We start from the raw sequence: 288,358 nt of genomic DNA, 5'->3' as shown, positions 1-288,358 counted from the left end.
ATACCCAGCTAGGTTACAACATGTCTAGAGTCTCTGTTATTTACAGCTTTATTGAGTGTTTGATACAAATATTCACACTAACCCAGGTCTACAGAAATATTGTATTAATCAGGGTTATTTCTACTTTAGACTCATTGTTTGCTTACATCGCACATACCCTTTGTTGCAACAAGATTAACTCTATACTTCCTTAGGGTCATCATTATCGTCCCATGCAATCCCTGTTCAGTATCCAGTATATACTTTTTATCAGCCTGCATTTATCAACCTACCTCAGAGATTTTGAGGGATTTGGGGCATATAAGATCTCATGAGGATGCAGTTTTTTCAATCATTAATCTGACTCTCATGGACTTTTCTTCATTCGATGTTATTTAGTAATAATTGTTCCACCTAGAGGGTAAATTTCATAGTTCAGATATACCCAATCTCTATTTTGATTACTGTATTTGTTACACGATGGTATATGTAGAGGTTCATTACCTGGATATGAAAATTCATATGTATGGTCAGTGCTGTATCAGGGGTGACCACCGTATATCTATTCAGCTATACAACATGTAACTGCAAAGGACAGAAATACAATGTTCTTTTTGTTAATTCAAAATTTTGAACCAGAAACAACCTGAGTCTTTTAGTTAATGGTCAGAGAATTCATTTCTGCTAATGTTACCTTTAGTTGTTTAATGTGGGTAAAATTCCAACTTGTCTTATGTGGGTAGAAGCCTTCGCGTCTGTTTCATTCCCTTCTACCAGTTCACTTCCTATTCATTCCTGGTTTTCAGAATAGCGCTGTTTGTATTAACAAGGCAAGAATAAATATAAAAGAACTTGTCAAAAAAATGGTTTCATGGTTTCACTGATATATATATAGACGTTTTTAAAAACCATTAGTTATGTCTTCAGTTTTTTATAATCTTTTAGGCAGTAGTGTTATTCCCCTATTATTGAGGTTGTAGGAGCATTTGCTTTATAGGCAAAACTCTTCAATACCTGTTACTAGACAGATTCGGTTTTTTCATTTCTTATTTATTTATAACGCATTGATTAGTTAGGACATAAGTCCGTGTGACTTGGTTATCCAAATTTTGTTTCATTCTAGTAAGTCTGTTAATCAATTTGCCAAGGTGTCCCTCTTTCTTAGTGTTTTTCTAAGTAACTTTCAAGTTAGAGCAGACTATTTATCAACCCTACCGTTATTATCGGCAGGAGCTTTGCAAAGATACTTGCGTTTGAACTAGTTGACTATGCTGTGTGTATTAATATTAGCGACCAGTATACCCCATCATACGATGATCTCACTGATTTCGTTCGCTTTACGAAACAATTATACAACGGCGCGCCGCATTATTACTGGTTTCTCTGTAGAGTATAGGTTCTTTTACATATATATTCAACCATTTCTATTTGGGATCCATTTTCACAACACTAAGTTGTACCCAGGACACACACCTATGGGTACAATTGTACAGAGGCGCGCTACAGTATTACTGATTTTTAATCAAGACCCACACCTATGGTGTATAGTTCAAGGATATTCTGTCATTAATTAAAGGGAAGCAGTTGCTCGACAGTTCTTACCTTTAGAGTGCGTATCGGCCTCCCTGTCACCTGGTCCTGATACAGCTTCCCCATGGAATGCGTTTGGTTACTTAGAGCTCCCTTTTATTAGGAGATTGCGCGCGATGTTTTCAGTAATTAAGCGCGTGTGATTGGTTCTTTTAGTCTGTCACCGCAGCGAGCGTCGGCCATTTATGAATGTGCGAGATACGGATCCAGACTGTATCAAATCGGGCACAGATCTAAGATATCTCCCCAATATAATAATATAATATATATTACTGGATTTCCCCTATTGTATAATTACCAATATGCTGTATTTATTTTTGTGAAAATATTCGCGCGCAGTATATAGTGATGTAGAGCCCGACACTAAGGTTGAGTGATCGCGTTTCTTCAGGGGAATGCGTCGGCCATGTTTGAATGTATAAACTCATGGTGTCTGGTATGCATCCCATATAGTCCTTGATCCGTTCAGACTACGAGTCTAAGTTTTGTTTCAAACCGAGTGGTGTTTGTGTTGCGGTAGCGCACTCTATACAGTTGATAAACAACTAAATTCGTTATTTCTTATAAACGTTAATGAGAACGGCTATAGTGATGTAAAACGCGATAATAAGATTAAGTGGTTGCGTTTCCTCAGGGGAATGCGTCGGCCATCTTTAAATGTATAAGCTCATGGTCTCTAATAGGCATCCCATACAGTCCTTTTCTGTAAAGACTACGAGTCTATGGCTTATTACAAAACGAGTGGTGCTTGTGTTACGGTAGCGCACTCTATAGAGTTGCTAATAAGCTAAATTTGTTATTTCGTAAAAGCGTTAGACACACGATGTTTCTTGTCTAATAGACGTCACGTTCTGGAGCGCCCATCAGATCCTCCCTCTTTCGGGCTATACTAGACTTTTACTATGGGAGTGTTTATAGTATCCTCTCCCAATCTTCTTTGCTGTTAAGTCCCTGTTGTACGGTATTAAATTTAGACATATAAAATTGTTCGCGTTTTTTGCGCTTGGTATTCACATCTCCTCCTCTTGTGCTCATTTTAATGGATTCTAGGACACACCACTTAAGATCTTGGTTGGTGTGTTTGGCCATTAACCAATGGTCTACCAGGGGTGCAGTGCTTTTCTTGGTTCTTATGGCTGACCTATGTTCGTTTAGTCTAATTCTTATTTCCCTGGATGTTTCCCCTATGTAAGTAAGATTACAAGGGCATTGAATTAGGTAAATGAGATTTTTTGACCTACAGTTATGAAAATCAGCAAATCTGTGATTTTTGCAATTTATTTTTATTTCTGTGCCTTTAATAATATCATTACAATTACCACATCCACTGCATGGGAAAGTTCCTTTGGGTAGAGGGTTCTTATCTATGGTCATTTGTCGCTCTTGATTGGTTTCCCTATACGTTTTCACAAGACTATTTCTAATAGTTTTGTTCCTCCTGTCGGAGAACATGGGTTTAGGGAGGATAGTACTATTTTGGTTGGACACCAGATTCCAGTTTCTATTTAATATGTTCTTTATTTTGTTGTTAATACTACTATGATTAGTTACAAAAATAAGCGGTCTGTCTGTCTGAGCCTTATCACTTTTATTGAAAAATTCATCCCTGTTGTAGTATTTAGCCCTTTTGTAGGAGTGGCGTATTAGTTTCTTCGGGTACCCTCTTTCCAAGAATTTTTCAGTGAGGATTTGGGCATGTTTATCATAGTCTGTATTTTTGGTACAGTTTCTTCTCAATCTGAGAAACTGTCCATATGGTATATTATTTTTTTGACAGGCCGGGTGGTGACTAATAAAGTGTAACATTGTGTTCCTGTCTGTTGGTTTCGTATATAACTCCACCAGGAGTTTGCCCTCACTATGTTTAATTGTTATATCCAGAAATGCACATTCTTGGTTACTAATACTATGCGTGAATCTAAAGTTGGTGTCTCCTAGGTTGAGCCAATCTATAAAATCAATTAGAGTTGCCTCTAGGCCTGTCCAAATAAAAAAGATATCATCAATGTAACGTGTCCATTGTGACACGTTTTCAAAGAATGGTGCCATCGAGTTGAAGATATGCTTATCTTCAAATCTTGATACGTAGAGACATGCTAGGCTCGGCGCACAGGTGGCCCCCATGCTTGTCCCTTTGGTTTGCTTAAACAGGGTTTTTTCATACAGGAAAATATTATTTTTGAGTATCAATGTTGCACATTCCACTATGAATGTTGAGTGTGAGTTTAAGTCATGGTCATCAATTTGCAACATGTCTGCCACCATGTGTATAGTGTCGTCTGTGGAATATTAGTATATAAGGCCTCTATGTCTAGGGAGACCAAGAGCTGGGTGTCTGAATTAAAGGGCAGACCTTCAATCTTTCCGATCATTGATGTGGTGTCTTTTATGTATGCCCTTTGGCTTTTGACCAATGGTTGCAAAAAGATATCAATATACTTGCTTAGGGGTTCCGTTATTGAATTAATGCTTGACACAATTGGTCTCATTGGGGGATCTAATATATTCTTATGCACTTTTGGCAGGCCATATAGCGCAGGTATGGTGGGGTGTTCATTGTGTAAGAAGAGGTATTCGTCTTGACAGATAACACCATCTTCCTTAGCCCATTGTAGTAGGCTAGTAATCTTATCTGCCAGTGATTTAAGTTCCTCTTTTGAAGATGGACAGTAGTGTTCCTTGTTGTTAAGCATGGAGTACATACGAGCATTATAATCCTGGGTGTCCATTATGACAATGCTACCCCCCTTATCTGCTGGCTTTATAGTGATTGAAATATCCTCTTCTAATGATTTAAGTGCATATCTTTCTTTCTTTGAGAAATTCTGTTCTACCCAGTGTTTTTTATCTAGGAGTTCAGAAATACTTTTCTCTACACAGTGTTCAAATACCTCCACATCTTTTTTCACCATATTAATTTGGGGAGTCCATTTTGATCTAGGCTTTAAACCTGATTTATTCTCATTCGGGGCCCTAGGTTTACCTTCAAAAAATGCATTCAGACGAACCTTTCTAAAAAAACTTTGATTGAGAAGAAACTGTACCAAAAATACAGACTATGATAAACATGCCCAAATCCTCACTGAAAAATTCTTAGAAAGAGGGTACCCAAAGAAACTAATACGCCACTCCTACAAAAGGGCTAAATACTACAACAGGGGTGAATTTTTCAATAAAAGTGATAAGGCTCAGACAGACAGACCGCTTATTTTTGTAACTAATCATAGTAGTATTAACAACAAAATAAAGAACATAATAAATAGAAACTGGAATCTGGTGTCCAACCAAAATGGTACTATCCTCCCTAAACCCATGTTCTCCTACAGGAGGAACAAAACTATTAGAAATAGTCTTGTGAAAACGTATAGGGAAACCAATCAAGAGCGACAAATGACCATAGATAAGAACCCTCTACCCAAAGGAACTTTCCCATGCAGTGGATGTGGTAATTGTAATGATATTATTAAAGGCACAGAAATAAAAATAAATTGCAAAAATCACAGATTTGCTGATTTTCATAACTGTAGGTCAAAAAATCTCATTTACCTAATTCAATGCCCTTGTAATCTTACTTACATAGGGGAAACATCCAGGGAAATAAGAATTAGACTAAACGAACATAGGTCAGCCATAAGAACCAAGAAAAGCACTGCACCCCTGGTAGACCATTGGTTAATGGCCAAACACACCAACCAAGATCTTAAGTGGTGTGTCCTAGAATCCATTAAAATGAGCACAAGAGGAGGAGATGTGAATACCAAGCGCAAAAAACGCGAACAATTTTATATGTCTAAATTTAGTACCGTACGACAGGGACTTAACAGCAAAGAAGATTGGGAGAGGATACTATAAACACTCCCATAGTAAAAGTCTAGTATAGCCCGAAAGAGGGAGGATCTGATGGGCGCTCCAGAACGTGACGTCTATTAGACAAGAAACATCGTGTGTGTAACGCTTTTACGAAATAACAAATTTTTTATTTTTATTTTTAAAATTTTTGAAAACCTTTATTGTGCATAGCAAGCGTACAAATACGGGCCTACAACCATACAGGCCGGCCTCGAAAGCAATCAATAGCACAAAAAGTACGGATATTGCAACTCAGCAGTCCCAATGAATGTACAAACGATAGTTGTCTGAGACGTGGCCAAACTGAAGTGGGACCACCAGGCACAGGATGTATAAGGTTAATTTTTAAAGTTTTGAAGAGAAAATAGGATCAGGTGCATTCAATCCACTAAAAGAAATGGCAGGCAACGAGCCAGCGAGTCATGAGCAAGACGAGAAGTAAAATTAACAGCAACAAAGGATAGTGACCATCAGGATACTAGCACGATAAAACAGTACATGCTGGCCATCGCCCGCCCCACGGACTCAGAACACCCAAATCCACAAAAATGACAGCAGCGACAGCGGAGAGAATAGGTAACACTACCCCGAAGCACCTGACAACCCGAAGGGAGAAAAAAAGAAAAAGAAAAGGAAGAGGAAAAGGAGAGAAAACACAAGAAAAAGGCCCATAGAAACTGAAACTAAAACAAAACCCCTACCCCCCACCCCCCACCCTGCACGTAAGCGGAGGCTACGGCCGACCCCCCCCCCAAGCTGCGTGCCTGTCGCCCACAAACCGAACCCGAAATTTAGAGTAGAGAGAGAAAAGGAGAGGTAAAAGAAAAAACGTAATTCACAGAAGAACGGAGGAGGGCCATCGAATATACCCAAAGCACTATACAGTTTCATTCCGGCCGCCCGATCCCAGACCCCGCGACCAATACAATACCCATAGTCGATATCCCCGGCAGTCCTTCAGTGACCCAGCAGTACAAATAAAACAGTCCCGACATGATGGGGGGGCACACTCAACCCTGCCCCCTGCGATATGGAGCAGCGACGTAGTCCGGCCTCACGGTAGACATCTTGCAGGAGGAAAGCGATCCAAGCATCATGATCCGAGCGGGGGGACGATCAATGTAGTCCATCCGATACACCGCCGTGTAGGAGTCCGCAGCAGAGTCAAGGATAACGCACAACCAAGTTTCTCCGGGATTGGAAGAACCAGTCAGTAGGAGTCGATTCAGGATGAGGAATCGAGACACGCCAGGGTCCTCAGGAGGAGAAACTAGACGTGACGTCCAGCTACAGTGCTCTTGCCACACTACATATCCCGTAACTGCAGTCTGTCCCCAGAATAGTTCAGCCGACATTTTGACTGCAATTGGGTCCCGCACCTGCTGTGTGCCCGTGATGGCCGGAGAGGAGGAACAACAGAGGGCAGCATCAGTAGGAGACACCGTGTCCTGCTCCCGGGAGCGTCCATGTTCAAGCAGCGGTGCAACAGAGGAAATCAAAGCCAGCCGGTCTCCCAATACACGAGCAGCAGAATGAAGAGCTGCTCTCACAGTATACAGGGCGCACATCACATCACTGAGCGACACTGATGCGCCGGAATGAGAGGGTTGAACAGTCCTCAGCAAGCAGGGCGAACAAGGGCAGCACTGCCCGTCTAGCCATCCACCATTGCCATCCATGGCCAGCAGAGCACCGCCGAAATCCGAGTAACAGCACAATCAGTCTTGAGGCACAGGAGAGGCACACGACATGGGAGCAGAGTATTAGTGTGGTATGGCTGGACAGCTGTATCTTCGGTAGCAGCCCAGGGTCCGCTGCTTCAGAAAGGGAGATTAGCTTGTAAGATGGCGCCCAGCCCGGCGCGTAGGGAGACAAAGTATCAGCCAATGTTGCATCCGGGTGAAAAACACGATACAAAGTGTTTCCCGTAGTGGCGATGTGCGCGTCCCTGAAAAGCAAGAAAGCACACCACAGGGAGCAGGACGAGGCTGAAACCGCCGTAGGTGGTCCACCGGCCACAGCGGCTGTTGTAATGAGCGAAGCCGACCCCAGTCAGAGAACAAAGACCCAGCCGTAGCCGTGCAGCGCGAGGCAGGGGAGAAGATGTTTCAGTAGGAGCGCCGCCGGGATCCAGACAGAAAGCACACCAATAGATCCGGGGTCTCTTCCCGTTTCCGCCGATGTCGCGTAGTAGCAGGATAGGTCGCAGGATGAGGCGGAAAACGGGAGAAAAGCAAGAGGGTCGGCGGAGCCGAGAGATCAGGCGGCCATCATGGTTGCTGGTTAGGCTCCTCCCCCCCGAAATAACAAATTTAGCTTATTAGCAACTCTATAGAGTGCGCTACCGTAACACAAGCACCACTCGTTTTGTAATAAGCCATAGACTCGTAGTCTTTATAGAAAAGGACTGTATGGGATGCCTATTAGAAACCATGAGCTTATACATTTAAAGATGGCCGACGCATTCCCCTGAGGAAACGCGACCACTTAATCTTATTATCGCGTTTTACATCACTATAGCCGTTCTCATTAACGTTTATAAGAAATAACGAATTTAGTTTTTTATCAACTGTATAGAGTGCGCTACCGCAACACAAACACCACTCGGTTTGAAACAAAACTTAGACTCGTAGTCTGAACGGATCAAGGACTATATGGGATGTGTTGGACCCGGCCCTTTGGGCAGGTTCACCCCTAGACTTTTTGCTTTTTCCTAGCCTGTTTCTGGAACCTGGTGTTGGTGATTCTAGGCCTCTGCGCACTTTTTTCACTGTGGTACAGTGTAAAGTGCTGGAGCTCTCTGTATGAAGAGTGAGTGACCTGCCCTCCCATAGGAATGAATGGGGAATATGTATGCCCATGGTAGTTCCTGTTGTGTGGGGAGTGCAGGGGTCGAGTTTGGTATGTATCAACTCGTGAGAATGAATGCTGCAAAATGATGTATGCAGCATGACTGTGCCTAGTCTGGAAGTACTACTTTTGGAAGTTGGTATATTTGTGTAAGTTGGTTCTGGCGTGTGATTGGCTGGTGAGTCTGCCCAGGAGTGCCTGGACCTGCTGGTGGATGGACCGTCCGGTTTGAGTAGGACAGGGTCTGCAGGGTCTGCAAGGCCCCAGAGGAGGGGGTCTGAGTTAGCCGTGGATGAAAGGCCCCTCTGCTGTCAGGGATGGGAGGAAAGAGCGTCTGGTGGTGCTGGGCCGTGCCTGTCGCCCACCCTGCTAGCTCTCCTTCCTGACGGCTCCCTGTCACCTCTGGCCCTGAAGCTGTCAGGAAGACGAAAGCCAGAAACATTCCAGCACTCAGGGTCCCTTGCACGAAGTACTTCAAAGGCATTTCTGGGTATAAGAAGGGGATGAGTCTCCTTCCAAGTTGTTCTTGTTCTAGCTCTTGTGGCTGACTTGGATCTACCAGGGGTGGGCGCTGCCCAGCCCCTGGGTGCCTGGATTCCTGGACTCCTGGGGGACCCTTCTGCCCTGCCTGGGCTGAAGGGGGGACTTTGCTTTGCCCCTGGGGAAGCTCTGGGACCTTGGCAGCATGGAGAAGCTGCCTTTTCCTGGGGAGAGCGCTGGAGTTGATTTCTAGCGCCTGGAGGCGCTGGGCTTCCCCCTGAGCGCCTGGGAGCGCTCTGCCTGCTGTCTAGAGCTCTGGGGCGCTTAATTTCCCCCACGCGCTTGAGAGCGCCTTTTCTGGACTTTCTAGCGCTTAGGAGCGCTTTTCCTGCTTGTTTATAGCGCTGGATGCGCTGAGGATTCCTGCCTGCATGGATATAATTATCTACGAGTGCCCACCTCGATCTGTCGCGGAGGAAAACAAACCACGAAGGGGCCGCGACCGGATTGGCCGAGACCCGAGGAGAGCCGGGCTCTGATTGGCCCGTGGATCGGCGAGGCCGCGCTGCCATTGGTTGGCGGCCTCGCGTCATGAGGGGCTCGGCGCAGGAACCGCGACGTGATTGGCTGGGCCGCGCCGAGGAAGAAGGAAGATGGAGCTGCCTGCCGGCGGGTTGGCCGGGCTCCCGTGAGCTAAGGGAGCCCGGCGGCATCTGAGGAGACGAGGCGGCCGGTTGGCAGGGCTCCCGTGTACCGAGGGAGCCCTGCAGGAAGAGAGAAGTTCGACCGCCCCCGTCCTGCCGCGAGCGAAGAGACTGCCCCCGGGAGCCTGGCTGGCTCCACTCCGCGTCCCGGTCCCGAGACGGGGGACCGGGCCAAGCGAGGAGAGTCTGGGAGGAGCAGGAGCTCCTCCGTGGCCGCCGAGCCCCGCCCCCGCCGCACAGGAGACCCGGTGAGTCGGGACTGAGGGCCGGGCAGAGGGGGACAGAAGGGAGGAGGGGCGCCGGGAGACGTTGCCGGTGTTCGCCCCCCCCCCCCCCTGGCGCGAGAGCGCGCCTGTTGGCATTACGAAGCCACGAGGGCTTCAAGGGCGGCCCCAGTTGGCAGTGGGTCGCCCCAACGCATTACAAAGCCTTCAAGGGCGGCCCCGGTTGGCAGTGGGTCGCCCCAACGCTTGGAGAGGCCATGAGAAGGCTCGAGGGGGCATTGTCTGCAGAGCCTGAGGGCTCCAACGTTTGGCTCAGTGTTTGTTTTGAGAGCCTGTGTGGCTCAGGTGGCGCAGATTTGGTCTAGGGGCTACTGAGAGCCCTGCCACAGCTTTTTGGTACACAGGTGCCCAGCACTTTGTGGGCACCTGCCACGTTTAGGCTTTTTGAACTTTGAGACTGGCACCCTGACATTGAGACTCAGGGCGTCTGAGCCCCAACAAGGCCATTGGCCTAGGGTCTGCCACAGGTGGTGGCTTATGTGAGTTTGCGCAATGGTATGGTTATTGCACCTCTGAATGTGATCTTTTGCATCATGTGTTATTCCTGCACCTCTGAAGGTTTTTAGGCCTCATGTGATTTTTACGCTATTGCTTTACTCTTGACACCTCTGAATGTTTGGTGCATTATGTGTCTTTCTTTTCATGCGCTGCACCTCTGAATGTTTAGTCATCATGTGTCTTCTTGCGCTGCACCCCTGAATGTATTATGATTACATCATGTGCTCTGTCCTTAACACCGCTGAATGTGTAGGTCTATACATCATGTGTTTTCTTTCTTTACTACTCCTCTGAATGTATATTCATGCATCATGGGTAGTGTGTCCTGATTTATACCCCTAAGTGGATTTCATCCTTAGGTGGTTGTTCTTTTTAGTACAGGTGGTCCTAGTGAGGTCCTGGGTACCTGCGTGACATGCTCCTAAGGTGTTTAGGGTTGCGTAGTGGGTACTTACCTGTTCCCAGTAGTTACTGGATGTGATTCATAACTGTTACTTTGTGCTACAGTGATTTTATACTCTTTTAGTCTAAGTTCTGATAGTATTTCATTACTACTAATGTGCTGATTGTGACAGTGGCCCTTGTGGCCCTGTCTTGTGAATAATCCCATGTGAATATTGCCCGTGCCAATTGGCACCATGTATATGTGTGATTTTATCTGATGTGCTTTTACAATACAAAAGGTATTTTTATAATAACCTTGTGTGGAGTCTCTTTTGTGGTGTACCTAGTATGTTGTTTCTATTGTGCGCTGACGCAAATGCTTTACACATTGCCTCCGAGTTTAGCCTAGACTGCTCGTGCCAAGCTACCAAGGGGGTGAGCAGGGGTTATCTTGGCGTGTGACTTCCTTGCCCTGACTAGATTGGTGGTTTCTGCCTGGCTTTGGCGTCAGCCTTAGCCTACCAGAAATAGCCAGTTCTAACATTGGTGGGTCAGCGGTGCGGATTTTGGACTTGCGTTTGCTCAGTGCCATAGCGACAACTGGCTACATTACAAAACTCTGCAATTGTTTTTGTCAGATAGTCACATGTATGGGATTATTGTTTTTGATTTTTTTCCTCAAGAGTGTCATTTTCAAATGTGTTTCTGCGCTTTATGTTTAGTGGCAGATGAGAGAAAGTGACAGGGCAGGACGCCAGTAGAGGGGGAGGTTCCCATAGATTAGGAATCCCTTGCTGGGTCCAGTGTCCAATCTCAAATCCTATCCCCATGTGTGTGTGTGGGTAGATAGGAGAGAGAGGGAGTGTGAGGAGAAAAGACTAGCTCAGGGGGTGGTTGTTCCCTGAGTGTAGTGTGTGTGTCTGGATTCCCCAGTGTGGTGGGATCCAGTGGTGGCAGCTTTAATGTGTCCAGTTTGTTAAATCCCATTTCCCGCTCCCAGAGTTTGGTACCTGTGTCACGTGTGGTCAGGTTGAGTGATCAGGGGTGGTAGAAACTGCCTTACCAGTCCGAGGGGGGGGGAGTGTGCGAAGGAGTGATGTGCTGAACTGGAGGAGTTGGTGTGAGTTTTCTTTTTGTTAAAGAGCTTGCATGAGAGGTTTACCTCTGGTGGTGTGCACGAGGTCCTGCAAAGGAACTGAACAAGAAGGTGGATGTCTGGCGGTGTGCTAGATGTCTGGCTGAGGCATTAGGAAGTGATTTTAAAAGGAGTGGCTTGTGTATCTGATGATCCTGTGTAGGGGAAGAGGTTCATGTGTAACCCAGCTAGATCCCAGTAGCATGGTAGGGGTGTAGGGGCTCACGTCCTGTCTCAGTGGAGGCGGAGTGAGTGTGGGACGGTGTGTCCCACGTTGGCCTGAAACCTTATCTCAGGGCCCGGAGGGTTCCCTAAGGGAGCGCCAGGTCAGGGGCTTAGGCTGTACATACAGGTCATTTGAGGAGGATCTTCCTGTGTCTAGAGGACGGGGAGTGTCTGTAACCAGAACTCCGGCGGTCCTAGTGTTGGGCAGTACCGCTCCTAGTGGAGGGTGCAGAAGTCCTGGCTCGCTGAGCATTTGACTGTCTAGAGTGCTTGACCATTTGTGGGGCCTCTGGAGGTCGTTCCCCGAGGAGGGGGGAAAGCCGGGTTGGGGTTGTGGCCTGACCTGGAAGCAGTACTGAAGGAAAGTGTGTCACTGATGCGCCGCTGGCGTGTGCTCTGTCTAGCCTGGGACATACTGAGAATTACCCTGTGGTAGGGAGTACTGGAGGAAAGTGTGTCACTGATACGCCGCTGGCGTGTGCTCTGTCTAGCCTGGGACATACTGAGAATTACCCTGTGATAAGGAGTACTGGAGGAGAGTGTGTCGCTGATACGCCGCTGGCGTGTGCTCTGTCTAGCCTGAGACATACTGGGCCTGCAGTCATGGAACTGGAAGGGGGTGCAGAGGGATGGTGTCCTTACTTCTGACCCCGGTGCAACCTGAGGGTTTAGATCTTAGGTTGGGAGATTAGGAAACTTCTAGGTCAAGAGGAATCTCTGCCCAAGTGGATCAGCTGAAGAGACTGAGGGGGCGGCCCTTGCTGTGTGTTCTGGGGCTCACCTGCAGTTGGTTGTTTCCACTAAGGTAGAGGAAAGGGGGCTTTGCGGTGTGCTGTGTCCCCCCACCTGCTTGAAGAGGAACTGTGCTGTGTGCTTTGTACCTCAGAAGTGAAATAGTTTCCAGGTGGTAGACCAGTGATGGAGTGAGGTCCTGATCTGGTAGGAGAGTTGTGTTCTGGTGAGTGCTTCTCTGTGAGGGTGCGGAAACACAGAAGTAGAGGTAGGGTGGGGCATTCTTGCCCGAGACCTCTGGTCAGCTTGGGGGTGTGGACCCTAGGTTGTTGGATCAGTGGTAGTTGTAGCTACACTGAGAGAGAGAGTGGAGAATGGCTATTGTGTGCCAGGGGTTATTGCCCCCCGCTCTGTGGATTGGTTAGGACCTGTGATTTGGATGGTCTTGGCTGTGGATGACTAGGGAGTCCCAGTGGGGTGTCCTAGTTGTGTCTGAGAGTTATTGGTTAGAGGTAACCAGGTAGGTTCAGAGTGGCGAAAAACCAGAGGGTTGTCCCTGCCGGGCAGGTCCGTGTCCGTGGTTTTTGTCGCCCAAAGCAGTGAAGCCCATCAGTGGAGTGATTGGTCTACCCTGCGTTTTGGCTGGAAGGGGGCTGTGTTGGACCCGGCCCTTTGGGCAGGTTCACCCCTAGACTTTTTGCTTTTTCCTAGCCTGTTTCTGGAACCTGGTGTTGGTGATTCTAGGCCTCTGCGCACTTTTTTCACTGTGGTACAGTGTAAAGTGCTGGAGCTCTCAGTATGAAGAGTGAGTGACCTGCCCTCCCATAGGAATGAATGGGGAATATGTATGCCCATGGTAGTTCCTGTTGTGTGGGGAGTGCAGGGGTCGAGTTTGGTATGTATCAACTCGTGAGAATGAATGCTGCAAAATGATGTATGCAGCATGACTGTGCCTAGTCTGGAAGTACTACTTTTGGAAGTTGGTATATTTGTGTAAGTTGGTTCTGGCGTGTGATTGGCTGGTGAGTCTGCCCAGGAGTGCCTGGACCTGCTGGTGGATGGACCGTCCGGTTTGAGTAGGACAGGGTCTGCAGGGTCTGCAAGGCCCCAGAGGAGGGGGCCTGAGTTAGCCGTGGATGAAAGGCCCCTCTGCTGTCAGGGATGGGAGGAAAGAGCGTCTGGTGGTGCTGGGCCGTGCCTGTCGCCCACCCTGCTAGCTCTCCTTCCTGACGGCTCACTGTCACCTCTGGCCCTGAAGCTGTCAGGAAGACGAAAACCAGAAACATTCCAGCACTCAGGGTCCCTTGCACGAAGTGCTTCAAAGGCATTTCTGGGTATAAGAAGGGGATGAGTCTCCTTCCAAGTTGTTCTTGTTCTAGCTCTTGTGGCTGACTTGGATCTACCAGGGGTGGGCGCTGCCCAGCCCCTTGGTGCCTGGATTCCTGGACTCCTGGGGGACCCTTCTGCCCTGCCTGGGCTGAAGGGGGGACTTGGCTTTGCCCCTGGGGAAGCTCTGGGACCTTGGCAGCATGGAGAAGCTGCCTTTTCCTGGGGAGAGCGCTGGAGTTGATTTCTAGCGCCTGGAGGCGCTGGGCTTCCCCCTGAGCGCCTGGGAGCGCTCTGCCTGCTGTCTAGAGCTCTGGGGCGCTTAATTTCCCCCACGCGCTTGAGAGCGCCTTTTCTGGACTTTCTAGCCCTTAGGAGCGCTTTTCCTGCTTGTTTATAGCGCTGGATGCGCTGAGGATTCCTGCCTGCATGGATATAATTATCTACGAGTGCCCACCTCGATCTGTCGCGGAGGAAAACAAACCACGAAGGGGCCGCGACCGGATTGGCCGAGACCCGAGGAGAGCCGTGCTCTGATTGGCCCGTGGATCGGCGAGGCCGCGCTGCCATTGGTTGGCGGCCTCGCGTCATGAGGGGCTCGGCGCAGGAACCGCGACGTGATTGGCTGGGCCGCGCCGAGGAAGAAGGAAGATGGCGCTGCCTGCCGGCGGGTCGGCCGGGCTCCCGTGAGCTAAGGGAGCCCGGCGGCATCTGAGAAGACGAGGCGGCCAGTTGGCAGGGCTCCCGTGTACCGAGGGAGCCCTGCAGGAAGAGAGAAGTTCGACCGCCCCCGTCCTGCCGTGAGAGAAGAGACTGCCCCCGGGAGCCTGGCTGGCTCCACTCCGCGTCCCGGTCCCGAGACGGGGGACCGGGCCAAGTGAGGAGAGTCTGGGAGGAGCAGGAGCTCCTCCGTGGCCGCCGAGCCCCGCCCCTGCCGCACAGGAGACCCGGTGAGTCGGGACTGATGGCCGGGCAGAGGGGGACAGAAGGGAGGAGGGGCGCCTGGGAGACGTTGCCGGTGTTCGCCCCCCCACCTGGCGCGAGAGCGCGCCTGTTGGCATTACGAAGCCACGAGGGCTTCAAGGGCGGCCCCAGTTGGCAGTGGGTCGCCCCAACGCATTACAAAGCCTTCAAGGGCCGCCCCGGTTGGCAGTGGGTCGCCCCAAAGCTTGGAGAGGCCATGAGAAGGCTCGAGGGGGCATTGTCTGCAGAGCCTGAGGGCTCCAACGTTTGGCTCAGTGTTTGTTTTGAGAGCCTGTGTGGCTCAGGTGGCGCAGATTTGGTCTAGGGGCTACTGAGAGCCCTGCCACAGCTTTTTGGTACACAGGTGCCCAGCACTTTGTGGGCACCTGCCACGTTTAGGCTTTTTGAACTTTGAGACTGGCACCCTGACATTGAGACTCAGGGCGTCTGAGCCCCAACAAGGCCATTGGCCTAGGGACTGCCACAGGTGGTGGCTTATGTGAGTTTGCGCAATGGTATGGTTATTGCACCTCTGAATGTGATCTTTTGCATCATGTGTTATTCCTGCACCTCTGAAGGTTTTTAGGCCTCATGTGATTTTTGCGCTATTGCTTTACTCTTGACACCTCTGAATGTTTGATGCATTATGTGTCTTTCTTTTCATGCGCTGCACCTCTGAATGTTTAGTCATCATGTGTCTTCTTGCGCTGCACCCCTGAATGTATTATGATTACATCATGTGCTCTGTCCTTAACACCGCTGAATTTGTAGGTCTATACATCATGTGTTTTCTTTCTTTACTACTCCTCTGAATGTATATTCATGCATCATGGGTAGTGTGTCCTGATTTATACCCCTAAGTGGATTTCATCCTTAGGTGGTTGTTCTTTCTAGTACAGGTGGTCCTAGTGAGGTCCTTGGTACCTGCGTGACATGCTCCTAAGGTGTTTAGGGTTGCGTAGTGGGTACTTACCTGTTCCCAGTAGTTACTGGATGTGATTCATAACTGTTACTTTGTGCTACAGTGATTTTATACTCTTTTAGTCTAAGTTCTGATAGTATTTCATTACTACTAATGTGCTGATTGTGACAGTGGCCCTTGTGGCCCTGTCTTGTGAATAATCCCATGTGAATATTGCCCGTGCCAATTGGCACCATGTATATGTGTGATTTTATCTGATGTGCTTTTACAATACAAAAGGTATTTTTATAATAACCTTGTGTGGAGTCTCTTTTGTGGTGTACCTAGTATGTTGTTTCTATTGTGCGCTGACGCAAATGCTTTACACATTGCCTCCGAGTTTAGCCTAGACTGCTCGTGCCAAGCTACCAAGGGGGTGAGCAGGGGTTATCTTGGTGTGTGACTTCCTTGCCCTGACTAGATTGGTGGTTTCTGCCTGGCTTTGGCGTCAGCCTTAGCCTACCAGAAATAGCCAGTTCTAACATCTAACAGGATGCATACCAGATACCATGAGTTTATACATTCAAACATGGCCGACGCATTACCCTGAAGAAACGCGATCACTCAACCTTAGTGTCGGGCTCTACATCACTATATACTGCGCGCGAATATTTTCACAAAAATAAATACAGCATATTGGTAATTATACAATAGGGGAAATCCAGTAATATATATTATATTATTATATTGGGGAGATATCTTAGATCTGTGCCCGATTTGATACAGTCTGGATCTGTATCTCGCACATTTATAAATGGCCGACGCTCGCTGCGGTGACAGACTAAAAGAACCAATCACACGCGCTTAATTATTGAAAACATCGCGCGCAATCGCCTAATAAAAGGGAGCTCTAAGTAACCAAATGCATTCCATGGGGAAGCTGTATCAGGACAAGGTGACAGGGAGGCCGATACGCACTCTAAAGGTAAGAACTGTCGAGCAACTGCTTCCCTTTAATTAATGACAGAATATCCTTGAACTATACACCATAGGTGTGGGTCTTGATTAAAAATCAGTAATACTGTAGCGCGCCTCTGTACAATTGTACCGATAGGTGTGTGTCCTGGGTACAACTTAGTGTTGTGAAAATAGATCCCAAATAGAAATGGTTGAATATATATGTAAAAGAACCTATACTCTACAGAGAAACCAGTAATAATGCGGCGCGCCGTTGTATAATTGTTTCGTAAAGCGAACGAAATCAGTGAGATCATCGTATGATGGGGTATACTGGTCGCTAATAATAATACACACAGCATAGTCAACTAGTTCAAACGCAAGTATCTTTGCAAAGCTCCTGCCGATAATAACGGTAGGGTTGATAAATAGTCTGCTCTAACTTGAAAGTTACTTAGAAAAACACTAAGAAAGAGGGACACCTTGGCAAATTGATTAACAGACTTACTAGAATGAAACAAAATTTGGATAACCAAGTCACACGGACTTATGTCCTAACTAATCAATGCGTTATAAATAAATAAGAAATGAAAAAACCGAATCTGTCTAGTAGCAGGTATTGAAGAGTTTTGCCTATAAAGCAAATGCTCCTACAACCTCAATAATAGGGGAATAACACTACTGCCTAAAAGATTATAAAAAACTGAAGACATAACTAATGGTTTTTAAAAACGTCTATATATATCAGTGAAACCATGAAACCATTTTTTTGACAAGTTCTTTTATATTTATTCTTGCCTTGTTAATACAAACAGCGCTATTCTGAAAACCAGGAATGAATAGGAAGTGAACAGGTAGAAGGGAATGAAACGGACGCGAAGGCTTCTACCCACATAAGACAAGTTGGAATTTTACCCACATTAAACAACTAAAGGTAACATTAGCAGAAATGAATTCTCTGACCATTAACTAAAAGACTCAGGTTGTTTCTGGTTCAAAATTTTGAATTAACAAAAAGAACATTGTATTTCTGTCCTTTGCAGTTACATGTTGTATAGCTGAAAAGATATACGGTGGTCACCCCTGATACAGCACTGACCATACATATGAATTTTCATATCCAGGTAATAAACCTCTACATATACCATCGTGTAACAAATACAGTAATCAAAATAGAGATTGGGTATATCTGAACTATGAAATTTACCCTCTAGGTGGAACAATTATTACTAAATAACATCGAATGAAGAAAAGTCCATGAGAGTCAGATTAATGATTGAAAAAACTGCATCCTCGTGAGATCTTATATGCCCCAAATCCCTCAAAATCTCTGAGGTAGGTTGATAAATGCAGGCTGATAACAAGTGTATACTGGATACTGAACAGGGATTGCATGGGACGATAATGATGACCCTAAGGTAGTATAGAGTTAATCTTGTTGCAACAAATGGTATGTGCGATGTAAGCAAACAATGAGTCTAAAGTAGAAATAACCCTGATTAATACAATATTTCTGTAGACCTGGGTTAATGTGAATATTTGTATCAAATACTCAATAAAGCTGTAAATAACAGAGACTCTAGACATGTTGTAACCTAGCCGGGTATTTACACCTGTGAGAAATGTATAGAAAATAGTTTTTGTTTTTCTCTGAATACAAGTTTGAATGTAGGGATCACTAATGTTTTAAATTAATGTGCACGGTCTTTATATGTGATAACTTGTGTCAATGCTAACGTCAGTGGATAATAGGCCCCTGTTGATTATGTTTCTGTAATCTTACTTTTTAGAGATTTTTTTAACAAAAAAAACCCGGTCCTGAAGAAGGTGTTACCATCAACACAAGACACCGAAACGCCGCGTCGACTTTTGTTTTTTTTTAAAATGTGTATTTGATTGTATAATTGTCTCTTAAATGCAAACTGAAATTGTATTGTTTTTAATAAACTGTTGTTTTTTTACACTGGTGAAGATTATAGTCTCCTAACTAATGTGGTGAATTGTAGACAGGGTTCCTACACTGACTGTTAGCTTGTATTTGAGTTTTTGTATGTTGAGTGTAATATAATCTCGTCTCTGACAGCGTAGATACCCCCCCAAGCCCTTTTGCTGGGTTATTCTACGCCTTAGCGTATACCCCCACCATCTAGGGACTTCTTGTGTTTTTTGCATACTTGTTTACCCGGTCCCTTACTGGTCTTTAGGGTACCTCCCTCATTGTGTTGTGGGGAGTAGCATTCCACCATTCTAGAGGGATAAGACATGTAGTTACTGGTAAACCCGGTTAAAGTTAAACAGAACCCCAGCATCACAAAGTGGATGCTGCTGCCACAGACACGAGACTGCCCTCCTGCTGCTGGACGAAACTCTGGCAGGGGAAGCCTGGACAATAGGTTTCCTGTCCAGGGAGGTGCCAGCACCTCCCTAGACAGGCTTTAGTGTATTGGGGCAGGGTGGGTTGCATTCAGTGAATGTTTTTCAGACAGGCAAGGTGCTCCATGCATTTCCCAGTTCAAATCTGTTGCTGGGGCACTCAGCCCCAGCTCTGGTGCGAAACTGGACAAAGGGTAAGGGGTTTAACCACCCCCTTCCCAGGTCCACCCATAGGAGGGACCTTAGAGTTAGCCCAACCCCCAATCTTGCTATAAGAATAGGATCCCAGTCTCTAGGACTTTAGATTACCCTGGACGAAACTCTGCCTATTTGGTAGATCTTGGAACTCCCAGGAGCCCCCATAGGGTGCTTCATGTCAACAGACTGAAACCATATGTTGACAGGACAGACATGGGCTTGCTCATGGCTACTGATGAAGGACAGGAGGAAGAGAGTGACCCTCTCCCAGACCTGCTCTCTCAGAACCCTGATGATGGATCAGTAGATGGCGTAGCCTTGGCAAGCAGCCTAACTGATCAGCCGCAGGCTGACTGCAGACAAGTTTTGCGGCAGTACAGACATATGTTTTCACTGACTCCAAGTCAGACTACCTGGTGCACTCATGAAGTGGACACGGGGGACAGCCTGCCTGTTAAAATAAGATTTACAGGCAACCTGATCATGTCTGGGACTGTATCAGAGCTGAAGTCCAAAAAATGTTGGAATTGGGAGTAATTGAACCTTCAGATAGCCCTTGGGCTAGACCAGTAGTCCTAGTACCCAAAGCTCACACACAGGGTGGTAAGAGAGAGATGAGGTTTGTGTAGACTACAGAGGTCCTAATGCTGTCACTAAGACAGATGCCCATCCAATCCCCAGAGCAGATGAGCTCATAGAAGAGTTGGCATCTGCCAAATTTGTGAGCACATTTGATCTAACAGCTGGCTACTGGCAGATCAGACTAGCTGATGATGCAAAGCCAAAAACAGCATTTCCAACCCCTAGTGGACATTATCAGTTTGTGGTAATGCCCTTTGGTGTGAAAAATGCACCTGCCACATTTTAAAGGTTGGTGAATAAAGTCCTCAGAAGCCTGGATGACTACTGTGCAGCTTATCTTGATGATATTGCTGTCTTTAGCTCCACCTGGGAAGATCACCTGATCCACCTGAAAAATGGTTTGGAGGCCCTACAAAAGACAGGCCTAACTATCAAGGCTACTGAGTGCCAGATAGGGCGGAGTCAGGTTGTGTACCTGGACAACCTTGTAGGTGGAGGCCAGGTTCAACCATTACAGATCAAAATCCAGACCATAATGAACTGGGTTGCTCCAACCACCCAGACTCAGGTCAGAGCTTTCTTGGGCCTGACTGGGTACTATAGGATATTTGTCAAGGGGTATGGTTCCATTGTGACACCCCTGAATGACTTAACTTCTAAAAGAATGCCTAAGAAAGTTCAGTGGACAGTCAGCTGACAAAAGGCATTTGATGAACTGAAGCAGGCCATGTGCACTGCACCAATTCTGCAAAGTCCTAACTTCTCTAAAGAATTCATTGCTTCTGAGTTGGGGGTGGGACTGTGCTATCACAATTGAATGAAGAAGGTCAGGACCAGCCAGTAGCTTTTATTAGCAGAAGGCTGACCCCTAAAGAGGAACGTTGGTCAGCTATTGAGATGAAGGCCTTTACTGCAGTTTGGGCTCTGAAGAAGCTGAGTCCATACATTTTCGGTACTCACTTCACAGTTCAGACAGACCAGAAGCCCCTCTTATGGCTAAAACAGATGAAGGGTGAAAACCCCAATCTACTCAGGTGGTCCATTTCCCTACAGGGGATGGACTATACCGTGGAACATAGACCTGGGAGTAACCATGCCAATGCAGATGGACTCTCCATATATTTCCACTTAGAACATGAAGACTCAACTGGTCATGGTTAGTTTAATGTCCCTGCGTTGGGGGGGGGGGGGGGGTGTAGGATAGTAGGGTCTGCTTCCTATGGTTACCCCCACTTTTTGCTGTGATTCACTGGTAGTTTTTCGACTTTAGTAAGGCTGTGGCCCTGCTAATCAGGCCAACAGCCTAGCTGTTCTCTCTCTAAATTGTTACCATGTACTTTAGGTACATACCAGATTGGTTACTGTGTCACCCTTGTGAGCCCCTGTATATGGTACCTTAGATACACAGGGCATAGGTGCACCCTAGGCCTACCAGGGGCTGCAGCATGTATTGTGCCACCCCTGGTTAGCCTTTCAAACTGACACCACCGGTCTGCAATTGCAGCCTGGGTGAGGTGGTGCAATCACCCCTTACTTAGATATAGTATACCTATATCTATATATAAATGTAGACACATATTAACCTATAAGTCACTCCTATGGCAGGCCTTGACAATCCTGGAGGCAGAGTGCTTGGTTCTGTGTGAGAGGGTGCCCTAGCATGAGCTGAGCCCCTCTGCAGCTTTCGGAACCATCTCCTTATAGCTGGTCTATGATATAGCCATACCATATACTCTTAAGTGAATTATAAACCTCGCGGTTAATGCTAACTTTGGTTTGGCTTTATCAAAACATGTCTTGTAAGGTGTCAAACACTTTGGAATACTATCCCCCCCCCCCCCGCCAGTTCTGGCGGCGGGCATTCCACCCTTCTAGAGGGAGAAGACATGTTGTTACTGGTAAAGCCGGTTAAAGTTAAACAGAGCCCCAGCATCACAAAATGGATGCTGCTGCCACAGACACGAGTCTGCCCTCCTGCTGCTGGATGAATCTCCAGCTGGGGAGGTCCTTAGAGTTAGCCCAACCCCTAATCCTGCTATAAGAATAGGATTCCAGTCCCTAGGACTTTCGATTACCCTGGACTAAACTCTGCAACATATATCTTGGACCTTCGACATTCCATATCGACTGGAAGACGGAAGAAATCTCCCTTGTGGTCAAGGAGTGACCACCCTGTTCAAACAGGCACCAACTGCATCTTTGCCGGTCTGCCTTTTCGAGACTCCCGCCAGATCCCGAATAATCTGCAACACAGGACACTGACTTCCAGACATCTCTGACTCTGACCTGCGCTCCCAGCAAAGCTGAGACCTGTAGCGGACACGAGAGACGTGGGACCGGAACTCCTGGACATCCTGCATTTTCAAAACTGCACCTACTTCCCGAAGTATCCCGAAGTTGTGCATTGGGGTGTTTAAAGCCCCTGCCCTGAGCACGTTTTGCAACGATGCTCAGAGGCCCACACTTCACGAGTGTCCCGTGGGCCCGCTTTGTGCATTTCAGCTCAATGCGCCTTTGCGGTTCCTAGCCCGTTGGCTAGCGACCCCCTTCAAAGGCCAATCCTTGAGGAGAAGCGTGGCTCAATGGTTAGAGCGGCAGACCCTGATGCAGAGGTCAGGCCCGGGACCAGGGTTCAATTCCTGCCTCGGCGGCTCTTGGACTCAATTTCCCCGGACCTGATAATTCTCGCCTCGGTGCCTAGTCTAATCATGGGTCCCACTCTGTGACTCTGGGCAATAGCTTGCTTAATCTCCACAACGGCCCCAGCAGCGCTGTGGATGCCTGGCTTCACCTTGGGGGTGCCCAGGAGTGGACATTTCACAGGAAAGCCAGGATGGGTTCCACAGCGGTATGAATACAGCGCTACGAGGCCTCCGGGTAGAAGTGCGCTATATAAATACTCTACATTTACATTTACATTTACATTTCTTACGCTTTCCTGGTTGCTCCAGGCTTGCTCCTACTCAGACCTTGCTGATCTGCACCAAAGCCAATCTCAACATCTTGCGTGGATTGCGTTTGCCAAGGCTTGTTGAGTCCAATCCGGACTCTGACACGGCAGTCAAATAGATCCTTTGTGGGACTGCTCGAATCCAGCTCCTGGTCATCGTCGACACCTCCTGGACTTTGTGGCTGAAGAGACAAACTTCACCTCTTGCACCTGAAATCACCCGACATTGGCTGGCAGCTTCCCATCGCCATCCTGGTCACTGGCTAGTGACCAGACTCTGTCCCTTCTGCTTTCAGGTTCTTCATATCTCGGATCCACCCGGACCCTTCTCTTCTGGTCGCCTGCAGCATTTCTTCGCAGCACTCCATTGGAATAGACAACGAAATCAGACATCAAAAGACACCTATGCACCCGGCTTCTGTGGGTGAGGTAACTCGACTACTCTGGTAGTCTCGTGGGTCTTGACTCTCGAAGTGTCTAACTCTAAAAGGGTTCCATCGTAGTTCACCTAGATGTTCCCTTAATCTTTAAAATTGTAACTTGTTCGTTCACCATAGAAAGTCAATGGTAACCCGCGGCTGTGTTTAGACACTGCACGCGTCTCCTGTGGGCCTCCTACATCCTAACCTTTGGTGGTTCTAGGCCGCCCCAGCGATTCTCTAGGCCCTAGGCCTGCTTTCTAACTCAGACGTGGTTCTTACACCACTATTTTAGTATATGGTTTGTGAGGCCCCTAGAGCATAACGTATACTGTGCAACTTGTATGCTATATAAGTTCCTTGTATTGTACTTTTACCTCTGACCTCATAAAGAGTTCAGGGGGTTGTGTTTAGAATAAATACATATATATTTGATATATACCTTGTGTGGTGTGCTTTTATTTGATCATTCAAGAGATTATAATTGGTAAAACAACTTGCTTAACTCACCTCTACCACTAGGTTAGCTTTCTATAAGGTTGACCTTACAACCTACCATTAATAAAGGTCGTTTGGACTGGTGCAAGGTACCCACTAGAATAGTAGACATCCTATACCAGGCCAACTTCTCACAACTTTTATTTATTTAGTTTGTGAATCGTCAGCTTTCTAGCTACAAAAAGTCCAACAGGCTCCTTCATTCCCGTCAGTCAGGGTTCAGAACCAGATTTAGCACCATAACTGCTCTTCTGGAAGTTCCTGAGGAGATTAAACGCACCTTGGATATGGGGGGGCAAAGCAGTCCTGGTTCTGCTAGATCTCTCTGCCGCCTTTGATATGGATCAGACGTTCCATAGGCAATTGTTGGCAAAAGCTTGGCATGTACCACTTGTTCCATGTCAGAATCGATGGCCCGCTTAGTTTACTATTTAGTGCTTTTAATGAGATTGCCAAGGCAAGGCCTTTACGTCTGATGCTGTTTGCTGTGCAATGAAATGGTCGCCTTTATCTATTGTCACGCCAAGATATTTGTATTCTAGTGTAACTTCAATATGGGTCCTGCCCCAGAACCAAGCTGCATTTTTTTTCTATATTTGCTGACCGTCATGGTTCTTGTTTTTTCGAGGTTAATGGTTAGTCTGTTGACTTTAAAAGAAGTCCTGCGTGGTGTTCAAGAGGTGTTGTAAGCCTACTTGTGTGCGGCTGATGAGGACTATGTCGTCAGCGTAAAGGAGGCATGGTTGTGTTAAGCCTCCTAATCTTGGGGCGTGTAAGTTACAGGTATTAAGTATCGGGACGAGGTCTGCTAAAAACAAGTTGAACAGTATGGGTGCTAAGACACAACCCTGTTTAAGCCCTTTTTTAGTTGGTATGCGTCTTCACAGGAGTGATCACCCAGCTTTATCTGAACCCATGTGTAAGTTTTCAGATTGATTAGTAGGTGTAGCAGAGGCTGTGGAATACCCCAGCTTCTCAGTTTGGACCATAAGCTGTTGCGATTTACGTGACGAAACCGCCATATAGTCTATAAAACATAGGTGTAGTGGCATTTTTGTTGATTCCGCCTTGTCTATTAGCATTGCCATGGCTAGAATATTTGTAGTTGTTCTAACTGTTTTAGCAAAGCCAGTTTGATTGGGTGGGATTACCGATTTCTCTTTTGCCCAAGCCTCCTCTAGTAGCGTTTCTGCAAAAAACGTTCCCTCATTATCCACGAGAGCCACTAGCCAATAGTTTTGTGGCAAAGACTTATCGCCTGACTTGAAAATTGGAGAAATAATTGATCCTCTTCAGGAGCGAGGAAGTATGTTCAATAGCCTTATTTCTGTGAAAAGTGATCAAAACGCTACGGCCTATACGTTTGCATCTTGTTTGTACAGTACCAGTGGGATTCTGTTGGGGCCTGGTGCCCCGTCTCTCCTTCCCTTCCCTATTTGCCGCTTGATGGTACGGATTTTGCTCTTTGATGGTACATCCGTTGGTAAAAGTCCGTCTGGTTGCCAAAGGGCTATGTAGTTACTTGCTGACCAGGCAGTGTCATTTGATGCACATCCTGAAACGATTTTGGTTCTTAGCTCCAAAGCCATGAAATCAGTGTCTTGATGGAAATGATTCCTGAGTAATTTACCCATACTTCTTCTTAGATGTTAGCAGAAATTCCCTCATGTGAGGGACGAATTAATTGGCTTATTGTTCTCCAAAATCAAACAATGTTACTCTGTTTGGTGTCAGCTTGTAATTTCACCTAGAGTTAGCCCTCCACAGATCTGTTGGCTTCCCATTTGTGTTTTCTCAACAGCACGATTCGCTTTCATAGCAGTTCTAGTTGTGTTTTGTCGGTTGGTTATATCCAAGATGTCGCAAGTTGCGATAAATTGAGTTTTTAATGAGCTTAATTTTCTTTTTGGCAGTTTGTGAAATATGCTTCATACTGCTGTGTCTCTGTTGGACTATTGGTTTGATCGAAGTAGCATATACTGCCATTGTTGTAGTAAAATTCTCCCATTTCCCGACTTCACTTGATCTGACTCTTGACTTGAATTGCTGTATTGCATTTTCCAGCATGCTACTATCTGCTGCTTGCGCAAACTCAATTCTTTTAAAATTGATTGTAAAAACTGATCCTTGAGGGACCAAACACTGCTCAAACATAGGCATGTTTGTTCTAAGTATGATTTCTTGAGGCCTGTAGTCACTGTCAGCTTTATCGCCTAGCTGAAATGAGGATATTTGGTGAAATAGGACTAAGGAGATAAAGTAAAGGTGTAGTCTAGTATTGTATTAGCTGTTAACAAGCAGTGTGTTATTGCGGGGGGCGTTATCCCCAGATCTTCCATTGTTTGCTCTGAGGTTAAGATGTTCAAGTTTCTCCAGTACCAGCTTTCTGGTTTTGGTTTCGTTGCCCGGTGGCGGTTTCCCTTGCGGGGGGATGTTCCAAAATGAATTTTGAAATTTCACTTCTTCGTCTGTTGAGGCACCCATTAGATTGAGGTGTGGCTCCCCGGTGAGAATAAGGTCTGTTGTGGGCCCATCGCTTATGCATGCTTCCAAAAAGTCACACTATTCATTTGCTGCCTTCGTTTTTTCATTTTAGGGTGGACATAAGCATTGATTATCGTGATGTCAGTACCCCTTTTATCTGATGTTGAAGACGGTGTGAGGAGGTTTAGTGCAATTGTTGCTGAAGATGTTGGGCCAATTTCACAGGCTGTAGATATACTTGTATTTGAGACATACATTACTAGACCTCCTTGAAGGTGACTGTGTTTTGCCCCTCTAAGTGCTATAGTGAAGAAATGCAAAAATCCCTGAAGGTGCAGAGGATCTGTTTCCCACGTTTCTTGTAATGCTACAATATCAAATGAACTTATGTAGGTGACAAAATCTAGGGCTGTTATTTTATTGGCTAGACCGTTTACATTCCATGAGCATATTCGTAAGAGTCCATTTATGCTGGTTCTTCGTGATGGGCTGGTGTGTTGTCCATTTTTTGTTATTTATTGTCCTTGAAATCCATCTTAGGCCAGTTTGCCAGTTTGGTGGCATTGTAGAATCCTGGTGGCGTCTGTAGTTTTCTAGAAAAACTTGTTACTTCGACAGTGCTCCACAGCTCCTCTAAGCACTGATGTTTCAGGTCTTTTTAGAATTGCTTGTGCCGCCATTGTGTTATCTGGGGATACCAAATCAGGGTATTCTGGTTTGGTGTATGGAGTGATGGTTATCCCCCAGCTTTTAAAAGTATGGCTCTCTAGGAGTATTTTTTGTGCAATTGATGACGATGTCCATGTTGTTTTTGTTTTTTCTCCTTCCAAGGAGTCCTGGCATTTAATAAACTCTATTGAGACCAAGACCAACGTCGTCACCTCTGTCAGAGTTGGTATATGAGACAGCATGCGCAGTATGTTACCTCGATTTATGATGTCATGTCTGCCTTTAGATCTATATTCTGGTGTGAACCACAGGGTGCTTGTTTCCCTCCCTGTTGTCTCAGGAGGGGCGGTTTTGTGATTTTTAAGGGGCTGAATGATGGTATTGTTACCTAATGCTTCTGATAAGGCCAGGTGCCTTGGGGACTCTGTATTTTCTTCCTCGTTTCGAAACTTTGAGTTGAGTACAGTTCCAGGCAGTTGTCCTATGCTTGCATCCCTGCCGGAGAGATTTGAAGCTGTTCCAGTTTTGCTTTGGGGATACCTGGACTTCCTGCCTCCCTTGAGCACCTGGTTGCATTATAGAGTCTGTTTGTGTATTATTTATACTTTTAGAGTAGGTTTGGCTTGTCTGAACGTTGGACATTGTGTTTTTCCAGACTTGTCATGATTGCCTGATCGCCCTTAGCGGCACAATGATTAGTGAGTGATGTTGAGGGATTACTGATTTGCGAATGTTTTCGATTTAATTCAGGCAATAGGATACTCGTTGTTATTCCTACTGACTCTTACTCTTTGTTACTTCGAGAGTTAGTAATAGTGCCTTTTAGATGAGAGAATTGTGTCTCTTCATTCACAGCTTTCACAGATGACAATCATATTTACACCTTGCGTTTCTCTTAAGTAGAATTTACTTGATCCAGTTATAACATCTGTGTTCTGTTTGTATGTCCTTTCTAGTTTGGATTGGCATTCATGATTTATCTCTTTTTCACTGATGTTATCCCAAAGAGGCATAGGAAACCATCTTGATTAGAGCTCATTTTTTGGTTTCGGCCTTTCTGTCTTTGTGCATGTCTTTGCCTTGCATTCATTTTGTTATCCAGTTTATCTTCCAGGGGGAAGGCAAGAAAGTTGGCCTGGTGTTACTGCAGTTTTGCTGTCCTCATTTATTATGATTAGGGCTTCCGGTTTCATGGTATATATTTGTTGGCCATATCCGTCTGTATTTATTCATATTTATTTTTGGGCCATTTTAACTGTATTTATCCATATTTATTTTGTGTTTGTGAATAATTGAAGTTGTAAAACTACATTTCCATATCTATTTAACTGACAGACGCGCACTCATACTTTGATGTCTGTCATGTTTTAGCTATTTAAGCTGCCAAATATTACACAATACATACACTGGTAGATATTAGCACTATACCAAAAAATATATGTTAACATATTTAGTTATTTAAAGACATTTCATCCTGTTTTTTAATTTCCCATGCTGTCCATCTGCGCAGCTGCTGGCCTATAATTCATGAAAGAAAGCACGGAGAGTCACTTAAAAGAAACACAATTTTCTGTATTTATCCACTTTTAAAGATGAATGCAGACAGAAAACACAGTTTTCTGTCTGTATTTATCTGTAAAAATCCGTAAAAACTGAAAACCGGGAGCCTTAATTATGATGTTGTATTTGTGTTTTGTCTCTGTGGAAGAGATCTCTGCGTTAAAGGTTGTGATCAAGTGTGTTGCCACGGATTCTAGAATTCCAATAGTGGATTTGTCATCTAGGGGCCATGTGTTCGAGCATTGTGAAGCCCTTTTAAGTTGTATGCACAAGTCTCTCAGCATAGATGGGAGGGAAGCTAGTTTATCAACAACCTGGCCGCATCCACCGATTTGGTTGTTAACTTGTGTGTAATCCTGTGTATTTTGTAGAAAGGAGTTTAACATGCCTAGCTTTCCGTCGATGGCAACCACGAAGACTGCCAGAGTGTTCAGTAGAGTTAATTGTGTATCCATTTTTATCGAATTGGTATTGGAGAGTCTCTACCAGGAGTTGCACTGTTTTTAACAAGCTTGTCCAGGCACTTCCGTGATCTGTTTGTTGCGTATCACATGGTGGTCCTCCTGTATCTGTAATTGAATTACACCCCTCGTGAAACTCCCTGACTGCCTGATGTTCCTGGTGCCCCACGGCTATCGAGTTTGCAGGAGGGTCATTCCTACACTTATTCTGGGAGTAGGATGCCATGAGGCCCTTCCACTGTTCCGTGCCAAAATAGGAAAAGTGTTCCGGGTCTTCCGGCTCGAAACTTTGTGACCTCTCCAATTGGTTTGTAATGATGATGATGGAAGTGATTTTTGTTGTGTTCTATTTCCGAGTTGTTCATTGATAGTGCAAGTAATGCAAATTTGGGTTTCGTATCTTTCCTCTCTTCGGCTGGTTCTTTCATTGTGTTGTCCAACTGCGGGTTATCCAGCGGGCTATCCAGCTCGCATATAGTTAGTGCCTCAGTTGCAATGCAGTTACCTCCTTTGTGTTTGCTGTGGAGTGCGATTCCAGCCATCAATAAATCTGGTACGTCTAATGTGCGATCTCCTGATCCTTCTGCGGAGGTTTGCCACACTTCCTTGGGCCCGTGCTGTTGGATTGTGGCTACATCGGCCACAACCAGCTTGACCGAAATTTGAGGGTTCTGGGGCCAGAGTGTAGTTTGTCACTATGGGGTTGATATTGAGTAGGCTGGCCTGGAATTATCCACCCCTGTACTGGGGCTTTCCCTATTGTTATCACTACCCTGTGAACGAGTAGGTTGTACCAGCTGGAGGGGTTTCTGAAGGCCCGGCAATGCTGTGGTTCTCGAGAGGAGTGTCGCCCGCATTTTTTTTTTAAAGCAAAATTTCATGTGGATCTTTCGCTGAAAGAGGGTCTGGTGAGGTGTTAGGGATTTGTTTTTTTCCATTTTCGAAAAGGCGTCGCTTGAATTGTTTCTGTCAGAAATTTTTTTCAATTAAAGAGCAGTCTGTGCTGTAGGTCTGGCCTGATCCTCACCTGTGAATCATCCGCAGAGCCTCTGATGTCTTTGGCACCCTTGTAGTTTTCAATAATGGCCTGCGGAGCCTTTAAAGAGAGACATGCAGCCAGAGTCTCGATATGTTGTGTTATTGTTGTATTGTTTTTCATTTTAGTTACAATTTAGAAGCTGAAGCCCTAGAAACTCCCGACCTCCCCCTTTTCTGTGGCTGCGGGTTCAGCTGCCTCTGCGGTGGTGGGAAGAGAGGGAGAAAGTCTCTCGCCGCCCTTAGCCCTATCCTTATCAAAACACCCTGCTGCTTACCATTTGATGTTTTGCTCTTGATGCTGAGCCTGTCGTTGGCAATTTCACCCCCCCCCCCGGTCTCCACTGTGGTAAGCGGGGCCTCCTGGCGATACTGCAGGCTGCACTCACACCTAGATGGGCCGCCTCCGCAGTGACGCCAAGGGCACGCTCTCCGCAACCACCAACTAACGGTGGCTGCACTCCCCCGCTCTGCTGCACCTACCGTACCGCACCGTGTCTCTACGTGCTGGTGCTGCTGGTACGAGCAATGTGTCTGCGAAGGGGCGGGTGGGCAGGCAGTCTGCGAGTCAATTCAATTCAATTCAAATATCTTTATTCGATTGTAACCATTACAATCATAAAAGTACAACTCATTAACAAACAGTTAAAAACAATCCGGGTAGTTCATTTCATGTAACATGTAAGGGACACAACATACAGTATAAGATAGAAAAGAGAGAGCAGCGGGCACTATGAGCATAAGCAATATTAAATGTGTATTAAAAACATAAATTATTTCATTATATAGATTAAAAGATACCTAAAACATTTGCAGCATAATTATCCATCCATACTTTTCCTGAAGGAGATAGCTGTTTTTAAAAAGTTACAGACAAATAAAGTGCAGTCACAATTCAGTAATTGAAGGTAGTAAAGTGCAGGTTTGATTTGTACAAAATTCAGTTTTTTGAGGCACGGTTTAAGATATAGTTTCCACGGTGAAGTGTAATAAGGGCAAATGAATAGAAAGTGTGCCAGGTCTTGAGGAGACTTCCCGTCGCAGCCACAAGCTGGCAACACTTCACCCCGATGTGCCCCACTTGGAACCGCCAGTAGGAGATGAAATAGGTCAAATCGGAACCTTGTTAGCAAAAAACGTTCATAGCTAGTCATAGGCCATGACAAATAAGGTTCAATTTGTGGACAGGTTTTGAGTAGAAGGTGTTTCCTAACACTGTCCTTCTGTAGCTCGACCTCTTCTCTGTCTGTGCATCTTAGTAATAGCATAGCATTTTTTACCAAGATAGCATCAGGTTTTGTGATCAAGTTGGGAGCAAAAAACAAATCAGGCCGGCCAATTGCCGTCAAGCAGTCCTTTATATACTTCAACCACAGAACTTTAAACCTCCCATCTAGTGTTAAGGCTTCTTTTAATTAAGCTTGAGTGAGAGGAATATCGGTATTAAGCCAACAATTCAACCAACACAGTACCGGGTTCACTGCTATTCTGTCACTTAACCACTTGGCTGCTAGGCGTTTCCCCCCCCCCTGTGCTGGAAAATGCCATTTTAGTGGCACCATGACGAGCTCAGCTCGTCATCAGCACACGACACCCGTGGGTGATGACGAGCTGAGCTCGTCATCAGCATCGAAGGGGTTAAATAGGGGACACCCAACTCCTCGTGTACCGAAAAATTCCCGATACCCCTTGGCAGCCTCAATATCTTTTTCAGAACGTTATTTTCTGTGACCTCTAGGTCCTTTATCTTGCAGTAGCCCCAAAGCTCGCTTCCATAGCAGGCGACAGCAACACTTTTTGCCTGATATAATTTTAGCAAAGCGGCCGTTGGGCAATTTCCTATTTTTTTAGCAAAGCCAAGAATGGCCGCATTAACACGTGTTGCCTCACCCTTCTTTTTGGTAACTGCGGGGCCCCAAGATAGTTTATGATCTAAGAGGACCCTAAGGTATGAAAAGGTATTGGTAGTAGGGATTTTCTCCCTATTTATGTAGAAAGAATTGATTTTCCTTGTACCCTGTCCTATTTTCATGACATAGGACTTAGAGTTGTTAACGCTTAGGCCACGGGACTCCATGAATTTAAAAAAGGAATTTAATAATTTCTTAAGGCCATTTGCTGTTCTAGAAATAAGAACAGCATCATCTGCATAAAGCAGCACAGGAACCCCTTTGCGCTCTACAAAGGGGTAGTCTGCTTCAGTCTTTAAAAGAAATTCCTCCAATTCATTGATGTACAGATTCAAGAGGAATGGAGCCAGGATGCATCCTTGTCGTACACCCCGATTTATTCTAAATTCGCCCGTTACTTTGAGGTCTTGGGTGTATCGAACATTGGCTCTTGTGTCCAAATGCAGATCGGCCAAAAAGTTGACAAGATTCCTCTCTACGCCCATTTGTAACAGGGTAGCCCATAGTATGCCTCTGTCCACACAATCAAAAGCGGATGACAAGTCCATGAATGCCATGTAAACAGTTCCTTGTTTGGCCAGGGTGTATTTACTTAAGATTAGGTATAGGTTCAGACACTGTGTAATTGTCGAATGGCCAGGTCTGAATCCGTACTGTACAGGTGATAAAATATTGTTATCTTTGGCCCATGCAGATAGCCTGTTTAAAATTATCCCACCTACCACTTTAGCTACTGAATTTATTAGAGATATCGGCCTGTAACATAATGGGCTGCTACGGTCGCCCTTTTTAAAATCAGGGACTATAGTCGATAACCCCCACGCATTTGGGCACCCCGTGATCACTGCTGCATTCACTACCGCCGTGAGGACGGGAGCCCAAAAGGAAATACTAGACTTAAATAGGTCCGGTGGTAAACCATCCCGGCCCGGGGCCTTATTGGTAGTTAGACCCTGAATACCCCTTACAACCTCGTTAACTGAAAAACATAAAGGATTTACGGATGGGGTTAAAAAGACATTATCTGCCCGGTGCTCATTACTCTTAAAAATTATACTGAAGTGGGTCACCCACTCCTCCTCTGAGATGTTTGTACCAAGGGATATATCATTAAGGTTATCAAACAAAGGTTTGTTGATAATTTGCCAGAACTTACTACTGTTCCCCAACACTGAAGGATCAAGGAGGGATTCTATGGTATTGGCCTTGATTTCCTTTTTCCTATCGGCTAATGCCTTCTTGTAGGTCAAACGGAGATTTTTTATCAGATCAGAATCTCTGGGTTTGATTTTTAAGGCATTCTTCAAATCTCTACTTGCCTTTGAGCACTTATGGTCAAACCATTTAGAGTTTTTTTTCGCTTTGACCTTTTGTTGGTGCTGTTAGCATGAGGCCAATTTTTGAAACTATCGCCTCAAACCCGGTCAAAATGTTCTCAGGGGGTGAGTCAGAAGATGTACATGCTAACAGTTCCTCCTCACATGCATTATTTATTTTAGTATATAAAGTGTCTTGATTTATCAATGTCCATTTTATGCGGCGTCTGCCATTTATGCAGCTCAACGTTCCCCGGTCATTGCGAGACATTCGTTGTGTAAATAAAGACCCACCCATCCTGATAACTAGGGGATTATGATCACTGTAAACACTCAAAAGGATAGTGAAATTCGAGACCCAAATTGCAAGATCTGTAGAGACTAATATGTGATCTATAAAGGATCCCTGCCCATGTCCTTTAAAGGTTGGAGCATCATAGGTTTTTGTATCAGGAACCATAGACATAGCTACAATTAAATTATTTTCATTCATTAAATCGTTTAAGTTCTTGCCTCCCCTGGTATGGGCGAAATGGAAACCTTCAACATTATTACAACCCAGAGAACCCATTGGGGTGGAGCCTGGATTGCCACATGGGTGAACATTAAAATCACCTACTATCATCAGTTTCCGTGACACGGTGCATGCAATGTTTCTCATAATTTCTGTTAAGGACACAATATTACAGTCACCATTACCATTGTTAGCATTGTAAAAATTAATCAGGGTCAAAACTTTTTTGCCATTTTTTAAATCAATCATCTGAATGTTCCGATTATCATTGTAACAGATGCTTATTTTACAAAACATGCCTAAATTAATAAAAATGGCCAAGCCTCCCTTTGCTCTGCCCCTAGTTGAAGCAACAGCTGGTATGATGAAGCTTTGAAAACCCTCAATGTGGACATTTTTATCCTCCATCCATGTCTCCTGGAGACATATAATAGTGTATTTTTTAATGAATATTAACCAGGCTGGATCACATAACTTATCGGCCAAGCCAGCTATGTTCCAAGAGATTAAGCTCACACGATCATCAGGTGCTGTACTTATAAGAGTTTCTCTGGTAATTGGAGCAATCATTGGGTTAGGTATCTCTGTATGTGTAACCCCCAGGTTCACAGCGCAGGCCACGTCTGGTTCTAAGTTGACCAAGGTGGAATTATGGGCCTCAGACAAGACAGGAGATTTGTTATTATTGGATGAGAGGTCCATGGTTGGCAATGACTTACTGAGGTAGTCTTCGTTATATCTTACTATACATGCGCCCTTTTCAATTCCTCTTACAACATCTCTACTATCTAACCTTATAACAGGTAAAAGCAGTGAAAAACCCTCGTTTCTCCCAAGAGACACTGCGGGTGAAACATCAGGCAAACTACTATTCACGTCAACATATGTTGCAGCAGTACATAGCCCTGTCTTTAAACAACTGATACCCTTTTCTTCATATGACCTTGAAGTGCATAGGACATTTTCAATCCCCCGACACCCTCTGTGCTCCTTGAGCATCAATCGCATTCCTCCATGCCACTAAATGCCTCAAACCTATTGGATAACTCTAAGGGAGTAAATGGCATCAAATGGGTCATATTACCATTTTCTCCTATTTTGCGGCTTGTCGGTATAATGTTCCACCCTTGCATCGCGGGAGTTGGAGCTAATTGGTGCATGTATGCGGGATTCATGGCAGTCTCCATGTTGAAAAAATGGTTGGTGAGATGGGTATTGTTAGTTAAATATTGGGGGGGAAATACTGTGGATCTTGGATAAAAATACGTCAAGGGACGTGGTACGATACAATTATTTTCATTACCAAAAGGCCAGTTCAAGATATGTTGAACTGCTTTTCTGTCCCTGAAATTTATAACAACAATATCACCCCCTATATCCTTCGCTCTTCCCCCCAACCAAGACAAGCGGCGAACATGGACTATTTCACCATTTACCTGGTTTGGTTTGGGTCTATACAATGATAGCCAGTGCATTATCTTGTTTTTTAATTGGAAATATCCCTCTCGTTTGCCATTTGACAGTTCAGGAACCCCGGTAAGTACAACCACGTACGGTAGGGCTTCCGGGTGGAGTTCCATGGGTGGTCTCCTAGTCTGTCCCCCTCTCACATGGGTGATCTCATTCCCTTCTGGTCTTGGGGGTCCATTTGGGATACTTGGTTCCCTTGTCTGGGTATTGGCTGAAGTATCAGTGTTACTGATTGATGTTGTAATTGGTCTACCCATAGCTATTGTTGACTGTTTTGGCTTTGTTTATTAGGAATTTTGCCAGCAGATGCTGTCTCACCCGCAAGCAAATGGTTAGAAGCAGCTGGGGTTGCTGCTGTCTGATTGTTACCAGTAGAGGACATAGAGGGTGTTGCGACCACCGCATCTTTTGGAAGGGTATGCAGTGTCGTTGCAATTTTTTGTGGGTGTGACACTTTTAGGGGCCCTTGTGACCTGACAGAATTCCCTAGTGTTGTCAGATCCCCCTCTATTTTTCCCAACCTTAATTCCATTCCCTTGAGTCTTTCTGCTAATGCAAGCATGTAACTTCGTACAATCAGTTCTATATTGTCCAAAAGAGACTTAGGGGAAGCTGGTTGTAGGCCTTCTTCCATTGGGATATGGATGATATCTGGCTCTATGATAGCTTGGGGCGACGGTATCACAAGTATTGGGGTGGTAGAAACAGATGCTATTGCTTGCTTAGTGGCAAGTTCTCCCATAGTCATGGTAGTAGCAGGGTTCACCTTCTTTCCAAATTCAGTGTGACTTAATTTGGACTTGTTTGTATTGGTTATTTTCCGTCTCCTTTTGGGTGGTGGAGGTCCATGTATTTTATGTGGCAATGGCCTCGAGTTTTTACCTCTTACTACCTTGCCGGGTCTGATTGTAGGCGAAATCATAATTTTAGGGGTTTTAGATGTGCTATTGAGGTCATTAGTCACAGTTAGTAGTTCTTTTTTTTTTTTTTTTTAATTTTTGAAAACCTTTATTGTGCTCAATAAACAGTACACATACGGGCCTACAACCATCCGGCCGGCCACGACACAGCATATAGCACTAGTGCACGCAATACGGCGCCAGGGAAATGCGGCATAGCAACAATTACGATGAAATGACAATAAGTAAAGCACCATACTTCCCAGGCACAGGAGCAATGTAGGTTAAATTTAACATATTTTTTTGCGCAAATAGTAAGAACAGGTCAAAGTGTTCCGTACAGTGACTACGAAAAGAAAGATGCAAGGACCATGTAGGTGGGACTTGACAAGAAACATCAGTGCCTGGCGAAGCGCTTCACAACATGTAAGTCCCGACCAGAGGATGGCTACAAAATAGACAATCACCAGAAAGCTGCCTAAACAACCCATCTGGATATACACCACCACCCATCCCCCAGTACGCCTAACACGGGCCCAAAAGGAAGGAGAAAAATCATAGAAGAACAAAGAAAGGCACCATAGAAATAAAAACTCGAACTAAAAGTAACCCCCCACCCTACACACATGCAGAGGCTATGGCCTGCCCCCCCCCCTAGCAGAGTGTCTGTCGCCCCATAAACCCGAAATATAGCGAGTGAAGAGAAAAGAAGAGAAGAAGGAGAGAAAGCAATAGGGAAAGCAAAAAAGAAAAGGTATAATCCGATAACTCGGGGAGTAGGAGCAGAAACCCGTCCCTAGACTCCCCATCGAGAAGATCCGGGAGGAGGGTCAATTAAACATACAGGCGAGCTCCACCGGCCCGTTAAGCAATACCCGCCCCAACAGCAACATTAGAAAGAGCAACAGCAAGCAATCATGTGGGGAGAGTCATTGCACAGTCCGTGATAAAACAGGCCAAAATCGAGAACCACCCTACCTCCACCCACCCGCCCGGGTGTCAAACAGTGAAAGTCACCTATCCCTGGCCCGATCTGGGACGTTGTCTCTCGCCCCCTCCGCTCGGCAATCCCTTGAATTGCAGGAGAAGAAGAGAAGATGGCCGCCCGGGGGAGAGGGGAGGTGCAAAAACCAGGAGCAAATGGCGTCCGGTCCCAATAGAGGATTCCGCCGCAGCATCAGTTCCCCCTGGCATGGTCCAGCCGTGATATACACTAAGCGATGCGAACAGAGTCCAAGGTGAACATGTTGAGAACGAAACGAGAGGGCAAAGCACTGGCAGCCAAATCCCTGACATCTCCAATGACTGCACACAAGAGAGCGCGGGGCAGGAGGGAAACCATGTATCAAAGATTGTAGTAGGAAGTGGCAACAGATCCCCGCCCGCCACAACAAGGGCTACAGTTTCATCCACAGCTACTTCTCGAGACAATGTTGCGGCGGCAAGCTGCGGCAACCCCCGTCCGGGATGCTGTGGGTAACCCTCTTCCTGCTTCTGGGTGGAATTCCGGGCACAGGCGTCTAGTTTCGCCCCCAGCGCGCTAAAGCTGTGCTGCACCATCGAACGCAGCTCATCCAGGGCTGCCAACACATCTGTCAGCGTCACATCAAACTGTGGGGTGCCCATCGTCTCAGGTCCTTGGGATGAGTGTGCCTCGATCACACGCACACCGGAGTGGCAGTCGTTCCGTCGGACTGCCACTCAGTGGCCAGCCGCTGATATCGCCATCTTGTCTCCCTCCCGGGTCTGAAGCGCCGGGGGAGGACAGGGAAAAATAGCGGGACGCGACCCGGCAGCAGTGAAAAACCCCCTGGCCAGTCGTAGTCCGTCCGATGCAGGTAGCTGCCCCGAGCCGGCAATTACGTGGCGAGGTGTACAAAACCGGGCAGAGTGCACCGCCTCAGTACGGAGGGATCCATGGGACAATACAAGTATGGCGGCCAGGCATAAAGAACACACTGGTCAGGCGCCTCTGTCCTCCGTCATCCATAGTCCGGGGACTGCACTCCGGTCCCCGTCAGCAGGCAGCACTCAGGTCGCGTCCCAGCAGAGATGCGTCGTCCAGTACCACCGTCGCGGCGCCAAGGTTACTGCAGGTGGGGACGAGAGGTCCGCCGAGCGGCTCGGAGCAGGCTGGGTCCCGGGCCAGGGCGCGTTAGCCCATAACTTCAAAATCCGGGCGGGTGGAGAGGCCGGCGGAACACCGATGACATCAGCTCCGTGGCCCGCACCTGTCAGGTCGAAAACAGACGAACATTGCAAGCAGGATCCAGGTGCGGGATTCCGGGGCCGGCGGAGCCGAAGGCTGTGCGTCCGCTCAGGTCACCATCTTGGCTCCTCCCCCAGTTAGTAGTTCTTGTTGAGTTTGCGTGGGTGACACAGCAGGAGCTAAGCATTCTTTAAGAAGTAGGGGCACACTAGCAGTTGGTGATATATTGCCTGCTAATGTGGAGTTCAAGTCATCTTCCAGGGTGACAGACATTATAGGTTCGGAAAAAGTTCTGTTTTTAATACGTTCGATTGAACGACGACGATCTGCCCTCCGCTCTGCTAACAACAGTTCTTTATTGCCCTCAGGAGCAGATTTAAGAAAGTAGTCGTCCAGGGTTCGATTTAGCATGCCCCCATTTTTATCTGATCCAGCAATAGCAGGGCTGGTAGCAGCTGTGGCCATCATGCAATGAAAACAGTGGCGGACTAAGTTGGTAGATAGATCACTACTTACTTTAATCAAGGTACAAGACCTCGGGCCCAGCCCAGCCTCTTATGGCCGAAGAGGGCCGTAGAGGGCCCGCCCTTTGCCCGGGCTTCGCCCGGCTACGTCCGCGCGCGTCCGCGAGGCGGAGGGAGTGCCGGTAATTTATGCGCCTCCGGGCGCGGTGGTGATGGTCAGTGGGCGGGACTGGCCCGCAAGGACTCCTGGTGCGTGTAGTCCCCCCTGCTCTGCAGCCGCTCGTAGATGAGATACGCGGCGGCGGGGGGGACTTTCAGCTGACAGGCAAAGGTGTCCCGGGTCTACAGGCAGCACAAATATGGTCCCAGATCCAAGGAAAGGCCGTTATTTTTAAAATGACTCGAAGCGTCTCCCCTTATCAAAACACCCTGCTGCTTACCATTTGATGTTTTGCTCTTGATGCTGAGCCTGTCGTTGGCAATTTCACCCCCCCCCCCTGCCCCCCGGTCTCCACTGTGGTAAGCGGGGCCTCCTGGCGATACTGCAGGCTGCACTCACACCTAGATGGGCCGCCTCCGCAGTGACGCCAAGGGCACGCTCTCCGCGACCACCAACTAACGGTGGCTGCACTCCCCCGCTCTGCTGCACCTACCGTACCGCACCGTGTCTCTACGTGCTGGTGCTGCTGGTACGAGCAGTGTGTCTGCGGAGGGGCGGGTGGGCGGGCAGTCTGCGAGTCGTAGCGCGGGCCTGTAGAGTAGCATTTTTCTCGAGGGGTCGTGGTGGCGATCCTTCCGCCCTTGCTCCACACTGCTCCACACCACGCCCTCGGGCTGGGCTGCCACTGCCTCAGGCTGCTGCTGCCTCAGTGTCTTCCTCCCCTGCACTGCTCTGGGATCGCCTGCTCGCTACGCCCATTGGCTACTGCTGAAAAAGGCTGCCTACAGCATGGTGTAAGGCCTCTTAAGCTTAACATTGGGGGTTGGTCAATTTGAAGGAGCAGAAGATAAAAATAAAGGTAGCTGTAGGTTGAAAATCCCTTTCCAAGAATTCAAATTATTGCCTAATTCTGCAAAGTTGAGTGTTGAGGAAGTTTGGCATTTCAACGACACCAACACACATGACTCCTGGAACAACAGATGTAAAAGTTGGCTGACGGACCTTGAAGATTCCAGGATTTCTAGAGATGCTCATGCAAAGGAGTTTGATAACCAGTTTGTGCTGAGTTCTCTTAGTTCTTCAAGGTGTTCTCTGTCATATCACCCAAAATCTGTGGACAATGAGATGATAAGTGAGGCGAATGTTACCATGTCGGCACGAGTTCTTGACAAATATATTATTTTGAGGGTGTGGTTGGTTAGTTCTCATTAGTATGTTTTTACACGATTCTCACATGCAGCCCTAGTGTACTATATTTGCTTGATGTAGGTAAATAAATGTTACTTAGTTCTGAGTGACTCAGTGCCTACTTTTGAATCCAGTTCATTTAGTTTTACTTTGTTAGTTTATTTAATTTTTGTCATCTTTAGTGTGTCTTACCCAGTTAATGGGGGAGATGTGTGACATTGGAGTGTGCACGCACCGATTTTCCAGGCTTTCTAAAGACTGGTCATGGAACACCGTGGCACTTTCAGCGAGGAGGGACAAGAAGAACAAGCGGCGAAGGTTGACGACTCTGCGAAGCCAGACTGCTTTTTCAAAAATAGAGCTTATTTTAACCACAGCTTCCAGGGCTCTGTCATCCTTAAAGTGGGCAGATGGGAGGATGGATGTAACGATGAAGGGGTGGCCTCTAGCTAGGCTCTGCCTCACATGCTTCGCTCGTTTGGTGTCATTAGACTTTGGTTCATAATAGCGGGAGAGGGGTGTTTTGATTTTTTGGCTACTCCATTGATAGTAGTGGCGGTCACTAGCAAAAAATATTTGTGCCACTATTCTCTGGTTTATATCCAGTAAACTTTTGAGTATCGCAAACAACCCCCTAGAACTGCCTTCAACATCCATACTCATTGATGTGTTTCCCTCAATTGCTTCTACGTTTTTTTTTTTTTTTTTTTTTTTTAAATTTTTGAAACCTTTATTGTGCATATAATAGAAGAACAAATACGGGCCTACAACCATCCGGCCGGCCACAATACTTTTGAGCACAGGTGCTAGCAATACGGTACCCCAACGGCATCAGGTGACATAGCGACAATTAAAACAGTTACACTGGAAATAAACATGTTGCCAGGGAGGAGGAGCAGTAAAGGTTAAATTTTAAAGTTTTTCGGTGAAATAAAAGTCAAGGAAGGATAGGTGCAAAGACGATCTGAGTCCGTACAGCAATTCCCCCACATGAGTAGGCAGCAGGAATAATAGCAACAGTTGCGTGAGGCACCCCATCAGAGTGGCAATACGATAAAAGAACAAATTGGACCACAGGAACCATGCTCGTACCACTCCCAGCGCCACCCACTCCCAACCATCCCCTATCACAGACCCAGAAAGGAAAACAGTATAAGAAAGCGCAGAAAAGTGAGAAAAAGGCCCATAGAAACTAAATAAGGAAAATAAAATCTACCCCCCCACCCTACACCAATGCGGAGGCTACGGCCTACCCCCCCCGACAATGTGCCTGTCGCCCCTTAAAGAACCCGAAATGTAGTGCAAGTAAAGAACAGAAAGAAGGAAAGAGAAGAAAAAATAATAAAATATACCTCTGAAATATAGAGAGTGAGATTAGGCCACCCTAGTCTACAACTCTCAAAAACTACAAGTGAAGCGGGAGGAGGAGCCATTCTAAACATTCCCAGCCCCTCAGTCAAAAAACACTATCCCCACCCAGTCTGTGACCACTGAGAAACAAATTATTAATACGAAAGCAGTCGGGGAAAGACATTATATCGTGTGTGACTTAAGCAAGCATGTAAAATTCCTAATCCCGGTCCAACCAGCCAAGCAACCGACAGCATAAAAAGAACCTAGTCCTGTCCCGACCTCGGACAGATCCAAAAATGAGGCGCATGAAGAAGGCCCGCCCCCACAAAGACAAAGAACCAATATGGCTGCATAACGGAGGCGAGTAAATCAGTGACGCAAATTGGCCAACGAACATCATAAGTAAATCATTCGCCCTTTCCCAACCAAATTCCACAGGCCATCGGGGACAAGGAGAGGTCCTGCACATATCGGAAAAGTAGTCCAATCCGGGTCCCCCCAACTGATCAGGCATAAGGTCCGGGACCATCAATCACAACTTTTGTCCCCGGAACACCAACCCGCAAAATCAATCACCCCATAAGGTAGGGACAAGGAAAATCAAACACAGTAATTGCAGCTTGAAGTGGAGAGGAGACCAGTACGCATGATGGCAACGGCGACCTGTAGTGGGAGATAATTGCAGACGATACATGACCAATGTGTCAAAAAGCAGTTCAATCCGGGATCGTAGCCAGGCAATCGAGCAGAACCACCAAAGGAAGACCTCAGCCCTCCCCCGTTCGTCGAATTCCCTCCAGGAAAGGCAGCAGCTGTGAGTGCACTCCATGCAGAACAAAGGAGAAAGATGGCCACTCTCGATGAAGACGAAGCAGAGGAAAGGGAGGGGAGTGTCCCCACTCACCAGCCCGATCATCATCCACTTTGACGAACTCTCCTTTTGCCCTAGGATGGCACCCACTACGATGTTGTAGAAACAGCAACGTCAACATTTGTACAGGCAAAGTCTCGGGTGTCGGAATGGAGGGAGATTGTGCAACTGTAGCCACGTCCATTAGGAAACACTCAACATTGTAGCCAGGGACAGAGCAGTCCCCCGTATCCTCACGTTGCAACACTGTGTCCCCTCCGGGAGCAGTGAGAGGCAGAAGGGAATCAGCCAGCCGTAGTCGCTTTAGGTCAGAAGCAACTTCTTCAATCTTCCATTCCAGACCTCGGGCGTTCCTTCGCCATGTCGCCCTTAGATCTGCTAGGGCTGAAAGGATGTCGCCACAAGTCTGGGCACCCCGCAATACTGGCCGGTCAGCACCGCTCGGTGGCGTCTCCAGAGCAGCCTCGGGTGTTAGGACGGGCAGGGCTGCAGATGTTGAGGGCAGGGGAGCCACCTCGCTTCCGATCCGATATTGAGGCGCCATCACCGCCCCCACGGTCAGCCCGCCGTAGAGGGAGGGGGGCGACCACAGCAACAAACGAAACAGCGGGTAGGGCCACTAACGGCAGCGCGGCTCCCAGTCTGGGGGGTTGGGGGGCTGCAAAGAGTGAGAGCCCCCTCGCTTGCTGCTGGTGCGGGCGTGCGCGGCGGTAAAGACGCTCAAAATGGAGTCCACGCCAGATGCCTTCCTCGGGACAAAGAAAGCGTCGCTTCCCCCGCCCCAGTCCTCCAAACAACCGCTCCGACACGAAATGGGGTCCCGGCACAATGGAGAAGGGCGAGTCAGCCCAGCTCCGAAATCAAACACCCAAAGGGATCGGGTCTGCCCCAGCGAGTTTCACCGTCTGACTCCAGCGGCGTCCGGCGGCGATCGTCTGGTCAGTTTGCAGGGGCTACGCCGGAGGTCGGCAAACGCCGCGAGTCCGCAGCAGATCCAGCCGAGAGAGACATCAGGTGAACGCCGTTTTCTCCAGCGCGGCTGTGGCCTCGGTTGAACCGGGTACAGTCGAGGATAGATATCAGGATTTTTATCTAAAAGCAGACGGGCTGCGGGGCCGGGAACTCACGCGTCCGTTCCGTCCGCCATCTTGGCTCCTCCCCCTACGTTTTCTTTTTTAATTCAAATAAATTTTATTGGGTGTTTCAGTATCAAATAAAATACAAATAGTACAGACTTAAAGACATACATTATTACAGAAGAACAGTATAGTACAATACAGCGAAAGGGGTAAAAAGTAATGTACAGTAGGTTACAAGATAATACATACTTCATTAGTCGGCTTATCCGGTACATTATAGGTAAGTTATAGCACCAAAGTTATGGGGATGGGACTCAGGATTCCAGAGTGAACCGATCTAACAGGGTGACTCCACACTGTTGGATTGTGGTGGTGTCAGATCAGGTCAAATGCTTCGGGGGTGAGAGGATACCTAAGGTGGTTTATGGGTGGTAAAATAACTGTCATGGGTAGACCACATCCTTCTCATAGGGGGGCGCCAAGGTTATTGTTGGAGAGCTATGTTATCCGCTCCCCTGAGGCTAATTGTCCAGTTGAGCCAGCAAGCAAAGGTAGCTTTGCTAGAGTCCTTCCAGTTACTAAGGACAATTTTGACAGCTGCAGTGAGCATGAGATCAAGTAGTGCTCTGTCGTCGGGGTGGAGGAAGGGCTCTAGGGTGAAACCGAAGGCTAGGTACGGTAGTTCTCTGGACGGGGAAATGGGGAAAATTTGACTGATAAAGTCAAATATCTTGTCCCAGAAGGGGGTTACACAGTCGCAATGCAAAATAATGTGTGCTAGGTCGCCTTCCCCCCGTTTACAGTTCCAGCAGAAGGCGTCTTGGCTGATTTTATGAGCATAGAGACGCGCCGGAGTCCAGAAGGTTTTGTGGAGCAATCAATATTTGGTCTGGGATAAAGTTGGGCTATTTTGTGTCTCATGCAAGATTCCCAGGTATTGGTCCAGTCCGCTTCCGAAATCGGTCTAGATGACATTTCAGACCAGAACTGTGTGAGTGGTGCGGTGAGATTGGTATGTTGGGGGCGAATAAGTTTGTAGAGATGGGACACTTGATGTCCTAGTCTGTTTAACCTAGTGAGGTCAGATGGGAGGGAGGGTGGTGTTAGAGAGAGTCTCGCCTTAGAGAGTGCGGTTTTTATGTTTAAGAAGGTGTAGAACTCTATAGGCGCAAAACTATAAGTAGTTTGTAAGTCTCTGAACGGGATAGAATATGACCCCTCGAATAGTTGGTGCGGGAAAATGATGCCTTTCTTAACCCACTGCGAGTTATGCAGAGGTTTGCCCTTGTATAGTATGGATCGATTATTCCATAAAGACTCCCAACCTGAGCGGCAAATGCTATGATCTAGAAATTTGTCGATTTTAAGAAGTGCCGCTTTTGTGTTACGGAAGATCGATTTCGAGTGGGATAACATGTTTAGATTGAGTGAAAGGGCCGCAGCAGGGGTGATTCCGCCTAGGATCGCTTTTTCGACTTCCAGCCAAACCGGGGTGTAGTTTACCGCGGGGGCTAACCAGTGGGCACCCTGTCTCGCTAGGAACGCAGTCTCATAGCGCCTAAAGTCCGGTAGGTTGACCCCTTCTAATGATTTGTCCAATCGTAATTTTTTTAATGCTGATCCTCGCTTTTTTCCCTTTCCATAAGAAGTTGGCGAGAATTTGGTCGAGTTTGTGGAAGAAATCTTGGGTGAGGCTTAGAGGAAGCATTGAAATAAGACAGTTCACCAGCGGGGAGATCATCATTTTGATGGTCTCTACTCTGCCCCACCACGTGATGAAGCGAGGGGACCATCCTTCCAGTTGGTTTTTTATTTTAGTTAAGGTAGTCTTCTCATTTTGTTGAAGGGTTTCCATAAGGGAGTCCCCAAACTCTATCTCCAGGTACTTTACAAATCCTGATTGCCAGCAGAGTCCAGAATTCCCCAACATGTCTTTAGTGGCTAGGATGTTCAGAGGCTTGACCTCCGATTTCTCCTGATTGAGTTTATACCCTGAATGGGTGGAGTATGTTTCAATGGTGGACATCAAGGCAGCGATGGAGGGCTACGAGGATTCAGATACTATCAGGATGTCATCCGCATAAGCGGCTAATTTAACGCAGGTATCTCCAAAGCTTACTCCCTTAATGCTATCGTTCTTTTTAATGTCGGCGATGAGGGGTTCTATTGCTAGGAGGAAGAGTGATGGGGAGAGGGGGCAGCCCTGTCTTGTCCCCTGTTCCAGGTCGAATGGATCCGACAATGAGCCATTTATGGCAATGCGAGCGGATGGGGAGAGATATAAAGCCATAACCATATCTATGAAGGTGTTACCTAGGTTGAAGGTGGACATACAATGTTTAAGGAAGAGCCAAGAGACTCTATTGAACGCTTTCTCCGCGTCTAGCATAACAGATACGGAGGGAGCATCAAACGCCTTGGCCTTTTCTATAACATGGCAGAGAAGTCTTGTGTTGTCGTTAGACATGCGATGTTTTAGGAACCCAAACTGTGATGTACTAATTAATTTGGGGAGGAGCGAGTTCAGTCTGGACGCGAGTATTTTGGCGTAGATCTTGCAGTCCAGATTTATCAATGATATAGGTCTATAGTTTTTTGTCAGTAGCGGGTCCTTCCCCTCTTTGGGTATGATAATAATGGTGGCCTCACTCATTGATTTTGTTACCCCTTTTTTTGAGGCAAAGGATTGGAACTATTTTAGTAGGGTTGGGCCTAATGAAGCCCTGAGTTCCTTGTAAAAACCGTCTGAGAAGCCGTCAGGGCCTGGTGCTTTATTGCGTTTGAGGGTTTTAATGGATGCCGAGACTTCTTGTAGGGTGAGCGGGGAATTCAACGTCAAATTATCCGCATCATTGAGTTTTGGGAGACCTAAGGAGTTCAGGTAGTCTGAGCACGCTTGAGAGTCGAAGTCTAATATATTTTCGTAAAGATCCTCATAAAATGACTTGAAGGTGTGGAGAATGAGGTTTTGTTTAGTTTGGATAGTATTATTTTGATCTTTGATTGAGGCAATGTTGAATTGCCTATTTTTATGTTTTAGATAGGATGCCAGTAGCTTCCCTGCTCTGTTACCCTCACATACCCTCAAGGACTTGAATTTATTAACCCAGACCCCCGCTCTCCTGCTAAGAATCGCGTTGTACTCGTATTTCTTTTTAGTGAGGTCATTTAGAATCGAAGTGTTGTGGAGGTCCGCCGCATGAGATCGTTCCAGATTCTTAATATCTCTTTCTAAAGCAACGAGCTCTAGATTTAGTTTCTTGTTATTTTACGCCCGGATACCAATAATCACCCCTCTTATAGTGGCTTTAAGTGTGTCCCAGACATTCGCTATGTCCGAGTCCGGAATATCGTTTAAGGCAAGGCAGTCCTGTATGGCAGATTACATTTTTTTCTTGTTTTCTAGTTCGGTGAAAATATCGTCGTTGAAGCACCATCTCTTCGGGGGAAGGATAGATCTGGAGCCTACTAGTTTAGTTTGGATGCTGGAGTGGTCTGACACCAGTTTGGGGGCAATACTGGTTTCCTCAATAAGGTGAGTGAAAGGGCTATTGATAAGGATATAATCAATTCTGGAGTAGGAATTATGGGGAGTCGAGTAGAATGTGTAGTCACGACCGTCAGGGTGTTGCAGTCGCCACGAGTTTTGTAGGTCGAATTTGGAGCAGAGGCGTTTTAAACTGTCGTGTGAACGGGTGGGGTGGTAGGTTCAATTTGATTGGCGATCAATTACCGGGTCTAGGGGTAAGTTGAAGTCCCCCCCAACGATAAGTAGTTCATCTTGAGGTATTTTTTTGAGTAAGTATGGGGGAAGAGAGGGAGTCCCAAAAGATCGGATCGTCACCATTCGGGCCATAAATATTCAGAACATGGATGTGATCATCGTTCTTTAGAAGGTGTCATGACTAACCTACCATCGGTATCCTGAGTGTGTGAAACTAAGGAAATATTGGATTTTTTTGCAATAAGGGTAAGGACCCCTCTCTTATGTACGGCTGAGGAGCATATAGTGTGTGAAATCCAGTGTTGTTTGATAAATTCAGCGTCTTCGTTAGACAATTTGGTCTCCTGGAGAAGGAAAATATCGCCTTTGGATTTGGCTAAATATTCTAGGACTTTCCTCCGTTTAACCGGGTGATTAAACCCTTTAACGTTTAGGGAGACAATGTTAAGGCCATCTGATATAGACTTGGTATGGGTCATGAAGCTGCAGGGTGTCGCCTGTGGATTGATAAACCTACTGTGGTTAGAGTTACCGCATATTTGGCTGCGGGAGCTGGTCTGTCTCGGCGATAAGGTATGTGCAGGTCAGAAAAGGGCTGGAAGAGCATGTGACAAACAATCAACCATAAGCATTTCTGTTTGATAGAGATCTCTACTGTTGCAAATAAAAGGACACCACAAAACGTAAAACAAGAATACAAAAGGCATACTGAAACAATCCAGGAATTTTCTCCACCCCCTCCCTCTCTCTCTACCCACTCCACCAACCCCCCAGCCCTCCCCCTTCCCATTCCCCCCATAACTAGAACGTAGGAGCAGCGACGGCAGTACCGTCCAAGCTTAACATAGGATTAGTCAAAGATATCATCATAACAGGAGAAATCGTGAAATCTAGCTAGTATTTTGTAACAGGGCATATCCAAGCTATTCTAAGCCATTGGTAAAAATGCCTATACAGGTAAGAACTGGTCGGAACTACAAGTTTAACATTTTACAGGACTATAAAACTATAGGAAGTACAGCAGAGCATAATGGCTATGCAAGAGCCACAGACGTAAATATTTCACTTCAGAGCAAAGATAACAATAATGTCATTTAGACAAGACTTTGAATATGGACCTTCCGGCTCCCACAAGTAACAGTGCTCATCATAACAGGAGAAATCATTAAATCTAGCTAGTCTTTTGTAGTAGAGCATATCTTATGCTAATCTAAGCCATTGGTAAAGTGCCTGTACAGGCAAGAACTGGTCAGAACTACAAGTTTAACACTTTACAGGACTATAAAACTATAGGAAGTACAGCAGAGCACAATGACTATGTAAGAGCCACAGGCGTGAATGTTCCCATTTCAGAGCAAAGATAACAATAGTGTCCTTAGGCGAGTCTTTGAGCATGGACCTTCCGGTTCCCCCAAGTAACAGAGGGAACAATCCAAAGACGTATCATGGGGCCCAAAAGTGGGTAAGAGTAGGTCCTACCTGGTGGCGAGGGTCAACTTGGATACTGGGAACCAGCTAGTACCTAATCAACACGAACTTACATTTGGTAGGCAGGTAAGCAGACATATGTAGGCATATGTAATCGACTTAGGGAAGCGGGCAGGCAAGAAGTGATTGTAGTTCACAGAGAATCAGTGGACGGCTCAACCTTGACCTGTGCTCGAGTTTTCAGATTAATGGATTTCCGTCTTTCATTTATTAGATGTGATGTTAGATGAGTCCATTGCTTGCGTAGGTGAGTCTTCCAGAAACTGCGCTAGTTCAGCAGGATTGGAGTAGAAGCGAGGTTTGCCGTTGGTGATGATTTTAAATTTTGCCGGGCCTGCAAAGGAGAACTGTATACCTTTTGATCTCGGTTTTTCCCTTTGGGCTAGGAAGCCTTTCCTGACCTCCATCGTGTCTTTCGAGTAGTCTTGAGTGAAGGTGATTTTGTGGCCTCCCCAGGTGACGGAGTGGTTGTGTCTAGCGAATTGCAAGATGGCTTCAGTGTGCTGGAAGCGCAGTGGTTTGCAGATCAGCGGTCGAGAGCCTTTGTACCCATGAGGTATGAAGGTTGGAACTCTGTGAGCCCGGTCAAGCTCAAGCCCATGGTTGAACGAAATACCTGAAACTGAAGGGATCCAAGCCTCCAAGAAAGCTACGCAGGAATCGGCATCCTTCTCTGCATTCTCAGGAACTCCAAAAATGCGAACATTGCCCCTCCTATTTCTATCTTCCAATTCTGCATTCTGGCGTCTGAGGGAGTCGGTCGATCTTTGAAGCTGTAGAATAGTTTTGGGCGAGAGTTTGGTTTTGTCTTCTACATCGCTTATTCTTTGCTCTGCCTTGTCTAAGCTCTTGTGGACCGAGTTCATGTCCGCTCTTATCGCAGTAAGTTCAAGCTGCATGGTGTCTGTGTTGCTCTTTGTCGATTTTGCGAGATCGTGCACTTCCGCCAGCATTTTGAGGATCATATCCAGGGTGCTATTAAGGTCCGCTCTTGCCTTGATGGGTGAGTTAGATAGGGACGATTCCGGTCTCACCTTCTTGTTGTTCTTCTTGTCTTCTCTCTCTGCCATTTTGTTGGATTTCTTTAACGGGCTAACGGTGGGGCGGAGATCCTCTAGCTTGACAGTAGGGCCAGTTCCAGTGGAGGCAGGTAGGTTGAAGCAGAGGCTAAGTGCAGGCCCTATCTTGGGCGACGTGAGCTGGATGTAGGGTGGGCACCCCAAGAGTTACGTCGCCTAAGGATATATCGTTATTGCGTGCCGCAAGGATTAGCGTGAGGCTCCCGGTTACACAACTGCTGTTTGCAAAGTTGGCGTAATGCAATGGTGCTAGTCGTCGTGTCACCCCTTAGAGCAGGTTTGCGAGTCTCAGCGTCACCTGAGATTTCCCAGAGTGCCCCAGGGCATTAGGATACTGGGCGAAATGTGGCTTGGCGGCAGCAGGGCACTCAGCAATTCTGGAGCGTATAAGTGTGGCTGTTGTACTTTTTGAGGCAGTGCTGCAGGGTCCCTGGATCGAGGTTGCAGTGTATGTATCAGCTTAACAGCATTGTCGGGTTGACATGCATCCTGTGGCCCCTGGTGATTCTAATGCTAGTATAGGCATCATTGGCGTCACAAGTTATGCCTCCCAGGAGTATTTAGGCATGTTGGGTGGGTTCTTTACTATATTTTCAGGGAGTTTTGCGCCGAAATTGTGTCCCAGCCACCGCCATTTTGAGGTCAGGCAAGGCTCCCCTGAAGGACCGACCAGTGTGGGATATGGGCGCCAGAAATCACACATTTGCTGAGGGTCGCCCCAGTGTAGCCCCCTTCTTTAGCTGTGTAACTGGTGATCAGGCTGGGGATGACAGAGTCACTCAATCGGGGCCTCAAACGCGACTAATAGCTGAACCAGGTGAAGCGGGCTGTCATTTTAGGATCAGACATGGCCGGGACATGAGGGTCGTATAGATAGTTGAGGATCGGTAAAAATACAGTGCAAATTAGGCAGCGGGACACTGGCGGCAGGTATGTGGCGGGCTGGGCTGTTAACGTCTCACCTCTGGGGACATCTGTGACTTTTGCGGTGCATTTGGAAGTGGCGGGCAGGTCTCGGGAAGCAGCTCCGGTGCTCCTCCACTGGTGTGCATGGGTGGGCGAGCACTGAGATGCGGGAGCTAGTAGCACTTCCCGTCCATAATTCGGACCGCAACTACACACCGAGTGTGCCTCTAGGTGTCGGAAACCCGAATCCAGTGAAAGTTGCCCTGTGACTACGGTGGATCACTCCTGTGGCGGCATGAGGCGCTCTCCTACGCGGCAGGGATCAGGTTAGGCGGCCATTACCACCGCCGTCCAAGCCACGCTTCTACATTTTCTAATTGAGGATCATTTTGCCAAAAAATAACAAGTGGAGGCAGTGTTAGTGAATCTTCCCTTTACAGTTATATTTAAATCATGTCCATTTGCCAAGATGTTACAATCGAAGTGTGGTGTGAACCACTTGCCACATTTCAATCATTGGTGTGCCAACAAATTGCAGTGAAATCCAATCCACTTGATATACAATGGCTTATTGTGCTTAAGTGTACTATTTAACACATTTCAAAACATTTTTCTGGGGGTAACCTCCAAAAAATGATACTACAGTTTATCTCCTTACCTCCCATTTTTGTAATTGTTAACGATCCAAGCTAAGGCCCTAAAAGAACTGACCACACGGTACATAAAAAACCCAGAACCATTAGCAATATTAAAACTACAAAAAGAAGAGGTGAGGATTGAGTGATAGGCTAAAGCGTTTGCTTTACAGTGCTTAATTTCTGCAGGTGTATACCGGTGCTCAACATGGGTATTTAATTCTGAATAGTAACACGTTTATAATGATAAACCACCACATGGTGGCGATGTCTGTCTATTTTCAGCAGAACAGACTTTAGCACATTTATATACACTCAACATTAATAGTAGCACGTCCAGGTCATTAGTACTGGCATTTGGCAGCACTTGCATTGGCAGTGGGTGCCTGCAAGGGATTCCTTGGGCCCTACACATATTTTGACAAATTAAGCACTCAGGGGGACCTTGCAGCATGTTTGCCTGGGTTGCCGTTGCTAAGGTGTGCTGCGCCACGAGTATTTGCTATTTTCTTCTCTTTACACGCATGCACTCTTTCTCTGTTTTTTTGTTCAATGCCATTTCTGCTTCAGAACTAAGTCACACCAAGACTGGTAAAAGAGCGTAAGGAAAACAAGACGCTGCCACCTTCGAATTAAGACACCCTGGTAAAGAACGTCGAAGCAAAACAACGTGGGCGTTGATTTGTGCGTATTCCCATAGAACTACACAATTTACAATTTAAGTGAGAAATGTGTTAATACATAACCCGTTACTGCCATCCAGTGGTTTACAGTGCAACTGTTCAGCTACTTAGCATAGAATCTGATTTCTAGGACATTCGAGGCTCAAAACTCCTCGACTCGGGTTTGCATTGCAATCACTGCTGGAAATGGAACAAACTCCGGTAACACATACATTGATGTCAATGTTTGGCAGCAGAACGGGGGCGCAGTCACGAGAGTAGTCCTGGGATCAGTTTTGGGCTTTCAGCGAGAAACTGCCAACAAAGATAAAAGGGACAGTTCATCTTTTATGGTTTACTTAATTGGTCACAAAAAGGCTGAATTTTAAAATATCTTTTGGGGAAAAGACTCCTGCTGCAGCTTAGTGTACCCAGCAATTTTCTGGGGATAATCATAAAGGTAAGATAAGTCTGGTGGTTGATGAAATTGTTGGACAGATCCGGCTTGGTCTTTGTGACTAGTCACAGTTTTGACTCATAAAGTAGTGTAGGGGTTTGATGTTCCTTCTGCAAAGCACACCGTGTAATAAATAGGCAGATTGCAAACTTGTTTTTACCGTCGATAGTAAGTAGAGTACTGCTTTTGACACAGAGATCTTTTTACTTGTTGTCGGTGCTAGACAGGCCTTTTATTCCACCGGGTATTGGCCCATTGGGATGGAGCACTTGGAGGCCAGTTTTCAAAGCCCAGGGGCACTCCTGGTGCCCCTGCCACTTCCCCAGCATCCTGCAGCAGGCAGTGGAAGCTTCTAGAGAGAAAGAGAGGGTAGAAGGAAAGAGATCAACGGGGGACAAGAAAGTGAGGAACTAATGAGGGAGAGAGAATGGATTGATAGAAAGAAAGAGGTTGTGTGAGGAGACAAAGAAAGCATGACTGAATTGCCCAAGGCTGCTTGTGGTTCCCAAGTCCCGCAGTGCCTGCAGTTCATAAGTTGGCGTCCTTCCAATATAACACAGTGAGCTATACACCAACATCAGGATCTACATACGAACTGCAAGGCATGGGTTTATAACCTTATAATTCCAAGGTAGTTAGAAAGGGTTCCTTGGGTAGTATTAATGTCTTATTAGTATAGACAACCCCAACCACTGCATTACGTTTTAAACCCTGAACTTGTATTTGTCCATAGCACGAACTCTCAGCATACAATGTCTACCAATAAGGACGACATGCCACTCCTACACCTTGTAACCCTCAATGTAACAATTTCTGTACATGTATCTACACATTAGTATAAATTATTGTCTCTGTAAAATGTGTGTGAGAGATGTAAAGTGTATTGCTAACCTACAGTGGGATGAGTCGTGCTATATTGAAAACAAAAATAGGCATTGGCAAAGCCAATAGTTCTGTCATTGCCCACCAGCCTTTTGGAAATTCTTGTTTTGTTTTATCATGGTTTTTGCAAAACGTCTTTGTTTGGGAAGCTGCTGAGTGTTTCTCAAACTAAAAAGAAAAGCATTGACTAAAAGCAACAGTGTTTTTCGGTCTTAAAGAATTACACATTACCATAGTATTTCCTGGTACTGAATGGAACTACTTTGTGTGCTGATGCGCTCATTGTATAAGGTCAGCATGCCGTAACTCACCGTGAAGTCAGCCAATACCTAACATGGGCTGACACATTACCCCATGATGAATGCTTGAGTGGGCTGGAGAAGAATGTGAATGACACAACCATAGACAAATGGACGAGGTTTGTCTGAAAACCCTGAAAAGTATTCATGTCATACACATCATTTTAGTAAAATTCAAAGATCCAACATTTCGGATCCCTGCTACAACAAAATTCTCAGTAACATCAATCCTATCCCAAAGAGACAAGACAATAAAAGGATATGCGCAAAGCACCCCCAAAGACCTCTGGAATGCTCAAATGTAACTCCTCACAGTTGTCACGATTTACAAGCACTCCATAAGCAAGCACTCCAAGAATATAAAACATTTATTCAGTCACCAACCACTGTCTACACTCCTGAAGAAATCTCCTTAATCCCTGACTCAGTGCAAAAGTGCTCAGCTACTGACAATTTCTTTGTCGACACAAGCAAACAACATCAAACAACTCCTCAACTGCAGACCATCCCATAATACCAACATATACATTTCTGCAGTGCATCATGCCCAAGAAAGCTTCCTTCAGTTTGATCTCCATAGAGCATCTAACAACCATATTCTAGTTGTTGAAAATTGTCATCTGCAAATGCAATATAATCCCATCTGAACCAATAGATAACCACAGGATCAGCCGCCATGATAATATTGAATATCAACCATGCGTCTCTTCAACAAGGCATCTTTTAAAATGTAGCCCTCAAACATTCTCAAGAAAGGAGTTCCACCCACCTCCATGACAAGATCAAGAATAACAGCCTTCTTTCGACCTGTCACTCCAGGTTGATCCCACTGTGCAGCTTTACAGTCAACAACCTAGCACAGAGGACATGTTGCAGACCACCACCAAAAGGACCCTTTCCTTCTTACTCTACTGGACTTCTCAAGATCACCCAACATTGCTGGCCACCAGATCAATAGAACCACATTGAAAAACAGAATGGGCTACAATTCCAATGTACTAAAATCATTCAGATCTTACCTGGACAACCTGGCATACTTGGTCCAGATGGGATTGTCCACATCAAAATACACCCTGGTAGCCTACTATGCCATTCAAATCTCCATCCTCTTACCAATAATGTTGAACCTCTACAGGAAAATCCTAGGCATTCTAATGAGTAACTAACATCAACATCCACAAATATGCTGATTTAATCCAGATACAACTTTGAGCCACAACATAACTGTAGGAAAGTAGGATCTGCTTTTATGGTTACCCCCAGGTTTTGCTTGATATAATGCTGTGTCTGACTGGAATCCCGCTAATCATGACCCCAGTCTCTGGGCTTTCTCACCTAAATTGGTAATGGTAAGTACTTAGGTACATCCCAGATTGGATACTGGGGTACTCTTATCAGTCCCTAGTATATGGTACTAAGGTACCCAGGGCATAGGTACCCCAGAGGTCCCCCATAGGCTGAAGCATTTATTATTATGTATGTGGATGAGGGTATTGCACTCAAAATTTTCAATCTTGTGGCATTAATTCGATATGTGTGCAGCCCTAGATTGGTGCCTGCTGAACCCTGAATGATCTGTGTGTGTGGCCTGGGATCGCTAGATCTCCAGGACTCTAGTGCGCACAACGATTAGCTATTTATATAAATGAATCCAATAGTCAAAATTGTTCTTGTTATTAATTCATCACAAGTTTAGTCATCAAAAATCCATTCATGATATTTTACGAACATTGCATGAAAATCAATAGTCAAATAGAATATTTCTTATGCAGTGATATAAAACAATTTCAATACAACACAATTACACTTGTAACCCAATGCATTTCGGGGTCTACACCCCTTCGTCAGGGGTCTAGAGAAAAGGAAAAAAAGAAGAAGAAAAAAGAAGAAATAGGAAGCTCTATTAGTTTTGATATTTTTTTAACAAGGGAGAATTATAGTCCATGAATTTTGAGTGGTATATCAAATGTCTTACCCTGGTAACTGGTTGTCTTTGATATGTGTGTATTTTGAAATAAAATGAGAATCTGAGGGTTCAGAAATCGGGAAATGAATAGTGAGTAAGTCTCATGATATGACTTAAAAAATTATACTGCAATAAGGAACAGTATTCACAGAAATTACCTGTGTTTCTGAGTCGAGTACGTATATCTGTAAATGATTAGGGACATACATGTCAAAAAAATAATAATAATAATGTATGTCGACAAGACACTCCTCTTAATGCCTGCTTATTCCATATTGGCCAAAGATATAAGGCTCACCTTTTAGGTCTTGAGCACGTAGCTGAGCTTGTGAATTCTATGAGGGTTTAAAGCATATCAGGAAAGTGTAGTGAGACTATTGTCACTCAAATTGCATTTATACGAGCTGATGTTTCATGGAAAAATGCGAAATTACCTGCGAGTGCAGAGGTAAACGTTTAGAGGCTCGCTTGTATCGTATTTTCCACACTAAAAAAATTAATGAAATAACGTTGATTTTAGCGAGCTTTTGATAAAGAAAGGCCGAGAATAACATCCATAAAATATTACCGCGATGCGCGGATCTGTTGAGGTCAGCTTACCGAGAAAACGTGTGCCCGGCTCCGTGTCGGCGTTCTATGTGAGATGTAAACATCGTAACGCGATAGCGGTCCCTTTTCTATGTTTAGTATCACTCGACCATGTAAAGGGACTACGTTAACATATGCGGCGGCCATGATAAGAAGGGGTAACTACCGACTTTAAAACCCATTGCATGGAAGGGTTGTAATTGGCAGAGTCATCGATAGCGCATTTGAGTAACACTACTCTTTATTATTTTGTTGCTATTAAGTGACTGAGTTGAAAAAAGTGCGGCGGTCATAATGTGAAGAGATTATTCACAGCTGTTGAAACCCATCTCTTAGATAGGTAGCTGCTATGAAAGTTGTTAATGGCGCATATGAGTATCGAATCTCTTTGTTGTTATTAAGACTTAAAGTCACTGTAGTGAAGAAAAAATGATAATAAAAATAAAAATAAAGCGTTAATAATTGAAAATGTAATTCATCATTATGTTCATAGTTCAAACCCTTTTTTTTAAAGTGCTCCTAGTGTGTATTTATAGTGAGACAGTTTAGCAGTGATTTAGAGGAGATCAAGAAAATAGAAAGTAAATGAAAGAAATTCATGTCTCGATCATCATATATAAATTCGAAAAATACATTACGTATTGAGATAAAATTCTTGTCCTAACGTATATTATTGTAACGAATAATAATCATAACAGAATTTTTGTATGGTGTATATAGTTACAAACTGTTGTAATGTGACACAGTGTTAGATTCTCCTTTGGGGATTAGGCTATTGATGTATGTATCTAGATTTGAGTATTGTTGCAAACTGCATTGCATGATTCTATATTGGGCTCATAATTATGATATTCGCAGCCATATCAAAATTAGAATTCATAGAAAACATATCATGTCCAATTTATCATTGAGCCCTTCAGGGGCCACAGTCTGAAGTCTCCGAATCCAGAAGATCTCCCTTCTCAATAGAATTTTAGCATTGTCTTGTCCCAGTCGCTGTGGAACTTGTTCAATTATCTGAAAGCGTAATTGCGCTATAGTGTGATTCATCTCGGCCCAATGTTTGGCAAGTGGCGACGTCATGTTTTTATTTCGGATTCTGCTTTTATGCTCAGATAACCGAATTTTTAGTCTTCTATCCGTTTTTCCAATATATAGTAGCCCGCAGGGGCACTTAATTGAATATACAACATGTTCTGCATTACAGTTGGCTGAGTGTCTCAATGTTATTTGCTCTCCTGTCCGGGGATGCTGTAGTGTGCTTCCGGTGATTGCGTTGTTGCAGTTTTTGCAGTTATAACATTTTGTTGTGCCTTTCCAGGTATCGCAAGTAGGTTCCATTTTCTCTGATTTGTTCAGGAGCTCTTTTAAGTTTTGTGATCTTTTGTAAGCAAATAATGGCTTTTGGTCATACAGTGTTCTGAAATCGCTTTCCATTTGCAAGATATCCCATCTTTTTTTTATTGTCCTTTTGATTTCTCTTGAAGCAGTCGAATATTTAGATGTTAATACCATCCTCTTGTTTGCGACTTTCATCTTTTTTTGCAGTAATTCCCCTCGTGGTATTACCTTTACTCTTTCCATTTGCTTAATGATGAGCTTTTCTGGGTATTCTCTGTCGAGGTAACATTGTTTCTGATGTTCGAAATTTTTTGTACATTGTATTTCATCAGATGAAATTCTTTTTATTCTCATGAATTGAGATATCGGAAGGTTATCTTTTAAAGCCATCGGATGGAAACTGCCATATTGCAGTGATGTATTTTTGTCGGTGGGTTTTCTGTATAGTTCTGTGACGATGGTATTGCCTTTTAACCCAACTGTTACATCCAGGAATGGGATTGTCGTATTGCTTATTTGGCTAGTGAACTTTACTCTCGGATTTACTAGGTTCAGGCTGTCGATGTTTCTCTTGAGGTCTGCGATTGGTTTCTTCCAGATTATGAAAATATCATCTATATACCTTTTATAGTATAAGATGCCTTCATTCCAAGTACTGTCCTCCAGTATATATTCCAATTCCAGTTTGGCCATGAATATATTCGCGTAGATACAGGCTCCCGGGAAACCCATGGCTGTGCCGCTTAACTGAGTGTAGTAATAGTTTTGCCAGCTGAAATAGCTGTTGTTTAGGCAAAACTCTAGCAGTTGCATGATTAAGTATTTTGTCTCGATAGGTTTGTCTGACCTCAACAGTGCCCATTCCATGGCCTCCAGGCCCATTTTATGAGGAATTGACGTATACAATGATACAACATCAATTGTACAGAGTGTTAGATTTTCTTGTTTGTCCAAATTAATTGAGGTCAAGCTTCTTAGAAAATGCGATGTGTCCTCCAAATATGTAGGCCAATTCTGCATAAATGTTTGCATGTGCGCATCAATGAAAATGCCCACATTTTCAAAAATTGACGAGCAGCCAGATACGATAGGCCTGATGGGGGGATTTTGTAGTTGTTTGTGCACTTTAGGCAGAAAATAAATTCTTGGTCTCCTTGGGTAAATTTGCCTAAGGTATCTTTTTGTTGTCAATGTGATCCAACCTGATTCTTCAGCTTTATCCAGAATCATATCAAGAGTTTGACATATCTCATTTGTCGGATCTTGTGAAAGTCTTTGGTAGATTTCAGCATCTTGCACATGTTCATTTCCTTTTATAATGTAAAATTCAGTATCCATAATGACGAGGCCTCCCCCTTTATCTGCCTTTTGGATAGTTATCTCTTTGTTGTTACTTAAGTTGCGCAAAGCACTTTGTTCAGCACGTGTCAAGTTTTTTAATTTGCTTTTGTACTGGATTTTTGTCATGTCTGCCTTGACCAATGTTTCGAATAAATCCAGACTTTTATGGGAGACTGGTGCCATAAAGTTGCTTTTGGGTTTGAATTGCTCAGCCACATTATCTGGTGATTCAATGGGATTCAATATGGTGAAGAAGTATTTTAATCGCAAAATCCTCATGAATTTGAAAAAGGCGACTTCAGTTTCCAATTCATTTGTACGATATGTGCTTACATAAGTGGGTCCTTTATTCAGTAACTGAAGCACAAGTTACTACTTGTGTAACGATATATCTGTAAGAGACATTAGTTAGTGATAGATTCCTTACCTTAGAATATCCCCAGGCGTCAGACTGGATCCGGAAATTTTTTGCGTAGCAATACCCCTGCGCGCTGGTAGGCGTCGTCTGCGGCTCCGCATCCGTCGTCGGCGTCGTGAGCGCCGGGATGACGTCGTCGGAGTATATAGACGGCGCCCATGCGCGCTGACGTCAGTTCTGATAACACAGCTTTTCCGCGCCAGATACGCAGAGCCATGATAGAACTAACACTGGTGCCATGAAACTAGGGCCCTGAAAGGGGATGACCTTAACCCTAAATATCGGTTCGCAGAACGGGGAGGATGGGAGGGCGGTAAGGAATCTATCACTAACTAATGTCTCTTACAGATATATCGTTACACAAGTAGTAACTTGTGCATCTGAAAGAGACACGTTAGTGATAGATTCCTTACCTTAGAATAGATACCCCAGCAATACCAACCCCGGTGGTGGGTCTGCGAACCAATATCACACCAGAAAGTCCTGGAGGACGGAACGGCCAAAGAAGCCATCCCTCCGGACTTGACTGTCCAGGCAGTAGTGTCTTGCGAACGTGTGCAGCGAGGCCCACGTGGCTTCCTGACAGATGTCCTGCAGGGGGACACCGCGGCCCAGGGCAGTTGTCGTTGCCGTGGCCCGAGTGGAGTGAGCCCGCAATCCAGCCGGGGGCTCCTTCCTCGCCATGGAGTAGCATGCTTGGATGCACAAGATGATCCACCTGGAGATGGTCCTCTTGTGTACAGCCTTTCCCTTCTTTGCGCCCACGTAACCAACGAAGAGTTGGTCATCCACCCGGAATTGGCGAGTGCGGTCTAGGTAGTAGGAGAGCGCACGTTTTGGATCCAGACGGTGGAGCCTCTCCTCCTCTTTCGAGGGATGCGGAGGCGGAAAGAAGGTGGGCAAGGTGATGGACTGCCCAATGTGGAAGGCTGTAACAACCTTGGGCAGAAAGGAAGGTCGTGTACGCAACACCACCTTATCAGGATGAACAGACAGGAAAGGTGGAGAAGAAGAAAGAGCCTGGAGCTCACTCACCCTCCTGGCAGAGGTGATGGCAACCAGGAAGGCCGTCTTCAGAGTAAGGAGACGAAGAGGGCAGTTATGAAGTGGCTCAAAGGGAGCACACATCAGATAGGTGAGAACCAGATTCAAGTCCCACTGGGGCATCACGAAGGGAACAGGAGGAAACATGTGTGTGATGCCCTTCAGAAATCTACTCACAATAGGGGACTTGAATAAAGAAGGCTGATCTGGTAGCCTCAAGAAGGCTGAAAGAGCAGAAAGGTACCCTTTAAGAGTGCCCAGAGCAGAGCCCTGCTGGGCAAGGGAAAGAAGAAAGAGTAGCACTTCCGAAAGGGGTGCAGAGAGGGGATCCACAGCCTTTGCTGCGCACCATGCCACAAATCTGTTCCACCGGCAGGCGTATACCGACTTCGTGGAGGGACGCCTGGCTGCCAGAATGATGTCACAGACTTCGGGAGGCAAGTCAAATGGCCTCAACTGCTGCTGCTCAATCTCCAAGCTTGTAGGTGGAGACTGGACAGGTTCGGGTGCAGGACCGTCCCCTGCTGCTGCGACAGAAGGTCCTCCCGAAGAGGCAGACGAATCGGGGGATCGACTGACATGCTGAGTAGCTCGGGATACCAGTATCTTCGTGCCCAGTCCGGAGCCACAAGGACGACCTGGGCCCGGTCGCGCCTGATCTTCTTCAGCACTCTGGGCAGAAGTGGTATAGGCGGAAAGGCGTACAACAGACCGCAGCTCCACTCGCGACGAAAAGCGTCTCCGAGCGAGTGCCGCCTTGGAAACTCCAACGCGCAGAACTGCTGACATTGCGCGTTCTCTTCTGTGGCGAATAGATCTAACCAAGGCTCTCCCCACTGTCGAAAGAGACTTTGCGCCACGTCCGAGTTCAGACGCCATTCGTGATCCATCATGCACCGGCGGCTGAGTTCGTCCGCCCTGGCATTCAGAGAGCCTGCCAGGTGTTGAACCACCAGGGTCACGCCCTGATGTTCCAGCCACTGCCAGAGGCGCAGAGCCTCCTGGCAAAGGGTCCACGACCCCACACCGCCCTGTTTGTTGCAGTACCACATGGCGGTGGTGTTGTCGGTGAACACTTGCACCACGCTCCCCCTGACAGAGGGGAGGAATGCCTTCAGTGCAAGACGAATCGCCCGCAGCTCCAGAAGGTTGATGTGGAGCCGGGACTCCGCCGGAGACCAGAGGCCTCTGATCTCCGCCTCTCCCATGTGGCCTCCCCAGCCCTGGAGGGACGCGTCCGTCACAACTACGTGCTCCGGCTGGGGTAGAGAGAGGGGTCTGCCACTGACCCAGTCGCGGTCCGTGAGCCACCACTGCAGTTGCTTCGCAGTGCCCTCCGAGATCAGGACATGATCGGACAGGTCGCCCTGATGCTGGGCCCACTGAAACTTCAGGTCCCACTGCAGAGCCCGCATCCGCCACCTGGCGTGACGCACCAGAAGGATGCAGGAGGCCATCAGTCCCAGAAGCCGCAGCGTCAACCTGACCGAGACCCGGGATAACGGTCTGAAGACAGGAATCAGAGCCTGAATATCCCGAACCCGCTGCTCGGGTGGGTAAACCCGAAACTGCGCCGAGTCGAGAACCGCTCCGATGAAAAGGAGCTTCTGAGAGGGACACAGGTGTGACTTCGGCACATTGATGGAGAACCCCAGCAAGTGCAGGAGGTCGGCCGTAGTCTGGAGGTGGCTGACGACTGTCTGGGGCGAGCCCGCCTCCAACAACCAGTCGTCGAGGTAGGGGAAGACTGACACCCCTTGCCTGCGCAGATGGGCTGCGACCACCGCCATCACCTTCGTGAACACCCGTGGGGCGCTGGTAAGGCCGAAGGGGAGCACGGTAAACTGAAAGTGCTCTAGGCCTACCGTGAACCGCAGGTAACGCCGGTGGGCCGGCAGGACGGGGATGTGGAAATAGGCGTCCTGCAAGTCCAACGCTACCATCCAGTCTCCCGGGTCCAGGGCAGCCAGGACCTGAGCCAAAGTGAGCATCTTGAACTTCTCCGTCCGGAGGAAGCCGTTGACGTTCCGCAGATCCAAGATAGGGCGTAGGCCCCCTTTGCCCTTCTTGGGTACCAGAAAGTAGTGGGAGTAACAGCCACGTCCTACTTCTGGCCCAGGAACGCGCTCGATGGCCCTCTTGGCCAAGAGGGCCGAAACTTCCTCTTGCAGAAGTTGCAAGTGATCCCCCGACACACGGTGGTATTGAGGTGGCATGGATGGAGGGGAAGACTCGAAGGGGAGGGAGAAACCCCTTCGGACAATTTGCAGCACCCACCTGTCCGAAGTGACTGTATGCCAGTGGGAGAGGTGATGGCGAACCCTGCCTCCCACAGGCGTCACATGGGCCTGAAAACTCGGACTAGGAAGGTTTTGAGGCAGGGGCTGCTGAGGGAGGTGTGGACTGGCCTCGCCGCTGACCCCGACTACCGCCGCGGCGGTTTCCACGTCCGCCACCGCGCTGCTGGATATTTTGCGGCGTGTGGCTGGCGGTCCGTGGTGGGGCGCCCCTTCCATGGCCACGAAAGGAGCGAAAGGCACCCGATTGCTGGCGTGGGGCCGTAAGGCCCAAGGACTTGGCCGTGGCCCTGGAGTCCTTGAAACGTTCCAGCGCATGGTCTGCCTTGTCGCCGAAGAGGCGACGGCCATCAAACGGCATGTCCAGGAGGGTGGCCTGGACATCGGCCGAGAAGTTGGCGGACCTCAACCAGGCGTGGCGTCGAACCGCCACCGTCGTTGCCATCGCCCTGCCCAGTGAGTCCGTGGTATCCAGCCCACACCGGATAGAAAAACGTGCCGCATCTCGGCCGTCCGCAAGGGTTTGGCTGAGTTTAGCCCTGACCTCCTCAGGGCATTGTGGCAGCACCTCCGCAACCGTGTCCCACAGAGTGTGGGTGTAGCGGCCCAAGAGACAGTTGGTGTTCACTGACCGTAGCCCTAGGCTCACAGACGAGAGGACCTTCTTCCCGAACTGCTCATATCTCTTGGACTCCCTGTCGGGCGGGGCCGACGGGAATGCGGTCTGGGAGTTGGAGGCCTGGATGACCAGACTCTCGGGGGTGGGGTGGGTGGACAAAAAGCAAGGGTCGCCCGGTGCCGGGCGGTAGCGTCTGGCCACGTTCCTGTCCACAGGGGGGCCTGTGGCGGGCTTGGACCAAGTGCCCAGAAGAACGTCACACAAGGCCTCGTTGAACGGCAGGAGGGGCTCCGCGGAGCCGGACTGCTGTTTGAGGACCTCAGTGAGGAGATTAGTCCTCACGGCCGCGACGGGGAGCTGAAGGTTTAAGGCCTTAGCTGCCTTCGTCAACACTACACTGTAAGCAGAACCCGCCTCCGAAGCCACAGTCGGGGGCGACGTAAATCCAGTGTCTGGCGAGGTGTCAATACCACTGGCCTCCCCAAGCTCATATGTCCAGTCCTGATTCGACTGGCAATCACGTGCCAGAGGGTCCTCGGACCCCTCCCATTGCTCCTCGTCACCTGGCTCCTGGAGACCAGGATCAACAGCCAGGGCCTCCTCGTGGAGATAGAACTCTCCGAAGGCCGACGGAATCGGCGCCCAGCGGCGCCCCTCCGACTCCTGAGGAGGACCGCAGGAAACATTGGGGGCGGCAACCACATCGGCCGCCGGGGACGACACCTGAAGGGACGGCGCCGGCGAGGTCGTAAGGTCGACCGGCGAGGTCCCGGATCCGGAGCCGGATCCAGCGAGGTCGTGCGGCGCCGGGACCGAAGTCGCCAGCGGCGCCGGGTCCGAAGTACCCGACGTCGTCGGGGCCGAAGCGCCCGACCCGGAAGGACCTCCAGACGGAGCCGATCGGCCCGAAGGCGCCACGGGAACCGACTGAGGAGGGAGGGCCCTCATGGCCATGAGGTACCTCTCGACCTCCTCCTGCGACGCGCCGTGCCCAGGGACCCGAAGGTGTGGGGCAGTCGGCGACGCTTGCGACTCCCGCGGAGCCGCGTGGGCGGTGTCGCCCGAGTCCCCGGTCGCATCGTGCGAGCGACGGGGCGGGTCGGAGGATCGATGGTGTCGCTCCGACCTCTCATGCCTCTTACCTGAGGACTTGGAACCAGACGATCGGTGTCCACTCCTGGAACGCCGATGACTCCGACCTCGCGACCTGTCCCTCGACCTCCAGTGGGACCGGGACCGGGACCTGGAGCGGCGCGGGGCCGACTGCCTCAGCTCGAGACGCTTGCGGGACCGCTCCCGCCTAGCCTTCGACGTCAGGGCCCGGCAGTCGGAGCAGGTTCGATCGTCGTGGTCGAGGCCTAAGCACTTCAGGCACCGGCGATGGGGGTCCGTGACCGACATGAGTCGGCCGCACTTCGAGCAAGGCTTGAACCCGGGCATCCCTGGCACCGATAGTCGAGAATCGACTAAATAGAGGATCAAAAAGATCAAAAAGTTTTCAGTCAAAAAGTGACTGGGGGTAGAGCTTCTTCCGGATCTGCGCTAGCTGGCGCGGAAAAAAGAAGAACTGACGTCAGCGCGCATGGGCGCCGTCTATATACTCCGACGACGTCATCCCGGCGCTCACGACGCCGACGACGGATGCGGAGCCGCAGACGACGCCTACCAGCGCGCAGGGGTATTGCTACGCAAAAAATTTCCGTATCCAGTCTGACGCCTGGGGATATTCTAAGGTAAGGAATCTATCACTAACGTGTCTCTTTCAGATTTTCAAATTTGGATAATTTGTATTTGGAAATGTTGATAACTATATTTTGCTCTGACTCCGTAATCCCTGTTTCTTTGCTTGTTCTTTCTCTTTTTCTTTGGCCTTGTCCTCTTCTCGTTTTTTGTCGCCAACCTGTGGCATTGTCTGATCTGGTGGTTTGCCGAGGTTCGTGCCCTTCTCTAAAAAAGGATCCACCGAGGATGTGGATGCCAAGTCTATCGTTACTGTTCTTTCCGTGTCTTTTTTTCGTGCCTGGTCTTGTGATAAAGGTTGTCTTGTGGTGCTTGTATCACCATCCGATACCACACTCTCTTGGGATGAAGTTGTCTGCTGCTTTTTCCCAGCGAATCGTCTCTTTGCGTAAACTTCTGCCTATACGGGCAGAACGGGCAGAAGTTTACGCAAAGAGACGATTCGCTGGGAAAAAGCAGCAGACAACTTCATCCCAAGAGAGTGTGGTATCGGATGGTGATACAAGCACCACAAGACAACCTTTATCACAAGACCAGGCACGAAAAAAAGACACGGAAAGAACAGTAACGATAGACTTGGCATCCACATCCTCGGTGGATCCTTTTTTAGAGAAGGGCACGAACCTCGGCAAACCACCAGATCAGACAATGCCACAGGTTGGCGACAAAAAACGAGAAGAGGACAAGGCCAAAGAAAAAGAGAAAGAACAAGCAAAGAAACAGGGATTACGGAGTCAGAGCAAAATATAGTTATCAACATTTCCAAATACAAATTATCCAAATTTGAAATTCAGTTACTGAATAAAGGACCCACTTATGTAAGCACATATCGTACAAATGAATTGGAAACTGAAGTCGCCTTTTTCAAATTCATGAGGATTTTGCGATTAAAATACTTCTTCACCATATTGAATCCCATTGAATCACCAGATAATGTGGCTGAGCAATTCAAACCCAAAAGCAACTTTATGGCACCAGTCTCCCATAAAAGTCTGGATTTATTCGAAACATTGGTCAAGGCAGACATGACAAAAATCCAGTACAAAAGCAAATTAAAAAACTTGACACGTGCTGAACAAAGTGCTTTGCGCAACTTAAGTAACAACAAAGAGATAACTATCCAAAAGGCAGATAAAGGGGGAGGCCTCGTCATTATGGATACTGAATTTTACATTATAAAAGGAAATGAACATGTGCAAGATGCTGAAATCTACCAAAGACTTTCACAAGATCCGACAAATGAGATATGTCAAACTCTTGATATGATTCTGGATAAAGCTGAAGAATCAGGTTGGATCACATTGACAACAAAAAGATACCTTAGGCAAATTTACCCAAGGAGACCAAGAATTTATTTTCTGCCTAAAGTGCACAAACAACTACAAAATCCCCCCATCAGGCCTATCGTATCTGGCTGCTCGTCAATTTTTGAAAATTTGGGCATTTTCATTGATGCGCACATGCAAACATTTATGCAGAATTGGCCTACATATTTGGAGGACACATCGCATTTTCTAAGAAGCTTGACCTCAATTAATTTGGACAAACAAGAAAATCTAACACTCTGTACAATTGATGTTGTATCATTGTATACGTCAATTCCTCATAAAATGGGCCTGGAGGCCATGGAATGGGCACTGTTGAGGTCAGACAAACCTATCGAGACAAAATACTTAATCATGCAACTGCTAGAGTTTTGCCTAAACAACAGCTATTTCAGCTGGCAAAACTATTACTACACTCAGTTAAGCGGCACAGCCATGGGTTTCCCGGGAGCCTGTATCTACGCGAATATATTCATAGCCAAACTGGAATTGGAATATATACTGGAGGACAGTACTTGGAATGAAGGCATCTTATACTATAAAAGGTATATAGATGATATTTTCATAATCTGGAAGAAACCAATCGCAGACCTCAAGAGAAACATCGACAGCCTGAACCTAGTAAATCCGAGAGTAAAGTTCACTAGCCAAATAAGCAATACGACAATCCCATTCCTGGATGTAACAGTTGGGTTAAAAGGCAATACCATCGTCACAGAACTATACAGAAAACCCACCGACAAAAATACATCACTGCAATATGGCAGTTTCCATCCGATGGCTTTAAAAGATAACCTTCCGATATCTCAATTCATGAGAATAAAAAGAATTTCATCTGATGAAATACAATGTACAAAAAATTTCGAACATCAGAAACAATGTTACCTTGACAGAGGATACCCAGAAAAGCTCATCATTAAGCAAATGGAAAGAGTAAAGGTAATACCACGAGGGGAATTACTGCAAAAAAAGATGAAAGTCGCAAACAAGAGGATGGTATTCACATCTAAATATTCGACTGCTTCAAGAGAAATCAAAAGGACAATAAACAAAAGATGGGATATCTTGCAAATGGAAAGCGATTTCGGAACACTGTATGACCAAAAGCCATTATTTGCTTACAAAAGATCACAAAACTTAAAAGAACTCCTGAACAAATCAGAGAAAATGGAACCTACTTGCGATACCTGGAAAGGCACAACAAAATGTTATAACTGCAAAAACTGCAACAACGCAATCACCGGAAGCACACTACAGCATCCCCGGACAGGAGAGCAAATAACATTGAGACACTCAGCCAACTGTAATGCAGAACATGTTGTATATTCAATTAAGTGCCCCTGCGGGCTACTATATATTGGAAAAACGGATAGAAGACTAAAAATTCGGTTATCTGAGCATAAAAGCAGAATCCGAAATAAAAACATGACGTCGCCACTTGCCAAACATTGGGCCGAGATGAATCACACTATAGCGCAATTACGCTTTCAGATAATTGAACAAGTTCCACAGCGACTGGGACAAGACAATGCTAAAATTCTATTGAGAAGGGAGATCTTCTGGATTCGGAGACTTCAGACTGTGGCCCCTGAAGGGCTCAATGATAAATTGGACATGATATGTTTTCTATGAATTCTAATTTTGATATGGCTGCGAATATCATAATTATGAGCCCAATATAGAATCATGCAAAGCAGTTTGCAACAATACTCAAATCTAGATACATACATCAATAGCCTAATCCCCAAAGGAGAATCTAACACTGTGTCACATTACAACAGTTTGTAACTATATACACCATACAAAAATTCTGTTATGATTATTATTCGTTACAATAATATACGTTAGGACAAGAATTTTATCTCAATACGTAATGTATTTTTCGAATTTATATATGATGATCGAGACATGAATTTCTTTCATTTACTTTCTATTTTCTTGATCTCCTCTAAATCACTGCTAAACTGTCTCACTATAAATACACACTAGGAGCACTTTAAAAAAAAGGGTTTGAACTATGAACATAATGATGAATTACATTTTCAATTATTAACGCTTTATTTTTATTTTTATTATCATTTTTTCTTCACTACAGTGACTTTAAGTCTTAATAACAACAAAGAGATTCGATACTCATATGCGCCATTAACAACTTTCATAGCAGCTACCTAACTAAGAGATGGGTTTCAACAGCTGTGAATAATCTCTTTACATTATGACCGCCGCACTTTTTTCAACTCAGTCACTTAATAGCAACAAAATAATAAAGAGTAGTGTTACTCAAATGCGCTATCGATGACTCTGCCAATAACAACCCTTCCATGCAATGGGTTTTAAAGTCGGTAGTTACCCCTTCTTATCATGGCCGCCGCATATGTTAACCTAGTCCCTTTACATGGTCGAGTGATACTAAACATAGAAAAGGGACCGCTATCGCGTTACGATGTTTACATCTCACATAGAACGCCGACACGGAGCCGGGCACACGTTTTCTCGGTAAGCTGACCTCAACAGATCCGCGCATCGCGGTAATATTTTATGGATGTTATTCTCGGCCTTTCTTTATCAAAAGCTCGCTAAAATCAACGTTATTTCATTAATTTTTTTAGTGTGGAAAATACGATACAAGCGAGCCTCTAAACGTTTACCTCTGCACTCGCAGGTAATTTCGCATTTTTCCATGAAACATCAGCTCGTATAAATGCAATTTGAGTGACAATAGTCTCACTACACTTTCCTGATATGCTTTAAACCCTCATAGAATTCACAAGCTCAGCTACGTGCTCAAGACCTAAAAGGTGAGCCTTATATCTTTGGCCAATATGGAATAAGCAGGCATTAAGAGGAGTGTCTTGTCGACATACATTATTATTATTATTTTTTTGACATGTATGTCCCTAATCATTTACAGATATACGTACTCGACTCAGAAACACAGGTAATTTCTGTGAATACTGTTCCTTATTGCAGTATAATTTTTTAAGTCATATCATGAGACTTACTCACTATTCATTTCCCGATTTCTGAACCCTCAGATTCTCATTTTATTTCAAAATACACACATATCAAAGACAACCAGTTACCAGGGTAAGACATTTGATATACCACTCAAAATTCATGGACTATAATTCTCCCTTGTTAAAAAAATATCAAAACTAATAGAGCTTCCTATTTCTTCTTTTTTCTTCTTCTTTTTTTCCTTTTCTCTAGACCCCTGACGAAGGGGTGTAGACCCCGAAATGCATTGGGTTACAAGTGTAATTGTGTTGTATTGAAATTGTTTTATATCACTGCATAAGAAATATTCTATTTGACTATTGATTTTCATGCAATGTTCGTAAAATATCATGAATGGATTTTTGATGACTAAACTTGTGATGAATTAATAACAAGAACAATTTTGACTATTGGATTCATTTATATAAATAGCTAATCGTTGTGCGCACTAGAGTCCTGGAGATCTAGCGATCCCAGGCCACACACACAGACCAAGCATTTATTATGCCACGTATGGGAGATCATTCAAACTATCTTTACAGGCCTGTCATTGCAGCCTGTGTACGTTGGTGCATGCACCACTTACGAAAAGATATAGGTTTCCCTAAATCTAATGTCACTGCACTTAAAACCTGTAAGTCACCCCTACAGCAGGTCTTTGCAACCTTGAAGGCGGGGTCTTGGTTCTAAATGTGAGGGTGCGCCTGCATGAGCAGCACACCCCTACAGCCCACGGAGTCCATTCTCCTGGGTGGTAAGTGAGACAGCCATATGACATATAGCGGGGCAACACTTCATTACGTGGTGACCACAGTTCCCTGTAAGCTGCGCGCCTGGGTGAGCGCCCAGGTTACATTTTCTCACCGCGCAGAAGGCCTGTCTGGAGCGCGCATAACAAAGGGTAAATCTGCTGTGTTAAGTGGAGCTCGAGCACACAAATAAAACAAATCTTCAAGGAATCCGGCACAGTCTACAAAAAGCTCTTGCTTCTTGGAAAATGCTCACTTTTCAAGCTGTGCTTTCAGCCCAACAGTAGACATGCTTTCATGGTTTATCCTTTTTTTGTCATTTTAATTAATAATATGTGCCGTCTGTCTCTGACCGTGAAACAAACATTGCTCACAATGCTTTTTTCAAGAAAACAGATTCATTGGGATCGCTTTACATGTCTTTTTAAATCTGGGTGATTTCAGTACAAAACATAGTGTAATTTCCTTTGGAATTAACTTTGTTCTTTAGAATGACTTCTGATGTCAAGCTAATTTAACAGGTGAGGTTCTAAGCACATACTACTTTATTTTCAAAACAAAAAAAACTAATCCCCAGCTTTTTCATTCATGCCAAAATGAAGAGAAAAAAAGATATCCCAGAAAAAACAGAATAGCACAATGTCTGAAAACATGAGGCCAAATCCCAGCTTCCCTTGTGATCTTAGGTGAATCGCTAATCGCTTTGCTTCCCAAATCCTCATTTTTCATGATCCCCAAACCTGAGGACACCTTTAAGTAATTTTCAGTTCATGATGTATGCTATACAAATACCGCACATGTATGGTTTAATGAAAAAATAACATTGCTACATATATAAAAGCAATGTTTTTTGTGTATATGTATGATATGAATGACGGACTGGCTTGTCTCCTTGTTGACAACTGAGAACATCATAATTGCATGGAGGACTGCGAGAACGTTCTTAAGTTCATGTTTGGAAACTAACGGGCATATTTACTAAAATGTCACGCAACGCAGCTCAGCAGGCAAAAATGCTGCACTGCATTGCACGAGAAGGAGAGAGCAGGGGAGCGCCATATTTACATAACTTTGGCACTCTCCCTAGCGCCGCTGCTGATATTAGCTGCAGTGCACCATATACACACCTTTGCACCATAGTGCAAGGATGTCTGCGTGAGTCTAGCATATTTTTTGTACTGGAAGGATAGCTTTCCAGTACAAAATACTATGCCCAGACTAACTTTAAACCGTTTTCCACTTCAAAAAAGGAAGGAGAAATTAAAGCATTTCTCCTTCATAGCGCCTACTTGAATTGGTTGGGCGGGATTTACTGACGCTAAATTCTGTCTCCTTTTTTAACCCCTTAAGCGCTGCCGTCGACCAATGGTCGTCGCGAGCGCTACCTCCCCAATGCTGCGCATGACCGTTGGCCGACGGGCCAGCGCTCATTATTCGAGCGTTCAGCACTGGGTGCTGAACGTTCGAAGCAGCTAAGGTGTCAAGTAAAGAGGACTTAGCGTCAGAAAGCTTTGGTGGTTGCATAGAAAAGCCCATGCACCACCCATGGTACGCCTCCTGTGCGCTAAGCGATATGTGCTGATTTGCATTACTTTCAAGTGATTTTCCAGCACTAAACAAGTTTAGCACTGGAAAGTAAATAGGTTAAAAAGATTTTGCCCCAATTTGTGTAACTTTTGTGACGGAAACACAACACAAAATCTTAGTTAAAAAATGAACTTTCAGGCAGTTCGGAGGGGCATGTAATTAAATATTTAATTATTTCAAGAGCTGCCACAAAACAAAGCATGATTAACAAAAAGTGAGCGACCCGAAAATACCCTTGAGGGCTTGGGTAATTAAAATGGAAAGGTAAAAGTGCCTTCAAGGGAATTTATTTTCTATATGTTCAGTAACTCAAATTAGTTATAGAAGGATAAATCAATAATCCTTATTATGAATCAATCCAATAATATTTGACTCAAAATTCAATATAGATACTTTGTTTCATTAAAACACAACATACAAACAAAGACACAAGGTGTATTAGAAAAATAGTTTTATCAAAAATTCATTGAGATAAGTGACTTCATATACAGATAAGTAAACAAATAAGGTTTAGGACTGTGGGTACATGTATAAATAAATTACTATGTGACTCAACAGAACCTAAAAAACACCTATCCCACACCACATTGAATAAAACAAAGATAGGGATAAGATGTACTGTCGACGTTTCGGTTTCCTAAGAGTCAATTGTAGAAACCATCCTCAGGACTGCTGTCAGTTATGATCTGTATAGAGGTATTGTAATCTGAAATGTAAAGATATTTACAGTTACAAGTCTACACTAACTATATTCGTTACACCTTGGTGACAAAACAATATATTTATAACATATACAATAACGGTACAATGATATATACAACATAAAAGACATTATGAACCTAAAGTTCATTTTTTTATAAAAAAGAGACATTTCAATATTGACATAGGCCTTATATAAATCAAGGAGATATTCCAACGTGTGATCATTATTCCTCGAATCATTGATTAAGCATCCAAACGGAATTAAAGCCGTGTTGCTTTTATTTATCTAGAACAAATGACTTTGTGAATTATATATTTCCCTAGAGTCCTCTATTTAATCGAGGTCTACGAATGTAGTTTAGAGGATCAGATTAATAACATCTTATTCAAAGTCTAGATATCTCAGTATATAACATAAATCAAAACAAGACACTGTCTAATCATAGCTTATTAGTTGATCATAGCTTATTGGTACATGATTGTTCGAATTGTCATGCGGAAGTTGTATAGAACAATATTAAACATACTGATTGCATATCAATTGACAGTGAGTTTGTTATCATTGCAGGACCAAGCTTTATAATTGTCAATAGTAGCATGCGGATGTTATATGAGACCATATTGGATACACTGATTGCATATCAATTTGCACTAACATCAGTATCAAAAAACTGAGATGGTTTCCTGGGATTGGATAGAGAGAGGGACTCACAAATAAAGTCATATACCTGTGTGGAATGCTCCTGCACCTTCGTCACATGAAATACGTGTAGCGAATTACACTTGATTAAAATTGAGGTGTATCTTTGTTGATTAACTGAAACATAAAAAATCAAAGATATTGAATCAACCCATTTAAGAGGCTGGTTGGAGAGCCTATCTTGTGATTAAAGGACATACCTGTGAGTCGTTTGATATCTTGACTCAAAGTTCGAAATCAATCAATCTGGAATGTCCGTGAAGTCGTGTCTAATCTTCACACATGTGAAACATAGGGCGATAGTCTAAAAGATGATAGACAGTATCCGGAATTGTCAATATCTTAACAGACTGGGACGGTAATTGTATTTAGCCTGAATGGTGATAGCGATCTTACCTAGTTAAGATGGGGTGCATTCTTTGTTACAGCCAAAGTGAACGTAGAGACAGCGAATTCGTCTCATATACGAAGGATTGTTTTGAGGCAGACACTCGCCAATCCTGTATCAGTAATCTGAGGGTTAATGGAAGAGGTATATAAGCGTAAGTGACAAAATTGTCAGAGCGCATTGTGATGTATTTTAAACATCAATAATCTAGAAGTTAATAGAGGAGCTATATATATGCGTCAGTGACACAGTTGTCTGGACGCGTTATAGTCTGTTTAAAGGTCCGTTCTTACCTAATTTCTGATGTGTGTGTCGCAGAGTCAAGCAGCGTGTGGTCGATTGAGGGTAGAGAATCGTTACTGACCGCTCTCTCTTTTAAGGTCAGCGTTTGGAGATCGAAATGGGACTTAGTTTGGAGATCGAAATAGGACTGCGCACGGCAGCCATATTGGACTAGTCAATAGTTACGAGTCAGATCGACAAACAGATGCCTGTACAATTAATGGAGGCCGAATGTCGGTAATCGCATGTTTTTGACGATTAAAAGTCAATGCGTATGTTTAAGGATTTTAAATTTATGTGAAACCAAAATAAGTTTGCCCCTTGGTTTCACATAAATTGGCTCATTATCAGCATTATCTGAAACAATACATAGATTTTTGACATGATTATACTTAGACAGGATTGTTTGTATATCTTATAAAATCTTAGTGAATAATGTACACTGTATTTATCTTTCATGTTGCTAGTGGAATATTTGTAAATAATAAATTTAAAAGCGGATGTTCTATGAATAAATCCTTAAACATACGCATTGACTTTTAATCGTCAAAAACATGCGATTACCGACATTCGGCCTCCATTAATTGTACAGGCATCTGTTTGTCGATCTGACTCGTAACTATTGACTAGTCCAATATGGCTGCCGTGCGCAGTCCTATTTCGATCTCCAAACTAAGTCCCATTTCGATCTCCAAACGCTGACCTTAAAAGAGAGAGCGGTCAGTAACGATTCTCTACCCTCAATCGACCACACGCTGCTTGACTCTGCGACACACACATCAGAAATTAGGTAAGAACGGACCTTTAAACAGACTATAACGCGTCCAGACAACTGTGTCACTGACGCATATATATAGATCCTCTATTAACTTCTAGATTATTGATGTTTAAAATACATCACAATGCGCTCTGACAATTTTGTCACTTACGCTTATATACCTCTTCCATTAACCCTCAGATTACTGATACAGGATTGGCGAGTGTCTGCCTCAAAACAATCCTTCGTATATGAGACGAATTCGCTGTCTCTACGTTCACTTTGGCTGTAACAAAGAATACACCCCATCTTAACTAGGTAAGATCGCTATCACCATTCAGGCTAAATACAATTACCGTCCCAGTCTGTTAAGATATTGACAATTCCCGATACTGTCTATCATCTTTTAGACTATCGCCCTATGTTTCACATGTGTGAAGATTAGACACGACTTCACGGACATTCCAGATTGATTGATTTCGAACTTTGAGTCAAGATATCAAACGACTCACAGGTATGTCCTTTAATCACAAGATAGGCTCTCCAACCAGCCTCTTAAATGGGTTGACTCAATATCTTTGATTTTTTATGTTTCAGTTAATCAACAAAGATACACCTCAATTTTAATCAAGTGTAATTCGCTACACGTATTTCATGTGACGAAGGTGCAGGAGCATTCCACACAGGTATATGACTTTATTTGTGAGTCCCTCTCTCTATCCAATCCCAGGAAACCATTTCAGTTTTTTGATACTGATGTTAGTGCAAATTGATATGCAATCGGTGTATCCAATATGGTCTCATATAACATCCGCATGCTACTATTGACAATTATAAAGCTTGGTCCTGCAATGATAACAAACTCACTGTCAATTGATATGCAATCAGTATGTTTAATATTGTTCTATACAACTTCCGCATGACAATTCGAACAATCATGTACCAATAAGCTATGATCAACTAATAAGCTATGATTAGACAGTCTCTTGTTTTGATTTATGTTATATACTGAGATATCTAGACTTTGAATAAGATGTTATTAATCTGATCCTCTAAACTACATTCGTAGGCCTCGATTAAATAGAGGACTCTAGGGAAATATATAATTCACAAAGTCATTTGTTCTAGATAAATAAAAGCAACACAGCTTTAATTCCGTTTGGATGCTTAATCAATGATTCGAGGAATAATGATCACACGTTGGAATATCTCCTTGATTTATATAAGGCCTATGTCAATATTGAAATGTCTCTTTTTTTATAAAAAAATGAACTTTAGGTTCATAATGTCTTTTATGTTGTATATATCATTGTACCGTTATTGTAAATGTTAGAAATATATTGTTTTGTCACCAAGGTGTAACGAATATAGTTAGTGTAGACTTGTAACTGTAAATATCTTTACATTTCAGATTACAATACCTCTATACAGATCATAACTGACAGCAGTCCTGAGGATGGTTTCTACAATTGACTCTTAGGAAACCGAAACGTCGACAGTACATCTTATCCCTATCTTTGTTTTATTCAATGTGGTGTGGGATAGGTGTTTTTTAGGTTCTGTTGAGTCACATAGTAATTTATTTATACATGTACCCACAGTCCTAAACCTTATTTGTTTACTTATCTGTATATGAAGTCACTTATCTCAATGAATTTTTGATAAAACTATTTTTCTAATACACCTTGTGTCTTTGTTTGTATGTTGTGTTTTAATGAAACAAATTAAGTCAAATAGTATTGGATTGATTCATAATAAGGATTATTGATTTATCCTTCTATAACTAATTTGAGTTACTGAACATATAGAAAATAAATTCCCTTGAAGGCACTTTTACCTTTCCACAAAACAAAGCAACAGATAGCACCCCTGCTGAAAATGATGGGGCTATAAAGAAGATGTGTACTTTTTTTAAAAACACGCGGTTTCCAGTTCAAACCAGTTCAGGGAGCCATTGGCTCCCGCTCTAGCGAGAACCTGGACAAAGAACAGGGGAGTATCCTCCTCCTTGGTCAGCCCCTCCTTAGGGAGGGACTCCTGTATCGTCCCAACCCTTTCCAGATATTTAAGGGCTTACCTGTGGGTGGGTCCTCAGATTTGTTGTGGGACAAGATACATTTCCGACATCACTTCCTCTTCAACCATCTGAGCACTCTGGCCTTTGCTGGACTTCGCTCTGGGCATCAAGGCTGCAAATAGGAAGACTCCTGCTGCTCCTGATCTCAATGCCCTGCTTGTCTGTTGAAACATCCGTGCCTGTGCACAATACAGGAACCTTCCAAGGCCATGGGGATCCAAGACACCTGAAGGAATTTTCCTTGAAGTGAAGGAGTCACTTCCCTGCAACTGCAGAAACCGCAACTAAGCTGACCGGTCTGCTGATCCTGGGATCCCATAGACTCCAAAAGGCTCAGCAACACAGGTGGAGGTTCTTCACATCGTTCCAGGACTGCCCTGTCCTCTCACCAAGTTTGAGGCCAGAATCCCTCATCTGGGCCACAGGAACCAAACCCCTGTGCACAGCATTGACTTGCAGTTGCAAAGGTTTTTTGGCTTCTTCCCACTAAGATCTTCGCGCTCCAAGTAGCCCCAACCTCAAGCACCTCCAGTGACCAAGATCTTCATCCTCACCACATCTCTTGCCTCGTGGGCTTGCATCTTTGGTGAGTTACTCGAGGTCCTCTTGCGACTTCAGTGCCTCCAGCCTGTGGGTTCTCTTGAGGGCCATCTTCGTATTCTTTGGGCTCCCCTGATTGCTCGGGGCCTGCCCTGACTCCCCTGCGTGTGGCGAGTCTCCTGGACCTTGCTGATCCCGACAATGCACTTTTCTCTACTTCCACGTTGGTAGTAGTTGCCCAGGCTTGTTGGTGCTCCCGCCGGACACCGACCCCTCAACTCTCGACATCCGACGTGGCACAGCTCGTGTACAGCTTCTATTCTTTCACAGTATCACCTGGAGCACACAGCTGAATCTCCAAGGTCACTGTCAACTCTCCTGCAGCACCCGACATTGGTGGGCATACGTCTTCCATGCCTCCTGGTCACTTCCAAGTGGCTTAGACTCTGTCCCGTCTGCCTTCAGGTACTTCTCGACTTGACTTTGTAGTACCTTTGGGTTCCACTGGACACTTTCTCCTTCTCCAGCAGTGGCATCTTCCTGAAGTCCTCCATTGGGTTCGACAGCGGTTTCCGATGCCACTTCACACCAATGCCCCCGGCTCCCCTGGGGCAAGTATCCTGGTTCCTAAGGTGTCCACGGGTGGGGTGGGTCTCCAACCTTTTGTCTTCCAAGGGCTTCTTCAGGGTCCACTGGGAAGGGTCCTTCTTTAAAATTGCAACTGCAACTTACACATTGATTTGCATTGATCACGCGGTCGTGTTCCCACTCTGCACATGGCCTCCCTGGGGCTCCTAGTTACTTACCTTGGGTGGTTCCTTGGGTCCCCGACACTTATACGTCTACTGGGTATAGTCTTGACTCGAGTCGTGGTTCGCATACCACTATTTTAGTATATGGTTTGGCCCCCTCCCCCCGGTGACCACTGTGTATTACATGTTACTTACCGGTTTCTATTGAAAAGTATTGTGTGAAGTGTGTGTATCTCCAGCTAGGAGAAACCTGTATGTGTTAGTGAGTGTTATATAATAAATGCATATTTTTATAAATACACTGGGTGGTTCTTTTTTACTTAATCTATATCAATAAGATTATGTCCTGGTAAAACAACAGCTTTACACTCCTGGACGAAACCTGAAGGCTGCTCTCCACAGCTACCACTTAGAGAGCTTTCTAAGACAACTAAAATCAACATAAGGGTTATCCTGATTGGTGCAGGGTGCCCACTTACATAAGTGTACATCATATACCAAGCGAGTTTCTCACAATAACTCACTTAGATGTGAGCTTACAGGTCTTCAAGAATGAATGTCCGGAAGTTATATTAAACTAAACTGAACAAGAGCCGAATTAGTCCTCTGAGCCTATGACTACTAAAAAGAATAGGTCCAAAATCGGCAAGAAATAATAAGCCTGGGAGGCATCACTTCACAAATGACGAGCAGCACCAAGCCCTCCCTACTTTAACCCCCCTTCGCACAGAAAACCAAAAGCACTTGTCAGCCACTGTTATTACTCTGAAGAGTGAATTTTTCTTCCTTCTGCAAGGCAAATTCAAAGCTTTTGAGCTTCATTTTGACTGGGTCAACACTCAAGTGGCCAGTATACCCAGTGGTGGACATAGGCCTTTGGCTGCAAGTGGCGGCCCCTGTGATTGATGCACGCAGCCGAATTTAAGAGCAGGGAGGTGCTGGTGATTCTCCCGTGGTGGATGCAGTTGGGGGTGGGGAAGGCCGTCACCCCCAAAAGTCGTTCCCCCGCCCCCTTGCTACACTGCTGAGTATACCAGAGTCCTAGCAAGCCTCTTGAAGAACATCGTGCCTGCTGATGCTCGCATAATAAAAGGCCTCGGGAAATTCAACTTGAAAACTACTGGTTACAGCTACCAGAAGGAATCCTGTTAAACACAACCTGCACATATATGTGTAAAAAGAATGAATGTTTTATTTATACGCGCAAGTGGTGCTTTGTAGGTAAGAGAAAAGGACAATAACAGCCCAATGTCTAAAGTCATTTACACAAAATGAGACTGAGACAAAAGGTTTCGCACCTGTCACTTCTAGTCAATTATAACAGTCCAAATATAGGTGGTGCACAGATCTGGAAGATCAATATCCTAATCTTCCACATGAGTCCAGTTCCATAATATCGTTATATGAGTATTCTGCACACACCTTCCATCACATACAATTTTTATCAGTTGCAAATTATTTCATTTAACATAATGCACAGACTCCATCCATACCGCAAAACAGCATTTTGCAGTCAAACAGATTTCAAACTCTGTTTGACTACACAACGCTGTTTTGTGGGATTCTGCGCATACAGATTCAGATAATGACTATAGAGTCGGGACTATGAAAAAATACTTAGGAAATATAAGATATTATATAAGATATCACAAACTGACTTCAAATTTAAGGTGTAAGAAAGATCTGCTATTTTAAAACGATTGCCAAACCATATGGTGGATTCTAATTATTAGTCAATATTGGTGTTACCACATCACAAGCACTAAAGAAGTCTCTTCTAAGAGATTAAACATATTGACTACATTGGAGAAATAGTTTTTATAAAAAGAAGAATAAGATGTGAATAAAGGAACCCTTTTAGAAAAACATGGATGGAGTCTGTGCACTATGTAAAATATAAAATAATTTGCAACTAATGTACATTCTATGTGATGGATGATGGATGGTGTGTGCAGATAACTCTTACGTAGTCCAATGTTTAAAGACCAGGTCTGTAAAGGCTGGACCATCTTGAAGAAGAAAGGGAGACGTCAGATACAACTGCTGCTGGGCCCTTTAGTCTGGATTGGAAATGTTGCTGCTGTACCAGACATTTCAATAATCTCTGGAGAGTGCGACTCGCTTCCCGTCATACTCCGATGTGGTTAGGCACTTGAGGAAGAAGTGAGCCAGGTCATGTTTGGAGATGACGTCTCCACACGGGGAATCGATTGAAATGCTGTAATCTCCTGTGAAGGGCTTGTCACCTGCAGAAACATATACAAAAGTAAATGTTAGAGATTTTCCAAAATGTCCTTTTATTTGTTTTTTGCAATTAAATCCAATATACCTTTATTTCCTCCTCTCTACCTGCAAGCTGTATTTACATTCTTTGGATTTCTAGGAAACTGATTCTACAGGCACTCTAAATGACATATTTACTAGAAAATGACGCAGTGCGGTGCTGCAAGCCATCTTGCTGAACCAAGCTGCGCATTAGGTAAGTGCAGGGATGAGTTGTATTTAAGCAATACGACACATCCCTGTGCTTTCGTCTGTGCTGGTGCAGAATTGGCTGCCTAGAGCCAACGCAGGCATGTTCGTTTTTTGTGCAGGAAGGAAGACCTTCCTGCACAAAAACAATCATTGATGGCATGGGCGTTATTTGGAGGTAGTCAAAGTTCGCAGCTGTGACGTCTAGCGTGCTCCCTGCTACTCCTAGCAGTTTCTTGGTGACCCCTGGCCTCAGAGGAGGCAAAGGTTTTGCCCCCACTGAGGCCAGGGGACGCAAAGGTAGTGCCAGGAGTAGCAGGGAGGAAGCTAGAAGTCACGGCTGGGACCCAGACTACCTCCAAACAGGGTCGGATTGGGATCACAATTCGGCCCGGGCACTGACGAAAAAAGTGGCCCACATTCAAGAGGCGTGGCCCATATTTAATGGGCGTGGCCCACATTCAAGGGGCGTGCCCTTTCATGAAACACCATTTGCACAGACAAGGAATGAAAGTGGGAGGATACTGTTCTTGCACAGGACACAGGGCCAAGGTGACAATGGCCTACATGCCGAGCAACTAAAAAAAACAGCAAGGCCCCTTTTTGTCACAAAATTATTCCAGCCCTCCAGCACAGGAGCACCTGAAAAGCAGCAAAGCCTGTGCTATTACTAACCTACTTAGCCCTCCCCAGACCTTCAGCTCAGGAGCACATGAACAGAGGTAAGGCCCCTGCAATTAGTAAATTAATCAACCTTCCAGGCCTTGGGAAAATGTCCTGGCAGGAGAGCACAAAACACAGCTTTCTGGGTCATCCAATGTAGCCAGGTAGCCAGAGGGAGGCTGAGTTGAAGCTGGTGCATGGGAAGTGCCTTCCCAGTGTGTTCTGGCAGTTTGAGTATTTACCATTTACTGTAGTATTACCCTTGTACCTATCTATGGTACCCTTTTGTAACTTGCATCCGTCACTTTTCTCTTGTAACACACTGTTTGCTACCTCTCACTTTTGTTTGCTTTAGATACTTGCACAAGTGCCACCATTGCCTACGTAACGTTTGTTCTTGTGCTGGAGTGTCTGCCATTAATTGCAGTATTATACCTCTACTTGTATTTTGTACGCTTTTGTAACCTGCACACATATCACTTTTTCCTCCTGTAATGTATCGTTTGCTCCTCTTGTATTTTGGTTGCTCACTATTGTCACTTTTGATTCATGTAACTTAACGTTTGCTTTTGTAATTTGCCCACTTATAATTTTCTCCTCATGTATTATTGCTGTTCCTAGTGTGAAGCGCTCTGACACCTTCGGGTAAAGTCCGCGCTATATAAAATTGCATAAATAAATAAATAAAACAAAAAAATTCCAAACATCACCAGACCCCCACAGCAAGACCCATTCTTCCTTGCCCACTATGCCCTGAATGTGAAGGGCTGTGGGCGAGGTGTTAAGACTAACACCGTTTCTGGGCTGCATGGGCGCCAGGGGGCCGAGGTGCAAATGGCTCAAAGGCCTGAGAAACACCTGGCCCCCAGGGAGGCCGATTATTTCAAACAATCACCCCTGCCCAGCCTCAGCTTGATTGCTTGGCAGGGTAGGGCTGAAGGAGAGGCCACAGCTGACAATCGCTGTCTGGCCGCACAGCGAGGCTGCTTTCATATTCCGTGTCTCTGTCTCCGTGCACTCTGTGGGCCGGTTTTTTTCTCCCCTTTCCTAGTCCACTCTCTGTGGACTGGGACAGGAGAGAAAAAAAACGGCCCACTGAGGCACCGGCCCTTCGGCCCATGCCCGAATACCAGCCTTGCCAATCCGCCCCTGCCTCCAAATGATGTCCATGATTACTGAGAAGAAATAAAGGATTTTCTCCTTTTTGTGCCACTTTAACACCTCCCCTGGGGAGGCGTTGGAATCTGACACATTCCCAGGTTTATGAAACCTCATAAATCTGGGAATGGGTCAGAATCCATGGGTGCTGCGTGGGAACACCTATAGCAACACCCATGGAACGCCCCTTTCTAGAGGAGTAATGCGTGAAAGTGGGTCATATTTACAAGGTAATGAAAAGGTATGCAGGGTGGCTTTGTGTGGCCATGTAGAAATGGTTCAGCTTTGTGCGCCACTGTAGCGTCATATAAAGTGACGCTACAATGGCTCAGGGGCCTTCTAAATATGCTCCTATGTCTACTACTCTCTCTCTCTCTCCACCTATTTCAAAGGAGAAGGAGACCCTACTGTGATTTCAGAGATGAGGCATGCAGGCCACATCCGGAAGCCTCAGCCAATGCTTCGATATTGCTGCCCATCGGGGAACACTGCATTAACGGTAGATCTCCTTTCCCACTGCCTTCTCTTTTGCACCCTAATCACTGTCTATTTAAATTAGCTACACAGCTCCTACTGCAATGTTATTTGTTTCTAGACTACAACCAATGGTATTCTCTGACCACTAGATGTCAGTATTACCCCTTCACTTGTCTCTTTTGTTCTCTCGTAGGACAACGCCGCATAATGGAATCCACCTCTGGGCGTTTAAACTGCACCGTTTTCTGCAATCTGGCATGCTATAATGCAAACCAAAGGGAGGTGAGATTCAAGGGGCCTGAATCCGAATTTGTTGTTTTCTGAAAATCATCCTTTCCTGGGCAAACTCTAAATACGAAGTACATTCCCCTATCTGAATTGCTTCATAATAATTTCCTAATGGCGGAAATAAAGCCGATGGGGTCTGTTACCCCCTACTCGCACGTGAAAGATATTTTTATCATTCATATACAGCCCATACTGTGAAAAACGACATGTCCCTCTTGAGCCCCCATCCTTTATGAGTAGAGGTGTGCTAAATTTAATTTGCCGAATTAAACAAAATTACACCAACATAATACGAAGTTGGATAAAATGCAAAACTGACCTCAGGAACAATATTTTAGATGGCACAAGAACGCATTTCGTGCTAAAAAAAAGTGCAAAATATACACGTGCAGTGAACAACAGCCGCTCACTTTCTGGTCGTCTGCATTGTTCGGGCCCCTTTGCATAATTGTGCCACGTGCCATATCGGCATAATTTGGGGAATTTAGCTTAACAGGTGTATAGCACAATTCCATAAATTATGCAAGATTATGCTGGCAAGCAGTGGCGTCACTAGGGTTGGTGTCACCCGGTGCGGGTAACTCATGGTGTCACCCCCTCACAATTTACCGGATGGACCTACTCACCCTCTGCCTGCACCATGTCCCCTCTGCCTGCACCGTATCTCCCTCTGTCCGCACCATCTCCCCTCCGCCTGCATCCTTTCACCCTCTGCCTGCACCATCTCTCCTCCGCCTGCACCATCTCCCCTCCGCCTGCACCATCTCCCCTCTGCCTACACCATCTCTCCCTCTGCCTGCACCATCTCTCCCTCTGCCTGCACCATCTCTCTCTCTGCCTGCACCATCTCTTCCTCCGCCTGCACCATCTCCCCTCCGCCTGCACCATCTCTCCCTCTGCCTGCACCATCTCACCCTCAGCCTGCACCATCTCACCCTCAGCCTGCACCATCTCACCCACAGCCTGCACCATCTCACCCTCAGCCTGCACCATCCCTGCCCCTCCGCCTGCACCCCCTCCCCACCTGCTGCTCTTTTAACCCTTTCCTCGTCGCCTTCTCCACCCCACCCCCCAGCCCCCCCATGGTTTCTCCCTCACAGTTCTTGGCTTTTCTCAAAGTGGCTGAAATAAACACATGAAATGTGCTTTGAATTCGTGCGCGCACCGCTGAGGATAAGTTTAAATAGACACAGAGCAGAGGCGAGCAATGGCGGCTGGTGACATTTGAAAGTGGTGAGCCGGAAAGTTATTGTGGTACCGCACTGAGGCGAGTGAGCGTACCTACAGGGGGTTCGGGGGATCTCCCCAAGAAATGTTTGAAAAAGAGTGCATAAATGGAGCATTTTCAAGCAAATTTGAGGAAGCAGGAAGGTTGATAAAGTAATTGAGAAAGTTTTATGACATCAATAGTTGAGATTTCATATGATAATGACGTTGGTAACCGCTTGTTCAGTATAATCAGAGAACTTAACTTTACAACCCCCAAAAACACAACGCACTGACTCACCGGTAAGCACTGTATTTTTGTTTACAATTGCCTTCTCAATATTTTGGCAACTGTGTACCTCCGTCACACACACAGTTGCACAGAATCACAATTGCAACTTAAATAAGTGACCTTTGATTTGATTGTTCAGCAGAGAGGCCAGGGGTTGGATGGCCAAGTTTTCTGAACACCTTATAGACCCACTGACAGGCACTGTGAGAAACTGACACAGCCTTCAGCCTTTGCTCTAAAGTTCTCAATGGTGGCCCGTTAAATATGACTGAACGAGGCTCAGTTCAAAGTATGCACTGTACAAGAAATATGCTACACAACAAAATACAGCATCCTGGAAATAGTGGGCACTCTTAAGGAATGCAATATTCATTAAAACATGTGAAACATAAACAAAAACCATATCACTGACATGGAATACCTTAATGTTTTATACATTCATTGTTCAGAAATCAGTACTTTCCCAGTTGTGGATGGGTGGATGCATGGATGCATGCATGCATGCAGGTATGTATGTATGTATGGATGGATAATTGGTGATGTGGAAGGATGGGTGTGGAAGTGAATAAATATGTTTGAAAAGGATGGATGGTTGATTGGGCAAATGTGCTCATGGGTGAATGAATGGATGTGTGGGCCATGGGTATATGGATGAGGTTGTTGGGCGAATAGTGGGATGCAGTAAGTAAGGAAGGAAGGGATGTGACAGTCAGAGAGAGGCTGAATACGCCTGATCCAGTGCTCATTGTGAAATCAATCATTCAGTATGGATTGGGCAGTGTGGATTGGGCCCGATTGACCCCCGGACACTAACACTGCGCCGCGCTTCGTCGCAGCAGTGGCACAGTACACAATGAGATATCAAAGCGGACAGGTTGAGAGGTCATTAATGTGATCGTATAGGAAAGATATTGGTGCAAAAATGGAAAGTAGACACGCAGTCAGTGGGGAAAAAGTGAGCAGGCGAATGAACCTAAATATGGCCTTCGAGGGTGTGCACGTTAAGTGAAAGATCAAATTGTCAAGCACTGGTCTCTTTCGAGGACAAAATCTCTCTACTTGCTGTTGCTTTTCTGAACATGATGGGTCTGGAATAGAGAGGAAATGAACCCGGTATAGTGAGTACGTGCAGAGTATTCACCAGTGCAACCACAGCCAATACGGATACAATTTTAATGCCTGCTGTGTAGAAAACAAATGTTCTGAAAATATCTAATGGATTTAGAGTGGCATCATTATCTGTGGCCATCGGGAGGTCTAGAACAAATGTTATCGTACAGAAGCACCATGGAGTCAGAGATGGAAAACAGACATTGTGGCTGTTGTGATTGTGAAATCTCTTTAGTAACACGTAATTAAATGCGCACATGTGGGCACGGGCACACTAAAAGTAAGTCGATCAAGCTCATTTGGAAAGGAAGCTCACTTACCAGAAAGGCTCATCGTCGGTGCTGCAGAAGTCGCTCTGCATTCAGAGAGATCGTTCTGATAACAAGCAATGAATTCACACGCATCTGTTGAAAATAAACAGCGCCAGGGTCCAGATTCCAGCCGTTGAGCTTGCCGCCTCCATCCTCTAACCCCACCCTCTCTCAAAATTCGTCACAAGATGGGGTCAGTGGTGCCTGCTCCCACCCCATCCTGTGACGCAGCCCTGATGGACATGAAGCCCCTGGAGCTACAGGGCTTCAGCCAGAAACACCCAAGGACAAACTTTTCACCATGTTGTCAGGAGGGGAGCTTAGCCCGGGAAGTAATGATTTTGAGAGCTCGTGACCTCACAGGCCTCAGCCAGGCTTTGAGCTCATCCGTCCGCCACGTAAGCTTTACTGAGTTAGCTGCGCAGGTGCAGCAGAGGCTGCTCGAGTTTTTGTGTGACGGCAAGTATTTTTTTTCAGTACTACCGTTAAAAGAAAATATTTTATTTTGGAATAGTGGACTCACTCGAACATTTGTTCAATAACAACAAGCTATTTTGGGAATGAAATACAGGGGGCGAAGCCCCAGCGCCCACATGAGAGAGGCGAGGCTGCAGAGCACAACCTAACCAGATGGTGTCACCCCATGTGAGGTGTCACCCGGTGCGGTCCGCACCCCCCCGCACCCCCCTAGTGACGCCACTGCTGGCAAGTCCCTGTGTACAACCATGACTGTGCTGGAATATGCCTTCTCGTACATCACCAAGGTACTACTAAAATCTAGAAAAAAACAATAGGATACAATAAGAAAACACGCATTTGCAGTGCAATAGGTCCCGCATTTGCGAGAGTTTGTGCTATTGGGATTGTAAAGGATAATGCCTTTTATCTATATGTTTACAAAACTTGCAAGTGGTGCGTAAACACTTCTTGCTGGTTTTATAAACACATAAATAAAAGGCAATGCCAGTAGCTCAAACTCTCGCAAATGAGAGACCTTTGCGGCACCCACGCTTTCGCTTTCACCATCGTAAGCTAATGCACGGGTGCAGAGTAGCTTGAAAAGTTTCCTATTTATTTACTTTTGAAGCAATCACGGCACCTGCGCTTTAGCTTGAGATGTTGGAAAGCTAAAGAGCAGGTGCCGCGATTGTAACTAAAGTAAATAAATAGAAAAAAAATTGCGGGCGCACGCTTTTTCCACTACTTATTTACTTTTATTACAATCGAGGCACCTGCACTTTAGCTTTGAACATCTTTAGATAAAGCGTGGGTGTCGCGATTGCTTCAAAAGTAAACGGAAAAAACACAACATTTTTTGTTCTATTTGTTTACTTTAGAAGCAATCGCTGGACCTGCGGTTTAGCTTAACCGCATCGATGCTGCGGCGAGTTTTGCGCTGTGCGGCTGTTTTCCCTTTTCCGCGATACATGACGAGCTCAGCTCGTCATCAGCACACGCCACCCGTGGGTGATGACGAGCTCAGCTCGTCATCAGCATCGAAAGGGTTAAGAAAGGCATGAGACCGCATTCGGCCAGCAAATAATAAAAGAAAAGCGTGGCCGCAATCATTCTTGCTGAGGCGTGCCACACTGATTTAATAGGAAAAAAATATACACATTGAGGGGCAGCGTGTCCTACCTGCTGACAAAGCTATTTAAGAAAATAGTTCTCAGAGGCTGTAATTAAAGCCTACTGAGTAACAAACATGTAACAGGTGTCCTCATGGGAGGTTACAAGAAGAGAAAAGGTGATACTAAGGAGGGACTACTAAGACTATTGATCAATGAAAAGCCACCATTTACAAAGTTCAAAGACAGGAGCAAATTGAAAAGATGGGCGGAGAGTGGGCGGAGCTTCATGCTCTATCCTGAATACAGCATGCCTCGAAGAGACAGTGCAAGGGCTGCCTAGGTGAGACCTTAAAAAGATCTTTTAAAGCGAAACCTTTCTTTAAACTACATCACTGCTGGAATTTATTCTACCATCTCAAGACTTAACAGAGGCTCCTCAATTAGGAAAACCATTCTAAGGCCCACGCTCTTTAAATCTGCATTCAGTCGAAGCCTGCCCCCACCACACTTGTGGGGGCATAAACACTTTGGGACCTCCAGAAGGCTAAAAGAGGACATCCCACTCAAGTGATCACTTTTATTTTTTTGCTGGTACCAAGTATTTACTAATCCTCCCCCACCCCCACACACACAAACACACAAAGAACATTCCCTTATGGCTCACACTCCCCATCAGATGCACAAAAGGTAAACACTTTGAAATAGATGCCAAAAGGGATATTAACAGCTCACTTGAAAACTGCTGAATTGCTGAAACGCTTACTTATGTATCACTGATTGGTACAGCGAAAGTTGTAATATCTCCCCCACCACCACAGTTTTCCCCATTAATTGGGTAAAGAGAAAAGAGGGGTCACTGGCAGCCTGCCCATTCGGATATTTATGACCTGAACAAAAAAATAACTGCAATAGTCAACTTCTCTAGTACACATCCCTCCCATACTTGTGCACATCCCACTTACATGCTGCTTTCTCCATCCCCCATAGGGCCCTCCTAGCTACCCAAGTCACTTGTAAAATTTGATGAAGTATGCCGAAAGTATACATAAGGTCATCTGTGCTATCTGCTACACCAAGAAGAACCAGTAAAATATATTTAAAAAGGGAAATAATGTCCTTTATCCAGATTATTATTCTATTCTTAAGCCTTTAGCATTAGGGTTGTCGAAAGCCTTGGATCAACCTTTGCAAAGCACACCTCTGCCATTAGTACTGCTTTGTAGTGCTTTTGGCCATACAGCATAGGATTCCAGATGATTCCATGGATTCCTTGTAGAAGGGAGTCTGAGTCGCAGTATGATGATGTGTTTTGTGAACTGTGTTATGTATGGTCCACTTTCAAGGAGGACTGAACACATCCAATGTTCGACACTCCTGATTACACGACACATCTGGCGCTACCACGCGCTGTCAATCAGAAATGAGATGAACACGTACAAGAGTCACGAGTACATGCCACCTCCTACTGGACTTCACCCCACAATATCCTTAGGATGCACTGCCCTACATATAGAGTGTTATCACGTACAATGCAGCTACATTACCCAACAATACTGCTTTAGCCTCACTGCAACACGACCTGGTACATGTAGAAACTATCTTGATGAGCAATGCCATTGTACTACCTTACTGTGCTGCATTTTCTATTGTGCAAATGTATGTGAAATGATACCTATCGTTTTATACTGGTATTGTATATCTATGTATCAACCGATTGCTTACATAAACCAATAAAATATATTCCAAAAAAAAATGTATGGTCCACTTTCAAGAAAGCTTTGTGTCCAAATTGTAATGTGAAGGCTGAGCATTGACTTTAATTAACTGCAGGAGCACTGTTTGTGGTGATGTTAGCACAGAACAGTATTGTTTATTAGTTGAAGCGATTAGTTTTAGTCTAAGTGAGTTGTATCCACTAGGAGTTAGCATTTGCTTTGTCGTGTAGTTCCTATAGAAAATATACAGGATTTGCGCGTTTAGACAACATAGACAGTAGGATTGGTGTCAGACGAACTCTGATCATCCCCACCGGGTATGCTGGCCTTCTTGTACCAACTAGCTTACAGTGCCACTAGAATCTCCTCTTACCAGGGAGAGAATAGTTCTTGGCAACCATCGAAAATGACTACCCTGATCCCTCAGGACCGTGGAAACAATGTACTACCTTTCGCTCAGTCACTCGTGCTTACTTAGATTCTCTCAGAGAGATACACTGAATGAAACAAGCTGGGCGTTTTCAATAGTAATTTATTGAACAGTTGTTATTCTGGCGTAGAATAGATGTGCTGCAACAACGATGAGACAGTATAGGATATAAATTATTATCAGGACTATGAAAGCAAAAGGATGTTATAGTTCTATCACCTTACTAAAATCATGAATACATTCAAGTATATAAAACACATGATAATAAAAGGTGGGTACTCTTGCAATGCCTCCCTATCTAGATGTACCTAAATGTACCTAGCATGGGTGTAGGTGTTACGCCAAGAATTCCTCTAGGGTCTAGTCAACTCCATTACTTTAAGTGCGACTGTGGAACCCTGTCCTGGTCTCGAGTTGGACACCTCGAAAGGGATGTTTTCAGACCACTGCAAGCTGAAGAGTCTGCATGCAGGAACTTCAACTTCTCTGGTCAGTATGTCGGCCGGAAAGCCTCGGTCTCCTCTAACTATCTTAGCAAGATGTGATGTATATATATCCATAGGTCTCCCCAGGGGTCCTACCTTGCTGTATTACTTTGTTGGCCTAAGGATGACGTTGGGCATGAACTTTGTACATAGATTTTATACAGGAGATGGCAGTCCTGCTGTGCTTTCAAGAACCCTCATGCATATATTGTATAAGATTTCAAGCTAGGGAAAACCCGCGTTCTGAATGCAGTGTAATATCTAGATAAAAAGTCCCTGTAAACCATGACATGCGTAATGTAGGGAGAGAATAAAGGTGAAGGGTAACGAGTTTACAGAGGCCTATATTATAGTACCTATATGGAATATAACAGCTTATGAATATATTCTGCTGGTGCGATAAAAGCTGCAGTTAGAGTTAGTTAGTGGGCGGTGTTGCTGGCTATTTTGCAGGGGTTTGTTTTGCATCAGTTAATTAAAACCATAGCAAAAAATATAAATTACAATAAATAAGTACATAGCTGTAAAGGGTACGTTTAAAAGAATAAAGTGCTTAGTGCAATTACCGGTTCATGTTAAATTTGATCCTAAAAGTGTATTCACTACAGTCTGCGCTCCCAGGATTACGTTTAGCAGATCATACTTGCTTCCTATATCGGTTTTTGGTGTTGCACAAACATTTACAAGGTATTCTAGTTTCTATGTTCACATTGAAGTTTTTTGCTCTAGTGCTGCTGTTACATTGAGCAGGAATGAGGCCAGGGGTTAGCCTCACCCCGTCTATATCCAGAGCATGTTGGAATTTAATAAGAAATTTAATAAAGCAACAATTCAGAATGGGATCATCAAGATTTAAACAGGCAATAATTGTCTGCCTGCTGGTTCGAATACCTCTAGAATTGAAGGCATCTTTCAGTAAGTCTTGCCCTGCTTTCTTTAGATACGGGCAACTACAGACCAGTTGAAGTAGGTCTTCTTTTGGTGCACCCCAAATACGACATACAGTTCCCACTTTAACGAGTCAAGGTGGTTCAATCTCTGCTAGTGATGGAAATGAGTCATGACAGAGTCAGAAATTTCAGTATCCTATGTACTGGATATGTAGAACCAAAGTAAGGTGTCGGTTTCAGTAACTTGTAATTATTAACACAATAACGCTAATTCACCTGCCTCTCATCCATTGCACAATTAAGAATCCTAAAACATTACCCACAAGCTCCACCACCACTAATCCATACACTTTCTACCCTAAACAGACACAAACACAATTAACAACATGCCACACTTCACAACTTTGCATCTCCATGTCTATTACACTACAAGGCTACTCTACATAAAACAGCACAGCTCACCAACTCACTCCCAATCCCCATCTCCACCACCCACACACGCGGACCCAACAAAATGCCTTCTAAGCCTGCTAAATGAGGATTACGATATAGAAAAACAACATGATGGCTATCTTCATACAGTTAACACCAACGCTAGTAATACACATACTACAAGTTCAAAGAGTAATACTCCTTCAGCAAACAAAATTCCCACCACCACCAAAACACAGTCTCTAGACTGCCTACTAACAAATGCTTGATCACTCTCTAATAACAAGCACCACATCTACAACCTACTCACTGACACATGACCAGACTTACCCTTCATAACTGAATCAAGGTTGGGAGATGACAAGGCACCCGTATTGCATGAAGATTTTTCTCCAGGCTATCAAACTGTCAAGCAAAATCTCATAGGCAAAAGAGTAGGTGGACTAGCTGTCATATTCAAGGAAACAATAAACGTCAAAAAGCTAACCACATTTCCAAACAAGGTTGTGAGGCCCTTCAGTCCAGAAGCAACCCTACACCATTGTCCTCTTGTACCTTCCTCCTTCTTTACAGTCCACCACCAAGCAATGCAGCATTTTCAGATACGTTTTTAGACTCAGTTTCAAAACGTATGACACTACACTCCAACTTATGCATCCTTGGTGACCTAAACATATGGTTTGACAAACCTAATTTGCCCCATCCAAGAACCATCATCACAGGTCTGGATACACTGAAACTACATGAGATCGTCAACAAAGCCAAACATATAGGTGGATACCTCCTACATGCCGTTTTTGCAAATCCATAACTAGTTACCTTTCAAAGGATTACTCCAGCCACATGGTCAGATGGCACACAAATACTTCTTAATCTACAAAACCCCAAAGTCACTAGACACTCAAAAATCTTCAGTTGTCTCAGAGCCGTTTATCAGTGGATGACAAGGAGCCACCTCAAATTGAATGCTTCCAAAACTGAAGTACTCGCCATGTGGCAACTGGAAAAATTCTGCCCTGCGCCTGTCCTGACAATCTGTTACCACCCCTAAAGTATCTAAGGAAGTAAGAAACCCTGGACTTGTCATGGACTCCAAATTATCAATGAATGCCCAAGTGGACTAGTTAGTACACTCCAGCTTCTTTACCATGAAAACTCTGCGACACATCTTCCCACACCTAGGATTTCCACACAAGGTCCAAGCTACTATCTCTCTTGTACTGTCTAAACTTGAATATGCCAATGGTCTCCACCACAGATCACCTTGATCAACTATAAAAAAAACTACAATGAATTCAGAGCTCTGATGCCAGACTACTTGTACATGTAAAGCCACAAGGCCACATCTCCCCTGCCTGAAGGCCCTACATTGTTTACCAGTTCCCAGAAGATCCACATTCAAGTAGCTTTGAATCACCCATAAAGAAATACATGGAACTGGACCACTTTTACTCAGGAATAAAATCCACAAATACAAAGAACAAAGCAACATCCGCTCAAGATTGGCACCTCACATCAAAACTCCAGCATACAATAAAAAAAATATGTTATATATCTTTCTCTGTTCAAGCAGCCAAACTATGGAGTCCATTACCCCCAAACATAAGACCCACGGATAAGTACCTCATCTTCAGAAGGCTACTCAAGTGCTGGCTCTTTCCTACATGACCACCACACTCTAACACAAATGTGCAGCATATGCCTTTGCATGGAAATATGTATAATTGGATTATATGTATGTATTTAGATATTTGCATTTCTTTGTACAAACATGTCAATACATTATTATTATTTTTTTTTTTTGGAAAACTTTTATTGAAAGTTCAAAGCAGACAGCTATTCAGCCTTACATCCCTGAGGCTAGGCAGCAATATAAAGAGCGGAGAAAAGGTGCGCACAAAACATTTCAAGGAGCAAATCAGGTTTCATTTATAATATAATTAAGAACCTAAAATAACCATAGGAAAAACGAGAAAGAAAAAATAAAGGGAATAAGGAAAAAGGAAGGTGGCAAGGTACGACATAAGAGCGGTAATGCACGATTCCAGGGGGCGCGTGGGACCTTCTAGCACTCTACATTAACCATATCGAAAAAGCGTACAAGAGTGGGGGGGGAAAGGAACCAGGATTACGCTTAAGTGAAAAAGTTGGGCGGAAGGAAGGGCTAGGGAGAAAGACGAACCTCCAGCGGACCTGTATCGGGGGGCACACAAATATCACCTCTGTATGCATTCCACGCACCCCAAACAACCCCCCACCTCTTAGGCTTACCCCTAGCTATGTACACAGTTTTCTCACGGAGCATGCACCAGTCCATATTGGTTTTCCACAGTCCCACGGTGGGGGGAGTCGGGGCACCCCATTTTTGAGCAATGTCTCGCTTGGCCACCATGTACCCCAACGTGACCCAGCGGGTTTGGGCATTAGTGTAATCAGTCGGACCCCACACGTTCAACAAGCAGCGTCGAGCTTCCGTAGTCAAATCCACACCAGTCACCTCACGCATAACCACATGCAACCGTTCCCAATAAGAAGCAATGACCTGGCATTCCCAGATGGTATGCATGAAGGTGGCCAGTGCACCGCATCCTCGCCTACAAAGACCATCCACGGAGAGCCCCATGTGAATCAGCCTGGGGCCAGTTACATAAACTCTGTGGAGTATCTTCAATTGGACTAAGCGCAGCCTAGCCGAAATTGCTACTTCTTTGGGGGAAGACACCGCACACTGCCAATCCTCATCATCCAACTCAATCCCATCACGCACCCACTGATCTCTCACATTCAACAACAAATCAGTCCGAACATTTATCAATTTTTTATAGGTCAGGGAAATGGCACTGTCAGGCATATGGCCGTCCAGTACCCTATCTTCCAGCGGGGACGACTCGGGGACCTTCTCACCAACAGGCAGGGCAGACGTAAGGGCAGGTCTCAATTGTGCGTATCTAAAGTACTATGTGGCACCCAGTTGGAATTCAGTCTGCAGAGCCTCAAAAGACTTAATTTCCCCCCTGGCCATCACATCAGCCACCTTGGAAATGCCAATGAGATCCCACCGGTCAAACCCCTTCGAGTGCCACAACCTACCCAGCAAGTCGGAGTCATAGAGGGGAGTGGCCATAGTAAGTCTACCCTTCCACCCCACTGCTTTCGTAATGGCCCTCCATATATGCACAGCGGTCTTAGTGGGGCCAGTCATTTTTCCATCCAGAGATCTAGAGTACAGCGCTCTGTAGTACATCCCATCATTCAGGAGCCAACGGTCCATGGCGTATCCCGGACTCTCCGCCGGTCCATAAAAGCTGTGATTAAGAGCAGCCAATTGGGAGGCCCAATAGTATCGGCGGATGTCAGGCAAAGCAATACCGCCGTCATACCATGGAATAGTCAGTTTAACTACAGCGATACGCGGTCTACCCTCCCACAAGAGGGTCCGCTGCAGACCTTCAATTTCCTTGAAGTATTTGGAAGGGACGAGGTCCTGCGTGTTCTGGAGCGCGTATAAGAATCTCGGCAGGGACATCATCTTGAACAATGCCGCCCGGCCCAACAGGGACAGCGGCAACCTTTTCCATCCCTCCACATCGCGCCTGAGGCGTGCAAGAGGGGGAAGCAAGTTGTTGGAGTATCGTGCCCGGGCATCCGTTGATATATAGATACCCAGGTACTTAAATCCCTGCTGCGAGACCTGTATTGCGCAGCCCCTAGGAAGACGTGGGGTGTCTCCGCTAAGCACATAGAGATAGGACTTCGACCAGTTAATGACTAGGCCCGAATACCCACCAAAAGTGCTCAACACGTCAAACGCCACAATCAAGGACCGACAGGGGGAGGTAAGATAAAGCAGGATATCGTCCGCGTACAACGAGACTCGATCCTCAAAGCCCGGTGACCACTTGATCCCACAAATGTCAGGGTGGGTACGTATCCAGGCAGCGAGCGGCTCGAGCGCCAGAGCAAAAAGGAGCGGCGACAGCGGACAACCCTGTCTAGTACCCCTGCGCAAGGCAAAGGAAGCCGACATCCGGCCGTTGACCGTTACATTGGCCAACGGGGAGGCATAGAGAAGCCTGACCCAACTAATGAAGTAGGGGCCAAACCCAAACTTAGACAACACTTCCCAAAGATAATTCCATTCGAGGGAATCAAACGCCATCGTCGCGTCCAGTGAAGCCAGGACAGTTGGCTCGCAGAGTTTGTGCACCCGCGCCATGACAGCGTGAAGCCTCCGGAGATTAAGAGCAGTGTTGCGGTGAGGTATGAAGCCCGACTGGTCCGGATGGACCAAGTCGGCGATCACACCCACCAGCCGATTAGCCAGTAAATTAGCCAAAATCTTGGGTTCGGCGTTCAGCAGGGAAATCGGGCGGTACGATCTACAAAGGTCCCTGGGCTTCCCCTCCTTATGAATGACCACAATGGTGGCCAAACGCTGGTCCAGCGGGAGTTCACCAGCCTCCCGGGCCTCCAAAAACATGCGCCGCAGGGGCACTGCAACGGTGTCGGCCTTAATCTTATAGAGTTCCACCGGAAGACCATTGGGACCGGGAGCCTTGCCAGATCGCAGGGATCGTATCGCGAGCGCCACCTCATCAGCCGTTATGCCCCTGTCCATGTCGTCACGCTCGGTGTCCGACAGGCAAGGGAGCTCAACTCCCTCCAGAAAAGAGGCCGAGTCCGACTCAGTCAAGGTGGAGACCGAGGTATAAACCGTCTCAATGTAGTCGGCAAAAGTCGAGGCAATAGCACTGGGGTCCGTAACAACCACCCCGTCCTCTCCCAGAACCTCAGGCACCACACGGGAAGCCATCTCCCTCCTATCCAACCAGGCAAGGAGCTTGCCCGCCTTGTCACCCGCATCATAGATCCTCCCTTGCTGTTCCCTGCCCATCGCTTTGGCCGCGTCAGTGGCAGTGGCTCGATACTCCGACTGCTTTAGGGAGAGAGCGTGCAGCAATTCGGGTGTCGGGTCCATTTCCAATTGAGAGTCCAGGCCCTCAATTTCCGACTCCAACCGCACCATTTCCTCATCCCTGCGCCTGCGCGCCTCGGCTATCAAGGAGAAGGCTTCTCCTTTCAGGACAGTTTTGAAGGCCTCCCCGAGGGACAAGGCCGACTATACCGAGCCCGTATTCTCAGTGAAGTACAGGTCGATAGCTTTAGCTAGGAGGTCCCGAGTTTTGGGGTTGCGAAAGTACCAGGGGTAAACCGGTGCCACTCTGGACGTCGCCGCAATACCAAAGTCAAACGACACCCAGACCGGAGAGTGGTCCGATACACCCCTGGCCATTAGGCGGGCTCCAGAAACGGTCGAAGCTTGGACCGCCGGAGTCAAGATGTAATCAATCCTGGAGAGGCTTCCGTGCGCGCCCGAGTGAAAGGAATACTGCCGCTGAGCAGGGTGTAAAAGCCGCCAACAATCAATGAGACCCATAGTGCTCAAGAAATTTGGGAGCCATGATTGCGCACTGCGAAGATCTCTGGATGGAAAACGGTCAAGGGTACCCGACACCACCGCATTGAAATCCCCACCAAGAATTAGCAATCCCTCCGGGAGGCCCAAAATGGCGCCCCCGAGATCCTGGAAGGTAGTCGTCTGCAAACCTGGGGGGACATAAACTGAAACCAAAACCAGGGTACGCCCCTCCCATCTACCCACAACGGCAACATATCGGCCCCTGTCATCAATCACCTTAGTCTCCACCTCCAGTGGGAGGGACATGCGCACCATGATCCCAACCCCTCGGGACCCCGAAGAGAACCCGGAGTGAGCCACCATCTTAAACCCTTTCCTATTGAGTGCATGACACGTATTACCAATGAGATGCGTCTCCTGCAACAGAATAACATCGGGTACACAACGTTTAAACATCTGCTGTACAACCCCACGTTTAATGCGATCTCCCAGCCCGTTCACATTCCAACTCAACACATTTAATGTCTTACCCCCCATCATCAAAGGTGCACAGTCCCGACCACCACCCCCAGAAAACAGCTACTGCAACATAGTAAACAGAAGAATAGTAACCTTGCCATGAGAAAGGGGAAAAAGGAAAAGCAGAAGGAGAACACACAAACCAACCACCCCCCACCCTGCACCCCTGCATTAGACTAAGAAGCCCCCCCAACTAGCAGTGTGCCTGTCGCCCCCAAAAAACTAACCTACGGAAAGCCCCCAGAGGAGAAAGGAGACATCCTATCACCCCCCGTCATCCTCCAAAGTTGAAAAGCTGCATTAGAAAGAAAAGAAAACACAAGTCAGTGACTGATTGCACTTGCAGGGCCCTCCGCCGAAAGAAGTCCGAAGAAACATTGTTCATTCCTGAAGGTCAGGACCACCTGACGCCCCTTCCGACCGATCCTCAGGGGTAGTCCGACGTTGAGGCAGGGTGTCCAGCCAGTCCCCAGCTGCCTCCGGCAAGTCAAAAAACACCGCTCGAGCACCATGTTCTATGCGAAGCTTCGCTGGGAAAAGCATAGAGTACTTCAACCCCATCTCCCTCAGCCTACGCTTGACACCCATAAAGCTTTGTCGGCGTTTCTGCACCGCTTGAGTTCACATCTGCATTCTGGAATTTTAACGGACCACCTCTCCTCGATGCCTGCAGGATCGCATCCCGGTCCCTGTAGTTAAAAAGTCTGGCGATGATGGGGCGCGGAGACGCTCCCAGTTTCGGCTGGCCGCCGGGCAGTCTGTGCGCTCGCTCCACCGAAAAGAACTTGCTCAGTCCACGGGGAGCCAGGTGCTTCACCACCAATTCCTCAACAAAGAGATCGGCAGCGTCCTCCTCCGCGCCCTCCGGCACACCGATAATGCGGACGTTCTGGCGCCGTGCCCGTCCTTCAAAATCATCGAGCCTGCGGGCAAGCAGCGAGTTGGCGGCTTTCAGGTCCCGAACCTCCGATTGCACGTCGGACATGTCGTTGGTCAGGCTCGACGTCTTAATGTCGAGCGACTTGACTCTGTCGTTCGTCTTTCCGAGGTCGGCCCTGATAAGGTTGACCTCAATCGTCAACGTGTCGACCTTGTGCGACAACACTTCGTGCTGCTTGTGCATTTCGGCCTTGATGCCCGCAATGGCTCCCATAACGTCCCGGAGGGTGGGTTCAACATCGTCCGGAGATACATCTCGCTGCGGATCCTTAGTGCGGCCTGAAGCACCAGGCGAACCCTTAGGGAGGGAGAAGCGTTCAGAGATGGTGGTCTGCGAGAGGGAAGGTTTCCTGCTGACTCTCGGGGCTTCCCCTTGTACGGGTCTCCTCTGCCCGCCATGATGGGCGACGGGGATAGCACGACCCAAAGCGAGGTCGAACCGAAACTACCACTTCCAGACGGCCGAAGTCAATAATCACCTCCACCGTCCCAGCAGAGCGTCTGGCCTCTGGACAATCTGATCTGGTCGCCAGCACAGAGCGGGGCAGCCCCAACCCTCTCGAACTGCCACTGTGTGGAAGCGCCACCGTCCCCCTTGTAGTGCCAGACTATGATGGCGTCGTCGTCACCAATCTTCACGACGGTGTAACTCAGCTCAGGAAGCCCGGATCTTCAATCGGAGAACTGGCCCCGCCTCAGCAACAGCACCGCAACAGATTCCCACTATTGTGGGACAGGATTGGTAGCAGGATCAATACGGAGGATCGGAGGGTCTTCGGAGCTCCGAGCTCACGCGGCCATCTTGGCTGCCCGCGAAGCTCCTCCTCTATGTCAATACATTATTATGGAAGATTTAAATAACCAAAATCTAAGACCTCAGGTGCCTGATTATTAGATTGAGCATTTGAGTCTGGATGTCTGATTTTGTCTTGGATCTGAGTGAGAAGTTCCAGTCTGTTGTGGAGCTTCTCATGCAGATTTACAGATCTTGAGAAGGGACAACCACAGTTGGCTGGCCCATGTCTGGGCTACCAGGAGAAGGGTTAGGGAGGGGAGCTTTGCTGCATCTTCCTGACCACCTATGGAAGGAGTGAGAGAGGAGGAAAAGTGTTGACAAATATCCCTGACTAGTTCATCCATAGTTCATTGCCCGTGGACTGTGGGTTTGGAAACCTGGAGACGAAGCTTTGGCATTTAGTGTTTTCGTGAGGTGAAGAGATCTATTTGCGAAACCCCCACCTCTGTAAGTAGCAAAGCAGGACTTGTGAGTGGAGGTCCAACTTGTGGACCTGTTGCTGTGGCCTACTGAGCAGGTCCGCAAAAGTTGTTGTCTACTCCAGGGAGGAATTCTGTTGAGAGATGTATCTGATGGTAAAACACCCAATGCCAAATCTTCTGCGCCAGTGCTGTCATCTGTGGCAAGGGAGTGCCTCCTTGTTTCTGGGTGTAATACATGCTGGTAAAAAGTTTGGTTCTGACCAATACTACCTTGCCCTGAATATTCTGAAAGAAAGCTTTGATGGCTAATTGGATAGAAAGGAGTTGAAGTAGCAGACGTGAAACCCGTTTTGCTGGGGTGACCAGAGACCCTAAACTGTCATGCTGAGGAGATGCACCCGCCCCCCCCTTCCTTACCCCCAGCTGATTGTTGTAGCTGTTCCACCACTACAGAGAGCGATAATTACTGGCCTCTACCAACACTATATCTTGTAGATGAAACTCTGCCGGTGACCACTGTCTCGATAGACTGTGCTGCAGCAGATGCATGTGTAATCTGAAGTGTGGGACTAAGGCAATACAGGAAGCCATCATCTCAAGAAAAAGCATGACTGTTCTGTGAGATGAGGATTTAGCTGAAAAAGAATTCGAAGCTGCGAGAAGGCTAGCACTCTGTGGTTAGCGGTAAGCTGTGCTGGTGATAGCATTTAAAATTGACCTCATGAAAGGTTGGAGCTGGAATTTTGTGGCATTAATTGTGAATCACAATTTGTGAAGGAGGGAGATGGCTGTTTGATTGTGTGCCAAGCATTACTGTTTGTCCGCGATCTTCATCAGCCATCATCTAGGTACACGTGTGCCTCACCTCCTATGGTGGGCAGCAATTACGGCTAAACAGTTTGTGAATTTCCTTGTAGCTGTTTAAAGCCAGAGGGAAGTACCTTGAACTGGTAGTGTTGTCCACTTACCACGAACTCAAGGTAGCGTGGATGAGCTGGATGTATGTTTATTTGGAAGTGCACATTCTTCTGTTGGGGGCAGTCATGAAGTTGTCTTAAAGTGGTCATATGGAAATGTTCCAACAGAATGTATCTTTTGAGGAGACTGAGATAAAGGATTGGTCTTAGTGAGCCATCCTTTTTGGGGATCAAAATGTACAAGGAATATGCCCCCTTTTCTTTGTATTCTAAAGTTACTGGTTCTAAAGTACCCTTGGGATGGAGCAGTTGAACATCTTCTCGAAAAAGGTGGAGGTGTTCGGTGCTTAGAGCATGTGTGAGCGGGGTGGAATGTTTGGTGGGGTTGAAATCAGTTCAAAACGATAGCCATGTGGTATTATGTTTAGCATCTAGCGCTCTGAAATTATCTCTACCCAGTGAGGAAGAATTCCCTGATGTTTTCCATCGACAGGTTTAGTGTGATCAGAGGGGGATGTGAGGCGAGTCAGCGTTTTGTGACAGAGGCTCCTTTGTTGAGAGTGCCTCTGTTTTTACCATGGGTGGAATTGACCTTGTATATGTCCCTGGAGTACCTCCTGCCTGCTTGCTGATGGTAAGAGCAATCGGTGGTATGATTGGGGGTGTTCTGAGGAAGTGGCTTTTGCTGCGTTCCTGTACTGACGCCTCTCAAAGGGGCCCCTGGGTGACGGTGTTTGAATGATCTCCATGGTCTTGCTGATCTTCATGTCTTTTTTTAAATTTATTCTAACGTGTGGACCAAAGAGGTGTTCTCCGTCAAAGGGCAGACTGCCTAAGTGTTGCTGCACTTCTGGTTTGAAACCAGAGATATGGAGCTAGGAGTGCCTGCGTAGAATGACAAGTGTTAACCTCCATGAATGCTGTATCTGTGGCATTCAACACACACCTTATAGTGGCGTTGGAAGTTAGTTACTCTCGCAATCATTTCCTCCCACCCTCTTTCTGTGCCATTCAGGAGATGTAAGTATTTCCCTTCTCCTGCGATTGTGCCCTATCCTACCTAGAGAAGAGGCCGTGGAGTTGGAAATCTGTCAGTGAGTGGCAGCTCCTACAGATACTCTTTTTCTTGCAGTATTTATCCTCTTGCACTTCTTATCCAGTGGAGGTGCATCCCATGTGGTTTGTGCAGAGGCCTGTTTATGGGCTGTGTGCACACATGAGAGACATGACCTCTATTATATTTGGAATCGATGGGAGAAGCTTTGTACTTCTTTCCCACCCTAGGCGTGACCACCTGTGTTCTAATCCAATCTTTAAAGATGTCTGGTGCTGGTTTGAGTATTATCTTTAGCAATGGCAGGAACTGCATATACATTTCCGACCTAGATAAGATTTCTATGAAGAACTCCTCTTCCTATGTTATGCATATCTATGTTATGGTAGAGTGCAGTCCGTTGAATAACCCTGTGGTAAGAGACTGTGTCATCAGGGGGAGATGCCCGGAGTGGTGCATGCTCCAAGTCTGCATCCCCTGTGGGATCCACATCATAATACAACCAAGGAATATAGGATGGCCTGGTAGTCCTCAGGAGTGTGTAAGGGTTGGAGCTGCAATTGTCAGAATATGACTGTGGAGAACCTGATGGAGAGCGAGAAGATGATGTGGAAGTCCCTTTCAGTGGTGGGAAAGTAGATGTCAGTTGTGGAGGGCGGCTAATGCCAGCATCCTTGAAGTGCTTAGGTTGTGGTGCACTTTCTGAAACAAAATCCAATGCAGGCAACTCCTCAAACATAAGTCTCCTTTTCTTGGGGAAGGGGTCTGAGATCTTGGGACTCTTGAAAGGATCTTACCAGTCTGTGTATAGATATGGATATGGCGTTGCCTTTCATCCACCTCTTCCTGCATTCTCAAGAATCAGTCTTAGAAGGTCCTAGGAACCAGTGGCTGATTTGGGGCCGAAGGTGTTTGAGACCAACGGTGCTTTTGGGGTTGGCATGGTTTTAATGTAGGCTTCGAGGACTGAAAACACACTTTGGCACCAATGTAGGGCTTGAAGTACTATGTAAATGCTATAATACTAGAACATAAAAAAATCTTTTCCCAGGTTCTCAAAAAAACAAATGGTACTTCGTCAGAACCCTATGTTTATACCCAAAGTACCATCACACCTCTATGAGCGGTGACCCTCAGTTCTTTTTTTCTGAACCCTGCCTCATAGGCGGAGTGATCCTTGCACTCTCTGGACAAGTGCATGCATCTTAAATTCTATCTGAAAAAGACTAAAGACATTAGATTCTTCAACAAAATCTTCATGGCCTTTGGATAACCTGGGAAGGGTTGACAAGTATCCATGCAAGTTATGGGGTATCCCGAAGGACCACTGGACCCGGGTGTTTAAAGGTACAAAAACATATAGTCACAGTGGTGAACAATTACACTTGGATAAAACATTGATGTACACTTTATGAATAAAGCAAACTAGACATCATCATAAAGAGATCCGTATAAATGTGATTTTATTTCAACACATGATGGATGACACAAGAATGAACCAAACAAAATGGAGCAATCCATGTCCTAACTTAAAAAAAATATATATATTTTTATTGCTTTTTCCAACAATACAAAAAGATAAAACACATTAAATCATACGGACCTTTACACTACTGCATTCATCAATCCATTGTGCACAATGTAAAACCTATGAAACTCATACATTTCATTATACATCAATTGTTGAGAGGTAACATTGGATGTGACTCATGTCATTAATCAGAAGGATGGGCACTCAGGTAACTCGTAAGATATTGCCAATAGTCTTTGGGGCGGGATTTCGCAGGTAGTTCCTCCTCATACGTATGAAGGGTATCACGACAGTAGGCCATGTCACATATCCAGTTCTTCCGAGTAGGGGCAGTTTTGCTCTCCCAACACAAGGAGACCCTTCTTTTGGCCAACAGCAGGGCAATGAAACAAAATTTGCGCTTCAGTGCCCGTACATTGTCCAATATACCCAACAAACATGTACGTACATCGCAGATAATCTCAGTCTCTACTATTTCTGACAACAACAAGACTACCTCCACCCACTATGCTTGTATTTGCACACAATTCCACGCTAAATGTATGAAATCTGCGCTGTCAGCCCCACATCGTTTGCAGTTTGCCTCAGCACGCAATCCATATTTATACAACCTCAGAGGTGTGTAATACGTTTGATGCAGGTATTTAAAATGCAATATTCGGAGATTGCCATTAGGAGTGAGCATTGGGGTCACTGCACAGGCCTTGTTCCATTCATCATCCGTGAGTGGATCGTTAAGGACTGTATTCCATCTCTCACGCGCTCTGTCAGTTGTTATTCGCATCTCATTCTGCGCTGTCGTATATAATCGTGACACTAAATGTGAGGTGTTTGTAGAAGATATGATTAAGTGTAGGGTATCTAGCTGCTGCGGCTCCTTAGGGAAACTGGTGTACAGTTTCTTGACTGCCCCTTGCAGCCTGTGGTAGGTGAATTGGAATAGGAGTGTCTGGTTTTTAATATAGGACAAGTCCTGTGTTGTCTTAAACACCCCATTGCAATAAAGGTCGCCCATAGTGTGTATCCCTACTTGATGTAATAGGTTCATTTCCACTGCTTCATTAGTGACTGAAATCTCAGGGTGGTGGCATAATGGCAATGCAGGTGCATATAACGGTAATTTATCTGCCAGTTGACCCAGTTTTTTCCATGCCTTAACAGTAGTGTTGATGTCTTTTGCATGAAGAGGGGAACGATCGTGTGTTATAACAGAGGATAAGGGGACAGGTAAAGCGTCTCCCTCCTCCACTGCCGTGTGGGTCAGGTAGGGGATCGGATGATACCAATATGTGGCGTATTGTGCTTGAGCACAAAGATAGTAGAGAAGAAAGTCCGGTACACACATACCGCCTTTGGCGTACGGCAATGTTAACACACGCAGCTCTACCCGGGCCTGTTTCCCCGCCCATATCAACCGAAGTACGATCGTGGTAAGTCTTTTGAAAACCTCAGCTGGGGGTTGTATGGGTATTTTGTTAAAAAGATAAAGGAGTTTAGGGAGAATCACCATCTTAACCAGAGCAATCCGATCTGCAAGTGAGAGTGGTAATTGTATCCACCTACTGATTTTGTCATCCAGTGACGACAGGCCCCTTTCATAATTTGTTCTTATGACCAATTCTGGGTCTCTATGAAACCATACGCCCAAGTACCATTTGGGATCTTCCTGCCATTCCAGCGGCAATTCAGTGTTATGAGGTAACGTGGTGTCCGTCAGTGGGAGAAAGGAGGATTTTAGCCAATTGATCTGGAGCCCGGAATGTCGTCCAAATTTAATGTATTCACGAAGGAGAGGGTCTGAATTTTGTTCGCGGTCTCGCAAGTAAAGCAGCATATCATCCGCCTATAGTGAGATGTGTAATGGTCTGTTGGGGAATTGCAATGCTGAGTGCTTATGATTCTGTCGGACCTTACACGCCAGCGGTTCCAGGGCAAGGGCAAATATTAGAGGAGATAGTGGACAACCTTGCCGTGTCCCTCTTTCTATGTGTATCGGGTCCGAGATATGACCATTAATTTGGATGCGTGCAGTGGGGCGTGTATATAGTAGTTGTACCCATTGTATAAACATAGGTGGAAACCCCATCCTTTTTAATATCGTGAATAAATAAGGCCATTCGATAGAATCGAATGCCTTAGCGGCATCAAGCATGACTGCCACTGCTTTGGTTGTGGGGATCAGGTAATGGGAAAGTGCAAAAAGGGTCCTCGTATTGTGCGTGGTAGCCCTAGTCGGTATGAAACCTGACTGATCCGGTAGGACCAGATTAGTCATAAGGGGTTGTAGTCTGCATGCCAATAATTTAGCTAAAATTTTGGAGTCAACGTTTATTAACGATAATGGTCTGTAGGAGTCGCAGAGTTCGGGACCCTTAGCAGGTTTCAATAACGCTATCATCATTGCTTCTCTTAAAGTGGGTGGTAATTCTGATTTTTCAAATGCATCACCATACATCTCAACTAAGTGTGGGGCAAGGAGATCCACATACTTTTTATAGAACTCTCCTGTGAACCCGTCTGGGCCTTTTGCCTTACCATTGGGTAACAAGTTTATAATTTCCGTTACCTCTTCCACTGTGATCGGTTGGGCTAGATACTCCCTCTGTGCATCAGAGAGCCATGCTATGGCTACATCGTCTAAATATTCTTACATTTCTTCAGACGTTGCAGTGTGTTGTGCGCGGTACAGTGTGCCATATGCATGTACGAATCCCTGCAGTATTGCCTGAGTGTCTTCACGTGTACTGCCATCCTCATTCCGAATCTGTATCACAGTGGGAGACTTGTGGCTCTCACCTATTTTAGTTGCCAATACTCTCCCAGCTCTGCCCCCCTCTCCAAAAGCCCTGGCCCTGGGACGTTTATGAACATTTTTAAGTTCATTTGTCGCAAAGTTTTGATGCTCCGTTAAGACCTGTCGCAGCTCCCCCAAGATGGCCTGATCTAGGTCCTTTCATATTGGCGTTCAAGTGCGTGTAGTTTGCTTCACACCGTGACAGCTGTGTGCGGATATCTTTGAGAATTCCAGCAGTTGTGCTGATGCATATTCCTCTCAGGGTAGCTTTAAAGGACTCCCAGAGGAGAGACGGATCTTGTGTTGATGGTGCGTTAATGTGAAAAAAGTCAGTGATTGCCTTGGCAACGGTGTCCACGTACACTGGGTCAGTTAGGGCTTTAGCGTTGAATCTCCACCTGTACGGTGGTGGTACATAGTGTGGCATTTGGAGAGACAGTAATATAGGATTGTGATCGGATAGGGTTTTAGACATGTGTGTGACTTTCTCAGTCCATAGTAAAGTGTTGTTCGAGCCCAGCCAATAATCAATACGCGCCCAGCTACCCAATGCAGCGGATGAGTGTGTTGCCTCTCTAGCTCCTGGATGTTTCGCCCTCCATATATCATGCAACGTCAGATCAGCCATGATGTCCTGTACTTTGGTTCTAGCTTTCCGATGTGGCTCTACAGTGGGTCCTGATCTGTCTAATGTGTCATGTAATGTGAGGTTCAGACCCCCCCCCCCAAATCAGTGTATGGTCATGTGTTTCGTGTAAATGTTGCCAAACCTCTTGATAAAAGTCTGGTGCGTCTATGTTAGGACCATATGTATTGATAATGGTGACCTTCTGTCCCCTGAGTTTCCCTGTTAAAACAATATATCTACCATGGTTATTCACCACTAGATTGTCCTTCCGGAAGCCGACCCCTCTTTTCACCAATATAGTCACCCCCGTGAGTATGAAGAGTATGTGGAGTGATATATAGCTTCAGCCCTGCGACCGCCGATTTTACACTTTGTGGCAGAGTCTATGTGAGTTTCCTGCAGTAGCACTATATCTATCTGCCACCTATCAAAGCATGCAAAGACCTGCCTGACCTTCTTGGGGTTCGCAAACCAACGCATGTTCCATGTTATTAAATTTAAATGCGTCCTTCCTGCGCTTTTCTGTGGCTTAGTCATCAGTTATTAGTGACAGTGCATTTTGTGACGTCGTGATTATCATCATCTCTCTCGCTTTCAAAATAAAACATTTCAATGTACGAGTCTTTCTCACATCATTGCAACCCCAGTGGATTTCAGCAATGCGTCTCAAGTGATCAGGTCCCATGATCCAAACTAACCCCCAACCCCACCACCCCCTCCCACTTCAGCAACCCAATTTTGCCAAAGCCATACCCCATCCAAAACTATTTTAAACCTCAGAAACATTATGGGGAACACCCATGTGGAGGTCCGCCAAGGGCACACTACTTCATCCAAGTGAATGGATGCTGACAGACCAGTATATTTTATGCGGAGCTTATCTTCCTTAACGACATAAGAGTAAAGAGAACCCAGAAGAAAAATAACTCAAGCATCTTACTTGTTGTTAGTGGCCTTTTAACAATCAGGTCATCATGTAAACAATTATCTAACAAGCAGTTCCTTTGTAGTATATAGCTTCAGGTGTCCTGTAAGTCGGCATTAGTGACCTGCAACCTTGCATTGTATAATAGCACATAAGTATCTATGCGGCCAATCTGGCATTTACCAACGTCTATGACCGTTTCTATGCATAATTAGCCTGTGAGTAGCAGACTTATTACAATCTACAGTGTTCACTCAATACCAGGGCCAACATAGCCAGATCGCCATTGCACCATCTCATTTCCTCACCAAGCGTTCAGACGCTTGATTGGCCTTGTAGTTCAGCTCAGATCCTGGCGCTTACTGCTTTACATCCCAGCCTTTCATAGTCCCACAGTGCCATGCACTTACCAACCAAAATGTCTCAGCTATGCAGGCACCATAATCCACTGGATGCGACTATTGCAGTTAAATCCCAGTCTCTTGGCCAACTGTCCATCCTGCAGCTGATCATTCTTGACCATCAGTCAGAATCATTTTGCGGAGAAGCGCGTTGTTTCTCTTTTGCTTTGCTCGTAATCTTCTTGAGGAAGTCATGAGCTGCTTTGGGTGTGGGGCAAATCGTTGATTTTCCCTCCCAGACGATCTTACGGATCATATACCCTTGTACCTGGACCCACCCAGCCTATCCCTACTATGTGCCACAGATGGTTACAATCTGTGATTGTACAAATTAATGTAAATAGATCATGTAAAATAGTATTGGGACAGGACACTAGGATTGGAACGTTTGATCAATCTCTCACTGAATCTTTCTACTTTTTCTTTACTCTGGGAATAATTTCCCCACCAACCAACTTTCAAGCACTCCCCTTCTTTGCACGTTCCCTTCTGGAGCAACCTTCACAAATGTACAGTGATTTAACTCTATTAATGAAAATAAATCTGTTTTGTTTAATATGAAGTTCAGTTCCTGCACATCCTTTTTTCATTGTAAAATTCTTATATTGAAGTATTGTTCCTTATGAAGAGATTGAATTCATTTTAGCTCAAAACTAAGAATTGTAAATTGATTTTGCGATTGTGATTGATTGGTTTGAGGACCATTGCTTCTTATTATAGTGTCTTCAATACACGTCTGGGTTGGGTGACAGCTACATTTTGTGAATTCCCTCTAGACAGCCACAAACACAGGAAGGTTATGTGTGTCTGAACACTCATCTGTATTCTATTGGCTCTTCCTGGACAGGAAACGAGGGGGGAGCTGACATTTGCACTTAAATAGGTAGTGTCCTGTCCCCACACAAAGGGCTGATTACCCCCTACTGATAGTCTTAAGCTAGATATGGGAATAAAGGACCCCGGACCCCCGTGCACTTCATAGATCCTTGTTTGAAGTCACTCCCACTTCAAAGGCACAACTGGGTATAAGTACTGGGTCTCTGACCCCACTAAGACAGATTCTTCCGGACCTGTAACGGAACTCTGTCAGAAGAACGGCTGTGCTGCTTAAAGAACTGCCATTCTGCTGGACTGCTGACCTGGAAGGACTGCTTTTCTCTTGTGCTGTCCTGCTGCTCTCTGACCCTGCTGAGGGAGAGCTGAACTCTACCTTGCAACCCACGGTGTTCTCCAAGGGCTTGTTGCCTCTACCCCAGCTCCTGTGCCTAGTTCACTGGAAGTGGACCCTTAAACTTGCTTCGAAGGCACTTACCCATCCACTGCCTGCATGAGAAGAAATCAACATATCTTCTCTGTGGCAGGAGCAGAACCCTGCACATTGCATCGGACCCAATGCATTGCATGCAAAACCCAACGCACTGAACCTCACATTGCCGCCTTGGCAGTGTGGAAGAGATTGATGCATCCTTTGACTGTGTGGAGAAACTTAGGCATCACACCTGGAACCAATGCCTCTCGACTACAGCGCTTAATCTTCGGAACCGTATGTTGACTTTGCCCCAGTCCAGTGTGGCCAGATAACCCCCATTGACGCTTATTGCTTCTTAGCTCTACACTTATTTTTAATTTTAAAAAATGCATAACTCAGCGTCTATATATCGGATTTTTGTCGTTTTCGTCTTGATTTACTCATAACATTATTATTTATTTTTCTAACACTGCGTGGAGCATTTTTGTGGTGTTTTCACAAGGTTGCTGTGTGTGTGTTGGACAAATACTTAACACACTGCCTCTTTAGATAAGCCTGACTGCTCTGAGCAAAGCTACCAGAGGGTGAGCACAGGTTATCTTTTAGTGTGTATCTAGCTTACCCTGACTAGAGTGGTGGTACCTACTTGGACCAACTGCATACCAGTGCCAACTAGAGACCCCATTTCAAACAGTGATTTATCAAGGTTTTATGGATAGGCACCCACTACTCCCCACTGAGCCCAGAGGCCATCTTGTGTCTGACTTGTGTTTAGCGTTCTTCGATAGAATAGAAAGAACCTTTGCGGCTGAGCTTGTTTAATTGTGGTGGCAAATACACTGAACGTCCTCTTGACAAAAGGCTAAAGAAAATCTCCTGACCTTCTCTTGAGACTTGTCTTCCACCTCCTGTGTTTCTGACCCGCTTGCATCACAGTGCAGTGAAAGCACTAGTGGTAATGTACATTGAACTGGAGAATCTAACAAATCAACCCACCATAAAAGTTTACTTGGACTTGGAGAAAGAACAATAAGATCAGATTTTAATTCAGAAAAAAATCAGAAAGCCTCAAAATGAATTGACACAGTTCACATTCAGAACCAATTTGAGAGGCGCAACAAACATACAACAGCTGCAGGTATACATCAATGTAAACCTGCAGAATGCTTAAATTGCCAACTGTGAGGGATTAGAATTAGGCCTGGGTGAAATTTAAATTACAGTTGCAGAATTACTGGAATTTTGCATTTAACTTGTTATGCAAAATTCACAAAATTACGCCATTACACCACTTCCTGTATTTATGCTCCATTCATGGTAAATAATTACAGCTAATCCAGCCATTCCTGATAAAACTTTACACCAGCTGCACAACAACAGTGGAATGCAAGCACTTGTAGTGTCCAGTGCTTTGTTTACATGTATGCGTGTGCCAAAAATTGATGAAGAACAACACATTTATCATTAAAACATGCATGCAATTACATATTTTGGCAAAAGCAAATTACAAAAATTTCGCACACCCATAATTAGAATCCATAAATAACTACAGTAGCACACAATAAATGCATAGATCTGAGAATCATCCACTGTGATTATGCAGAATCTGTGATTTAGCTGTGGTGAATGATTAAAATCCTTAACTATCCTCAGTGAACTTGCATACATTGCCACAATGAACTGCAGAATCCATGAATAAGCCCAACTAAGAATGCAAAATATGGGATGTAATCACCGTAAATAGACTTGACCCATAACCCACTAATAGCAGGCATAATGGGGCAGATGTATCAAAATACCTATTTGCGATTCTCAAATAGCGATTTTTTGAGAATCGCTATTTGAGAATTGCAAAATGATATGTATCTAAAAATTCGCAATTTTATAGCGATTTCTTTAAATTCCTTAATTGCGATTAGCAAATTGCTAATCGCAATTAAGGAATAATTTCCCATTCATTTCTATGGGCAAGGAGGCCCATAAGAAGGAATGGAAAGTTATTCTCAATATAAGATTCGCAACTTGCTAATCGCAAATTGAGAATAATTTCAAGGGCGCTAGGGTGTCTTAAGGACACCCTGCTGCACCCCTGAAATGTACATGTGTGCGCATATGGCGCACATACATGCCCTAAGGGCATGTATGAGCGCCACATGGCACCTTTACAAATGCCCAAAAGTGCATTTGTAAAAAAATTCGCAAATTACCACCAACTACAAGTTGGTGGTAATTTGCGATTTCTTAGTGTAAATTCGCAAAACGCAATTGCTTCTTACATAGCATTTAAGGAATCGCAATTTGCGATTCCTTAAATGCTTATGCAATATTAAGGAATCACAAAATTTGCGATTCCTTAATATTGCGATGCGTTTTAGATGATACATTGCATTTACCGTTTGTGTGGAGGGAATGAGAGGGGAAATAGGATATCAGCATAATCAAAGACTTCCCACTGCTTCAATGTTCTGCGTGAGGAAATCTCAGTTGATCATTTTAGGTTTCTAAATACTTTCTCCTGCAGTGAGGAACAAAGTTATTTTATCTCACGATCAGAAAAGATTAGCTCCACAAAGATTTAAATTACATTTACACTGAGCACATTACACCGATGAACAGTGATTGACCCATCTACCTGTGACACAGGATTCCAAACCAGGGAATTATAATCAGTAAACAGATACAGTCTGTTATATCTTGGGAAATAATTCAGATAAAGAAAACAAACTATGTTACATGACCTCACATTTGTGAAGGAGTTGATGTTTTAACCTTGTTACGAGTGGAACTACTGTGTGTATTACATGAAAATGTGCAATGGTGGCAACAGGATAACAAGATCTACATTTATTAGAACTCAATGCAGCATACTGTCTGTCTTGATGTCGCACAGGAGCTGTCACTGCCATACATATATATCAAACTTTTTTTAATAGTCTCTGCTCTCCCAGCAACTGTGCTACTGGGCGGTGTGTGCCAAATCTTTTGTTTATCCTAACAAACTTACATATTATCCTGCATAAAAAACAGGTCATAAAAGCGTAAACTCATTATTACAATGCACTGCATCATCTTACCCCCCTCCCACCTGAGAAATCCATATTTGATAGGTCTGCAATCACCATTTTCAAATGTGGAAAGCAATAACTGATTTGCTGAAAAATATCAAGACAGTTAGTATTATATACATTTACTTTGAGCCTGATTAAACTAACAAGTATTTGACTTGCGTCCCTCAGATATATTTTAAATATATTTTGTAAACCCCACAAATATTTATAAATTGTCTCTGTGAATATGGTCAAAGAGTTCTCGTGCTTAGAAGCACATTCTCGTATGTAGGTACAGAACATTCTGTAAGGGTCCTTAATTTGTAAGTTATTTTAAGGCAACTTTTGAAGTAGGTTTGCTGCTTTATTTATTTGTTACGCATCATGTCATGTTTAAAATGAGGGGGTGGCATTCGCAGATTGTCCACCGCCGGGCAGCTTCGGGCACTTAGTATGGCCCTAGGACAGGAGGCAATTCTGATTTGCTGGCGCTTATCAGCGTGAGCATCAGGAGCGTGAAATCTCTGTGGCGCACTTGCTTCTGAGTGCGGTGAGGTAGCGAAACAACATTTGGGTCTCTGCTTCTGGGCTTTGATTATTAAAATAATTGTGAGGGTTTCCAGACATGGAGGCGGCCGCTTGGGTTCGGGAAGCGCTGCGCACCTTATGTGAGGCCGGGAGGGAGGACCTAATAGTGCCCGGAGTTCTGTCTGAGGCGTGGGTGGGTATGGAGCAGCATAGGTGGCTGGCTGCGAGCGGTGTATACGGGGCTGAGACCGCGTGCATGTCAAGCAAAGGCTCACCAATGCCTTCTGTCAGCATGAGCCACTCGCTGACAGGCGCCTCACCTGATGTCTGACGGTAGCTCTCTCGGTCTCCGTCTGCTGCCAAGTTACCCAGCACGGCAAAAGGTGGGAGGTGCAGGCCGCCTTTCCTAAGAAACGAAATAGCAAACGAGTCGTGCCAGAGAAGAACGGCTCATTTGCTTTGAAAAGTGATGAAAATACCCCACCTAGTGGTCAAATAAAACTACAGTGAAGCCCTGCTTTTAAGCGCTTACCGCGGCGGCAATTCGGCTGCGGTGCGGCAGTTTAGCGGAGTGGGTGGGACCACGTTGGCCAACGGACGTGCGCTGCACTACGAAAGTAGTGCGCCCAACATGCAAGGGTTAAAGAACCACAGGTGTTGGGAGGGAAGAAATACATTTTTATATTTGAGAAAAAACTGTTTAAAAATACCAAGTTGTCAGGTGAAACGTTGTCTGACAGATGCTTGTTTCCCATAATATCTAGTGAGAAAGGTGACACTATTTTACTGTCAAAACAAACAAGTACTCTTGATGTTCTACATACTTCTCCTCAAAAACCTACTCACGATACGTATACTTTTACAATGGGTGCAAATGTAGATAAGAGCTGTGACTTTTTGGTTGACATTCCCAGCAAGAACGAAGTCAGTCAGGTTAACCCCGTTCTCTTGAACTTGAGCAGGAAGGACAATGGATGTGGATACTGAGGGAGATAAATAATGAAAGCAATCTATTAAACCTGAAAGAGAATAGATATCTCACGGTTGCAAGTTCAAGCGTTTTGCAGCCCAACATGGGCGAGATACTGCCAGGCACAAGAAGGGGCGGTAAAGAAGTTCCGGTCAGGCATCTAGCGTCCTGCAACATAAGAAACAGTAAGGAGGGGGATTTGCAAGAGAAATTCCCCACACTGTTGGATGCACAAAGAGTATCTCAATACAAAAAACCTATAAACTGGAAAGCATATGACAGGAGTATAGGGGACAGGGAACATCCAAGTGGTAGAAAGAGGGATGTTAGTGTAGGAAATAGCGGTTTGGTAGGCACACATTTACTAGATGGAGAGAATGAATCCTTGGAAGAGGGAAAAATTGCGGATGAAGGTGAAATATTGAAAGGTTTTCAAGAATCTATAGGGGAAAAGGGGGGATGTACTAAAAATGTCTCTCAAATTTATTTTTCACAGGACAGAGAAAGCGAAGGCACCCAGGGCAAACTCAGTTCAAGACATCAAAACAAAGGGATGAAGAAAAGAGTTTTGACTGAAGAACGCACATCTACAAACCCAGGTGAGATACACACACAGTTTATTCACAAATGTTTGCGGGTAGACAAAAGCGTAGGTACAGACAGTGAATATACTAAGGTCACAGTGCAAGATAAGGACAGTCAGGGAGTAAAAGAAGGTGAGATGGCAGATGACAATGGTTAATGTTCCGTTAAGTTCAGACAGCAATACTAAAGCAGAGGCTGAGGTACAGAGTACATCAACTTTGAGAAGTTTACCTTATATGGGTTTGTTCATGCCACTGGGTGCTCATTTTAATAAGTCTACGAAAGAAAAGATCTGGAAAGGGGAGTTTATTGATGCATTTAAACTACTTCATAGGGAAAATAATTGAAATAACCGGATTATTGGAATATGCAAGCAAAGCGGACAAACTGACATTGTTTGAAGTTCAATGTTTGTTAGGTCATCTTAATTTCCAAGGCCATAAGGGCAGGCAGAACGTTTTGGAGGCGTCTGGGTTTTTCCATGTCTGGTATTAAGCTACCACATCATAGAATCAGCATAACTGCTAACATGCGGCCAGATTTCGAGGTATGGTTATGGTTCCTCAAAGAATTTAACGGTGTCACACTCATTAGATGAAGATTTATTCTGGCAGATGCAGGTATTCTCGGATGCTTCTGCTGCCAACGGTTTTGGCCTCTTTTGGGAGGGGAAGTGGTGCGCGGAAAGATGGCCAGCCAGGGGGGTTGCAGAAAAGAAAAGCATAGCTTTCCTGGAAATTTTCCCATTGATAGTGGCTCTAGCTGTTTGGTGAACGAAGCTGGCAAATAGAACAGCACTGTTTAATGTAGATAACAGGACTGTAGTGGACTTAGTGAACGGTCAGAAGGCCTAGGACAAACAGTTGTTAAATATTCATGCTAGACTGTTGAAAGCTTAACATAATATTCAAAGTTAAACATATTGCAGGAGTTGAAAATAACTTCACAGATGCCCTATCTTGTTTTCAGTGGGAGAAAGTCTGTGGTTTGGAGCACGGAGCGGATCTACGGAAGACTCAGGTACCCAGCGAGGTATGGGATTTGGCAAAATGAATGCTCATCAACTCATCGAAAACTCATTAGCAAAGAGTACCAAACTGGCATACAGGAAAGCTTGGCTGGAGTTCTTAGATTCCGATGCAATGTATAGAGTTCATGATAGCGAAGGGTTGCGGCAACGCAGAGAAGACATAGTTAAGTTCATTATGCTTAATATAGAAAGGATCATTTCTTCTACAACAATAGCTGGGAAGCTAGCTGGAATATCATTCTAGGGGAAGTTCTTTTGGGGATACGAGCCATCGGCAGGGGAAATGAGTAGGAGGATCCTGCAAGGCTGGACAAAAACAGAAAAGGGAGGGCTATATAAAAGAGAGCCAATATCTTTAAATTTACTGTATAAGATAACACTCAGTTTATACGATATTTGTTTTTTTACGTTTGAATACCATATGTTCAAGCTATGCATGATTTGGCTCTTTTCTGGTGCCTTCAGGATATCTGAATTGTTAGGCTCTGCTATTAATGATGATCTCGAAACACAGAATGTATCTCTGGTTCATTCAGATATAAAAAAAAATCTTGAACGCTCAAAAACAGACATAACAGGCAAAGGTTCAAGAGTAACTTTACACACTATAGGCGGTCCTTTATGCCCTAAACAAGCATGGTTAGATTTTCTAGAAACAGGAGGTGCAATTTCAAATGTTATTTTCCGACACCTGGATGGGTCTCAGCTAAAAGCTTCCCAGTGGCTGTCAATCTTACGGAAATTATTAAAGAAAATTGGGAAGAATCCTGTCAATTTTGGTACACACTCATTCCGCATTGGGGCGGCTTCAGAAGCTGCCAGATGGGGATTTTCCATTAGTGACGATAAGAAACTAGGGCGCTGGTCCTCAGATTGTTGTTTACGTTATATTAGAGAGTTAGAATATGAAGTTTAGGAGCAGATATATTAATTATTTTCTCTTTTTTTAGGTCTGGTGGCAGGTTTATCAATGTCACAGCGTCAAGTTTGGATAATTGGACACTCATTCGTCAAATGGGCAGCAAAACAAGCAGAAAAAAGGCATTTTGGGAAGAATTTAGGTTTTAGGTCTGAAGAAGTATCAGTGTCATGGTGGGGACAAAAGTGGCATGAAATGGGGTCAGTTCATGCCTTTAATGAGCGAGCTGTCTTTTAAGAATGAACCTGAAGTTGTTCTGACCACCTGGGTGAAAATGACCTAGTGCAGTTGTCGGGTCTTGGGCTACTGATGGAGATGAAAACTGATTTGGAACTTTTTTCAAAGACTTGGTCCAAAACACAGTTCGTCTTAACAGCACTGATCCAACGCAGAATTTGGAGGGGGGCAGAGAGATTTACTGCAATTGAAAGAGCAGGAAGGAAAGTGAATAGAGAATTGCATCGTTTTTGTTCTATTAACGGAATGTATTAAACATTCATGCTAGACTGTTGAAAGCTTAACATAATATTCAAAGTTAAACATATTGCAGGAGTTGAAAATAACATCACAGATGCCCTATCTTGTTTTCGGTGGGAGAAAGTCTGTGGTTTGGAGCACGGAGCGGATCTACGGATTAACGGAATGTATTGGTTAGTTCACAACAAAATCACAAAAGAAGATTACCAGTTTTCTAGGCACGATGGCATTAATTTGTTCTTTATTGGCAATGAAATTTATATTCTAAACATAAAATAGATGATTTCTAAAATTCTTGAAATACAAACATGGTGTTGAAAACATGCAGTTGAAGCGACAGCATTACTGTTTATTTCAATAGTTACATAAAATATTCTTCAAAAATGTTTTCATTAATAAAACTCCTGCCCCCCCCCCACCCCACCCTCTCTCGTTCCCCCCTCCTCTTTTTTTATATTTGGAAAGGGGAGACCACTCGGTCAACCCGAACGTATGGATGGGTGCCCCAATCCCGTGGGAAACCGTTGCGGGCGGGGGGCGTGTCCCGGCCGGTATGCCCATAGCGGCGTGGTCGGAGCACGCCCCCGCCGCCTAAAAGGGTTGTCCTAAACACCCGCCCGGAAGTCCGTATACCGATGGGCGGGCGCGGCCCGCCCTCCCGCTGCTGGATAAAGGCGCGGGAATCCAGGAAAGCGTCCTCTTGTTCCTAAGCTCTGAAGGCTGCACCACTCGTCGCTCGTGAGCCCTCAAGGGCACAAGCTGCAGTTTTTCGAACGTGTAATCGTTGTTTTTTCTGTTTCAGTAGTCAAGGTGTAGCTGGGATCCAAGTCACTTCTGGAGGACAGGCTGAGCTAACGTTGAACGCGGACATGCCTGGTAAGAAGACTGGAAAGAGCTCCTAGATGGAACGTATGCTGCGCACATTGGTGAACCAAGTGTCGGTGATGGACAGGAAGTTCGGTAAAGTAGACCAGCTGGGTCGCGGCTTGGCGGCCCTCCGGAAACAAGTTGAGGCCCAAGCAGGGCTCTCGGGGGGACCTAAGAGGATCGTAGGGCCTGCTTTGCCAAACATTACCCCAGGGGGGCATAAGGGGAAAAAGAAGAAGGAAAAAGCGGGTCCTAGCGAGGCCCTAGTCCTGATGGAGGTCCCACCGGTCCCAATAGCACCAGCGTCCAGCCCGGTACCCACACCGGTTGGGGGATTGCCAATCCCTGTGGTTATCACACCACTGGATGACAACCAAATGCCTCCCGAATTAGCGCTTCAGTTGGCGGCTGTGTTACCCTGGTTGAAGAAGGGAGTGGGGGGATCCGCGGCTGAAGAAGATCCGGCCGAACAAGCTAGACTGATTATTGAGCAGTTAAGGCAGACAAGGGGTGCTGGGGCGGCGAACGTTCCTTCTATCTCTCCACAGGTGGCGAAGGTGGTCTCGGGCGAAAACCAGAATAAGTCGGCGGACACGGCTGGAGGTGCGGCGGAAGACGGTAAGAGATCACTCCCAATGATGAGTGAGGGCGCGGTACCCTCAAGGCGGGAAAGCTTGGCGCAACATATTCCCATGGTTACTAAGGGGATGGTGTGGGCCAATAAATATATTAACATGTTTTCATTGTTAACTGATCATCGAGAGTTAGAATATGCCAAGACTCAGAAGGATTTATGGCACCCCAGTGTATGGCGGGCAAAAATGGCAGAATTCAGGGTAGAGGAGTCGATGATGAACTGGATCAGGGCCTTTTCTATTTTTGTAGCGATTATCGCTGAACGTACACCGGAAGTGTTGAGTGACCTGGCTTGTTACCAGAGCAGGATCACGAGCTTCCATGAGAAGAATGGGGGAGAAGAATGGAAAGGGTATGACATGGCGTTTAGAAAAGCAAAAGAGTTTAATGAAACACTGACTCGGGATTATTTAGATACGGTATCTTGGCATGCGCAGCTGTTGCCGGGATCAGCGGGTGGTTCAGGGTCGAGCACAAACGGCTCCAGGGCCTTTCCACAGAAACAGTCGCAGCCCTTTCTGCCAAGCTACGGGAGGGAGTCTCAGCCTAGATCGGGCGGGAACGGAAGTAAGCGAGGTGTGTGTTGGGGTTTCAATAAGGGGACGTGTAGCAGGCCGCAAGGAACGTGTAAGTTCAGGCATGCGTGCTCCAGTTGTGGTAACACCTCACACCCTGAAACTAGCTGCCGATCCAGTGCCAATGGTACGGGAGGTAAAGGGAGTACCAAGCAGGATTGATACGGTGCCCCGGAGGTCCACACTTTCGCCCCTAGATATCCTAGCTTTGACCCCATGGCTGAACAGATACCCTGATCATGCGTCCGCTGGGATCTTGCGAGAGTGCTTCTCACATGGCTTCAGGATCCCGGCGGGTGATTTTCGGGGGGGCCCCTCATGTAAGAACCAACTGTCCGTTCAGCACAACCCGGCGGTTGCCGCCAAAAAGATCGCCAAGGAGGTTAGCTTGGGGCGGGTTGCAGGACCTTTTGGTGACCCACCAACGGCTGATTTTGTATGTTCCCCATTAGGGGTGGTGCCTAAAAAGGACCCGGGGGAGTACAGGCTCATCCATAATCTGTCAGCACCGAAGGGGGCTTCCGTCAATGAGGCGATCGATCCTGACATTTGCAGTGTAAATTATGCATCTTTCGATGACGCAGTGGTGATGTTGAATCGCTTAGGTCCCGGTGCATTGTTAGCAAAGTCGGATATTGAATCTGCATTTAGGTTGCTTCCGGTGCATCCCCAAGATCAGCGCTTGCTGGGTTTTACGTTTCAGGGGAAATACTACATGGATATGTGCATGCCAATGGGTTGTTCAATTTCGTGTGCCTATTTTGAAATGTTTAGCTCGTTTCTGGAGTGGGTGTTCTCAAAGGCCACAGGGCACCAACATGTGATGCATTATCTTGATGATTTCCTCTTTCTCGGCCCAGCGGGCACTCGGGACTGTGCACGGGCATTGCAGGACTTCTGCGTGCTCATGCGGGGTTTCGGGGTACCATTGGCGCCGGGTAAGACAGTGGGGCCGACTACCTCCCTGGAGTTTTTGGGCATAGAACTAGACTCCGTGGAGGGTTGCTTCCGCTTGCCGGCGGAGAAGATCGCCAAATTCAGGGCTTCCTTGTTGCAGTGTCTCTGGAACGAGAAAGTGACATTGCACCAATTACAGCAAACAGTGGGTCAGTTTAAATTTGCATTAAGGGTGATACCGATGGCTCGCCCTTTCTCACGATCCATTGCCCAGTCCATGGTAGGCCTCAAGGAAGGGCACCATCGCACGAGACTGTCGGCGGAGGTTCGCCAGGACATGCTCATCTGGCTGGCATTCCTGGCGGACTTCAACGGCAGAGTGGTCTGGAGCAAACCCCCGGCCTCGTCGGCGGAACTAGGCTTATGGACCGACACGGCGGGCAGTGTGGGGTTTGGCGCGATCCTCGGAAACCATTGGTCGCCCCAAAGATGGCCAGCATGGTGGGAAACAAGCGGTTTGACTAATAACATTGGCTTCCTAGAGCTCCTCTATCCCATCTGGGTTGGTCTGTCGGCATGGCCGGAGGAATTCAGAGATCGCTCGGTGGTATTTTGGTCCGATAACATGACTGTGGTTGAGTGCATTAATCAGCAGGCAGCACGCTGCAAATGGATATTGCGATTGTTGAAAGAAATTGTGTTGAAATGCTTGAGATTAAACGTACAATTCAGGGCAAAACATGTGCTGGGTGTACTGAATAATGCAGCTTATGCGCTCTCTCGTTTCAAAATGCAGGCTTTCAGGGATTGTTTACCCTCAGCGGAGCTAGTGGCAGCGCCATTTCCCGAAGCACTATGGTAAATCGGCGCCCCGGACTACAAAACCTCGTGGCAGCCAGTTTAGCGCCCAGGACGAGGAAATCTTATGAAGGGGCGTTCCGCTCGTACTGCGCCTTTTTGGGCCCGGCAGGGGAGCATAGATGGGGTCAGGAGGAGTCCTTTGTCCAATTTGTAGTGGCACTTCATGAGGAAGGCCGGTCGGCGGCAACCGCAAGTCGGTATATGGCCGCCATATCATTTATGGCTCAGCTCCATGGTATGAGGGACCCGACGGACTCCTTTCTAGTCAGGAAGGCTCTGCACGGCTGGTGGCGCTTAGAAGGGTGCAGACAGGATAACAGGCACCCAATAGGGTTTGACAAGTTGACCTCCTTGCTGGCTAAACTAGAGGAGACATGCTCCTCACCTAGCGAGGTTATACTATTTCGGGCAGCGTTCGCATTGGCGTTCTATGGGGCCCTGCGGGTGAGCGAACTAGTGGCTACCAACAAAAGAGATACGGAAGGGGGTCTGCGCAGGGATCACATCCAAGTAAGGGGGGATTTTTTGCTGATCTCGATATCCAGGTCAAAGACGGACCAGGAGACCCAGGGGAATAGCGTTGTGTTTCAGCGCGCTCCAGGTAGTCCCGGTTGTCCAGTAAGGCATGTTGAGGCCTACCTAAAACAAAGGTTGACAACGTGGGGGGGGCCTTGCTGCGACATACGGACAGCACCCCGTTGACAAGGTTTCAGTTTCAGCGGGTGCTGGCAATCACGATTGCAGCTGCAGGCTTGAACCCGAGTGATTTTGGGACCCATTCATTCAGGATAGGGGCCGCTACGGAAGCTACGGCTCAAGGTCTGCAGGCAGACAATGTTAAGCAGTTAGGCCGCTGGTCTTCAAACTGTTTCAAGAGGTACGTGCGACTGCACATGTTGTAAGTTACTGATGAAGTTCACTCACGCTTGTTGTCTTTTGTTTGGATTACAGTTTCACGGGCCTGTGACGCAGGGCGGAAATTGGGACCGGCCCAGCATCAGCTAACCACCACTTCAGGAATAAGGAATGGAAGACGTGTGGTCTGGGTCGGGGGCCACTCATACGTGAGGCGTGCCGGGGACATATTCAAGACAGGTAATGCGATCCACACATCTGAGGAATATGGGTTCAGGGTGTCCTTCCATGGGAATGGCGGCCTATGTATTGACCGACTGCAAAGTTTTGTGGAAGAATTACTAGGGCGGCACAGGTCAGCGCCATCTGCAGTCATAGTGCACATTGGGGGCAATGACTTGGTAAGACTGGGCAGACGAGCTTTAGTTGAGCACATACTTTCTGCAGTTAGCTGGTTAGCAAAGAGGCTCCCGGGATGTACAATAGCCTGGTGTCACATGATTCCGAGGAGGGTATGGCTGGGTGGTTTGTCCACATCAGCGTTGAACCATTCGGTAAAGAGGGTCAACAATAAAATTGAGAAATTGTTTCGCTCTGCTCATCTTCAAAGCATATCTCATGGGTGCATCTGGGGTGATCACGGTTATTCTGATGATGGGGTACACCTGTCCAGGGTGGGGAATGACTTATTGATAGGAGACATGATAGCTTGGCTAGTGGGGTTGAGGAGACATGACCTATAGGAGGTGTGGGGGGGGGCCAGATAGTCGGTCAACTATCTGGCCTGTGGCGGTAAGGTCATGATCGGTGAGCAGTGATTTCAAGGTCCCTAGGGGGGGCGCCACCCAATATGGATGGGAGCGCCCGGGGGAGGCGGCCATTGGCCCCTCCCACGGGGGGCGCCACCCATTACGGATGGGTCGCCCAGGGGGAGACAGCTATAGGCCCCTCCCAGGGGGAGACGGCTATATGCCCCTCCCCAGAATTTCCCGGGGGCCGGATATCCGCTCCGGCGGAAGAGAGTGCGGGGAAAGGGGGGGAGTCCACGCTGTCTTTCTTACGGATACCCCGCACGGGAACTCGAACGACCTTAAGATGGCGTAGAGTGAAAGGGGGCCCCCACGAGAAGGGAAGTTACAGTTGGCTACGAGGGTAAAGTCCTCTGCGCATGCGCCACTCACACGTGAGGGCGGGAATTTGGTGATAGGGATCTGACACCGGTTAAGACCTTGCCGTTGGCCCCTAACGTTAGGATGTACAAATTCGTATATAATGCATTTGTCATGATGTTAGACTCGGTTAGGAAATCTTTGTATTAGAGATTTGTTAAGGTTAGCCTGAATACCTGTCTTCATCAAATGTAATGGAATGTTGAATTTGTACATGATACATGAAACGTTTTTAATTTAAAGTTTTAAATTTTGTTTAATATTTTAATAAATACGGCCGGGGGGGTCGTGAGGCCCCCCTGCCTTCCAAAAGTTCAAACTGTGTCTGTCTCCTCCCATTGGGATTGGTGGTGGAAGGGGTGGCGGGCATCCCGGCCCATATGGAAAGGGGAGACCACTCGTCACCACGAACGTATGGATGGGTGCCCCGATCCCCCGGAAAACCGTTGCGGGCGGGGGGCGTGTCCCGGCCAGTATGCCCATAGCGGCGTGGTCGGAGCACGCCCCCGCCGCCTAAAAGGGTTGTCCTAAACACCCGCCCGGAAGTCCGTGTACCGATGGGCGGGATGGGGGGCGCGGCCCCGCCTTACCGCTGCTGGATAAAGGTGCGGGAATCCAGGAAAGCGTCCTCTTGTTCCTGCGCTCTGAAGGCTGCACCACTCGTCGCTCGTGAGCCCTCAAGGGAACAAGCTGCAGTTTTTCGACCCACCCACCAGCCCCTGTTGCAAAATATTTGGAGTGAACAAAGTCCTATGTGGCTATTCAATTGTAATAAAACATGTTTTTTTTTTTTGGAATCGTTGCTTTTATCTTAAATTTATGACAAGAGTATGCATGTAACTGAATACTTGCTTATAGGCCTTTTTTCCTTCGTAGAAATGTTAAGGAATGTATGCAATAAAAATTGTTTTGTGCTAGAGGACCTTTTTTCCTTTGTGGCAATGTTGAAGTCAGTGGATATATCGAGCGGTACTACAAGAGTAAGCACAGGTTTCTTTCCCCTAGTAGGTAACTAATTGTCGTATTTATTTAGTCTTCGGTCGGGTGGTAAGGTCATGATCGGTGAGCAGTGATTTCAAGGTCCCTAGGGGGGGCGCCACCCATTATGGATGAAAGCGCCCGGGGGGAGGCGGCCATTGGCCCCTCCCACGGGGGTCGGCACCCATTTACGGATGGGTCGCCCAGGAGGAGACTGCCATAGGCCCCTCCCAGGGGGAGACGGCTATATGCCCCTCCCCAGAATTTCCCGGGGGCCGGATATCCGCTCCGGCGGAAAAGAGTGCGGCGAAAGGGGGGGAGTCCACGCTGTCCTTCTTACGGATACCCCGCACGGGAACTCGGACGACCTTAAGATGGCGCTGAGTGAAAGGGGGCCCCCACGACAAGGGAAGTTACAGTTGGCTACGAGGGTAAAGTCCTCTGCGCATGCGCCACTCACACGTGAGGGCGGGAATTTGGTGATAGGGATCTGACACCGGTTAAGACCTTGCCGTTGGCCCCTAACGCTAGGATGTACAAATTCGTATATAATGCATTTGTCATGATGTTAGACTCGGTTAGGAAATCTTTGTATTAGAGATTTGTTAAGGTTAGCCTGAATACCTGTCTTCATCAAATTCAATGGAATGTTGAATTTGTACATGATACATGAAACGTTTTTAATTTAAAGTTTTACATTTTGTTTCATATTTTGATAAATACGGCCGGGGGGGTCGTGAAGCCCCCCTGCCATCTAAAAGTTCAAACTGTGTCTGTCTCCTCCCATTGGGATTGGTGGTGGAAGGGTAGGCGGGCATCCTGGCCCATAAGATTATGGTGGAAGTTTCCTTGTTATATATTGTGGCTACGTTATCACCTGTTTGGCGACAGTGTGTGTTTGTGCTTACAGATATAGCACTTGTTAACAAATGAATAAAGTTTTTCACCTGTTTGGCGACATTGGTGGTATGTTTTAATTTATCATGGGCTTATCCGGCTCACATCAGATATTTTTCCTGACGAATCCGTCCTATTACCTGTTTTCAGTTACTTCCCTACGGAAATAATTCCTAACCATTCAATACCGATTAGCTTGTAATTTTGCCCTGTTTGGATGTTTGGATTCAGATTGTAACTCAGATTCCGCTTAAGAGCCTTCACAAATAGACGTGACGTCCCCCCTTTTTTCATCGGTCCTGGGCCCTATTGGGTCAGAAATATCACCGATAGAGCGACCTTTCAATTGTACCCGTTCGGTACAGCCCTGAAGAGTCGTTGGCTGTTTGTGCCTTTATGACGAAACACGTGTCGGCTGGTGCTTCCTTGTGTCCGAACAATAAAGGACACCACAACTACGTTGGACTACTCGTGTTACATACTTTTCACATGTGTTTTTCGTACCAACCTTTGTCTCTATAGAAACTGCTAACCACAACTATGATGTTAATCTTTATTACCTGAGTGTGCATGGGCGCCCTGTGTGTTCAACTTTTTAGTACTGACCTCGGTTAGTACTTTTCTGGGGGATTATAGGGCTTATCCCCTCGTCCCTTTCCATCTCGCAGGACTAGACTCCTTAATTATTATCTTAGCTTCACTTTTAAGCTCTGCGCCACCTTCTAAAAACCCTTGCCCTGTCCCAAACTGTGCATATGTGTTTTCCAGAGACAGAATTTCCCTGAGGGAATTATTTGGGTAGGTTGGTCCAGGTGACCTAATTTGAGACTAGATTTCAGTGACACACATAATTGATGTTGTCGTCTAATTGATCACTACACATTTGGACATTGTGCACAGAGAGATATATTGACTACTGAATGGCACTGTGCGGATTTCTTTCTTTAGTATTAGCTACGCCTTGTCTTTGGGAGGGAAATTTCCTGTCTATTCCTTCCTTTCCGAAAGGAAGACAAGGCGGAATCATGTGTTAAGAAACAACCCACTCACTTAGCTGCTGTGTTCCTTTGCAGACCTATGATGCCAAAAGAAGAAGAGACCATATACACCTCTGTTTCTATTTACAATAGTTGTTTTATATGGTTCAACAAATTATTCATGTATATACAAAAGAGCAAACTAGAAGTGCATAGTGTCCCCAGTGTAAACGGAACCTTAAAGCAAGACTGACATATTCGTGACATATGTAATAGGTTTCCACAATTTTTTTAAGTCGACCATCCATAAACCCACAGGAAGAGCAGCCTCCGTATACAATAATCAGAGCTGGTTAAAATGGTTCGCTTTAACTGTCTGTCACTGACGTTTTGAACACAGCATCCATCTTTATTCCAGGTGAGCCATTTAACTGTCACATGGCTGCAGACCTCAGCCACTGAGCCTCAAAGTCATGAGGGAATGAGGTCCTTCCAGTGTTACATCACATAGCACCTTCATCTGTATATAGCACACTAAAAATCAGGATCGATAAGGTGCATAGGGGGGCAAAAAAGCGCTTGTGCGGTGCAGCTTTTTATTAATAACTGTCAGTACGTGGCTAAAAGGTTAGTAAATAGATAACAGAGTGAGTGAGTCGAGTGAGTCATACATAACACTAGCCAGATCATTATCAGTGCCAGTGGAAGATGGATCTATTCAACAGTAAGGATGGGTGCAGTGTTTACAAACCACTTTGGTCATCTTGATCGATAAAAAAGTTATCTGAGAGCTTATTACAGTGAGGGCAGAAGGGAAGGAATAGAAAGTTTGGCTGAAACATTAAAAAGAGCACACCATTTGCTTATCAAGGTTCCTAAATTCACTGGCAAACTACTTTATGGGTCCAGAGAGTCTAATTGCTCCACAAAGTAGCACAGCAAACTAATGGGATTGTTTCTATGTCAAATGTGCCTTTCTTTGTGGAAGATAGTTCTATCAAATCCTCTCTCATTTGGGGCACTTCAACTAGCCTGGGAGCTTTCTGGTCGATCAAACTCTTAATGGACGGCGTTTTTAAGAACACTATATTTTTTACAAATAACTTGGAATAATCCATGTACAAAAATATACCATTGGGTGATCTATTAACCCTGTGTGTCAATTAAGCACCCAGAGGACTTAATAAGCCAAATCAAATCAAGCCTTCTTATCTCCATCTCTTACCTTCACATTTAATATTAAAAGATAACTCTTGAACTTTCAGCAATAGTTGCCCAAAACTAGTAACATGGTCCCCTGACTGAGAACTTAACCCAACCTACCTGCAATATAAGGAGGGAGCACAGCAACATAGTCCAGTCCAGACCCCTTTAGGACTTCATACATGCGGATGTGGTCTTCGGTCACAGGGAGGTAGTGAGGCGGCACCTTAACGATATCCCAGACCAGGAAGTCTGAAAAGATCAGTTAGAAATACATCTTTTTAAAAAAAAACAGATTTTATTAGCATTTGGTTCATATAACATTCATTTGAGCAGTTCTCACAACAGTCATCTGTTCATATGTTTACATTGGAATGCTCTTCCTCATTTTTGTTTTAATATCTTTACAGAGTAAACTTGTTCAACATGTTCAACTGGTTCCAACTCCCAAATCCCCCCTCCTCCCTGAGCTAGTGGCGTGATATCCAGTTTGTATGTGTCAGCAGTGTGTGTTGCTTCCTCATTTAACTGTGCTATGTGTGTCTGGGGTCCGTGCTTGATAAGGGGATGGGGGGAGTGGTGACCTCCTCAAGTCTCGTCTTATCTTAGGCCCTCTATGTCCCTGTCTCATTTTCCCTTTCCTGTGGTGGCGAATTTGACAGGTTGTCTATTGTATCATCTAGGTCTGGTGTTCCTATGTCCCCCACTAGGCTCCCCCAAGCTCTAGCTGTTTCAAAGTACCCTATACCACTATTTGCCACACGCAGCAAGATTATATGTTCTGCGTCTGCCCACTTCCCTAGTTCCCTTCTCCACCTCTCTATTCGTGGGCCTTTCACGGATTTCCAGTTCTTTGTGATTTCCCTTTTCGGTAGTACAAATGCTAAGTCTTGAAACCTCCCAGTGACCTTTGTCTTAGCCATGTGCGGAAACCAGTGTAGTATGCAGCGATTTGGTGTACCCGGGACTTCCCTTTCTATTATTTTCTCGACTGTCGTTATTACCTCCTCCTAGAAACCCATCTTGGGCAGGCCGCTCACTCCGTTTGGAAGCAGCGGCTGATTCTGGCTGGTGTGAGGTACGCCCTATGAAGTATGTAATAGTTTATGAGCATGAACCTCGCATTTCTAGAGACCTTCAAGGTGTGCTCTACAATGGCATCCCCATCCTTTTCTATGATTGGTACCCCTAAGTCCTCTTCCCATTGTACTCTCAGTCGATCCAAGGGTTTCTGTACATCCCTTCTGATGGCTCCATATATGCAGGAGGCCGTTTTTATCCTACCTGCAGAAAGGACTACATATCTGCAGCAGTCCAATGCTCTAGATTCTGTCGCTCCCGTAGTCCATTGCTTCCGGAATGCCGCCGTAACAGCTCTATGTAGTAGAAAATGACCCTGCGGGAGGTCAAACTCCTCCCAGAGGACCTCAAATGGGAGCATTTGGGATTCTCGAAAGAGGTCCCCGATCACTCGTAGCCAAACTTCCTTCCAGTGATCCAGTCCAGCCCAGTTCCCTCCATGCAGTAGCTGTCGGAGCATTTCAGTGGGTATGTCTGGGGAATAGGGGATCTTGCAACCCACTCGCTGTAACCACCTCGCCTATCACCGCATGATTACTGTCTCCTTGTCCGTCTTCCTGCGTGGTCCGTGCTTCAACCTTAATAGTATTTTCATTAGGATTGGTGTTCTGGGGCAAATGGTGACTGTACCCTGTGTGAGTTTCTGCTGTCTGCCAGACATCTCACAAACCACTGCAGCTGTGCTGCCAGGTAGTATGCCTCAAGGTCAGGGACTGTCAGCCCTCCTGTGGAGATGGAGCTTTGCATCGTACCCAGGGCCACTCGTCTGCGTCCCGCCCCCCACAAGAATGCTATAATCTGTGAGTTTAGGTTGCAGAATTTCACACAAGGTAGCCACACCGGAAGTATTCTCAATATGTATAGCAGGTGTGGTAGCGTCACCATTTTCAGGATGGCCACTCTGCCTGTGACCGACAGCGGGAGGGATTCCCAAAAGTCCATCAAGTAATGGAGAGCCTGTATCCCCCTGCCCACATTGCCCTCCACCAAGTCTGCTGTGTCATGGTATATTGTCACCCCCAAGTACTCTAGGCAGGTGGGTTTCCATTGGATGGTACCCCAACCCCTCTGGAGGGCGTCTATTGTGAGTCATGGGGAATACTTTAGTTTTCTGCCAGTTTACCCGCAGCCCCAAAAGAGCGCCAAATTCTTCCAACATACCCCTAGCCCCCTGCAAGTCTCTGTCTGTATTTTATAGGAAGAGGAGTAGGTCGTCGGCATAGAGTGCTATGCGATGATAAGTGTCCTTGATTGCCAACTCCGCGTAATCCTGTCCCGCTCTGGCCAGGCATGCCAGCGGCTCCATGGCCAGTGCGAACAACAGAGGGGACAAAGGGCATCCCTGCCTAGTCCCCCTTTCTACCCTCATGCTCTGAGAAATAACTCTCCCTGTCCACATCCTGCCTCTGGGGTCCGTGTATAGCCGTTGTACCCATACCACAAACTCCGTGCCGAGACCCATCGTCTCAAGGACTCTATGGAAGTACTGGCATTCTAGGCTGTCAAAGGCCCTTTCGATATCAACTGCAAACATTGCAGCCTCGTGTTTGGCATAATCCTTTGCTCTCATTATGTCTATGAGGCGCCTGATATTAAAGATAGTGTTCCTCTATGGTATGAAACCAGTTTGGTCTGCATGTACTAGCTGGGGCATGTGGGGAAGCAGTCTGTTCGCTATGATTTTGCTCAATATTTTATAGTCCATGTTTATCATGGACAATGGTCTGTATGCGGTTCTGTCATGAGCCGGTTTCCTGGGTTCAGGTATAGGAATTATCAGGGCTTCCTTCGTGGTGTTGGGCAGCAGTCGCAGCTCTCTTGTTGCCTGTTACATCGTGACCAACTTAGGAGCTAGTTTCTCAGCGTACGTCATATAGAACGCTGCTGGGAGTCCATCTGTTCCTGGCGTTTTGTGGCGCACCATAGGCTTAATGGCAACTTTTACCTCCCGTAGGGAGACGTCCGCTCCTAGGTCCACTGCCTCCTCAGGGTCCAGACGAGGCAGTTCTAGCTCATCTAGGTATTCTAGGGTCTCACCCCGCCCCCCAAGGCACTACTGTACAGTTTGGTGTAGTATTTGGCGAAGATATCATTAATACCCTCTTGTGTATATTGTCTGCCCCCAGTTTCGTCTTCCAGTTTCACTATCGGTGACCCCCTATTGTTTGGATTGGCGAGCCACACCAGCAAGGAGCCCGACTTGTCTCGTTCCGCATGTGCGCGGTCAAGATATTGTTTATAGTCTAAACACCTCAGTCTCACCGTCTGGCGTGCCACGGATTCTCGCGCTTCTAGAAGTGCCTCCTGCAGGTTTGGGCGCTCTGGACTTTTCTGTTCTAATTGTCTAAGTTCCCTTTCAGCTGTGAGGACCCCTGTTGTCAGTGTAAGTCGGACCCCTATCACCTCCGCTATACAATGCCTTCGTATAGTTGTCTTAAAGGCATCCCATTTCTGGAGTGGGGAGGACGCCGTTCCTTCATTGTCTTGGAAGTACTGTGTGGCCTTTTCTCTGATACCTTCCTTTAAGACCTGATCCTCCAACGCCTCCGGTCCGAGTAGGAATGGCCGGGGCAGGACTTGCCCAATAGAGGCCCAGAAACACTGGGTTATGATCGGATATCGTCCTAGCTAGGTACTCAGCATTGCCTACCTGTCCATGTATGTCCGGGGTACATAGAAATGCGTCCAGTTGCATATGTACGTCATGTGTCGTGAGAAAAATTAATAGTTCTCGTCTTGGGGGGTGCAGCGTCCTCCAGGAGTCCACCAGCCCTCAATGTCTCTGCCAGTCTCTGAACGCCCATGCATTTCGGAGTATTGGGGAGTCCAGTAATGGAGGATGCAATCTATCCAGGGCTATGTCGGCTATAGCATTGAAGTCTCCAACCATGAGCACTGCAGAAGTCAAGTATGGGGCTAGCTGTTGGGATAGCCGCGCCAGATATCGTGGTTGGCCCACATTTGGGGCGTAAACACTGATAATGCTCACCTCTCTACCCTCCAGTCTGCATTTCAGCGCCACATACCTGCCCTCTGGATCAATTAGCTTACTGGTGACCTGGAAAGGAACTCCCGCCCGCACCCAGATCATAGCGCCGCTGGCATAGGCAGAGTATCTGTAGTGTAGATTGTTTGTCCCCGCCATCTCTTCTGCAGGGCTTGGCCCTCCTTAGCTGTGAGATGCGTTTCTTGAAGGAGTGCTATATGTACCCCTGTCTGTTTAGATAAGAGAAGACTTTATATCACTTGGCCATCGTATGCATGCCCTGTATATTCCTGGATAAGCACTTATGCTTCATTTCATTTGCCATATCTGTATCTCTTCTTGTAATGCTCATCCCCCGTCCCTATCCCCCCACACACAGCCCAGATGTGTCATCCCACAACTGCTGAAATGCGCATGCAATGCGACCCATGTTTCCAACCCCAATAATTTCACAACATTATAACAGGATTCACAATGCCCCTTCCCCAGGACAAGTAGGTGGTGCCCTCACATTCAAACTAGTAGTCCGAGTCCCTGGATTATTGTCCACAAAGTTAGGGAGGAGAGTCTCATTGCGCTTCAGGTGCGTCCTCCCGCCAGTCCGGTGTCCAGCACCTTTATTGTATTAGTTCGCCTGTGTGCCCCATTGTCTCTCTCTCACCTTCCCCCACATTGGAGTCCTCCTACCTGCATCTTCAGATGATGCATGGCATGCTATCTTTCCATTTGTGTCTCCGCCTGCAAGGGTGCCAGTATGCCTCTTCTAATTTCTCTGCTGTGAGATCTTCTGCGTCGGTCTCCCCGGCATCTTAGGTCTTTTGGTGGCGATATTCTCCGGTGTTGCTCCAGCCAGGGCCACGCCTCCTGTGGGGAAGTGAAGAATTCCGTTCCGTCCAGGGTGTCCACTCGCAGTTTCGCTGGGTATTGCATTGCGCACATGAATTCCAGCTGATGGAGTTTGGTTTTGACGTTCATGAAGGAGCTCCGTTGCTGCTGAACCTCCCTGGAGAAATCCAGGAAGAAGGGCACCACCACATTGTTTGCTTTGATTTTGCCTTTCCGCGAAGCTTGCGCCAATATATGGGCTCTGTCACGGTAGTGTAGTAACCTCGCTATCACCAGTTGTGGCGGCGCTCCCAGTGCAGACGGCCTTGTCGGCACTCAGTGCGCTCTTTCTAGGGCGTGGAATGGAGAGAGTCCCTCTCGTGCCACCGTTGTACGGAGCCATCCCTCAAGATACCCCACCATCTCCATTCCTTCTATTTTCGCGGGGAGACCAGTCACCCTGATGTTATTACTTCTCGAGCAGTTTTCCGCATTCTTCGCCCTGAGTTCTAGTACTTTTACCTTTGATTCCAGCCCCGCAAGTTGTGCTTTCATTTCTGTGAGCGCTTGGCCGGTTTCAGAGATTTGCCGTTCATATGTTGTGACTCTTTCTGTGAGTCGCATGTGGTCGTCACGTAGCAGCTCCAAATACACCCCTATCGAGTCAATTTTGGTCTCTAGACTCTCACTAGAGGCATTGATGGCCTGATGGATATCCTGTAGGGTCGGGATCTCAGGGGTACTCGTCGTGGGGAAATGCGTACCACTCTCCTCTGAGGGTATGTACGTCAGCGCATCCTCCTTTTCCTTCCGCTTAGTCTGATTCCCCATTCTCTTCCCACTATATCTAAGGGTGTCCTGTTTTCCTTAGGTCGGGGTAGTTCCCTTTACCCCCTTCGGGGAGTGCCCAGGGTTGTGATAGCTTCATCTACGCTATGTCTTGCGCCTCCAGTTGCAGGGCTCTGGTGTGGCTGGCGCCTTACCATCCTGTATCGCAGACTGAACTGGCTGCTCCGCACCTTGCGGCCTGTTGCCTCTCTTTGGCCAATGCGCTTTGGCCTCAGAAGCAGATTGTGTGTGTTAGCCTTCAGCCTCTTGTCTGGGTTGAGGAGGGGGCGTCCTGCTCTATTTTGCCTCCCTTATGTTACTGTCCTGGAAGTGGGGCACTCTTTGCGGCTCTTCTCTTTGCATGACCCGGTATGAGGCAGATGGGCACAAATCTCGCTTAGTGCTCCCTCCTCTCCCCGGCGGCCCGTTTTTGGCACAACCCTTGTGGTTAGGTGTCTCTTGGTCCTCAGTGCTACTGGCGGTTCCCCTGAGGAGCAACCGCCCCCTTACTTGTTGCTTCGGTTCAGCTTCCTTCAGGTGGCCCCCTACCTCAGTCTCCTAGGAGGTGGGAAGTGGGGCCTTTAACCCTCTCTATGCAGGCAGCATTGTCAGTAAGGTAATCGTTGGTTCCCTGTTTGCTGCAGTAGCGCTTCTTCTCCGCTGCTCCTTGCTCAGGAGTGGGGAAAGGGGGCTCGGGCCTCCTCTCCTTGCAGACGGCTCTCCCTGGTTTACCGCTCCTCACGCTTGTTACCAGCTGGCCATGTTCTCTTCAGCGGCTGAGTGTGATGGGCGCGCCCGGAATTTTGGAGGGGTGTATGGCGCCACCATTTTGTTGGTTTGCGCTCTTCTTCCACCACTCCTGCTGTCTCAGCGTTTCTCTCAGCCCCTTATTTATTGTGGTCGCGCATCTGGCCTTGATTCAGCCACTTCCTCGCGGCTTGCTGCCTCAGCCCTCTTGCTGTTGCAGCGGCCCTCTTGCAGCTTATTAGCTGTGCTTGCGATGTTTATTCATGGTCTGCTTGTCCTGCCATGACTCTGCGGCACCTTCTTAGCAGCAATGTGTGGCGGGTGCACCTGCCACGTCGGAGGGGTTTTTCGTGCCAGTGGGCGCCACCATTTTGTCCGCTCGCCTTTCCCGTCTCTCCCGTTCTCGTGGCGGTTTTCTCAGCGCAATGCCGTCTCTGAGGGCCACGCGATGGCATCTGTATGCTCCTGGGGTGTAGGGCTATAAATGCCATCCATTTTATTCTCTGTGGGCAGTCAGGATGGGCCCGAACAGCGGCCGGCAGAACGGAGTTCGCAAGCTCTGCCGCTAACTCCATTGGCGTCCAGGCCACGCCTCCCATCAGTTAGAAATGCATCTTACTGAAGGGGTTGGGAAGGCTTAAAACCTGATTTTAAAAAAGTGCATGCTGTGGAACAAAGGGGGAGGTTTGAGAAATTTGAATGTTGGAATGCTCTGAAATGTTCTCAATTAATAGGAGCAGACGAGTAGGAGTTGGAAAGTAAACATACAATGAGAGCAAGTGGAAAAGACGGATAAAGTGGGAGGAATAGAACATTGGGAAGCAGCCTTTTAAAAGCCATATGGATCTATTGGCTTTGCTAGTAAACACCATGATATGTACATGTTCATCTGTCTTCATGCATGCAGGCGTATGTCATGATGTTACACCGGCCCAGCATGATGACCTATGCCTGTGCATGAATCACCACGCATGTGTCTGCATTCGGAATGATGAGACTGCCAGTTCGATTTTTTTAAATTTACCTTTCCAAGTTGGTGGATGAGTGGCTTAGCGCACCAAAACTAATTTATAAAATGAACATGAAAGTACACATTAAGAAAGGAAAAGCCTGGCAGCAAACTGCTGCTGACAGGGTCTAAAAACCAAACAAAAAAAATCCCAAGAAATAAAAACGAATGCAACTGAGAGGGGTGGGGGAGCACAGAGTAGGGCGCATAGAGTGGGCTGAGAAGCAAGAGGTGGAGGGTTTAAACTTTAAAAATAAACCCTGGGGGGCGTGGCCAAGATGGCGGGGTGAGCGGACGCTTCCTCCCGTAGCTCCCCCGGCCCAGCTCAGCTCGAGCCCCGATTCCTGCGCTTCTCTCCCCCCGCGGCTGCACTGCGGGCGAGAGAACTGTGCCGGAGTTCTTGGGGCACATTTTGATACCAACTTGACTTCTGTTGCCCCGGGGGAAGTCCCCGAAAAGTTTGCTCAACGATCGCTCCGGGGAGCAGAGCCTGGGTCACCCCGAGGAGAAGGGCCTGGAGGCGGAGCATATCGCGGCGCTGTCCGCGCGCCTCGGCTGGGCCGAGTGCTGGAAAGCTGGAGACCCCGGGGAGCGGGCTAGACGGACTCCGCGGAGTGTGGAAGCTTCCTGGCCGGCGCCCTTGTGGCAAGAACCATCGCTGGACGACAGATCCCAGCCCGGCGACGGCGATCCACCCCCCTGCCTTGGGTGTCGGTGTGTGACGCCTTGCGGACCCCGAGCTTGGAGGTGAAGGACGACGGAGTCTGAGCGGGGCCCGGCCCGGGCGTACGGGCCGGTGTTAATGGGAGGCATTGGTTTCGCTCCTCCCCGACCCATTGCTGTTTGAGGGTCGCCCATAGACTTGCTGGCCTAGGCTGCCCTCCCGGGTTCTGCCCTCCCGCCATCTTGTCTTTGTGGAGCTGAGACTGGGGACCCTCGCCCGCGCCCGTGTGCGCCTTGGTTCCTCCTGGTGCCTACACATCTGCTGTCCTCCCTGGAAGCACACAGCTGAAAGCCTCCGTTTTGAACATTGCTGACCACCCTAACTGGCTCGGTGGTCGTCTCGCCCTGACCCGGGCCGCCATCTTGTCGCCTGTGACGCACCACCCTTGTCCTCGGTGAGGCCTTCACATCTGGTGCCCTCGAGCGGTTGGGCACATCCACAGCGGCTGGCTCTAGGCCTCATCCACTGCGGAGGCCAAGATGACTGGGAGACGAGGCGCGGCACGGGGAGATCGCACTCTGCCGGAAATGCTTGGCAGGTCCCAGCAACTACGCGACAGGACGCAGCCGTCCCCGGGGTCCTCTCGGGCCTCAACGGACGCCACCGGAGGCGAACCGCCAGTCACGAGGTCCTTTATGGAGGACTTAAGGAGGAATTCCAGACTCTCAAGACCGAGGTGGCCGGAGAGGTACGTGAAGTGCGTAGGGAGGTCGAAGGCCTGGGCGAGCGGGTCGACACTGTGGAAACGGCGGCCCAGCGTCGCGACGAAGAGATAGTCCACCTCCAGCAGGACGTCCTCCGCCTACGGGAGCAGTGTGTCGAGCTCCAGGCCCACTCGGAGGACCTCGAGAATAGGTCCAGGTGGAATAACATCCGGGTGCGAGGCGTTCCGTCCGCGGATGAGGGTGCGGACCTAGTGGCCTATCTGCAGGACCTGTTCCGCGACATCTTGGAAGAGGGAGCGGACTTCCAGATCCGCATCGACAGAGCACATAGGGTGGGCCGCCAGCGCCAGTCATCGGCGCCCCCGCCTGATATCCTGGCATTCCTGCCGGATTTCCCCTTAAAGGAGCGCATCATGACGGAGGCCCGCAGGAAGCAACCGCTGTCCTTCCGAGAACGACCCGTGGCGCTCTATCAAGACCTGTCCGCCATCACATTGCAGAAGTGCAGGTCTTTCCGCATCGCCACAGACTTTCTGCGGGAGCATGAGACGGCCTATTCCTGGGGTCACCCCTTCTGTCTCATCTTTCGATGGAATGGGGTGCTACATCAGCTGCGCTCCCTACAGGATGTCTGTGGGGTGCTGGGACTTACAGCTACGGAGGAAGAAGGAGCTACGCCCACATGGGGGCGCCCCGAGCGGCGAGGCCGACGGAGATCGAGGAGGCGCCAATCGTCGGCGACGGTGAGTCGTCCTGACTCCCCTACCATCCGGGCGGATATGGCGGAGGCCCTGAGGACTGCGGCCAGGAACTTGCCTGAATCTAACAGCGTGGCCCAGACGGCCTAACTTTACTCCGGGGGGAGAGATTCTTAGCTTCTATGATGCTGGGCTGGGGCTGGGGGTTGGGGGGGAGCGGTTGGAGGTGTGTGGCTGGACGTCCACTTGACTTTTTTCTGCAGACTCGCCCTCTTGGGCTGGACTGAGACAATGGGGTGTTTTTTCTTGTTTTTGGTTTTGGCTGGTTGCCATGGGTTGGTTTTGGGGGGGTTTAAGAACTGGTTTGGTGCTGGGGGGGTCCCGTCCGATACTGTCCGAACACTTGCGAAGCCGATCCTGGCCTTCCCTGCTCCCCTGCCCCGCGTGCCCCTCCCGCTGATCCCTCGCCTGCTGCATAGCGCTTTGCTTCCCCGTGAGCGATGCCGCCCCTGAAAGTAGTGACCCTTAATGTTAAGGGTCTGAATAACCCTGTAAAGCGTAGGGCGATCCTTTCCCTGCTAGAGGGGTCGCAGGCGGATATTTGCCTCCTGCAGGAAACCCATTTACTCTCTAAGGACTGCCATAGGTTGCGCTCTGCCAAGTTCCCCACGCAACTCTTTTCCTCGGCTACGACTAAGACTGCGGGGGTGGCCATTCTTCTAGCTAGCTCCTTCAGGGGTGAGGTGTTATATAAACATGCCGAGCAGAAGGGGAGGCTTCTAGTGTATCGCATGCGTCTGGGAGGTGTTGCCTTTACGGTTGGTTCTGTTTACAGCCCGAATGACCACCAGGATCGCTTCCTGGACTCGGTGTTAGTGGACGTTACTGCCTCGCCCGACCGCCATATTATCTTGGGGGGAGACCTGAACATGGTCTTCGACTCCACCCTGGATAGGTCTGCCCAGCGCTTTCCGCAGACGGGGGAGCTTTCTAGGGCGGTGCAAGACCAGATTGCTGAGATGGATCTCCATGACCTCTGGCGAACCATGCATCCCACTGACAGGGACTACTCATATTTTTCCCACGCACACCGCACTTATTCGCGGTTAGATTATCTCCTGGTGAGCGGCCCGCTTCGCTCGGCCGCCACGGCGGCGGACATCGGGGTCTTGTCCTTGTCCGATCATGCGCCGGTTTCTGGAGTTTTTGCTTGGCCGGTGGCCCCCCCCTCCAGAGGGATGTGGCGGCTTCGGGATACGCTTCTCCATAAGAAACTGGTGGTGAAGCGAATAGAGGAGGTTATCCGAGAGTACCTGACCCACAATGACAACTCCGATACGTCCCTGGCGACGCAATGGGCGGCTTTGAAAGCAGTCATCAGGGGGGAGTTTATCTCCATTTCCTCGGCGGAGAATAAGGAGCGCCAACGCAAGAGGGAGGAACTAACGGCGCAGGTCAGGGAACTTGAACAGGTTCACCGCCGGACGGGGGCTCCTCGTGTTTGGAGGCAGCTGAAGGCGGCGCGGAAACTCCTCTCTGCGTTGGACCTAGACCGGGCGGAGTATGCGGCGTTACGCTTGAAGCATGCCTATTACACCGGCGGAGATAGGTGCGGTAAGCTCCTGGCCCATCGGCTCAGAGCTGCGCAGCAACGCAACGTGGTAAAGGAGCTAGTGGGAGTAGATGGGGTCCCGGTTTCCGGTGACGCGGAGGTGGCGGATTCCTTTCGTGCCTTTTACGAGGCGCTGTACGCTGCAGAGCCCTCCCCACCGGGAGAGGCTGAAGCCTATCTGGACTCCGTGACCCTCCCGACCCTGGATTCCGCCCAGGCGGACCACCTGGAGAGGGATATTCACGTGGAGGAAGTCATCTCCGCTATTGCTCGGCTCAAGCACGGCAAGGCTCCGGGCCCGGATGGCTATACGGCCTTGTTCTACAAGACCTTCTGTCCCACTGTCGCGCCTCTCCTGGCCCGCTTATTCAATTCCTTCTCCGACCCAGGAGCTATCCCGCCGGACCTTCTCTCGGCGACTGTGTCGGTTATCCCGAAACCGGGAAAGGACCGGACTCTGTGCGGCTCGTACCGGCCCATCTCGCTTTTGAATGTGGACCTCAAGCTCTACACGGGGATCTTGGCGGCCAGGCTGGGTCTACACCTGCCAGGTTTGGTGGAGGCGGACCAGACCGGTTTTGTACCCGGTAGGCAGACGGTCGACAACACCAAGAGGGTGACGCACGTGCTAGAAAAGGCCTCACGCGTCCCGGGGGAGCGGATGCTGCTATCGGTCGACGCGGAGAAGGCCTTTGATAGGGTTCATTGGCCGTACCTCGAGCTGGTCCTTGGGAAACTGGGGATCGGCGAGAAGTTCCGCACTATGGTCTTCAATTGTTATAGGAGACCGTCAGCATCTGTGCGTGTCAACGGACACAGCTCCGGCAGCTTCGCCATTGAACGCGGCACGAGACAGGGTTGGCCCCTTTCGCCGCTCCTGTTTGCCCTCTATATGGAGCCGTTTGCCCAGAGGATTCGCGATAACCCGGACGCTATTGGGGTGAAGATGGGGCAATACACGCATACTGTCAGCTTATATGCGGATGATGTCTTGCTGACCCTGGATGACCCCAAACGGTCGCTCCCTGCCTGCGTCCAGGAGCTGGACTCCTTTGCCCGCGTGGCGGGCTTTAAAATGAATATGACTAAGTCGGCTGCCCTGGACGTGTCGCTCTCTGTCGACACCAGGTGGGACCTCCAGCGTCTTTTTCCTCTGCAGTGGTCCTCCTCCACGGTGCCTTACCTGGGTATTTTGCTTGCTCCCTCCCTGCCTGCAATGGTCGCCGCTAACTATTCCTCTCTGGGCAAAAAAGTCAAAGACGAACTCGGCCGATGGAACAAAGGCCTGCTCTCGTGGCTGGGCCGTATTGCAGCGGTGAAGATGACGATACTGCCTCAGATCCTGTATCTTTTTCGCGCTCTGCCTCTCCAGCCTCCTGTAGGTTGGATACGGCAGACGCAGGCAGACATCTCCCGCTTTGTGTGGCAGGGTCGTAAGCCGCGGATGAAGCGGGTCCTCTCCATACTTGCCCCGGAGGCGGGGGGTCTCGGGGTTCCGGACCTCCGGAAGTACTTTCAGGCGGCGCAACTTCGGTACTTGGTGGAGTGGAGCCGGTGGGAATCGGACAAGCATTGGCTCTTTCAAGATCAGGCAGTTGCGGGCCGTACCCTCCAGGAAGTCCCGTTCCTGCGGCGCACTCACCGCCCGCCTAATCTCTACGCCTCTTTTATCACCCGGGTTCCGCTGAGAGTGTGGGACGCGGTGTGTGAGCTTCGTGAACTCACCACCTTTCCATCGCCATTCACTCCCATTGCTGGCAATCCAGACTTCACTCCGGGTCTGGAACCGGGAGCCTTTTCTCACTGGGTGAGTGCGGGTTGCAGGGTGCTTTTCCAGATTTACGGGCCGGAGGGTGTGCTCCCCTTCCAGCAGCTCCGACAGGAGTTTGGCCTGACGGAGGGGGACAGACTGCGTTATATGCAAGTCCGCCACTGGGCTCTTCAACCCTCAGTACGCGACGTCGCTGCCCGTTCGATTACGCCCTATGAGCGATGGCTGGTAACCCGGGCCTCGGATGCCAAGCTTATCACCGACTTGTACAGGTTTCTCCAACCCCCGCCGTTTCATTACCATAACCCAGGGAGGGAACGTTGGCACAGGGAATTGGGCAGGACCTTGAGCCACAAGGAGTGGGACAAGATTGCGTATCGGGCGAGGCACTCTGCGTACCACACTGGGCTGACGGAGACCTTTACTAAGGTATCCACCTATTGGTATTACACCCCGGAGAGGCTTTACGAGATGCGCAAAATCGGTGATAAAGGTTGCTGGCGCGGCTGCGGACAGGAGGGCACCCTCACGCATATTCTCTGGGAGTGCCCGGTGCTGTCGGCCTATTGGAAGGAGGTCCTGGATGAGGTAGATAAGCATTTTGAGATCGAGCTTCCGCGCTTCCCCGCGTATGTTTTGCTAGGCCTCCCCAATGACCTGATGTACCCGCTGAAGTCCCGTAGGGGTAGGCAGATTGCGATTGCGCTAGGTTCCGCGGTCCAAAACATCCTTGTACTCTGGCGCACCCCTACTGCCCCCTCCATCACTGGTTGGCTACATAGGCTCTGGCAGGTACTGGGCATGGAGAAGATGTCGCTCACGGTGGCTGGGAATGTTGACCAGTTTGAAGAGCTCTGGCACCCCTTTTTGGCACTGTTATCCACGGAGTTTCGCGAACTCACATGTCCCCGGTACCTGCGACTCCTTAGGCTGACACCGCCGGCGGCTACAGCGGAGTGAATGTGTGGGCTCGGGGGTCTGGGGCTGGGGGTGAGGCGCGGGGTCATTTGCTTTTAATGCTGATTGTCGGACGGAGATGTTGGGGTATTGTTTTCTTCTTTTTCCTCCTTTGCTTCTCTTTTTTTTTCTCCTTTTCTGGGGACGGGGGGTTGGAGGGATGGTGTGCTTTCTTTTTTACTGTAATGCGGAACGTTATTCCAGCTCTGCTTTGCTTAGGGAGTGGGGGTCTCCTGGGGGGTCATTCACAATACTTTATTGCTTTATGACTTTTGCCTTGTTACCCTCTGGGGCTTCCTGCCTCCCTCCTTCTCTTCTGAATCGCTGCAACGTTCCGCTTCTTGTACAGTGTATTCGCTTGACCTCCTATTCCCTTCCCCATGCTCTTTTTGTACTTTAATAAAATACTTTAAACCTAAAAATAAACCCTGCAGGAAGAGCAACAGAGAGATGGAGAAATGTGAGGAAGTAGCTCTCCTGTTACTTTTAAATTGGTGTTTTCACAGAGACATGGGCAGATTCCTTTTAGACTTTGAGAGGTACAGGCCTCTCTGCTTGACCTATTCTTGCAAGTGTGAAGCCTTATGCTAAACACTTATTTCCTTGTTCTTAAGACTTCTACTGAAGTCTGATCATGTTGACACTTTCTTCTATGCTCCTGTGTTAGAGAACTTTGATAGATGACCACTTATCTGACTTATGTTTAAAGAGAGAAGGGAAGTTTCTTTATGGAACACCTATTTGCTTTATTTGTTTCTGTGTTGTGGTGGCTATCACAATTCTGTATCTCATTCTGTTGTACCTTAACTTACAGAGATATTTCAGCATACCTATTTGTATTGATGTACTTATTAAACGTACATTTGGTTTGCATTTACACAGGATTGATTGGTAATCCCAATAAAACCCTTTAACCATATTCAATTCCTTGTCCTTACTGTGACCAATAGGGACAAATCTTTAATGACCTCACTCAGAGGTTATGTTGATACGCTCAGTAATCCAACAAAATGATAGCTTCTGGGAAGGTTAGCTACTGACGCAAAGGGAGTTAGTGTATCTTCTGTAGAAATTCTAGGCTTGGCCAAACCCAGCCCTAGCCCCTAAAGCTCACGTCTCGATTCGGGTATCAGCTGAGTTCCTGCGGTTTGGAAAAGACCTGAAAAAGCAGAAGAATGAGTATTAATAGGACTGCAGGTTGTAATTGTGTATGTCACGCTTGCAGTATTTTGCTAAGATTTCGTGGTGCAATGCGATGATGATTTAGCTGTGGTACAGATGTGAATGGGTTTAATTCTGAGCAGTTGAAATTGGTATCGGGCTATATGTACCCTAAGATCCAAGGATATATAAGTTTGGTATACACTGTGTTGTAATTTGTCTGCTACGTTTTGTGGTGCAAGTCGTGAGGTACCATAGGTTGCACAATTGAGATAAAGACATATACCTTTGGGCAGGGCTTTAAGTGGGCAAGTCTTCTCACCAGTGCTGAGCACTGGTAGTTTTGTTAAAGGGGGGCTCAAAACGGGTCTCTGTTGGGCTCTGTTTTGTGCCCTGGCACAGGCGGTCCGTTTTTTTCTGGACTGCAGTGACAGCAGGAATATCGATGTGCGCGTGCTCACACTGCTCACTTCTCACTAGTGGCGAAGTTACAGCATGACGTCATGCCAGGTGAGCGTTGTAGGGGAAGTGAAATCCTTTAAAGAGAGTCATTTTCTCTCTGGATATCCCTTCTCTTTTTGAAACTCAGAAGCAGAAACATTTTCGTGGTGTCACCAGGGCTTTAAGTGGAAGCTTTTTCAATATTACATACAAGCCATAGTTGCTGCTTATTTATCTTATACAACTAACAACCATTGACAAACCCAATAGTTCTGACTTCCTGACTTGTTGTAGGTATGATGTTACTTGTTGTATCATATTTGGATGCAATGACAGAAACAGCAAAATACAAGTCGGGCGGCACACTATGCCAAGCACAGATTTTTAGCTTGGTTTTAAGCCAGGCCCTTAATTACTTTGGCCACGCCCCTTTGAGAGGCCCTCCCAGTTTTTTCATTCCACTTAAAGCCCTGCCTTTGGGTGAGAGTAAGGTGTAGTTGGTGTAGTGGATCCTGTTGCGCAAAGGAAAAGCTGCACTGATCCAGGTGATTCCCACTGGTCGAGGTTTCACTCGAATCAGAAAGTGTCACTCTGAACCATTTCTTGTGCAATTGAAAAATTTGATATCTTTAGTGGAGCAGACAAAAGATATTTGTTGAAATCACGTAGCAGTTTGATTTATGCTTGCTTATTGTTGAGTAAAGAGTGCTCATGTAAAAATTGTAAAGGAAGGTGAGTCGCTGCAAGGAGTGAGAAATAAGTCATAGTGTACCATGTTGAGATTGGACGGTTCTAAAAGGAACAAATGATGGACGGAATGCTGAACAATGCAAACATTCACAACCAGTCACAAAGATCTTAGGTTTAATCCATTGTTCTTTTGGTCACCACGCCACCCCAATTTGGACACGCCACCCCAATTTGGACCCATCCATATGCAAACAGTCTTGACCCTGTTCCTCATGACAACAGTCCAGCCTGAATTGCCAGGTCCTCCCTGGACTAGAAACTAGCATCTTGGGATTGTTCTGGGGAATCACCCCTTATCAGCCAGGCCAGATTGAATCCAATGGCGCAGTTAGCACATGACCCACTTCTGGGCTTACCCTTCCCACTTAGAGCGACAAAAGCAAAAGGGTCAAATGATGGACGGAATGCTGACCAATGCAAACATTCACCCCAGGACGGTTGGCATTAGTGCTGCACTGTTATTGACTGATTACGTCACAAAGAATTGCGCTGCTACTGGCTGTTGACGCTGAATGAGGATTGTGGGTGAAGAAATCATTTTTGGATTTAAAGCGAATATTGTACTTGCGATTGTTGATATTATTGCAAAAAAACAAATTTTTTCAAGGCTATATGGGATCTGATTAGGGAAAATGTAAGAATCCCCATTAAAGAGGGCGAAGAAGCACCGTCAGAAGGCAGGGCAAGTCATTATATGCCTATAAATGTGGGGCTTCACACATGCATGTGGCTTCGTCAATGGGATAAGATCACTGAAAAAGAAGGTGCCTTGATGTTCCCACGCTATGGCACATTTAACTTGAGTTATTGAAAATCTGAAAAGGGTATTGTACAGGATGAAGTTGCCTCCTAGACCCGCACAGTATGAGGCACTTAATGCTTGGGAGCATGTAGCTCTTGCCAAAGAGGAGGAGAAATATCAGGGTATAGTCAGAAAGGCAGTGCGTAGCTGTGCCGAAGCTAGATAGGACACAGAACAACAGAAATTGGACCCACAGTTCTCTTGTATAAACCTGAGTCGTCAGGGACCATGACACATGCTTTGAAGGTTCCTATAGGAGTAAATACGTCAACCACTGTTCCTATTACGAACGGATGGGGGGTACAGGAAGACCTCCTCCTCCCCGAATATGGTGACTTCACCTTATGTGGCTCCTGTAGTATCAGTAATACATCAGACACGACTTTCTCCTGTAGAGGAACCAGCTGAGAGGTCACAACATTCTCACCTGTCTATTTGGAATTCACCTCAGTGTATTTCAAGCAGTAGCTCCTGGGAAGGGATAGCTTCCAATAAGTCTGGGGTCCAAAATGTTGTGAATTTGCAGGAATTAGATGATTTAATTCGGTTTTTCAATGGGTCCCCACGAGAAGCTAAGGGTTCAGGATTGAGCAAAGAACTCCAATCTCCATGAAGAGAGAATGCAGTGGATGTGGTCAAATTCAAACTAGAATTGGATGCAATGATTTTAGGAATTCTTGATCTTTCCAGGTTAGATAATTATCATGAGAATTAACTCATAAACAGGTGCAAGGATGTTACTAAGTGTGCAGGACAAGCTCATGATAAGCTGTCTGAATTAGTTTGACTGTATGATGAAGATTTTAGTAGACCAAATACTTGCAGAAAAGTTACTGTGCATGTTTTGATGAAAATGACATAACCAGTATGAGAATGTCAGGAATAAAAATACAATTTAGAGAATTAATTGGTGGCATCTGGAAATAAAGTGAATTAGACAACTGGGAAGGCAGATGGGTAAAGAAGAAATGCCCAGATGGCGATGGTGCTTCAAGTTTCTGATTGAGAGAGGTGTCTGAATGAGGTTACACTCATTAACCGTGGTGTAGGAGCGAACTTGCATCATTCACCAATGATTTCCCCAAATTGAGATATGCCAATGGGGTGGTACACCCAGGTTGATCCATTTGTGAAGATTTCACAGGTATTGTGGATAGATTTGAATACCCTGTTCGAAATTGTGGTACTGAGTGATTTGTGGGCACAATGTAAGGAATAGCTGTACAGTGGCCAGAGAAGGAGCCACGGAGATATCTGATATCTCATGCCCCATTGCCGATGAAAAAGTATCAACAGGTGATTACCTTTTTGAAAGGAAAGATACCGGCGAAGAATACTGATTGAGTTAAGTTGACAGTACAACACAGGAGCCTAAAGAGACTGTACATTCTTATTATGAGAGACTTGCAAATGTTTAAACAGCATAGTGGGATGGAAAATCTCAAAATCACAGATATGCAAAATGTTGTGTCTTGGTTTGAAACAGGATTGAGACCTGAGGTTAGCTTGATGATTCAGCAATATTTAATTAGTGGGCAGAATAAGTTGATCAATGAGATCTTGAGGTACGCAAAATTTTGTAGAGATGAGTTGGAAATGAAACAGAAGTGGTTGAAGGAGAAGTTGCAGGCGCAGATGAAAGCTGCACAGAGAGGAAGTCAGGGTCAACCGTATGTAGGGAATGCTGGTGCTATGCAAGGTTTGTATCAGCAGGGAGTTCCTATGATGCAAGGTGGAAGCGGTTATCCAGAACAGGGTAGAGGTCACGATATCCCGATTGACTTGAGCAGTGGAACTGATGTTGACACATTAAAGAAAAGAAATGGAATCCATGTCATTATTGTAACATGTTAGGGCATTGGAAGAGGGAATGTCATCTTAATCCAAACAGAGTAATGAATGAAAATCAGGTTAAAAATTCAGCGTTTGTACAGACATAGGTGAACAGCCCAGTGCAGACACAAAATGTGCAGAGACAGAGAATTTAAAGCCCTAATGTACTATAGGTCCCAATGATGCAAGCTCCTTAAGGCCCGGTTCCTCAGCAAAAGGTAAATGGCCCTAGATGTATTTCTTACCAGGTCCTGAATTTCAATCACAACTCTTTTCAGAACCAAAACACGTCGCAGCAAATTCCCGTGTTTGATACACTTGAAGGTTACTTGGGGTTTATGGCTCAGATCAGTCACAATAATGTTGCCTGGGATGGGGGTGAGGTTGTGTGCTTGACACACTCTTGGAGATAGACCAGAGTGGTCCATTCAAGGAAGGGTGAGATGAAATATCATTTTTGATTGACACTGGTGCTAACGGTTTCACTGTTAGAACAGCAGAAGTTCCAAACCTATCACTCTCAAGAAAAATAATCCAAGTTGTAGGAGTTGCAAATAAACAAATAATGAATCCCATAACACGAAAAATGCCTGTTAATAGGGTCCTTTGAAGAGAGCCACCATTTTGTGGTGTGTGATTCTAATCCTTTAAATCTTTTGGTACAAGACTTGCTGTGTAAGTTAAACAGTACCATCTATCGCATGCCGAACGGTGAGGAGTTTCAGACTCATTATGAAGTTGTTTATTTCAAACTGGCGAGTCAAGGGAAAATATTGGATTGTACACTTTGATATCAGAGATATGGTAAAGCCTGAAGTCTGGGACTTCTCAGGAAAGAATGTATGTGGTGTTTCTTACTGTCTTTTCTCTCATTTTCTTTATGTACATAATAGATCCAGGCAAGACAGAAAAGCCAACCTAGACCAGACCTTTGAAGTTGTCTCGTTTATTATTTTGTCCCCTTCCCTTTTCCCTTGGGTACTTCTTTTCCACATGCTGGAAAACATAATCAGTGCGTGGGGGAAGTGTTCGGGGTAATAGGAAAGATACTCTTCACGACATCGCTCCTGCTGGCTGTTACAGACGAGGTTAGTGGCAATTTATATCTTGTGCTGCTGACAAACCCCGACAAGATTTTACCTTATTGGTCGTATGGACATTTGTTAGCTGACACGATACATTGAAAGGGAGAAAACATCAACTATGCACTTCTAACTTGTGAAGCCAATGTGACTCCACAATAAGGACCAGGAATCGCTGAATATGTTTTACGGGTTTCATTTGGATTTCAATCAATCCAGTATATACACAAACCAAATATAAGTTCAGTAAGCATGTCAGTACAATAAGAAAGCTGAATTATCTCAGTAAGTTAAGGCGCTACAGAATGAGATACAGAATGTGATAGCCATTGTAATAAAAGGAGTTCAGATTGTCTGCATACATTTTAAACTTGATGCTAAGCATCCAAGAACCCCTCAGTACAATTTGACTTCTGAAGCGATTGCTGGAACTAAACTGGTAATTGAATCAATGATACAGCAAGACATTTTGAAAAGAAATAACGGGGAATGCATGTGACTCGCCCATCATGGGCTTGCAGAAGACTAACGGTATATACTACATAGTTCAGGATTTGAGAAAGATTAATGACATTGTTGTTCCCTGTTGTCCTCTTGTACCGAATCCAGCTGATGTTCCATTTCACATTTTACATGAGACTGAGTGGTTCTTTGTGATCAATTTGTTTCTCTATCCCCCATCATGAGGACAGCTAGAACCTTATCGCTTTCTGTTTCCTCCAGAACCATGTTTTGGCAAGGTGCTGAGTCCCACAGGGGTATACAGAAAGTACCTAGATCTTTAATCGGATCCTTAAAAGGAACCTTGAGCCCTTGTGATGCCCTTTAAATCTGTCTTAGTGCAGTACATTGATGACCTTCTGGTCGCATCAGATACCCAGGCAGCTTGTAAAAAAGACACCATTGCACTGTGCAACCCTATATCTGACTTATGTTTAGAAGAGAGAAGGGAAGTTTCTTTATGGAACACCATTTCGCTTTAATTTGTTTCTATATTACAGTGGCTATCACATTCTGTATCTCATTCTGTAGCGCCTTAACTTACTGAGATAATTCAGCTTTCTTATTGTACTGACATGCTTACTGAACTTATATTTGGTTTGTGTATATACTGGATTGATTGAAATCCAAATGAAACCCGTAAAACATATTCGGCGATTCCTGGTCCTTATTGTGGAGTCACATTGGCTTCACAAGTTAGAAGTGCATAGTTGATGTTTTCTCCCTTTCAATGTATCGTGTCAGCTAACAAAGGACCATACGACCAATGAGGTAAAATCTTGTCGGGGTTTGTCAGCAGCACAAGATATAAATTGCCACTAACCTCGTCTGTAACAGCCAGCAGGAGCGATGTCGTGAAGAGTATCTTTCCTATTACCCCGAACACTTCCCCCACGCACTGATTATGTTTTCCAGCATGTGGAAAAGAAGTACCCAAGGGAAAAGGGAAGGGGACAAAATAATAAACGAGACAACTTCAAAGGTCTGGTCTAGGTTGGCTTTTCTGTCTTGCCTGGATCTATTATGTACATAAAGAAAATGAGAGAAAAGACAGTAAGAAACACCACATACATTCCTTCTACATGTATTAGCTTCTAAACATGAAATTATAAGCCACCTGTACCTAGCTCTCACTAGAATCTCAGGAATTCAGACTTCAAGAATCTCATAAGAACAATCAGCATAGCCTTCCTTAAAGAAGCCCAAAGTACGTCTTGCACTTCTAACAGCAGGAAGACCACCCTGTCGATAATCCGGCAATAGTCCTTGCCAACGAACCTCCAAGTAACAAGTGTCAGGAATTCCTTACATTCCCAGTCTCTAGAAATAAACGATCGGAGTACTCGAGAAAAACAATATAAAGAGTTTATATACAATTCAGAAAACACGTCTCTGGAGCCCCAGTTGTGAGTTTTTACAGTGCCAAATAAATGCCTATCTCTGGGCAGAGTGAAATCCCTGATAGGAGAGCGCCACCAAGCGCGGTCTACTACTCTCTAAGGGAATGCGGAAATAACACTCGGGATTCCCCGAGAGTAGAGTGCTTCCAGGCGTGGTCTACGACTCTCGAGGGGGAAGAGGTATTAACACGCGGGATTCCGACTCTAGAGGGGAATCTCGCTCTTACCTGTCAATTACACCGTCTTCCCTTGGCTCATCTGGTTTTCAGCAGGTCGGTAGGCAGTGTCCCGGCATGCGTTCCTGAAACGGACCGAAGTGCGTGCCGGCTTGCACTCGCGTCAGTCTTGGGCTTAATTCGGAGAGGTCGCAAAGGCTTACAAGCAGTTTCTCGGGGAACAAGGAGAATTGGAGACCCAGTGTCTCATACTTAATCACCGACGGAATCCTGCGGGGAATCACCTTCCGCTACGCGGCCGCAGTCGAATTGTCAAGCACCCTCTTCAGGAAGAGGCGGGGCTTATATCGACATCGAGTCACATGGTTGTTCTTTCCCCACCTTGGCCTTATGGGATTTTTAGTGCACATGTACTGAGGGTGAATTATAGGTGTCACAGGCACAACAGAGAAAGGTGTTCTATAGTTATCCTGTGTGCTGCCTCTTATACCCTTCTGGAGGTTGGTAATCATGACAAATCTTTAATCACTTGACTAAGAGATTACATTGCAAGGCGCAGCGCTCCAACATAAGTATACTAAGTTGGTTAAGCCCAGCTGCACTGAAGTGATAAGGAAGAAAAAGAGGGGATTGGGCGTTGTGCAGGTCATGTCTGTTATAAATTCAAATCAAAGCAGAGCTCATTCAGGCCTTCATCCTCTTGTGTTAAAAAAAGGTACTGTTGAGCTAACGGATAATACCATTTCATATTATGGTGAATTAATTCTCTATAAGCGCAAATTGTGAGGAACCCAGGAGCGAGATCTATCATGGAGTACACCTCAACCCAAAAGAAACACTTCTGAAAAAGAGAACCAACTTACATACTTACTAATATGCAGCAAGAGAAGAGTTTCCAAACCTTCAAAACAGATCATTAAGTGGAACTAACAAAAATATAAAATGTTATGCACGACACAAAAAATAAAGAAACTTGGTCAACGAATGGATGACAAGAAATAGTGGGCAATGTATTGCACCCTGACCAGGAACTTCTGTTTAGTCAATGTAATGGCCAGATCCAACCGAAGTACAGGGTCTGAAAAAAGGAGGCATGTTCGAGGGTACGGGTCTCAAAATGCTGTTAAGTGGTTGACCATTTGCTGCGGCAGTGCTCACATATTTTTAAGAAAAAATTTGGGTGAACTCTGTATGAGGGCCTAACCGGAGTACTATGAATAAAGGATGAGCAAGTACTGTTAGATCCCACCTAAAAGGCCTTTCCCAGGTTGACACATGCACTAGAGGTACCAGTGGCTGTGCCAAGGTCCTATGATATTCGCTTGTGTATCATGATCCCCGCTGTGATTGGTATCCAGAAACACAGGCCAACCTGCCACTGATGGGAGGCAGGAGCGAAGCAGAGGAGTAAATCAGGACAAGGAGCTACCCCCAGGAGGGGAAGAAAGGATGAAAGGGGATGGAAGAGAAAGAGACTGTAGGAAGATGGGAGACTGAAAGGTCACTGAGAGGTAGAGAACACAAAGTGGAAGAGAGAAATGTGAGGATGGTTAGGAGCGGGAGGAGGATGATGTTATATAATGTGGAACAAAGCAATACCAAAGGGTATGATGGACGGAGCGTTTGAGCAAATCAAACACTCACCCTCAGTCAACTGATCTGGGTTTAATCCATCACCATTCTTTAGCTCACTCCACCACCCCAGTTCAGACATGGCCATAAGCAAATCAGTCTGACCCTGTGCCTCATGGAACAGTCCAGCCCGAACTGCCAAGCGATGTCTTCCCTGGACTGGAAACAAGCATTCTGGGACCGGTTTCGAGTTCATAACCCTTATCAGCCAGGCTATCTTGAATCCAGTGGCAAAGTGAGCAAGGGACCCACGTCTGGGCATACCCTGCCAGCTTATGGCGAACAAAGCGATACCAAAGGGGATGGTGGTGGAGTGAACTAAAGAATGATGATGGATTAAACCCAAATCAGTTGACTGGGGTGAGTGTTTGATTTGCTCAAATGCTCTGTCCATCATCCCCTTTGGTATCCCTTTATTCGCCCTAAGTTGGCAGGGTATGCCCAGATGTGGGTCCCTTGCTCACTCTGCCACTGGATTCAAGATAGCTTGACTGATGAGGGTTATGAACCTGAAACCGGTCCCAGGATGCTTGTTTCCAGTCCAGGGAAGACATGGCTTGGCAGTTTAGACTGGACTGTTCCCATGAGGCACAGGGTCAGACTGATTCGCAAATAGCCATGTCTGAACTGGGGTGGTGGAGTGAGCTAAAGAATGGCCTTCACCTGTAGATCTGTCAGGAAGTGCTTCTCGAACCTGTTGATGAATAGAAACCAAGTTATCAGTTAACTGTGCCAAATAGTCATTCATTAAGACACAAGGTACATCATACACAGAACTTGTTTTAGGAATTCCCCAGATATTTATAGGCCTTCCAAACAAGATCTCATAAGGTGTGAGACCTGTTCGAGAATGAGGCACTGATCTAATAGACAACAATGCCAGTGGCAACGCATCTGGCAAAGTCAGAGAAGTAGAAACCTGTATCTTGGCTAATTTCAGCTTCAGAGTAGCATTGCATCTTTCCACCAATCCTGCTGATTGTGGATTGAACACTGCATGAAACTTCTGTTTGATCCCTAATCCTTTCAGGACATACTTGATAACGTCCCCTATAAAATGAGGTCCGTTATCACTCCACAAAAATCTACAAACACCATAGCGAGGGGAAAATTCCTTCAAAAGTACCTTTGCCGTAGTAATTGCAGTATTGTCCTTTGTAGGGTACGCCTCAATCCATTTACTGAAGGCACATACCACCACCAAGACATACTTCAGATTATTACAGCGTTCAAGCTGAATATAATCCATCTGCAATACTTCAAAAGGTGCAGTTGGTTTAGCAAATCCTCCTGCTGGAGTTCGTGTCCCTTTTCCAGGATCATGCAGGACTGTACTACTCTCTTAGCTGTGCTAGAAATTTCTGGATGCTCCCAAACTTGTGTAAGCAATTTCACTATTGCTAAAGCTCCAACATGTGCTAGCCCATGTGCCATCTGAACCATAGGTTGTACAAAAGCTATAGGCAACTTCCATCTATCCATCTGTTTGTTTCGCCAACATCCTTCATCATCCAGCTCTCCATCCTTGGACCATTGCTCCCGTTCTTTGTCAGAAGCGGTCCTCTGTATCTCTAATACTTCCTTCCTAGCATCGTGCCACCGCTCAGCTTGTGACTTCACTACATTCATGAGTTAGACCTGTCAGCCCTAGGGTGGTCTTTCCTATTTTTTTCGCCCTTGCCTTATTTTTCCCACCTTCCTTTTGTTGGCCCTTAGGTCTCCGATCATCTTTCCATGGCCAATCCATGCTAAGGTGCAGGTGCTCTCTACTTCAAACATGGCTGCCACTGGCCCCTGCTACTGCAGTGTGGTCTTTTTCTAGTAGCACCCTAGTTGCCAGGAGCTGGCTGGGACACCAAACATTGTTGCAATGCCAGCCTTCCATCGCCTGCCCATAGTTAAAGTGGGGAAGCTCCTGGAACCTTCCAGAATAGAGGCGGAGCCTATTTTTGCCGCCTTAGAGAGTGTTCACCTGACCTGGGCATATATAAGGAAAGGGAGGGAAACTTTCCAGTCAGTTGGAGCATCACTGACCTGGGGGACCCACGCAGGAGATTTAGGCGGTAGGGCCTAGTCAGGGACCTATGCCACTGGGAGTGACAGGGCTTAGGTGCTGCCTTCCAAGTAGAGTGAGGAACCCTGAGCTAGCCCACTGATCTGGCCCGGCGGAAGGGAAACCCATGGACCATCTGAAGTTACCTGCTGACAAGCCTTCAACTCAACACCCCCCCCTTGTAAGAAACCAGTAACCTGCTTCAATCAAAGGGCGCCAGAACCAACAAGCGCCAAGAAGAAATCTACTTGCTCTAATCTGGACTACTGGGGGATCAACCAGGTACTGTGCGGTGCGGTACCTGCCCTCTCCATCGGAGCCTGTGGCCCCTGCGCTGTCCTGCCTAACTCCCCCTGACTGGACTGCCTGAATTGCCGGCTGGCCTGATCTTATCTGGCTACCCCACGCTAGCTCCCTGAGCTGACTGAGCTGCCTGTGGCCCGAGGCGCGGTGTTAATAGCCCCCCCTGATTAGCGCTGCCATTCGCGCCCTGCCAACTGACTCCAGCTCCGTGAAACACGCGCGGGGCCCCGTCCTGTGTAGCGCTGAGATTAGCCCCCAGGCGGCCCCCGGTGCCAGGAGAGGGCCGCACCCGTGTCTGGAGGAGTGGGCGGAGAAGACGCCGAGTTCCGGCATGCCCCAAGGCCGTTGTCACCACCACCGCCCGGCCAGAGAGTGGGAAATTCCCACGGCGGTCACCGGAGCCTGAGGTAGGCCGCCGCGTCTGATTGAAGGCCGCGATAGGTCCGGAGGCTGCAGACTCGCCTCACGTGACGGGGTGCCCAGCCACGCCCCCGCCACCTGTGCCCCGTGATTGGAGGAGAGGCGGCCCCACCCCGCAGGCCGCGCTGCCATTGGCGGCTGTGGGCGCGCCTCCCCTCTGCCTGCGGTAATTGGTCCTCGGGCACGGGGAAGGTTGGGAGAAGCCCGGGCCCGTTCTGCTGCTGCCTCCTCGAGAGCTGAGCCCTGGACTGGTCCAGAGGCCCGGGACCCGTCCCCCTAGCAGCAAGCGGACCGTCTGGGCATCGGAGCCCCAACTGCCTGCGCAGGCCCGCTGAGTTCACCGCAAGGGCCCCGAGAGGGGGCCGAAGAACGAGGTAAACCCATCCCCCCCCCTCTCCTGGGAGGCCCCAAACTCGCCCCTCTCCGAGGGAATATTGTGACTGGGCCCGTTGGTCCGGACTGACTCTGAACGGTCCTCTGAACTGGGCGAGAGTCCTATAAGACCTTGGGAGGCCTGAATACTAATAGAGGTTAACCCCCGTCTGGGGAGTAGGTGTTCATTGGCTTCTGCCAGGCCGTGATGGAGGGAATGGTTATACCTACCAGGTTACTAGTGCACTGTTTATTATAGCCTTATTGAATTGCTCATGTTGCTAGTGCACTGTCGAATACTGCTTAATGAACTGCTTCTGTGACTGTAGGCACTGTGTAATATTGCTTAACTGAAATCTTTTACCCAGGCTGGAGGCAATGTGTAAAATTACCTGGTGAAAAAAAAAATAATAGCAATGGGTCAAAAGGCAACTAAAGCTATCTAAAAACTGTGTATATGTGTTGGGATACAATCCATAAATCCGAAGTATTCAGGTGAAAAATAGTGTTCGCATCAGATACCCAACCTGTACCGCCCTACATCATTTGGGATCCTTCACCCGAAGGAAGTGGAAACATGTCCACTGTGGATTAGGTAGATTGTAGCCTAATCGTGTGGAAGGATGCAGGGATATGTTTATAGAAATGTGGTATCAGGGGGTAATGAAAAAATAGCAGTGCAAATGATGAAAGTGCTATGTGCAACTAATAAGTGAATGGATTAATATTGGGTTGTAGGAGTGGAAAATAATTTTTAATAGGATCCTACCCACACCCAAGGTTAAAAAACAGTGCAAAGTAGTGTAACAAATAACTACTTAGATGTAATCGAGGTCGACATGTTTCTGCAGGAAAATAGGGTCGAAAGATCCCTGACTGCTTCTTCAGGACCTTAACACAAGCTGCTACTGCTGATAAGTGTAATGTAGTGATTAAAAATCATATCACCTGGGGACATCGGTCGAGATGTTCAGGATAGTCATAGAATCATCATGGACGGACACACACACAAAAAGAGAAAAAAGAGAAAAAAAGAGAAAAAAATACACAGTTAATGACGATAGCTAGTAAAAAGAGACGATTATCTCATGAAAATTATATGATTGCCAAATAGTTTTTTGGTCAATGGTTGCATAGTAATCAAACTGAGTTTGAAAAGGATCAACTTTGACACGACAAAGGATGACATTATACTCACTCACCCACTTTCTGGGGACTAAACTCTCCACCTCACCCGGCTACAGCTGAGGTATAAATGGAGCACCGCTCTATGGAAAAAAGCGAAGAAAACACTATAGAAAGAGGAAAAGCCAACAGGAGTTTTAGCTAGACACACTCTGTCCATAATACGCATAGATCACGCGTTTCTAGAATTACATATGTCAACCATCATGGGCGCCGGTTTACAGTGACTATGCGTTTATGAAAAATAGCTGGTGTCAGAAGTATTGGCAATAGGTGTCATGTCAATACCAGTACATTCTGATCGGTTAAACTATATGCGCTGGAAAACTGTAGTGAGAGTAGTTTTATACAATGGCTCATGCTAGAAGCAAAACACAAACTGCTTGTGTATCGAGCGACCAAGTAGAGTGGAAATTTCTGGACGAGAGTATTTGGAATACGCAATGATACAGGTTGACTTTACCGCCACCAAGTGCAAAAGAACTACTCGATCGTGTGAGCCCACTCAGTTAGTCCCGTGCTGTCTTTTTTAGGCGGGACAGGAGAAGCCGGGGCCGTCAGAGAACTCCCAGATAAGGACAAGTCCGCTGGAACGTACCACCCCAGACCATGGATCTGAGGAGTGGGAAGAAGATCCCACAAGACCAAACAGCAACCGCCGCGGGACCAGTCTAGTCATCAACTTGAGTTCACAAGAACGAACAGAGACTCAAGAACTGGTATTGAACAAGGGCCTTGGCTTCGTCACTACGAACCATACAGATCCTTTCCAAACACAAATTGAAATAAGCAAACTCTATAGAAAGATCAGACTCCATTATTTGTTTGCAAATAAAACAACGGAGATGACACACACCAGCCTTAATGTTAACACAGGGTTGAAGAAACCTTCCACTTTCAACCCTACCACGTTAGGTCAGCCCCCAAAGGTTCTGACCTTTGAAGAGGCTGTTAACCATGATATACGGGAGCTTTTTGAATCCAGGCAGAGGACATTTTCTAACCTATCCAGAAGTGAACAGAATGCCATTAAAGAATTGACAGAGAATCCCCTCATCGTAATAAAATCAGCAGACAAGGGGGGAGGGGTGGTCATCCTTGACGTAGAAACCTACCGCAATGAGTGCAAACTCTATAGAAAGATCAGACTCCATTATTTGTTTGCAAATAAAACAACGGAGATGACACACACCAGCCTTAATGTTAACACAGGGTTGAAGAAACCTTCCACTTTCAACCCTACCACGTTAGGTCAGCCCCCAAAGGTTCTGACCTTTGAAGAGGGTGTTAACCATGATATACGGGAGCTTTTTGAATCCAGGCAGAGGACATTTTCTAAGCTATCCAGAAGTGAACAGAATGCCATTAAACAGTTGACAGAGAATCCCCTCATCGTAATAAAATCAGCAGACAAGGGGGGAGGGGTGGTCATCCTTGACGTAGAAACCTACCACAATGAGTGCTTACGACAACTCAACGATACACGATCGTATAAAAAACTTAAAGAAGATCCGACAGCTAGACTTACAAACATCATTGGTCACATCGTGGAAGAAGCCCTTGCGGAAGGATGGCTTACGCCAAAAGAGGGACAATATCTCCGAGTATCTAATCCTGTCATTCCGTACTTTTACCAGCTACCCAAAATACATAAGGCCCAACGCCCTCCACCGGGTCGTCCCATAATATCTGGGATAGGTTCACTTCTGGAACCGTTGTCGACTTTTGTCGACGTGTTCCTTCAACCGATGGTACAAGAAATGCCTACCTTTTTGAAGGACACGAAAGATGTCTTAAGAATGTTACCTGACATTGAATACGACATGAACACTGACCTATTGGTGTCATTCGATGTCGAAAGTTTGTATACATCTATACCTCAAACGGAGACATTGCAAGTGATAGAGGAGTTATTACTTAGAAGGGATTTGAATTCCATAACTCCGGTCAGATTCATCATGACATTGGCGACACTGGCCATGATAGAAAACTTCTTTGCCTTCAAATACTCCCTATATTTACAGATTAGCAGGACTAGTATGGGCAGCGTTTTTGCCCCTAGTCTCGCTAATCTGTACGTGCACCAATTTGAACAGGAGCACGTGCTTGCAGACACCAACCTCCACCTTGGGTGTCTGCGAGCATGGAAACGCTACATCGATGATATTTTCGTGGTGTGGCGGGGAGATGAGATCCAACTCAAGGAGTTCCACAAGTGGCTCAATCAGAGGAATCGCTATCTGAAATTCACTATGGAGTATTACTCCTGTCAATTGGCCTTTTTAGACCTATTGATCAAAGGCACACCCAACGGCCTCATTTCAGAACTTTATCAAAATCCAATGGCTCGCAATTCCTTGCTCAAATACCACAGCTGCCACCCTAAGTCCCTACGGGACAACTTGCCCCATGGGCAATTTTTGCGCATACAGAGAAACTGTACGTACAAATGTTCTTTTGAAACAGAAAAGAGCCTGACACAAGATTTATTGGGCAAAGACTACCCAAAGAAACTAATACATCAGTCCAAAAAACGAGCGGCGAATAACAACAGAGCCAGCCTATTAGAAATAATGCCCCCCAAAGAGAAAACTGAACGTATGACATGTGTCACAACATTCGGTACACTGTCAAACCACATCTCTAAAATCATTAAAAAACACTGGGGTATCCTCAACACTGGGAATGACAAATTGCCTGCCCCCCTTTTTGCTTTTAAGAGGGGACAAAATCTCAAGGACAAATTGGTCCACACAAGACCAAAAATGACAATTCCAAGAAACACAGGCACACTTTGGGAGATGCCCGCAGTCACTGGACATCATCCATGTGGACAGTGTGCAGCATGTCCTCAAACTTGTAAATCTACCCAGATCAATATCGGTACAGAATGACCATGGGAACAACGTAGGTTTACGAACTGTAATAGTTCGAACCTAATCTATCTAATCAGTTGCCCATGTGCAAAAAAGTACGTGGGTATGACCACTAGAAAAATAAAAACGAGGATATCAGAGCACAAGAGCTCAATACGTTGCAAAAGCAGGCTACAAGATTAACAAAGCATTTCTTAGCAGCCCACCATGCTCCTACAGACTTACACTGGACAGTGTTAGAACAACCAATGATACCTAAACACATCTCTGACATTAGCACCTTCCTACATAGAAGAGAACAAAGGTGGGTGTTTAAATTACAAACTGATAAAACGGGTCTCAATGAAGACATTCCGTGGATGTCATTAAAGGTATCCCGCTAGTTGGTCGTTCATATGCTGTACATTATAGTTACATCTATCTGTAAAGTATGACTACTGGTTTTTGGCTCTTCGGGCGACATTAACAAAGTATTAACATCTTGTTAATTAGCGTGTACAACTTAACAAATACCGGCTTAAAACAATAAGGATGAAAAATAAATGATTCACGTCGGGCATACGTCCGTAGTGTTTCTTTTATCTCCATTTACGTGTCGGTAAGAACCACATGGTTCAAACTACGATCCCCAGCAGCCCCTGGGATTTAGAGCGCGTAACAACACGTAGTCATGTGATTTTTCTCGTAACCCTCGAAAGAAAGTTTAAATATCCGCTTCCTGTCCGTGCAGTTACCTCCCACATGACAGCCTAGACGGATGTCAGGAGTACTGATGGACAGGTATGCACTTTCGAGACAGCACGGAACTAACTGAGTGGGCTCACACGATCGAGTAGTTCTTTTGCACTTGGTGGTGGTAAAGTCTACATGTATCGTTGCGTATTCCAAATACTCTTGTCCAGAAATTTCCACTCTACTTGGACGCTCGATACACAAGCAGTTTGTGTTTTGCTTCTAGCATGAGTCATTGTATAAAACTACTCTCACTACAGTTTTCCAGCGCATATAGTTTAACCGATCAGAATGTACTGGTATTGACATGACACCTATTGCCAATACTTCTGACACAAGCTATTTTTCATAAACGCATAGTCACTGTAAACCGGCGCCCATGATGGTTGACATATGTAATTCTAGAAACGCGTGATCTATGCGTATTATGGACAGAGTGTGTCTAGCTAAAACTCCTGTTGGCTCTTCCTCTTTCTATAGTGTTTTCTTCGCTTTTTTCCATAGAGCGGTGCTCCATTTATACCTGAGCTGTAGCCGGGTGAGGTGGAGAGTTTATTCCCCATAAAGTGGGTGAGTGAGTATAATGTCATCCTTTGTCGTGTCAAAGTTGATCCTTTTCAAACTCAGGTTGATTACTATGCAACCATTGACCAAAAAAACTATTTGGCAATCATATAATTTTCATGAGATAATCGTCTCTTTTTACTAGCTATCGTCATCAACTGTGTATTTTTTTCTCTTTTTTTCTCTTTTTTCTCTTTTTGTGTGTGTGTCCGTCCATGATGATTCTATGACTATCCTGAACATCTTGACCGATGTCCCCAGGTGATATGATTTTTAATCACTACATTACACTTATCAGCAGTAGCAGCTTGTGTTAAGGTCCTGAAGAAGCAGTCAGGGATCTTTCAACCCTATTTTCCTGCAGAAACATGTCGACCTCGATTACATCTAAGTAGTTATTTGTTACACTACTTTGCACTGTTTTTTAACCTTGGGTGTGGGTAGGATCCTATTAAAAATTATTTTCCACTCCTACAACCCAATATTAATCCATTCACTTATTAGTTGCACATAGCACTTTCATCATTTGCACTGCTATTTTTTCATTACCCCCTGATACCACATTTCTATAAACATATCCCTGCATCCTTCCACACGATTAGGCTACAATCTACCTAATCCACAGTGGACATGTTTCCACTTCCTTCGGGTGAAAGATCCCAAATGATGTAGGGCGGTACAGGTTGGGTATCTGATGGGAACACTATTTTTCACCTGAATACTTCGGATTTATGGATTGTATCCCAACACATATACACAGTTTTTAGATAGCTTTAGTTGCCTTTTGACCCATTGCTATTATTTGTTTTTTCTCAGTTTGTAGGGACCGTAGCAATGCCAGGTCAATAAATATTTCCCGTGCACACCCTCTTCATTGTATTAGTAAAATTACCTGGTGCCTTGGTCTCTTTGCATAAGGAAATGGTTATTCTTCCATAGGAAAACGTTGGTTAATTACCTACCAGTAAATGATGAAATGTTCCACGCTGGTTTAATGAAGTGCTGGGGTTTATTACACTGAAATGCTTATGAGGAGGTAATGAAAGGCTAAGCCTTTATTGAGATGTGCTGCCTAGGTGAATTGCTCCCTTTACTCTACCCCAAGGAAATATGTTGATGAAATGCTTTTACGAGAATATTGAACCCTTTGCTTCCCCTCAATGAAATATGCCAACAAGTTATTGCTACTGTGAATATTGATTACCTTGATTTCAAGTCTATATAAAATCAATTGTTTTGAATCAACAACCTCTCTGGTGTGGACTCAGTCATTGCGTGTGCCTTACTGTCTCAGTGGTTGTGTGTGCTATGTAGTCACTTAACACCTGAGCTTTCGGGTGCCTACCTGCTCGAGCCAGGCTACCCCCGGGGAACTGGTGGTCCCAGTTCTTATAACATGGAAGTAGTGTCAGGCTGCATCGCAGTCTCATGTGCCACTTGATGTACAAAAGCATTTCCTTGTCCCACCTTATCAGTCACTTTCTTGTGCGCACTACATTTCACTATAGCTATCTTCTTTGGATATGTTAATGCAGTCAGACGATTATGCACTAGTTCTCCGTGCATTATCTGCATCCCGTGTGATGTCAGAAAACCTCTTTCCTTCCAGAGCAGGCCAAAATCATGCGCCACTCCAAAAGCATAGCGGCTATCTGTATAAATGTTCACACGCAAACCTGTACTAAGCTCACACGCTCGTGTCAAAGCTATTAGTTCCGCTGCTTGAGCTGACTTCTGTGGTATGCGAGCTGTCTCCACTATTGTGTGAAGCGTAGTAATTGCATATGCGGCTGAAGTTGTACCATCCGGTAACTTCAGACAAGACCCATCAACCCACAATTCTCCATCTACATCTGGAAGGGGCGTATCTTGCAAATCAATACGACCCTTTGTCTGTTCCTCAGTCAGGAAAATACAATCATGTGTTTCTTGCTCCTCAGGCTGAGTCGCCAGAAATGGCAACAACGTGGCTGGGTTTAGTGTTGCACATCTCTTCAGTGTAATATGAGGAGCTAACAGCGTCAACTCATATCCTGTCAGATGAGCGCTAGTTAAGTGCTGCGTCTTTGTTTGATTTAAAAGGGTATCAACAGCATGGGGTACAAGTACCAACAGCTTATGTGATAAGACTATCCCTTCACTCTGGTGTATTGACACAGCTGTTGCTGCTACCGAGAGAAAACATCCAGGCAACGCTCGAGCAACAGGATCAAGTACTGCTGAAAAATATTCACAAGGGCATTGCTTATCACCATGTGTCTGTACTAAAACTGACAATGCACATCCATCTCTCTTGTGTACGTACAATGTAAAGGGCTTTGTGTAATCCGGAGTACCTAACACTGGTGCTGAACAAAGGGCTTGTCGTAACTGTTGAAAAGCATTCTCACATTCATCTGTCCAAGGAAGGGATGTTGGAGTATCTTTTGTCAAAAGTGCCGACAAAGGTTTAACAATGTATGAAAATCCCAATATCCATTGCCTACAAAAAGAAGTAAGACCTAAAAGTGCTTGAACTTCTTTCTGTGTAGAAGGTACTGGTGTGTCTAAAATTGCCTGAATGCGATCTGATGTGAGTGCACGTCCCTTCTTAGACAAAAGGTGACCTAAGTAGGTTACCTTTGGTCTACAATACTGCAATTTCTTTTTCGATACTTTGTGATGATGTGAAGCAAGGAAAGAAAGCAAAGACAGGGTACACTCTTCACATTGTTCAGGGGTATCGGCTGCCAACAAAATATAATCAACATATTGTATGAACGCCACACCTTTGGGTAGAACAAAAGAATCAAGTTGTCGTTTTAATGCTTGGCTGTAAATACTAGGACTCTCAGTATAGCCTTGAGGAACTCTACAAAATCTATACGATCGATTATTCAAAGTGAAACCGAACAGATATCGGCTATCAGGATGAATAGGGATCGAAAAGAAGGCGTTCTTCAAGTCTATAACAGAGAACGTAGTTGCAGTAGGTGCAACTAAAGTAAGAAGTGTTGTGATGTCAGAAACCACTGGATATTGTGGCACCACTATCTTATTCACCTCCTGAAGGTCAATTATAAATCGATAAATCCTAGTATTAGTATCTTTCTTCAAAATTGGGAAGATCAGATTGTTACAAATATTAAATGGAACTTCTTCAACAATGCCAACTTCAAGACGATCTTGTACAATTCGTGTGAGTGCTTCCTCACCCTCCTGTGAAATTCGATATTGAAGCAAACGTGGTAACACAGCTCCCTCCTTTACACTAATATGCACCGGTGGAATAACCATCTGTCCCACATCAGTATCTGAAGGAGCCCACAAAATTTTAGGTAGGGAGGCTAATGCAGTATCCTCTTTAGCAATGCAAACTCTGTCAGTTACTGGATAATTGTCATTCAAAATCACACGCACTCCTTCAGGGGAACATCTTATTGTGGCTCTGAAATACTTGAGCATATCAAGACCCAAAATATTGTCTAGTGTATTTGGGGAGAGCAAAAACAGGCATGGAACAGCAAACGTATCAACATGAAATGCAAGTGGTTGTGACAATCAGACCCTCCAGCATTTCGCGATTTCACGATTCACTAAGAAATGGCGAAATCGGCTAACTAGCGCGATGGCCGCGATATTTCCAATTATCGCCGCAATATTTGCCAAAGTGTCTGCAAAACAAACAATGCCCCATAATAGGCTGTGCGCGCACACGTCACTACGTGCCGCCGTCCAGCCGTCGAATCCCTGCTTTCGCCTGTCCAAGATCCTTGCTTGTCTGTTATTCTGACAGTGGCTGACGCTTCAGCATGAAAAAATACTACAATATGGAAAAGCAGAACTTTACCAGCACATAATTCTGATGGGTACATTTTGGTTGTTTACATGTATTCAGCCAGTCAGTATCATTCTGTTATTGTTGCCTTTACCAACACGTGTAGTAGGCAACAAATTGTGCATTCTAAACTGAGAGAGTGCACTTTTGTACTGGGATGAATTGTATTGTTGTAATTAGTAAAATAAATCTAGGACACCATACGTGTTTGCTTTCCGCCACCGTCAGCATTGGAGCGCTGGAGCTGCAGCCATAGCGGTTCTGGGGGCAGCCGAGTTGGATTGGACATTGGCTATTTTGACGGCGTTTATTGTCTCCCCCCCCCTTACTCCCCCTACTTTCCCCCTCGCCTCTTGTGGGTAAAGGACTGTGCCAAGCAGGTAGTTCTTCACCAATAATCTCACACAGTGTAACACATTTTAAAGTGAGCCAGGAAAAATATGTCGAAGCTGAACGTTGGTGTAGGTAGTTGCAATGTCAGATGCACTTCGGAACCTTAAAGAAATTAGTATGGATAGTGTTTTAGTCTAGACAAGACTTTCATTTCAAAATGCTAAACACCTTAGGTCTTCGGATCCCCCTCTTTCACCCTTCCGCGTTTCTTCAAGCAGTAATTAACAACATGGATATATCAAGTCAAAAGGCATGAGTTGGGCAAATACACGGAGACAGGAGATAGCAAGTCTGAGAACCGTAGGAGACTTTTTATTGCAGGGCTTTCTTACCACTGCTACTTCAGCTACATACCTCTTTCTGGTCGGAGGTCACCAAAATGCTTTTTAGAAGGAAGCATTATTAGACATATAAGTGTAGCTTTTAAATGTAACAAAACGTATTCCATTTAATAAAATTGTCATTCAATCAACTGACGTACTGTTATGTAAATACTACATATGTTTAAAATGTTTTTACAAGCAAAACAAATCTTTTAAAAACGTCCACCCAAAGACACCGACTTACTGTGGTATTAACTGTGCACAAGACCCACCTTTCTTCAAGTGACACTCATGCAAAACTAACAATCCAGCTACCTATAGGCAGCATTGTGTCAGAGGATTTATTGTACTATCAGCTTTTAACACTGGGCAGCGTGTGTCTGAATCAGCATCTGTTTAACTGTTATTTCACGGATCTCTGTGTGCATACCACTTACTCCTGCCCTTGATATGTGGGACCTAAAGGCAAGCCATCAAGGAGGAAAGCAGCAGGCCCCCGGTGTGTATCTCTTTGCTGCAGTTGCAAGATATTCTTAGAGTTTGTACTTGCTCAAATTGGGGTAATATCTGATATTTATCTGTTTCCCTAGACTTCATTGCTTGATTTTGTTCAGGAGAAATTGTCACTCATAGTCATTGAATGTTACACATGTCACTCATATGTACAATGAATTTATGAAAATGTCACACATAAGCAAACTGAAACCTTGGCAGCTAAGTACCCTGCAGCAGTGCTTCAGAACTGCTGGGGATATTTTAAGGCCCCTTTTAGACTATTGAGTTTCAGAAAAGAGGATAGTTTTTTAAATGAATATCCTTGTCTTTGACAACTCACAAATTTGCTGCATTACTTTCTAGTAAATCTAGTGCTCCAGCAGCTAAGCAGGACTTCCTCTAAGGGACATATTTTTATTATCGTTATATTTTCAATGTTAAAAAGGGTGATAGAAATTACTGTTTTTTAAAACGGACGGGTGCAGAAGGCAGCGGTGCCCTGGCAGAGGTACATACATGTGTGCTAGAACACCCCAGTGAGCAACAGGGCCCCCTCTCAAGAGGTATAGATTGAAGCTGTGCTTCCGTAGAGCCGCAGACACTTTAAACATGCCAGTTTCACAGTGGAATACCCTGCTGAATCAGTTTACATTGATTTAAGGCTGAAAAGGAATGATTACGAATAAAATACGGTGCCGCAATAATGCCGCTAAAATTCCACTTTAGTGCCGCAAATTTTCCATTTTTGTGCCGCTAAATTTGACAATCTATGCCGCAATATCCTGGGGGGTCTGGGGGCTAAGGGAAGGTGTTCCATCGAATCCTATCGATGTAATCGTTAAGCCATTCAGGGGAGCCCTCGGAACCAATTGTTTAGACAAAGCGCCACGAGTAGCTCCTATATCAACCAGAAACTGATCAGTAGAACCCAAAACATGTGCGGTAACATAAGGACCCCTCTGATCTACTGGAACTTCAACGGATTCCTTACCCCATCCTATGCATAAGCAGCATTATGCAAATCAGACTGCACATAATCAGACATCTGGTATTGGTTGCGCCTATCAAAAGTATTGAACCCATTTTGTACCCGCACATTAGAATCAAACCTAGAGCGATCGTTCGTGGTGCCTCTGGGTCCTGAATATCCCGCGCGATTTCTCACTGATCCTCGGCCACGGACATAGCGTCGTGAGCGCAACAACAGACGCTCATCTGCCCAATAGCCAAATTTCCTACAATACGCACATCTGTCAACAGCCAAATTCGAACGAGTGTAAGAGGAACCAGAAAATCCTCGTCCGCCTCGATCGTTACCTCTAGGGGTGGGCCATAAACCTGAGATAACATAACCTTTTGTTTTTAATTCTTTAGACTTTTTATCCTCGCTACCCTTCGCTTCTAATTCCTGACGCTCGTAATATCGTCAGGAGGGATGCAGGAGAAGAGGTAGTCCAAGAGCTTTTACTAGCTTTTAAACAGCTAGCCACTCCTGGTAATAGATTCGTAACATACTTATCTACAAACAAATGTCGCCCCGTATCGTCCGTTAGCGACTGGCCACTAAAATCATGAAAGGCTTCCTAGAAACGCGTAAAGAAATATGAACCTGATTCATCTGCCTTTTGCTTACAAGATGCTAAAATAGTCCAATCAATCTTTTTAGGGGGAATAATCGTTTTTAACTTAGTTAATATTGCACCAGGAAGATCTAAAATCAATTGACATGGCTTTTTCGCTGGTTCCCTATCCTCATCTGCCCTCTCTATCTCCTTCTCTAATGCCCCATACACTGCGCGATCATCAACTTTACGCACGGATCTCCACATATCAGGCGACAATATTTGCCCGAAAAATAAATCAATATCAGCTGATGTCATGGTACAAGAATTTATGGCTCCCTCAACTTCCTCATAGAAAGCGGCTGGATTTTTACGCGGATCAGGCAATGCAGCTTTAAGTGCCATGACATCTGCCCTGTTCCAGGGAGTATACACCCAATTATAAATAAAATAACCTTTAGCATCTACAGAAAACTTATCGTCACTTGTACCCGTTCCCTTAGGAGGAACATAAAAAAGGCGCGGCCTCTCGCATAGGCTTTGCATGCACTACTACGGTCTTATCTGTTCCAAAGATAGATGATTGTTTCCTGTCGACGAATCCCGTCCATCCATCTGTTTTAGCTTTCCGTTTCTCCTCCCGTAGATGAAGCGCCTCAGTTCGATGTTTAAACAGCCGCTTGACCTTATCAGTCACCTGGGAGAGAGTAAAAAGGCCTTTACTCAATTGCTTACAATCAGTTGCCACATCATCAGGTTCGAGAATGTCAGAAACTTTTTGGAACATGTCAACAACTTCTTCTGCAAAATGCTCAGTAAAATATATATGCTCTCTATCTTACCATCCCTTTAAAGTATCTAAGATACTAGAAACAGTAACAGTATCATGAAGTGCCTGACGGGCGATCTTTCTAAGTTCGGCCGCGCGGTCGGCCGACATCATGGAGCGGGTATCAGGTTTCATTTTATCTGCCCCGGAATCCTCATTGTCACCAGATAGAGCGGACGGAACGGCATACGGAGGCGGAGGACGATCTAACAATGAAAAATCATCTTGTGGTTTATTAAGGACAGGATCAAGAGGTTGCCGAACAGCATATTGGCCAGATATCTGTAATCTGCGATCCTTATCCTGTCTCTCTTCCAATTCTTTCACCTCTTTCTTCCTTAATTCTTGCGCTTTTTCAAACACATTTTTCCGTTGTTCTTTTTCAATCAGCGCTTGCTCACGTTTCTCACGCTCACGTACTTCTTTCACCCACATTCGTACACATTCAAACATGTCTTGTCTAGATTTTCGCTGGAACATACACTGTTCCACATACTCAATCTTTCGCATATCAAATGACCCATACTTTGGCCAACGTAACTCAGGATCCTTTCGCGTGTATTTCCTCCACAATGTGCTGTACATTATAGAAGAAAGACCATATTTTAAATACATATCTCTATGAGGCGTCCCCTCTGGGGGAGCCGGCTGCGATTCCTCAAGATTTAACCGGCTACTTCCACAAAAGCGGCACATACTACGGAGTGCGCTAAAAGCAGGCATGCCAAAAATAGTGCAAAATATGCAGTATTATAATCAAAGTAGCACTTAAGGTATCTGTAATACGTTGTGCCGTTCAAATCAAAATCGCATTGTAGAGAAAAATCTCCTCATTACCTGCCTATATGTGTTGCAATGCATATATTACACTTACACATACACATCATGACTAGTCATACCAAACCAAAATTGCCACAGCAAGCGTATCCTAAAACTGCATTGCCAATCCCAGGCTTCCAAAACCCACAGCAAGTACCGTACAAGGGTTCTTACCAATCACAGGGCGTCCAGATTCCAACTGCCAAGTTCTAAATTCGACCAAACGGCCACTGCATGGCAAGCCAACAGAAGAGATCTCAGTCGAGGACCGGCACCACCTGGATGGTCAGATCGGAAAGAAAGGAAAAAACGCCTTGGATGCCAAGAATCGGGTCTCCTCTGGCATGCGATCGCGTCCGCAGCGAGATTCCAATCCTTCGTCACGACCACTCCTTCGGGCATCCGAGTCGCCGATGAGCCCCACGTGTCGGGCGCCAATTGACGTGAGCAAGCCTCAGCTGGGCCTACCAGTGCAAGGGGTTCGCCCTTCTCTGCACAGAGTCCTAAGACCATAGGAAGAAGTTGGCAATGAAACTGGAAAATACAAAAGCAAAGTTTATTAAACCTTTAAAGGTGGTACTACAGTCCACACAACACCCTTCAGTATTGTATAGAGTAGCACACCGAACTAAAGCACATGGCCCCTTTTATACACAATGAGGGGGCTCAAAAGAAGGCGGTACAGAATACAAGAGCAGTTTTATGGCCATACAAGGACATTTTGGAAAGCACAATCGATAAGTGGGCGGAGTTAACAGTCTTCAGAAACTAGTAAACACATTCCTATCTGGAACTAATTAGTAACAGCCGCATACCCTACTGGGCATGTCTGGGCATGCTGGAAGTAGGGGATGCTAAATATAGCCTGTTCCCGGGCAGACTTCAGGCGCAGTTAACAAGGAGGTAGGACAAAGCACATGATGAGCACATGGCAATGTATGGCATACAAAATGGCCGCTACGAATACAAAATGGAGTCGGTTCATTTGCTACGATAATGGTCAAATACAGCATGTCTTCTGCTAATGCTTACAACACCTGCTTCTAGTTACTTCTCAAGCCACAGCAATGAAACAGTTACTTACCAGTAGGAGAAGTTTTGCAGCTTGAAGAGTTTTCTGAATTCACATGCTGTGCATTATTCCGTCATCTAGTGGCTAGACTCGAAATTGTCCTATTTTCTTTTCTGTGGGCATTGCCGACCACCATTGATGGTATGTCCATCCCCTGTGTGGAGAAGTGTGGCTCACGGGTTAGACCGGCAGACTCTGAAGCAGAGATCGGGCCCGGGAACAGGGTTCAAGTCCCGACGCGGCAGGGTCTTGGGCTCAATGTCTGCAGACTGGACAATTCTCGCCTCAGCGCCTACTCTAATCATGGGTCCCACGCTGCAACTCTGGGCAATAGCTTGCTTAATCTCCACAACGGCCCCTACAACACTGGGATGCCTGGCTTCACCTTGGGGTTGCCCAGGAGGGGCATTTCACAGGGAGAGCAAGGAAGGGTTCCACAGCGTTATACAGCGCTGGGACGCCCCGTTGGGGCAGCTGTGCGCTTTACAAAATACACTACATTTACACATTTAAATTACATATCAGACACTGCCCTGGATGTTCCTGTGCGCCTTCTTTGGATTATTTTTTTGTTCTTTTCAGGCATACTTCCTTCTTGTTCTTTTCTCCTCTACCTGGTTGCATCATCTACCATTTCCGGGTAGGTGGGTGGGTCACATGTGAGTCCAGAAAATTCTTCAAGCTGCAAAACTACTTCAATTGGTAAGTAGCCATTTCGTTTTGAAGCATGAATCCCTATCTGGATTCACATGATGTGCATTAGATTATGTAGCAGTATCCCCTCTCATGGGTTGCTTGGGGTGAAATGAGGAAGTGTTAGCAAACGGGTGTTGTAGTGCATTCTGTCCCACCTGTGCATCTTTTGTCATTGAATGTCCACACAATAATGCTTTGAAAAGGTATATGGTGGCGCCCATGACTGCTGTGCAGATTGCATCCATGAGTACATTTGCAAAGAACGCTAGTGTTCCGGCCTTTTTCCTTGTTGAGTGGGCACTTTGGCATGTGGGAGTATCCTCTCTTCCCTAGAACAATGAGTCTCTATTGTTTCCATGATCCATCTTGAGATTGTTCCTTTAGTTACTGGGGAACCCTTGGCAAAGGAGACAAACAACTGGTTCCCTTTACGAAACTTCTTTGTTTCTTGCAGATATTACATCAAAGCCCTCCTTACATCCAACATGTGCAGGGCTCTTTCAGTCTGGGTCTGTGGTTCTTTAAAAAAAACTGGTGCTGAATGCTTTGATTGACATGAAAGTGGGTCACCAACTTGGGTAAAAACTGCGAGTTCGTTTTGAGAACTACCTTGTCCTTGTGTATTTGTAGGTATGGTTCCTATATTATTAGCGCTTGTAGCTCGATCACTCTCTGTGGTGCCAATTAAAAAATCTGTTTTGTGCACGAGTGATAAATCCTTTTATTTCCTTCAAATAATCTCTTTACCACTGGTGACATAAAGAAGCTGTTAAGTGAAATGCCCCTGGTGTAGGCTTCTATTGCTGTCAGATGTAACTTTAAGGATGAATAGGCTAACCTGGTGTCTAACATGTGAGTGAGGTAAGTCAATACAGTTTCTGTTTTGTCCTTGTCCCCATATTTCAGTTCTTTGTGCACCAGTGAATGTATCTGGTCCATTTTGCAGCTTAACATTTTCTGGTGGTAGCTTTTCCTGCCTGTTTAAGGATTTTCATTGTCCTGGGCAGTAGTTTCAGATTCTTGAATTCTAGGTATTCAGAAGCTAGGCCGTTGGGCTGAGAGATTCTGGGTGGTATACTTGACCCTCCTGCATTGTTAGCAGATCCCGTTCCACTTTGATTGCTATAATTTGTTTGTCCCCTGGACATCTTTATTAGGTCTGAGTACCGTGTCTGTCAGGCCCACTGTGGAGCTATGAGGATGAGGTTTGTCCCTTGTTGTCTGGCTTCTTCCAGCACCTTTGGTATCAGGGGAACCAAAGGAAAAGCGTATGCAAATCTCCCTGACCAGTTTACTGACAGGCATTCCCTTATGACTGGTGGATTGATACCGGGAGGCGAAATGTTGGCATTTTGAGTTTTTGTCTGTTCCGAACAGGATTATTTTTGGCCTCCCCCAGACGTTGATTATTTTCTCAGGTGTTTTTTGTTATAGTGACCACTCGTGGGAGCTGCTTTCTTGTCTGTTTAGTTTGTCTGCCTCCATGTTCTGTATCTCTGGTAGGTGGACAGTTAGTGGTGTAATCTTCCTTCATACTGCCCATTCCATATATCTTGGGCTAGTTTGCATAGGGTGAACGATTTTGTGCCTCCCTGTTTGTTGAGATTAAACTTGTTTGTTGTGTTGTCTGTTTGCATTAGTGCAGTCTTGTCTATTATGAGTGCTTGGAAAGCCTTTAGGGTTTGGGAAACTGTCTTTATTTCCAGGTAGTTGATGTGTTTCAGCGCATCTGTGTTGTTCCACTGTCACTTTCAGGTTGCCTGTGTGTGCTCCCCAATCTTTGTGGGATGCATCCGTTGTGATGGTCACAGTTGGAGTTGGTGTTTTGAACTTGAATGCTTTCCCTATGGTCACGTTTTTGGATTTCCACCATTGTATCTCCTTATGAATCCTTGTTGTGACAACCACTAAATCCTACCAACTTCCCGTTGCTTGTGACCATTTGTTGCAGATCCATTCCTGGAGGGGGTGCATGTGCAGTCTTATATGTATTATGAGTGGTATGTATGAAGCTATAATGTCCATTAGCTTCATGACAGTCCTCACTGTCAGAGACCGACCCCTCTGGTAGAGATGAGTCTGCTCTGTGATCCTCTTTGCTCTCTTTGATACTAGGTATGCTTGTGCTGACCTTGAGTTTAAGGTTTCTTCCAGGAACACCTTTACCTATTTTCTTGTAGTGACGACTTACTGTGGTGAAGCCCAGAGGTTGCAGTTTAGTGATCACTTTTTTTTTGGGAATCTTTTTATTAACCTTGCTCATAGGTACATAAAAAAACATTACAGCGTACATTTAGCAGGAGATAATCAGCGGTCTCTGATACATACAGTAGGCAGGGCACAACGTTCCCAAAAACCTATCACGCTTCACACCCCACCCGCCTCCCCGCGGTTCCTCTGTATTTTCGCCTTGGCCCCAGACCTTCCTCCACTTCTTCACACACCACCTCGCTTTGTAAATCGTCTCCTCCGCCCTCTGGCACCAGTTCAAGTCTCGCCTCCATTGATCCCATTAGTGATCACTTTTTTAATGTCTTTTTGGCATTTTTGTTTTGATTGTGCCTATACGCCAATTGTCCAAGTATGGCTAGGCATGGATATTTATCTTCTAAGATGTGCTGCTAACGCTGCAAGGCACTTTGTGAAGACCCGTGGGGCTGATTTTATGCCGAATGGTAGCACTGTGAACTGGTAGTGCACCTTGTCCAATACAAATCGGAAGTATATTTTGTGTTTATGGTTGATAGGTGTGCGTAGGTAAGCATCCTTTAGATCTAAGGTTGCCATGTAATCTCCCTTTCTTAGGAGTGGAATTACTCCTTGGAGTGTCGTCGTCTTGATGTGTTGTGCACAAATGAATTTGTTTAAGAATCTGAGGTCCAGGATTGGTCCTGGAGTTAGATCTTGGGATCAGAAAATAGGGAGAATTGTTTCCTTTGTTTGCTTCCCTTGTTGGCACTCTTTCTATGTCCTTCTTTTGTAATTGTTCCAGGACCTCTTTTCAAAAGTGGTATGATCTCTTGTCCCTGAAACCTCTTTGATTAATTCTATGCAGTCTCTGTGACGTATCATGTTAAAAATACAAAAGTGGAGTTGATTCTGTCCCACTACTGTGGGTAATATCCTATTCTGCCATCCACTGGTGTTTTCTGGTGGCATGTGTTGTTGTTGGACAAGTCACTTGGCTATTGTTCCTTACCCACAGGGGGTTTGGCCTCTTTTCCTTCCTCGCCTACCAGGGTGTTGCCACTGTTGGTAAGAGGTTTGTTTGGTGGCTTGGTGTGGCCTGATGTTGCGGATGGCCAGCTGTAAATGGAGCACTGGCAGTTGGCGTTCGGCATGCTGTTCCTCCTCTTCTAAAGGAACCACTGAATTGTAGTGCCCCCATTGCCTTTGCCGTCTAGTTATCTTTTTTTGAGTTGCTGTAGGAACTCATCTACTACCTGTCCAAACAGGGCGACTCCAGAGAATGGCATGCCATTTATAGAAGCTTTTACCTCTGGATTAAACACACAAACTATAAGCCAGGCATGATTTATTAGTGTGGTGCATGTGCACGTCTGCCTTCTGGCAGTGTCTTCTTCATCCAAGGCTGATTTCAGGCAGGTGTTTGCATTGTTTGTACCCTCTTGCATCACTGCCTTGACACTCTTTTTGTACTCCTCTGGGAGGCGTTGCACAAGGGACTCAATATCATTCCATTGCTGATGTCCTTACCTGTTCAACAGGGCGTTTGAGATGGCAATCTGCTACTGGGTTGCCGCCTCCCTATTTTCCTTCCCATCTGGTCGAGTACACTGCTTTCCTATTTAGGCGGTGGGCCTGTGGAGGTATGTGCATTGTTTCTCTTATGGTGGTTAATCATGACTGAATCCGCAGGAGCGTCTTTCACTGGATTTATTTGGAATCTTGAGTAGATGGCTTGTATTTCTTCTCTGCTTTGGGTGCAACAACCCTTGCAGTGACAGGTTCACAAAATGCCTTCTTCCCAATGTCCAATATGCTGGGGAGCATGGGCAAATAAAGGTGCCCCTTGTTTGATGGCATTACGGTTTCAAGGAAAAAACATGACTCTCCTATTTCGTCCTCTAATTGAACCCCTTAAGTCTTTGCAGTGCTCTTTATGAGGCTGTTGTAGAGGGATGGTTGTTGGTGGCGATTTCCTTGAAGGGTAGTTGTCCACACTTTTTCCTGAGGACTGGGTGTTGAGATCGTGCCAGGATTCTTCCTTGAAGACTGCAGCCTCTTCGGCCTCCTAGAGTTCATAGAACTCTTCCTGTTCCTCTTCGTGAGGTTTGGGTGACACTGGGGCCTCCAAGGCAGCCTGGTCATCCTCGATCGACATCGAAAGCTTGGCAAAGATCCTTGAAGGAGTCGTTAAACTCCTTTGCAGGAGTGCAACCATTTCGGCCTTGAGCCTTCTCATTTTTCTTTTGACCTCGAGAGCTTTCTGTTCAACATCGACAAAGGTCTCTGCGTCTACAGTCTCTGGATCATCGGTCTCCTCCCTCACGCCCTCTTGAGCAGCCTTAGACTTCTTTTTTCAGTGTCCTTCGCCTCTTGCTTTTTCTCAGCATCGCCAGCATAGATTTCCATGTCAAACTCCTCTCCAGGCAATGTCTCGGCTTCTTTGATGTTCTTGCCATCATCGCTGGACAGGCCGAAGTCTTCTGAGTGCTGGCCATGCCGGTGTAGTGTTCCAGCCTCTGTCATTGACGTACCTTTAGTGTTCTGGGTAAGAACATAGCGCAGGCCTCGCAGTCCTCACCTCAGTGGCCTTTTGAGAGACAGAGATTGCAGACCTCCTAGGGGTCTCGCTGGGCAATCTTTGTGTTGGCAATTTAAGCTGAATTTAAAGGGGAGGAGGGATTTCCTGACCCCTACCTGCCTTCATTCTCTGACCATGTGGCTGGTACTAACAGGGTCCCCCATTGAGTGGAAGAGAGAAGCTTCCCCTTTCCTTGTCATCTTCCCTCTTGCGGTCTTTGGCGAATTATTTGATTTTTTTCAAAAATGTTTGATTTGTCGGGAAAACTTTCAGAGCTCCTCTGTGGCTTTCAGACTAAAAGGCGGAAAAAAGAATCTGAAGATGGCATCTATGTACAGGAACATTTGGGGTGCCGTCTGATGTCACACATGTGATGGACATACCACCAAATGGTTGTCGACAACACTCACAGAAAAAAAAAAAATTCTGGACGCAGATGGCGGAATATTACAGATTATGTGAGGGTTGTCTAAGTGGTTCCCAGTCCGCATTGTGAACTGTTTTATTTATTTATGTATTAAATCTTTTATTGAGCATAGGCAAGGAAATGCACCTCTGAGACATCTGTAGGGGCCGTCACCACTCCAGGGAGGCCTAAGTCAGCGACCCCTCTGACACCCATCACGAGGCCAGCGGGTACATCATCTGTTAACACAGCAAGCCGCCTACAACCCAACTGGGCCGGCCGCGTCATAAGAGGTGCTACAACGGTGCAAGCTGATCAGTACTAGTGCAATTTGAGAAACAAAGAACTGTAAACAACCCCCCTACCCTTCCCACCCCAACCCTCCCCTCTCCTTGTCCATTTCCGGGATTAATCTATCGGTTGTGGTCTACTATTAACAATCAAGTGGTGCTGCGTGTGCAGGGCCCGTGCGCTTACTGGCGTGTGTCTTGGGGTCTGGGAGAGGTGTTTCTGCCAGGCGTAGCAGACGCAGGTAGCGTGGGCAGCTCACCTCACGAAACTCCCCGGTAAGCAGGGCGAGGAATGGCCGCCAGAGTTCCGCAAAGTCCGCCCCCCTCCCAGCTGCCGCCAGTGACAGTTTCTCCATTCCCAGGATCGCCCAGAGCCGGTGAAGCCACCCCAATTGCTGCGGAGCCTGAACTGTTCTCCAGTGGGCCACAATGTTTTGGACCGCAGCCCCAAGCGCAAGCGCGATCAAACGTCCTCTCCAGGACTTCAGAGGGTACATGAGGGCGTTCGGGAGGCCTAGAATAATGTATGCAGGCAAGCGCGGCAGTTGTGTGCCTAGATGAGCATCTATAAGGTCCAGGATAGGGTCCCAATAGGGGCGCAGCGCCTCACAGCTCCATAGCAGGTGTTCCAGTGTCCCTAGTTCCCCACACCCCCTCCAGCATCTGTCGCTTATTCGGGCATCCCATTGGTGTAATCTCTCAGGGGTGTGGTACCAGTATGTGGCTACCTTAGTCATCGTCTCGGTGAGCCCGGTGTGGTGCGCTGAGTGTCTGGCCCTGTGGTACACCCCCTCCCATTCTTTCCTAGTGAGCTGCCTCCCCAGGTCCCTTTCCCACCGGACTTGGCCCGCGTTGTACGTGTGCGCCTGAGTGAGAAGTAGCTGCTGATAAAGGTCCGAAATCAATTTCTTGTCCGAGGTGCGCGTCAGCAGCCACCGTTCGTAGGGTGTGAGGTGCCGTTGGGCCCCGGGCTGGATCGAGGGGTGGAGCACCCAGTGGCGCACCTGCAAGTATTGCAAGCGTTCCGATTCGGCCACGCCGTAATCCGCCTTGACCTGCTGGAACGGGAGGACCCCCTTGACGTCGAACATGTGTCCCGCCGCTCTACAGGGCGTCGTCCGCCACGTCGTGAATGCTCCGGCGTCCAAGCCCGGCGAGAAGTCTGGATTCTCAAAGATGGGGGTCATAGGTGAGGGGAAGGTGGTCAGTCCCTTGGCCACGGCGACTCTGTCCCACACTCGCAGGGCGGTGCTTGTGATTTCAGAGGCGTACAGGTTAGGGGGTCGGTGTCGGCGTGGTAGGAAAGGCACGCCCTGGAGGGTACGGCCGGCCACTGCCTGGTCCTGGAAGAGCCAGTGTTTGCCGGACTCCAACTGAAACCATTCCACGAAGGTGCGCAGCTGTGCTGCCTGGAAGTACAGGGTGAGGTCGGGCCCACCGACCCCCCCGTTCGCTGGGGGCAGAGTGGCGAGAGTGTGCTTAAACCTAGGTCGCCGGCCGTTCCAAATGAACCGTGACAGGTCCGATTGGGTTTGCTGAAGCCAACCCTGCGGGGGGTTCAAGGGGAGCGTCTGAAACAGATACAGGATCTGCGGTAGCAGTGTCATTTTGACTGCGGCAATTCTGCCTAGCCATGACAATGTGAGCGGCTTCCAACGCCGGAGCTGCTCCCGGAGTTTGAGTGTGAGGGCCTCGTAATTGACTCGCGCAGTACCCCTGACAGTAGGAGCCAGGCGAACGCCCAGGTACGGGACGGTTGCGTCCGACCATTGTATCTTGAATTCCGATTTGATCTCGGCCACCACGTCTGGGCTTAGGGAGATGTTCAGGGCTTCAGATTTGGCTTCATTGATTTTAAAGCCCGAGGCCAGGGCAAAGGTGTGGAGCTCCACAAAGAGAGCACGCAGGGATTGCATCGGGTCGGTAAGGGACAGCAAGACGTCGTCAGCGTACAGGCTGATCTTATGCGTGTCGGCACCAAATTTGATACCAGAAATGAGAGCATGCTGCCGCACTCTCTGAGCCATCGGCTCCATATACAGTGCGAATAGGAGCGGCGACAGAGGGCAGCCCTGGCGCGTACCTCTGCCAATGTCGAACCTCGGGGAGGTATGACCGTTTACCCTCACCGCGGCGTTGGGCCGGCGGTAGCAGTTGAAGATGCGATGGCGGAGTTTCTCCCCAAATCCGAAGTGGCGGAGGGCCTGATCGAGGTATGGCCAATGCACTCTGTCGAATGCTTTCTCCGCATCGATGGTGAGGAGCATGCAGCCAGGTTTAGTGCGCGACCCGGCCTCAATGAGGTGCAGCACCCGACTGGGGTTGTCGCTGGTCTGCCGTTGGGGGATAAAGCCCGCCTGGTCGGGGTCTATCAGCTGCTGCATATATGGTGCAATGCGGCTCGCTAGTATGCCAGTGTAGAGCTTCAAGTCTACGTTCAGCAGCGAGATGGGCCGGTATGAACCGCAGGCCGCCGGGTCACGGCCCGGTTTGGGAATAACAGAGATAGACGCCTCTAGCAGGTCCGGGTGTATGGCACCATGCGTGTCAAATGTGTTAAACAGGTCGCGCAAAAGGGGGGCCAGCTGCTGGCAGAAGGTCTTGTAAAATGCCGCGGTATAGCCGTCGGGTCCCGGGGATTTCCCAACTTTGAGGCGGGCAATAGCCGAGATGACCTCTTCCAGGCCTATGGGCCGCTCCAGAAAGTCCGCTTGGGCTTGGGTGAGGGTGGGGAGTTCCGCGCCCTGCAAGTAGGCCGGACCGGCATTGGGGTCCAGGTGGTCTGCGTCGTAGAGCGCCGCATAAAAATTGCCGAAGGCCGCCGCAATCGCCGCGTCCTCCGTAATCTGGTCGCCATTGGCCGACAGGAGAGAGCGCACTTGTTGCCTCTGGGTTTGCGCCCGTAGCCTGCTCGCCAGAAGCCTCCCGCAACGGTCGCCTCCGGTATAGTAGACGTGTTTGAGGCGCATAGCAGCGTATTCCGCCACGTCCTGATCCAAGGCCGCCAGCATTTTTCGTTCGGCGCACAATTGTCGCCATGCCCTGGCCGCCCCTGTGCGCTGGTGCATCTGTTCCAGTTCTGCCACCCGTTGGGTAAGCTCGGCACGCTCCAGCGCCCTTTCCTTGTTGTTGGCCGTGGCTATGGAGATGAGTTCCCCGCGTAGGACCGCTTTGAGGGCCGCCCACTGGGTGGCCTTCGTGGTGTCATCATTGGCGTTGTGCTCCAAAAAGTGGCCAATCGCGGCTGTGAGTCGGGTCTGGGTGTCAGGCAGCTGCAAGAGACCATCCCGCAGCCTCCAGTGTCGTTGTGGAGCCGGCATGGCTCCCACACGAAGCGTCGCCACCACTGGGGAGTGATCCGATAGTGCGGCCGGCAGTATCTCCACTCCCTCGACCTGTAACGCCAGTTGAGAGGAGCCCAGAAAATAATCCAGTCTCGCATATGTCTTGTGTGCCGCCGAGTAATACGTATAGGCAGTGGTCAGGGGGTGTGTGTGTCGCCATAAATCGGTGAGGCCCAAATCCGCTAAGTGTGCATGTCCCGCCGCTGTGAGCGCCCCCACCTGCCCGGATCTCTGGCCTGAGCGGTCCGCCGTGTTATGAAATACGATGTTGAGGTCCCCACCCAGCAGCAAGTGAGTGTGTGTAGTGGATGTAGCGGACTCTAGAGCTGTATGTAAGAACCTTTCCTGCCCCTCATTCGGACCGTAGACAGAACCCACCAGCAAGGTATGGCCTGCAATTTGGAAGCTATAGAGTAGAAGCCGCCCTTTAATTTCGGCCTCTTTCTGGAGGACCCTTCCCTCAAATGATTTGGCCACTAGGATCGCCACCCCTGCTGCCTTCTTCAGGGAGGAGGAGAAGAACTGCCATGGAAAAGCGCGCGATTTGAGTCTATGCTGGTCGCTGCGCACAAGGTGTGTTTCTTGGAGAAGGCAGATATCCGCCTTGGAGCGCTCGAGATAGGATAGTATCACCCTGCGTTTGTTCGGACTGTTGAGACCCCGCACGTTAAGCGTGAGCACTGTGAGGTGTCGTGGCATGTCTGGGATAATAAGAAAGACGCCAATCCCATCCGAAGGCCGTGGCTGTGGGCCAACGGGTCACGGAAGACACCGTGCTGGGAGCCCAGTCGGCTCCACCCGCGGCATCAGAACCCCCTGGACAAGGAGAGCCCCCCGCCCCTCCCCCCTCTCCCCCCAACTCCCCCCCAACCCCGACTGCCCCCCACCGTCCCTGCTCAACCGGAGCAACTTCCCCGCCCGGATCCCCTCCCCCCTCGGTGCAAACTCTTCCCGCCCAACTCCCCTTACCCGTGTCACCACCCAACCCTTCTCCCCAACTGGCAAAGAAATGTGGTCCAACATTGTCCCAGGTCCAGGCACGTGGCCGCTGGACCCGTGGTAAAGTAAGTCCGTAGAATGGGAGCAGTGGCGACGTCGCAAGCAGGTCGGCCCACCTGTAGCACTCCGCCGCAGGCGAAGAGTCAGAGTCACCATCAGGGAAGGCCAAGGAGCGCTCCGCTCGCGCTCCCGCCGCCGGACTAGATTAGCCCGACCCAACCATGGCTTGTGGAACTAGTGCGTCGCTCTCCCAGCGGTCAGCCATTGTTCGCCTACGCCAGTCCCTGCGCCACTGTCTCCACTGCAGCCCTCTGCCCCTCCTCTATCTCAGTGGCTGCGGGGCATCTCGGCCTGCGTCTGCGCCGTTGCTGCTGCCAGCGACCTGGGGCAGCCTCGTTAGAAGCCTTGTCTCCCGGTGACCCGTCGTCGACCACCGGCTCGTCCACGCCCAGCACGCGGCAGGCGTCCCTGAGGGTACGCGGCTGATGGAGGACATTGCCGAGCCGAAACACCAGGCGGAAGGGATGACCCCAGCTGTAGGAAATATTGCGCTGTCTCAGTTCCGCCGTCACCGGCCGAAAGGTGCGCCGTTTCTCCAGGGTAAGCGCAGCCAGGTCTTGGTATAACGTCGGGGAATGGTCGCCGAAGGTGATTCTCTCCATGTGGCGTGCCTTGCTTAGGATCTCCTCCTTTGTCCTGAAGTCCTGCACGCATACCAGGATGTCCGGCGGGTGCGCTGCGTCGGCCCTCGGCGGACCCGTCCGATGGGCCCTGTCCAGTCGCAGGGGGGCGTCTGCCTGTCGGCCCAAGATGTGGTTGAAGAGACCCTGTGTAAACCGAAAGAGGTCCTCCGTGTCCGGGGAAAGTTTCACTCCCCGGATCCTGATGTTATGCCGCCGAGAGCGGTTCTCCAGGTCCTCGGCGTGTGTCTGGAGATCCACCTGTTGGTCATGGATGCGGGCCAGCTCCTGTCTTAGGGCCTCTATTTCGGCATCCCGTGTGTCGCTCTTCGTTTCCAGGTCTGCCACTCTCTCCCCTATGGCATCGGTGTCGCGGCGGACCTCTTTGATCTCGTCCTGGAGCTCCTTCTTTAGGGCGTGGATGTCTTCCCTCAGGCCAGTGAACAGGGACTCCAGAAAGGACCGCGTGACTGGAGCCTCGGGGTCCGCTCCCCCAGGGGGCGACGAGGCCACCGTTTTCTTGTCTGTGTCTCCCCGGGGATTGGACCCCGCGGGGCCATTCCGCTTCCCCATGGTGGGGGGGGTGAAGAGATCCTTAATGGTACGGTCCCTTTTGGTCCTCCCGCTAGACATGCCGCCCCAGGGCCCCCAGCCGCGTCCGCTTGTATCTCCTTCTGCCGGCTGTAGGTCGAGCCCTAGGCCTCGTGGGCGCCGCTCCGGGCTCGGGATAACCAGTGCTGCGTGAATGGCGCCTCCGCGTTCCTCCTAGTCTTCTGCCCCCCCGGATGAGTAATGTAGTGTTGCTGCCCCCCTAAGCCGCACCGGGGCACGGCGGGGGCCGTGTGATGGGTGCAGGGACGCCGGGTCCAACGGCGAGGGAGGAAGCGCGGGCTAGGCCGGGCGGGAAGCCGCCCAAGATGGCGTCCGCGGCTTACCGCGTAGTACAACCCAGAGGGTGAGAGTGCAGCCGGTCTGCAGAGGCCTCTTCACAGCAAGGGGGCCCGCTCGCCTCTGTGGGGGCCGCGGTTGGGAGCGCGCGGCTGTCGGTGTTGGTGTCCCCAGCGTCAGCACCGCCGAGGCGGGCAAAGCAAGAGTTCTCGAGCTGTCCCACCACGTGCGGGGGCCCCCGTGGATCTTCTCGGCGCCCCTCGGGCCGCCAGGCCACCACCTCCCCCGTCGAGTGTCGAGGCGTGCAGGTCCAGCCAAGGAGTGGGGCAGTGCTGCAGGCGGGGACCGGCGGCGGCGGGGGGCCACGCTGACAGGCCCAGCGCAGGCGGGTCGCGGTCACGGCCGCCTCAGACTGCCGCCTCGCCGCGTCGCTAATGGAGTCGCTCGTGGGGGCGCCAGCCGGATTCCTCTGTCTCCCGGTGGCCCCTCGTCAAAGGGAGGTCCGCTGGGCCGGGGCTGGGCCGGGGGGGGGGGTGGGTGGGGGCCCCGTCTACCGCCGCTCCTCACCTCCGTGTTCCGGGCTCCTTCACCCGACCCCCAGGCCGGGTCCGCCGTTGACCCCCACCAGCAAGGTGCTCCGTCGAGCAGCAGGTCGGTGTGGCGAGCCCGCAGAAGCCCCCGACAGGTGATCACAGGGGCCTCGCGCTCAACAGCGCGGGCCGGGCTCGCCGTCGCAGCAGGCGCCGGGCACAGGCACGCTCGAAGCGGCGTGTAAGCTCCGCCTCCCGCGGCCTCGTTGTCCTGCCACGCTCTCCTCAGGCCCTCAGCGCCGCCAAGTCTCCGGGCCGGGTCCAGCCGGGGTTCCACGCCGGGAACCGGCAGTACAACCGTCCTGCACCCCCCGCCGCAATGCCGGCCTCAGGCCCGCCGGGGAAGTGCTCGGTTCAGGGCGTTTGCTGGAAAAAATGCTAAAGTTAACGGCCGGCGGCGGGAGCTCCGACAGAACACGTCTGCTCACTCCGCCATCTTGGCCACGCCCCCTGTTTTATTTATTTATAGAGTTCTATATAGTGCGGACTTGACCCTTGGGTATCAGAGCGCTTAACATTTACATTTTGAACATCATTTTGAAACAATTGAGATACATAGCGAAAAGCAACATTATTATAAATAGTATTCCTGTACATGACTTTTTTAACATTTTCAGCAAACAGATTTTACTCTGTGTAATAGTATTTCTATCCACACGATTCTGATGTGCTTTCCGATATTTCTCCCACAGAACCGGTTCATGATCCAGCGTTTGGGTCATAGACATGATGATAAAGTGTGCAGTCTCGTCTATGGAACGAACTTGCTCATTAGGAAGTTCTTTGCTTCCTTCTTGAATGTTGCTATGTTTGGAATTTTTCTAATGTTTGGAGGGAATGAGTTCCAAATTCTAGTGTCTGCTAGGGAGAAAGCTCTGTCATATGTTTTCCTCTTCCGGAAGATGGGTGGTTTCAACAGCAGGTCTCTGGCACTCCTAGCTGGTCTGCTTCCCCCTGAGAGCTCTATTTTCTGAGCTAAATACCTTGGAGTTTTGTAGTGGAGCGCTTTGTGTGTAATACATGCCAGTTTGAATTGAATTCTGGCTTCGTATGGTAGCCAGTTTAATGCTTTCAGGTGAGGGGAGATATGGTCGTATTTTCTGGTTCCAGTAATGAGTCTTGCTGCTGCATTTAGACATGCTTTCAGTGGAGCTGTGGAAATTTTCGATAGACCTGCTAGAGTTGTACGTCCATATTGGATCCTTGAAATAACTAATGACTGACCTGCCAGTTTGAGGTCCGCCGTAGCGATGAGTGGTTTCATTTTTCTAATATAGTTCAGGTGAAACCGGGCACTTTTTGTCATTGACTTGATGTGGGCTTTTTCATGTCAAGGTTCTTATCAAGCGTGATTCCTAGTGATTTTGCAGATTCAACTAGTGTAGGGGTGCAATGTAGTGCTGTGATCAATTTGGTCCATTCCTTAACTTCTGTGGGTTTCTAAGGTGGTGAAATTAATAGGAATTCAATTTTTTGTGCGTCTAATTTCAGGTGATTACTAGTTAACCAGTGTAGTGACATTCACAGGGCCTCATTCATATTCTTTATGTCTTACAGTGACGTTATCTTGATGTAGATCTGAGTGTCATCTGCGTACATGTGAAAAGATATGCAAGCGTCTCAGAGAATTTCTGTGAGGGGTTCAACATAGAGGTTGAATAGTGAAGGGGATAGTGTAGATCCTTGAAGGACTCCAATCGAATTCGGGCAAGATGGGTAAAGCGACTGGTTGACTAAGAATCTTTGTGTTCTGTTCTGGAGAAAGGCTTCAAACAATTTCAGAACAATTCCAGATAGTCCCATCCTGTCTTGAAGTCTGGCTAGCAATTGTTCATGGTTTACCGTGTCAAAGGCAGACAACAGGTCAAGAAGGACTAGTAGGCAAGGTTGATTGTGATCTAGGGCCTGCAGCGCATCATCTACTATGTGTAAGATTGCTGATTCAGTACTGTGGCCTGATTTGAATCCGGATTGGCAGTCATCTAGCAGCTTGAAATTGGCGATGTGTTTGTTCAGTTGATTTTGTACACATTTCTCGATTCGTTTGGCAAGTATTGGAATATTGGTTACTGGTCGAAAGTTATTCGGCTCTGTTGGGTCCGCTGAAGGTTTTTTGATGATGGGGAGGACTTCACCAGTTTTTAGACATTCAGGAAGGATTCCTTATGATAGTGAGGCATTTATTATTTTTGTTCATACTGGAACAACAATATGATTGATTCTTTTCAGGCATTTAGAGGGGAGGGGGTCATTGTAGTGGTTATTAGATGTGATATCCAATAGCGTTTTGTCAATGGTATTCTGGTCATATAGCTCGAAGGTTGCCCATTGTGCGTTGTTTTTCAATCTATCACAATCGTTTGTCGTGGTAACAATGTTTTGTGTTGGGGGTTGTCTGGGAAGGTTGTCGGCTGCCAACCTGAGCTCTCTTTCTAGAGTGTTGGCCTTATCAGTGAAGAAAGTTGAGAACTCTTCGCAGCACAATTGAGTTTTAGTGGTTTCTTGTGCTGTTTAGCCAATTTATTTGATTGTTGTTCTAACATCTCGAATAGTTTCTGCTGTCTGTTTTTGGCACTGTCTAGTTCCGATCTAAAGAATTCCTTCTTGGAATTTGGGGGGTGATGGGTGCTGTCTACATTTTCTTTCTGCCAGTCTCAGTTTACACCTATCTTCATTCAAAGACTCATTAAACCATGGATTTTTATCCTTCTCAGATATTCATTTTAGTTTTAGCGGCATGGTGGGGTTGACTAAATTCGTCATTGATTTAGTGTAGTGCTCAGTGAGTTTGTTCGCGTTCAGTAAGCTGTTAGGCGGATTTAGTTCCTTCTCACATGTTGCTATTAATAGCTCAATATTAGGGTCTTTGGTGTCCCGGTCCATTTGTGGGTATCAGGAAGGTTATGGCATGGTGATCTGACCAATCACAAGGAACAATTGATTGGACTGTAATGTCTTTACTCCTTGAAACTATCCAATCTAAGGTTGCCCCTTTCGAGTGGGTTGGTTGTGTGCAGGCTTGAGTAAGGTTTAGATCTGTTAGAAAGTCTTTTAGTGCCATGATCTGTTTGTCATTATTGTCATCCCAGTGTAAATTGAAGTCGCCTAGGAATATATTATTAGTGTGACTGTTAGAGTTAGCAGTGATGATCTCCATTAGCTGTTCAATGAAATTAGCGTTATTTTCTGGTGGGTGGTAAAGCGCATGAAGGTTGTATCTTTGATTGCCTGCAGTTCTTACGTTGAGGCCTAGGTATTCACAAGATTCGAGAGGGTCGGATTGTATTTGGTTGATCTCTATATCCGATCGGTGAATGCAGGCTATACCGCCACCTGTCTTTTTTCGTCTGTCTAATCGGACAATGTTATAAAGAGGTGGAACCAGAAGATCCATGAACGAGGAAGAGGATTCTGTGAGCCATGTTTCTGTTAGGATTGCTACATCTATTTCTGACTAACAATGAGGGCAGCAATGTCCGAGGCATGTTTTGCTGCGAACCTACAGTTAAGCAGTAGGCATAGTGGTGGTTTCCCTGCGCAACTAGTGTTAATTTCTCGAGTATTGGTGGTTAGCTGGACTTGTTGTAGGTTGTTAAGGTTGGGTTTTCTATTCTTAGGCCAAAATATTCTATTGGCATCGATCGGGACTGACTTAATTTCTTCCCCTCTGCTGCTAGCTTCTGGCTCATATGATCGTATTATGGTTAAGGTTTCTTCATCTGATAGGTATTTAAGATTTCTGTCTGATCGGTTATGCCAATTGTCAGTGGCATGGTTGTCTCTCTACTTTGTTCTTCAGAGATATGCACTAGTTTTTGAACGTATTCGACTTTGGCGTGGGTGCTTACCGTGATTTCCATTATTTTTTTCAACGATTGTAATGCATTAAAAATGTCCTGTGCCATATTATCCACTTTTGTTTGAAGAGCTTCGATTTCTTTCTGAGATTGTGAAAATATTTTGGGAATATGTGTCAGCCTATTTCGAGTTTTGCTTTTGTCCTGGGGCTTATGAACTTTGGTTTATTCATTTTTCTTATTTGTGTCATTGGTTCAGGAGTTAGCGTCTTCTCTGTTTGAGTGGTGGGATGCGCTCCCTGAGACCTGCACTCTTGATCTTACGTTACAAGGATAAGATATTCTTAAGGTCCTTGATGTACTTTGTGAGTATGATGATTGAAATATACTAGGGGTTTAGCTTTCATATCTTTTCTTTCTTGAGGGCAGTTCCTGTTGTCTATCTTAGGTGTAGGAGAGTTCTCATCTCGAGATAGATGCGTTGATTCTTCTCGCTGAGGAGTCATCCGATCCCGGGATAGAGGTGTGGATTCTTCTCGCTGAGATAGATGCCTTGATTCTTCTTGCTGAGGTGGCGTCATATCCCTAGAGGCGTTGATTCTTTTCTCTGAGGTGGCGTTGGGGCATTATTAGCATATGGTGTAGAATTTTGACCTGTCTCTGTATCATTTCCGTCTAATGAGTCTCCTGTTAATGTTGTCCCGTTGACTGTCCTACGTGTAGGAGAATTCCAATGTTGAAATGGATGCGGTTATTCTTCTCGTTGATGTGGCTTCAAATCCCGAGATAGAGGCGTTGATTCTTCTCGCTGAAGTGGCGTCGGGGTGGTATCTCGCTGAGGTGGCGTCGGTGCGGTATTGGCATGTAGTGTGGCATTTTCACCTGTCTCGGCATTATTTCAGTCTAATGAACCTCCTGATAATGTTGTGCCTCCTGGTATCATTGTAGAGTGTGGACCTATAGGGTCTCTGGTTGTTGCAACGTCTGTGGAGGTATTGTTAGAGGTGAGTAGAGTGGTCTGTTGTTCATTAGAGAGTTTAGAGTGAGACTACATCCCCAGACGCCAGTGAGGCCAGGTGGGGCCCAGGAGTGATGCGCTTAAGAGCGCCTAAGGAGTCCAGCAGCACAGGTTGTCTGACCGGTTGGATCTCTGCCAGCATTATGAAGTGTTCTGTGAGTCTAGGGTTGGATTACGTCCCCAGATGCCCGTGAGGCCATGCGGGGCCCGGGAGTGGCGCGCTTAAGAGCACCTAAGGAGTCCCGCATTGCGGGGCGCGCCCAGGGGGCATGCCCGTCTGCGGCTGAGCCCACTCCCTTTGAGGCCTCATTTTGGTGGTTCCTGTGGTGGTTTTTCTTCTTTAGACAGCAGACGAGAGACCATGCATTTACTAAATTTATGGGTAAGTGTAAAATGTCTAGCACTGTCGCTGTGTCTTGGCCAACAGTTACTATTGGTAGTATGCTGTAGAGGGCAGTAAGGATAATCTCAAACGAGATTGTACTTGCGGAGCACAGACTTTCATTAGAACCAGGCCCACTCTTAAGTAATACAAAAGATTGCATTAATCTAAATGACAGCATTCCAGGGCCTCCTGAATCAGGATCTGGATTAACACATCTACTCTGACCAGTGACTATGATGAAACAGTTGACAGTATGGAAAACGTTTCTGAGCTGTTTAGTCCACCCATTACCCAGACCACAGCTCAGATTCGCCAAGGGCAAGCTGTAAAGACAAAAAGACCGACAGGGAAGGATTTGACCGCTAAATGCAATCAACCATCCCACCACCAAAGTCAACAAGGCCAAATCTTGTAGTAGATTAAACTTTGAACTCAGTCTCAGTTAACCCAGATGCATGCCATATGCCCCCTGGATTCTCTACACTGTGCTGATCTAAGCGTGAAACTCAGAACTATTCTGGAGAAGTTGAAACCAATGTTCGGCTGACTTGACCGTATTGAGAGTCTTATATGAGGTCTGCCTAATAAACAAACTGTCAGCACTAATAGAAGCAGTCCTTTATTACAGGTACAAACTACTTGCTTCCACTCTGGGATCAGTAACTCCCAAGAAATGGCTGAGAGCTCTGCAATGGCTCTAGATGACACTCATAAACCTGCATCAAACAAACATGTCAAGTCGGTGGGTGCCCCTATGCTAATAGCTATGAACGTAATTGATCAAACCACAACAGTCAGCATTAGCCCCAAAGAGCAAAACATAATAACCAGCGGAGCCCTTCGGCAAGATCCTATCCCAAAAAAGGACTTACTGAGTTTACCACCAGCGGCTTGTCCATACTTCGTACTTTTAGCGCTACATTTTCAGATCCGAGTAACATCAAACATGGGTCTAGCTTTGTAATAGAACTGTTCACTGGTTGATCTAGCATAAACATTTTAATGCAAGGGACTGTAATTAGATCATCCTGGTGAGAAGGGTGAGCTGGGAGTGGCAGTCTAAAGAAGACAGTGAGGGAGATTAAATTGAAATACATTTCCTAGATTCTTCTTGTATTCGTAACATGTTGGGAAGGAAGTAAGACATTCATCACACCAAGTCTAGGGTTACTGCATTCCCCATAGGATATTTTTACAAGCCAGCACCAGCCTACCCACGAACCTATGGCCCCCTAAACCAGGTGTCCCCGTTGATCTGTGCAAATACGTTTACAACCCTGAGTGATTTAGAGGACATAGAATGACTTTCAGGAGAGACACCAGCTCAACAGGGATTATCATTTAACAACGTTGTGTTTCCATCCCAATCCATTGTTACCTGTTTTACTGATGCTCGTGTTGATTTATGAGCCACCCTCTTGAGAATATTAAGTTGGAATATTGCAGGGCTTCGTTGGAAGATTTGTATGCCTGAATGGTTACCCTCTTTAAAGGGACATGATGTTTTTATGTTCCAAGAGACCTGGTACATGTTACCTTCTGTGGTTGATGGTTTTCAGTGTTATAGAGTCTCTCACCACGGTCGATTGGAGACACTAAATAATAGCTTCCAAGTTGTATTATTGAAGAGACACATGAGTTTGTACTTAGTTAACTTGTATAACAGTGACTTCGCCAATACCCTGAATACAAAATTCCCGGTATTGTTTGACTACATTCATATATTGTCAGAAGAAATTATGACCTACGGTCAGTCAGTTTACCTTTCCGTGGCAGGAGGTTTTACTGTGAGACTCTGCACCAAGCATAGCTCAACTTGCATTGACACACGCGGGTAAATATTGACCCCAATAGGTAGGAGCTGGTGTCCTATCTTATCCCTAGTGATTTAGTAAATGTAATGGAGGTAGCAGGTACAAATGATTTTGCTCTACCCACTTATAGGGGCAGAGGCAGCCCTTCCACAATAGATTATATTTTTATCACACGCATCCTCATATGGAACAGTAATTGCTTCAAATTATGGTGATCACAAACCTACAGAGGTAAACTTCTCAATAGCTCCAAAGGAGAAATTTAGAGTAGATTAAGGAGCAATTAACCTTCAGCCATAAACAGATAACCTAAGATTGCTGTAGAGATTGCTCGTACCGGCCACATTTTCTAATTCATTAATCAAGGAGAACATAGGGCAGGTGGAAGCTCGTTTGGTTGAAGAGGATGTTGATCATCAGGTGGTTGAAACATCTTATGATTTATGCTTAAATATCAGGAAAGCTTTTCTAAAGCCTCTTTACTCCATAGCTAGTTCTCCTAGATAGTTTAACTATGATTGCTCGCCGCAAATCCCATGTTGCAATGGGCTTTTGTACCCAAACCCAGGGACCACTCAGCTGTGGCCATCTTCCGTAAACAATATAAAGAGGTCACCTCTAAATGTTGGATGGAAGTATTAGCGCAGCAGGGGAACAAGCTAGTATAGGCAGTCTCTATGAAAGATAGTAAATCCTTTTGGTTTATTTCGGATATGCGACGTAAAAATCAGTCCCTGTCTTTGGTCACTTTCCGTACTGCCAGTATGACTTGGGAGGCCCACTTTGCCAACATCTATACAGCTTCCCCTTCAGCTTCAGATGTTGTATCTTTAATAGATCCTAATAACCAGACAGGTTTTCAGGTCACCTTATGTGAAGTAGAGGATGCCATGAAGCAGAGAGTTAGTAACAAGGTGCCGGGCCCTTATGGTATCCCAATCGATTTGATATAATGAAATACTGATTTCGGGCCTCCATTATCAACTAATGTTTTTAATAATCTTGTCCACTCCCCGCTGCCTGCTTCATTGTCTACATCTATCATAGTACCTATATTTAAAAAAGGTGACCGGTCCCAACGTGGATGTTACATGCCCATTTAATTGAATGGCATGATGTTCCCAAGGCTTCTTTCCAGAACATGATGGGTCAGACGCCGTGACTTCGTATGCGTTGACGGTTTTGTGGAGGTTGTTCAACTTTCAAATATACAGATTGACGTCTTCCTCACCTGGATTCATTTAGGAGTTAAGACAAACCGAGTGCAACACCATTGAAGTCCCTGTGCAGGCTATAAATGAGAATCCCGCAAGAAGATTATGCCTCACTAACAGTGCCCCCGTTTCTGGGTTATAAAAGCGAAAGATAAAGGACGAACAAGTAGAGACATCACATTACACATAGGTATTTGGCATTGCAGATTAAGCTTTTTGATGCAGGACTAAGAGTCTGTGGTCCTGATGAGAACCCAGTTGTCTGTTGGGTTCGAAACGCGTCGACCTTGTGCTCTTTCGAGTCAAACAAACGTGTTCAAAATTAATATGTCTGTTGGTGCACTGTAAATAATTGTTTGGTCATTGTAAATTTGTAGCATAATTCTTTTGTGTACCTTTTTGAGATTTGTGTTAAAATTCCTTCGTTGTTTGGCTGTTCGCGCAGTGTTCCCTCCCGGGTTTTGCCTTTCCAAGAAAATAAGTCATGTTGGCCCAACCGGGTTGTGAACGTTTTGTGTTAGTTGAGTGGGGAGTGAGTGAAGGAGAGCATTGAGTGTTTGTGGTGTCTCTATGGTGAGATTGTGTATTTACATTAAGTGTGTGTTATATTCTTTTCTCTAAGCAAAACAGTGCATGTTTATAGGTTTTTGAAAGTAATCTAAAAAGTTTATCCAAATAAAATGAAAAACTTGAATTTGATTAGTGTGGACCTTTTGATTTAGCTTCATGGGTCCAATTATGAAGTAATTTGGTAAGTGGTGTTCAGTATTGGCACTGAAAACATTAGGGCATAGTCCAGCTGTAAAGGATGTGACGGGAAAGGTTGATGGTGTAGGGTGCACAGCCAAATGTAAATATGTGGTTAAAATAGCTTCTTCACTGTACACCAAATGCAGGATAAGAATTCAACAGGACTTTGTGAAAGTTGGAAATGTCAGAAGAACTGCCTACTAAGTTATCAGGTGAAGGTAAATCAGAGTTCAGAACTACAATAAGCTACTTCTTAAAAACACAACTATATTGAAAATGTTGAAAACATTTTGTTTGCAGATTTGTGCAGCAAAATGCAAATGATAGAAGCGTAAACACCAACACAATCAAATTATATCTTTCTTCCTGTGTAGGGAACTGATAATAGTTTTCAGTCGCAGATGTGTTGTGTGTTACTAAAGAAATTACAGCAGATTTTCTCTACTGAACAAAACAGAATGCAACAGTGCGTCCATCGGAACTTACATGACATGCAGGCGAGAATTTTTCTGATGCCATGTTTCTTCATCGCTTCCACTATATTTTTGGTTCCCTCAGATATCACGGTGGTGGGACCTAGATTCATGGAAAAAAGGAGTGATTTCATGAGATGGACAAGACAGGAAAAACAATCTGATATTTTTCAGAACAGCCACATAGATCTGTGACTAAGGTGTCCAGTTCCACAGATCGCTCAAGCTCTCAGGATCCGAGGGTGTAAGCAATGTTTCACTTCAGTCAAGACAAACTACCAATAAACAGTGAGAACTAGAAAATTGTATTTTTTGCCAATAAATTGTAAATTAGTAACTGACTACAATTCAGCAAACGCTAAGATACCCAAGGATCGGAGCACACTTAACAAAATACAAAACCTAATACTCCAGCAAAGTGTATGAGCCTGAGTGATTACCAGTGGCGGAGATCAATTCAAGAATGCCATCCGTCACCTTGCTGTTTTTGCATTTGATACCCTAAGTGCGCCGGGGATGCCCAGACATGGGTCCCGGGCTCACTGGAACACTGGAACACTGGCGGAAGAACTCTTACTAGGGTGAAACCGGTCCTATGTTGCTTGTGTTCCAGTTCAGGGTTTTCCTGATCTGGCAGTTCGGGTTGAAGTGTTCCCAAGATCTGCAAATGGCTGGGCCCAAACTTAGGTGGCATGGTTGGTGAAAATATGGTGAACAGGGATGTGGCCTCGAGCGATTGCCAATGGCTGAGATTAATTCAAGCATTCCATCCATCACTTTGTTGTTTTTGTAGCGTACCCACACAGCACTACACAATACAGGCCTAGCCTACCTGAATTGCTGTGTACATTTTCACCAACTCTCCCAGGTACCCGCCACTCAGCTGCACTCTAACTAGCACACGTTCTATGCATACACAAAAGCATGATATGAATTCGAGCAATCTCATACATCTCTCCTAAAATGTGGAACAGTCTCTCAAACCACAATAGAGCCTTCTCCTCTCTTTTTGAATTCCACAAGAAGTTGCAGGCCAGGCTCTTTGAGTATCTCCCTCAAGGTTAGCCTCACACACCTGCAAAAGTGCCAGAATACTCTCATGTGTCATAGGCGGATATCAAAAATACACATAACATAACATTACATATGTTACGGGAAGGAGGACGAGATGTAGGCATTGCAGTTAAAGCTTCTCTGGGGCAGAAGAATGTGACGCAACGATGTGTGCTGCATTGCATTACTCTAGATTTGTCAAGCCACTCAGTCAGGGCCTTGTGTAGCTTGATAAATCTAACTTAAGAGTTGAGTCACCATTGCACCCCATTGCGTGGACCAAGGACAACGCAACTTGTTGATAAATTTGGCTCCTAATATCAACTTTATGACTGGGGATGCCTCCAACAAGACTACAGTGTCCCTTAGCTGCAGCTTCCTAGCACTACACCGACTACATAACCACTTCCACCACATGAAGTTCCCTGGTACGAGGCTCAAATTCTGCACACGTAAACGTCTCTAACAAGAATGTTTAATGGTTATGGCATATGAGTATAAATTGACTTTCCTGGATTTACCTGCTCCTGTGTGGCTCTTGACTTTTACGGGGGCTTGCTGCCAGTCCTTGGAGCCAGGGGAAGGCTCAGTGACGGTGGCTCCTTACCTCGCCATCGATAGCGCCGCGGAACTATGTTTCCCAGGTTCCCTAGCGTGACGCACACCATCCTTGTCACTGCAAGCGCCCAGAGGCGCTCAAATTCAACCGGCCCCTCCCGCAGCACAGGACTTTCCTGGATTTACCTGCTCCTGTGTGGCTCGTGACTTTTGCGGGGGCTTGCTGCCAGTTCTTGGAGCGAGGGGAAGGCTCAGTGACGGTGGCTCCTTACCTCGCCATCGATAGCGCCGCAGAACTACGTTTCCCAGGTTCCCTAGAGTGACGCACACCATCCTTGTCACTGCAAGCGCCTGGAGGCGCTCAAAATCAACCGGCCCCTCCCGCAACGCGGGCGGGGCCCGGGCCAAGGGCGGCACGTCTTCGCCCGTCAGCGACTGGAAGAGACTGGGCTGGGCCGTCCCTCTTTCATCTGGAACTTTGTGCAACAAGGAACTTTACAAGAACTTGGGGTCAGCAAGTAAGACTTTTTCCTGGTGAGACTTTGTCAAGGCTTGTTGTCTTAGTTTTTACTTACCTTTTTTTAACTTTTACTGTCAGCCAAAAATGAACAAGGGTCAAATTAAATGGGGGCTAGGTCTTGTGGGGACTCTTGATGCTTTCTTCATTAGGGCTGAATCGGAATTACTCCAGGAGATCGAGAAAACCCAAAAAAGGCTGTCTTTAGATTTCAACCAGGCTCCTGTGGAACCTTTGCAGCAGGGGCAGGGAATTGCAGCAAATACAACAGAAATAAGAGGGGCTCACATTACACACGAGGCTCAGATACACTGTCCAGCCCAAGCACCCTCGCTAGTAGCCCTGGAGGATCCAACCCCTACTGAGGAAAATTTGCCCTTAATTCAGCCCAGCCCCACAAAAATCCTTACCCGCCAGCAACGTTTAGCTCAAGCAGGGACTGACGGGGTTGTTTATAGTACTAGTACATCATCAAAGAAAAGGGAGGCAGGTAGTACCCCAGTTACCACACACCAGGCAAGCAAAGTACCCAAAACTAGAGGCACCCAGGGGAGAAAGGGCCGTTCACAAAATACTGTCACCCCAAGTCAAAACATGCCATCTAGTGCTAGCCCACAGTACCCCCCAACGCAGGCCCAGTTTGACATGGAAGATCGCATTATAGCGAAACTAGAAGAGAAACTACAGTCTATACTTAAACCTATCCTCATAAAACTAGAGGACATAGACTGCAGATTGTGCAAGATCGAGAATCACTTAGTGAGCACTCCGGTGGGAGAAGGGTAAATGGGCTAGTTGAAATGAATAGGGAGGCAGTCAGGGGACATAACACATTGAGTATGGGGCCCCCCACAGGGCAAAGTGGTAATATTTAAGGTAATATTCAAGGCCCAATTGCTGAGAGATGCATTACCGATCCTGCTCATGTAAGCATGAGTCGCAGGCAAGAACCAAATAAGGGTGCATGTCATGGCCCGGTACAAAGAATTAACCATCAACCACACCAACAAAATCTTTTTAATTTACCTCCCGAGGCCACTCCTCTCACTGTTATTCTATCAAATGTCCCCCCTCTGCAGAGAGGCATGGAGGAACACTGGTCCTCCCTTAGAAACAAGGCCCTTCATTACCTCGACAACCTAACTGGACTGGGCAGCTGTCTCTTCAGAGACTTTAAAATGACCCGCAGAATTCCCTGGATTGGGGATTCTGCGAAACTGTGTGGTGGGAATTGTGTGCTACTTAATTTTGGCTCCCCGCAACTTGTCAAGCTGATTTTTGAGAGGGCAGGGACTAGGAACCTAAGGGGTGTAGGTATCAACGTTCTACCCTTAGTATTCTTTTATCGCAACATCACTCAAATAGCAAGAATGGAGACAGGTCTGTCTGGCAGGGCACAAACCCAGGGACCAAATGAGTTTATTGTCCCAACGCAAAATAGATTTCAGTCACTTACCAACCTCGAGGAGATAGATTTACTGGGTCCCCCAGTACCAGCAGATATCAACACGCCGAGTGGGGTAGTTGTAAATAAGGAGCTTCCTGTATTTAGCGTCCCTATAGTAACTACCTATGTAGGAACAAGGTTACTTAGCTGGAATATCGCCGGGCTAAATAACAAGACCGATAACATCAAATGGACGGACTGCCTCACAGAGTGTGACATAATTGGGCTACAGGAGACCTGGGACACTAAAAATACTTTTTGTCTGGACGGTTAAACAGCATTTTGGTCACCAGCATTTGCCTCCTCAATGGGGAGGACCAAGGGAGGGTTGTTGACCTTGATCTCTCTCAAAATTGAGGGCACCTACACTAAATTGGAGACTGACACACCTTATTGTTTGGCTGTTCACATTTTAACCAACGATGCTGGCACGTGGCTTATTGTTAATTTTTATAACTCTTTTGACAAAGCTTTTCATAATGAACATTTAGTTAGTCTATATGATTTCTTGGAGATATATAGTAAAAAAACCTGTAAATTCTTATTCGTTTTTTGTGTTGGATGATTTTAACGTCCACTGTTGTAAAGGAAACTGTTATGTTTGGGACAATCTAGGGCCAACAGACCAAGAGAATATACATTTTGAGCACTCACCGCAGGGATCTTATCTGGAGGAATTGGTGTCAGAAAACGATCTGACATACCCAAAGTATACTGAAGGGGATATTCCCACCTTGAAGGGCAAAGGCCCCGGGTCAACTATAGATTATATCTTTGTGAGTACAGCAATGAGCGACAGGGTGAGCAGGTTTAGTGTCTCCTGGTCCACCTTTAGTGACCATAACCCAATCACCCTAACCGTGGTAGACGATCTAGATAAAAAGGAGAAACCCAACCGCACAGTGGGCAATTTAGATATATGGCCCACAGACCAAGCTCGTCGACTAAAATGGTGTCGGTTGGTCGCTTATGAGTTTCATGACGACTTGGTAGCCAATGTTGGTCGTGAAATGTTTATCTGTCTGACAGAGGGAAAGCTGGACAAGGAAGGTCCTGGTGGCTTATTCTAAAATCTGCACCCAAATTGACAGGGATCTCAAACTGTCACGAAAGGGCCGTGAAGGGGTTGGGTTGGGGAGAGATGGTTCGACCACAACTGCTCCGTAGCTCATCTGAAGCTGTTGATAGCATTGACTCCCCCCCCTCCCCCCCCCCCCCCCCCGGATAAATCGGTTATAGCCAGTCTAAGGAAAATATACAAAGTGGCCTTAAAGAACCGGTAGAAGGAAATAAGGGGGGAGGCCTGGAATGAGCTCTTATCTATTGACGTCATCAAAAATAGCGCTAAATTCTGGGCGGTGGTCAATAGGCCCTTTTTTCAGGACCCACTTGAGTGAGCTTGACTGCGGTATTCAGGAACAGGTGTGGTATCATCATTTTAAACAAGTCTATGATGGGGAAGTTCAATGTGCTATCCCGGCCCTCAACACTGAAGAATATACCCTATCCTTCACCGAAGCAGAGGTAGCTAAGGCAATAATGTTAACCCCTTCCATGCTCATGACGAGCTCAGCTCATCATGCAGTACACTGGTCCTGTGCTTTTGACGAGCTGAGCTCGTCATGAACCATGGAAATCTAAAAAGTTCAGCACCGAGCGGGAATTGCTGCAGCAGTCAAGGTGTTAATGACGAGCAACTAGGCCCCTGGACCAGACGAAGTGCCAGCAGACCTTTTCAAGTCTGACATTAAGACATGGTCAAAGATCCTGTATAATGTCTTTGTCAATGCCTGCCATCTGGGTCTGCCTAACTCATGGGCAAAATACGTCATAGTTCCCATCTTTAAAAAAGGTAATAGAGGGGATCCTAGTTGCTACTGTCCGATATCCCTTATCGACTCCTCAGTTAAGGTACTAGGAAGGGTGGTGTTAAGCCAACTAACCGGCTGGTTGAAGGAGACGGGAACACTCTCAGCCCTGCAGTATGGCTTTAGAAAGGGCATGGGCACAATAGACCAATGTTTAACCCCATAGCTGCTATTAAACATTCCTCCCCAGTGCTGCGCTGTCCATTAGAATTAGTGCTGAATGGACGTTCAATGGTCGTGCGCAGCACTGGGGAGGTAGTGCTGCCGTCGGCCAATGCACTGAGGCAGCACTAAAGGGGTTAAACCTGCAATTATTGATTGGGAAATACACAGTTGCTAAGAAGGGAGCACTTTTTTTATCTTTCATGGACCTCTTTGACCGAGTGAACAGGTCCAATCTGTGGACCACTCTCCTGGCATCAGGAGTCGATAAAAACATTGTCCACTTCCTAGCAGATTTACACAGGGATCTATCCGCCACCGTGAGGTACGACCAAATGGGTAATTGTACCGATGGAATTCCTGTTGTAAATGGCGTCAGGCAGGGGTGTATTCTGGCGCTTTTGCTTTTCACACTTTATATTAACAATTTGGATTTCACTCTAAGTGCCTCATGTAAAGACATTCCCTGTGCTGGCAAACAAATGATCCGGCACTCCTCTACGCGGATGATGCCGCTCTTCTAGCCAGAACCGCGGTAGGACTTCAATTACTTCTAAACTCCTTCGCGGCTTTTATGAGATCACTGGATCTTAGTGTAAATTTCTCCAAATCTCATGTAATGGCGATTGGACCGAAAACAACCAGGGTTATAACTCTTCATTGTGAGGGGAACACACTAACAAGGGTAACAACCTTCCCTTATTTAGGAGTCCTATTTGATGATCAGAGTTCTTGGGTTACCCAAATTTTAGCAAAAAAACTGTACTGACTAGAGCCACAGCGGCTGTTCTAGGTTTTGCGTGCAAACTAGGAGCCAGACCTCTGAAGGCCCTTTTTCAGATATACAAAGCTAAATGTGCATCTCTTGCAATGTACGGGCCGACTTGTGGGGCATTAGGAATGTGAAGCCCATTCAGATGGTTGAAGATAAGCTCTTTAGAAAAATCATATCTGTCCCGCAATCAACAGCCAGTTACATTGTCCACTAGGAATGTGGAATAGGCTTTGTAGAAGATCATATTGCTGTGGCACCCCTGTTAAAATGGATAGCGACCTGGCTGAACCCTGAATTAGTGCTAACTCATGAAATTTTGAGAGATTGTATGGCACTTGATCATGGGCGTTGTATTCCCTGGCTTAAATACGTCTATAATCTATCTGTGAAACTGGGTAGACCTGAAATATATAACGCACCAGAAAGGTTGTTGAGGGGAGACGTAAAATGGACCAAAGAAACATATCTGTGAATTGCCACTATGGCTAGAGAAGAGAGAGAACTGGTAAAGCCAACAGTAAGGGCTCATCAACTGCGAAAGACTACCCTGTCCTTGGAACCATATCTGGATATTGTTACAAACCCCAATCATCGATTCTTATTGATTAGATTTAGATTAGATCAATTTCATTTACTCCTCGGTGACACGCCAGGGTGGAAGATGGTTGATGATCTTGGGGTGTGCACTTGTGATAATTTTCCGGGCAGGACATCATGCACTTTATGTTCTTTTGCGAGCACCTTACTAGTATTCGGAAGCGTTTTATCCTTCCAATTTAGCAAATAAGGGCTTTGTGCAAGTCAAGCCAGCTTTACTCTATCTGCAGCTATTGTCAAATGTATGGGAAATTTTTAACACTGCCAGCTTTCTCTCTGCGGCTGTAAGAATTTTAAGGAAAACAAGCAAAGCTTAAATTGTGTATACATTGATGAATTGTTGCGTCCTGATGTCATTCACCCAAACTACCTTTTCGACTGTTTTATGTATGTAAATATTTGCACATTTTGTAAGTCTATTTATATGTAATCCATGTTTTTTTTTTTTACTCTTTTGACACTGTATGTCTTTTAGTATGCTTTTATGGTTTGCACATAAACCGAATAAAGTAATTTTGACTGACTGACTGACTAACCACCTAAATATGGTGGAAAAAATACTGTATTCTAAAGCTACACATGGCCTAGAATACAGTGACATTTTCCTGAGAAGGACTGCCCCTTGGCCTTGCCATTTAATTGCTGCCACCCCAATAGTAGTAAGTAAGTAGCTTTATTCGATAAAAACATATCATAAAAGCATTTACACATCTTTAAAAAACATTTTTAACAACAATCATCAACATAAAAGCATTTCATATCCAGGACAGCATATTGGGCGGGTGGGCTCGTTCACTGAATTAACAGTTTTCTTGCAGTTCGTAAACGCCAAGCCCAACCCAGAAATTTTGCCATGCAAGTGGAAAAGAAGGGTCTAGCATCTGTACGTAAAATACGCAGGGCTTCCAAGTGAGAGCGAATTCCCAGGCTTCTGCAAAGGGGCTTCAACCACCTACGTCTCGGGGCTACATAGACACTACATTCGAACAGCATGTGAGACACAGACTCTACCCTTAGATCACAAAAGGGGCAATAGGGTACGGTTTGAGCGGGCGGTTTCCAAGTGGACGTGAACTCACATAATGGAAGCACCCCCAACCTGAACTTGATGTACAGTGCTCTGTCCCTTGAGCTCTGGATGGTGTCTAGATAGGGTTCCCTTAACGGTAACTCCTTGGCTGACAGAAACAGAGCTACAGATTTACAATGGTTTGTGCTTCGGGCCCTCTCACTGTCTACCCATGCCCAATAGACCTTCTTTAACTGTTGTTTCGTGGGTGCAGATTTGTTGGACCAAGCCTCTCCTAGACCTAAATTGTAGAGCAGATTTTTAACCTCCCTAAGCCAGATGATCTTATGAGAACCCGGTAATGCCAAAATGTCGTTCAAGGCATCTGCGTAACTACTTAATTCCTGCACATTCCAGATTCTGGACCATAACAGGAGTGGACGTAGTTTCGCTTGGTCGTAGATTGCCCGGGTACCTGCATCTAACAGCAATGGGATTGTTGGCGTGCTGTGGGGCAAGCCCATTAGGTCTTTATGGAAGTTGTTCTCAAGGTGGGCCAGAGTGTCAACTCTTTGTGTGCCCCACAGCTCAGCACCGTAAAGTGCCGCGCTTACAACCCTTGCACTATAGATATCTAGGGGAGCCCCAATAGGTTTTGATGATGATGCTCGCTGCTCCTTGAGCAGCGCACCTGCCACCCTTTTATGGGTAAGGAAGACTTTTTGGTGGTGTGCCTTCCAGCTCATAGTATCACTGATGCGTATACCCAGGTAGTCAAATTCTTTTACGCGATCAAGTGGAACAGAATCTAGGACCGGGGGATAAACAGATTTTTTTGGCGGGTTAAGGACTAAAAACTTGGTTTTGCGTATATTTATGGCCAAACCCCTTTTATTACAGAAGGTTTGAAAGCTGGAAAGCAACGATTGGATGCCCATCAGTGATTTTGAAATTAGGAGGGTATCGTCCGCGAACAGGAGCGTTGGGATCTTCCTTCCAGCCAGGGTGGGTGCATCTGATGGTTGTTGTAAAAGGTGCTCCACCACTCCGTTAATATAGAGAGAAAACAGAGTGGGGGCAAGCACACACCCCTGGCGGACGCCTCTGTCCACGGGGATACGAGATGTTTTCTCTCCCTGTACACCCCATCTAATTTGGGCAAAATTCCTATCATGAAATTTTACGAGCAGCGACAACAAATAGGGGGGGAGGCCTAACCCATCGAGGACGTTCCATAGAAGTGCACGTGGTACCAGGTCGAAGGCAGTCCGCAGGTCAATGAAGACTAAATACAGACTGCCCCCTCCCAGCACCACCACTTTCCAATAGATCATTAAAAGACGGAACGTCTGCTCGATTGTGCCTGTTCCTGTTCTGAAGCCCGCTTGAAGATCTGACAGGATGTGATTTTCGTTTGCCCACTCGATGATCCTGCCCAATACCACCTTTCCTGCTACCTTTTGAGAGGAGTCTAATAAACTAATTGGGCGGTAATTCGCTGGGTCGTCCCTAGAGCCTTTTTTAAAAATAGGTACGACCTCAGCGCCCCTCCATGAGTCAGGAAAGATTCCACCCAACATCACTTCATTCAAAAGCGAGGCAATTAATCTACTCCAAGGAGATGGGTAGTTCTTAATTAAGTCTCCTGGGATTCCGTCAGGACCCGCTGCTTTGTTCGAGACAATGCATTGGATTGCTCTTTCTACTTCTAAGTTGGTAAATAGGCAATCATGGCACGGGAGGTTATTTGTGAAACCCATGGGTGGGCAAGCAACCTGGGCTGGGCCTGAAGGAGCAGAGTACAGTTGCGAAAAGTGGTCAAACCATGCACCCCCTGTGATGTTACAAGTTAGCTGCTGGTCAATGGGCTTTTCCCTAGATCTTAATAGGTCCCAAAACCTCTTGGCATCCTTCCTAGAGCTGGCCTCTACTAAATCTCCCCAAAAGTTAAAATCATAAGTCTGTTTAGCTTCAACTATGATTTTTTTGTAGAATTTTCTAGCAGCCCTGATAGCAACTGCATCTTTGGACTTTAGTGTCACAACAAGTTCCTTCTTAGCCTCACAACATTTTGGAGTATACCACTTGTCTGACTGTTTAGGCAATGATTTCAGGGGACCCCTTCGAGTGGTTTGGGGAACAATAAATAAGTCACTCAGCGCCAGTACAGTCTCAGTGAATAGAGGTAGAATCTTGTTATCGGTTTGGCTTGAGGTGATCATCCGGGACTCCACTTCTTCCAAAATTGTCCCTGCTTGGGCCATCCTTGTGTCATCGGCTAAGACTTTTGCCCACTTTAAGCGCCTACTACAGTTGTGGGGACTAATTCATGGGAGGATTTCCACTTATGACCGGTTAGGCCTTGCCTTCCAGCCTGCCAAGGAGATGAAATGGATAGCGACAAGGGGTTGTGGTCGCTATCACCCGACACTATAACTTCCATATCTAGGTGGTGCTGCCAGAGGTTGTAATTAAGCATGATATAATCAATCCTAGACGTGTGGTCTTGTCTGTTATAAGTGTGAGCACCCATATGGTCAGATTTGGATCGGCCATTTGTTGGTCGCAAATTATGCTCCATGCACAGAGCATTGATCTCTATTGCGTTTTGCGACCATTTGGGAATCGGGTCCAGATTCAAAATAGGAACACCTCTCCTGGTGTCCTCCTCAAAAGTGTCCAAGATATCTTCACTGGCCAAGGGCTCAAAACAGCAGTTGAAATCCCCTGCGAGCATTATATGGGAATCTGCATCGCAGGCAGCCAGGTTGTGGTTTAGACCTGTGGATGGTAGATGGGATGCACCTCCTTTAGCACCCCTCAGGTAGATGTTAAAGACTTCCAAGCTTCTTCCCCCTTTGTGTGTTATCGTTAGCCACTGGAGATCCGAAGATTGGGTGTTTCTTTCTTTTACCCTGAAGCCTAGAGCAATACTAATCCATATAATAAGGCCGCCTGACGGGCGACCTTTGGATCCTTGTTCCTGGACTGCGGGGATAAAAAAGGTGGAGAATCCCACTCGGTGTCTTGGCTCCAAACACCAGGTTTCCTGAAGGAGGCAGATGTGAAAAGGTTCCAGGAAGTCGTTCCATTCAGGGATGGCGAAGTTGCGACCAAGACCAGCCACATTCCAGGATAGAATTTTTGAAGACAAAGTCAGCTGGTGGAGAGACCTTGGTGGAGTCAGTAGGCATGGGCATAAGAGAAACAGTCGCACCCACAGGTTTTGAAGACCTCACAAGTGGCTCGATTTGCTGTTGATTAAGTGTCACATAGGGGACAAGGCAGGTAGAGTCCGACTGTTCAGGAGATGTTGGTGCAGGGGGGGTCACGCCGAGCGGGTTTGGCCAATCTTCCCTGTTACAATTTGCTGTTATGTCCAATGGCGTTGCCACCCCTTCAACCCTTGCGTTGTTGGATCGTCCTACTCGGCTTGTTACAGATTCAGAGGCAGGACAATCCGTGGAATGATGCCTTTGCGAAGTTAAGAATCGCCTTCGGGGTTGCTTGGCTGCTTGCACAGGGAGTCAATCCACCTCCTCTAAACCACCAAATCTATTATAGGTAGAGAGGCCATTCCAATGTAGCAGAGTCTCCCTGTGGCCCCGAGGCCTATTCGGCCGTTGGTGGTGCTGGACCAATGTCCAATTATCCCCCTGATTACAGGTAGGTCGGGGAGGATAGAAAAAGGATAGTAGCTTAGGTTTGACTAGGGAGTCATCATTACTGGGCCAACTACAAATGTGGTGCGCCGTGTGTGGATCTTCGAAGGTCACTACTATGCAGTCCCCCAGACTAGATTTCAACGTTGGCCCTACCCAGGGAGTTCTGCGAACCATCAATACCCTGCTTCTTTTACCATTGGGGATTGGTCTGTTGACATTCAACCAGTGCATTATTTTATTTTTAAGCGACCAGTGATTTTCAAATTGGCCATTACCTAACGTTGGAACACCCGTCAAGACAACGACATAGTCGTTTGCCTCTGGGGAAGGTCAATATAGCCACCTCTAAAGTGGTCTTTAACTGGAGGAACCTGGGTTTCACTAGGAACCGGTCTAATTGGCGTTTCGTGTTTGGGATGTTGCAAGTTACGTGTGGAGCCTCGTGGAGGAGCCTTTGGTTTAACGCGAGCTTGCTCCACAGTGACTGTCCTAGGTTTAGGAACGGGTTTTATTATAGGTGGTACTGAAGAGGAAGCTAGATTGGTTTGGGGTGCGGTAGGTTGTGGCATTGGGTCAGCTGCGATAATGCCCTGGTTTTCCAGACTTTTCAGCCCAAGGGTGGCCAGCGCAATAATGCTCTTCTCCATTTCTAACAGGTTATTTTCTATCCTTGATAGTCTTAGGTCCAGAGGTGACAAAAGTTTTTTAAGTGTGTCCCAAACCACCTCAATAAAATCTTTATTGTTATTGGTTAGCCCGTCTACTTCAGGACCCTCACCTGTTGTGGTATTAAGGAGGGGAATAGATGGATTTTTTCCCTGTCCCTCATTACATGACTGGGTATTAGGGGTGAGCTCAGCTCCAGCATTAGATGCTGTGATGTTATTTGTAGACAGATCTTTTGGGACAGCAATTTTCGCTTTCTTACGGAAATAAGCTGAGCGAGAATTGCGTTTCCTCTTGGGTTGTTTGCCACTGGAGGTATTATGGGACAGATTCGGGAGAGATACAATGGGAGCAGGGATGAGCACACTAAAAGGTGTCGATGGAATATCCTCATCCTTACTTCCTGAGGCAGGTACGGGAGTAGCCGGGGTCGGTGAATGGTGAACGTCTACCTGAGTGATTATGCAATGTGGGGGGGCTGGGCGCTCAGGGGTAACAGAGGTGGCTATGTGGCCTAGGGAGGATTTCTTGGAAAGTGCAATTACTTGGGACACTCTTCTTGCGGCATCTAGTTCTAGCGAGACCCGGGTTTGGAGCTTAGAAATTTCTTCGTCTATGGCTATGTTGGTGCGGGTTATAAAGTCATCCATGGGGCCGCTGATTAGTGACCCACGTTTAGAAGACTTGCTACGGGTTACCCTTGGATCCATAGTACTGAGGCACTGTGGCGAAGATAGATCTATTTCCACTCAGTTAGTGATGTAGCTACCAATAATATCGAGCCAAAAGGGGTGGGCCAGTCCAGTCTTCTCAGTCCTCGAACGGCCTCAAACGGCCCGCTCTTTGCCCGGTCTTCGCCCCGGTCGCTCCCGCGCAGCGGAAGTACTGCTCTAATAAATAGGGTAGGGCAGGGGGCGTTGCCGGCAGGGAGAGCGGCCACAGGTGTTGCACGCAGGGACTCCTGGGCAATGGAGTCCCTGCTCGCCTGCTCGCAGCCCTGCCGGTGACCAAGATGGCAAAAGGATTTTTGGCTCCCCTTGAGCTCCCTGTAGAGTGTCCTGCTCCGCAGCGGGACCCGCGCAGCGGGTCCGGCAAGTCGTTGGTTTTGAAGGTGGGTCCCAAGCCTGTTACTAGCTGTGAAAAGAGAGTCGCCTCCTCCGAAGTCCGTGCTGGAAAGGTTTCCCACTTCAACACGGGAAACGCTGAGATTTTAAGCCGCTGTCAGTGGGCGTTGCCGGCAGGGAGAGCGGCCACAGGTGTTGCACGCAGGGACTCCTGGGCAATGGAGTCCCTGCTCGCCTGCTCGCAGCCCTGTCGGTGACCAAGATGGCAAAAGGATTTTGGGCTCCCCTTGAGCTCCCTGCAGAGTGTCCTGCTCCGCAGCGGGACCCGCGCAGCGGGTCCGGCAAGTCGTTGGTTTTGAAGGTGGGTCCCAAGCCTGTTACTAGCTGTGAAAAGAGTCGCCTCCTCCGAAGTCCGTGCTGGAAAGGGTTCCCACTTCAACACGGGAAACGCTGAGATTTTAAGCCGCTGTCAGTGGGCGTTGCCGGCAGGGAGAGCGGCCACAGGTGTTGCACGCAGGGACTCCTGGGCAATGGAGTCCCTGCTCGCCTGCTCGCAGCCCTGCCGGAGACCAAGATGGCAAAAGGATTTTGGGCTCCCCTTGAGCTCCCTGCAGAGTGTCCTGCTCCGCAGCGGGACCCGCGCAGCGGGTCCGGCAAGTCGTTGGTTTTGAAGGTGGGTCCCAAGCCTGTTACTAGCTGTGAAAAGAGAGTCGCCTCCTCCGAAGTCCGTGCTGGAAAGGTTTCCCACTTCAACACGGGAAACGCTGAGATTTTAAGCCGCTGTCAGTGGGCGTTGCCGGCAGGGAGAGCGGCCACAGGTGTTGCACGCAGGGACTCCTGGGCAATGGAGTCCCTGCTCGCCTGCTCGCAGCCCTGCCGGTGACCAAGATGGCAAAAGGATTTTGGGCTCCCCTTGAGCTCCCTGCAGAGTGTCCTGCTCCGCAGCGGGACCCGCGCAGCGGGTCCGGCAAGTCGTTGGTTTTGAAGGTGGGTCCCAAGCCTGTTACTAGCTGTGAAAAGAGAGTCGCCTCCTCCGAAGTCCGTGCTGGAAAGGTTTCCCACTTCAACACGGGAAACGCTGAGATTTTAAGCCGCTGTCAGTGGGCGTTGCCGGCAGGGAGAGCGGCCACAGGTGTTGCACGCAGGGACTCCTGGGCAATGGAGTCCCTGCTCGCCTGCTCGCAGCCCTGCCGGTGACCAAGATGGCAAAAGGATTTTGGGCTCCCCTTGAGCTCCCTGCAGAGTGTCCTGCTCCGCAGCAGGACCCGCGCAGCGGGTCCGGCAAGTCGTTGGTTTTGAAGGTGGGTCCCAAGCCTGTTACTAGCTGTGAAAAGAGAGTTGCCTCCTCCGAAGTCCGTGCTGGAAAGGTTTCCCACTTCAACACGGGAAACGCTGAGATTTTAAGCCGCTGTCAGTGGGCGTTGCCGGCAGGGAGAGCGGCCACAGGTGTTGCACGCAGGGACTCCTGGGCGATGGAGTCCCTGCTCGCCTGCTCGCAGCCCTGCCGGTGACCAAGATGGCAAAAGGATTTTGGGCTCCCCTTGAGCTCCCTGCAGAGTGTCCTGCTCCGCAGCGGGACCCGCGCAGCGGGTCCGGCAAGTCGTTGGTTTTGAAGGTGGGTCCCAAGCCTGTTACTAGCTGTGAAAAGAGAGTCGCCTCCTCCGAAGTCCGTGCTGGAAAGGTTTCCCACTTCAACACGGGAAACGCTGAGATTTTAAGCCGCTGTCAGTGGGCGTTGCCGGCAGGGAGAGCGGCCACAGGTGTTGCACGCAGGGACTCCTGGGCAATGGAGTCCCTGCTCGCCTGCTCGCAGCCCTGCCGGTGACCAAGATGGCAAAAGGATTTTGGGCTCCCCTTGAGCTCCCTGCAGAGTGTCCTGCTCCGCAGCGGGACCCGCGCAGCGGGTCCGGCAAGTCGTTGGTTTTGAAGGTGGGTCCCAAGCCTGTTACTAGCTGTGAAAAGAGAGTCCCAATAGTAGTCTGGCTGACTAGATAGAAAAGTGGAACCAGGAGGCCCTGTTTTTTTTAATCTTAGCCTCCCATTTGGACACATTGGGTACTCTTGGACAATCACTTTTTGAACGTATTCCTCTGCTCTCTTCTTTTGACCGGACAGGGGGTATTTAGAATTCAACTGAATGCTGCTAGTGTGTGGTTAAAAATGGACTGGATCACTACAAACTCCACTATGGCATGGCACTTGGTTGCAGGAGGTAGGGGCTCTGACGGGTTTTCAGGCGTGGGATCTAATAGGCATCACCTTCCTAGGAGACGTCTGGAAGGGAGCACACTTGTCCTCCTTTCAGGACTTACAATGCACATACTCCTTACATTCCACACAATTCTTTAAATATCTCCAACTACATCACGCCCTTGCCACTCACATCCCTAACCAAGAGTCATTTCCTGAGTCCAGCCCATTGGAGGCCTGAATTCTCATGGGAGACCTAGGGAAGGATATCTCAAATATACTGATCCCTGACAAACAATACTCCATCCATGCTAGACCCTCTTACAACCAGATGGGAAAGATGGATGGGTCCTCTAGAGGATGAAGATTGGAAGGACGCTCTCGTGGTCCCCAGAACTCTCACCATATCTGCCAGACTTCACCTTATACTGATATATTATCTCCACTGCGCATATCTTACACCGGCACAACTGCACAGAGCGGGACTTCTCTCCGCCCTGCAATGTCCACGCTGTGAAGCTGAACCAGCTGACTTCTTTCATATGGTCTGGTCTTGCACAATCCTATCTAAATATTGGGCGTCAATCACAGCTGAATTAAGTGGCATATTGGGGTGGGAGTTTCCCCTTAGTCCACTTTCTCTACTTCTGGGGGTGATGGAGGGAATGGACTGCTCCTGACTCGATAAGTTGTTTCTAGGAACAGCCATGTTTATTGCTAAAATAGACATTGCAATGGCCTGGAAGGACTCAAAGCCTCCCTTTTCAACGAAATGGCGAAGGGAAGTCGATTGGTGTCCTGTCCAAGAAAAAGCGGTTTATGAGGCGAAAGGGTACCCGAACAAATACGACTGAATAAGGGGCAAATGGACTGGACTTATGAACTAATTACTCTTAGCGCTAAGGGCGGGCCCTTTCTATTTATCTTTTTAAGCCAACTGTTGGGGAGATAATATTTGAATATGTAATGAAATGTTATACATGTCACAGTGATACAAATGTTACTATGATTACCTTGTTTTTGCAAAATGCCAATAAAATTGGATATAAGAAAAAATGGACTGGATATTGCCTGGAGGAATGGAGAGGTGCCCATTCTCATGGTATATTCACTAAAAACCAATAACATACATGCCTAAATACCTGATTCAGGCAGAAGTATCCGGATTTTTAAAGTCAAAATGGTTTAAATGTAGTGTTCTAGGCTCTGAAATTGTGCTAATTTCAATAAATACATTCTCCTAATTATTATTATTTAGAAATCTCCCTCTTTTTCCTTTCCAAATGTTGGCACGTCTGCAAAAAGGTGGTCAATGTAGAGCCTTTGCAGCAAGCAGCAGTCTGCTTTAACAAATTGGGTGCTCATGAGAGACTTGCACTCTCCCTGTGCCTCGGACCAATGAGCTGACAATAGGTCAGCACTGTTAATGGAAGATCTGAACACCAGGAGCACACTCGCAGCATGGTTCTCATTCGTACATTTAGGGCTTTTAAACAGCAGGGGTTAGATCTGCATCTCAACAGATGAATGTGCTCCTGAAGCTGCAATTTGCTGGACCCCTCCTATACTACAGTTCATCATTCCCAGCCATGGATAGGTATTGTATTGTAATTGCATTTATATAGCGCTTACTACCCCTGACGAGGCGTCAAAGCAATTTTTCGGCGAGTAGCACGCTGCTCTGGAACCCATAAAGGATTAGTGATGAAATAGTATAGTGAAATCTGAAAGTAATTTGAGTGCTGGATATGTTAGTCAGTACCTCTTTTGTAACTGTTGCGGCTTACAGAGTTAGAGTTGCCTGTTCTTTCAGAAAATTAAAATAAGTGGGGAACCAAGATGCGGACAAATGGTGCCCCAGAGTGGCTCTGGTGTAGCAGTGAGACAGGAGCCACAATTTTAGGCCAATCCTGAAAAACCCGGTACGGTTGGCCACCCCCTGCCCAAACACCAATCCCTATTATTGAACCTTTTAATAAAGATAAGGGTTTTATGGTCTCCCCAACAATGGCACTAGGTCCCTCCCACCCTAAATTCCACACTATTTTGGAATTCCTCCTGGGTGGAAAGTTTCCCTAAAAATCTCTAGCATTGTTTTTCTTCTCCATCAAATCTGCAACTCCATTGGTTCTCCCATAGAGGCGCACACTCTCTTTCCCAATAGAGTGATCTGGAAAGTGGCAGAGCAGAGAGAATGGTTGGCCAAGTTGTGAACAAGCCTCTTCAGTAAAAAGTGGGTCTGATGTTACAACGGACCTCATTGGGTCATACAGAGATATGCACATTTATTTCATCTGGCTAAAGCCGGCAAGCGACAGAAGCACAGCAACGCTGTGAGATGGTCCCATCAAGGAAACAGTGGAATATTTTTGGCTACATAATTCTACACATATTGCAACTAACAGAGGTGTTACTCAGAAGTCTGAGAGAGACACTCTTTGAGTACTCAAGATAAGCTGGGAGAAGAGCACTACTATATTTGTAGCAGCTCGATAGGAGTCTACCCAGTGTGCCATAAAATTAGTCCAGAATGGTCTAAATAACCTGCTAAATCTGACCTAACATACCTCGACCCTCATCCTTTATGTACAGGGATTCAATGTATTGCTTTGTTCTCTTTATCTGCTCGTTAACTTGCCTCGCTATAGTTCCTGCAAGTTGTAACGGTGCAAGAATTTTCAAGGCTCCAGGCAAAACACCATTTTGCCTTCTGAAGGGTTTGAGATACTTTGAACCAGGCAACGTTTCTCTCTTTTTGTACAAATTTGGCATTATTGCGTGGTTCTGTTTTAATGCTGCTGCCTTCAGGCTGATCCATGTTCTCTCTACCTAGACCTTAGTGCACCTGGCTGTTTTCCTTTGCTGCACCATGAAGAATATTTTATATTTACCTGTGAAAAATCTAGATTTCTTTTAATTGCTACAATTTTTTTTATTATGATCCTATGTTTTTGCTCTGTCTTGTGATTAGGTTTTGTTATTTTCCTTTCAATGCAAAGGTCTTTAAATTGCTAATGTTGGTATGTCTTGTTGTTCTCTCTCTTATGCATGAAGTATTTTTGCTTGATATGTAAAAAAACTGCGATACCCACCAAACAACTTATGGAAACCTTGGGCCCAACACCCCTATATCTCCGCTAACCATACCAACTTTATTTACACACCCACAACACAAACAAGTCCCCACCAAGCCTTGGCAGACACTTTAGAAATATCACTGATGGAGTATTTGAGTAAATATACTTCAGTGGTAAAATCCTGCCGCCCGATGCCACCAACTCATGTGTTCCTGTTGAATAACCAATACATTAATACATCTTGCAAGATGTTATTGCTGCACTCTAGCAAACCCAAGCAAAGCATTACAAAACTCAACTTGGGGTTCAAGACAGAACTGGCCAGACTGAAGTGCATCAAAATTAACCTAGAACGCCAGTGCTGCACAATTCCCAGAAAAGATGGCCTCTGGTTAAATACAGTACAGGGGGTGCAGTGTTATCTCATCAGGTCTGCACCTCGGAGTGGGGGATGGAGTGGAAATCTTTCCCAATTGATTATTTTCGCATTTAGAGATAGCTGCTAATGGGTCTGAGAGACCAGGAGTCTGTTCTGAGAAAAGGAGGTCTTGTAGAGCCCTTCAGAATCCCAGCGCTGTCGATGGGTTAGCAATACAGAAGGGCTGGGGCGTTCACCATCTAGGTGCAGGATCACTGCTCTTTGGAGAAGCGATTGAATATGGGAATCTCTACGGTGTTTGTCCCACTGTGTGATGATTGCCTATGAAACTGCAGTGGAAGTGCTCATAGACAGCGGAGACCATAACATGGGCCTTTTGTATCGATTTGATATCATTGACAAGCCAATCACATGAAAGTGCAGAACACAGCACTCTATCTGGAAACACAAGGAGATGATGGATGGAGCACTGAAACTTTTCAGACACTTACCCCCAGTCACAGTTCTGGATTGAATCCATCATCGTTCTTTAGCCCACTTCACCATCCCAGTTCAGACCCAGCTATATGGAAATCAACGTTGACCTTGTTCCTCATGGGAACAGCCCAGTCCGAACTGCAAAGCTAGGTCTTCCCTGAACCGGAAACAAGCATCCTGGGACTGGTGTCAGGCTAACCCCCACCATCAGCCAGGCTAGCGACTGGGCATACCCTGACAACTTAGGGCAAATAAAGCGAACACAAAGAGATCATGGATTCAGACACTCACCACCAGTCACAGATCTGGGTTGAATCCATCATTGTCTTTAGCTCACTTCGCCACAACAGTCTATCTGGGCCTAGCGCCATGAAACCCTTTGGGGTAGCTGCACTCTTTATAAGACGCAATAATATTAATAATAATGGTATGATTGCAGGGAGTATCCCAGAGCAAGGGCAGAGAAGTTTGAATGACCTGGAGGTTCTGCTTTGTGGATCACAGAGATAGGGATAAAATGTGACAAGACGTGGATGTCTGGTATTGGTGGATGCATTTTGCAAAGGGCACAGTTTGGAGTAACAAACATGTCCTGTGTCCTTGGCTGTCCTAAAAGGCTGCCTGCCTGCTGCCAGTCTAGAAATGTAAATGAGTGCTTGGTAGGCTGTACACTCTCCTTGAGGACACGTAATCTTGTTGATGGGGGATAAAGGAATATTGTGGCAATCTCACCAGCAGTTTACTGTAGTAATTCAATTCACTTGTGATAAAGATGTTGATTACTTACTTGGGTTTTAGAGGTTGGTGGACACACATTTTTACTAATGTTGGGATCTGTCAGCAGTTGTAGGAGAGGTAGCTAATGACTTCCAACAAACGCTTTGTAAATGACTCCCTATATTGCTGGGTGGGGATGTCCAAATATAAAAATAAAAAGGGGGTGAGTGAGAGCAGAGACAAAGGAGCAGATGAAATGTGGAAGTAAATAGTTTCCGTGCTAAAAAAGTTTAGCACTAAGAATTATAGAACCATGCTTTGGGACAGGCCTGGATTTTTGTCTGGGATTCAAGAAGTACAAAACAGAGAAATGAGAATCCATATAGTTGGAGAAAAAATCATAACAGATATGAGAGGAGCGAGAGCGGATAAAGAGGTTGGATATAGAACATAGGTTAAAAACTCAGTTGTATTACGTTGGCAGAGAAGGGCTTTGTGAACATCTTTTGCAGTGTAATGGTAGATTGATCAGTGGAAGCTGATGTGTCCGTGAAGTGAGGTGGAGGGAACTTAGAATGGCTGCAGACACCATTGACTCTAAAGAAAGAAACAAAGAAAGAGAGAGAGAGGGGGAGAGGGAGAGAGAGAGAGATGGTTTCTGGTTGGTGTCAACAGTTCAAAATGTATGCATCAGGAGCGTTGTTGGGTCCATTTTGAAGCTTGACCGGTGGTGTTGCTTGACTCACTGAGAAAAGTCTTGTGACTAGGAAAACATCCTGCAACTTGTTGAGGGCTGCGCTCTGAGGCCCCACTCCCTCCTGGTATCCGTTGGTGGGGCAGTGCTGAGTCTATATCTCGCACTTGTGAAGGTCCACTTGATCAGTTGCCACTGGACTGCATGTGGTCTGTGCTGGGGCTGCGTGTGGGCCGTTGCATGACTGCTGAGAAGCCACTGCCTAGTCACTTGTGCGACCGCAGGCGTGGATGGGTCATAGTCAAGATGTGCTTTAGTCACCAGGCTCGAGATGCAGGCGGGGTGACCAAGTAGTCACCAGTCGATTGATTCTAAGTGTCATTGGTGCTACTTTCCTGTTGGCATGATTACGGTGTTGGACTCCACTCAGGTTGTTCGATGCTCCACAGATGGCAGTGATGATGCAAATAACAGGGACTGGCATGATGGTGTTGGTGGGGAGAACCTGTGCAAGAGGTGTCGACGACTTGCCTACATGGATTCTTCCTTGGTTCATCGACTATTGGAGCGATGCTAACCAGATGGCCTTTGTAGCCTGGAAGCTCTCACTTGCTAGCGCTCTTTGTCTTCTACTTGAGCAAAGCATCTGTATCTCTTGGCATGCATGCTACCACGGTGCGCCAGGCAGCTGGTGACTGTGCTGGACGTTTCACTGGGAAACTTGGGGCAGAGACTTTGTTTGAGCGTGCATGTGGCTTACTCTTGGTTCTTCCACTAGGCTGTCACCAGGTCATCTTTGCACCATATCAGAGGCTCTTTTGTGTCAGTGGATGCACTCACCACCATTGGGATGAGTCAGTTGTGGAAGCTACGGTCAGACCTGGATCCCCCTGGTCTTCTCTCTTTCCAGGCTTGGTCGGTCGACAGGTTTCCCAGTGTGACCTGGGCAGGTCACACTTCCTTCTCTTCATCCTTCTTGGTGTTTTAGGCTGCACCTTCATTTGATTTAATGCTGTTGAGACTTCTCATTGCTCAATTCTCTTCTCCAGGGCCTCTCATTGGTTGGCTGTCTCTGTAATCCGGCCACTGGCCTCAGGGGTTGGGCTCTGGATTGGTGATGATAAGGATGGTTGCTGACCCAATTCTCCTTGTCTTCTCTAGGGCTGCGTGGCGTCTGGCCAGGTGTCACATATTCTCTCTTCTGGGAACTTCTTGGAGCTGCTAGTCAGTGATATTTCCTCTTCTGTAACCTTCTTCTGTATGCTGTAGGGAGCTGTGGCTCTGCCTCCTTTCACTGGGTGATGCAGGACTTTTACCTTGAGGCGTCGCTGCCATCAGGCATGATTTGTGAGGTGTGTCAGGGTGTGCCTTCAGGGTGCGGGACTATGTGGCCCTAGTGCCTGGAAAACAGTTGCGAAGCTGTGTGCTTCTATCCACCTTCTGGTCTGGCCTTGCTTTCCTTGGTCCTTTTCCTGCCTGTGTCTTTCTGGCAGGCTTGAACGACCAATGTGGTGTCTCTGGGGTTCTCAGTCTCTTTAGTGGGGGGCACTCAATAGGTAACAACTCATGCTCCAGATGTCCTCCTGTGATGCCTCCACTCCTTCGTCACTTGGAGGCCAGGGTATGAGCAGTCACCTCCCTTTCACTGCTCGGGTTCTCTCGAGGCACTAGGCTTCAGGCAGGGTTATAGCGGGGCCAGCAAGGACCATTTGGTACTGTGGCGCTTCAATGGCATGGTAACCATGTTGTGCCGCCAATCCGTATCTGAGAGCGCTCTAACAGCATTCTAGCTCCCCACAGGCAGAGTGGTTCCTGTTCTAGCCGCGACCTGCTTGGGCTGAACCTCTCTCTCTTCTCTTATTCCCCCTGGGTTTCTGTTTGACACTAGGTGGGCCTTTCATCTTGGGACCTTTGACTGCTGCCTCTTCTGCAGAGTGGTGCTCATCTGTGCTAAAGACTATAAGTCGGTGCAGATGCTTGATTCCTTGAGGGTTGCTTGCCTGGTTATGTTCTGTATCTCTGGGCCTGGTGGTGTCCCTTCCTCCCCCCTTCTCAGTCTGTGGGCTCAGTATCTGACATCCTGGTCCTGCAGCTCTGTTTAGAGGCTGTCACAGTTGGTGAATTAGGAACAGGGCGGCGAAGTGAGCTAAAGAACGATGATGGATTCAACCCAGATCTGTGACTGGGGGGAGTGTCTTAAAAGTTTTAGCGTTTGATCCATCATCTCCTTGTGTTTGCTTTGTTCACCCTAAGTTGGCAGAGAATGCCCGGATTACCCAAAACCGGTCCAAGGATGCTCCTTTCCTGTTCAGGGAAGACCTGGCTAGGCAGTTCGGGCTGGACTGTTCCCATAAGGAACAGGGTCAAGACTGATTTGCATATGGCTGGGTCTGAACTGGGGTGGCGAAGTGAGTTAAAGAACTATGATGGATTCAACCCGGATCTGAGACTGGGGGAGGGAGAAGGGGGGAGTGTCTGAAAGGTTTCAGCGCTCCGTCCATCAGCTTGTGTTTGCAGCGAATTGATGCAGTACTTCTTCACTCACGTGTGGGTGGCAACCTCTCAGGCCTTGCTGTAGCTGATGGGCCCTGCCAAGGGCGTGTGTGGCGATGGGGATGTCCACAGAGCTTTCTAGGTAAGGGGGCAGACCGCAGCAGCAAAATGCTCTTGTGCATGCATGGCCTACAACTAGGTTTTGGCCTCTTTTAATTAAGTCTCTTGTGTGCCTTTTTTTGCCAATTATTACTAATTTGTTTGCTGTTGGGCTGAAGGGGAATGTTTTGACAATACCTATTGCCCACCGTCTGTGGTTGCTGCCTGTGATCAGATGGAGCAGTGTACTACCCCCTGCATCGAGGGCGTTGCGACTCAATCAGCATATCATTCATCAGGGGCCAGTAACAGAGGCTATTCCATGAACAGCTGCAGTGAGTGTATTGGGGGCAGTTGCAGAACGGTACAGGGAACACACTTTGCAGCTGACAGCCTCCTTCTTTACAACTCCTGTGAGCCCAGGAGTCTATTCTGCTAGTTATCTGTCTTTTTCGTCCCTCTGCCTGACGTCTTGCTGCATGTAGGGTGATGAAATGTGGTTTACAACACGGTCTCCTTGGCTAGTATGCTGATTCTCCTAGTTGTTTTGATGATTTTCCAGCTTCTGCCATATTGCTGGCGGTGTTCCAACATATTGCGATCAGCCGTTCCTCTATATGCGATGGACTGACCTGTGGTGCCTGTCTTTCGCTGGGGTGTTGGCACTGCATGTCTTGCGGGTACGTTCCTTCAGGGTTAAACTGGTGCTGCAAGAGTTATCCTTACCTGGGAGTGGTCTCGGGGAGCTCCGCCAGCTCTTTACGATACTGGGCGGCTTGATCAGCGGCAGTGGCGCACCTTGAGGGGTATGAAAGAGCTTCTTTAGCTCAACACAGGCCCAACGCTTTTCCACTCGGCAGGACTAAAATGCTGTGCAGTGTTCTGTGACACACTGGCAGTGTTAGACCTGGCACCATTGGCGTGGGTCTCCCTTCTATTTTTTGCTGTTGCCTCATGTGTTTTTGCTGGTGTTGGATGCTTTGGGCACTGTGCCACTGCTGTCCAGTGCCACTGTGTAAGTGCTCCCTATTGTAAATGAATGTATTAATTGGTGATTCCATGATTGACTATTTGGTTTACTTATCAGACCCTAGTACCGTGCACAAGGAGTGCCCAGGGCTTGTAAACCAAATACTGCTGGTGGGCTGTAGCACTGGTTGTGCCACCCATAGAAGCAGCTTGTTAAAGTGTGTCTCAGGTCTGCCATTGCAGAGCCTGTGTGCAGTCTGGTACTGTCATGCTGGCTGGGCAAGTGCACCCACTTGCCAGTCCCTAAACCTTCCCTTTTCTTCATATCAGACACCAGTATGGTAGGCCCAAGGGCAGGGTGCATTGTAAGTATAAGGTAGGACAAGCCCTGGGTGCCCAGGGCTTGTAAACCAAATACTGCTGGTGGGCTGTAGCACTGGTTGTGCCACCCATAGAAGCAGCTTGTTAAAGTGTGTCTCAGGTCTGCCATTGCAGAGCCTGTGTGCAGTCTGGTACTGTCATGCTGGCTGGGCAAGTGCACCCACTTGCCAGTCCCTAAACCTTCCCTTTTCTTCATATCAGACACCAGTATGGTAGGCCCAAGGGCAGGGTGCATTGTAAGTATAAGGTAGGACAAGCCCTGGTGTTTGTGGCATGTCCTAGTAGTGAATTACAGCCATTTTTGTTTTTCACTATTGCAAGGCTACCTGTTCTCCATGGGCCAGAATGGACAGTTAGATTATTAAATTTTTATAATCCTAACTCAGGGAACATGGTAGAAATTCAAGTTAGTAAGCCTGGACTCAGAATTATAAAATGCATGTTCTAGTTGGTTTTAACATTCTGTGTTTGAAAATACCACTTTTAGAAAGTAGGTATTTTCTTGCCTAACCTTTCAAACCTGCCTCTGCTAGGTTGTGTATTCCTTGTCTGGTGTTTTTGAGTGACAGGGCTGGGGGATTCCAAGAGACAGAATGAGTCAGCCCAGTGGTGAATAGAGATCTGCATCTAGATGGGTGGGAGGAGCTGCACCTGGGACCTGAATAGGGCTGTGCCTGCCTTCCACAATGCTGGATCCACCTCCTGTGGTGTGGCTGATGTCTCTGCCCTGCACTGCGAAAGAAGAGAAGGAATCCTGTCAACAAAGTGCTCCAAGGCTGTGCTTTCCCTCCACAATGCTGGCCCCACCTCCTGTGGGGCGTCTGATGTTTCTACCCTGCACTGTGAAAGGAAGGAAGGAGTCATGTAAACAGAGTGCTCCAGCACTGGTTTGGACTGGGCAAAGGCCCCTCTGCCCTCAGAGGACAAAGGATTTTGGGGTATAAGTATTGGGACCCTGATCCCAAGAAATTGGATCACTTTTGGACTACAAGAAGAAACCTTTGCTGAGGAGAGGAACCTGAAGAGACTGAGGAGAGACTATCCCTAAGCTGAAGTGCTGCTTGGGGGATTGGCCTGCAGTGGTTGCCTGACTGCCAAAGAAAGGAGAAATAACTTTGTGTGCTTTACTTTCAACTTGTGAAGGATCTCCAAGGGCTTGGAACAGAGCTTGCCTCCTGCTGAAGTCTCAAGGACACCAGACTTCCCCAACCAGCTCCCCAAGAGTCTTCCTGAAGTGCCTGCAGCTGTGCTGGACTTTGTGGGGAACATGCGCAAGGAGCTGGAAGCGCAACTCAAGATCTAGAAGCGTTTCGCAGAACCGCCGCTGCTGCTTCACAACACGGAGCTCCCCGCATCACCGGAGAAGAGGATCAATGTCGCAGCAGATGCCGCCGCATCACCGGGAAGCGTGTTGCAGGGCCTGTCGTGGCTCATCGCCAGAGAAGAGAATCAACGTCGCAGGAGACACCATTGCATCACCGGGAAGAGTGTCGCAGGGCCTGACGCGGCTCGCATCATTGTGAAAGCAACTCACATCGTCAGGAGAGAGGATCAACGTCGCAGCAGATGCCGCCGCATCACTGGGAAGCTTGTCGCAGGGCCTGTCGCGGCTCGCATCGTGTAAAGCATCTCGCATCGCCGGAGAAGAGGATCGACGTCGCCACAGATGCCGCCGGATCACCGGGAAGCGTGTTGCATCAAGGAGAGAGCATTGTCTTTATTTCTTTGCACCGGAACTTTGCCGCATTTTCCATCGCTGCAACATTGCTTGTTCTGGAAATGCAAAGCATCGTAAGGTACATTGACTCAAAGTGTTGCATCTTAAGAACCAAACTGAACTAAGCTAAAACTACCATTTTTAAGTATAGTATTGTGGATTTTTGTTGTTTGTGGTCTTGTGATAAGTCTATGTAAAGAATATTTATTTTTAATATACAACTGTGTGGTGTCTATCTGTAGTGTTGTCACTTGATTACTGTATGTGATCACAAATGCTTTATACACTCCCTCTGAGATAAACCTGTCTGCTCGTGCCAAGCTACCAAGGGGGTGAGCCGGGGTTATTTTAGGAGTGTACCCCCTTACCCTGACTAGAGGCAAGGATCCCTATTTGTCACAAGTACCTACCTGTGCCAACTAGAGACCCCCAAATCTAACTTTGGTGGTCAGTGGTGAGGATTCTGGACTTGCATTTGTGTCTAATGTACAGTGATTGGTGAACACTACTTAGTGAGGGAAGACTAAAACACAACCACATACTTTTTGGTAGATTTCTTTTTGGGATTTTCTATTTTTGATGTCAAATTCAACTACCATGCAGAAAGCAGCGTCCATAGCATCTGTTGATCTTGATTGGGAAGAGGAGAGGCTAGAATGCTACACAGTTAACCAGCTCAAGCATTTCTGCGGAAGATTCAACGTTTCTACCAACAGTATCTCCAGGAAGAAGGACCAGCAAAGTGCGCTGAGGGCCTGGTTTGAAGCAAGGAATACCCCAGAGGAAGAGGCTGAGAACGCTGATGAGCAGCTGCAAGGGCTATTGGGTCCAGGGGGGAAGAAAGTAGTCTCCCCAGCAGGTAGCAGTGTTTCTGCCAGAGGACTGTCTCCAGAATAGCTGGAGGACAGGAAAGAGAGCAAGAGGCATGAAATGGAGCGGACCAAGCTCAAGTTAAGTGGACAGTTGGAATTTGAAATTCAAACTAGAAATTTAGCCATAGAGGAAAAGAAATTGCAGTTTGAACAAGAAAAGGTTTTGAGGGAGTTGGAATTGAAGGCGAAGAGCTTACAGATCATGCCCTCTGGTTGCAGCACGCCGTCAGTGCCTGCGGAAGCTAGAGTGCATATTCCCAAAGATGTGGTGAAATAGTTTTATAAAAATGATGATATTGGGCAATGGTTCAGAGCCTATGAGGTAGCCATGTCTTCCCACCGGGTCCCTGAGAGAGATTGGGGACCGGCGTTGTGGGGAAAGTTCCTTAGTGAGGGGCGGGATACATTGTTAGACTTGCCTTCTGAAGTCCACAATTCATACAGCCACATGAAGGATGCATTAATGTCTAGGTATGGTTTGACCCCTGAACTCTATAGGCAGAGGTTCAGGTCTTGTAAGAAGATAGAGAATAGTACCTGGATGGAATATGTCCCTTTCTTTTGCAGAGCATTGGATGGTTGGGTAAAGGGCAGCAAAGTTAATGATTTTCAAGGTCTCTTTGATTTGATTGCGTGGGAGCACTTGTCTAATAATTGTTTTCCTGAGCTGTGCCGGTCCAGGGAAGACATGGCTTGGCAGTTTCCGGTCCAGGGAAGACATGGCTTGGCAGTTCGGGCTGGACTGTTCCCATGAGGCACACGGTCAGACTGATTTGCATATGGCCATGTCTGAACTGGGGTGGCAGAGTGGGCTAAAGAGCGGTGATGGATTAAACCCAGATCTTTTGACTTGGTGTGAGTGTTTGATTGAATCAGATGCTCCGTCCATCACCACCCCCTTTTGTACCGCTTTTGGCCGCCATAAGTGTGGCAGGGTATGCTCAGACGTGAGTCCCTTGCTCACTTTGCCACTGGATTCAAGCAAGCCAGGCTGAAGACGGCTGGAATGCCAGAAACCGGTCCTCGGAAGCTTGTTTCCGGTCCAGGGAAGACATGGCTGGGCAGTTCGGGCTGGACTGTTCCCATGAGGCACAGGGTCAGACTGATTTGCATATAGCCATGTCTGAACTGGGGTGGCAGAGTGGGCTAAAGAACGGTGATGGATTAAACCCAGATCTTTTGACTGGGTGTGAGAGTTTGATTGATTCAGATGCTCCATCCATCACCACCTCCTTTTGTACCGCTTTTGGCCGCCATAAGTGTGGCAGGGTATGCTCAGACGTGAGTCCCTTGCTCACTTTGCCACTGGATTCAAGCAAGCCGGGCTGAAGATGCTGGAATGCCAGAAACCGGTCCTCAGAATCTTGTTTCTGTTCCAGGGAAGACATGGCTTGGCAGTTCGGGCTGGACTGTTCCCATGAGGCACAGGGTCAGACTGATTTGCATATAGCCATGTCTGAACTGGGGTGGCAGAGTGGGCTAAAGAACGGTGATGGATTAAACCCAGATCTTTTGACTGGGTGTGAGTGTTTGATTGATTCAGATGCTCCGTCCATCACCACCCCCTTTTGTACCGCTTTTGGCCGCCATAAGTGTGGCAGGGTATGCTCAGACGTGAGTCCCTTGCTCACTTTGCCACTGTATTCAAGCAAGCCGGGCTGAAGACGGCTGGAATGCCAGAAACCGGTCCTCGGAAGCTTGTTTCCGGTCCAGGGAAGACATGGCTTGGCAGTTCGGGCTGGACTGTCCCCATGAGGCACAGGGTCAGACTGATTTGCATATAGCCATGTCTGAACTGGGGTGGCAGAGTGGGCTAAAGAACGGTGATGGATTAAACCCAGATCTTTTGACTGGGTGTGAGTGTTTGATTGATTCAGATGCTCCGTCCATCACCACCCCCTTTTGTACCGCTTTTGGCCGCCATAAGTGTGGCAGGGTATGCTCAGACATGAGTCCCTTGCTCACTTTGCCACTGGATTCAAGCAAGCCGGGCTGAAGATGGTTGGAATGCCAGAAACCGGTCCTCGGAAGCTTGTTTCCAGTCCAGGGAAGACATGGCTTGGCAGTTCGGGCTGGACTGTCCCCATGAGGCACAGGGTCAGACTGATTTGCATATAACCATATCTGAACTGGGGTGGCAGAGTGGGCTAAAGAACGGTGATGGATTAAACCCAGATCTTTTGACTGGGTGTGAGTGTTTGATTGATTCAGATGCTCCGTCCATCACCACCCCCTTTTGTACCGCTCATGATGTGCCGTTGGCAGGACATTTGGGGCAGGACACGAACTTTGAGAGGCTTGTCACCCACTTTTATTGGCCCCAAATGTGCAAGAGTTCAGATACTCATTGCAGGACATGTCAGACTTGCCAGGCAAGTTGAAAGACTGGGAGGAAGCAGAAGGCTCCTCTCTAGCCATTCCCTGTGGTCAGTACCTCCTTTGAGCGGGTGGGAATTGACATTGTGGGGCCACTGGACCCCAAGACAGCCATGGGCAACAGGTTCATCCTGGTCTTGGTGGACCATGCAACCCAGTACCCGAAAGCCATACCTCTGAGGACAGTGACGGCCCCCATGATGGAACGAGCACTGATGGGATTCCCTCCCGAGGTAGTTTCTGACGGGGGAACCAACTTCATTTCTAAGTATATGAAGTCCCTGTGGCAGGAGCGGGGGTAACTTACAAGTTTACCACTCCTTACCACCCCCAAGGAAATGGGTTGGTTGAAAGGTTTAACCGAACCCTGAAAGGCATGATAATGGGTCTTGAGGAACCCATGAGGCGTACGTGGGACGTCCTCTTAACATGCCTACTCTTTCCATACCGTGAGGTGCCACAGAAATCTCTAGGGTTCAGCCCTTTTGAGATGCTCTATGGACACCCCATCAGAGGACCTCTGAGTTGGTCAAGGAAGGCTGGGAGCAATCTCCCAGAAATCCTCCCCAGGATGTATTTAGCTATATGCTGGCCTTCAGGAACCAGACTAGGCGTTTCGGGCAACTCGCTCAGGCGAATCTGGAAGCCAGTCAGAAGGAGATGAAGCGATGGTATGAACAGAATGCCACTCTGGTAGAGCTTCAACCTGGTCAGAAAGTGTGGGTCATGGCCCCAGCGGAGCCCTGCGTGCTCCAGGATAAGTGGCCGGACCATTTGAGGTTTTGGAGCGCAAGAGTCCAGTTACCTACTTGCTGGACTTGCGGTCTCCCAGGAACCCCTTGAGGGTCCTGCATGTCAACCGCCTTAAGCCCCACTTGGAGAGGTCCGAAGTGGGCATGCTCCTAGCAACGGATGCTGGAATGGAGGAGGAGACTGAGCCTCTTCCTGACCTCCTGTCTGCAACAGAGCAAGATGGGTCAGTGGATGGTGTTAACCTCTCTTCCAACCTGACCCCTGAGCAACAGAATGACTGCTGCCAGTTGCTGGGACATTTTTCTGACCTGGTCTCCCTGGTTACTGGTGTCACAGATTGGTGAGTCCATGATGTGAACACAGGAGACAGCTTACCTGTGAAGCAGAAAACCTCCAGGGTAACTGACAGGGTGAGGGCTTGCATCAAAGAGGAGGACTCAAAGATGCTTATACTAGGGGTGATTGAGTCCTCTAGCAGTCCTTGGGCCAGCTCTGTGGTCTTGGTCCCAAAGACTGCAGCGCCGGGTGCCACACCCGAACTCCAGTTCTGTGTGGACTACCGAGGGCTCAATTCAGTTACGAAGACTGACGCGCACCCCATCCCCAGAGCTGATGAGCTCATTGATCGGCTAGGGGCTGCACGGTACCTCAGCACGTTTGACTTGACGTCTGGGTACTGGCAGATCGCCTTGACTGATGGGGCAAAGGAGAGGTCAGCATTCCCCACACCAGATCGGGTTTTCCAGTTCCGGGTTATGCCCTTTGGGATGAAGAATGCCCCTGCCACCTTTCAGAGGTTGGTCAACCAGGTGTTGGTTGGACTGGATGAGTTCAGTGCCGCCTACCTGGATGACATCGCAGTGATCAGTGCCTGTTGGGAAGAACATTTGCACCACCTCTGGGAAGTGTTGTTGGCACTGCGGAAGGCAGGCCTCACGATCAAGGCCAGTAAGTGCCAGATCGGGCAGGGTTCCGTGGTGTACTTGGGACACCAGGTTGGGAGCGGCCAGGTGGCACCCATACAGCCCAAGATTGAAACCATCCTGGCTTAGGAGCCCCCAAAACCCAGACAGAGGTGAGGGACTTTTTAGGAATCACTAGGTATTACAGGAGGTTTGTCAAGGGGTATGGCAACATTGTTGCACCCTTGATGGAGCTGACTTCCAGGAAGCAGCCCAAGAAAGTGATTTGGACTGACACCTGTCAGAAAGCTTTTGAGGCCCTGAAAGCTGCCATGTGCACGGCGCTTGTGCTCCTGGCACTCAACTTCTCAAGAGAGTTCATTGTTCAAACTGACGCTCCAGAGCATGGTTTTGCGGCTATTTTGTCACAGATGAATGAGGGGGGCCTAGATCAACCTGTAGCCTTCATCAGTAGGAGGTTACTTCCAGGGGAACAGAGGTGGAGTGCTATTGAACGTGAGGCATTTGCTATGGTCTGGGCACTGAAGAAGCTGAGACCATACATGTTTGGGACTCACTTCCGGGTTCTGACAGACCACAGGCCCCTCAGATGGTTGATGCAGATGAGAGGTGAGATGGACTTTACGGTGGAACACTGCCATGGTACAAAACACGCCAACGCTGATGGTCTGTCCAGATTTTTCCGCCTTAGTTAGGGTAGTTCTCCCCACATTTCAGCTGGAGGGGACACGTGTTAGAACTGGCACCATTGGCGTGGGTCTCCCTTCCATTTTTTGCTGTTGCCTCATGTGTTTTTGCTGGTGTTAGATGCTTTGGGCACTGTGCCACTGCTGTCCAGTGCCACAGTGCAAGTGCTCCCTATTGTAAATGAATGTATTCATTAGTGAATCTATGACTGACTATTTGGTTTAGTTATCAGACCCTAGTACAGTGCACCAGAAGTGCCCAGAGCTTGTAAACCAAATGCTGCTGGTGGGCTTGCAGCACTGGTTGTGCCACCCATAGAAGCAGCCTTGTAAAATGTGTCGAAGGTCTGCCATTGCAGAGCCTGCGTGCAGTCTGGTACGGTCATGCTGACTGGGCAAGTGCACCCACTTGCCAGTCCCTAAACCTTCCCTTTTCTTTATATCAGACACCAGTATGGTAGGCCCAAGGGCAGGGTGCATTGTAAGTATAAGGTAGGACAAGCCCTGGTGTGTGTGCGGCATGTCCTAATAATGAATTACTGCCATTTTCGTTTTTCACTATTGCAAGGCTACCTGTTCTCCATAGGCCAGAATGGGCAGTTAGATTATTACATGTTTAAAATCCTAACTGACTCAGGGAACATGGCAGAAATTTTAGTTTAGTATGCTTGGACTCAGAATGATAAAATGGATCTTCTAGTGAAGCTGGTTTTAACATTCTGTGTTTGAAAATACCACTTTCAGAAATAAGGAATTTTCTTGCCTAACCTTTCAAGCCTGCCTCTGCTATTGTGTATTCCTTGTCTGGTGTTTTTGAGTGACGGGCTGGGGGATTCCAAGAGACAGAATGAGTCAGCCCAGTGGTGAATAGAGAGATCTGCATCTTGATGGGTGGGAGGAGCTTCACCTGGGACCTGAATAGGGCTGTGCCTGCCTGCCACAATGCTGGATCCACCTCCTGTGGTGCGGCTGATGTCTCGGGCCTGCACTGTGAAAGAAGAGAAGGAATCCTGTCAACAAAGTGCTCCAAGGTTGTGCTTTCCCTCCACAATGCTGGCTCCACCTCCTGTGGGCCGTCTGATGTTTCTGCCCTGCACTGTGAAAGGAAAGAAGGAGACATGTAGAGAGAGTGCTCCAGAACTGGTTTGGACTGGGCAAAGGCCCCTCTGCCCTCAGAGGACAAAGGATTTTGGGGTATAAATATTGGGACCCTGATCCCAAGAAATTAGATCACTTTTGGACTACAAGAAGACACCTTTGCTGAGGAGAGTAACCTGAAGAAACTGAGGACAGACTATCCCTAAGCTGAAGTTCTGCTTGGGGGATTGGCCTGCAGTGGTTGCCTGCCTGCCAAAGAAAGGAGAACGAACTTTGTGTGCTTTACTTTCAACTTGTGAAGGATCTCCATGGGTTTGGAACAGAGCTTGCCTCCTGCTGAAGTCTCAGGGACAACAGATTTCCCCAACCAGCTCCACAAGAGTCTTCCTGAAGTGCCTGCAGCTGTGCTGGACTTTGTGGGAGACATGTGTGTCGCAAGGAGCTGGAAGCGCAACTCAAGATCCAGAAGCGTTTCGCAGAACTGCTGCTGCTGCTTCACAACACGAAGCTCCCCGCATCACTGGAGAAGGGGATCGATGTCGCAGCAGACGCCTCCGCATCACCGGGAAGCGTGTTGGAGGAGTAGAGAATTGACGTCGCATCAGACTCCGCCGCATCTCCGAGAAGCGTGTCGCAGGGCCTGTCGCGGCTAATCGCTGGAGAAGAGGGTTGACGTCGCAGGAGACGCCGCCGCATCACCGGGAAGTGTGTCGCAGGGCCTGTCGCGGATCGCATCGTTGTGAAAGCAACTCGCATCGCCAGGAGAGAGGATCGATGTAGCAGCAGACGCCGCCGCATCACTGGGAAGCTTGTCGCAGGCCTGTCACGGCTCGCATCGTGTAAAGCATCTCCCATCGCCGGAGAAGAGGATCGAAGTCGCCGCAGACGCTGCCGCATCACCGGGAAGAGTGTTGCCTCAAGGAGAGAGCGTCGTCTTTATTTCTTTGCACCAGAACTTTGCCGCATTTTCCATCACTGCAACATTGCTTGTTGTGGAAGCGCAACGCATCGTAAGGTACATTGACGCAAAGTGTTGCATCTTTAGAACTGAACTGAACTAAGCTAAAACTACAATTTTTAAGTATAGTATTGTGGATTTTTGTTGTTTGTGGTCTTGTGATAAGTCTATATAAAGAATACTTATTTTTAATATACAACTGTGTGTTGTCCATCTGTAGTGTTGTCACTTGATTACTGTATGTGTTCACAAATGCTTTACACACTGCCTCTGAGATAAGCCTGTCTGCTCGTGCCAAGCTACCAAGGGGGTGAGCAAGGGTTATTTTAGGAGTGTACCCCCTTACCCTGACTAGAGGCAAGGGTCCCTATTTGTCACAAGTACCTACCTGTGCCAACTAGAGACCCCTAAATCTAACAGGCAGTCTAGTCAGGTAGGCCACTGCTGGGAGCACCCTCACCCCGTGGTTCTGGAGCGGGATGGCGAAGTGGTGTCAGGGCACAGTGTGGGCAACCGTCCCAGTTGCCAATGTAATGTCGTTGGGCTCTAGGCCCACATGCTCAGATAAAAGATGACATGAACACTAGGTGGTGCGTAACTGGCCATGAGAACATGCGCCCTGCCCCGTTTTATAGGCAGGGTCACCAGACAGCTGATATCTGTGATGAATGGGGTTTAGTGCAGCCCCAGAGGAGGGGCTGCTTCATTTATTGTCCAGCAGGACACTACACAGTGCTGTCCCATGTTAAAACAACCACGATTCTAACAATGCCTCATTTTGCTCCTCTGCAGTATTCTGAACGAATAACCCCGTGGCAAGACATTTAAAGGGCCATTTTTAGGATGAAGTCTATCAGACAGCGCATCTGTCTGCTTTGCTAAAGATGTCTTGGGGACATTTTGAAATCTGATCTAAGAATGCATTCTTCCCTTTGCTCACCATTGGCTTTGTGTTATGTAAATCACCTGTGGTTGCTTTTCATTTGCTGGCTTTATTTGTTTGAGGCTGTCTGGCTTGAGTAAGTCCCTCCTGTGGAGCATAGCTTGTTTACTGTATTCTTACATGAGTGCCCGCTTTCTGTAAACATGCTGTTTAAATTATGTTCACATCTTGGCACATTTGATGTGCATTCAAAGACAGAGGTGAAATGTCAAGCTGTCTTCCGCAGGAGCATGGTGTTCACTTTTCTTTTTCTGACTTTGAAGAGAGAGGATGTGTGTGACAATCTTTCCTGCCACGGTGGAAGTAAAAGGAAAGGCCTTTTTCTAGCGCACAACAACATTTAAATGTCTGTAAATTAACTGTGCAGATATTTAAGAATATATCAGAATTAGGAAACACATTTTTATGTAATTATGAAGTGTGGTGCACACAAATATTTTAATACCATTAAAACAAATCAATACACTAGGTCATAGGTACTCGCAAAAAATTTCCCAGGGGCCTAAAGGTTTGGTCTGTGAAGTGACCGAGGGCTGCAGTAATGCCAGCAGGGTGGCGGTCGAGGGAGCAGGGACGGTAAGGTGGGTGTAAGGAACAGAAAGCATGTATATCTAGTGGCTGGAATGGATATTGTGAAACCAGAAAACCTGGATTAATCCTGGCATCCCCTCCTGCCCAAATTGTATGATCCTAGGCAGTTTCACTTTCTATCCTTTTTCTTTGTTATCACATATAAGAGGATTTCGAATTACATGACTTCAGGATGTGTGCTGTACAAAGCCTTCCATAGTCATTGATTGAATAAACTTTAATGTTATTTATGTATAATATAAAGCCAGGCCACCCAAAGGGTGCACAAAACAACTGACCTGCCTCTTAAGTTCAATATTGGCATTGTTGTCAGGGTCGGGTAAAGCATGAATGTATCTAAAATCATGTTTGAAAACTATCACTTTAAAAAAAAAAACTTCTCACTGCCCGGATATAATCTGATGTACTAAGGTGAAAAGTGTCTGCATGTTAATGAAATACACTTTTTGAATTTTGAAGAGACTTTATAAAAAACAGGTAAAAATTAAAATGGCTGTTTGTGGAATGAAAGATGGAGGGGTTCTCTAAAAGGAGTGAAGCACTTTGAATTTAAAAATTACTAAGCTCGGTGTAAGTGGTAATGGTCTTCAGAGTGTCTCAATCCCTATCATTCTCTTTTTCACATCATTTTCCACTGCAGTCTTTCTCTGTTTGAAACATGCACCCATTTTCCTCCCCACATATTTATGAAATCTTGGATATGCATACCTTTCAAGTAGTCACTTTCCTCTTCAACAGCTTTCATTCTCTCCGTTTTGTGCATGCTTCCTTTCGTCTCCTCCACGCTTCTATTTCCCATGCACACAGACCATGCCCACTCCACTCACCTGTGAGCACTGCAGTCTCATTTCCTTTTTTGCTGTACAAACTTTGACAGCTGTATGACCCCCTTTATGTGTGATCTCACAATTGGACATTACTATTTTCAAGCTACTCCGTGGAGAGACCAAGGATTGAATGTGCCTGTTGTGTGAATACCTTTATAAGCCATTGATAGGCGCTTCGCTACAGAGTTCTCATTATTGATGCATCATAAACACCCTCAACAAACTGAGCTCACCAAGATAGACTTGTTGAAGCAAGCAGGAACTGTTGAACATATTTAATTCAGTACAATATGGGTCACTCTTTAGTGTTTTAAATATTTCAAGACATCACATTTAAAATTGCATTATACATCTTGCTATTCACAAAAGTTTGTATTATAATTAGCTTTAAAGTGTGCCATTTTACCCTCTTTTGCAATCCTTTCTCAGGTGGACAACCCCCAAACCCACCCTAATGTCCTTTGGGCTCCCTCCTTTTGATGGCTCACTACTTAAAAGTCCACAACATTTACGCCTCACCAGTTCGAAATGTCACCAGCTGCCACTGCGCAATTCCCTCTATGTCATTCCACTTTACTCGACTCTACGCCACACTACTCCACTCTAAGCCACTCCGTGACACTCTAATCCAATCAATGCCACTCCATGACACTCTACTCCACCCTACACCACTATACTCCATGATACTCAACTCGACTGTACGCAACTCCATCTATACCACTTTACTCCATTGTAAGCCACTCCACTTCACTCCACTCTACGAATCTACTCGCTGCATGACACTTCAATATGATCTATGCCACTCCATGCTCCTCTACGCCATTCATTTTTAGCCATGCTGAACAGCAGCCAGGCTGGGGTACAGCATGACTAAAGCACATTGGCAAAGCCAATAGCTCTTACAATGGCGAGACCTATTGGCAAAACTAATGCTTGTTAAGTATCATGCTTTGGAAGTGGCACCCTGTACTAAAACCCTATCTGAGCTTTCATAATGAGCATCTTTTCCAACATGCACAGGCCCTGCTACAAACTAATTACACAGCCACCTCTTTTGTTCAACCGTTACCAAGCCAACAGAGTACTACATGTCTACATTTGTTTTGCCAATTGTCTTTACTAACCACACAACCAGACGTTATGTTTAAAGTTAATGAATTCCAATTTAATATATTCAGGGCACAAGTCGAGGGTACACGTGGGAAGACGGTGTCTACCCACTCTTTTCACAGGGTGGACGCCGTCTACCCTGCCAATAGGTTGGGTCCTACAGAAATATGCTAAACTTGTCCTCGTGTAATTTTCAGACACTAGGGCACATTCGGCAGTGCCTGCATGTTGTAAGCTTTCATTCGGAGCAGCAACATGCACGCAAGAAGGGGACTTATCAGATTGCAGCTGGGCCCATAACAAAGGCAGAAGTTAAGGGGCCAACAGGCCTCCTTTTGTTGGGGTATCCCGGCTAGGAACTATTGGGAGCATCACACCTAAATGTAATGGAGGGGAAATAAGGGTACACAGATTATCACTTTACAGGTACTTAAGAGGCATGCTTTTGACTTTGTTCAGTCCCTGTATATAAATGATATGCATGCATTGTAAAAATGTCAGCTGTATTAGTCTGTCCCATTATTTCCACAAGTAAACATGTAAATATCACTATTTTATATTATTTCTGTTATGGTGCTGTAGCACTACTCATCCCAATGCAGGGTGTCACATTGCTTTAAATCATAACACATTTTACATTGACAATAAATCATATGTGTGTAAATCAATATGTAGAATGTGTTACATAAGACAGTGAAGGGTACAGGGTGCAGAAGCCCCATATACCCTCCTCAACAAGGTCCAGCACCGCAAGCACAATATCTGCGGTGTAACGTCCTATATTCATCTGCAACACATGAAGGAGTAGCTGAAGTGGGTCCTTTCTCAACAGGTGGTCTCTTTACGGGTGATTGCTCCCGTGGTCGGTCTGTTGGCATCCTCAATCAAAGCCATTTTCCCAGGTTCACTTCATTACAGGACACTCCAAAGGTTAAAAGGTTGACATCTTCAGGAGGGCCTGTCTTATACAGATCAGATTCCAATGACAGAGGAAGTGAAGGAAGAACACCGCTGGTGGTAGGGAGATGTGGATGCCTGGAATGGCAGGGCTATCTTCGGGTCCCAACTAGAGGTGATAATAGAGTCTGATGCCAGCTGTTGGGGCTTGGGAGCATGTTACAGAGATATCTTCACCGGCGGAAAGTGGTCTCTCCAAGAAATGTCCCTTCATATCAGCTGTCTAGAGGTGTTGCCGGGGTCCTTAGCAATCCGGACTGTCTCCCCCAAGAAGATATCTTGTTGCATTCTTCTCTGGATGGACAACATATCTGCAGTGAGATACATGAACAAACAGAATGGCACAAGACCGTCCCTGTTAGTGGAGCTAGCCTAGTGCTTTGGCACTATTGCCCGAGCCATCAGGTATCAGTTGTGAGAAGTTGGCCTGGTATATGATGTCCACTATTCTAGTGGGCACCTTGAACCAGTCTAAACGACCCTTATTGATGGTAGGTTGTAAAGTCAACCTTATAGCAAGCTACCCTAGTGGTAGCTGTGGAGAGCAGCCTTCAGGCTAAGACTTAGAGGCTAGTTAAGCAAATTGTTTTACCAGTTATAGTCCCTTGAATGATCAAATGAAAGCACAACACACAAGGTATATATCAAATATATATGTATTTAATCTAAACACAACCCGCTCCGGACTCTTTATGAAGTCAGAGGTAAAAGTACAATACAAGGAACTTAATTAGCATACGATAAGTTGCACAGTATATGTTTTGCCCTAGGGGCCTTACAAACCATATACTAAAATAGTGGTATAAGAACCACGTGAGGGATAGAAAGCAGGCCATGGGCCTGTAGAACCGCTGGGGCAACCAGGAACCACCCAAGGTAGGGATGCAGGAGGCCCACGGGGGACGCGTGCAGTGTCTAAACACAGCAGCGGATCACCATTGACTTTCTATGGAGAACGAACAAGTTACAATTTTAAAGAATACGGGCACCTAGAGAAGAACTATGATGGAACTCTTTTAGACTAGGACACTTAGAGAGTCAAGACCCACGGGAGCACTGGAGTACTCGTGTTACTTCACCCAGGGAAGCCGGGTGCATAGGTGTCTTTTGGTGTCGAGTTTCGTTGTCGATTCCAATGGAGAGCTGCGAAGAAATGTTGCAGGCGACCAGAGGAAAAGTGTCCGGGTGGATCCAAGGGTGGATCGGAGATGTGAAGAACCTGAAAGCAGAGGGGAAAGAGACTAGGTCACTAGCCAGTGACCAGGATGGCGAGGAGAAGATGCCAGCCGATGTTGGGTGATTTCAGGTCAAAGAGGTGAAGCTTGACTCTTAAGCCACGAGGACCAGGAGGCGTCGACGACGACCAGGAGCTGGATTCGAGCTGTCCCACGAAGGATGTCGAGTGCTGCAGCTTTGGAATCCGGATTGGACCCAACAAGCCTTGGCAACAGCAACCCACGCAAGATGACAAGATTGGCTTCGGTTCAGACCAGCAAGGTCTGGGGGACTCCTCCTTTGGAGGGGAGTCAGAGCACATCTGGAGCAACCAGGAAAGCTCAGCAAATCAAGGATTGACCTTCGTAGGGGCTCACTAGCCAACGGACTAGGAACCGCGAAGGCGCCTCAAGCTGAAATGCACAAAGCGGGCCAACGGAACACTCGTGGAATGTAGGCTTCAAATACCCCAATGTACAACTTTGGGATACCTCGGGAAGTAGGTGCAGTAGTAAAAATGCAGGATGTCCAGGAGTTCCAGTCCCACGTATCTCGTGTCAGCCACGGGTCTCAGCTTTGCTGGGATCTCGGGTGAGCCACAGAGATGTCTGGAAGTCTGTGTCCTGTGTCACAGATTCTTCGGGATCCGGCGGGAGCCTCGAAAATGTAGACCGGCAAAGATGCTGTTGGTGCCTGTTTGAACAGGGTGGTCACTCCTTGACCACAAGGGAGATTTATTCCGTCTCCAGTCGATATTAAATGTCGACGGTCCAAGATATATGTTGCAGGGATGCATCCAGGCTACTCTAAAGTCCTAGGGACTGGGCTCCTATTCTTATAGTAAGTTTAGGGGTTGGACTAACTCTAGGGTCCCACGTATGGGGGGACCAGGGGAGGGGGTGGTTACACCCCTTCCCCTTTGTCCAGTTTCGCGCCAGACCTGGAGCAGAGTGCCCCAGCAACCGGTTTGAACTGGGAAATGCATGGAGCACCTTGTGTGCCCCAGGCTGTGTCTGAAAGCATTCACTGAATGCAACCCACCCTGCCCCAATACACTAAAGCCTGTCTGGGGAGGTGCTAGCACCTGCCTGGACCCTGGACAGGAAACCTATTGTCCAGGCCTCCCCTGCCGGAGTTTCGTCCAGCAGCAGGAAAGCAGACTCGTGTCTGTGGCAGCAGCATCCATTTTGTGATGCTGGGGCTCTTTTTAACTGTAACCGGGTGTACCAGTGTGTACATGTGTTTTCCCCCTAGAAGGGTGGAATGCTACCCCCGCCGCCAGAACTGGTGGGGACGGGGGGTAGTATTCCACAGTGTTTGACACCAAACACGACATGTTTTGATAAAGCCAAACCAAAGTTAGAATTAACAGCAAGGATTATAATGCACTTAAGAGTATATGCTATGGCTATATCATAGAACAGCTATAAGGAGATGGTTCCGAAAGCTGCAGAGGGGCTCAGCTCATGCTAGGGCACCCTCTCACACAAAACCAAGCACTCTGCTTTCAGGATTGTCAAGTCCTGCCATAGGAGTGACTTATAGGTTAATATGTGTCTATATGTAAAGGTAGATATAGGTATACTATATCTAAGTAAGGGGCGCTTACACCACCTTACCCAGGCTGCAAGTGCAGACCTGTGGTGCCATTTTGGAAGGCTAACCAGGGGTGGCATAATACATGCTCCAGCCCCTGGTAGGCCTCTGGGGTACCTATGCCCTGGGTACCTAAGGTACCATATACAGTTACTCACAAGGGTAACCCAGTAACCAATCTGGGATGTACCTGAAGTACATGGTATCAATTTAGAGAGAGAACAGCTAGGCTGTGGTCCTGATTAGCAGGGCCACAGCAAGACTAAAGTCGAAAAACCAGTGAAACACAGCAAAAAGTGGGGGTAACCATAGGAAGCGGACCCTACTCTCCTACATCAGTGATAGCGCAGTACTTTCCGGGTCAGTCCTAAACTGTGGCGGAATGGAACTCCAGGTATCCGAAAGATGACAGCAATTGGCAGCTCCATCCACTTCTGTTCAGATGGATACAGACACATTGGGGGTCCTTACACGATAGATCTTTTTCCCCCTCAGACTGAATCGCCAGTTAGAGACTTTCTTCAGCTGTAGGTCGGAACCGTTAGCTAAAGCGAAGGATGCCTTTTTGCAGGATTGGTCTGCGACTCTGAATTATGCCTTTCCCCCATTTGTTCTCATCCCCAGAGTGGCGACTCAGATTAGTCGCCAAATGGCGGAGGTAGTATTGGTCATTCCTCCTTGGAAAGCTCTGCCTTGGTTTCCGATTCTGTTGAAACTGAGGTGTGATTATCCATGACTCCTGCCTTGGTCTCAGATGATGCTCCAGGGCCCTCATGGAGAACTGCACCCACTGATAATGCTGGGGCAGTTGTCCCTGATGGTCTGGAGGCTTTCAGGCAACAGTGGAAATTGGCAGGCATTTCAGATATGGCTTCAAACTTCATACAACGGGCATTGGCACCACCCACCAGGAAACGGTATTCCTCAGCATGGCAATGCTGGATGGGTTGGTGCCTGGAACGGCACATGGATCCTGTGGGGGCAGAGTTATACCACGTTGTAAATGTTCTGTCTCATAACGCTTTAGCAGGTTTGTCTTACAGATCTGTGAATAGTTTTCGATTTGCCATTCCTGCTGGTCATACACGGGTTGATGGCAAGTTGACAGGAATGCACCTGGTTGCGTGTAAACTTCTCAAGGGTATCCGGAAGACTAATCCTTCCAAGGCATCCTATTTGTGGCATGCAAGTATTCCTTTTTGTGGGATGTGTCAATGATTCTGGCTCTTCTTGAATGGTGGCCAAACAATTCTCATTTATCTAGGCAACAGTTGTCTGATAAGCTGGCTATGCTCTTAATGTTTATCCACCTGTAGACGTACTTCGGATGTGAGAGTTTTAGATTTAATAGGTAGAGTATTTACTCCAGAAGAAGTTTCCTTTACAATTACTGGCAGAACCCAAACTTTTTCCCACTGTATAGAGTATAATGCATTTCCTGATAATGTTAAATTGTGTGTAGTTCACCGCTTGAAAGCCTATGAAAAATGTACTCATACTTTGCGACCTGAAGGTTCTACACAATTGTTGATTGCTTTGCAAAAGCCATTTAAACCTGTTTCATCTGCAGAAATTGCTATATGGCTGAAATCAATCATGGTAGAAGCTGGTACTTATACACAAGTCTTCGGAGCTCATACTGTTCGAGGGGCGATGGCCTCTAAATCCTTTATGTTGGCTCCTACCATTCAAGATATTATGAAATCGACTGACTGGTCATCTGAATCTACATTTAAACAGTTGTATTATAAACCTGTGGGCGATTTTAATTCTGTGTATTAAACTAGCAATAAACGGAGCATCCGTCGTGAAACAGAATAAAAAATTTGCTAGCAATTGCGCCAAGAATTTTCAATTCTATTAATGAGATGGAGGCGGGATTATCCCGTCCAATAGGTCAGACATTTTATGATTATTATGGCTTGTTGACCCACCCATGTATATAGTCTGTGTTTTATGCATATTATGGGTCTTATTTTATTTCCAGATGTGGATCAGAAAGTGGAATGATCCTCTTCTAGTCTTCATGTCCATGTTGACACTTCATGTTCCTGTTACTGGATGAGCTGTTGCTCATAATGTTGGGGATGGTCGCTGGAGTTGGCCCTACAGGCGATGCTGGTTTTGTCGCAGTTTGCATTGATGTACTGTTTGGAGCAAAGAAAGGCTCTTAAAATGGTTATGCTATTCTTAGATGGCCTCTGGACCATGATTACCAAGGTAAATGTAGTTTGTATTGTGTTAAAACATTTTTCATTGGTTGCTGTTTTTTTGCAATAAAAGAAAGAGAAGCAATGATCCTCGGCTCCGTGTCCTTTATAGAATTGAAAATTCTTGGCGAGAATGCTAGCAAATGTTTTACTCTGATAGCACCCCTTAGAAGCTTGCTGCATTTGTACGTCAACAAGCATTATCTTAAAAGACATGGAACTTAACACACCCACTTCTGGAGGTAACCGAAAGCTACACAGTGCAAACATTCTGCTTGGAAAACCACACCCACTCCAAGATTTGTAACAATACAGCTAGAGAGATTAGCGTAGCCATTTATTTCGTACTTTAACCCCTTGGCCGCGGGGGTAATTCCCCTGCTGTGCTGGGACGCGCACAGCGCCCCGGTGCTCATGACGAGCTCGGCTCGTCATGCAACACGGTGGCACTGTGCTCATGACGAGCTGAGCTCGTCATGACCACACCTGTTTTCGTAGAACGATCAGCACAGTAGGCGAATTATCCCCGCGTGTGAGCGCCACGGCGGTAATGACGAGCTGAGCTCGTCATGAGCAAAGGAGGGGTTAAAAACAAACTGAAAGGAAACCAGTGTTTTACGCATCTCTAAATTAAAAAATATTTTAATCCTTTTGCCCACTGTTGGATGCGCTTCAATTACTATACCTTTCAAGCCTTTCGCTCCTTTAGGTTTTATCACTATATTTTAGTACTAAGTAGGTCCGTGTGTCTATTTTGGATGCAAGAATACATTCTGCGCTAATAAAACAGCACAAAAACATAAGAACCAAAAGTCGCTCGTGTTCTTTTTGTTAGCGATGTTTCTATGCTCCCACAATATTTTTTTTAACTAGAACGGATTGGAAATTACATTACGTGGCATATTAAAATACTTTCGGGAATTTCGCATTACATATGCAACAGGAAAATTAAGTAATTATGCAAAATTACAATGTTGCCAGATTAATTTATTTTATACCTTTCTAAGCAACATGCCTCCCTACATGTAATACCATTTTGTGCCAACCTTTCAGACTTCAGTAAAGTGCACTGAAATAATTATCTCTTCTACTTTGGAAAAACTCAAATATAAATAAATCAACAGGTTACTTAATTGTGTATTTTCATTGTATAGCTGTAGCTCAAAGTGATGCGCATAAGGAAAGACGTACCTCAAACCATCAATGTCAAGAAGCATTTTGAGCAATCACACAATGCTGAGAAGTTTAATTACCTAGGATTGAAATCCTTTACAATACCTGATTAAATTACATTAATATTTGAATTTGCTGTGACATCATAGTCGTTGTTCTGAAACAAATATGTGATGAAAGACACTGATATATAAAACTGTATTGACTATCAATTTGATTTCAATTCTTGCATTGCTTTTAAGTATTATCTAGTGAAAGTGTAGATCATTTTAAATTTACCATTGAACTGGGATATCCCATCCCACTAAAATGGCACCAGTCTTCTACTTGTAAGACCCAAGCTTCGCAAATCTCTTTCCTTCAGTTGCCTAAGAAATTCCTGGGCAAAACAGACGAGTTCCTGCCTTACAGTTTGCCAATTTCACAAGTTCAACTCAAGCACTCATAGGGTGAGGGTTATTTGAGCCTCACAGGCGGCCATAGAGTCAACCCAGGGACATCCTAAGGATTTTGGTGGCCCCGGGCCAAACGTAATTTCGTGCCCCCTGCTCAGATCAACTCTTAATTTATTATCTATTTTCGGCTCAATCAAGTCCTAAGCAACTATGGTCTGATCATTGACAATCCTCTTTGTTGGCCTCCAAACCTTCATGGGGACTCCAGTGCTTCAGCGGGCCTCCCATTCGACGCAACGTCTTTTAATATTTATGAGATATTGGAGACCTGGAAGCCCCTTCTCATATTGTGAAGGAGGCCATATCATTTTTGCATTATGCCACTGTCTGGGAGTGCCTGAAAGCTTATTGAAGAGGCGGTGGGGACACTGGGCAGAGCCCTCTTTGACCACGCCTTAGGACCTCTCTTAGTCAATCCAGGATTAGTTCATGGTGTCCGGAAGCCCCGTTTAGACTACTCCAGCCAATGGGAGTGCCAACACTAGGCATGTATGAGGTTGCCATCTTTGGACCCTGAAACCTGGGCCTCCCAGAAGCCCGAGCACCTAGGGAAAGAGCTCAAGCTACCTTCTGGCCCTATACTCTGCTCTCCCTTCTACTATCTTCAGTTGGGGGTGTCCAGGAATTAAGCTGAGTAGGAGACGCAAGATGAAAGGGCTAACTCCAGGCTGGGTGGGGGTGCACAGAACAGCATCACACAACTACCTAGGACCTCTCTTGTTAGCTATAGTACCTCTCTAACCACCTCACATGAGTTACACTTCTCCATCCAGGCCAGTCAAAACGATACAATAGCCCACTCCATTCACAAGACTCCCTCCTCACTCTGGTTCTCTTGTAGCCTTACCTTTCCCAGACCCTCCTTTCCATCTCCTTCTTCTGTCAGCACAATGAAGTAATCTTAAGATGACACAAGGAGCTACACAAGCAGCCAAAAACATTCCTATTTACCACAAGCAAGGCATTCTTACCTAGGTCAGTCCCAGTGCCCAGGATATCGATGACTGCATCCTGCCCTTCCACCGCTTTGTTGACATCGCTCTTATTCAACACGTCCCCAACGATGACTCTGTTCACTGCAACGTCAGAAGGTAGTCGTGATGCCTCTCGCACTAGCACTGTGACATGGTAGCCTAAAAGATAAAAGCAGACACTGTTTTACAATGGTTTGTTCAGTTATGGCCAGCATATATGAACAGAACTAACATACTCTATACGTTTCACTTCTGTGCAGAGCATGCAAACAGACACCCACCATACTGGTACACATGGACAGAAGGAGCACGGACGCAGACTAACAAGCATAAATGCATCATGCATAACCACTTGCAGAAGGCAGAATGAGGTGCATAAATAGTGCACAATATGAAAAGCAGGAAGGGGCTCACAAGAAAGCGCAGAAGCGAGTACGGGGTAATGCATAGCGCAGGTAAACACAGGGTGATGAGTTCCAAAGGCATCATGCGGTGGTGCTCGCAAACGGAGCATAGGGTGCTGTGCTTTAGAGAAGCACACAGCAATGATGTCTAGGGGAGCACTGGGTGATTTGCCTCAAGGGACCATGAGGTGATGCGCTTCAAGAGGAATCCTGGCTGTTCTGCCTCAGGGGAGCCCAAGGTGAGGCACAGTTCATGTGCACATGGTTTTTGTAATGTATGAACAATTAGCAAAATATGGAATTGCAAAAAATTGCGATTCCTTATTTTGCTTAAGCATTTAAGGAATCGCAATTTAGCGATTCCTTAAATGCTATGTATGAAGCTTTTTAGACTTGTGATTTCAGGTTTAGAAATCGCAAATTACCACCAACTTGTAGTTGGTGGTAATTTGCGATTTCTTGTAAATATGCGCAATTGTGCATTTGTGAGGGTGGCATATGACGCACATACATGCCCATTGGGCATGTATGTGCGCCATTTGCACACACATGTAATTTACAGGGGTGCAGCAGGGTGTCCTTGAGACACCCCTGCAGCCTTGCAATAATTCTCAAATTGCGATAAGCAAATTGCGAATTCGCAATTTGGGAATTATTTCGCAATCATTCCTATGGGCCTCCTGGCCCATAGGAATGCATTGGAAATTATTCCTTAATTGCGATTTCGCAAAATTCGAATTCACAAATAAGGAAGATTAAGTAATCGCAAAAAAAAAGCGAATTTCTTCATACATACCATTTTGGGATTCCTAAATAGCAATTCCTTATAAATCGCTATTTAGGAATCGCAAAACGGAAATATGATACATATGGCCCTTGATGATGTGCTCCATGTCATGAGCGACAGACATCTTCAGCCTGTCATTTCTTTTTTGCACAGCAAATTGTGCATGGTGCAATTTTTAAGCTTATAATGGTATAACCAAACTACAAGTCCCACAAGGCAAAGTTCAGACACAAACAGCCCATGACATAAAGGGGCATACGTAGGTAGCCGTTTGCGATTCGCAAACGCCGAAATTCAGCGAATTTCGGCGTTTGCGAATCGCAAACGGCGTTTTGATATGTAGGTGCCACTTAGCAAAATAAGGAATCGCAAAAATTGTGATTGCCTATTTTGCTTATAGCATTTAAGGAATCACAATTTTGCAATTCCTTAAATGCTATTTAGGGGTGCTTTAAAAATTGCGATTTTTGCATAAGGAATCGCAAAATACCACCTACTTCAAGTAGATGGTATTTTGCGAATTCCTTCAAAAATGCATTTTTTTTTTAAATTCAAAGTGCCATGTGACGCACAGACATGCCCTTAGGGCATGTATGTGCGCCACATGTACTTACAGGCACATTCCAGGGGTGCAACAGGTGTCCTTTGGACACCCTGGCACCCTTGGAATTGCGATTCTCAAATTGCGATTTTCTCATAGAAAATCGCAATTTGAAAATGTATCCCCATTCATTCCTATGGGCCTCTTAGCCCAAAGGAATGAATTGGACACTCATTCCTTAATTGCGATTCGCAATTTGCTAATCACAATTAAGGAATGTTAGAGATTCGCAAAAAATGTGCAAATTTTTACCTACATTCCAGTTTGCTATTCTCAAATAGCGATTCCTTAAAAATCGCTATTTGGGAATCGCAAAACGAAATTACCTACATATGCCCCAAAAATAATTATTTAGCGATATGCAAAAATGGGTAAGAAACCTGCTGAAGGTAACTGCCACCTTTCAATGCAGATTCAAATTTTTACTACCTGTGTGACACAAATTTCAAAACCAATGAAAACATAATATGATGTCAGTCTGATTTTGCACAGGCGCAAAACTCCACAGCTGAAGCATGACCATGGCAGTTCAACCAATTGCAAAGCTAATAATTCCACTTCTCATGTCACAGTTCATGTAACTTCCATTAGGCTTTGGCCTATAGGAATGTTGTTGCTTTAAGACATTCATGAGCCAGACCTAAAAATCAGTTTGGTGAAACAGAAATTGTTGCATCACAGGTATTTGGTGTTCAGTGTGTCGGACTCAACTCAAGGGTTGACGGTTTTGTGGAATATTTTTGCATAATGTGAGTGTGGAATTGCAGGCAGTGGGACAAGTCGAGTCTAACCCAGAGCCAGACTGGGGACTTTAAGCAGCCCTGGCAAAAAAATATAATTTTAGTACCCAGGTGCAGACGTGCTAATGCACCCTAGAATAATTGCAACTATTTCAAGTTTACACCTGGATCGTGTAACGTGCACCACCACCCCTGGAGGACGAACCCAGCCTCCACATGTCAAAACCGGCCTCCTGGAGCTTCAGCCTCCTGGAGGATTGCCGGTCAGATCATGGTCTGACAGCTCAGCATTGAACTCTGATCCTATACTAATTCCCATCTTGCAGCCGACCTGTAACCTTGGCAAGACTAAAGAAGGATCCTACATGATCTGAAGCAGAAGAGCCGCATTATCACTATAGGAACCTGTTACAAAAAGTCCCAGCTGGGCCACCAAGCTAAACACAAAGATAGACAACGGACTGAACCAGTTGACAAGGTTTCTTCAAAGAAAGGTGACAAAAGAGATACGGATTGCCCTGCAGGCAAACAATTAGTATTGCCATATACCATGTTGTAGGTTAGTTGGCAAGCAGGGGCTACTGGGCTCAGCCGTGGAGGCTGGGATAGTTTCCCTCGTATGTCCCGGGGTCTGTCCTCCCATGGCTCTGCAAACTGGGCCAAGTACAACCACTTCAGCACTTTACTCTCACTGGTATTAGCAGTCACAGGCTTCTCAGGGAGGTAGTGCGGAGTGCATAAACTCAGAACTCAACAACCAACCAGCAGCACACCCTCTGCTTTACTCAGATATGAAACATACTTATATACGTACACTTAAAATGGGATACAACCCATACCATAACAGCAGGTACAATGAGAACTCTGGCACTTGGGCTATGGCGCCTCGGGATTCCGGCCCACCCTTTCCATTCCTCCCACGTGCCCCTTCTTTCATGAATCTAGGCCGGTTCCTTTTTAGGTTAGAGTTCAGTGCAGCATGAATCAGGGCTCCGGTGCAGATACTCCAGTTCAATAATGGTTGTGCTCAGTTCAGGACCTTCAGGCCTTCTTGTCCTTTCAGTGGTCCTTGGGAAACCGCAACACAGGTCTCCGAATCCGCCCTCTGGGAGGAGACTGGCTACGGGCGTGGCCCTCTATATCCCTTTCTGCAGTTTCCTTACCTTAAATCCCCAGGCCTCTTCAGATGAACATCAGTGTACATTTTATGTTTTGTTTCAATTTCACACAAGAGCAAACACATGTATACACCGTTAATTTCAGCTGTGCCAGCAGTAATAGAGCATCATTGCTGGTATATGTCCCTTCATATAAATCAAAGTAATTATTCAGCATATTTCATTGATGATAACCAAACCTACAATGGTCCCCATTTCCTATAAAACATCATTTGCCCCTGGCAGACTTTAATTGTTTGCAAAGTGGCTTCCATTTCATACATATGGTAGACCAAGTCCACCAATTCTCAATCTTTGGAGGGTACAAGCTAATCCATTCGAGGGCTATACATAATGTTGCACCCAAGATTGCATTACAAATACATGATGCGGTTGAATGACTGTAACGGCGAAGAGGGTAAGATTATTTTAGTCGTTAGCGCAATGCCTAGCTTTATTAAGTCAGAAATAACTGCAGTGATTTTAGTCCAGAATTCTGTCGGGCAATTACAGCTTACGTAGATATACATTTCATCATCATTTTCTAAATCAGGGTGCAATCAAAATAGAATTATTGTAATAGGGACCTTTCATACAGCTCTCAGCTTATTCCATGCAATATGTGTGAGGTTCAACCAGCCAAGTTTTTTAGCATACATGCCGTTGAATTCCAGTATCTGTAAATAGAAAAATAATACTACATGCATAAGAATAAAACTATATGTTGATGGCAAAGGTCGGGGCTTTAGGAAAATTTCACACCTCGCATAGGACAATCCTGTATCTACTGAGTGCTCAGCACAAATTTAATTGTGTTTGTACGTTATTTCTCTTGCACTTAATTGACACTTAGGGTGGATAAAAGTGATGGATCAAAATTCTTGAATCTATCTGAACCATTTGTAATTTCTCCGGGCACAATCAGATGCATGGTTTTACCAGATTTTCAGTGAAATTTAAGTCCGAGATCAACCTTATGCCTACCAAGGGGTCTCTTTACTAAGATTTAACGCTGTGTTTGCGTCATAAAAGTGACAAAATCTTTTTTTTTTACCAATGCACTTTCCAGCACTAAATTTGTTTAGCGCTGGGGGGAGGAGCCTAGCTAGCAACCATGATGGCCGCCTGACTCCTCGGCTCCGCCGACCCTCTCGCCTTTCTCCCGTTTTCTGCCCTATCCTGCCAGTGATCCTGTGTTTGCGCGGCGTTATCGGAGTCGGGAGGTGAACCTCGGTTCTATTGATGTGCTTACCTGTGAGTTCCGTGCAGTGAAGGTGACGGAGCGCCCTCGCCCTCTCCCTGGTGCTTCATGGTGGAGACCGGGTCTTTGTTCTGCGTGTGTGGGCGGCCCTGAACGCAACAACAGCGGCCATCTCAGGCGGGGCGGCGCCGACCGGTGAGGAACAGCTGTTATACTGGGTTCTCCGCTGCGAAAGCCCTGCTTGCTCTGCTACCCTGCAAGTTTGTTCCCGCAGCTGTGAGCGATACACTGTATCGTCTCCCCAGCCTGCAGACAGCTCTGCTTGTTACTTTGTCTCCTTGAACACTGTGGTGGGCGCCATCTTAGAGATCGGACATTCGCCGCTTGCAAGAGACTGCCCCGGGCTGCGGCTGGAGTCGCCGTTTACTGCTTCCACCGCCCTGATATCGTGAGGGGTGTAGAAATGGACTGTGCTGCCCTTGTGCCCCCTGTTTGGCTACGTTGCGAGGAATACCGGCGGGGTGATCGGCTATCTACAAGAGGCGCTGGCGGCCAGTTTCAGGACCTGGTACACGCCTGTGAGCAGTGTGTGCAGTGGCAACTAGAGGATCGACTGGTCACTGGGGATGCTGGCGCCCAATCTCGAGCACTGCTCCTTGCTGGTGTGCCCGATGTACAGGGAGATGCTGTACCCTTATTTCCTGAGACACCCCTGCGGATTGCCGATGTTCTGGGAGCCCTGGGTGAGTTACGTGCTGCCCAATGTGCTGCTGCTCGAGACCTGGAGGACCGGCTAGACGCCATTTCATCTACTGTGGACTCGATTGATCAAGTTTGCTTGCGAGTGCTGGGCACTGCGCCACACCCTATGCCCGATTGCTGCGGATTGCCTACTCAGCTGTCCACAAATGCGCTGCAGGTACAGGAACCTGATCCCGCCGCGCCGCTGCATGTACTAGCTGGGAAGATGTCTGGTGTTCGTGGTCTCATGCGGTGACAGGGGACTCTTCTCCTGAAGCCATGCCCGACAGCTCCTTTGTGTTCTGCTGGCGGAACTTGCTACCTTCCCCTGGGACTGATGCTATTGCTTTGGTTGGCTTCTCTTGGCGAACTATTGCTGCGTGTTCTTCCTTTTTGTACTATCGTAGCACGCATGGCTTTGCGTTGGACAGTCCTTGACGGACAGCGTTCTACTCTACTGTGTTTCGTCTGCCTACCCCACCCAGGATGGTTGCCGTGCAGTTGGACCCTGTTGACACATTGGACCGTAAGGGGCTGGGTTGAGGATGTTTCTTTCTTCTTTGCTTGCTGAAGCTCGTACTGCTGGGACTATATTGTATACACCGGGGAGTTGGATGTTAGTTCTGTACTGGTTTTGGGGTCCGGGGATGGGCGGCCGTGGTTGCTCATGTTGATTGCTTTGAGTATAAACGCTCGGCCCTCCTCCGATATTATGGAATTCCTTTTCTTTTCTTCCTTTCTCTCTGTCTCTGCATTTCGGGTACTCTTTTTTGGGCGACAGGCACACTGCTAGGGGGGGGGTAGGCCATAGCCTCTGCATGCGTGTAGGGTGGGGGGTAGGGGGAGGGGTCTTATTTGGTTCGCTTTTGTTTCTATGGGCCTTATTTTTCTCTTTTGTTTTATCTTCTTTTCTTTTTGCTTTCTTCTTGGGTCAGTGGGGTGGATTGGTGTAAGGTGGGTAGCGGCTGGCGCGCAACATGCTTTGTGCTTGTTTATCCTTTTGTGCTATCCCCGTGCCGCCATTTTGGCTATGTTTGACTGCTCGTTGGATTTCATCTGTTAGACGTTGCCCGCTTATTTCTTAGGTGGACTGTATGTACGCTGATCCTTCTTAGCTTCTGTATCTTCGTATATATTTTTTTAAAAAATTAACCTTAACTTCTCCTGTTACTCGGTGGTACGTGTAATCCAGTGTAACTCACGTTGAATGTTTTCATGTACTGAAGTGCTACTGAGTCGAAGTAAAACTTGCTACAATGTTCATAACAGTTTCGAGGCCGGCTGGATGGTTGTAGGCCCGTATTTGTTCTTTGATAGTGCACAATAAAGGTTTTCAAAAATTTAAATAAAAAAAAAATAATTGTTTAGCGCTAGAAAACACTTGAAAGCAATATTATTCAGTGCCAAGGGGCATACCATGGGTGGTGCATGAGATTTCCCATACAACCCCCCAAAGTTTTTGACGCTAAACCCTATTTATTTAAAAAAGTAGACATGGTTTACCGTGAGAAAATAGCGCCCATTTCAAATAGGCCCTATGAAGGTGAAATGCTTTCATTTCGTCCTCATGTGTGGTGCACTGTACAGCACACACAAAGTGGGAAAACGTTTAGAGTTAGTCTGAGCGTAGTATTTTGTACTGGAAGGCTATCCTTCCAGAATAAAACCTATGCTAGACTCACGCAGATACCCTTACACTGTGCTGCAAAGGTGTGTAGCACAGCAGCACATTTCGGCACGGGTGCTAGGGAGAGGGGAGGAGAGAGCCATATTTCTGTAAATATGGTGCTTTCCTGCTCTTTTTTCAAGCTCAACGCCTGCTGCATGACATTGTTAGTAAATCTGCCCACAATTGTCTGCAGATTGATTGCATATTTTTATAATGGCACATCGAGCAAAAAGGAGCATGCAATCTAAAGATGTCCAAAATGTATCTGCAAACTGAAAAGAGTATATTTTTCCTACAACGCCCCATACCCTTCTAACACAAGAGCGCTGGGCTCAGAAGTTTCACGTAACAGACTTTTAGGGAAGTCCCAAACATTGCTGATCCGCACGCTTAACCCCTTCCATGCTGGTGACGAACCCCAGCCGTCACGCTCTGCGGCGCTCGTGTGCTGATGACGGCTGGGGTTCGTCACGGCCCCGCCCTGTTCTTTTGTTTACCGCACAGCGGCGGAAACGGCCCAGCATGGAAGGGGTTAAAATTAGAAAGTTGCTTCAGAGAAGGGGGTTAACAGAGTGCAGTGGTACTTGGCAACGGCTCAGTTATTGTTGCAGATTTCTGCTGAGTCACTGTGCGCTCAGCAAAAACGGCTGAATGCTCGGGCCACATGGAGCTAGGCACCGGCTGCTGAAAAGTGATGTGGTAAGCTTATTTTGTAGTTTTCAAGCACATTCTTAGCAAGCCCAACAAACCAGCATGCAAGATTATGGCATGCAGTAAAGAGTTCACAATTTCTCAGATTGCTGTCAATAAGCTCAGGAAGGACAGGTACCCAAGTAGGGTCTTTTTTAGGCTACACCCAGAGGTAGCGATGAAGAAACTAGAGGAAACCATACTACAGTTCTGGTCCTTGAGGGTTATCCCCAGCTACCACAGCTGTGGTGCTACGGATTAGTTCCAGAAGCAGTGCTCGGCAGCTCAGAAAGGACAAGCACTGCGAAAGTGGGCCTTCGAGCTATGCCACAAGCGGTGTTGTGGCAAATCAAGAGGTGACATGCTACCACATTAGTGGCTCCTCTGGGCTAAAGCCAGGAGACTGTTCAGGAAGGCAGGATATCACTGTAGCTTTCTTATGCGCTAAACTCAGAACACCACAGAAATGGTTTGATTAGCTTTACAATGAATACCTGTTAAAACAGTTCAGGAAGGATATTTATTTCTGTGGTGTTTCTGGTATTACCACTAGGTCACATGTTTGAATCCTAGTAAGACCAACTTGGCCCTTCATCCTTCTAAATTAATATAACATCGAGTCCCATCAAATTAGGTATGATTAAATTAGCAAACTATAATGTCTGCCATTTACAGTGCATTGAAACGAGAAGCACTGTGATATCAAGTGTTACATTAGAACAACTTATCATATGCTCTGAATGTGCAGGGTTTGTGAAACCCAGCAGCCCAGCTGACTGGTCATAAGACCCCTGCCCTACACACATTTTTAAAAAGATTTTTCTATCAACATCTGAAACTATCCCAGACAGAAATATCATTAAAACTCTTTAAACATAGGGATTTTCCTAGAGATATTGAAGAAGGCACACATACACCTATTACTTAACAAGAACACCTTAGGCCAGGGGTCTCCAAACCTGGAGGGCCGGATCCATGCCAGATTTTTAAAATTACTACATGTATCTCAATGGGGATATCCAAAAAATCTGGCATGGATCCGGCCCTCCAGGACCGGTTTGGAGACCCCTGCCTTAGGCCCACAAAAACAGCTACAAACCAAACTACAGTGGAGCTTTCTTTGGGAAACGTATGAACAGAGCAGCACTTAGCAAGATCTCTGACTTCACAGAAGAAAACCAACCACTCTAGGACTGGCAAACAGGATTCCAGCCACGAAGATGGACCACATTTGCCCTAATTACAATTTGGGATTACATTAAAAAAGACACAGTTGACAAAAACAGTGTAGCTGCATTACTATTTTTGGACCTTTTAGTGGCTTTTGGCAAAGTAGACCAAGATACCCTCATTCTAAGACTCGGGTCTTTAAAAGGTAGCATGATTCGTACTTGGATGCTCTCATATCCAAACAAGAAGTCATACCTGAATCGCATACCCTCTTTTTCATCAAATCCTTACTGTATAGAAACAGGAGTCCCACAAGGACCTACAATCTCGCCTCTATTTTATAACATATACATGAAACCACTACTAGACCGTATCAACAGTTGTGAACTCACCGGCTACAATTATGCAGATAATACACAGATGATCCTGAAATTTGAAAAACCCTGAGGACATCGGAAAATCAAAACATAACCCCTGCCTAATTACCGTAAATCAATGGATGAAGTAGAATTATCTCAAGTTAAATGCTTGACATGCTGACATCCGCTGAATGAAACAAATAAGGTCCTCTGTCTTTTTGGGTGAATGTACTTGGACCTTCATCAAAAATATCTAAAGAATTACAAAATCTTGAAATTGTCTTCCACTCTACATTCTCCATGGATTCAGCAGCAAGACTATTTCTTAATGTAAATATACAAACCTGCATCTCTCCAATCCTGTAGGATTTTCACTGGCTCCCAACTGTAGGAAGATCCTCTTTCAAGCTAGTATGCAATGCTCACAGTGATAAATAACAAAGGACCTACATTTCTACAATCAAAACTCATCAAATACTCACAGTCAAGGGAATTACATTTCAGGCCGGTGCAACGTTTAATAATTCCTACTTACATGAAGAAAACTATTGACGGAACTACTTACTCCGTTCAAGCACCCCACCTTGCTGCTGAGTGCGTGCTGGGACCCTCCCTGGTTGCGCTGCACTCCAGTACGGGACTTCTCTGCCCCACCTCCTGGCCCGCCCATTGCAGACGAGATTGGCTCTGCCTGGGTCGTGACCTAGTCTGCCTCCATCTTGGGTGAGGGAGCAGGCGAGCGAACTAGCGCTCGGCCCCTCCCGCCCTCAGCTCTACAAAATGGGCCCCCCTCCCAGAGAGCGCAGCGGACGGGCGCAGCGGGCGCGCCGTCTTCGCGCCGAAGTCGCGCCTAAGTCCAGCCCGTCTGCGCCCGTCCGCGGCCAGACGGGGCCAGGGATGTTGCTTCTGCAATTTCTTATACCCCCTCTATTCTTAAGAGCCTACAATCTTTCCCATGTCCTCTGCCGCCTACTACCAGGGCTCGCATTTCTACACTTGGAATTGCGGGGAATACCCCTCTCCATTGGGGTCGGAGGCGCCACATGCTTTACCAGCCCCTACTGAGTCACACATCCGAATTCTATACCTAAACACCCGCTCTCTTATTAGACACCAAACCGACATCTTTCTCTTACTCATGGCCGAGAGCCCAGACGTTCTTTTACTTTCAGAAACATGGCTCACCGACGACTCCCTCCCTGATATCTTGGCGGCATTACCCCCAGATTACTATCTGCTGAATGCTAATCGCCCCGGGGGCCGTTCCGGTGGTGGGGTGGCAGCGGTAATACGCAAGAATTTAAAAATCATAGCCACCGCTTCCATGATCCTCCCTGAAGTGGATAACCTGGTTCTTAGCCTGGGAACTGAGGTGGGTGCAGTCATTTTTATAATACTTTACCGCCCCCCCACCCTATGCCTTCTTTCCCCTCATCCTTCACTGAGCAGCTTGCCAATCTCACCACATCTTCCACCCGTGTCGCCATTTTTGGTGATTTTAACTATTGGTTCCAACACGAGGATGCCGGGCCTCACGCCACTGAGCTATTTGAAGCCCTCTCGAGCTTAAACTTTACACAACTTGTCAAGTCCCCCACCCACAGTGATGGCCATATTCTCAGCCACATCTGGATTCATGGGGTTAAGTCTTCTTGCCCGCTGATCACTCCTTGTGTGTGGTCCGACCACTCCCTGATTGAGACTACAATCTCTGCCGTTGGTCATATCAGGGTCCCCCCACTGGAGGGCGGTGCCGCCCGCAAGTGGAGGGCTGCTGACTCTTCCAAATTGCTCTCCCACCTGTCACAGACCCGTCCCCCCCTCCCTAATGATATCTGCATCAATGAGCTTGACGGCAACATCTCTCATTGGCTCACATCAGCTAGCGATATCTTTGCCCCATTAACCAGGTTTCCCCGCTTTCGGCATAGTAACTCCCATAAATGGTTTGACTCCCAACTAAAAACCCAAAACTTGGAGCTACGCCAATTGGAGCGCAAGTGGAGGAGAGATTACTGTCCTACAAGCAGAGACACTTACGTGGCCGCCCGTAATAAATACAAAAAAGCCATCATTGTGGCCAAAACAGCATATGCCTCCAAGAGAATCCTATCAGCCCCCTGTAAATCGAAGGAGATTTTTAAAGTCCTCAATGAATTCACCTCTGACTCCAGGACGCTCCCGACCCAGGCTCCTACGCAGGAATCATTTCAATTTAGAGAAAATTGTTATGATTAAGGACACTATCCTGGTCACCTTTCCTGGCACTGATTCTGTTTGTCCCCCTCTTAATGCACTCTCTCTCACACATTTCCCTTCTCTTGACCCAGAATCCTTGGCCACACTGGCCGTTCGTGTCAAGTCTGGCTCACCGGACGATTGTTGTCCACCATCCATACTATGGGACATCTGCCTTACTTTACCTGACTGTATTCTCCCTCTGTTGAATTCTTCTCTCTCTTCTGGCACGGTGCCCAGCTCTTTTAAGGAGGCCGTCCTGGTGCCTCTATTGAAGAAGCCTGGAGCCGACCCCGCAGTCCTGGCGAACTACCGGCCTATCTCCCTTCTGCCCTACTTCTCTAAAATCCTGGAAGCCCACGTCACCGCCTGTCTCTCCCAGTTCATCGAGAGCTCCAACTTTCTTGAAGCCAACTAGGCCGGTTTCAGACCCGGAGGAAGTGATCTTGGCCGTGTTGGATGCTCTGAGAGACGGCGCTGACAGGGGTATCCCCCAGGCCCTGGTTCTCTTAGACCTGTCGGCCACCTTCGACACGGTGGATCATAACATCCTTCTCCACCGTGTCGAGCAGGCCGGCATCCAGGGCCTGGCGTTGGCTTGGGTCGAATCCTTCCTGACCGGGAGGTCTCAGACAGTCAGCTTGGGTACCTTCAGGGCACCTAGGGAGCGTTCACTCTGCGGGCTCCCCCAGGGCTCCTCCTTATCCCCTCTTCTCTTTAATCTGTATCTCCGACCTCTTCTCTTTTCTCTGAGGCAGTGGGACGTCACCGTCTTTAACTACGCTGATGACCTGCAACTCATCTTTCCTCTTAACTCTTCCTCTGCTATTTCTAATTTTCAGGCGGTCATGTCCCACATTCTCCGGTGGATGAGCCAGAATCAACTCAAATTGAACCCCGGGAAGACGGAGCTCCTTCTCCCCGGCAAGAGCTCTACCCACTGGGGCCCGCACTTCTGGCCGGCAGAGCTTGGCCCCCCTCCCACCCCTGTGGCCTCGGTGAAGAGTCTCGGGGTCACCATTGACTCCGAGCTATCCCTTAGGCCCCAGACAGGGATGGTGGTCTCTTCCTGCATGTATCAGCTGCGAAGGATCAGGAAGGTGGCCTATCTCCTGACTCCCGAAGCCCTGATTCAAGTCATCATGGCTCTCGTCCTCTCCCGCTTGGATTTCTCGAACTCTCTCTATCACGGTCTGCCTAAGGCCCTTCTTCATAGATTACAGATCGTCCAGAACCAAGCGGCGAGATTGGCCCTCGGGATCCCGAAATGGCAATCCGCTAAACCTCTTCTTACCAAATTGCATTGGCTTCCTGTCACTTCGAGGGTAGCCTTCAAGATCGGCTGTCTCACCTTCAAATCTTTAACCGGTCCCTGCCCTGCCTTCCTGAAATCCCTCATCAGTCCCTACTGCCCTCCACGTAACCTCAGATCTTCTCACCTCCGCCTCCTGGTTGTTCCATCTTTCAAACTCTGCAGAATCGGAGGCCGGAGATTTGCACATTTGGCCCCTAAATTCTGGAATTCTCTTCCTCCCTTGCTTAAATCCTTCAATTCGCTCATCCAATTTCGCAAATCTTTAAAAACTTGGCTCTTCCCACAAACCGGCTAATCTCCCCTGCCTCCCTCAGCATCAGATCAGCGCCAGGAAACCCACGGTGACAGAGCGCTTCACAAGCTCACCTTAACATAACATAACATAACATAACAAGCAATCAAACTATGGAATTCCTTAGCTGACAAAATTTAAGCTGTTCAGAATTCCTTAAAGTTCAGAAGAATGGTTAAGATCTGGTTATTGGCAGCTTAATAAATCAGAGAATCCATATGATCTCCTTCGCAAAATCGAGTGTCGTCACAGATGTTGGGCTCTCTGCCTATAGACCGATGCCCCTGTAGGACCGTTTAATATCAAGGGAGAACCAAACCAACTTAAACAACCAAAGAAGCAACAGTATATAGCACCTGCCCCGAGAGACAACCATTAACCCGTCTTTCTACAATTGCAACATCCTCAGATTGCAAGACATCCTCCTCCTCCCATTATATATCTTGCTTGCCTTTGTATCAAATGATCCTTTTCTTACTCTCCCTCAGGCCCGGTTCTAGCAGGGGGGTCTGGTGGGCCAGGCCCTCCAAAGGAAGCCTCTAGGCCCCACCAATGCCAATTAAAAGTAGAAGAACATTTTTTTCTCCTTAATGATCCATGCGGTCCTACAGCCTTTCTTTCTGAGACTAATTTTTTAACTTCCATGACAAACACCAATACTGTGAGCTACTTGAAGTGCCTTGCGACAAGACTGAAGTCCCTGGGGGGTGGTGGCTATTAACAGGCACATGTGAAAAGTAGGGGTACCTGTGACTTGTCTATTGCATCGAAAGAGGCTCGAAAGCTCACATTACCCAGTACCTAAGAGATGGCATTTGGCAAGAGCCATAGGGATTTTGTCATTCTCTAGATTTGGTGGTTTCCGCACGATTATGGAATGGGTGCACTTGCTACATAGTCCGTCATCTTCTGCATAATTTGTCGATTTTAACAAAAAAATGTTGCTAGCTCCAAAGGATCAAAAGAAGTTACTAACCATGCTGCTGCATGTGTTGCCACACAGTGACAGACCTTTTATCATGAAGCGGCAGGTCACCTCTCTGATGCCGATTACCAGTGCTTTAAATGAAAAAAGAAAAGTGCAGGTACTCACCAAATTGAGCTATGACAGAGGGGCAGGACGAGGAGGCGGGTTTAGTGGTGGGACCAAGGGTGGGGCTACTGGGATACATTTACTAGGAATCAATATTTTCTTGGATTGAGTGATAACTGATACATTTCTGCAGTCTATGGTTTGAGAAGCGTGGTGCTAAAATAATTTTTGCATCCTAGAGGTCATGGAGATTGTGAAAAATTCAAGCATCACACAAAAAAAGTATAGCAAATGAGCCACACTGAGCATTAAAAGTGGTAACGGGTGGTATGTAACAGGTGGTGCATGGTGTAGTAGCACACTGTCATTTAGAGACGGCCCATTTTCCTTTGTCATGGCCACTAAGTTTGCACAGACATGCAGTCTTACTGATAAAACTATACAGCGCACCAAACATTAGGGGAATCTGGTTCCAGTAAGTGGCGCAGCTAGTGTGTCATGGTCCTGAGTGCAAGGAAGGAAATTGGCTCCTGTTTGACCTGTGAAATACTGCAATATTCTGGGTTCAGTGAGCCCTCTAGGCCTTTGTGCCACTACACCTGTTGCACGAATGGAATCTAAGCCACTAGTTCCAGAAAATATTTATCTTTTGCACATCAAGCTGTAAAGTATCATGCTGTGTTTTGATCCTACTAAATTCTTCCATGGCACTTCAGAATTACAAAAGTACTTCTTCATTTGTCATTCCTTATTTCTAATTTTAAAATATTTATACAGTTAATTGACAGGTTTTTACATTTTGTTGTGTGTTAGCAAAAAAATAACATCCTACTGACTTTAACAAATCCTCTCCCTCAGCAGTCAGAGAAATAAAAGTAAACTTCAAACTTCATGTGGAGAAGTGTGGCTCACTGGTTAGAGGAGGCAGACCTGGAAGCAGAGGTCAGCCCGGGACCAGGGTTCAATTCCCGGCTCGGCAGGGTCTTGAGTCCTAAAATGTCCATGGACTCGACAATTCTCGCTCCGGTGCCTACTTGATTCACGGGTTCACACTCTGCGACTCTGGGCAATAGCTTGCTTAATCTCCACAACGGCCCCTCGCGGTGGGGTGCCTGGCTTTCACCTTGTGGATACCCTGCCAGGGTTATCTCACAGGGGAATACCAGGACGGGTTCCCGAAGCAAGCGCTTAGAAACCGCTTGGTGATTTGCGCTATATAAATTCCTGTACATTTACATTTACATGTTAAAACAATAAGCAGCAATGAGTCAGACTTTTTGCGTGGCATTTGACCTCTGTGACAAGGGGGAAAAAAAGCATTTAAAGGCAATGTTTTTCTCTTTCAATTTTTTAACTCCATCTTGTTTTTTTGGGTGAGTCGCCACGTACTACCAGCTGGCGTGCCGCTTCCTGGGGGTTAACAGCTCGACACAAATGTAAAAAAAAAGAAACTAAAACCAGACCGACAATAATACAAGAGATTGTGCTCACTGAGCACCAGCCTTAGCCTCGATGAAAGTGATGGGTCTAACTGACCATTTTTTTATGCCCTGAAGACCTCTGCAGCAGGCATCAAGTGCTCATCGACACATCATAGATGAGCGGCCCAGCTACACAAAATCTGATCCTTGCTTCCTGGGTCCCGGATGGTGCTAGATGGAGAAATCCTGGCTTGGGCCCCCTGCTGGCACTGGAGGGATCCCTGGTCAGTGGCTGCTGCTCAAGGTGGCCCCTCTAGATGGAGAAATCCTGGCCTGGGGCCCCTGCTGGCACTGAGGGGTCCCTGTTCAGTGGCTGCTGCTCAAGGTGGCCATTGCAAACTGCATTTTCAAAGGGCCTGGCTTCCCTCACTCCGCACAGCATCCTGCTTGGTGACGTCAAAGTGCTTGTCACTGCCAGTGTCAAATGGTAATCATGTAAGCACGTGCTGCAGAGTAGAAATTGTGTGCATGCTCATATGATCACCATTTCTTTGGGAAATCCTGACATGCTGCAGGCAGTACCGGTACTCTCCTTGGACTCCGAGACGTTCCAGTACTCATGGGGGAATATAAAACAAGTGCCAGTACACAGTACCAGCCCATTAAAAAAAACTTCTGATTGCTGTATTTAAGTGTCAAACTGATAATAATGAGGTGAAACCTTTGCCCATACACTGTTAACCTCTTAAGCGCTGCCGACGGCCAACGGTCGTCACGAACGCTACCTCCCCAGTGCTGCGCACGACCATTGGACGTCCATTCAGCACTAGTTCCAATGGACAGCGCAGCACTGGGGAGGGATATTTGCGCTGCAGCTAAGGTGTTAACATGTATAAAATGAGAAGATGGTGACTACTGCTTCAAAATATGCCACATTAGGCCGCATAATTTCAGTTTTCTTGTCATATAATTTAGTACACCCCGCCGCATAATTCGGCCTTCCCGTGCCGAATTATTACAGTGGCCCTGCATATGGCAGAAACAGTCGGATTTTGCCATCTCAAGAAAAGTAACTGAAAATATGGATGCAATCAATGTATATCTTGGTAGTGTTTTTTTTTTTTTCTTCCTGCTGTGACCCTATTCTTAACTTGTGGCGCTGTATGAAAAAGACACTGCCAATGCCACACAACTGACTTTCTGACCTGAAAAGACCTTTTCAAGCTTCACTAGCAGAACTCAGATAGAGTATGGGCAGGAGCAGTGCAAGTTCCTGTTATAGAGAACAGTATCTGCAGACATTCTGTGACAGCACTGGCAACATGTACTGTCACCTTTCTACCTACCCTCAATATCACAGACAGCATCCTTTGGGGCACAGAGGACTGTGAATGTACTCTCCCAACAAATTCTCTCTTTTTGTCACATAGACAGAAATGGATTGCATGTCTGCTATGACCCCTCGGCCCTAAACAAATAGGATAATATAGAGGGCTTATGTACTTGCTTCCTGTGGCTTCATAAGTTCAACTATCCCTACTAAGCCTTTAATTGTAGACTCACAATTGGGACAGCAGGCGCTGTAAACAAATGTGGATGTTCGCCTTCAGTAAAAGAAAATCAGAGCTTCTAGGTATCTTTCATCCTGATAAACAACACACTTATTTGAGCTTCAAATAATTGTATTTTGGCAATTTTTGAAAGGCAGAGCACATAACCTGCTTAGTCCACTAGTGTAATTAACTATTAATTAACTTGCACCTGTAGATGTGATGGTGTCCTTTTATCAGAAGTCTTAAAAAAGTCCAAGTCCACAGCTTCCACAATTGTGGGTCTAAGGGTTAGTGAACTTAATCAAAACTTCTAAAATCCCAACAAGAGGAAATGGTGATGAGAATGGTGCAGAGATGAGAAATGGAGGGGAATTAGAGGAGAGTGAGAAGATAAAAAAAGAAGATGAGAGTAATGAAAACAAGCATTATAAATACAATAGGCCTCATATTTGTTGGACTTTGACCTATTGGCATTGTAAATGGCAATGCTTTTTACTTATGTGTTATGGAGTGTATGTTAGTGATGTGTTGTGGAATTATCTGGGTTGGACTGGATTGGTTAGGCGTGTAATTGGGTGTCTAGGATTTGTGTGGTGTGGAGTGGATTTAAATAATGTGGCATGGTATGCTGTGGAATTATGTCATATTGAGTGTACTGGAATGATGTGGAGTGGGATTGTGTGGTTTGGAGTATAATTATGTTGAATTGTATTTTGTGTTGTGTAGTGGTATGCAGTGGAGTTTAAGGATGTGGTGTGCTGTTGAGAGCTGCACAAAAGCGCCTATAAATAATACTTTTAAAATAACATGATGTAAACGGCTAAACATTAATGCACTTGGTAAGAAAGGGTATGCCCTTCCCACTGTAATAAAAGAAAGAACATAATTGTGCATCTTTTTCTGTGGAACTATATCCAGCATGCATATTACTTAGTGAGTAAAATAGCGCCACTGGAAAGGAAACTAGAAATAATGATTAAATGCTATATGTGGCACAGGCTATCCCCTAGCACAGGAACATCCTATACATTGCAAAAGCAGGATCTTTGCCTGATGATGCAACTGGGCTTGATGAACAAGACTTGCTATGCACACACAGGTACGCTTTTACTCTATTTTCTCTGTAGGTTTTTACAGCCTCCATAACTAGAAAGGCCATTTCAGGGCCGGCTTTAGCACTGGTGGTGCCTGTAAGACAATGTTTGTTGGCACCCCCCAATGGCCACCTCCACCATGGATTCTGTCACTATCACCCTTTAAAATTACCCCTCAAGTCTCCATAACCACTCTCTCTATTTCTTTTGTTTTATAGCGCCACTCATACCAGTATAGGGTGTCAGAGAATTTTACATCACACACACATTACACAGAGACAATCAATCATACGTCAGTAAATCAGTGTATAGGAAATGTCACATCAGACAGAGGACTACCAGGTGTAGGAGTCACAAGCCACCCATACTGCTAGGCAGTTTAGTTTAAGAGTGCTTGGTCTGGAGAATCACAAACTCAGAATTAAAAAAGTAACACCATGGTTAGGGGTGGCCTTTACTAATAATTGATTTCAACCCAAATGAACCCTTTAGGCAACATTAGAATAATGAAATACTGGGGGGGGGGGGGGGGGGGAATCATCACACTCCAATCTATATCTTGTAGTTTTCATGCAGCTCTCTGATGAAAGCTAATAGCTCACTGTTCTTTATTAGAATTGTAACTTATAAACTGCAAGTAACAAAAGGATCTCTGACAAAAGCAGTAACGCACTGACCAATTTACATTATATGCCCTCTGTGATCTGCATGGTACACGTTCTTAGCAGTATGCATATTAACCCTTTGAGCTACCTTACTTCCATTAGAGAATTCGCCAATCTCTCCAGGAAGAACATTATCACTGGAGTTATTTTTACATTTTTATTGTTCCCTGAAGATTGTTGGGAATCCAGGAAGGCAGCGGCAGGTGCTTTTAAAACCATAATATGCTTGGTAAAATAAATTGCCGCCACCCCAACTCAATGCCCGGTGCAGTGGCCCACTGCCCTACAGCCCTTGGCCAGATCATTTCTTTGGAGCACAGTGACCCTGGCACGATCCTCTTAGAAGCCCAGGAGATGCACTTCCTGGATTCAGATGGGCCTGGCCCTTGTAGAAGATAGAAGTTTAAAGAGCATCTATTAACTTCCAACTGCTGTTCCTTAGCAGGTTACATGTTGTTCTTCCCCATATGTGAAATAAAACATAACATGAAACTGCTTCTTCATTCAGAAGAGACGAGATATGTGATCCAGTGGGTAAGTCAATAGCAAGTTGTTTATGAGACATACATTTGAATCCTAGTTTGCACAGTTCATCAGTTCGTGTGATCCTAAACCCATCACTTTATTTCACTGTCTGCAAAAGCTTGGAGTGCACAGAAGCAGGTGATCCACCGGCTCAGCCCTATACAAAAACATGCACTTTGTACCACAGCTCCTTGTTGCCGTAGATCTTGTTCCTGACAAAAAACAGTGTCACATTTTGGACAACCCCAACAAGAAAACTGACAAAGAATGGCCCAATCCTCAATACTATACCAAAGTGAAACGATTTTCATCCCAATTTCGACATACATGCAAAATGTAAAAGTAGCACGAAGATAAAAAAAATCTTAATAACAGTCATGTAGACCGAATGTTCTGTCTGCCAGGGTGTTTTTGTACCCTTGTGGTCCAATAATGACATACACAAAAAGGCTCGTGGTCACCAAGAGATCTGCACTAGAGGATTCTTGCAGTAAACACAAAACATCACCTCTGTTGGAGCAGTGTTTGCAGGCCTAAGTCTGCCTAGGAAGAGATACTCATTGAAACCCGAGAGTTTCGAAATAAGGCTTGGAGCTTGATAAATTAAAATACAAATAGACCTGAATTGCAATTAGCATGGATTCCTTTCAGTTTCCCCAGCTGCCCTCAATTTCAGCAGATTTGGCTGGAAATCAACCTTGTTTCCTTTATGGCTGCTCTAACAGACGTGGATAGCGTCTGATATGAAAATGAGATATATTACCCAGGGCTCATGCCTGACCGTGTGTTTATTCAACAGCACGCCTGCCTGCTCGGTGAGGAGCCAGGGATGGGCGCTGGAGGCAGAGCTTGGCACAGCGGCCGGGGATCTGGCATAGTGTTGCTCCATGGAAATTGGCAAGGAGCAGTGGCCTCGGGTTATAGAACTAGCACAGGTGCGGCCTTAGGCATGTGCAAGCTGTGCACCTGCACAGGGCCACCAAACCCCAGGGGACACCAAGCCAATATATATCCTTAATATAATAATCCTCTGAGGATGGATACATGTTTGGGTGGCAGGGATTTGGCGGCCTCCGGCTCTGTTCCACTTCCAAACACCCTGACCCCCCTCTCTTCACTGGCCTCCGCGCTCCGCCCCGCCCGGACCTCCTCTTCCGGGGCCCCCTACCTACGCTCCCTGCGCAGGGCCGCCATGAGCCTAGAGCCGCCCCTGACTAACATGAGTCTAACGCAGATGTTACCATGCGGTGGCGAGGCGATTCATACACGTTTCAACCCAAAGCATCACAACTCCATGTTAAAATCCTACTTAGTAAGAGCGCAAACCAGCAACTTTAAACGAATGACTACGTTTGACAAAGAACAACGCTTCTCTCACCCAACAGCTGGCCTTCACCAATAGAGGTATGACTAACCACGTGAGGTTGTAAATAGTAGCAAATCAATGCGCTTCACGGAAAACAGAACTGCGTTTGTTGATTTTAACACCGTCTTTTCAACATCATTGCAAACAAAATGCTAGAACAAACAGCATACCCAGGGGTAGGTGGGGAGGTCATGCAGAGGTGGAAGGAGGATGTTGTATTGTGCTTTTAAAATGCTTCACATACCTGTGCTAATTAAATGAAAGGCCTGTTTTTAATTGTGCTCAAAATCGAAAGGCGGGGGGGGGGGGCAGCTGTGTGACCAGAGAGGATTCCCATGCCTGTTTACAGAAAGTCAGAGCTCTGAGCACTGAAAAGATCATAAAATGCAAGAAGCTAATGGACTGAGCAGGAACCCAAGAAAAAAATAGTCCCCCAAAGAGCATAAATACAATCAAATCGTAATGATTCAGTACTTAATCCCTGCTGCCTGGGGGGAATGAAAGAGAATAAGGAGAGACAAAGAGGCAGGACTGACCATTAGCAGGAAAGGATTTTTAAAGGGCATGAAAACATACAAATAGATTGCAGGGGGCTGTCTTTAAGTGCACAAGAGAAATATTACCCAATAGGCAGCAGCAGTGAAAGTAAGGGTGACAAAAGAGGGGGAGGTAGAGAGAGAGGCATGGTTTAGATGGAGCGTTGTATTTCAGAAAGGGGATGTCGAAGCATGGAGAGGGAAGCGAGATATCTAGGAGTGTGAGAGGGAGAGTGAGGCAGAGAGGAAGAGAGTGAGGGGACGAGGTGAAGAGAAGGAGGTGGGTGAGAGAGAGAGTAAGTGAAAGGCATGGCAGAGAAAGAAAGGTGAATGAAGTGAAGACAGAAGAATATGGTGGAAGTGAAAGAGCATGATGAGAAAAAGAGAGAGCGCAGACTAAGGCAGATATTAATTAGGGTGACGTGGAGAGAGAGAGGAGGTATCTGCAGAAGAACAGGAGGATTAGATTGCGAAAGAAGGGCGAGGCAGTGAAAGAGGAGGGTGAGGTGAAGAGAGATGAGGGTGAGGCAGGAGGGTGCAGAGGATGAAAGGAGCATAGGCCGAGACCAAGGAGGGTGCAGCCGAGAGAAAGGAGAGGGATTCTGTGAAGCAAAAGAGATAAAGAACGTAGGTACAAAACAAACCCTTAGAAATAGATTTAAAACCAGTAAGCATGACCTCTTCCCCCAAGGATACAGAGTATGCAGCTCCAGTGGGGGCTAGTATCTCTCAAAAATGGTGATGCATGCTTAGGCTACATTTTGGTTGCCACAGGCATTAGAGGCATCATGCAGCTGCTACAAATGTTTATCGTATTTCCATAGCGCAAATTCGTTCTGACAGCAGGTTAGCAGTTTACATGAGCACCAGCTAAATTTAAATTACACAGGACTGAAAAAAAAATTTACTTATCTTATCTTTCCACATCGGGTCGACTCTGTCAAATCCACTGTGCTGTCTGCTTCACTGAAGAGCTGTGCATGCTGGACATGGGAAAACTAGCACCACACACCTCAGCCAATGAAAGCAGGGCTCTCACACTGTTTTGTAGTAGTAAACAGCATAAGAGCAGTGCAAGGATGGGCTGGGACAGAAGACCGCAGCGCTCCACATGAGACTGATAGGGCTCCCCATCTCCCCAACAGTGATGACTGAGAAAGCCTGAACTGCGCATGTCAGGCTGGCCACAGGCAAAATACCCGCCAACCTGACATGCGCAGTTCAGAATATATGACGTTATTCCGCGGGTGAAGATCCCGCCTACCATTACTCCGTATTTTTCATAACGCAAGTGCGTTTACTCTGACATACCAAGCCCCCGCAAATATTTACTCCGCATATGCCTTTACCACGCATGCCATTACAACGCAAAGGCATGCGTGGTGAAGGCATATACTTTGTAAAAGTACTTTATTTAAAAAAAAAATATATATATATATATATATATATATATATATATATATATATATATATATATATATATATATATTGCACAAATCCCTTCTTACATGAAGGGAAAAAGTCAGCACTCACAAAAGTTCTTTTTCCCAGTCCTTTTATTTCATTATCATTACTCCAGCAGTGCAAAGTAAGAACCAACGCGTTTCGCAACCAACTGTCGCTTGTTCACGGTGAACAAGCGACAGTTGGTTATATATATATAACAACACGTGGCTTTAAAAAACCTGATGAGTGACAAATCCATCGTGGTGATACCCTCAGACAAAGGGGGAAATGTGGTCCTAATGAGCAGGGATCAATATAAAGAAGAAGCACTGAAGCAACTCTCAGATGAAAAATTCTATACAAAATGTACCACCACAATGTTTCAACAGAGCATTACACAGTATGAGACACTGATTCAGAAGTGGTACAACCTATAGATGCTGGGCAAGGATCAACACCTTTTCTTGCAGAACAACTACCCCATGACCCCCACCTTCTACCACCTCCCCAAGTTACATAAGAATATGGACTGTCCGCCAGGCCGTCCCATTATTTCGTCCATTGGCAGTCTCACTGAGAACATGTCCCGTTTTGTTGACAATATCCTGTTTCCCCTGGTGATGAAACTGGACATTCAGGACACCAAAGACTTTTTTATCAAGATTCAAGATCTAACATGGAATTCTCAATACCTGCTGATGGTGCTGGATATTACTAGCTTGTATATTTGCATAGAGCATAGACACGGCCTGGAAGCAGTCCGATATTTCCTAGATCAGCGCCAGATGAGATTTGCTAAACATAATGAAATGATTCTTGAATTTGCTGAATTTTGTCTAACCCACAATATCTTTCTATTTGAAGACCAGCTGTATATACAAAGGTCTGGTACGGCAATGGGTACCTGCTTCGCTCCCAGCTACGCAAACTTGTTCATAGGCTGGTGGGAGGAGCGGGTGCCCAGGAGCTGTGTGGTAGGACAGGACAGAGGGGAGGCAGCGTGTTGGCACCGTTACATCGACAATTTATTTATCGTCTGGATCTGAAAGAGACACGTTAGTGATAGATTCCTTACCTTAGAATATCCCCAGGCGTCAGACTGGATCCGGAAAGTTTTGCGTAGCAGTACCCTTGCACGTCGGTAGGCGTCGTCTGCGGCTCCGCGTCCGTCGTCGGCGTCGTGGGCGCCGTGATGACGTCATCGGAGTACTTAGACGTCGCCTCCGCGTGCTGACGTCAGTTCTTCTTTTTTCCGCGCCAGCCAGCGCAGATCTGGAAAGAGCAGTTCCCTAGTCACTTTTTGACTAAACTTTTGTGATCTTTTGATCCAATTTCGAAGTCTTACGACTCCGACGGTGCCGTTAGGGATGCCCGGATTCAAGCATTGCGAGGAGTGCGACCGTACCATGTCGGTCACGGATCCCCACCGCTTGTGCCTGATGTGTTTGGGCGTCGACCATGACGACGAGGCCTGCTCCGACTGTCGGGCCCTGTCGAGGAAGGCCAGGCGGGAGCGGTCCCGCAGGCGACTCGAGATCCACCAGTCGGCCCCGCGCCGTGTGAGGTCCCGGTCCCACGGGAGGTCGAGGGACAGGTCGCAGGGACGGAGCCGACACAGCTCCGGGAGTCGGCGCCACTCCTCCGGGTCCAAGTCGTCAGGTAAGAAACACAAGAAGTCGAAGAGACATCATCGCTCTTCTGGCTCGCGCAACGCGGCTGGGGGTTCGGGTGACACCGCCCACGTGGCTCCTTGAGAGTCTCGGGCACCGCGTTCGGCTCCATACCCCCCGGTCCCTGGGCTGAACGCGACGCCGGAGGAGATCGAGCGTTTCCTTATGGCCATGAGGTCCCTTTCTCCTCCGACGGGTTCCGCGGCGCCTTCGGGCCCAGTGAACCCGTCTGGGGGCCCTAGTGGGTCGGGGGCTACGACCCTGATGCCGTCGGGTGCTTCGGCCTCAACGCTGCCGGCGCCTTCGGGCCCGGCGCCGCAGGGCTCCATGATCCCGACACCGCCGGTGCCCTCGGGCCCGGCGCCGGAGGGTGCAGCGGTCCCGGCGTCGTCGGCGCCGCAGGGCTCGGCACCGCAGGGCACCGTTGGACCCTCCTCGGGCGATGGATCGTCACCGGTGGACCTTTCGACCCCCCCGGCGTCGGTCCGTGTGGTGTCCCCTCTGGCGTCGTCCTCGGGCGGCGCCGTCCCCGATACCTCCTCTCAATCGGTTCCGACGTCGGGACGACGCCTATCGGCGCCGCTCTCGACGCCGTTCGGAGATTTTCATTTCTATGAACCGTCCTCATTCACTTATGACCCTGAATCTCAGGAGATGGGGGAAGAGGAGTATTGGGAGAGGTCTGCGGACCCTCTGACAAGGGAGTGTCAGTCTAACATGGACTGGACAGGAGACCTTGGGGAGGCCAGTGGCCTGGAAACCTCTCCAGAAACTGGATTTGTCTCTCCTCCTACCGTGGCTTCGGAGGATGAGGGCTGCTAAGGCCTTGGGCCTTGAGCTCCCCGTCGCGGCCGTGAGGACTAACCTCCTCACTGAGGTCCTTAAGCCGCAGTCATGCTCCATGGAGCCTCTGCTGCCGTTTAATGAGGCCTTGACGGACGTTCTTTTGGGCACTTGGTCCAGGCATGCTACAGGTTCGCCTGTAGATAGGAACGTGGCCAGACGCCACCGCCCGGCCCCGGGCGACCCATGTTTCCTGTCCCACCCCCGAGAGTCTGGTTATCCAGGCCTCTAACTCCCAGACCGCATTCCCGGCGGCTCCCCCCCTATCGGGAATCCAAGAGGTACGAGGCCTACGGCAAGAAGGTATTCTCATCCCTTAGCTTGGGACTGCGGTCTTCTAACACCGCATGCCTCTTGGGCCGTTACACCCACTCTCTGTGGGAAACGGTGGCGGAAGTGCTGCCAGAGTGTCCGTTGGAGGTACGGGCCAAACTCGGCCAAGCCCTAGTGGAGGGCCGGGACGCAGCGAAGTATTCAATCAGGTGGGGACTGGATACCACTGACTCGCTGGGCAGAGCGATGGCTACGATGGTGGCGATACGACGCCACGCCTGGCTGAGATCCGCCAACTTCTCGGCAGACGTCCAGAATACACTCATGCCGTTCGATGGCCGTCGCCTCTTTGGCGACAAGGCAGACCACGCGCTTGAGGGCTTTAAGGACTCCAGGGCTACGGCCAAGTCCTTGGGCCTCTCGGCCCCGCGCCAGCAAATGGGTGCCTTTCGCTCCTTTCGTGGCCAGGGAAGGGGCGCCCCCACACGTGCCGCCAGCCACTCGCCGCAAACGATCGTCCAGCGCGGCGGCGGCCGTGGAAACCGCCGTGGAGGCGGTCGGGGGAACAAGCGGAGCCAGTCCACACCTGCCCCCCCAGCATCCACCTCTAAACCCTCCTAGTCCGTGCTTTTCGGCCCATGTGACGCCAGTGGGAGGCAGGGTTCGCCATCACCACTCTCACTGGCGCACAGTCACTTCGGACAGGTGGGTGGTGCAGATCGTCCGAAGGGGCTACTCCCTCCCCTTCGAGACGACCCCTCAAGCCATGCCACCGCAACACCACCGCGTATCGGGGGAACACTTGCGGCTCCTGCAGGAGGAAGTTTCGGCCCTCTTGTCAAAGGGGGCCATCGAGCGCGTTCCTGGGCCAGAAGTAGGTCGTGGTTGCTACTCCCACTACTTCCTGGTACCCAAGAAGGGCAAAGGGGGCCTACGCCCCATCTTGGATCTGAGGAACGTCAACGGCTTCCTCTGGAAGGAGAAGTTCGAAATGCTGACACTGGCTCAGGTCTTGGCTGCCCTAGACCCAGGAGACTGGATGGTAGCGTTGGACTTGCAGGACGCGTATTTCCACATCCCCGTCCTGCCGGCCCACCGGCGTTACCTGCGGTTCACGGTAGGCCTCGAGCACTTTCAGTTTACCGTGCTCCCCTTCGGCCTTACCAGCGCCCCACGGGTGTTCACGAAGGTGATGGCGGGGGTCGCAGCTCACCTGCGCAGGTTAGGGGTATCAGTCTTCCCCTACCTAGACGACTGGTTGTTGAAGGAGGGCTCGCCCCAGACAGTCGTCAGCCACCTCCAGACTACTGCGGATCTCCTGCACCAGCTGGAATTTTCCATCAATGTGCCGAAGTCACACCTGTGCCCCTCTCAGAAGCTCCTTTTCATCGGAGCGGTTCTCGACTCGGCGCAGTTTCGGGTTTACACGCCCGAACAGCGGGTCCGGGATATACAGGCTCTGATTCCGGTCTTCCGGCCGTTATCCCGGGTTTCGGTCAGGTTGACGCTGCGGCTTCTGGGGCTGATGGCCTCCTGCATCCTTCTGGTGCATCACGCACGGTGGCGGATGCAGGCTCTGCAGTGGGACCTGAAGTTTCAGTGGGCCCAGCACCGGGGCAACCTGTCCGACCATGTCCTGATCTCGGAGGGCACTGCGAGACAGCTGCAGTGGTGGCTCACGGACCGCGATTGGGTTAACGGCAGATCCCTCTCCCTTCCCCAACCGGAGCACGTAGTTGTGACGGACGCGTCCCTCCAGGGCTGGGGAGGCCACTTGGGAGAGGCGGAGATCAGAGGACTCTGGTCTCCGGCGGAGTCCCGGCTCCATATCAACCTGTTGGAGCTGCGGGCGATTCGTCTGGCACTGAAAGCATTCCTCCCGTCTGTCCGAGGGAGTGCAGTGCAGGTGTTCACGGACAACACCACCGCCATGTGGTACTGCAACAAACAGGGCGGGGTGGGGTCGTGGACCCTTTGCCAGGAGGCTCTGCGTCTCTGGCAATGGCTGGAACATCAGGGCGTGACTCTGGTGGTTCAACACCTGGCAGGTTCTCTGAACGCCAGGGCGGACAAACTCAGCCGTCGGTGCTCGATGGATCACGAATGGCGTCTGAACTCGGACGTGGCGCAAGGCCTCTTTCTGCGATGGGGAGAGCCTTGGTTACATCTATTCGCCACCGAAGAGAACGCGCAATGTCATCAGTTCTGCGCGTTGGAATTTCCAAGGCGGCACTCGCTCGGAGACGCTTTTCGTCGCGAGTGGAGCTGCGGTCTTTTGTACGCCTTTCCGCCTATACCTCTTCTGCCCAGAGTGCTGAAGAAGATCAAGCGCGACCGGGCACAAGTCATCCTTGTGGCTCCGGACTGGGCACGAAGGTACTGGTATCCCGAGCTACTCAGCATGTCAGTCGATCCCCCGGTTCGTTTGCCTCTTCAGGAGGACCTTCTATCGCAGCAGCAGGGGACGGTCCTCCACCCGAACCTGTCCAGTCTCCACCTCCATGCTTGGAGATTGAGCGGCGACAGTTGAGGCCATTTGACTTGCCGCCTGAGGTTTGCAACATCATTCTGGCAGCCAGGCGTCCCTCCACTAAAACGGTATACGCCTGCAGGTGGAACAGATTTGTGGCATGGTGCACAGCAAAGGCTGTGGATCCCCTCAATGCCCCTCTCTCTGAGGTTCTTCTATTCCTTCATTCTCTTGCCCAGCAGGGCTTTGCTCTGGGCACTATCAAGGGCTATCTTTCGGCTCTTTCAGCCTTTCTGAGGCTGCCTGACCAGCCTTCTTTGTTCAAGTCCCCTATCGTAAACAGATTCCTGAAGGGCATTACTCATACCTTTCCTCCTGTTCCTTTCGTGATGCCTCAGTGGGACTTGAACCTGGTTCTAACATTTCTGATGTGCGCTCCCTTTGAGCCACTTCATAACTGTCCACTTCGCCTTCTTTCTTTGAAGACTGCCTTCCTGGTAGCCATCACCTCTGCCAGGAGAGTGAGTGAGCTCCAGGCCCTCTCTTGTAAGCCTCCTTTCCTTTCAGTCCATCCGGACAAGGTTGTTTTGAGGACTAGGCCCTCCTTCTTGCCTAAGGTGGTCACGGCCCTCCACATTGGGCAGTTCATCACATTGCCAACCTTCTTTCCGCCTCCGCACCCCTCGAGAGAGGAGGAGAGGCTCCACCGTCTGGCCCCAAAACGTGCGCTCTCGTTCTATCTGGATCGCACACGCCAGTTCCGGGTGGATGATCAACTCTTTGTTGGGTACGTGGGCGCTAAGAAAGGGAAAGTGCTGCACAAGAGGACCATCTCTCGATGGATTATCATGTGCATCCAGGCGTGTTACTCCTTGGCTAAGAAGGAACCCCCTGTTGGGCTGAGGGCTCATTCAACTCGAGCCACGGCCACTACGACTGCCTTGGGCCGAGGTGTGCCCTTGCAGGACATTTGCCAGGCAGCTACGTGGGCCTCGTTGCACACGTTTGCTAGGCACTACTGCCTGGACAATCAAGTCCGGAGGGACGGCTACTTTGGCCGCTCCGTTCTCCAGGACTTTCTGGTGTAAATATTGGTTCGCAGACCCACCACCACGGGGATGGTATTGCTGGGGTATCTATTCTAAGGTAAGGAATCCATCACTAATGTGTCTCTTTCAGATGCACAAGTTACTACTTGTGTAACGATATATCTGTAAGAGACATTAGTTAGTGATAGATTCCTTACCGACCCACCCATCCTCCCCGTTCTGCGAACCGATATCTAGGGTTAAGGTCATCCCCTTTCAGGGCCCTAGTTTCTTGGCACCAGTGTCGGTTTTTGTCATGGCTCTGCGCTTCTGGCGCGGAAAAGCTGTGGCTAAGAACTGACGTCAGCACGCGGAGGCGGCGTCTAAGTACTCCGACGACGTCATCACGGCGCCCACGACGCCGACGACGGACGCGGAGCCGCAGACGACGCCTACCAACGCCCAAGGGTACTGCTACCCAAAACTATCCGGATCCAGTCTGACGCCTGGGGATATTCTAAGGTAAGGAATCTATCACTAACTAATGTCTCTTACAGATATATCGTTACACAAGTAGTAACTTGTGCAACGGTGGGACAAACACAGCACAAGAATACATCAGGGTACTCAACAACAATGACCTAAACCTGCATTTCTCAGGTTCAATTAGTCCGGGGGCAGCGGAATACTTGGACCTGAGGGTGTTTGCCGAGGGGAACCATCTTCACACTGCCCTTTACAGAAAGGTAACTGCTGGCAATTCAACACTCTTTGCCAGCAGTAGTCACCCTCCCCAGCTTGTGAGGAGCATTCCTTACGGAGAACTCCTAAGGATCCGAAGGAATTGCTCGAGAGATTCAGACTTCGAGGCGGCTGCCTCAGAATGTTTAGCGCGCTTTGCAATCAGTGGTTATGGTGATGAAATGTTACATAACACACTGAATAAGGTAAGAAAGATTCTGAGGGGAATGTTATTGACCGCCAAAACCCAAGGAGGTGGCCGTGACAAGAACGCAGCCGCCAACCAGGGGAAATTTAGGCTGATTACTCCCTACTCATCAGGTGCCAATGATCTAAGAGCTATGCTACAAAAGAACTGGCACATACTGCAAACAGACAACATACTTAAAGAAGAACTACCAGCCTATCCTCTGTTGACATTCAGCAAAGCGAGATCTATAGGAGATATGCTGGTTTCTAGTCACTTGGATAAACCCATACCCAAAACTAATACTCTTAAAGAGATGAAGGGATTCTGTCTCTGCGGACGCTGCAAAGAGTGTGCCGGCAGTAAAAGAGTCCTGTCTTACACGATACCTGACACAGGGAGAACAATGTCCATTAACAAGTTTATAACTTGCAGTTCACAATTTGCAGTATACTGTTTACTCTGCCCTTGTGGCCTTCTCTACATCAGCAGTACAATCAAGGAACTGAAATTGAGGGTATTAGAGCACTTGCGGGCAAGCGAAAAAGCGGATCCCGCTTACCCGGTTGCCCGGCATTTTGCCGAAGAACATGGCAGGGATCGAGACAAACTCCAATTTTTTGCGTTAGACATCGTCCCACCCAATGTCAGGGGAGGTGATCGCCTGAGAAGACTCCGCAGGTTGGAGTCGAGGTACATCTTAGATCTCTCCACCAAATACCCTAGAGGGCTCAACAGTGGGGAAGAAATGGCGTTTCATTTAGGAAAGTGACATTAAAACAACTATGTATATAGATCATTTATGTAGAAACCACCCTGAGTAACAATGATGATCCACTACCATTCTACCAACCCTGGGACCAATGAATCTCCAAGTTTTGCATGGGTATGGGATATTACTAGATGTACCTTAACACACATGTACAGACATATATAACAATGATTCCCTGTTTTATTTCTAGGGGTTTACTGTTTTTTGCTTTTTTGTTCTTCTTTAGGTCTGTCTTGCACCCACCCACCTATTTAGTTAGTGTTGGGTTACGGAAATTATCAATTATTACATAAATCTGTGGTTACAGTTATCCGTTTTTGGATCTCATGAATGAGAATATCTTTGTGTTCGAGTATTTTGTATTTACTAACTGAATTAGTGTAGGACTTGTATTATCTGTGCACTTTTCTATTGTCTGAACAATCTGATTCGAATATATGCCGGTATTGAGGAATTAAGGTATTATTGTCGGTACGTTTTGGAAATGTTTTATAATCATGATGGGACAGTTTTTTAACATAGGACATTAGCCGATCCACTGCTTTATTTTCTGTTGAAACTTTGTGACATTTTGTAATCAACATACCCTCTAACCATGAATATACAGTCCATCAGTGGACGTAATGAGTTTTTTAAACATACAATATAGCTTTGGAAATGCATTCCAATATGGTGCTCATGTTTTGGTTTGAGGGGTCAGTCCTATGTTTATGTCCATGACTGTGGTAAAACTTTATGAACATGCTGATCTGCTGTTGTAACTGACACACTGACGAAGGCAGCACGCCGAAACGCGTCTGTGCAGTTCCCCTTAAATAACTCTTTGTGATCTCTACAACCCTCCTTGAGTGCTGTGCCTTTTCTGAAAAGATGAAAAGTTACATATATATTCTTTTAATTAAAAAAAACATTTTTTCTTTTCAATTGAATTATTTATATATTTATGTATATATTAATATTAAAAATATGTATATATATATATATATATATATATATATATATATATATATATAATTACCCTTTACATCCTAAAAAATTATCACACCCTGGTCCCTTTAAATACCCCTGCACCCCATAATCATAACCCACCCTTACTCCTTAAAATACCCCAGCACCCTTAAACACTAACCCATCCTGAGCCTAAAAATACACCCTACACCCCAAAACCCCAACCTATCCCTGAACCCTAAAAATGCACCTGTACCCCAACACCCAAACCTAGCTCTGAACCCTAAAAATACTCCTGTACCCCAAAACCCAAACCTATCCCTGAACCCTAAAAATACCCCTGTACCCCAAAACCCAAACCTAGCCAAGAACACTAAAAATACTCCTGTACCCCAAAACCCAAACTTAGCCCCGAACCCTAAAAATACGCCTGTACCCCAAAACCCAAACATAGCCAAGAACCCTAAATATACTCCTGTACCCCAAAACTCAAACCTAGCCCTGAACCCTAAAAATACCCCTGCACCCCAAAACCCAAACCTAGCCAAGACCCTAAAAATACTCCTGTACCCCAAAACCCAAACCTAGCCAAGAACCCTAAAAATACTCCTGTACCTCAAAACCCAAACCTAGCCCTGACCCCTAAAAATACCCCTGTACCCCAAAACCCAAACCTATCCCTGAACTCTAAAAATACCCCTGCACCCCATAACCCAAACCTTGCCTGAACCCTAAAAATACCCCTGTACCCAAAAAACCCAAACCTAGCCCTTAACCCTAAAAATACCCATGTACCCCAAAACCCAAACCTATCCCTGAACCCTAAAAATACCCCTGTACCCCAAAACCCAAACCTATCCCTGAACCCTAAAAGTACCCCTGTACCCCAAAACCCAAACCTAGCCCTGAACCCTAAAAATACCCCTTTACCCCCTAACCCAAACCTAACCCTGAACCTTAAAAATAACCCTGTACCCCACAACCCAAACCTAGCCCTGAACCCGAAAAATACCCCTGTACCCCAAACCCCAAACCTATCCCTGAACCCTAAAAATGCCGCTGTAGCCCAAAACCCAAACCTATCCCTGAGCCCTTAAAATACCCAATCACCCCAAAACATATACCTCTGAACCCATACTTACCTTATCCTAACATATAAAACAAAACATGCTTTTACCATTCATGCATTTACAACGAATTTCGTTGTAAATGTATGCGTGGTAAAAGCATATAAAATGTAATGCCATGCGTTATAATGGCATTGCGGAGTCATGGTAGATTTGTAATAATAGTATGCGGATTGATGGTATGCGGGAAGAAAGATTCGTTATAATGGGTGTTTACCGCAGTTCAGATACACAGCCCAATTTGGCCATCGGAGTGAACCATGCCTCGCAGCAGTACACCTCCTGTATGTCAGGATAATGTATGAGATATAATTGCTGGCAGGCAGGGAGTCAACGCCCCCTCGCCCCTATGAAGAAACCGCCGCTGTGCAGCTATAAGACCACCCAGCATGCACAGATCCAGGTCTCTAACGCCCGGGAGATGTCACGCAAGTCCATTCTTCATGGCTTATCCATGCTCCTTCATGGCCTTCCCAGATCCGAAATCCTGGAGCCAGGCAGTAGCATCTGGCTTGGCTCGCAGGTGGGGGAGGAAGCAGGCAGCCAGGCTCCCTCCTCTAAGCCAATCACAACGCTGCAAGCAGCGTTGGGCTTGGTCAGGACGCCGCCCAGAGGGGGCTAATGGGGAGGCCATGTTCTCCACGCAGGCTGCAATGCAGCCTGCATGGAGAAAGGCAGAGTGTGAATGACTGGTTTGGGCTGCTCGAGAGGGCCAACAAAACAGTCTTTGCGCACTAAGGAGTGAGCAAACCACTCCTCGTCTGCCCTGCTCGCAGAGCAGCCTCGCCTACCCGCCCGCCCACAATGCGCAAAGCAAACATTAAATAGTAATACCTTAAAGTTATTACCAGTTTTCACAAGATAGATAGGTTTGTGCCCACAGTGATTATATTAAATCGCAGGGTAATGAAATCCCAAAATCTGGATTTGGCATGCTGGAAACAGGAAGTGGAATACTATGTTGCTATAGTCTTATCCTTCTTTATTTGAATGCAAGTGAAAGCAAAAACCCTTACAGCGGCCACTCATTCAGACCGCATAGAATTTTTCAAGCATCCAGCTCAGGGATGCCTCTCTAATCGGATGATCTTTTGCTACGACTGTAGACTTCACATTCAGAAGCTGCTATAACTAGCCTTGAAGTAGCCCTGGACTGCTGGCCTTTGGGCGAAATACATGTTGGCTGTTTTCTTTTTTTTGGTTTTGGTTTTGCAGAGAAGCAGGTTGGTGGCTTTAGCCCAAGAAGGGCATGTAGGAATGACAGGCACCAAACAGAGGTTGAGGGAAAAGTACTGGTGGCCCGCCATGGATCGTGACGTTGATGTGTTTGTTACTTACTGCTCAATTTGCAATGAAGCTGACAAAACTTTGACAACACGCCATTGGCCCATGACCTCCGTTGAACTACCAGAAGGTCCATGGATCAAAGACGGCATCGACTTCATAGGTCCCATGAATGCTTTCAGTCTAGAATTACGCTATGCCATAGTGTTGATTAATTATTTTAGCAAGAAGGTGGAAGTCAAATTTGTGTCTCAACCCACCAAACATGAGGTAATTGACTTCTTGAATGAGTTGTTTTGCAGGGAAGGTTTCCCCATCAGCTTGTCTACGACAACGGAGTGCAGTTTGTGTCCTCTGAATTAGTCTCATTCTTTAAAAAAAATGAAATAGAGCATGTGAAATCCTCTTTATATCACCCACAAGTCAATGGCCAGGTGGAACGGGCCAATCGCCTGATTAAAGACACCATCCAAATGGCCTTGAAGTCACATATTCCTGTTGAGGCAGCACTACGCACTAGGATGCGGTCGTACCATACCTCCCCCCACAGTACCACTAGTAGAACCCCATTTGAACTCATCAGGGGTTGGGCAGCGACCACATTGGTCATTGGCTTGGAAAAAATGGGAAAATGAGAACCACAAAGAGAGTGAGAGCAGGATGAGAAGTCTGGTGGATGAGCGCCAGAAGCGTATGCACACAAATTATGACACAAGGAATGTTGTACGAAAGATGTCCGTGAAGGAAGGTGATGTGGTGAGAGCGAAGTATCCCAGGAACGGTGCCAACATGAGTAAGTATAGTGAACCTAGGCGTGTGGTCAAAACAAAGGGTACTGCCATTCTTCTTGACATTGGTCAATGGTGGAATGGTTCGAAGGTTGCCAGGAGCAGGATCTCTGAGCCTGTGAGCAGGCCTAGTGGATTGCAGAATGATGGTCTGGTGTCCTCTGCTGAGTTGCGCATTGGTGGAACATGTGGGGATATCACTAATCCTGTGTCCATTGACGATATTCCCAGAGTATCTCTTCCTGGTGTGGCTACTGGTCCTGTTGATACCATTTGTGATAGGAGAACAATTGTTCCGCCCATAAGATTTAAGGATTATGCAATGTATTAGCTCATTTTAGGAAAAGGAAAAAAATGTTTCCCTTGCTTATTTCAAAACTATGCATTCCAGAGTTGTTTTTTAAAAAAGGGAGAAGATGTAACATGCTGTCACTTCTCATCCTGTTTTGTCCCTTCCCCGTTCCCGTCCTACCTGCTGTGTCTGTGCATGTGACCCCGGCGCGTGTTTGGAACGTTGGGATTTGGTGAGAGGAAGCCGTTACTCTAACAGGCATTCCGTGTCTTGCCTTGAATAAAAGAAGTCGCTTCCTTCACCTTCTGCTGTTGCCTCGTCATTACACATGCTAACACTGACTCGTTTCTATACTACAAACCTGCGATGCTTCTATCCCGTCTTGCTCTACTGGTGGGTGGGCTAATCTTTGAACCACCATGAGGGACAGAGGCAATGGAACTCATCAAAGCGAGCACCTGCTCCAGTGACAGATGGAAACAGATTCTTTTCACTACATCACCATGATTTAGTCTTCTCAGCGCTAATGATTTGATTGAAGTGTGCCTGAGATTTATTGCAAGCTTATTTCACAGATCTGTTAAACAAATAGAGGGAGCTGCCTGCACAGCTCCCAGAGATTGTGAGAATAACTTCCCACCATTGCACAGACCGCACGCAATCATGAGGGACTATGTATATGTGTGGGGATTGTAAACGAGGTTGAATTGGCCATTTATCACTCTGGGCATTTTCTGGAGTCTGGAGCCATCGGAGGCCGGGTTTGGTTGTTGAGGGCCACTGTCTTCAGCTCCCTGGTGTTTATGGTAGCAGCACAGCAGGTAAAAAACAAGCATTTGCAATGCAATAGGTCTCGCATTTACGCAATTTTAAGCTATTGGCATTGTAAATGGCAATGCCTTTTATTTATGTTTTATCCCGTTCCGCGCTGATGACGGAACCGCTCGGTCATCAGCCTCGGTAGCGCTGTGCTGATGGCAGAGCGGTTTCGTCGCGTTGCGGCGCGTTCTATTGAGCGGGCGGGGCAATGACGAAACCGCTCCGTCATAAGCACAGCGCTACCGAGGCTGATGACGGAGCGGTTCCGTCACCAGCAGGAGAGCGCCGTGCGGCCCCCACTAGCAATGCGGCGGAATTGCCGCTGCAGCAAAGGGGTTAAAAACAAAAACATAAATAAAAGCAATTGTCATTTACAATGCCAATAGCTCAAACTCACGTAAATGCCAGATCTATTGCATTGCAAATGCTTGTTCTATTTGAGGTGCCGTCACGCTTTGTTTTGGTGAGCACGTGCATCCGCGGCCCCCACCATGACGCTGTCTGCGTGTGTTACGTAAAGTTCATGCGCCTCCTCACCTGCTTGGACGGCTTGCTCCAATACCGTCTTCCCTGTCATTCCGGTGGATCCGAAGATGACGATGTTTTTAGGCCGTGTTGCCATGTTGAGGGGTTTCGAGGTTGCAGGGCTCGGGGAAAGACTGCGAGCAGCCGGGCGGCACCGTGACTTCTCAGATGTATAGCACTGCAAAAACAGACACACCCTCGTCAGTGTGGCAGGCGCGTGGAGTGAGGTTTACTTCCTGTGCAGTCAGGGACCCGCCTCAAAGGGGCAGAGTCGTGTTTAGGGGTGGGAGTTAGATTCAGGGGGGTGCATTTTCATCATAACCTGCGGGCTTAAAGGAACGAGATATTTACAGTTCAGAGGCTAGGGAGAGTTGCAAAACCTGCTTCCGAAGTTCCAAGTGTTGAAGTCATAATGTAAACACAATGCAGCCTACAGAAGTTTGTGGCGGCGTATTTGGGATGTTTGAAATAAGTGTGTTTAAGAACATGAGTCGTACGATGTATTATAGATGAGGAATACTAAAATGTTTGATCCGATACTGATGGCAAAATGCAACGCGTTTTTGGCTAATGAGCCAGGACGCATGAACTTGGCAATTTATTTACAAGTTCTTTGCGCCGCAGTTGAGTCACTTTAAATATGGGAAAATGTACCGATGTCACAAGGGGCAGGTAAATAAGCCCCTGAGTGCGCTTGGAATGCACCTACCGAGTCATAGGCGTGCATAATTGTTGGTAAGAGTGAAAGTTCTCCTGCCACCTGTCCCGAGCGACAACTAAGCTGCAGCTACCTATCCCGAACAACCCAATAAAGCAAGCCATCATTTCTTTTGTTTCACAAATTTCAAATTTGTCAGATGCCTGCATAAAACAAGCACTGGCATTTGGAACCTTATAAGTATTTAGTTATGCAGCACAATATCCTTTGTGCAACAACACCAACAGTTGCATGGCTAAACACTTATAAGGTCACAAAGGCAAGACCTATTTGCTATGCCAATGCTCGTTTCCTTTATTACAAGCATATTCATCAAAAGAAAAAGATGAAAATGTGCCACTGTTTAAAAGTGTAAGTCACATTCTTCCAATAAACACATTTAAATAAAAGACCACATCTAATCTTACAACGGGAGTTTCCTAAGGCAGTTACACTCAGAATAGGTCAAGAAATTTTGTTTTTAAGCACATCACAGTAAAATAGAATTTTTATTGGTGCAAGCAAAAGTACATTGTCCGTGAATTAATGCAACCTTAAGACCTCTAAAAACACAAGGATGACCAAAAAAGTAAACAAAGGGCAAAACATTGAAAGAAAAAAACATCATCGGCAATATAAAGTATTGGACCATCAGCTTCGGCAAAATGCTGTTATTTCACAGTGCAAGGGAGCAGACTGACTCTATAGATAGTTTACCGGTTTGAGTGCTTTTAGGGCACAAATGGAGTGGTATCAAAACCGATATTTCAGGCACCATGAAATATGAGAAATAGTTCATGGTTCCCCGTGAAATAAGGATTTCATCATCTTAATGACTGCCATCAAGCTACTCGGCAGATTCTTACCATTGTCAGAAATATTAGTGTTATTTGGCAAGATTATTCAAGGTTTTTTTTTTAATAGATTTTTTTTCCTTGATTTTGTCAAAGGTAGCAACAACAGTTACATTAACATTAGCCATCCACTATTATGTCACAGAAAGGTATTGTCTACACAGCTCATATCAAACAATATTGCAGTAAGATTATTCAAGTTATGTGGAAAGAAATAGGAGGCACATTCTTCAACAGCATTATTTCCTACCATTTGAACTGGTACCACATTTTTTTGTGAAATCTGCAAACTGTATGGTAAATGATGTCAATTCACAATTCTGCTGTAAACTGCACAGCCTGAGAATAGCATTTGTCCATTGGTGGTCACTCCTGTTTTACTTTATCAATAATTTGTTCATGAAATATAAATAAAACAAACATTCAGACTCCAAAAAGAGCCCACTGTTGGCTTCAGCTAAACCCCCCCAACTCAGCTGTGATGTAGGAGGATGCATCACTACATTGCACTTTTTTGTTTAGAGGATAAGTACATTTTTGAAACATCCTAGCCTTGGCCAAGTAGATATTTCGTAAAATCCCACACCACTGGGTTTGACTGGTAGTTTTTTCAGTGAACTCTTATTGGCAGATGCTGAGCAACTGTCCTCGAAAGTTGCACAGAATACATTGAGTAAAATGCACACGATTTAAAATTCAATCAGGAGTTAATGGAGGGCTTGTTGTGTGGTCACTCACAGAATAGACAGAGTGTGAACGCAGGGGGAACTGGAAAAACCAGAAAGCCTTGTTGAATGGGTTTAATGTCCTGTGAAATGCACAGGTGAGGCCGTAATAAGGCGGCAGCAACTGCCCATGCAGCTGCTCAAGCTCTGTGTGTGTCCTAAAGCTGCCTCAGCCGGCAGATACATGGGGGGCAACTAAAGCCCTTGCTCTATGGGTGTTGCGCGCCTGGGTACAGGTAAAGATAAACGTATCGTCTTCCCGGCGTAGTATAGAATACGTGCATTTTTTTTTTGCCTCTTTCTAGCTCTAACTCAAAGCCGGAAGCGGAACTGCTGCCAGTGTTGAAATACTTGATGTTGGAATGGGTCGTATGGAAAAAAAAGCGGAGCAAAGAGCTTGGATCTGGCAGGTGGAGGAAGCCCGACAGCGGGTTCGGCGGGTGAGAAGTGACGGGGAAGAAAGACATCTTGGGCAGGGTGAAATACAGTGTAGATCGAGGCAGTCATGGGCCTGGGAAGGAAGCTGATATAAAAGGTAAAAGGGCGGGCTAAAGAGGCGGTGTTGAGTCTAAGGGCCAGGCAGGAGAAAAGATGGAGATGTAGAGGGAAAGTTGTGAAACTATAAAGATAAAACCAGCAGGGATGTCACTGCTGACCCAGTGTGTAATTTTTTTTTGTTCAATTAAGCGTAATTGTGGGCATAATAGAACCAGAGTGCGTAATGAAAAAGAAAACGCCTGGGCAGGGAGGACAGGGGCTGCCTTTTGACGGAGAGGTACGCCTGCACGGCTGGAGCGGCCAAAAGTGTACGGGGCCCTGCGCCCATTGTGATAATACTGGGGCACTCGGAAAGGGTGGCCGCATCAAGGGCACAGCATGGGGGCAGCACTGCGAGGGGCGATCCTACAGGTTATTGCTGAGGCCAAAGAAGGACACACAGCGGGGCACGGGAGGGAAGGCCTGGGGCCCCGGGGCAGTCCTGGAAGTTTGGGAAGGAGAAAAGGCAGACCAGCACAGTGTGGCACACGATAGGCGGAGTGGGGGGACAGCAGGTACGGAGGTACAGCGACGTGCCGGGTCGGCGAGGTGCCCCAAACACAGCCCCAACTGGTGAAAATGCTGCTTTGTGGCTGACTGAGAGTACAGGGGCCGGAAAAGGGCCGCCAGTGGTAAATCCCCCCAGGCTTTGAACAGCATAGCTTGAGATACAGGCAGTGACCCCAGCGTGACGGACAGCAGGCCGAGCATCCGCAGAAGACGGAGTGGCTACCGCGATTCTCGACCCTTGCCGGGAGACTGGCGACGGAGCTGGGGCTGCGTGAGTAGGCGTCTGGGACACGGGCCGCTGAATACTGACCTACTGAGCGATCAGTGGAACAGCAGTGGTGGTTGGGGCTTCGCATCGGCCACGAACGCAGCAAGGACAGATTCGGAGGTGACAGGCCCAAAAGCGGCGGGGTCTGAGGCAGAGGTGGAGCACGAACATCACCAACTCAGCCGACCTGGATCCCTCCGAAGATGGAGCTAAAGCTTGAATATAACATAGCGAAAGGAGGGCAGCACAGGGCAGCCGGCTCCCACTCACCCTGCAGAGAGAGCAAGTAAGATCGCGAACAGCCCCATCCTGACATAGGCCACGTTGGGGGTTGGGACTACCGACCTCGACAGCACCATGGGCCGTACCACCAAGAGGAGCGAAACCGAGCAACAAGAGGGGCTGAGTAAGGAACGCAGAGACTCTAATTCACGCCTGGGGACCAGGAAGGAAGGGGTGATGCCCCAAGAAGAACTCTCAATCCATGATAACCTACAGGCCATAGAACGATCGCGGATGGCAGTGGAAACCACCCACTTGTGGGACACCCCCGCGCCGCACGGCCACCAGCTGCTGCGTGTGCCCCTCAGCCTTGTCCCTGCCGCGCTGCCTGCCTCGCCGCCGGCTGACTCCGTTGCCGTTTGTTTTGCCTTTGTTTTTCTCGCCATTTGTGCTTGTCATCTGTATTCCCTGCCCGTGTTTGCGTTTCTTTTTCCCTTGTTTTGTTCGCCATTTGTGCTTGTCATCTGTATCCCCTGCCCGTGTTAGCGTTTTTGCCTTTGTTTTGTTCGCCATTTGTGCTTAATAAAGTATATTTGCCTGTTTATCTGTCCAGCTTGTGTCCTTCCTGTTAGCCCGCCTACATCACCGCCTTCCCTCCCCGCTCCCCGCTTCCCGCCACCACCGCAAGCCCCGCCCCTTTTTTCTTTCTGTTCCCGCCCCGCTCCCGCCTCCCAGCTGCTCCGCCCACCCGCGCACTTGGCCTTTATATGGCGACCGTGCGACACAGGTAAGTGCGACCCACTTGTGGGACACCACCGCGCCGCACGGCCACCAGCTGCTGCGTGTGCCCCTCAGCCTTGTCCCTGCCGCGCTGCCTGCCTCGCCGCCGGCTGACTCCGTTGCCGTTTGTTTTGCCTTTGTTTTTCTCGCCATTTGTGCTTGTCATCTGTATTCCCTGCCCGTGTTTGCGTTTCTTTTTCCCTTGTTTTGTTCGCCATTTGTGCTTGTCATCTGTATCCCCTGCCCGTGTTAGCGTTTTTGCCTTTGTTTTGCTCGCCATTTGTGCTTAATAAAGTATATTTGCCTGTTTATCTGTCCAGCTTGTGTCCTTCCTGTTAGCCCGCCTACATCACCGCCTTCCCTCCCCGCTCCCCGCTTCCCGCCACCACCGCAAGCCCCGCCCTTTTTTCTTTCTGTTCCCGCCCCGCTCCCGCCTCCCAGCTGCTCCGCCCACCCGCGCACTTCGCCTTTATATGGCGACCGTGCGAACGCGCAGCGGCCACGCGCAGCGGGCGCGCCGATTGTGCGCCGAAGGCGCGCCAAAGGTAAGCCCGTCTGCGCCCGTCCGCGACCGGATCGCGACCAGCGCCAGGACCCCTGGCCCCCGAAGCCGCCGACCGGCCCGCCTGACGTACTCCGCCGCCACCCTCATCGCTCTCAACTCTGGCCGACTCCCAGAATGCCATCAAGCCACACCACGACGCACCCACGGACCTTTCAGCTGCCACGCCTGCAAATTCACCTGCATCCGGACCTGCCGCACACCAGCACCCGCCAAGCTGAACACCAGCAGCACCCACCTCAAGTGCATCCTGCTCAACACCCGCTCCGTCCACAGACACGCCATCGAACTCTGGAACCTCCTAGACGCCACAGCCCCTGACGTTGCCTTCCTCACAGAGACCTGGATGAACGCCTCATCAGCTCCAGACATCGCCATCGCTATCCCAGAGGGCTACAAGATCGTCCGCAGGGACCGCAACGCCAACCAGATGGGAGGAGGCATCGCCATCATCCACAAGAACACCATCCGTCTCACGACCAGCACCGAGAACACCCTGACCACTGCCGAACACCTGCATTTCCAGATCCACACCAACCCGAACACCACCCTCAGAGGCACCCTGATCTACCGACCCCCTGGACCACGCACGCAATTCAGCGAGGACATCGCCGACTTCGTCAGCCCGCATGCCCTCCCCTCCGCTGACTACATCCTCCTGGGGGACCTCAACTTCCACCTGGAGAACAACAACGACCGCAACACCAGCACCCTGCTGGACAACCTCGCCAACCTGGGACTCAAGCAACTGGTGTCCACCCCCACCCACCTCGCCGGACACACACTCGACGCAGTCTTCTCTTCCAGCACAGACATCGACTTCAGCCACGCCACAGAGCTTCAATGGACGGACCACAGCTGCATCCACTTCACCTTCAAGAGAACGACGACCCACCACCACCAGCAACAGGCCGCCCGCAGAAGCTGGAACAAGATCACAGCAGACCAGCTCGCCACCTCCCTGAGCCAGCACCCTCCTGCCAGCTCAGCGAACCCCAGCCAGGCCGCCGTCAACCTCACGAAGTGGATCAGCATCTGCGCGGACGAGCTCGCCCCGCTGAGGACCCCGCCCAGCAGACCCGGAAGCAAGAAAGCCCCATGGTTCACCGACGAACTCAAGAGCTCCAAGAAGAACTGCAGAGCCCTCGAGAAAGTCTGGAGAAGGGAACCTACACCGGACAACAGGACCTCCTTCAAGCTTGCCACCCGGAAGCACCACCAGCTTATCCGCGCCGCCAAGAAAACAGCATTCAAGGAACGGTTGGACAACAACGCACACAACTGCAAGGAACTCTTCAACATCGTGAAAGAGCTCTCCAACCCCAGCGCAGGAAACAACGACATCACCCCATCACAAGACCTCTGCAACTCCCTCGCTTCATACTTCCACAACAAGATCACGGACATACACAACAGCTTCAACAACCAACCAACGCACACCATGACCGAACAATCACCCCCCACCACCACCCTCCACGCCTGGACCCCGATCAGCACCGAAGACACCATCCGCACGATGAACTCCATCCACTCCGGATCACCGACCGACCCCTGCCCTCACCACGTTTTCAACAAGGCCGACGCTGTCATCGCACCCCACCTGCGAGACATCATCAACACATCATTCGACACCGCCACCTTCCCTGAGAGCTGGAAACACGCCGAACTCAGCGCCTTACTCAAGAAACCAACAGCGGACCCCACCGAACTCAAGAACTACCGCCCCATCTCGCTCCTCCCGTTTCCAGCCAAAGTCATCGAGAAGACCGTCAACAAGCAGATGGCCGCCTTCCTCGAGACGAACGGATCCCTCGACCCCTCACAGTCCGGCTTCCGAGCCAATCACAGCACCGAGACCGCCCTCATCGCCGCCACCGATGACATCCGAGCCCTGATGGACAATGGAGAAACAGCGGCCCTCATCCTCCTAGACCTCTCCGCGGCATTCGACACGGTCTGCCACCGCACCCTAGTACAGCGCCTCAGTAACATCGGAATCCAGGACAAGGCGCTGGAATGGATCATCTCCTTCCTCGACGGAAGGACACAGAGAGTCCGCCTACCACCATACAAATCAGAAGCCTCTGAAGTCATCTGCGGCGTCCCTCAAGGATCATCTCTGAGCCCCACCCTCTTCAACGTCTACATGAGCCCCCTCGCGGCCATCGTACGCAAACACAACCTCAGCATTATCTCCTACGCCGACGACACCCAGCTGATCCTCTCCCTGACCAACGACCCCGCCTCCGCCAGAGCCAACCTGCACGAAGGGATGAAAGAGGTAGCCGAGTGGATGACGACCAGCCGCCTGAAACTGAACTCTGACAAGACAGAGGTCCTCATCCTGGGCTCTTCCCCCTCCGCCTGGGACGACTCCTGGTGGCCTCCAGCCCTGGGCACCGCACCCAAACCAACAGACCATGCACGCAACCTGGGCTTCATCCTGGACTCCTCCCTCTCCATGACCAGGCAAGTCAACAACGTCTCCTCGGCGTGCTTCAACATCCTACGCATGCTACGGAAGATCTTCCGGTGGATCCCCACCGAGACAAGGAAGACCGTCACCCAGGCCCTCGTCACCAGCCGGCTGGACTACGGCAACGCCCTCTACGCCGGTACCACCGCCAAGCTCCAGAAGAGACTCCAGAGGATCCAGAACGCCTCAGCCAGACTCATCCTCGACATCCCACGAACCAGCCACATCACCGGACACCTGAGAGACCTTCACTGGCTCCCCGTCAACAAAAGAATCACCTTCCGCCTCCTCACCCACGCACACAAAGCCCTACACGACCAAGGCCCGAGCTACCTCAACAGCCGGATCAACTTCTACGCTCCCAAACGCCACCTCCGATCAGCCAACCACGCCCTCGCCTCCGTCCCCCGCATCCGAAGAGCGACTACAGGAGGAAGGTCCTTCTCCTACCTGGCCGCCAAGACCTGGAACTCTCTCCCTCCCGACCTGCGCCTGACCCAAGACCACCTCTCCTTCAGGAAGAAGCTGAAGACCTGGCTGTTCGAGCAGTAGCGGCACCCCCCCCCCCCCCAGCGCCTTGAGACCCTACGGGTATGTAGCGCGCTCTATAAGTGTCACTGATTGATTGATTGAAACCAAGATAGACACTATCAGGGAAGACTTAGGCCTCTTCCGAGCGGATCATAGAAAGCTGGCGGATCGTGTCACGGCCGCAGAAGAGGAGATAGAAAGCTTGAAGCCACCAGTCACTGCGGCGACACGCAAAATCACGGACATAGAAAAGAGAATGTAGATACTAGAGCAGAGGATGCGGAAAATAGGGCCCGCTGGAACAACATTAGAATCACGGGCCTTCCCGAGAAAGTCGAAGGGAACGACATGGTGGCGTACCTTTGAGCGCTGGCTGCGCACAGAAGTTGCAGAGGAGGGGTTATCAACATTCTTTGCCCTAGAACGGGTTGACAGAGTTCCAGCTCCAGCCCCACAATCTGGCAGACGGCCGAGGCCGGTGGTGGCCCGCCTCCTATTCTACAAAGATAGACACCATGTGCTGGGACAAGCGGGCCTCAAAGGGCACCTTAAGATAGACAACAGCGTGGTACAGATCTTCCCAGACTTTTCACGGGAGGTGCAACAACAAAGAGCATCCTTTGCTGCGGTCAAAAGGAAACTGCACCAGATAGGGATGTCCTACTCTATGGTTTTCCCAGCTAAACTACGCATCGTGCGCCCAGGGGGCCCTATATTCTTCACCACCCCCAGGACGTATGGGACTGGATTGAGGGGCAAGATCCCAGAGGACCGCAGCAAGAAGAAAAAAGCCCAGTTGAAAAGGCCTCGACACGCTCCCCCGACAGAGGGTCCACTTCGAAGAGCCACCCGACGACGGAGGAGGCGAACCTGGCCAGAGCCAGTGCAATCGCAGCGGTGGCCTCGTTGAGTGCGACAGACGCCCGGGTACCACTATCGCACTCCAGGGAAGAGCAGAGGGACTCAGACTCAGAAACCAGCTTGAGTTCGGTGGGGGATGCTAGCCAGACCCTGCCTCATGTAACTCCCAGATCGGCAGATGACATGATGTAATGTGGGCAGCGCAAGCAAGTATACACAGGACTATGTTCAGGAGAGGTGGGGCATGTCTTTAGTATAGCCTTACACATCCTGAGATAAGTATGCCGGGGGTATCTGGAGGGGTGGAGAGGATGGCGGTCCTCCAGGCAGACATTGGCCTAACCACCACCTCTGAACTCTGACTGTTTGAGCACAAGAGTGAGAAGTTTGGATGGGGGAGATGTTCTCACTTGTCCTAGGGAGGGAAGTTGGGATGGTTCTCTTAGTTTTAGGTGGGGTCTGGTTTTATTGTTAACAGGGAGGGACGTTGATGTCGACAGGGGGAAAGGCCAGGACATGTAAGTCTGCAGGGGATGCTTGCATGATACACAAAGGGGGTCTGGGTCTCTGGACATGCAAGGGGGTGAGCATGAGCACTCATGCAGCAGACAAAGGCCACCTATAACATAATGTCGTGGAATGTTAGGGGCATGCATTCTATGAGTAAAAGGTATAAAATATACTCTCAGCTAAATAGGAGAGGGGTGCAGATAGCGATGCTCCAAGAGACTCACACACTGGACACAGAGGGTGCGGCGCCGCGCAGGCCATGGAGAGGGCAAGCATTTTACACATCATACTCAGCATTTGCCCGGGGACTCCTGATCTGGGTGCTGGCGGGAGTTCCCTTTCAACCTAATGAGCATAGAATTGATCCAGAGGGAAGGTACGTGATTGTCTTCGGGAGGCTTGATGGGCAGGATGTCACTCTTGTCAATGTGTATGGCCCAAATGTGGATCACATTCATTTTCTGTAGCTTCTGTCGGGTGTTTTGGCACCGTACATGACTGGGGTGTTCTTAATAGAGGGGGATTTTAATTGCGTAGCAGATCCCAAAATGAACCGATCACACCCAGCTCTTCGAGAATCTCCAGTACATACCGTAGCTCGAGCTTTTCGAGACCGGCAATCTCGCTGGGGGCTTGTGGACGCATGGCGCAGCGCACATCCGACTGATAGGGACTACTCGCATCTATCCCACCTTCATGATTTGCACATCCGACTAGACACCTTTTTAAGCACAACAGACCTCTACACCCAACTCAATGTGTATGGCCCAAATGTGGATCACATTCATTTTCTGGAGCAGCTGTCGGGTGTTCTGGCACCGTACATGACTGGGGCGTTCTTAATAGGGGGGGATTTTAATTGCGTAGCAGATCCCAAAATGGACCGATCACACCCAGCTCTTCGAGACTCTCCAGTACATACCGTAGCTCGAGCTTTTCGAGACCGGCAATCTAGCTGGGGGCTTGTGGACGCATGGCGCAGCGCACATCCGACTGATAAGGACTACTCGCATCTATCCCACACTCACAATTTGCACATCTGACTAGACACCTTTTTAAGCACACCGGACCTCTACACCCAAATCAATGTGTATGGCCCAAATGTGGATCACATTCATTTTCTGGAGCAGCTGTCGGGTGTTCTGGCACCGTACATGACTGGGGCGTTCTTAATAGGGGGGGATTTTAATTGCGTAGCAGATCCCAAAATAGACCGATCACACCCAGCTCTTCGAGACTCTCCAGTACGTACCGTAGCTAGAGCTTTTCGAGACCGGCAATCTCGCTGGGGGCTTGTGGACGCATGGCGCAGTGCACATACGACTGATAGGGACTACTCGCATCTATCCCCCACTCACGATTTGCACATCTGACTAGACACCTTTTTAAGCACACCGGACCTCTACACCCAACTCGGGGGGATGGAGTACCTGACCAGGACAGTCTCGGACCATAATCCACTCATGCTTCGGTTCAAGGGGGGAAAGTTATCACAGCTCATCCCTACATGGCGCCTCAAGCCAGAAGCACTGGAAGACCAGGTCTTTCAACATGAGACTAGGGAACATATCATACAATATTTTGCTGACAACATGGACACCACTGATTCTAGAATCACGGAATGGGAGGCCTTCAAGGCTGTAATCAGGGGACGATGCATGGCTACATCTATTGGGGTTCGCAGGACACTTACGGCAGACATAGAGAGAGTGGATGGGTCACTCGGAAACTTAGAGCGTAGACGGCCAGAACACCCGGAATTGAGGCAGGAACTCCTAGAGGCCAAGGAGGAGGTGGCAGTGCCGGAAGAGCGTCTACGATGCTTTGACTACCAGAAATACATGGATAGGACACATGCTGAGCGAGATAAAGCGTGGTGATTGCTGGCATGGCTCGCTAACCCGTCTAGGCGGGGAAGTGCTATACTGACGATTCATGACCAGGGGGGCGTCCCTTACATAGGAAAGAGGAGACTAGTAACGATTCCGGGAGTACTATGCTCACCTATACAAAAGCACTGGCAACTGCGACATAGACAGAATTACAGAATACTTGGCACCCCTTCCGCCCCATACCCTTGAGGTGGAAGAGGCAGAGTTGCTAGGAGCTGCAATCACAGAACGGGAGATTAGGGGGGCAGTCAAAGCTATGGCACGAGGGAATACTCTGGGCACAGACGGACTACCCCAGAAATTCTATGCCACATACCTGGCTGAGCTGTCACCCAGTTTGGTGGAACTTTACACGGGAACGTCGGAGAGTGGGAGATTACCACACACAACGAGGGAGGCGGTAATGAGTCCCCTGCTCAAGCCTGACAAGATCCCAACGGAGTGCTCAGCATACCGACTGCTGTCGATGCTAAACCTAGATTTTTAAATTCTCAGTAAGATATTGGCCACCAGACTGCTACCACATATGACACCTCTTTGGTTCATTCCAACCAAGCGGGATTCATCCCTAGCAGAAATACCACCCTTACCATCAGGCGACTGTTGCAGTGCTACAACAAGGTGCGGAAGAGGCACCGGAGGGGGCGATCTTCGCTATTGATATCGAGAAAGCATTTGATAGCCTTGAGTGGGAATTTTTATATGCAGTGCTCACGCGGATGGGGCTGGGGCAGGGGTTCGTGCAATGGGTTAAAATAATATGTAAGGACCCAGTATCGAGGGTACGCATTGGCCGCACCATTTCCATGCAATACAGCGTGGAGAGGGGCACAAGGCAAGGGTTTCCCCTCTCCCCCTACTATTCACGATAGCGATAGAGCCACTGGCATGTATGGCATGCTCGGGGACGCCATACGAGTGGATTCGGCTGGCAGAACAGACACACCACATCGCATTATATGCGTATGATCGTCTGCTATTCCTGAAGGACTCAGTTGTAGCGCTAGGGGGAGCCCGGCACATGATGGACGAGTTCGGAATACTTCCTGGACAATGCTCCAACTGGCAGAAGTCACAACTCTTCCCGATGACAAGGGAGGCTCTGCCGCCCGAGAACTTGGGAGACCTACAATAGGAGCCGCGTTGTTTTAGATACCTAGGGGTTAGAATATATCATGATCTCTGATGTTCAGGAGGGAAATATAGGGGAGGGGGGGCTCTCCGATCGCTAAAAGGTAGTATGGCGTTCTGGGGGACGTTACCCCTGTCAGTGGCGGGGCGAATATCATTACTGAAAATGGTGGCGTTGCCCCATTGCTATATTTATTTTACCACACTCCCAGTGTGGCTCCCCAGGGCGTTGTTTCACTCTCTCGACTCTCTTATTAATACTTTTCTTTGGGGACCCAGCAGGCACAGAGTGGCATTGGTTACGTTGAGAAGGGCACAAGCAGAGGGAGGACTAACGGTGCAGGATATGGAGAATTATTATCTGGCAGGATAGCTCCAATGCTTCACACAGTGGGTGGCAGGTAGCCTAGATCCTGACAGAAGGAAGTCCTCATTCACCCCGAATAAGGCAGATGTCCTGAGTACATTAATGGGCACCATTAAACCGCGAACAATAAAATCTTTGGAGCACAGGGTAATAAGAAATTGCTGGGTCAGGTATCTTCAGAAGACCAAAAGCAAATGTCGTAACTCCCCAGAGATGTCCATGGCGTTATTTTAGGCACTCCTACATGGGGGTCACCGGAGGGGATTAGAGAAATGGGCGCAAGCTGTAGTCACTAAGGTAGGAGACGGGGAACTTCTTACATTCGCAGCCTTCCAAGCAAATTGGGACATTCCGCAGGGACACTTTCTACTATATGGGGCAGTCACTGGAGCTATGCTCAACCACTGGGGTCAGGGGACACTAGAACCCCCTACGCACTCTACATGCGAATACATAAGTCTGGCAGGGGGGTAATCAAGGCAGTATTGTGCCTCTATCGAGCCTTTCGGCAGGACTCCATGGGACCGCTGGGGTGACTGAAAGATAAATGGGAGGCAGACATTGGGAGTCCTATAGCGGATAAGGATTGAGAAAATACGCTTCTCCGAGCCACCAAGGTATCCCGCAACGCACAATTCCAATTGATTAGTTTTTGTACCCTGCATAGGGCCTATATTACACCTGACAGAATTATTCGCTATTTCCATCGGGAGGATGCGAGTTACCCTCGCTGCCAGGAGATAGGAGCTAGCTACATTAACATGATGTGGAGCTGCCCACAGTTAGAAGGGTACTGGCAGGAAGTGGTTAGGGAGACAGCGCGCGTCACTGAGAAGGAGATCCCATGCACCCCCATTCAAGTGCTGCTCAACCTATTCCCCCACTCTGTTAAAACCAAGGTCACGGCCAGGTTCCAAGACCTGGCATACATACTAGCAAAACGCGAACTCACCAGCAAGTGGAAGGCACCGGCAGGTCCAGGGGTGGGCAATTGGAAACAGGAACTAGAGAAGTGGGCGAGCTGTGAACATAGAATACTGCTTCGGAATGCAAAGAGAGGCATAGGGCGATTGGAGAGGGCGCAAGCTTTGGGGGTGTTGGTAAACGACCTGAAGAATGTAGACCAGGAGTCTGCACCTAGCACGCCACCGACTGGATCTCAACCGGCCAGCCCCAATGGCCAAGGCCAAGACGGGAGTGAAGGGGAGGCATGAGCAGACCATAGCATCCTAGCACCCACGAACATGGTGGTTTATACGAGTACGACCCATGGCTTAGACGGAAAAGAGCGAGACCATGCGTATGGCGAGAGGCATATTAACGGGTTAGTCGGCAACAGCAGGGGAGGGGGGCGTCGGGCGGGATAGTAGAGGGAGAACTGTTAGACTATTATAATAGATGAGGATCTGTTACAGCTAGAACTGCATAGTGTGACAGGAGTCACATGGCGAAAGGAGATATGAGCAAGAGACCAGATGACCAGCTGGGTAGGGTAATCTGAAGGGTCACTGGGAAGTTAAGTGAATGTGAAATGAATTGTGGGTGCAATGCTGATTATTAAATGCCAATAAAATATGTTTTTAAAAAAAATGAAAAAGAAAACAGGCAGGGGCATGATGTCAGGCTGAAAACGAGGAGCTCCCAACGCTCGTCCTACTAACAGGAGTTTTGTGCACGCGCGCGAAAGTGAAAGCATGCATGAAAGTGAAAGAGTTCGGTGAAAGCTGGCGGCTGTGCACGTTCACGCACGCGTGAACGCAAGCGCTAGGCCACCAAAAGCATTGGGTAGCACTTTAAAAACCCCACTTACCAAATGTTTACAGGTAAGACTTAAAAAACGGCCTCACCAGCTTGCCCTGCCTATTGGGCCCACAGCATGACGCATTGTGCCACCGCACAAGACCAACTGCCATAATAGCCCCTCCCATTTACCCAAATCCTCCAATCAATGACCACCATGGGTAGGGAATGCACCATCGCCCAGGCCCTCCCCTCCAGCTGGCTAGACTACGGCAACTCTCTCTACACAGGGTACGTAGCTCACCTCCTCTGACTACAGAACATACTGAACACTGCAGCTAGACTCAATGCGGCCCTTTCTCTAAATTTCACCCCGCATCCTGTTAAAAGTAAAATGACGATCGTGACATTGCCTGCGCCATCTTGTTTAGTGGGAATTTCTATGTGCACGTAAGCTGCAGCCATTTTATCCATCACAGCCATTTTCTACTCTGTTGGTCACCTTTGTTTCACCCTGCCCTTACCTGCATCAATCTGAACCTCTGACCAAACCTGATATGTGTGCTGGGGGCTATAAACCCTATTGTCACGACAAACCTCA

The 288,358-nt window shown here is 47.3% G+C and overlaps 1 protein-coding gene across 1 annotated transcript; it reads right to left on the bottom strand.

The window, feature by feature from the left end:
* Positions 1-79,031: 79,031 nt before the first annotated feature.
* Positions 79,032-273,340, bottom strand: LOC147691957 (flavin reductase (NADPH)-like). The gene is made up of 5 exons (XM_086938244.1): positions 273,107-273,340; positions 236,322-236,483; positions 190,047-190,136; positions 126,547-126,678; positions 79,032-80,107 (listed from the first exon to the last, which is right to left on the bottom strand). Exons 1-5 carry the CDS (start codon positions 273,189-273,191, stop codon positions 79,956-79,958), a joined length of 621 nt encoding a protein of 206 aa, XP_086794370.1. The 5' UTR covers positions 273,192-273,340; the 3' UTR covers positions 79,032-79,955.
* Between the last annotated feature and the right edge of the window lie 15,018 nt (positions 273,341-288,358).

This window comes from Lissotriton vulgaris, chromosome 9 (genome assembly GCF_964263255.1).
Source record: "Lissotriton vulgaris chromosome 9, aLisVul1.2, whole genome shotgun sequence".
NCBI classification, from domain to species: domain Eukaryota; kingdom Metazoa; phylum Chordata; class Amphibia; order Caudata; family Salamandridae; genus Lissotriton; species Lissotriton vulgaris.
This window is presented reverse-complemented; position numbering and strand designations above follow the sequence as displayed.

Bases quoted from the DNA above. Each gene is read 5' to 3' on its own strand.
- LOC147691957 (XM_086938244.1), bottom strand. From the start codon at position 273,191: ATGGCAACACGGCCTAAAAACATCGTCATCTTCGGATCCACCGGAATG. The intron at 236,484-273,106 runs GTGAGGAGGCGC...TTTATCTTTTAG, and splicing joins GGAGCAAGCCGTCCAAGCAG to GCTACCATGTCACAGTGCTA. The intron at 80,108-126,546 runs GTAGGTTGGGTT...ATGTTTCTGCAG, and splicing joins GCTCCCTCCTTATATTGCAG to GTGACAAGCCCTTCACAGGA.